We start from the raw sequence: 288,358 nt of genomic DNA, 5'->3' as shown, positions 1-288,358 counted from the left end.
TGCGGATATGGAGGGGCGTGTGGTCAGCACACCGCTCTCCCGGCCGTATGTCAGTTTACGAGACCGAAACTACAGTTTAAGGTGAGCCTTAAGAAACGGTGTGCAACTGCTCCTAATCCACTGACGAATTTCATTATTAGGACCAGTTTGACCTGTCATCTTCCTGTGCAAGCGTTTCCGTCTCTGAATAACTGAACCTGCCTATTGTAGCAAAGAATTGGTCCCTCTCTAAAATAATTACCTCTGCCCCTCTCCAAACACCCCCCCCCCACACACACACACCCACACCCACCCACCCACCCACACACACACACACACACACACACACACACACACACACACACACACACACACACACACACACACACACACACAGTTCCTAACACTGATGTCTGTAAGCGTCACATCAACCTGATCCCTTTTTCTAGTCACACTGTGCCGTAAATTTCTTTCCTCCTCGGTTTTGATCATTACCTCATTAATCTTCCGATCTACCCATTTAGCCCTCAGTATTCCTCCGTAACAGCGCATTTCCAAAGCTTGTGTTCTTCTCTCATGTGAAGTGATTATTGTTCATTCAATAAAAGGTTGTCGGGTTTCCGGGTGCGTCAGGTGATCACAATTACAAGACGTCTCGGACAAGCACTCTTGGCGATTGTCACGTGGTGTGACTGCCAGTGGCATGCTGGTACGCCCCTAATATACACTAGCTGCCGGCTGTGACGTCACTGGTGCTTGCGACATCGCCATATACGGGCATACGTTGACTCGGCGTGCGATGTGGCCTCTTCAACCACGCGATTGCTGGACCGCAGTGCTGAGCTGCAAGCCATCGTCTTTTTTTTTGCGTTCTTGGTGATTTTTATTTCATTGGGTTCTTTAATTACACAGTACCAGAAGCCATTAGTGCGAGCCAAGACAGAAGTTTCGTCGAATTATATCCGATGGTCGTTTTCTAAAGCATGTTCAGCTAAAGTGGATTTATCGGTGTAGCGTAGCCGATAAAATCTATCATTCTCCTTCCTGCGTTGTTCCACAGTGCGTACTGTTTGCCCGACGTAAAACTGGCCACACTAATATCAAGTAGATCCCACGTGTTCTGAAACTTCCTACGTCTTCAATCGGTCGCCATACATTGACGACTCGTTAGTCATAGGGCTCTACAGACGTGAGAAACTTGAGTTAACAGCAACATCAAGTTTCCCGTGGAGGTAGGAAAAGCAATGCACTGACCTTCCTAGACGCCCTCGCCCGCCGAACAGGAAATGGATCCCTTGGCGACAGCACCTAGAGAAAGCCCACCCGCCCACACGGATCTGTACTTGCACGCCATCGGCCATGATCACCCGGCACAGAAGCGCACTGTGTTACAAAAACGCTGCTGCGTCGTGTACGAATGATATCAGGCGCTGATGACCTGCACCAGCTAGGCAAGTTCATCAGGAGCAACGGCGGTAACGTTCACTAAACAAATATAGTGATTTAAAGCAAGAATGACAGCAAGAGAACTGACGAGGAGCAGGAAAAGAAACTTAGTTTCTTGCCTTTCTGTGGCTCCATGTCGGGTAAGATAGGCCGGCTGATGAAAAGACACAAGATGAGATCGATTTTCAGTTATTCCGACAAATATCTGGCAATGTCTGCAAGACGCAACATGTCTCAGAACACCGATAAGGTACCTTTCAGGCGTGGCCAGTCCTATGCCAGACATACAGTATGCACAGTGGAACATTGCAGGAGGGAGCGTGAGAAGTTTTGTCGCCTGCCTAGCCCTAGAAACCCGCTGGGCGCCGAGCCAAGGTATGCCCATATACGGCGGCTGAATCGTACAAACATAGCGTCGTTTTATAACGGCACAGTCTCCCATATGGAAGACATAGTAATAAGCATCGCTGATGTTGAGAGAGAGAGAGAGAGAGAGAGAGAGAGAGAGAGAGAGAGAGAGAGAGAGAGAGAGATAGTTGTAAACAAATAAGTCTCCAGGTCCTGATGGAATACCAATTCGGTTTTACAAAAATAGTTCTCTACAGCATTGGCCCGTTACTTAGTTTCCATTTATCGCGAATCTTTGGCCCGGCGCAAAGTCACAAATGACTGGCCGCTCGGTCTAAGCATAAGTTAGTTTAAGTTAGATTAAGTAGTGTGCAAGCCTAGGGACCAATGAGCTCAGCAGTTTGATCCCACAGGAACTTACCACAAATTTCCAAATTTGAAATGACTGGAAAATAGTGCTGGTGACTCCTGTATATAAGAAGGTTAGAAGAACGATTCTGCAAAATTACAGACCAATATCTCTACCATCGGTCTCCTGCAGGATCTTCGAACATATTCTCACATCGAATATAATAAATTTGGTTGATAAGCAAAAGCTTCTGTCTGTAAATCAGGATGGCCTTAGAAAGCATCGGTCGTACAAAACTCAGCCTGCCCTCTTCTCACATAGTAACCTGCGAACTATGGATGAAGAGCAACAGGCAGAGTCCATATGTAAGTAGGCTGTTTAGGTTTCTATATTGGTAACGCCACGTAGCGCTCTGTATGAAAATCACTGACTGAGCTGTGTGCAGTCTGTGGATGGTTTGCATTGTTGGAATTTGCTATTGTAGTGTTGGGCAGTTGGAGGTGAGCCGCCAGCAGTGGTGGATGTGGGGAGAGAGATGGCGGAGTTTTGAGAGCGGATGATCTGGACGTGTGTCCATCAGAGACAGTAAATTTGTAAGACTGGATGTCATGAACTGATATATATATATATATATTATGACTTTTGAACACTATTAAGGTAAATACATTGTTTGTTCCCTATGAAAATCTCTCATAGTTCAGTAGTTAGTGCCTTCAGCAGTTAGAATCTTTTATTTAGCTGGCAGTAGTGGCGCTCGCTGTATTGCAGTAGTTCGAGTAACGAAGATTTTTGTGAGGTAAGTGATTCGTGAAAGGTATAGGTTATTGTTAGTCAGGACCATTCTTTTGTAGGGATTATTCAAAGTCATATTGCGTTGCGCTAAAAATATTGTGTCAGTTCAAGCACAGTCATTTGTAATTTTTCTAAGGGGGCGTTTCACATACTCCAACGTTTCCCAAAGGCATTTGACGCGGTACCTCAATGCAGACCGTCGGCGAAGGTACGAGCATGCGGAGTAGGTTTTCAGATATGTGAGTGACTTGCAGACTTCTTAAGTAATAGAACCCATTACGTTTTTCTTGATAGCGAGTGTTCTTCAGAGATACGACTGTCATTAGGACTGTAATAGGACCGCTGTTATTTTGTACATACGTAAATGATCTGGCGGACAGCGTAAGCTGCGGGATAAGCTGATGATGCTGTAGTGTATCGGAAGGTGTCGTTGAGTGAACATAGGAGGATAAATGATAACTTAGAAAAAAAAATTCTAGTTGGTGTTATGACTGGTAGCTAGCTCTACGTGTAGAAAAATGTTTGTTAATGCTCATGGGTAGGAAAAACAACCACATAATGACTGAATACAGGAGTAGTGATGTGCTCCTTCACACATCACGTCGATTAAATATCTATGCGTAATGTTGCAGAGCGATATGAATGAAGCAAGCATTTAAGGACTGTGGTAGGCAAGACGAAACGTCGACCTCGGTTTATTGGGAGAATTTTAGGAAAGAGTGGTTCACCTGTAAAGGAGCCCGTATCCAGGACGTTGGGCGACGTATTCTTGAGTGCTGTTCCAGCTGTTAATTCCAACTAAGTCGCTGGTTTCGCCATCGCTATTCGAGTATTCCATCTGTTTGGCCCAATGAAGGATGGACTCCACGGGAAGCAGGACGTCGATGACGGGGAGGTTACTGGTGCAGCTCTACTTTGCTCCCACGTCGATCAGTGGAGCGATACATAGGGGGCATACGCCACCCACCGCCCCCAGTAAGGTAGCGTAAGGCCGTCATATTCAATAGAGATTACTGAAAAATAGGGTTTTTAAGCCAAAAGAGTGGGGAGTAATATGGTGTAATGGAATCGTTAATAAATCCAACCTGCTTTCAGAAAAAAATGTTGCATTAGTTATTGAACACCGAGCGAGATGGCGCAGTGGTTAGCACATTGGACTCGCATTCGGGAGGACGTCGGTTCAAACCCGCGTCCGGCCACCCTGATTTAAGTTTTCCGTGATTTCCCTAAATCACTTAAGGCAAATGCCGGGAGGGTTCCTTTGAAAGGGCACGACCGATTTCCTTCCCCATCCTTCCCTTGTTCGATGTGACCGCTGATCTCGCTCTTTGGTCCCCTCTCCCAAATCTACCAACCACTTTACTACACGCCACTCGTACTTTTGACAGGGCAATTATGTACTCCTCAGAGCTCTTGTTGCGTTATTTATTTAACCACTCTCGTAATTGCTATTTTCAGTTTTCATACTCACCCGTGATTTGTTGAATTTGCTTGGCTTTCGTATCATTTCATACCTTCCTTCTACATCTACATCAATACTCCGCAAGCCACCTGACGGTGTGTGGCGGAGGGTACCTTCAGTACCTCTATCCGTTCTCCCGTCTATTCCAGTCTCGTATTGTTCATGGAAAGAAGCATTGTCGGTATGCCTCTGTGTGGGCTCTAATCTCTCTGATTTTATCCTCATGGTCTCTTCGTGAGATATATGTAGGAGGGACCAATATACTGCTTGACTCCTCGGTGAGGGTATGTCCTCGAAACTTCAACAAAAGCCCATACCAAGCTACTGAGCGTCTCTCCTGCAGAGTCTTCCACTGGAGTTTATCTATCATCTCCGTAACGCTTTCGCGATTACTAAATGATCCTGTAACGAAGCGCGCTACTCTCCGTTGGATCTTCTCAATCTCTTCTATCAACCCTGTCTGGTACGGATCCCACTCTGCTGAACAGTATTCAAGCAGTGGGCGAACAAGCGTACTGTAAACTACTTCCCTTGTTTTCGGATTGCATTTCCTTAGGATATCTCAGTCTGGCATCTGCTTTACCGACGATTAACTTTTTATATGATAATTTCCATTTTAAATCACTCCTAATGCATACTCCCAGATAATTTGTGGAATTAACTGCTTCCAGTTGCTGACCTGCTATATTGTAGCTAAATGATAAGATATCTTTCTTTCTACGTATTCGCAGCACATTACACTTGTCTACATTGAGATTCAATTGCCATTCCCTGCACCATGCGTCAATTCGCTGCACATCCCCCTACATTTCAGTATAATTTTCCATTGTTACAACCTCTCGATATACCACAGCATCATCCGCAAAAAGCCTCAGTGAACTTCCGATGTCATCCACAAGGTCATTTATGTATATTGTGAATAGCAACGGTCCTACGACACTCCCCTGCGGCACACGTGAAATCACTCTTACTTCGGAAGACTTCTCTCTATTGAGAATGACATGCTGCGTTCTGTTATCTAGGAACTCTTCAATCCAATCACACAATTGGTCTGATAGTCCATATGCTCTTACTTTGTTCATTAAACGACTGTGGGAAACTGTATCGAACGCCTTGCGGAAGTCAAGAAACACGGCATCTACCTGTGAACCCGTGTCTATGGCGCTCTGAGTCTCTTGGACGAATAGAGCGAGCTGGGTTTCACACGACCGTCTTTTTCGAGACCCATGTTGATTCCTACAGATTTTTACTCTCCATAAAAGTCATATACTCGAACATAATACGTGTTTCAAAATTCTACAACTGATCGACGTTAGAGATATAGGTCTATAGTTTTGCACATCTGTTCAACGTCCCTTCTTGAAAACGGGGATGGCCTGTGCCATTTTCCAATTCGAACGCTACGCTCTTCTAGAGACCTACGGTACACCGCTGCAAGAGGGGGAGGGGGGGCGGCAAGTTCCTTCGCGTATTCTGTGTAAAATCGAACTGGTATCCCATCAGGTCCAGCGGCCTTTCCTCTTTTGAGCGATTTTAATTGTTTCTCTATCCCTCTGTCGTCTATTTCGATATCTACCATTTTGTCATCTGTGCGACAATGTAGAGAAGGACATACAGTGCAGTCTTCCTCACATATTTTCTCTCTCTCTCTCTCTCTCTCTCTCTCTCTCTCTCTCTCTCTCTCTCTGCTATTACTGCAGCAACCTCCGCACTTTTCAGCAAATTCTCATTGGCTGCAGCAGTCAGCAGCAGCAGCAGTAGCAGTTAGGGGGCAGCGTTCTTCATCAGGGCAGCAGGGAAGGACTGCGCGGCGTTTGTCTCTGTCGCAGATAACAAGCGGCTCCTTGCCGAGCGATACACACGCCACCGTCGACTCCGGAGACCGCCTCATATTTCTCAGAGATATTCCAGCACGAAACCGTGGCATTTTTTTTTCCGCCTCTGAGCCATCCACGATTTCCTTTTCTGTTTGCCCGGTGATGAATGTGGCTCATTGCACTTTCGTCGCAGCTTCTGTCCTCGCAACGACGAACGCTGCTCCTGGGACTGAACGGCGGCCACTCCTGGGACCCCAGACTCAGCTAACCAACGCTGCGGCCGGTACGTTTTAATGAAAAACGGGGCAATTGCGTGCGACTGCTTCGTGGAAACGGGCTGTGTAGAGCTGTGCAGTCTGACGTCTGAAACCATCTGTCGTACCTGACCAAACTACGATCGTCAATACGACTGTGGCTTCTTTACTTGCTCCCAGAGGACGACGAGTGGAAGCTAGAACATGTAAAATCAATTTCTTTATTCCCCCCATGAACCATGGACCTTGCCGTTGGTGGGGAGGCTTGCGTGCCTCAGCGATACAGATGGCCGTACTGTAGGTGCAACCACAACGGAGGGGCATCTGTTGAGAGGCCAGACAAACATGTGGTTCCTGAAGAGGGGCAGCAGCCTTTTCAGTAGTTGCAGGGGCAACAGTCTGGATGATTGACTGATCTGGCTTTGTAACATTAACCAAAACGGCCTTGCTGTTCTGGTACTGCGAACGGCTGAAAGCAAGGGGAAACTACAGCCGTAATTTTTCCCGAGGACATGCAGCTTTACTGTATGATTAAATGATGATGGCGTCCTCTTGGGTAAAATATTCCGGAGGTAAAATAGTCCCCCATTCGGATCTCCGGGCGGGGACTACTCAAGAGGACGTCGTTATCAGGAGAAAGAAAACTGGCATTCTACGGATCGGAGCGTGGAATGTCAGATCCCTTAATCGGGCAGGTAGGTTAGAAAATTTAAAAAGGGAAATGGATAGGTTAAAGTTAGATATAGTGGGAATTAGTGAAGTTCGGTGGCAGGAGGAACAAGACTTTTGGTCAGGTGATTACAGGGTTATAAATACAAAATCAAATAGGGGTAATGCAGTAGTAGGTTTAATAATGAATAAAAAATAGGAGTGCGGGTTAGCTACTACAAACAGCATAGTGAACGCATTATTGTGGCCAAGATAGACACAAAGCCCATGCCTACTACAGTAGTACAAGTATATATGCCAACTAGCTCTGCAGATGATGAAGAAATTGATGAAATGTATGACGAGATAAAAGAAATTATTCAGGTAGTGAAGGGAGACGAAAATTTAATAGTCATGGGTGACTGGAATTCGTCAGTAGGAAAAGGGAGAGAAGGAAATATAGTAGGTGAATATGGATTGGGGGGAAGAAACGAAAGAGGAAGCCGCCTTGTAGAATTTTGCACAGAGCATAACTTAATCATAGCTAACACTTGGTTCAAGAATCATAAAAGAAGGTTGTATACCTGGAAGAATCCTGGACATACTAAAAGATATCAGATAAATTATATAATGGTAAGACAGAGATTTAGGAACCAGGTTTTAAATTGTAAGACATTTCCAGGGGCAGATGTGGATTCTGACCACAATCTATTGGTTATGAACTGCAGATTGAAGAAACTGCAAAAAGGTGGAAATTTAAGGAGATGGGACCTGGATAAACTGACTAAACCAGAGGTTGTAGAGAGTCTCAGGGAGAGCATAAGGGAACAATTGACAGGAATGGGGGAAAGAAATACAGTAGAAGAAGAATGGGTAGCTCTGAGGGATGAAGTAGTGAAGGCAGCAGAGGATCAAGTAGGTAAAAAGACGAGGGCTAATAGAAATCCTTGGGTAACAGAAGAAATATTGAATTTAATTGATGAAAGGAGAAAATATAAAAATGCAGTAAATGAAGCAGGCAAAAAGGAATACATACGTCTCAAAAATGAGGTCGACATGAAGTGCAAAATGGCTAAGCAGGGATGGCTAGAGGACAAATGTAAGGATGTAGAGGCTTGTATCACTAGGGGTAAGATAGATACTGCCTACAGGAAAATTAAAGAGACCTTTGGAGAGAAGAGAGCCACTTACATGAATATCAAGAGCTCAGATGGCAACCCAGTTCTAAGCAAAGAAGGCAAGGCAGAAAGGTGGAAGGAGTATATAGAGGGTTTATACAAGGACGATGTACTTGAGGACAATATTATGGAAATGGAAGAGGATGTAGAAATGGGAGATAAGATACTGTGTGAAGAGTTTGACAGAGCACTGAAGGAGCTGAGTCGAAACAAGGCCCCGGGAGTAGACAACATTCCATTAGAACTACTGATGGCCTTGGGAGAGCCAGTCCTGACAAAACTCTACCATCTGGTGAGCAAGATGTATGAGACAGGCAAAATACCCACAGACTTCAAGAAGAATATAATAATTCCAATCCCAAAGAAAGCAGGTGTTGACAGATGTGAAAATTACCGAACTATCAGTTTAATAAGTCACAGCTGCATAATACTAACGCGAATTCTTTACAGACGAATGGAAAAACTGGTAGAAGCGGACCTCTGGGAAGATCAGTTTGGATTCCGTAGAAATGTTGGAACACGTGAGGCAATACTGACCCTACGACTTATCTTAGAAGAAAGATTAAGAAAAGGCAAACCTACGTTTCTAGCATTTGTAGACTTAGAGAAAGCTTTTGACAACGTTAACTGGAATACTCTCTTTCAAATTCTGATGATGGCAGGGGTAAAATACAGGGAGCGAAAGGCTATTTACAATTTGTACAGAAACCAAATGGCAGTTATAAGAGTTGAGGGGCATGAAAGGGAAGCAGTGGTTGGGAAGGGAGTGAGACAGGGTTGTAGCCTATCCCCGATGCTATTCAGTCTGTATATTGAGCAAGCAATAAAGGAAACAAAAGAAAAGTTCGGAGTAGGTATTAGAATTCATGGAGAAGAAGTAAAAACTTTGAGGTTCTCCGATGACATTGTAATTCTGTCAGAGACAGCAAAGGACTTGGAAGAGCAGTTGAACGGAATGGACAGTGTCTTGAAAGGAGGATATAAGATGAAAATCAACAAAAGCAAAACGAGGATAATGGAATGTAGTCAAATTAAATCGGGTGATGCTGAGGGTATTAGATTAGGAAATGAGACACTTAAAGTAGTAAATGAGTTTTGCTATTTAGGGAGCAAAATAACTGATGATGGTCGAAGTAGAGAGGATATAAAATGTAGACTGGCAATGACAAGGAAATCGTTTCTGAAGAAGAGAAATTTGTTAACATCGAGTATAGATTTAAGTGTCAGGAAGTCGATACTGAAAGTATTTGTATGGAGTGTAGCCATGTATGGAAGTGAAACATGGACGATAAATAGTTTGGACAAGAAGAGAATAGAAGCTTTCGAAATGTGGTGCTACAGAAGAATGCTGAAGATTAGATGGGTAGATCACGTAACTAATGAGGAGGTATTGAATAGGCTTGGGGAGAAGAGAAGTTTGTGGCACAACTTGACTAGAAGAAGGGATCGGTTGGTAGGACATGTTTTGAGGCATCAAGGGATCACAAATTTAGCATTGGAGGGCAGTGTGGAGGGTAAAAATCGTAGAGGTAGACCAAGAGATGAATGCACTAAGCAGATTCAGAAGGATGTAGGTTGCAGTAGGTACTGGGAGATGAAGAAGCTTGCACAGGATAGGGTAGCATGGAGAGCTGCATCAAACCAGTCTCAGGACTGAAGACCACAACAACAACAACAACAACTTCATCATCACAAACTTGCTATGTCCTGATACTACCTGTTTCGCTCAGCAATGACCATCTTCAGATCTGTTTTGAAAACGTGTCCTAATACAATGGTGCCACAGTGGCATCGCCAAAAGACAAACACAAAATCAGCGAAGCATCTTGTTTATCTTTCGATGATGCCACTGTGACTCTATTATACTGGGTGATCAAAAAGTCAGTATAAATTTGAAAATTTAATAAACCAGGGATAATGTAGATAGAGAGGTAAGAAATGACACACATGCTTGGAATGACATGGGGTTTTATTAGAACCAAAAAAAAAGTATTGCTAGAAGCTTGAAAGATCTCTTGCGCGCGTCGTTTGGTGACGATCGTGTGCTCAGCCGCCAATTTCGTCATGTTTGGCCTCCCAGGTCCCCAGACCTCAGTCCGTGCGATAATTGGCTTTGGGGTTACCTGAAGTCGCAAGTGTATCGTGATCGACCGACATCTCTAGGGATACTGAAAGACAACATCCGACGCCAATGCCTCACCATAACTCTGGACAAGCTTTACAGTGCTGTTCACAACATTATTCCTCGACTACAGCTATTGTTGAGGAATGATGGTGGACATGTTGAGCATTTCCTGTAAAGAACACCATCTTTGCTTTGTCTTACTTTGTTATGCTAATTATTGCTATTCTGATCAGATGAAGCGCCATCTGCTGGACATTTTTTGGACGTTTGTAATTTTTTGCTTCAAATAAAACCCCATGTCATTCCAAGCATGTGTGTCAATTTGTATCTCTCTATCTACATTATTCCGTGATTTATTCAGTTTTCAAATTTATACAGACTTATTGATCGCCTGGTATTAGGACATGTTTTCAAAACAGACCTGAAGATGGTCATTCCGGACCGAAACTGGTAGTCAGAGGACCCAGATAGATTGTGACCATAGACGGAAATAAAGAAATTTATTCTGCACTTTCAGGATCACTGTTCGGTTCGCGACCAGGCCGCAGCTTGTGAAACATATAAAATACCAGCGGAAAGATTCTTCTGCCCGCACCTCGTGGTCGTGCGGTAGCGTTCTCGCTTCCCACGCCCGGGTTCCCGGGTTCGATTCCCGGCGGGGTCAGGGATTTTCTCTGCCTCGTGATGGCTGGGTGTTGTGTGATGTCCTTAGGTTAGTTAGGTTTAAGTAGTTCTAAGTTCTAGGGGACTGATGACCACAGCAGTTGAGTCCCATAGTGCTCAGAGCCATTTTTTTTAAAGATTCTTCTATCGGAGGACAAAACATGCGAATATGTTTCTCTTAGTTAAAAGACACTGACTAAGAAGTGGGGTACCGGCTGCCTCATTCTTCCTTCCTCAGCACCTCTAAAAAGATTTTCCCAAAATTTTGGCACACGAACATATTCACCCTTCCCCCTTTTTTAACGTGCAACTCACCTCAAACTCCCACAAGCTTCCCTCTCTGTAACTTACTCACACCCATTAGTTCATCGCTGTAAGTCGCTCATACCCACCCATTCCAAGTTGCTCCTTTTCACTCACTCACTCACTCACTCATTCATTCATCCCATCTCATTGCCATTATCTGTTTGTGTCTCTCTGTACTTTTTCCTGTGTTACAGCTAGAGTTTCCTTCTTTCTGTACTACTACTACTGCTGCTGCTACTACTTCTACTACTACTACTTCTTCTTCTACTACTACTACTACTACTACTACTAGTGTCCCCTCACTGTCACTGACTCTCTTTCTCTCTCTTACTGTTAACGTCTCATTCCTTCCTTCCTACTGCTCCTGTCTCTTGTCACTGTCAATATCGCTCTTTACTTCTTTCTCACTTTTATATACTCTGTGTCTAAATATCACTGGTTCCCACTCACTTCCCCTCCCTCTTTCCTTTTATTCCTCACCACTCACCCCCACCCACTAGTACTGTCTCCTTAACTCCTTTCCTTGCACTTTTCTGTCACTGTCAACTATGTTGCACTGCCACTGTGCCATTCTGTCGCTCTCTTTCTCTCACACTGCCATTGTCTACTTCGCTCTTTCTATACCACAACCATTGTCTACCATCTCACAGTATTTATCACTTCTGCGTGTCTTTGTCGTGCCTCTCCCTCCCTCCCTCCCCCTCCCTCCCTCCCTCCCTCCCTCCCTCCCCCTCCCTCCCTCCCTCCCTCCCTCCCTCCCCCTCCCTCCCTCCCTCGCTCTCCCTCCCTCCCTCCCTCGCTCTCCCTCCCTCCCTCCCTCCCTCGCTCTCCCTCCCTCCCTCCCTCCCTCGCTCTCCCTCCCTCCCTCCCTCGCTCTCCCTCCCTCCCTCCCTCGCTCTCCCTCCCTCCCTCCCTCGCTCTCCCTCCCTCCCTCCCTCGCTCTCCCTCCCTCCCTCCCTCGCTCTCCCTCCCTCCCTCCCTCGCTCTCCCTCCCTCCCTCCCTCGCTCTCCCTCCCTCCCTCGCTCTCCCTCCCTCCCTCGCTCTCCCTCCCTCCCTCGCTCTCCCTCCCTCGCTCTCCCTCCCTCGCTCTCCCTCCCTCGCTCTCCCTCCCTCTCTCCCCCTCCCTCGCTCTCCCTCTCTCTCTCTCTCTCTCTCTCTCTCTCTCTCTCTCTCTCCCTCTCCCTCTCTCTCTCTATCTCTCTCCCTCCCTCCCTCTCTCCCCCCCCTCTCTCTCTCTCCCCCCCCCTCTCTCTCTCCATAAAAAAGTGCGAATATGTTGACATACCAAAATAATCTTCCGGAAAATTTTTAAAGCTTCTGGGGAAGGCAGAATGAAGCAGCTGGTACCCCACTTTTCGATCAGAGTCTTTCAAAATAAACAGGAACATATTCTCATTTCCAATGCTTCGGTAGGACAATTTTTCCGCTGGCTGCCTTCGTTTCCCTGCTGCAGCTGGACATGTAACTCGTAGGAAAAAAATGCATTGATCAGTAAAACTTAGTTTCCTTGCGTGAAATTTAAATAACGCAAAATTAATTTTTCACCTCAGGCCCGATTTTAGGTGCAAAAACATTGTATTTGTGGTTCAGTACTATAACATGAGGTTTGAGGATAACGGAGACACATAACAGAATATTTGTCCGTGCTACGTCACTTTATAGACTACGTTTTCGCCTCACTTCGCATTTTACGTCCGTATTCTACGTGTACAAGTACGGAAACTTTGAATTTCTGTTTTTCGGGAAAGGGTAATGGCATGAAGATAATTTTCAAGGCTGTTTGAGATCAGGATCTTAGGAATACATCGTACAAATTTCAGCCATTTGCTGTGCATAGGCGTCTCGGAATCTTCGTCTCGATTTTGGTATGCTGCTGATGGCTAAAATGTAATAAGAAAGCCCACCGTAGACCACATCACATACAATGGGCGTGCACTGAACGATAAAGCTGCTACCTCTCGCGTATATGTGCTCCAGTGCTGTGAATGTCGAAAGCGGCTCATATTGGCCAGGCTCGCTGAGCACCTTAAATCCTGTGGCCACCAGCTACCTACACTCGGGAACTTCAAGGTTTTAGACCATACTCCCAAAGGAAAGAGACTAAATAGAGCGAGATTGTTAAAAATGTTCACACACTAAGGTGTGTATGTTACTCAATGACCAGTTATCCGGCAAACATCAGGTTGTCTATGATTGAACGTTTCCCATTTTCGAACAATATATCAGTTTTAGCTTGTTATTACCACGGCCTTGGTCGCTTGTCATGTACATGGGATTGCATTTTATCTTTTTACCTTTGTTACCTTTTATGTATTTGTAGTCTAATCTTAAAGCTGTTGCTCTACGAATTTTACTTCATTATTCTTTTACACTGATTTTGAGGGTAAGGGTTTCCTCTGTCTGTGTACACGGTTTTCGATCTAGCACGTCCTGCACTGTGCATCTTTACAAACGTTACATTATGTTTTTATTTATTTCTCAACTTGTCCAATACCGTTTGAATCTTACGTCGTAACTACACTGTAAAACCGACGGCAGCACCGCATGGCGGCTGTCTTTAGTACTAGACCAGTATTCCACTTGAGCTGTTGCCATTCATACGTACGCACTCTGTGAAATACGGACAGGCCCCTGGGGACAGTCTGGGGTACGGCTGTGTTTACAGCTTGCCTGCGAGGTCGTTTCTTCTGCCATGCCTCTTCCCGCATCCACGAGGTAATACTCATTTTTCGGTTTCTCCTTCGTTCTCTGCTTAAGCCTGATCCTGGTGCTCTTACTAATATTTAATATTTTTTCCGTATAGTTTGCCTTTTAGTACATTTTGTTCGGTATCACACCTTCTTTGATGGAAGCTTTTTCGCAGATAAATTCTCATTTTTTTAACGTGAGTTACGTTTCTCTACATAATTATATTCGACCCGTGTTTGAACATTATTTTGAAATTATTGTAGTCCAGTTCAGTAACATGTCGGATTAACTTTAATGTCGTCCTCCGCTTAATTTTCCAAATAATCTGACGATGACGTATCCGGGCGAAGCGGGTCGGTTTTGAGTTAGTAAAATATTTTGTGCAACCTACGACTGTTTCTTACATAGTAATTATAACTGTCGTGCCTCTCTCTTAAGAATGCCGGCCGGAGTGGCCGAGCGGTTGAGCGGTTCTACGCGCTGCAGTCTGGAACCGCGCGACCGCTACGGTCGCAGGTTCGAATCCTGCCTCGGGCATGGATGTGTGTGATGTCCTTAGGTTGGTTAGGTTTAAGTAGTTCTTAGTTCTAGGGGACTGATGACGTCAGAAGTCCCATAGTGCCCGCAGCCATTTGAATCTCTCAAGAATGGACCTATGTCCGTACTTTGCAGGCGCCGGGTGGCTCTGCGCAAGAGAGTACAGAGCGGCAATCCGTGCGTCGCGGGTCGAGTACCCATGCGGATACTTTTTTAATTTTCAATTTTTGCGTTATTTAAATGCACATAAACTGAAGTAATGAGCAATATACTGCATTTTGTAATAGCATCAAAACGAAATTTCTGAAGAAGCCTGACATGCAGGAGAATAAATGTATTCTGCTGACTGACATATGGGAAGGACAAACACGACGAGATGAAGATGCAGCATGACGCAGAAGGATTTCCATCCTACGGTATCAAAATGGCACTGCCCCCAAGTGGATCCGCTAGTACAACGGTGCGATGTCCATTTTTAACGTCAGGTAAAGAATTTCATTACAAAGCTTCAAAACTGCTCTAATTTTTTAGGGAGAGAGAGAGAGAGAGAGAGAGAGAGAGATCATATCCCGAGAGAACATCAAAATACATCACCAGCTATCGTTACCAATATTTGGCGAAATGATGAGTTACGCGTGGTCTGCTGCCAAACTAGGCGATGCTATGCATGTAAACCAAGTTTGTTTATAGAGTCCTTGCAACTACCATGTAATTGTAAAAATGTGGCGTTTACAAAGTGTTGAAGATGCCGAGAAAATAACAGCTTACCCCGTTTTAACGATGAATGTCACGCTAGCACGTATGAGTAACTTAGTGTAAATTAATAAAAGTATCTAATTTTGCTCACGAAGTTCTCGGTATGCAATAGTATCCCTTCTTTGTAATCAATTTGCAATCTAAAATTTTCCTCTGCCTTTCATGAAAATATTAGCCTTTCATGAAAATATGAGCAAATGCATGTATATGCATGTATATTAAGCATTATTTCGGTTTATTTGCACTGTAACGTAAAAATTAAAAGTGAAAAAAAGTTTCCGCAAGGGGACACGACCAGACGACCCTCAGATTGCAGTTATGTACACTTTTCCGCTGCGCCATCCTTTGCATTCGATCTTCGGTTGCAAAAATGTCTAATTCCTCGGCCGACTCGCGCAAAAATACTGTTGCTAGAGTATTGTATCTCGATCTGTAAAACCAGAGATCCTAAATTATCACATTGTAGTCTGTCTGTCAGTCTGTCTGTCTGTCCTTTCGAGGCTTAAAAAGCCTTTGACTCAGGAATGGGTAGAGGTGTCAACTATAAATTTTTGTCACATGCAAAGCTCTACGATCCCATTTTTAGTGACACACTTTGGTACTCTGTATATCGCTCGTCGAAACCAATAGGACATTTTCATTTGACCTAGAATCGTCAAATTCGGCAAGAGGCAAGGTTTGACAGCAAACGCACACGATAAAATGCGTTTAGTGTTAATTTGTAGTATTATAATAGAAAAAAATCGCTGTTGTCATTTTTTGTCGGACTATCGGTGTGTTCGTCCATCAATGAAAACGCCTTCTTTTCTGGAGTTGGTATATGTATGAAGTTGAATTTATGTCATGTACTAAGGTCTACAGTTCTTTGCTGCTGTACCAAATTAAAGCTTATAGGTCAATGCAGTCAAAAAATCCAGCCATTTTCGCTCACATACTTAATCGAAAATTCACTCATCGATACCTAGAGGATACTTTCAGGTGAGCTATTTTTGAAGAAGCAAGGTACACTAGCAAATGCGAAAAGTGATGATTTGTAATATCACACGAAAACATTATCTTCTTTGTCATTTCTTGTCCGACTGTGTGTGCTGGTCCATCCTTTAACCCATCTTCCTTTCAAGATTGGGTCGAGGTAACAAGCTGAAATTTGTCGCGTTCTAATGTGCACAGTCCTTTGCCGGTGTACAAATTTAAAGTATGTGTCATTGTAATAAGTCATTTATAGCCACTTACGTTGATACTCGACAGCTGAGTCATCGAAACCTGTTGGATACTTTCAGTTGACCGAGGACCGTCAGAGTTTTGGTGCGTTCTTCTCAGGAGTGGGTTGACGTATCAAGCTGAAATTTGACACGTACTAAGGATCCCGGTCCCTTGGTGGTGTACGAAATTTAAGCTTCTGAGTCAATGCAATCTAAAGGTAAGCTCGTTTGTGACAGATATTTTGATACTCGCAAACTCACTCATTAAAAGCTGTAAAACTTAGCAGGAAGCTAATCTTGATATTAAAAATAGAGGATAAAGATCCGAAAATTATTAATTTGTAATTAACTCACAGCATAAAAATATTTATTTTGTCATTTGTCACCCGACTGCAAACTTAAAATTAAATATTCTGGGAAGTCTTGGAATTACCGGAGCCAATATCTTGCCAGTATCAATATCAAACTTCCTGGCAGATTAAAACTGTGTGCTGGACCGAGACTCGAACTCGGGACCTTTGCCTTTCGCGGGCGAAGTGCTCTACCGACTCAGCTACGCAAGCACGACTCACGCCCCGTCCTCACAGCTTTGCTTCTGCCAGTACCTCGTATCTTACCTTGCAAACTTTACAAAAGCTCTCCTGCAAATCTTTCTTTCAGGAGTGCTAGTTCTGCAAGGTTCGCAGGAGAGCTTCTGTAAAGTTTGGAAGGTAAGAGACGAGGTACTGGCAGGAGTAAAGCTGTGAAGACGGGGCGTGAGTCATGCTTGGGTAGCTCAGTTGGTAGAGCACTTGCCCGCGAAACGCAAAGGTACCGAGTTCGACTCTAGATGCAGCACACAGTTTTAATCTGCCAAGAAGCTTCATATCAGCGCACACTCCGCTGCAGAGAGAAAATCTCATTCTAGTATCAATATCGATAGCGTGCAAAAATATCCTAAATAATCGATTCCCGGCACGGATGAACAGTCTGTATAAATAATTTAATTTGCGCGGGGCCTACTAGGAACTGGTCAAATGTAGTTTTAAGCGCTTGCTCACCTGGAGCTTCCTCGTACGCCAATTTCATTTCTGGCCACACCCTCCACATGCCGTAGTTTGGACGAAATCGGTGATGACGCATAGGCGCTGTCCCGTTTTAAAAGCGTTGTTCCGCACATTCTCATTTCTGCTGCTTTAATAACACAATCTCAGTGTTCAGAAGTGTGGGATGAGATATAGTTTCATCAAACATTATTCGGTGTCCAGTTATGAAACTGCGTTCAGCGACGGCTGGTTTTTCAAGTCCCCGGCTTTTCATTTGCCTTTGGGTGACTGTACAGATTGATTCACGGATCCAGTTGCTTTCGCACTCACAAGGAATTTTCTAAATACCAGTGGGCTTGAGACCGATACTATCCTTCGTCTACATTTGTTATTTACAGGATTTTGTGTCTGAATGAAGCAGGCTGTATTCCACGCGAGTGGTTTTCTTCTGAATCCGTGCGTTTGAGAATCTTATTTTCTCCCAGGGACATCAGAATGTATGAGCTTAAAATATACTTTAGCGTCTCGAAACAACGAGACGTTAACGAAATTGGCCCCCAGGTCTATGCATACGATCTATTACCTTTCCCCTAAACAAGTCAGCTTGCTTTTTTCCAAACACACACACACACACACACACACACACACACACACACACACACACACACACACACACTCCACAACCCCTGCACACTGCATGGCGGAGGTACACTCTTCAGCAGTAGCTTCGATTTTCCTTCGTACATGATTCTTGCATTGTGCAAGGAAAAAATTGTTGTTCACACTATCAGAGCAAAAGTACTTGGACACCAATTAGTGGTCATTTTTATGGGGTGTCTTCACCCTTCGTCTTCATGACGGCTTGAACTCTCTTGTTGACACTTCCAGTGAGATGTCTGTGGAGGAACGGCATTCCATTCTTCCTCGAGAGCTGAAACTGGAGAAGGTAGAGTGACGTTGCAAGCTGGTGTCTGTCGACTTTCAGGCTCACCCTACAGCTGTCCCTAATGAGAGATCAGTACTCTAGGCAGGCCAGTGGAATTCAGGAATTTTACTGTCCACATACCATTGCCTCAAATATGCTGCTTTATAACAGAGTGCTTTGTCATTTTGACGCTAACGATCATCGTCTCTGTGAGTCTTTTCTCCCGGCGTATTTGATAATCAAAATATCCACGGGTGTACTGCCGGTCTACAGTGTCCAACGGGCACAATATTTCGGCGATCGTACATGATGATGGCGACATGTATGATCGCCGGAATATTGTGCCCGTTGGACACTGTAGACCGGCAGTACACGCGTGGATATTTTGATTATCATCGTCTCTGTTGCTCTGTTGAAAGCAGTGCACAATGCTGTAAGATGTGTTCATTTCCACCTGCATTTTGCATTTTCTTAATCGCAATAAGGAGACCACATCCTAACCCAGAAAAACATCGCAATACCGTAACACTGCCTCCTCCAATGTTCACTGTTGGCGCTACACGTGATTGGTAAGTATCAGCGTTCGCCAAATCCAAACTGTTCTATCATGTTGCCACAACGCGTAGAACGATTCATCACTCCGAAACACTCGTTTCCAGTAATCCACTGATCAGCGCTGTTGCTCTTTGCACCACTTATGAGGAGCAGTTCGACTACCGTACCCCATTGTTTTCAACTCGCTACTCAGAATTACTGTATTAGCGTGACTGCTGGTGTCATTTCGGAACTGGCGAGGGCTTCTGTGACAGTAGAGAGAGTGGCAATGCAGGCTTCGAGAGGTGCGCTCAACACCATTCCAAAAGCAACATTTTTTATGTATCAGCAGAAAAATGCATACGAAATAAAAATTCAATCAAGATGGGAATCCCCATTTACAATTTTATCATCACAATGAATAATATCAATGTATACAATTATTTAAAGAAATACAATTTAACATCACTTCCATGGTTAGCCAACAACCTTACAATTTTTCTTTAAGAAGGTTCAAAAGTGAGAACATAATTATAAGAAGTAACCTAGAGTCTACACCCCTTTAAAAACATCGGCATTAAAAAATATTCCCATATAGTTCGAATTTCAAGCTTCAATGAGCTTCAGATCGGCCGAACAAGAAGTGTGGTGCAACACTAGTAACAATCAGAGCATGCAGGAAATTACACAATGATCAAAAGAAGCTGAGGAAAAGGTAACTGAAGATAGTTCTTCATAAAACAGTCGGGACCACTTAGTAGGCCACACCAGGTAGAGTCCGGTCAGAATAATGTGGCCGGTAGATGAGCAACAGGCAGAATACGTGCAGGGAGGACAGTGGGTAGTGGTGGGGGCTGTGGGCAGGCGCTGCGGGGGAAATGCTGAGGGGAAGGCCATTCCAAACTGAAGCCTACACTCAAAATTTTTTGTAAGTATGAAGTGGAGCCCATCCGTGCCCACGCCCGCGTGACCTCCGTTCAAAATTATCTACGAATACTATCGCACCTGCTTTGGTTAGTATCCAGAAAGAATTTCAGTGAAAACGCAACAAAAGTAGCACTTTGGTTTCAGTGACTTTTTAACCATTTGTAACTTTCAGAGAAGCATCGCAAATGGCGAATTTCGAGTACAACCTACATTTCTTTTGTTCTTTTGCCAAAAGACAGCGGAGTTTACACAGTCTCACCTCTCTAACATGTTGTGTAGCAGTGGTTTATTAAGTGAGAAACTGAGGAAAAGTTAGGTCAGTAGGTTGTGAAAAAGCACATTCTTGGTACAAAATGAACGTCTGATGTCTTCACTTATGTTCTTCCAAAACGTATAGCATTTCGAATTTCACCAGCTATCGATAGTACTTACAAATTGCAATCTTTCATAGAAAAAGTCAGTAGTTTGTCTCAAAATTTTAAACATGGCTGGAACACCAACTGTTGAAATTCTTCACAGTAAATGATGACAGCCAAAACAGCCGCAGGATAAAGATTTATTTAAATTCTTGACCACGGTTTTGGTATATATAAATATACCTTCATCAGAAGTTAAATACCTAAAATTACATCCTGCAATGGAGATTAATAAAACAATTATGCCAAACGTGTCGTCAGTAGTTAAAACATCATCTCCATTTATACATGATGGACAGAGGGTCGACGCGAACACAGCTTAGCCAGTAGTTTGTGGAATAGCATTGCAAATACTGAAGTTCTACATAGTAACCATATGGTAAAATTATTTTCTCTTTGCATGCAATCATTTGCCAAAATCTCGTTTCGATAACCCCATTCCGGCTTTATCGCTGGCGCCTGCGATCCCAAATGACTGTGCTACATCAGATGAATTTCCTCGAGATTAGCAACAGACAAGAGGCCTCCACCCAAGCCTAATGAAAAATATCTTAGCAAAATTTCATATGTACCAACATATTATGAAATGTGCACCAAAAGCAAAATCATAGCGACCCCTATTTTGATCGCAAACTTTCTCGAATATCGTGTGGTGTCTTAAATGCAAATATCACTATAACTATGATCATTAACGAAGTGATGGGTACGTCGTCATAATGCTGACACATAAAGATATAAGTAACGCAAAAATAACATTCTTTTTCCGAATAGTTTCTGTAAATTCTTTTGAGGAAGATTGCAGGGCGTCCGCTTCGATTATATCGTCGCAGCGCCTCACCGACCGACCGTAAGTGGCTCAACAATCTTGGCATCCCCTTCCAAACAAGCGGTTTGGAGGAAAATTGGTCACTGTGCATAGGCCACCGTGTCCTGTGCAGACACTAAAACGAGTTCTTTTAACGGCATTTAATAATGAATAGCGATGAACTGTAGTAAACACATTCACATTGTCTGATTACACAATGACGTTACCTGTGCAGTTTGGCACGGTCCACGTTCCAGTGATCCGAATACCCCACACACCTTGAACAGAACAGATTGGACCTCAGCTCGGAATTGTGTGCTGGCTGGAAGATCCCTGGCTGAGACTCACTGCTCCCCGGGTTGGCACATGGGGCGAACTGCGACCATCCAGCGAAGATTGTCTCTCATATGTTAGCTAGTTAACCGCTAGACAGGAGTTGAGTCTCCCGCCCAAGCAGTTGCGGCAGAGGTTGCGGCCTTTCAAATAAAAATGTGATGAAATGCTGGGGTGGTGGCCCTCAGCTACCTACCCTCTGACTCGGTGTTGCGATATTAAAAGTTTTGGCTGGTTTCGTTGTCTAGGGGACGGGATACGTAGTTGCCGCATTACTGGCTAAATACTCCTGAGTCTACAGTATACAATATGAATATACAAACGAATCGAATGGTCGAAGTTTCCTATCACTAGGCAATTGCGAATGTAACGCAGAAATTTATAAATGAAAGATTGGAATTAAATAAAATCTGCAGGTACTATCTTAATGACTTTAAATGATGAGTACGGTAGTAGAAGTACCGTACTTTTGAGAATGCCGTACATTTCTGCAAAACACTTACTGGTGGCTCTGCTCAACAATTATGTTGTAATTGGGCATCATAGTACTATTTCGGCATTACGGACAATAGTCAGTGCTAAAGGGTGAAAACTGCGATTGAAGAACCTTTTCTTGTGTTATTTTGTCGGTTTCCAAGGGCTACAAGCACATACAGCCATATATCGGCTGTTTGTTATTTTCATCGTATAATATGAACGAATTTTTAAGTTTTCAATTTTTTACTGTTACCACAATTTTATTCCTCTTTTTGTTATTTCATAGAAAGTCCAGACAAATCTTTAACCTCATAAAGCAAATGAATCATTGTACTTTACTGCTAAATCAGTTCTTAAAACTATTTCCAGACTTGTCTTCCGTGCCATTCTGCGATACATTGGATGCGTGGCAGCGACGCGCACCTTTAAGCCACGACACGCGGCAACAGGGACGTTACTGTCTCAGCAGAGCTGTAGCAGTTCATATTTAATGTGTTGGTTGCTCGTTTCTGTGGACATTGTTATTCAAACAATAGTGATCGCTTCTCCCATTTTCTATAATAATTCAATATTTGAAACCAATGCGAATTTTACGAATAAAAATTAGTCCTTTTGTAAAAAACATTTACTTAAAAACGAAAACTTTTAGCACTGCTGCTCTGGCTAATTCGTATTTCATTTTTTTCCCTCGGTTATTAAAAATGCGGGTTATTCAGAACAAAAATGCCGGTATTGGTTTTAATCAGTCGCTTTTTCCCCATACCTACGTACAAGCTACTGGTTAAAGATTGAGAGACTAGATAAGGTACACACAGTAAATGGTGTACCGATATAGACTACGCGTCACCTTAAAAGTTGGCGTACGGATCCTTGGTAGGATGAATCGTATGTAAGCGATAACGGACGTAGTGTGCGACTACCTCCTCGACATAAGGGAGCGATTGAGAATAAACAGATCGATTCCGGCCGTGGTATGGTAGATTTCTAAACCGGACGCGGGCCTTATGCCACGCACGGGGAAGGTGGGTCTCTCTCTCTCTCTCTCTCTCTCTCTCTCTCTCTCTCTCTCTCTCTCTCTCTCTCTCTCACACACACACACACACACACACACTCTGCACTTTCATTACACAGAAACAGAAATACACGTATGCATAGCAATAAGAGAACAAGAACATTGGGCACAATTAAATGCATTCACAGTTGGTATTTCAAAAACAGCACACGAAGAGAACCTACGGACACGACGTAATACGTGCCTATATGCAACGTAACAACAATGTCGAGAGGGGGACACCAACAACAGCGCCACTGAGGAAGCTGAGGAACATAAATCCATTCCGCCAGTCACAGTCGGTTGTGATTGTAACAAACCTCTTCTCAAGCGTATCGTCTTTCTACATTCCTCTCAGAACGACGAAATTTTATACCTCGGCCTCAAATTAGTTATTTTAAAAAATTATTTATTCTGTGCCAAAAGTTGCAGATAAAAACAAAACAAAGAACTACAAGGGAGATGACAAACGAAAAGTGTAATATGTACGACGTCTTTTATAATATTAGGTAACAGGTCTTCGAATTTGCAATCAATAAATAATTGGACCGTCACAGATTCCTTCAGCTGATTTCATGCGATCTTTACAGCCACGCTACGAAATTCTTCCGGTCTCTGTCCATCAGTAGATGAGGTCACCTGCTGTTGGTTTAGTTGTGGTTCTTCCTACACGTTTAGACTTTACAGTCACATGACCAACAGTCAGCTTGGGCAGAGACATTGAAATCTGCCTGACTGATTTGTTACAAAGCTGACATTCAGTGAGTAGCCCACGTTAAAAGTAACTGAACACTCTAGACGGATGTATTATCTTGTTAGTCCTTCTCTGCTGACAACACAATATACCTCCCTAATTTCTACTGGCGGATCCACTTCTCGTTACATTTGGTGGCCAGTTACCCATTACATAGAAGTACTTCCCATCAGATGGAGTCCATTTGCTGAACTATCACATGTGCATTAGTAGGCGTCCGTTGCTACCAGATGGTGGAAGATAACATCATCGTAATAGCAATGAACAGCTGAGCGACGCCATCCCCGTAACAACGTAACAAGTCAAGACAACATACCCGGAGTTGTGAATAATTTGTACACAATAATACTCGCAAATCCGACTGAAAATACGGTAGAAGACAACTCGGTATCACACGCTGATTGCAGATGATGTAATGTTCGAGCTGACGTGCGGCTAGGGTAGGGTACTGTGGTACAGGAAGACGGCGAAAACTCCGTTACCGCTATAGGAGCGGCGACGTAAAGACTCTAGTCAGGACTGCAGCCAAGTGTTTTTCTGCCATTGCTATGAACAAGAGTTCTGGCCTGAGTAGTTATATGTTCCCGAGTGGATGTTTATTCCACTTTTTTGTCGTTTCGGCGAGTACAGTGTCCTATTTACTCACCTGCTTTTATTAACACCCTGTTTTTCAGTCTCGTCCGGCCGGTGTGGCAGAGCGGTTCTAGGCGCTTCATTCTGGAACCGCGCGACCGTTACGGTCGCAGGTTCGAATCCTCACTCGGGCATGGATGTGTGTGATGTCCTTAGGCTAGTAAGGTTTAAGTGGTTCTAAGTTCTAGGGAATCTAGATATAGTAGGGGTCAGTGAAGTGAAGTGGAAGGAAGACAAGGATTTCTGGTCAGATGAGTATCGGGTAATATCAACAGCAGCAGAAAATGGTATAACAGGTGTAGGATTCGTTATGAATAGGAACGTAGGGCAGAGGGTGTGTTACTGTGAACAGTTCAGTGACCGGGTTGTTCTAATCAGAATCGACAGCAGACCAATACCGACAACTATAGTTCAGGTATACATACCGACGTCGCAAGCTGAAGATGAACAGATAGAGAAAGTGTATGAGGATATTAAAAGGGTAATGCAGTATGTAAAGGGGGACGAAAATCTAATAGTCATGGGCGACTGGAATGCAGTTGTAGGGGAAGGAGTAGAAGAAAAGGTTATGGGAGAATATGGGCTTGGGACTAGGAATGAAAGAGGAGAAAGACTAATTGAGTTCTGTAACAAGTTTCAGCTAGTAATAGCGAATACCCTGTTCAAGAATCACAAGAGGAGGAGGTATACTTGGAAAAGGCCGGGAGATACGGGAAGATTTCAATTAGATTACATCATGGTCAGACAGAGATTCCGAAATCAGATACTGGATTGTAAGGCGAACCCAGGAACAGATATAGACTCAGATCACAATATAGTAGTGATGAAGAGTTCAAGACATTAGTCAGGAAGAATAAATACGCAAAGAAGTGGGATACGGAAGTACTAAGGAATGACGAGATACGTTTGAACTCTAACGCTATAGATACAGCAATAAGGAATGGCGCAGTAGGCAGTACAGTTCAAGAGGAGTGGACATCTCTAAAAAGGGCCATCACAGAAGTTGGGAAGGAAAACATAGGTACAAAGAAGGTAGCTGCGAAGAAACCATGGGTAACAGAAGAAATACTTCAGTTGATTGATGAAAGGAGGAAGTACAAACATGTTCCGGGAAAATCAGGAATACAGAAATACAAGTCGCTGAGGAATGAAATAAATAGGAAGTGCAGGGAAGCTAAGACGAAATGGCTGCAGGAAAAATGTGAAGACATCGAAAAAGATATGATTGTCGGAAGGACAGACTCAGCATACAGGAAAGTCAAAACAACCTTTGGTGACATTAAAAGCAACGGTGGTAACATTAAGAGTGCAACTGGAATTCCACTGTTAAATGCAGAGGAGAGAGCAGATATGTGGAAATAATACATTGAAAGCCTCTATGAGGGTGAAGATTTGTCTGATCTGATAGAAGAAGAAACAGGAGTCGATTTAGAAGAGATAAGGGGTCCAGTATTAGAATCGGAATTTAAAAGAGCTTTGGAGGACTTACGGTCAAATAAGGTAGAAGGGATAGATAACATTCCATCAGAATTTCTGAAATCATTGGGGGAAGTGGCAACAAAATGACTATTCACGTTGGTGTGTAGAATATATGAGTCTGGCGATATATCATCTGACTTTCGGAAAAGCATCATCCACACAATTCCGAAAACGGCAAGAGCTGACAAGTGCGAGAATTATCGCACAATCAGCTTAACAGCTCATGCATCGAAGCTGCTTACAAGAATAATATACAGAAGAATGGAAAAGAAAATTGAGAATGCGCTAGGTGACGATCAGTTTGGCTTTAGGAAAAGTAAACGGACGAGAGAGGCAATTCTGACGTTACGGCTAATAATGGAAGCAAGGCTAAAGAAAAATCAAGACACTTTCATAGGATTTGTCGACCTGGAAAAAGCGTTCGACAATATAAAATGGTGCAAGCTGTTCGAGATTTTGAAAAAAGTAGGGGTAAGCTATAGGGAGAGACGGGTCATATACAATATGTACAACCACCAAAAGGGAATAATAAGAGTGGACGATCAAGAACGAAGTGCTCGTATTAAGAAGGGTGTAAGACAAGGCTGTAGCCTTTCGCCCCTACTCTTCAATCTGTACATCGAGGAAGCAATGATGGAAATAAAAGAAAGGTTCAGGAGTGGAATTAAAATACAAGGTGAAAGGATATCAATGATACGATTCGCTGATGACATTGCTATCCTGAGTGAAAGTGAAGAAGAATTAAATGATCTGCTGAACGGAATGAACAGTCTAATGAGTACACAGTATGGTTTGAGAGCAAATCGGAGAAAGACGAAGGTAATGAGAAGTAGTAGAAGTGAGAACAGCGAGAAACTTAACATCAGGATTGATGGTCACGAAGTCAATGAAGTTAAGGAATTCTGCTACCTAGGCAGTAAAATAACCAATGACGGACGGAGCAAGGAGGACATCAAAAGCAGACTCGCTATGGCAAAAAAGGCATTTCTGGCCAAGAGAAGTCTATTAATATCAAATACCGGCCTTAATTTGAGGAAGAAATTTCTGAGGATGTACGTCTGGAGTACAGCAATGTATGGTAGTGAAACATGGACTGTGGGAAAACCGGAACAGAAGAGAATCGAAGCATTTGAGATGTGGTGCTATAGACGAATGTTGAAAATTAGGTGGACTGATAAGCTAAGGAATGAGGAGGTTATACGCAGAATCGGAGAGGAAAGGAATATGTGGAAAACAGTGGTAAGGAGAAGGGACAGGATGATAGGACAACTGTTAAGACATGAGGGAATGACTTCCATGGACTAGAGGGAGCTGTAGAGGGCAAAAACTGTAGAGGCAGACAGAGATTGGAATACGTCAAGCAAATAATTGAGGACGTAGGTTGCAAGTGCTACTCTGAGATGAAGAGGTTAGCACAGGAAAGGAATTCGTGGCGGGCCGCATCAAACCAGTCAGTAGACTGATGACAAAAAAAAATGAGGTTCTAGGGGACTGACGACCTCAGATGTTAAGTCCCATAGTGCTCAGGGCCATTTGAACCATATTTCAATCTCGCGTGACACGGATGCGTCGATACCCGGTTTCCACATCCTAGAAAGTCATCACTTGATGGTCTACTTAAAGAGAAAGAAAAAGGGGATCTGAAACACACTAAAATTTGAAAAAAAAGCTGACGTAAAATAAGATTAATAAATGAGCGTATTACAACGCCAGTATGTTCGGAAAGTATGCCGTTTAGCTTCATTCCAAGAACTTCCAATTTTTACTACCTTAAGAAAATAGCAGCGTCATTTGTTAAACGAATAAATCCGCTTCCGCAACAAAGCTATTTTCGTAGTTTTCCTGTTCAGTCCAGTTTTCCTGTTCAGTCCAGTTTTCCTGTTCAGTCCAGTTTTCCTGTTCAGTCCAGTTTTCCTGTTCAGTCCAGTTTTCCTGTTCAGTCCAGTTTTCCTGTTCAGTCCAGTTTTCCTGTTCAGTCCAGTTTTCCTGTTCAGTCCAGTTTTTCCCCTTCTTTAACTGTGGTTCCATTTCCTGCCGGCTCATACTTGCCCAACAATAGCTTGATTTAGTAACACTTCATTCATCTCTTCTGGCAATTTCGTGTACACTTCATACTGCAGGTGAGCAATTTTTCACTCCCCGATCACACCTGTGGACCTGTGGGTGGCAATTGTCTTTCTTTCACTCTGAGGAGGTGCAACCTTCGTGTTTGGATTTCTGATATACAGGCTCATTCTTACTAACGTTAAAAAAGCCGAAGTGATGTACATGATACTGAGACAAGTAGTTTAATACAAGACACAAGGGGTCGAAAATGTCGAGAAATACCCCAGAGGTCAGTGATAAATGTCGAACATCTGATTTCACCAGACGACGTATCGCACTGCACTTGAAGTAGTAGGGTTTGTGGACCATACCATATCTACTCTGTTTTCGCAAATGTAAACCGATTCATTGTAGTCTTGTATTACCACTACCACTAGCGCTACCACATCACATCGCGCAGTACAAGAACGAAAACAGAGCGATGTGTCTGTCCCCTACCGGCAACAATAGAATCGGCAAGCCCAACCACTGCACGCGTGGAGAATTATGTCATTTACTTTTGGAATATTTCCCGACATTTGTGGCCCCATGTGTCACATATTAAATTACTTGTCTCAGCGTCACGTTCATCCCATCAGGGGTTTTAAAAGTTAATAAGAATCACCCCCTAAGTGTCAGGGGCATAAGTGCAGATATTGTAATCATTGGTACTTTAATATGTATCCACTTCAGTGTGTTCGATCTTCTTTTCTCTGCGTCTGTCTGTGTAAAGATGTCACATGATTTACTACCTGACGTTTTCTGCACTGTCGTAACTACCCTGTCGGTACAGACTAAGCGTTATGCGTCCACACTTCAGCATCTGACTTCCTGCCCAGGGGAAATATAAGCATTAACGGCTTGCTCTCGCCACACGGACTTCGAGGTACTAACCAACCTAAAAACATACTACTCCTAATATCTGTAATTATTAGTCTGAAAATGAAATAAGTTGTGATCTAATATTGTTCTGTACGGTATCCTCGGTCACCAATAAAAATATTTGCCATTATACACCTAACCACACAGTATGTCTAATCATCTAATTGTGTAAGGCGCGCACGTGTGTGTGTGTGTGTGTGTGTGTGTGTGTGTGTGTGTGTGTGTGTGTGTGTGTGTCTAGTGTTCTTGTGTAATGACTGTGCTAATTTCTCAACGTGGAATATGCCTGTGCAATACTACGAAAGTAATATGGTACAGAGTTTTCTAAAAGCAATATAGTAAATGTAATAGGAAATTTGATGTAGCTCCTGTGACTGATAAACTTTGAACAATCAAGACCAATATAGTGATTGACGTATAGGACGACCATGAGCAGCTACTGTTCCCTAAAAGCGCCTAACAATGTCTTTTCGCAAGCGACATGTTAATTTCTACCTAAGCACGATGATTTCTCGAATGAGAATTTCACTCTGCAGCGGTGTGTGCGCTGATATGAAACTTCCTGGCAGATTAAAACTGTGTGCCGGACCGAGACTCGAACTCGGGACCTTTGCGTTTCGCGGGCAAGTGCTCTACCAACTGAGCTAACCAAGCACGACTCACACCCCGTCCTCACACCCGAGTTCGAGTCTCGGTCCGGCACACAGTTTTAATCTGCCGGGAAGTTTCACGACGATTTCTGTTTCGCAATGGCGCCGATAATGAGTCACTTAGCTGTACATTGACCAGAAATTTGATCACGCTGCTTTTGCAAAGCGTGGTTAAATAAATCCCCAATCGATACAAGACGCTGAGTGTAATGCGTACACAAAGATTTCATAAACAATAACGTGACCGGGAAATGCGTGTAAGAGTGATCGTGCGCAGCACGTTGACAGTTGACAAAAGGAAAATATGAAGACCCAAGAGTAAGTAAATCAAAATTCTGTTTCAGTTTAGTTCTTGTATTTTAACCGAGAAGATATGGAGCGTTTGTATTTGAAAGTATGAATATGTCTGTTAAACACAGCTGTCACGAATAATCACTTACACAGGTGTGCGAAAACATCAGATTGTATTAATAGGTTATACAATTTTGACTAGAAAAAGTACTTGTATTATGCGCATTTAAAAGGGTAAAACGAGCACTACTGATGTCCTGATTACGTCCACGGTGACTGTGAAATAGCTCTCCAACAATGTTCTGTTAATTAAAAATTCAATTCCTAAACTATGTCCCAGGGAAAAAAAAATCTTGCCCAGCCATATCGCTCAAACATTTGCGATCGTAGCAAGTCAAAATACATTGCCGGATATTACCGCATTCAGCATATCCCGAAACGTCATCCTGAGAGTAAATCTCCATACCGACATTGAGAACAGTACAAGCCAGAGCAAAACGCATGCTCGGCCAGAAGCAACCAAGCCAGGAAATTATAATTATATAATAATACATCCAGCTGCTGACAGGCGTTGATATATATCAACGGGGACAGCTGAAAATGTGTGGCCAGACCGAGACTCGAACCCGGGCTCTCCTGCTTACATGGCAGATGCTCTATCCATCTGAACCACGGAGGGCACAGAGGATAGTCCGACTGCAGGGACTACCTCGCGCACGCTTCCCGCGAGACCCACATTCTCACCATATATGTCCACACACTAGATTCGTGGTGTCCCTACCCAACATACTCATTACTCCTGGAAGACATTCTTACCAATTCCCGTAAGAGTTCGGGTAATATGTGTACATTCGCACAGAAGAGGAAGGTCATGGCCGGTATTGCCAGAACTACATACTTATATGGATATGGTGTCTGTTCTTTCGGACATGTCCATATAAGTATAAGCCAGAAAATGGCGTCTTCCACCCGAAACAACGTTAACTCTGGTAGCCCAAAGACGTCTCGTCCATTCACGTTCTCCCCGTGGTAAAACTACAGCCGCATCTCCCAGCACAGAAACTTTGCAAAGGGTAGGCCTGTACCTCACAATTATTTTTATATTGGGAATATTTTGGATCGAATATTTACGATTTACGAGTTATCACCTTTTACAGTTGGTAGCTGATTTTAACCGCCGTTTAAACCAACCAGGGCGGAAATGTTCCCATTGCGAGCGCCTCTCTTGGCCCATTGACCCACTGACGAATTATGGTCGACACACAGTGGACGTCCCGCAACTGAACGCCAGAACCTTACACAACACGTTTCAAATGGCAGCATTCAAACGCTCCGATACCGGATACGCAACGTCACTGTCAAGGATTCTCAGGAAGAAAGTCTTGACATTGGCTTTCTACCTTTGTCCGCCGACGTCCGTGGATGGAAACTATTTCTTTCCGCGCTTACTCATCCTCGAGTAGGGATTTTTTTCCCTTGTGTGGCTCGTTAATAATTATTTTGTTGTTTCTTTTTGCTTACGTGACTCACTGCGAAGATTGCATGACGGGTTGGATTTCTTTCCTCTGAGTCTTGTTCCATAAAAAGCTAGTTATCTGAAAGCGAAAAATCATTTGAGTTGTACAGTACCAGGAAAGAGAAACCCACACTGCCCATAAATAAGAACGTCAATAGACAGAACGTTTTCCATTTAATAATGTTAATCAGTTTGGATTCCGTAGAAATACTGGAACACGTTAGGCAATACTGACCCTACGACTTATCTCAGAAGAAAGATCAAGGAAAGGCAAACCTACTTTTCTAGCATTTGTAGACTTAGAGAAAGCTTTTGACAATGTTGACTCGAATATTCTCTTTCAAATTCTGAAGGTGGCAGGGGTAAAATACAGGGAGCGAAAGGCTATTTACAATTTGCACAGAAAGCAGATGGCATTTGTAAGAGTCGAGGGACACGAAAGCGAAGCAGTGGTTGGGAAGGGACTGAGACAGGGTTGTAGCCTCTCCCCGATGCTATTCAATCTGTATATTGAGCAAGTAGTAAAGGATACAAAAGAAAAGTTCGGAGTAGGTATAAAAATCCATGGAGAAGAAATAAAAACTTTGAGGTTCACCGATGACATTGTAATTCTGTCAGAGGCAGCAAAGGACTTGGAAGAGCAATTGAACGGAATGGACAGTGTTATGAAAGGAGGATATAAGATGAACATCAACAAAAGCAAAACGAGGATAATGGAATGTAGTCGAATTAAGTAGGGTGATGCTGAGGGAATTAGATTAGGAAATGAGACACTTACAGCAGTAAAGGAGTTTTGCTATTTGGGGAGCAAAATAACTGACGATGGTCGAAGTAGAGAGGATATAAAATGTAGACTGTCAATGGCAAGGAAAGCGTTTCTGAAGAAGAGAAATTTGTTAAAATCGAGTATAGATTTGAGTATCAGGAAGTCGTTTCTGAAAGTATTTGTATGGAGTGTAGCCATGTATGGAAGTGAAACATGGACAAGAAGAGAATAGAAGCTTTCGAAATGTGGTGCTACAGAAGAATGCTGAAGATTAGACGGGTAGATCACATAACTAATGAGGAGGTATTGAATAGAATTGGGGAGAAGAGGAGTTTGTGGCACAACGTGATCAGAAGAAGGGATCGGTTGGTAGGACATGTTCTGAGGCATCAAGGGATCACCAATTTAGTACTGGAGGGCAGCGTGGAGGGTAAAAATCGTAGAGGGAGACCAAGAGATGAATACACTAACTACATTCAGAAGGATGTAGTCTGCAGTAGTTACTGAGAGATGAAGAAGATTGCACAGGATAGAGTAGCATGGAGAGCTGCATCAAACCAGTCTCAGGACTGAAGACCACAACAACAACAACAATATTTTTTTAACGGTACGAAAGTCGGCTCGATTGAAGGAGAAAACTACATGTGCTGTGTAGTTCACAGAAACGAAATAACGCATTGTGGATAAAGTATAAATAGGCTTTATATCGCCTTCTAAACATTGCCTCATGTGCAGATTTGCTTGGTTCAACTGTTACTACTAGTTTCTCAGTTGTGATACACTCTAAGACAAGAAACTCGACGGACCACTAATAAATTATACGAATGGGTGAGAAATCGGTAGATGTGACCTAGATGTACTGACAAACAAATGATTACAATTTCAGGAGAAAGAGGTTCAGAAATTGAACAAGTCAAAAACGCGTTGGTCCACCTCTGGCCCTCATGCAAGACGTTATTCCTCTTGTTGATCTCCTGAGGCATATGATGCGAAATTCCGTTCAAATGGCGCGTTAGATCCAGAATCCCGAATTGAGTGGAGGGCTCTGACCATAATGCTCCAAACTTTCTCAATTGGGGAGAGATCCGGCGACCTTGCCGTCGAAGGTAGGGTTTGACAAGCACGAACACAACCAGTAGAAACTCTCGCCGTGTGCGGGCGAGCGTTATCTTGCTGAAACGTAAGTCTAGGATGTCTCACCATGAAAAGCAACAAACGAGACGTAAAATAGCGCTGACGCATCTCTGTGCTGCAAGGGTGCAGTGGATGACAACCAAAGGCGACCTGCTGTGAAATGAAGTGGCACCCCAGACCGTGATTCATGGTTTTCGGGCCGTATAGCAGGCGACAGTCACGCTAGTACCCCACTTCCGCCTGGACGACGTGTTTTCGTTGGTCATCGAGGCTGAATTCGAAGCGGGACTCACCACGAAAAAACAATTCTACTCCAATAAGATTCCAGGCCAGGATGATCTGCGGCACCCTTGCAGCACAGAGGTACAATGACGATATTCTACGCCTCGTTTTGTTTCCATTCATGGCAAGCCAGCGTTGGCTTATATTTCGACCCACAACGGCTAGAGTTTCTACTCCTTGTCTTCGTGCTTGCTAAACCCACTGTGGCCAGCAAGGCCGCCGAACCTGTCCCAAAGTAAGGACGTTAGAAGCATTATGAACAGGGGCCTCCTATCAGCTAGCGATTTTGACTACCTAAGGCACGAAGTGGACAGAATTTGGCACGATATTTCTCAGGAGGGTATTCGACAACTCTGCCAAGTCGAGTATCTCTGCTCTGCTCTGCTCTGCTCGCATAAGGGCCAGAGGTACGCTTTATTGACTTGTTCAGTTTCTGAAGCTCTTTCTCTTGAATAAATCATATGGTCTTTCTGAAATTGTAATCTCTTGTTTGTCTGTATACCATATGTACATCACATAAACCGATTTCCATCTCATTCGGATGACTCCTTCGTGGTGTGTCTTCGTCTTTTTTTTCCGATTGTCACCTGAGCAAAGTGCTCAAGTGTTCACGTTCTTTCTAGCGTCAACGCACCTTCATAATGCAATGCATTCAGGTGCGTGTGATTGTTTACAAAAGTTTAGTTTCCTAGTACTTAACTATTTCGCCTTTTTCATTTATTTTTAAACAGACCATGTGATGAAGAGTTGCTAAGAATTCGACACTGATTATAGTACCATTTCTAGTTTTCCTGTCAGAAAGGTGACAGTTCCTGCCAATTGACAGTATCTCATGTAGTGCAACCGAATGTACATCTGGCGTTCCCCCATGAAGTGAAGTGTGACAGGCGCTCTGTGGCCGTGAGTTTATATAAAAGATTTAGGAGACAATCAGAGCAGCCTTCTTAGATTGTTTGCAGATGGGGCGGTCGTCTTCACGAGACGATAACTGATGTTCAAAGCTGTAATTCAGCCTTTAAAAATGTGTGCGCCTCCACGTTAGTACTAAAGAAAGCCTTTCAGTTTCAGTTACTTGATAAGTAACGCAGATTTAATAGTTGTCGGTTCAACTAAATTGCTGGGGCTTACAATAACGGGCAAATTAAGATGGAACCATGACGTAGAGAATGGTACAGACAAGGCGAACGGGAGACTGCGTTTTGTTGACAGAATACTTGGAAAATGCAACAAATCTGCTGGACCAACTAGTTACACTGCGCTTGTTCGTCCACTTCTACAGTACTGCTAGATGGTATGGGATCCTTACCAGATAGGATTGCCGGAGGTCATCGAAAAGGTTCTAAGTAGGGTAGGTTGTTTTGTATTGTTGCGAAACAGGGGCGAGTGAGTCACGGATAGTTTTAAGCGAGTTGTGGTTGCAATCATTAAAACGAAGGAGTTTTCCGTTGTGGCGAGATCTTTTCACGGTATTTCAATGACCAACATTCTCCTCAGACCGTCAAGATATTTTGTTGGCTCGCGCCTACATAGACAGAAATCAGCATTGTAATAAAATAAGAGAAATTAGAGCTCACGCGGAAAGATTTCAGTGTTCATTTGCTGCGATGTGGAACCGTCGAGTATAGTCTGAATGTTCTGTTGTGAACGCTGTGCCCGGCACTTACGTATCAATTGCCGAGTAATCGTGTAGAAGACAAACTAAACATTCCGGAATTCGAATCAAGAACAGCTGCCAACATGAGTAACGTAGAGATATTTACTTGGAGTAGTGAAGCAACTTACATCATTCAACAAAAACAAGTCCTCCGCTACAGATTGTTTACCAGTTACGTTCCTTTAACAGTATGCTCATACAATACTTCCATAAACAATAATAAACAACCGTTCGCTCGACGAAAGATCCGTACCCGAAGACTGGAAAGTTGCACACCAATATTCAGGAAAGGTAATAAGAGTAATCCACTGAATTACAGGCCCGTCTCATTGACATTGATCTGCAGCAGGATTTTGGAATACATACTCCAAGAAAACGGTCAATTGAGACACAGTCAACACGGATTTAGAAGCACCGTTCTTGTGAAACACAACTAACTCTTTACTCGCACGAAGTGTTGAGTGCTATTCGCAAGGGATTTCTCTTTGATTCCGTCTTTCTAGATTTCCAGAAGCCTTCTGACACTTTACCACACAAACGGTTTGTAGTGAAATTGCACGCTTGTGGAATATCGTCTCAGTTATGTGACTGGACTCGTGATTTCCTGTCAGAGAGGTAACAGTTCGTAGTAACTGACTGAAAGTTCTGGCGTTCCCCAAGGTAGTGTTATAGGCCCTTATCTATATAAACGATTTACGAGACTATCTCAGCGGCATTGTTAGGTTGTTTGCAGATGATGCTGTCGTTTAGCGACTGGTAAAGTTATCAGAAGATCAAAACAAATTGCAAAATGATTTAGAAAAGATATCTGTATGGTGCGAAAATTTGTAATTGGCCCTAAATAACGAAAAGTGCAGGGTCATTCACACGAGTGCTAAAAAGGAATCGGTTGGACTTCGGTTACACGATAAATCAGTCAAATGTAAAGATCGTAAATTCAGCTAAATACCTACGAATTACAATTACGAATGACTTATATTGGAAACATCACATAGAAAATGTTTTGGGGAAGGCTAACCAAAGACTGCAGTTTATTGGCAGAACACTTAGAAAATGTAACAAACAGTCTACTAAAGAGACTGCTTACACTACGCTTGTCCGTCCTCTTTCAGAATACTGCTGCGCGGCGTGGAATCCTTACCAGATAGGATTAACGGAGTACATTGAGAAAGTTCAAAGAAGGGAAGCACGTTTTGTGTTGTCGCGAACTAGGGGAGAGAGTGTGACTAACAGGACTTGGGGTGGACGCCATTATAACGAAGGCGTTTTTCGTTGCCGCGGAATCTTCTCACGAAATTCCAATCACCAACCTTCTCCTCCGAATGCGGAAATATTTTTTTGACGCCGACCTACGTAAGGAGAAACGGTCATCATAATAAAATAAGAGAATTCAGAGCTCGCACGGAAAGATGTGTGCGTGTTAATTTTTTCCGCGCGCTGTTCGAGATTGGAATAATAGAGAATTATTGTGAAGGTGGTTGGATGAACCCTCTGCCATGCACTTAAATGTGATTTGCAGAGTATCGATGTAGATATAGTTGAAAACTGCAGTAAGACAGTTTTGTTTACGAGACGGTCTGCCTTTCGTGCTGGGTTCACGCTGACCCCACTGGAGTGAGTGAAGGTCTGTTCCAGGGCTGGCTGTAGTAGGCTTCTCCAGCGGCACGATCCGACGCTCCTTCCAGCAACCGGCAGTCACGACTTGACACGACTCGCGACGCTCCAAGGGGTCACGGACAGCCAGCGCAGCCTGGAGGCTGGACTTCGATACCCGGCGGCGCGGCAATCTACTGCCCGGCGCGAGGCAGCCCAGTCCAGCTCAGCACAGCAGTTGCCAGACACGGACTCTACAAACACTCTTATTCTAGAAGACGTTTTTGTTTAGTGCAAATCGTACCCTCAGCTCGTGGTCTACTGGTTACAAAGTTCAAGACAAGTAGAGCTGTACCAGACTGAAGTAACTGTTAAAATGCTTGAAACTATACGTTACCTACTAAAAAGACTATAACAACAAGGAGAACTTGGAATCCTGACAACAGGGCATTACATGTTCACGTGAACCGGAAGTTACAACGAAAAAAGCGAATTTTATAAACAAGATTTTTAAATAAAAAGCAGAAGCAACAAGATCCTGTGTATCAGGATGGAAATGAAAAGTGATAAGCGACGTGGGTAAAAAAGAAATGGTCTCTCGCGGGAAAAATGTGCCAACGACATAATTTGTGCGCAATTCTCCACTTCAACCATACTTTTCTTTATCAAGAAGGAGATTATTGCTTTTAAGTCAGATGGAAAATAAGCTTATATAGTTTCTACACCCTCTAAAAAAATACAAGGAAGAAGTTCTATGCTGTACACCGAGGACTGTTTCATTTACCCCTTTTTAGTTGCGCGGGGTAGCCGAGTGGTCTTGGGCGCCCTATCACGGTTCGCGCGGCTCCCCACCCCCCCCCCCCCCTCCCCCGGCGGAGGTTCGAGTCCTCCCTCGGGGATTAAGTAGTGTGTAAGGCCGATGATCTCAGCAGTTTAGTCCCATAAGACCTTACCACAAATTTCTAATTTTATCCCATTTTAAGACATAAAGAAGAGTACCTAATGGTTTACATTCAAATCGTAATTTACACACAGAGAGAGAACTTAATTTGAGCAATGAATAAAGAAACAGCGCCTGGATCACAACTTTTTATTTGCCTGCAACCGGTTTCAACCTACGCTGCAGATCATCTTCAGCTGTAGGTTGAAACAAAACGGCAGTAACAACAATGATTTAACAGAAGTGTGATATTACGGACACTTATCTCATGGGTTGTAAAAAATGGCTCTGAGCACTATGGGACTTAACAGCTGAGGTCATCAGTCCCCTAGAACTTAGAACTACTTAAACCTAACCAACCTAAGGACATCACACACATCCATGCCCGAGGCAGGATTCGAACCTGCGACCGTAGCGTTCACGCGGTTCCAGGCTGAAGCGCCTAGAACCGCACGGCCACACAGGCCAGCCCATGGATAGTAAAAAGAACAACAAAATACTATGAACTCCCATACACCTGGCGCCGCAAACTGCAGTTTGTCAACGTTGTATGAAAGTAACAAAAAAAAGGTCGTGGGGAGAAAAATACTCGAATAGTCGCGTGACATGTGCGAAAGTATAGAGGAGTCATTAAAACAGTGTAAAACTATTTCTCCATATATAATTAAATAAAAATATTAGTAATAAGATTCAGACTTAAGACAAGTTAATGCAGTGCATTTTCAGAATGAATAATGTATTACTCAATGGTAGGTAAAAAAACAACCAATGTAATTGTACTGACGAGACACTGTCCATCGTACATTTTTGTTCTTGTTTACATATCTTAAATTTTTTTTAAAAGCCAGTGAAGAATTACCGAATATACATGATAAATGAAGAAATTGCATTCATTTTAATGAAAAAGAATAGAACTACGCTAAGGACTCCTACTGTAAGCTTAAAAAAAGGAGGGGAGGAAAATGGAGTCCTTTTACGAAGTAAGCATAACTGTTTTAGTGTACTAAGTTTCAGCATGAATGATGCGTTACGCAATGAGGAACAATTGCTACAAACAACCTGACAGCACACGGTGACAAGACCAAGTAAGAAGCAGTCTTTCTTTTTTCTCTTTCGCTTTAAAATGAAGCGGTATTATTTTCCAAATGACAACGCAGTTCCAGGAATTCCTTCACTTTTCCTCTTGGCAGAGGAAATCCACGACGATGGAGGCGAGTCTTGGCGAGCGAAAGGACAGGCTATAAGGGGTGGATGGAGGCCCAGAAAAATGAAAAATGTAGTTAGCGCCACTCTCTAGATCGCGGGGTCCCGGGTTCGATTCCCGATCGGGATGGTAATTCTGTTCGCGACTCGGTATTTATGTTCTCCCAGTGATTTCATCTCATGTTCACCGATTCCCAGGTCACCAGAGTGGAGTGGCGTCAAATACCGCGAGCACCAAAAAGTCACGAAGGGCATATACCTGTGAACAATTGTTTAACTGTTGTGCTGCTGAAATTGAGCAAGTCCGTTGGAATTCACAATGGGCCTGAATGGATGCAGATGATCATACAGGATGCTTACTTTCGTGTCACCTGTCAGAATCGTATTCTAGACGTAACAGGGGTCCGATATCCCGCCAAATGCACACGCCCCACCCCATTACAGAGCCTCCGCCAGCTTGAACAGTCCCCTGCGGACCTGCAGAGTCCATGGATTCATGAGATTGTCTCCATACGCGTACACGTCAATCCGCTCGATACAATTTGAAACTAAACTCGTTCGACCAGGCGACATGTTTCCAGGCATCAACAGTCCAATGTCAGTGCTGACAGGCCCAAGCAAGGCGTAAAGCTTTGTGTCGTGCAGTCATCAAGGGTACACGAGTCGGCCTTCGGCTCCGAAAGCCCATATCGATGATTTTTCGTTGAATGGTTTGCACGCTGACACTTGTTGATGGCCCAATATGGAAATCTGCAGTATTTTGCGCAGGGGCTGCCGTTCTATCACGTTGAACGATTCTCTTCAGTCGTCGTTGGTCCCGTTCTTGCAGGATTTTCTCCGGCCGCAGCGATGTCGGTGATATGATGTGTCACCGGATTCCTGATATTCACGGTTGACTTGTGAAATGATCATACGGGAAAATCCCCGCTTCACCGTTACCTCGGATATGTTGTGTTCCATCAGTCGTGCGCCGACTATACACCACGTTCAAACTCACTTAAATCTTGATAGTCTGCCATTATAACAGCAGTAACCGATCTATGTTGTTGTTGTTGTGGTCTTCAGTCCTGAGACTGGTTTGATGCAGCTCTCCATGCTACTCTATCCTGTGCAAGCTTCTTCATCTCCCAGTACCTACTGCAACCTACATCCTTCTGAATCTGCTTAGTGTATTCATCTCTTGGTCTCCCTCTACGATTTTTACCCTCCACGCTGCCCTCCAATGCTAAATTTGTGATCCCTTGATGCCTCAAAACATGTCCTACCAACCGATCCCTTCTTCTAGTCAAGTTGTGCCACATACTTCTCTTCTCCCCAATCCTATTCAATACCTCCTCATTAGTTACGTGATCTACCCACCTTATCTTCAGCATTCTTCTGTAGCACCACATTTCAAAAGCTTCTATTCTCTTCTTGTCCAAACTGGTTATCGTCCATGTTTCACTTTCATACATGGCTACACTCCATACAAATACTTTCAGAAACGACTTCCTGACACTTAAATCTATACTCGATGTTAACAAATTTCTCTTCTTCAGAAACGATTTCCTTGCCATTGCCAGTCTACATTTTATATCCTCTCTACATCGACCATCATCAGTTATTTTACTCCCTAAATAGCAAAACTCCTTTACTCCTTTAAGTGTCTCATTTTCTAATCTAATTCCCTCAGCATCACCCGAATTAACTCGACTACATTCCATTATCCTCGTTTTGCTTTTGTTGATGTTCATCTTATATCCTCCTTTCAAGACACTGTCCATTCCGTTCAACTGCTCTTCCAAGTCCTTTGCTGTCTCTGACAGAATTACAATGTCATCGGCGAACCTCAAAGTTTTTACTTCCTCTCCATGAATATTAATACCTACTCCGAATTTTTCTTTTGTTTCCTTTACTGCTTGCTCAATATACAGATTGAATAACATCGGGGAGAGGCTACAACCCTGTCTCACTCCTTTCCCAACCACTGCTTCCCTTTCATGCCCCTCGACTCTTATAACTGCCATCTGGTTTCTGTACAAATTGTAAATAGCCTTTCGCTCCATGTATTTTACCCCTGCCACCTTCAGAATTTGAAAGAGAGTATTCCAGTTAACGTTGTCAAACGCTTTCTCTAAGTCTACAAATGCTAGAAACGTAGGTTTGCCTTTTCTTAATCTTTCTTCTAAGATAAGTCGTAAGGTTAGTATTGCCTCACGTGTTCCAACATTTCTACGGAATCCAAACTGATCTTCCCCGAGGTCCGCTTCTACCAGTTTTTCCATTCGTCTGTAAAGAATTCGCGTTAGTATTTTGCAGCTGTGACTTATTAAACTGATAGTTCGGTAATTCTCACATCTGTCAACACCTGCTTTCTTTGGGATTGGAATTATTATATTCTTCTTGAAGTCTGTGGGTATTTCGCCTGTCTCATACATCTTGCTCACCAGATGATATTGTCATGACTGGCTCTCCCAAGGCCATCAGTAGTTCTAATGGAATGTTGTCTACTCCCGGGGCCTTGTTTCGACTCAGGTCTTTCAGTGCTCTGTCAAACTCTTCACGCAGTATCTTATCTCCCATTTCATCTTCATCTACATCCTCTTCCATTTCCATAATATTGTCCTCAAGTACATCGCCCTTGTATAAACCCTCTATATACTCCTTCCACCTTTCTGCCTTCCCTTCTTTGCTTAGAACTGGGTTGCCATCTGAGCTCTTGATATTCATACAAGTGGTTCTCTTCTCTCCAAAGGTCTCTTTAATTTTCCTGTAGGCAGTATCTATCTTACCCCTAGTGAGACAAGCCTCTACATCCTTACATTTGTCCTCTAGCCATCCCTGCTTAGCCATTTTGCACTTTTTTGAGACGTTTGTATTCCCTTTTGCCTGCTTCATTTACTGCATTTTTATATTTTCTCCTTTCATCAATTAAATTCAATATTTCTTCTGTTACCCAAGGATTTCTATTAGCCCTCGTCTTTTTACCTACTTGATCCTCTGCTGCCTTCACTACTTCATCCCTCAGGGCTACCCATTCTTCTTCTACTGTATTTCTTTCCCCTATTCCTGTCAATTGTTCCCTTATGCTCTCCCTGAAACTCTCTACAACTTCTGGTTCTTTCAGTTTATCCAGGTCCCATCGCCTTAAATTCCCACCTTTTTGCAGTTTCTTCAGTTTCAATCTGCAGTTCATAACCAATAGATTGTGGTCAGAATGTCTTACAATTTAAAACCTGGTTCCTAAATCTCTGTCTTACCATTATATAATCTATCTGATACCTATTAGTATCTCCAGGATTCTTCCAGGTATACAACCTTCTCTTATGATTCTTGAACCAAGTGTTAGCTATGATTAAGTTATGCTCTGTGCAAAATTCTACAAGGCGGCTTCCTCTTTCATTTCTTCCCCCCAATCCATATTCACCTACTATATTTCCTTCTCTCCCTTTTCCTACTGACGAATTCCAGTCACCCATGACTATTAAATTTTTGTCTCCCTTCACTACCTGAATAATTTCTTTTATCTCGTCATACATTTCATCAATTTCTTCATCATCTGCAGAGCTAGTTGGCATATAAACTTGTACTACTGTAGTAGGCATGGGCTTTGTGTCTATCTTGGCCACAATAATGCGTTCACTATGCTGTTTGTAGTAGCTAACCCGCACTCCTATTTTTTTATTCATTATTAAACCTACTCCTGCATTACCCCTATTTGATTTTGTATTTATAACCCTGTAATCACCTGACCAAAAGTCTTGTTCCTCCTGCCACCGAACTTCACTAATTCCCACTATATCTAACTTTAACCTATCCATTTCCCTTTTTAAATTTTCTAACCTACCTGCCCGATTAAGGGATCTGACATTCCACGCTCCGATCCGTAGAATGCCAGTTTTCTTTCTCCTGATAACGACGTCCTCTTGAGTAGTCCCCGCCCGGAGATCCGAATGGGGGACTATTTTACCTCCGGAATATTTTACCCAAGAGGACGCCATCATCATTTAATCATACAGTAAAGCTGCATGTCCTCGGGAAAAATTACGGCTGTAGCTTCCCCTTGCTTTCAGCCGTTCGCAGTACCAGCACAGCAAGGCCGTTTTGGTTAATGTTACAAGGCCAGATCAGTCAATCATCCAGACTGTTGCCCCTGCAACTACTGAAAAGGCTGCTGCCCCTCTTCAGGAACCACATGTTTGTCTGGCCTCTCAACAGATACCCCTCCGTTGTGGTTGCACCTACGGTACGGCCATCTGTATCGCTGAAGCACGCAGGCCTCCCCACCAACGGCAAGGTCCATGGTTCATGGGGGAAGTAACCGATCTCGGCGTTGCCGTATTCTGCCTGTTTACGCATCTGTGTATTTGAATACGCATGATTTTATCAGTTTCTTTGGCGCCTTAGTGTACTTGTGCGTGCCTTAAAAGGATGGTTTTGGAAAATTAGTGAGCTCACTTTTTTTACACAAGAAAACACACGTCATCAGGCAATAAGAAAGGAGAACACGTGCGACGAAACAATAATATTTTTTTGTTTGTTAAGAGACCAATTGTTGGAAGTTCCCTGTGACTGTTGGCATTGTCATGAGAGTTACATGTTGCATTGATCATGTGAATGAGTATTTTATGTAAACTATATGGAACGACTCAATTTATACGACATGTCTGCATGATTGGTGTTAACATTAATAAACACGTTTTTTACTAGCTACCAGTTTTTAAGCAGAAATTCCAGAAGTAGTTATATTTAAAATAGATTTAAAGCGTGGTTCACTACATGTCAGACATTTTATACTATTGGGCAAACGATCAAAAATTTTTGTTGCTGCATGCTGAACTCCTTTCTGTGCAACTGACTGCTTTAATAATGGGTAATAAAAGGTCATTTTTCCATCTAGTGTTGTAGGTATCTACATCACTGTTCTTCTTAAACTGTTGTGGTTTATTATTTATTACGAATTTCATTAGCGAATATATGTGTTGTGATGGAGCAATTAAAATGCCTTTCTCCTTGAAGAGATACCTACATGAAGTCCGTGGGTAACCAACACTGTTCGCTTTTGTGCAATCAAGATTTCCTTTCTAAATGATGAGTTACCCCAAAAAACTATTCCATAACACAGTATTGAGTCGAAGTATGCAAAATATGCCAACAGGTTGATTCGTTTCAATATTAGCAATTATACGAAGAGCAAAAGTAGCTTTAGAATGTCGATAATAGATTCTTCCAGTTCAAGTTTTGTGCAGTATGTACACCCAAAATTTCCAGCATTCCACTCTATTTACTGAGACGTGCTCATGTGCTACATCAGTTGTTGGTATGACTATCCGTTGTACAGAAGTAAATAAAGTGCGTTTTTTTCCAAATTTAGGGAGAGTCCATTTTCTGAATACCAATTATAATTCTTTGGCAAACATTATTTAATATCTCTTCTGTTGCTTTCTCTTTAATTGGATTTATTGTAACACTAGTATCGTCTGCATAAACTACCAATACTGCTTTTTGAATGTTAAGTGAGAGGTCATTCATATGGTGTATATAAAGGAGTGGATCGAAAATAGAACCTTGTGGGACTCACTTTGTACTTTCTCCTCAGGCATTAAAATTTTCTACCTTTCCGACATTGTTTGAATTATTCAGCACAACATTTTGCATTCTATTTAAGTACGCTTCATACCAGCTGTGTGTAACGCCATCAGTTCCATAAAACTTGAGTTTTTCTAAGAGAGTGACATGATCTACGCCATCAAACGCAGTTAAGTCACAAGAAATACTGACTGTCGATACTTCATCATTTAAGGCTTGTATTAGTTGAGGACCATGTATAAATAACATTCTTAGTCGAAGAGCCCTTGTGGAGTCCAAACTGTGATATGCTAAGTAAATTGTTTCCATTTACGTGTGAGACTACTATTGGGTACATTACATTTTTGAATATTTTGGAAAAATATGTCAGTACTAAAAGTGATGGAGAATGGTGTGACATCAACGGTTGTTGCGCCTGATTTGTGGGTGAACAGATTCTTGTATACCGTTCAGCATAAACTGTTCTTGGATCTCCTGAAGGAACGGTCTCGACTGGTACAGTGCAGCCAACGATAAGCTATCGTTTTGTTGCATGTGCTTCGAGAATATAAGTTTTGTCGGTTCAGCTTGGGAAACGCTAATTAGTTCTAGAATGAATTTTCACCCTGCAGCGGAGTGTGCGCTGCCTTGAAACTTCCTTGAAGATTAAAAGTTTGGCTAGGACATGTCTCTGCAATATCCATTCTTCCAGGAGTGCTAGTCCCACAAGGTATGGGGGAGAATTTGCGTGAAGTTCGGAAGGAAGGAGCCGAGGTACTGTCCGAAGTAAAGCTGTGAGGACGGGTCATGAATCGTACTTGTATAGCCCAGTCGCTAAGGCTCTTTCCCACGTAAGGCAGAGGTCACGAGTTCGAGCACCGGTCTGGCACAGAGTTTGTCTACCAGGAAGTTTCAAACCCAAACAGTTGATCGCTGTTTAGTTTCCGGGCCGTACGAATATGACCAAGTTTCGTTCCCTGTTCCAATGTTACAAAAGGATTTTGCTTTTCCTCGGTCGTGTATCTGAAGCGCTTGTCTGTACACCACCAGTCTGTTTTTGAGCATCGACCACAACGTGCTGTATTGATCGGGAAACAGAGCTCTTTCACAGCAGAATGATCGAGCAAAATCGAATACACTGCGGTCTGCTGTATGGGTAAGATGGCCTCCATGTTGTAGCATTACACGGGTAATCGTCCGTGTAGCCCTGGAAATCTTTAAGAAACAATATTGTGGAGATGTCCATTACAGTCGGATACACCCAGTGTCACGTGAGAGTACGACAGTCAAAACAGGTAGTAACCCATGACGTCATCTCAAGTCGAGATTTTTTAATTGTGAAATCTTTCCTGAGCGATTGACACAGTATACATGTAAATCATTTCTAAATTTTGTTAGTTATTTATGGAGTAAAGAAATTAAGTACAATATGTTTTAGGATGAATAGGTAATGAGTCTTCATGAGACGGATATAAATGTATTTTGACATGTTGTTGTGGTCTTCAATCCTGAGACTGGTTTGATGCAGCCCTCCATGCTACTCTATCCTGTGCAAGCTTCTTCATCTCCCAGTACTTACTGCAACTTACATCATTCTGAATCTGTTTAGTGTATTCATCTCTTGGTCGCCCTCTACGATTTTTACCCTCCACGCTGCCCTCCAATGCTAAATTTGTGATCCCTTGATGCCTCAGAACATGTCCTACCAACCGGTCCCTTCTTCTTGTCAAGTTGTGCCACAAACTCCTCTTCTCCCCAATCCTATTCAATACCTCCTCATTAGTTATGTGATCTACCCGTCTAATCTGCAGCATTCTTCTGTAGCACCACATTTCGAAAGCTTCTATTCTCTTCTTGTCCAAAATATTTATCGTCCATGTTTCACTTCCATACATGGCTACACTCCATACATAGCAGATCACAATTCTGCGTTATGCGTGATATTTTTTTTCTCTTTGAGAAGGATGATACCTTCCGAGTTGCTCGAGTGCGCGGACAAGTAGTAATCGAGTGCGGGTCCTCTTTAATTTTTATGGATGGACATAGAACTGATAATTCACAACCCGGAGTTGGTTTAGAAAATATTCTTGGGAACCACAGCCAAACTGTGTTACAAACAAATCGCACGCGGACTTTGAAATATCGGCGCGACGTTTCAGATACGCGGTAGGCTATCTTAGTCGCGTGAAGGATTAAGTAACACTGACCGTGATTTATTGACATTAACTTAATAATAATTATCAAAGAATTATCGGAAGGGATAGTAAGTGTTCTTGATGCTTAAAGCAAGTGTGAGTTGATTTACTGTTTGAATACGACAGATATTAATCACGGAATAGTCAGCGAGTTGATACATTGCTTAGCAACCCATAAACAAATTGTGATACAATTACCGGAACGACCATTTCAGTCATTAGTGACCACTATACACACAGCAGAAAACAAACTACTCTCGTTGTGAATGACATTTGGAACAGATGGGTTTTGCTTCAGCTCCGAAGTTGAAACTTTACAGTGTCGTGTTCCTTCAGTTTGGTAGAACGATAGACATTATAGTCTAGACTACTATTTTTTTTCAGCACTTACCATTTTTCTTTTAGAGGAATGTTTCTGCTTCAGTCATCAATCTCCTCAAAACGGAGATAAGGGTGACACACACAGCACTGTGTCATCGTGATCAAGCACACACATGTTCCCCGTTTCTTCCTCCCTTTTTGTGTTCAAAACCCTGAGATATAGCCGTGTTACGACGAAGGAAAAAGGAAGAGGAGAAGAGAGAGAAGAAAAGGAAGAGAGGCCAAAACGGAAGGTCATAATGTCACGGAGAGGCACAAACCAGTATTCTTCAATCGCGTTTCGCACAGCATCCAGAGTTTTCGAAACTATAACCGATTTTACTTGACCACCATGAAATTCTTCACTACATAATTGTGACGAAATACTGAAAAGGAACCGTAAAAACTCGCTCAACAAAGCTAGGTCTTTAAGAAAACCATAGAAAAATAATCCAGCGACAGCCTTCTCTTGAAATTTCTATTTCTTTCGCAATCTTTCGTTTTAAACACTTACTCGGTCAGTTTGAGCCGCCATTGTTTTAACAACGAACGACAGAGCAGGAAACAATGCCACCGTCACATTTGAATAGCGCCATCTAGCGGTCGTTTCTGTAAACATACGTGGCTTGCTTTCTACTGTAGTGGATAATAAACCGCCTGACCGGTTACTGTGGGCTGTTGTATACGGCAAAGTGTGCACTCTGGTTCATTCCACTTCCCTCCAGGCATTCCCATTGTGAGTTCACGAAGCATCTCAGAAACATTTGGAAGTTGATCGAACCTACCGGTAACAAATCTAGCAGCCCGCCTCTGAATTTTTTCGATGTTTTCCTTTAATCCAACCAGATGTGGATCAGAAACACTGCAGAAGTTCTCTATAGTGGTTGTCACTAGCGTCTTGTATGCGGTCTCCCTTACAGATGAAGCACACTTTGTAAAATCTTCCCAATAAGCCGATGTCGACCACTCGCCCTCCCTAATACAATCCTTTAGTGTTCGTTACACTTATATTTTTAATTGACATGACTGTGTCAAGGCACACACTATCAACGGCGTATTCGACCATAACGTAATTTTTTTTCTACTTATCCGCATTAGCTTATGTTTTTCCACATTTAGGGCTAGCTGCCATTCATCGCAGCAGCTAGAAATTCCGTCTAACTCATCTCGTATCGGCCTACAGTGAGTTAACTTCTACACCTTCCCGTACACGACGGCATCATCAGCAAACAACTGCAGATTGCTGCCCACCCTGTACGCCAAGCCTGCCGCTGTGGCCGAGCGGTTCTAGGCGCTACAGTCTGGAACCGCGCGACCGATATGGTCGCAGGTTTGAATTCTGCCTCGGGCATGGATGTGTGCGATGTCCTTAGGTTAGTTAGGTTTAAATAGTTCTAGGGGACTGATGACCCATAGTGCTCAGAACCATTTGAATTTGAACCTTTACGTCACATCAGTTACGTTCATAGAGAACAGCGGTCCTATCACACTTGCGTGGGGGGCAATCTTGGACGATAACCTTGTCTCTGATCAACATTAATCGTCGAGGACAGCATATTGGATTCTATTACATAAGCAATTCTGGAGCTACTCACGTATCTGCGAACCTAATCCCTATGCTCAGACGTTCATTAACTGCCCGCAGTTGGGCAGCCTGTCAAGCGCTTTCCAGAAGTCTAGAAATACCCAATCTGCCTGTTCCTCTTCGTCCATTATTTGCATGATATCTTGTGAGGAAAGAGCAACCAACTTAGCGCCGTGGTGCTAGATTTGTTACCTGTAGGTTCTGTCAGTACGCCATTGTTACGGAGATGGTTCGTGAACTACGACAGGAGTACCTGAAGGCAAAAACGTGATCTTTTCGCGAAACGCTATTGAAGAAGTGTACAGAAAATGCAGTTGCGACAGAACACAAAGCGATTCCGCTACATCGAATGCCCGCTCTTGCGTAAGGACGACGACGACGACGACAACGACGACGACGAAGACGACGACGATGCCAAACTGGGCAGGTTAGTTGGGGCTCACAGTTGGAGTTCGTACTCAGGCATACTACCCAACACCGTTTCGTCGCTCCATCTGTGAGTGGAATTGGAAGAAGTGTGTCCAGCGATGGTGTGTGGCCGAGCGGTTGTAGGCGCTTCAGTCTGGAACCGCGCGACCACTACGGTCGCAGGTTCGAATCCTGCCTCAGGCATGGATGTGTGTGATGTCCTTAGGTTAGTTAGGTTTAAGTAGTTCTGAGTTCTAGGGGACTGATGACCTCAGATGTTAAGACCCATAGTGCTCAGAGCCTAGAGGAAATTTTAGAAAGCAGTTAAGTTTGGAACGAAATCCTTCGTGACGGCTAGATGGCGCTATTCAAATGTGACGGTGGCATTGTTTCCTGCTCTGTCGTTCGTTGTTAAAACAATGGCAACTCAAACTGACCGAGTAGTTTGGAGTAAGTGTTTAAAACGAAAGATTGCGAAAGAAATAGAAATTTCAAGAGAAGGCTGTCGCTGGATTATTTTTCTATGGTTTCCCAGACCCATAGAGCTCGGAGCCATTTGAATCCAGCGATGGTGTAAGGGCAACCACCGCCACGCCCTGCACAACGCCTTGCGTGGTATGGACTAGGGCAAATCGTTCCTGTCCCCCCCCCCCCCCCCACAAAAAAAAATACATTCGTGTTGTTTTTCTCTTTTAGAGCAGACCAAATAAACACCAACTAACTCTGTCACGCTATAAGCTGTATTACTTTCGCCTTTCCTTGTCTATCCTCACCTAGTTAACGGTCAGCTATTCACTGATTCACGAAGACAAAATTTCATGAAACTAGTCTCAACTCTCACCACCAGAACGTCTCGTGTTACCATGAAGCAGACTGTTTTATCAGCTTCATTCGCAGCAATCAGTGTTTGACATTTCTGTTTTACTTTTCCATACGCCTCCTACCGTCGTCCGGCCTCAAACAGTTGCTGCAAAACTCACAGGAATGAACGTCGAGAGAAAAACGCAGGGAGCGTGCGTACAGACGGAACACTGCACAGCGCGGCTAGCAGCGGGGACGAGCCACGTGAGAAGTTTGCGCAACCTGGTGACGTCACGCGGGTCGTGAGGTTAGGAGGCGGGAATCCCCTCACCGCACCGAGTCCGCGGCTGCGGCCGTGTGGCGAAACACCAGCACACACGACACATCGTGACTGAGAAACTGCTCGCCTCGTGTAGTCACGTAGGAGATGAAGAAACTGAACCACACGTACGAGCTGTAGCTGTTATGCAGGGCGTCCCAGGAGCAATGGGCAGTATTCAGAGATATGACAGGGACGGTCATTCGAAGCAAATAAATCTGGAAAACTTGGGTTTTAAAATGCGCACCTTATAAGCTATGAGCACTTGTTCATTGGAAGAGGTGGGTTTAACAGTAGCAAGTATGAACAACTGCTCGCTGCTCTTGCAGTTAAAAGTCCATGTTTACTGGATTTTTGTTCTTGTTTTGGTCATACCCCCCCCTCCCCTATCAAAATATGGAAAGCAAAGAGCTTCCAGTATAAGAGACTCGTTTCACAGTACGGAAGTCTAGCTTAGCGAGCGCTGGTTCGCTCGCGTAGACTGTATGGTCTGCAGAGACTTTTTGTTTTTTTGTTTTTCTTTAATCAAAAAATGGCTGTGAGCACTATGGGACTTAACTTCGAAGGTCATCAGTCCCCTAGAAATTAGAACTACTTAAACCTAACTAATCTAAGGACATCACACACATCCATGCCCGAGGCAGGATTCGAACCGGCGACCGTAGCGGTCACGCGGTTCCAGACTGAAGTGCCTAGAACCTCACGGCCCCACCGGCCAGCTTTCTTTAATCGATTTTTATTTCCACAAATTGCAACATCATCGAAGCTTTTCACCCTAATTAAGGCCATACTTCTTAGCAAAAAGAGATTCTGTTGGATGGAGTCGAAAGTCTTTGTCAGTTCTGCTTTTTGAATTCTTGCCGTGATATTTCCATACAAACTTTCATCCCATAACACATACTTCCATAGAAGTCAAATACCAGTTTTTTATAGATTGAGCTTGAAAAATGGTTTTAATATAACGAAATACTTCCATGAAAATTTTCATCCTCTATTCACCCTCTTAGGGGTTGAATTTCCAAAAAAGACGTAACAAGTATTTTTTAACCGGGAAGGAAAATAAAAATTTCCTTGATTTAGCTTTAAAATTGCTTTTGTAACCCCATTAAGAGGTGGAATTCCCAAAAACACGGAAATACGTATATTTTTTTTGCTTCTAACCGAAATGCTAAATTCGAATTTCATAGAATTACATTTAAAAATTCTTTCGTAATGAAATATTCCCGTAAAATATTTCAACGCCTATTTGCCCCACTTATGGGCTGAATTTCCAAAAACCAACGTTTTTTTTCTCCAACTGAGAAGACAAATATCAGTTTTCATAGATGTAGCGTTAAAAATGTTTTAGTAGTTATTTAATGATCTATTTTCAAGAAAAATTTCACCCTCTATATCACCCCCCCCCAATAGGGATTAAAATTCCAAACGCTGAAACCATGTATTTTTTCTGATCGAAAACGAAAAACCAATTTTCATAGTTGCAGCTTCAAAATACCCTCAATAGCTTTATATTCTCAAAAATCCTTTCACCACCTATTTTACCGCTTCTTTAGGGCCAGAATTTAGAAAAATCCTTGTTTATATACAGAGATACAGTAGTGCTCGTAGTTCTTAAGGTGTGCATTTCGTTTAGAACCCATGCGTACCAGAGATTTTTGCGTCGAATGGAACATCTTGTACAAAACAACAACCACCACCAGCAGCAGCAGCAACAACGGATTAACACATCTCAAGTGTGCCGAAAAGAATGAAAGATCAAGAAAAAAGTGCTCGAATTAAAAAGAAAGGTAGATAGGTATACATACTTTCTCGACTGGAGTTTAGTCTGTAAAGTAAGTAAAGAAGAGTTTCAAGGGTAGGCTTCAAATTAACGGTGGAAGGAGAGCAATGCTAAGGGTCGGTGATGACACTGTTGCCGACAGTGAAGCAGAGGAAGAATTACAGGACCCGTGAAATGGAACGATCTTCTTCCTCCATTTCTCCGATTTACGTTTCAGCTGTGACTTTCGTGTTCTGATTGCTTGCGTTATTGTTACATGCTCTTCATATTTATATCTGTACGTGACAGTTTCTTCATTAGTTAAAATATGTTCAGTTATTTCCTGATACCTGTAGTTGTCTTCACATCAAATAATGTGTAATCGGCCAGCTGCTGCTCTCAGAAATTTCACTTCCGAAAAATTCCGTCTTTCTGATCTGTTGTGTAGTTAGCGTCGAACATTCATACCCGTAAAACGTGTTAGATACCGTCATTACTTCAAATAGTCTAATCATGTATACTTGTACCATTTTGGAAAAAAAGGTTTGATTTTACGACTTAGACACCGAAATTTCTGTAGCTTTCTACTCACATCATCATTTTTATGTCAGAAATAACACTGTAACCGTAAAAGACTTGCTTAACTTACTACATTCCATTCCATACTAACTTATCCACATCTCTTAAGTGCCATCCCTGTAGTTCAGTGAGTGGATGTTTACATCGCACTGACTTGCTAGGTGCAGCCCACATTTTCTCTCTCTCTCTCTCTCTCTCTCTCTCTCTCTCTCTCTCTCTCTCTCTCTCTCTTCAGCTGCCTTCCTGAATGTCACACAAATGCCAAAACCGGAAATAGCTGTAAGGGCTATTCGCCGTTTTAACTCAGTGTTGTCCAAACATATTACCGAAGATTATCAAACATTAAAATATGGTCTCTCTGTAAGCTCTATCCCTCTAAGCTCTTGACAGCAGTCGCACGCAGCAACGTGCAGGAACTTGCAGCTGGCCACAACAAACAGGTGTGCGCGCGCTCCTGGAAGTGAAGAAGTTTCCGGGGCCGGACGGTGCAGTTGCGCGCCGCCGCTGGAAAGTCCCGGCTGCCCTCCAAAGTCCGCGGTTCGCCAGTCGCCGCCCTGGGGGATTCCCCGAGCACCGCTGCCGCTGTCCGCCCGGCAAAGGGCTTCGCAGGGCCGAGACTGCTCGTTTATCACCGCTAGGCCGGGATATATTTCTCCGGGAATAGCTCCCTTCGTGGAACCTACAGCACTGCACCACCTTACAGGAACGTCTTAACTAGGGGTTCAGCTTCCGAGGCCTTTTGCATAAAAACAATATCCGCTCTGTTTTTCCGACACGCCGAAAAGTGGAAACGCAGATGCAATTAGCAAATGGCTCCTTAAGGATAATTACTCTTTTCTCTTTAATTCCTCCCTGGCGGGGCGTACTCAACTTGAGAACGCGCCGGTGGAATTCTTTAAAACGCTACTTCACCCCGCAGTTGTGCTCTCTCATTTACATAACATTCTAGAGGTTACGAAAGGAGAGATTTTGCCCAGCTTCTCGATTCCTTTCCATTAACCCTTTCAAGATCAAATTAATTTATGTGCCCCATATTACTATAGCAATTCTTAGAATGTTTATTGAATGTGTAGTGAGTAAGCTAATGTTCGTATTTTCCCTACTATTTTTACTTGTATCGATACCTTTATAAGCGATGCACAGTGTGTTTGACAATTCATGTTACACTGCTATAGAGGTTGCAGAGGGGAATTGGTAGATCGTGTTTTACAAAGGGAACCCATATCCGGAAATGTCACCCAGCGACGGTACAGAGCGTCAAAGTCACAGACATTGGGGACCATAAATATACGTACATACAGGGTGATCCCATAGTGATGATAGATTCAAGGATGATGGAGGAGGATAAATGCATCAATTTTAGATAGCGTCCGTTCACCGCAAACGAACGAGTCGAAGGTTAAGAGCAAAAAGCGTTCTGATACCTCTGACACTATACAGAATACATGTACCGGTACTGTTATTGCTAAGATTGTAGGGTAGGCAAGTTTCAAAAGTGGCAGTATGGTCGCAAAAGCCCGCTCCAATAGCTGAGTGGTCAGCACGACGGCTCGTCACGCCGAGGGTCCCGGGTTCGATTCCCGGCTGGGTTGGAGATTCTCTCCGCTCAGGGACTGGGTGTTATGTTGTCCTCATCATCATTTCATTATCATCAGTGGAAATCAAATGGAAACCACCACTGGAATCACTTCCCAAGACGCTCATGCGGTGGACCTCTCTTGATGAGGCACCCCCATGACAAGACCTGCCGTAAGGCAGAACACACAGTAAAGTTAATGGTCGAAAAAGAAACGTCCCGTAAATATAGGCTCTAAACTGCATACCTCAGAAACTATGGGCACGTGTTCATCTTTGCTAACGTGAAACACATCTCCTCTATTGAACGTAGCTACTGAGGTGTGCATTTTATAGCTCATGTTTACATTTCTTCTTGTTTTGGTCCTCAGAAAGTTGCCTAACCTACAATCTTAGCAAAAACAGTACCAGTATATGTAACCCACTGCCAGAGGCATCAGAACGGTTTTCCCTTATAAATTTAAACTCGTTCGTTTAGGGTACAGGACCCTTAGTTAAAACTAAAAAGTTTGTAACACCATCACTGAATTACCCTGTTTATACGTACATTTATAGGCGGCAGCAGCTGTAACTTAGACGCTTGTAGCTTCGTTGTATGACGTGTCCGGACCTGGGTTCCTAAGTAAAACTTGATCTACTAAGTAACGCCTACAGCTTCTAGAAATGTGTAACATGAATTGTAAAAGAGCCTGCATGTGTACCACAGGACTCAAGATGGAATATATTATGGGAAACATTTTATGAGGAAAGAAAGTTGCATCAGCCAAAATCAGCAGCATTGTGTCATTGAGATTACTCAAATATCAAGATGTGACGTTCTCAATTAAGGATGAAAACACGTAGCGACATTTAGCAGTGGTCACGTGTGACATCACCACGTTTAAAGCCTTTAGCAGAAACTGAATGCTGCTACCTTCAGGTAAGCATAATTTCCAACACTGAAATGCAAAGGCTTGTGTACTTTATTTACTTTCACTGTGTTATCTAGAACGTCTTTATACTTGAGGGTGACTCTTTGCCCTCACTAGGAATACTGTATGTCCGAAAAAAGTCGGTCAGACTGATGTTCGGTGTCAGTTCGTATACTTCGTAGGCCGTTCTTCAGGTGTCTCGGAATTGTAACTGTGCCGTCACACATATTCCGTCGTTGGTTTTGTTGTTAACAATACTGACCTTTCAGAAGAAAATTCAACACTCGACCGAAAAACGAAATGAACCCGAATAACATTTTCATAAGTACTGTTCAGAAACGAGCGCATTTGTCAACAAGGTTCATTTTCAAGAGTCTTCTAGCAAAATTGACAGTAATTGAATGATAAACAGCAAGTATTGAAATCAGAGTTGAAAGGTCTCCTTATGACATGCTTCTCCACAGGGCTTCCTCGCACTAGCTGAAAACTTTATTCTGTAATGTGTTCTTTATTCGTATACTCACAATTTGTCGTGTTTTTGTTAGTCCTACTTGAAGTCGTTTCTACCTGAAGTGCTTCTCTACCGCTTGTAGCCGAACACCTTCAGGAACTCCACCAACTTGCGATTTTGCTTTTTGCCAGCGTAGCCTACCGTTCCCTTGTTTTTTCCTTTCGCCCAACTGATACATTCTTTACTGGAGAGATGTGTAGAGCGTCACAACGACCGTAGTTGTTACAGCTCTACAGCACAAAACGTTCCTATTGAGACGTCTAGGAGAAAATAAAGACGATGGCTTCCAGATTTTAGTGATTTCAGCCCACCTCCTCGCGAGAAGAAAATACTTTATAGAAAAACATGTGACTAAGAAATAGTAATATTTAGTATCATACACAAACAACTGACTAAAAAGTTATATTCTCTTTGTTATTTTCTTCCTTTTAAGTGACGTTATTTTCCAGGTCACAAATTCTCTATAAGAGTCCAGTTGAAATCCTGTTTTGCGTCCATCACATTCTGTTTCTTGTTTCCTATATATTACAGAATTGCATTGCCAACAATGAGATGCACCCTCTTCCTCTCCTCCCCCCTCTCCCCCCTGCTCCCCCTCTCCTCCCTCTCTACCCCCTCCCCCCTCTCCCCCTACTCTCCTCCCTCTCCACCCCCTCCTCCCCCTCTCCACCCCCTCTCCACCCCCTCCTCCCCCAACCCCTCCTCCCCCTCTCCCCCCTTTCGTCCGACTACATCTCCTCGTCATCTTCAACTCAATCTGGTGTGATGGCGTCTTTCCATCGAAATGGTGGGAGAGCACCATCATTCCAGTGCTCAAACCCGGTAAAAACCCGCCTGATGTGGATAGGCTATCGGCCCATCAGCCTCACCAACTTTCCTTGTAAGCTGCTGGAATGTATGGTGTGTCGGCAGTTGGGTTGGGTCCTGGAGTCACATGGCCTTCTGGCTCCATGTCAGGGTGCAGGGTCGCTCTACCACTGATAATTTGGTGTCCTTCGAGTCTGGCATCCAAACAGCTATTTTCAGACGCCAACATCTGGTTGCCGGCTTTTTTGACTTACCTAAAGCATAGGACACGACCTGGCGACATCATAGCCTTATCACATTGTATGAGTGCGATCTCCAGGGCCCGCTCCCGATTTTTATCCAGAACTTCCTCTGTCGCTCCGTTCTTTCTGTGTCCAAGTAGGTGCCTCCAATAGTCCCCCCCCCCCCCTGGATAAAGGAGAACGGCGTTCCGAAGGGCTCTATATTGTCTCTATTTTGAGTGGCTGTTAACGGTCTAGCAGCAGCTGTAGAGCCGTCCGTCTCACCTTCACCTTCTCTGTGGATGACTTCTTTATTTCGTACTGCTGCTCCAGTACTGGTGTTGCTGAGCGGCGCCTACAGGGAGCCATCCACAAGACGAAGTCATGGTCTCTAGCCCACGGCTTCCTGTTTTCAGCGTTGTTGTGTGTCGTGCATTTCTGTCGGCGTCGCACCGCTCATCCAGGACTAGAACTTTACCTTAATGACGATCCACTCACTGTAGGGGAGACATATCGAATCTTGGGACTGGTTTTCGACGCAAAGTTGACTTGGCTGCCTCGCCTTCGTCAGCTTAAGCGGAAGTGCTGGCAGCACATCAATGCAATCTTCTGCCTGAGCAACACCAACTGGGGTGCAGGTCGCTCTACGCTGCTGCAGCTCTACAGAGCCCTTGTTCAATCCCGCCTTGACTATGGGAGTCTGGTTTACGTCTCGGCGGCGCCCTCAGCGATGCGTTTACTCGACCCTGTGCTCCACTGTGGCGTTCGTCTAGCGACAGGCCAGAGTCCCCCCCATTAAAGATTAGGCGTGTACAACTGCTCGCCAGTTACGTTGCAGACATTCGTAGTTCTCCTGTGCATCCGAATTACCGTCTCCTTTTCCCAACCGTGGGGGTTCCTCTGCCTCATCGGCGGCCCATGACAGGGCTTACGATGGCGGTTCACGTCCAGTCCCTTCTGTCTCAACTGGAGTCCTTCCCGTTACCACTTCTCCTCTAGGTCCATTCATGTACACCTCCATGGTGTACAGCTAGGCCGCAGATTCTTCTGGACCTAAGGACTCTGTTTACCCTGTGGCTCTCTGCTATCACTTCGATTCTCGACGCGTACTAGGGTCATGAAGTGGTTTACGCGGACGGCTCGATAGCTGATGGTCACGTAGGCTTTGCGTATCTTCATGTGGGACATATTGAACAGCGCTCTTTGCCAGACGGCTGCAGTGTTGTCACTGCAGAGCTGGCGGCCATATCTCGTGCTCATCCGCTGATGCGCTGGCGAGTCATTTCTCCTGTGTGCTTACTGCTTGAGTAGGGTACAAGCTATCGACCAGTGCTACCCTCACCATCCTTTGGTAGCGTCCATTCAGGAGTCCATCTCTGCCCTGGAACGGTCCCATCATTGTGTTTGTCTGGACTCCAGGACACATCGGAATCCCAGGCAACGAACTTGCCGATTGGCTGGCCAAACAGGCTACGCGGAAACTGCTTCTGGAGATGGGCATCTCTGAAAGTGACCTGCACTCTGTATTACGCCGCAGGGTTTTCCGGCTTTGGGAGACGGAATGGCATAAAAGTACCCACAACAAACTGCTTGTCATTAAGGAGACTACGAATGCGTGGAAGTCTTCCATGCAGTGCTCTTGCAGGGAATCAGTTGTCCTCTGCCGGCTCTGAATTGGCTAACGCATTGCAAGCTCCTCCGTCACGATGGCCCACCTCAGTGCCGATGTTGCTCATAAATGACGGTCGTCCACCTCTTGCTGGACTGCACGCTTTTAGCCGCTCTGCAGCGGACCTTTAACTTTCCCAGCACCCTACCTTCGTTGTTGGGGACAATGCCTCAACGGCAGCTTTAGTTTTACGCTTTATTCGTGAGGGTGGGTTTTATCATTTGATCTAAGTTTTAGCGCATGTCCTTTGTCCCTGTGTGACCTCCACCCTACTGCTTTTAGGATGGAGGTTTTAATGTGTTGCAGAGTGGCTGGCTTCTCCTTTTTATTCTCATGGTCAGCCAGCCATGGTTATCTGCTCTCTTGTTTTGATCTCTTCTGCATGTTTCTTGCACCGCACTGTGGTTTCCTTGTCCGATTTTTTCCATTTTAGTGTTTGTTGCCCTTGTGTCATTCTTGTGATTTCTCCTTTCTTCGAGCTGTGCTTTGTACGTCTCTATTATTTTACTTCCACCCTTGTGGAATTACTTTAATCGGAACGAGGGATCGGTGACGTAGCAGTTTGATCCCCCCTCTTTTAAACCAACCAACCAGAAATAATGAGCCATGCTGCCTCTATAGCCGTCCAAAATCTCTAATGCCAGAGCAGCAGTATTTTGTGCACAAACTGACCTGTCGATTATGTCCAATAAATGTTCGCTAGGATTCATGTCAGGCGATTTGGTGGCCAGATCATTCGCTCGAGTCGTCCAGAATGTTCGTCAAACCAGTCGCGAGCAGTTGTGGTCCAGTTGGTTGTTTGGTTGGTTTCGGGGAAGAGACCAAACAGCGAGGTCATCGGTCTCATCAGATTAGGGAAGGACGGGGAAGGAAGTCGGCCGTGTCCTTTCAGAGGAACCATCCCGTCATTTCCCTGGAGCGATTTAGGGAAATCACGGAAAACCTAAATCAAGATGGCCGGACGCGGGATTGAACCGTCGTCCTCCCGAATGCGAGTCCAGTGTGCTAACCACTGCGCCACCTCGCTCGGTTGTGGTCCACTGACATGGCGCGTATCATCCATAAAACCTCCATTGTAGTTCGGGAACACGAAGTCCATGAGTGCCTGCAAATCGTGTCAAAGTAGACAAACATAACTATTTCCAGTCAATTATCGGTCCAGTTGGACGAGAGGATCCAGACTATTCGATATAAACACAGCCCACACCATTATAGAAGCAACCACCAGCTTGCGCAGTGCGTTGTTCAGAACCTGGGTCCATGGCTCCATGTGGTCTGCAGCACACTCGCATCCTACCATCGGCTCTCACCAACTGGAACTGGCAGTCATCTGACCAGGCCACGAGTTTCCAGTCGTCTAGGGTCGAACCGATATGGTGACGAGCCCAGGAGAGTCTCTGCAGGCGATGTCGTGCTGTTAGCAGAGGCTTTCGCGTCTCTTGTCTGCTGCCACAGCCCATTAACGCCAAATTTCGCCGGACTGTCGTAACACATACGTTCGTCGTACGTCCCACATTGATTTCTGCGTTTATTTGAGGCAGTGTTTCTTGTCTGTTAGCACTGACAACGCGACGCAAGCGCCGGTGCTCTCGGTCGTTAAGCGAAGGCCATCGTACTCTGAGTTGTTCGCGCCGACACGTAGTGCCTGTAATTTGGTATTCTCGGCAGTCTCTTGACACTATGGATCTCGGAATATCGAATTCGCTAACGAGTTTCGAAATCGAATGTTCCGTGCGTCTAGATCCAACTACCATTCCGCATTCATTCCCGTCGTGCGCCCATAATCACGTCGGATACCTGTTCAAATGGCCTCTTGAGTGCCAATGGCAGCTCCGCCAATGAACTGCCCTTTTATACCTTGGGTACGCGATTCTACCGCCCTTTGTGTATGTTCTTATCGCTATCCCGTGTTTTTTTTTGTCACCTCAGTGTATGTAGCTTGCAGTGCGGACTGCAGACAGCATCTCCATGTGTAGCCGCAGATGGTGGCAGGTGGTTTCTCTCCCGCCGGTGACAGCGGATCACAGAGGTAACTCAAGGTGAACGTATCCAGCTCCAGTACAGGCGCTCGCTACTGCTCTCAGTGCTCGAGCTCTGAGTGCACCACTAAGTGGCGTCCAGCAATACCTCCGTCTTAAGTTTATTCCAGAGCACAGGTACACTTGAAACTGTGTCATCCGGCGGGCCCTTTTTAATGAATCGAACTAAGCAAGGAAACAGCACCCTTTCACGGTCGCTATCACCTTTTATTGACGTCCTAAAGTGATGTCCCTCACAGAAAAAAAAAACGCAGGTCACTTTTGCAACCGAGATATGAGGGAACTGTGCAGATGTGTTATAGGCTGACATTATCTGGTTGGTCTTAACAGTCAGCTACCTCGCAGTTGAGTTATTCTAGCGCTCATGGCGTGCTCCACCATATAGTGATCTTGATGAAAATAAATAGTTATAGACTGAAATAATATACATCAAAATTACATTAACAGAACGTACTACCATACCTAGCCAATAGCAAGAGAGAAAATCTTTATGAGAACTCTATCATTTGATAACTATCAACTTATCTGTCAAGCAATTAGGTGTCTTTGAATTTTGTGTATGTTGTTCTTGTTGTTATTGTGGTCTTCAGCTCGAAGACTGGTTTAATGCAGCTCTCCGTGTTACCCTATTCTGTGCAAGCCTCATCATCTCCAAAACAACTAGTATAACCTACAGGGTGTTTCAAAAATTACCGGTATATTTGAAACGGCAATAAAAACTAAACGAGCAGCGATAGAAATACACCGTTTGTTGCAATATGCTTGGGACAACAGTACATTTTCAGGCAGACAAACTTTAGAAATTACAGTAGTTACAATTTTCAACAACAGATGGCGCTGCGGTCTGGGAAACTCTATAGTACTATATTTTCCACATATCCACCATGCGTAGCAATAATATGGCGTAGTCTCTGAATGAAATTACCCGAAACCTTTGACAACGTGTCTGGCGGAATGGCTCCACATGCAGATGAGATGTACTGCTTCAACTGTTCAATTGTTTCTGGATTCTGGCGGTACACCTGGTCTTTCAAGTGTCCCCACAGAAAGAAGTCACAGGGGTTCATGTCTGGCGAATAGGAAGGCCAATCCACGCCGCCTCCTGTATGTTTCGGATAGCCCAAAGCAATCACACGATCATCGAAATATTCATTCAGGAAATTAAAGACGTCGGCCGTGCGATGTGGCCGGGCACCATCTTGCATAAACCACGAGGTGTTCGCAGTGTCGTCTAAGGCAGTTTGTACCGCCACAAATTCACGAAGAATGTCCAGATAGCGTGATGCAGTAATCGTTTCGGATCTGAAAAATGGGCCAATGATTCCTTTGGAAGAAATGGCGGCCCAGACCAGTACTTTTTGAGGATGCAGGGACGATGGGACTGCAACATGGGGCTTTTCGGTTCCCCATATGCGCCAGTTCTGTTTATTGACGAAGCCGTCCAGGTAAAAATAAGCTTCGTCAGTAAACCAAATGCTGCCCACATGCATATCGCCGTCATCAATCCTGTGCACTATATCGTTAGCGAATGTCTCTCGTGCAGCAATGGTAGCGGCGCTGAGGGGTTGCCGCGTTTGAATTTTGTATGGATAGAGGTGCAAACTCTGGCGCATGAGACGATACGTGGACGTTGGCGTCATTTGGACCGCAGCTGCAACACGGCGAACGGAAACCCAAAGGCCGCTGTTGGATCACCTGCTGCACTAGCTGCGCATTGCCCTCTGTGGTTGCCGTACGCGGTCGCCCTACCTTTCCAGCACGTTCATCCGTCACGTTCCCAGTCCGTTGAAATTTTTCAAACAGATCCTTTATTGTATCGCTTTTCGGTCCTTTGGTTACATTAAACCTCCGTTGAAAACTTCGTCTTGTTGCAACAACACTGTGTTCTAGGCGGTGGAATTCCAACACCAGAAAACTCCTCTGTTCTAAGGAATAAACCATGTTGTCTACAGCACACTTGCACGTTGTGAACAGCACACGCTTACAGCAGAAAGACGACGTACAGAATGGCGCACCCACAGACGGCGTTGTCTGCTATATCTTTCACATCACTTGCAGCGCCATCTGTTGTTGAAAATTGTAACTACTGTAATTTCGAAAGTTTGTCTGCCTGAAAATGTACTGTTGTCCCAAGCATATTGCAACAAACGGTGTATTTCTATCGCTACTCGTTTAGTTTTTATTGCCGTTTCAAATATACCGGTCATTTTTGAAACACCCTGTACATCCATCTAAAGCTGCACTCGTTCCTTGGTCTCAGACTATAATTTTTGCCCTGCACATGCCTTTCCATTACCAAATAGACAATTCCTTCACGCTTCAGGATGTGACCCTTCTTTTAGCCAAGCTGTGCCATAAACTACTTTTTTCCCAATTCGATTCAGTACTGCCTTATTAGTTACTCGATCTACTCATCTAATCATCATCATTATTCTTCTCTAGCACCACAGATAAAGAGCCCCATTCTGTCTGAACTGCTTATCGCCAACATTTCAACCCCGAACATCGCCACACTCCAGACAAATAAATTCTCAAAAGACTTCCTAACACTTCAGTTTATAGTCAATATAAACAAATTACTTTTTTCCAGAAATGCTTTTCTTGCTGTAGCCACTCCACATTTTAGATCCTCCCTACCCCGGCCACCGTCCGTTATTTTGGTGACCAAACAGCAAAACATGAGCTGCTACTTTTAGTGTTTCATTTAATAATCTAATTCCTTCAGCATCGTCTGAATCACTTCGACTGCATCTACACTGATACTCTTCAAGCCACCGCATGGTGCATGGCGGTGGGTACCCTCTACAACTACTAGCCATTTCCTTTCCTGTTCCACTCACAAATAGATCTAAGGAAAGACGACTGGCTGCATGCCTCAGTATGTCTCCTAAGTTTAGTATATTCGAATTCAGAATATGTTCGAGGATTCTGCAGCAAACAATAGTTAGGGATATTGGTGTGTAATTTCGCGGGCCGTTCTTTTACCCTTCTTATATGCTGGAGTCACCTACGCATTTTTCCAGTCGCTTGGGACTTTGTACTGGGCGAGAGATTCGCGATAAATCTTGTCTTCGTATGTACGTATATATACGTTGGCGGCAGTAAAATCGTTCTGCAGTCAGCTTCAAATGCCGGTTCTATAAATTTTCTCAATAGTGATAGTAACATATCTAGCAGCCCGCCTCTGAATTGCTTCGATGTCTTACTTCAATCCGACCTGGTACGGATCCCAAAAACTCGAGCAGTATTCAAGAATAGGTCACACAGACGTCCTATATGCGGCACCTTTTACAGGTGAAGCGCTCTTTCGAAATATTCTCCCAATAAATCGAAGTCGACCATTCGCCTTCGGGAGGACGACGGTTCAATACCGCGTCCGGCCATCCTGATTTAGGTTTTCCGTGATTTCCCTAAATCGCTCCAGGCAAATGCCGGGATGGTTCCTCTGAAAGGGCACGGCCGACTTCCTTCCCCATCCTTAATCCGATGAGACCGATGACCTCGCTGTCTGGTCTCCTTCCGCAAACAACCCCCCTCCCCCCCCCCCATTCACCTTCCCAACCACAGTCCTCACAAATGGTTCACATGGATCTGAGCACTATGGGACTCAACATCTGTGGTCATCAGTCCCCTAGAACTTAGAACTACTTAAACCTAACTAACCTAAGGACATCACACACATCCATGCCCGAGGCAGGATTCGAACCTGCGACCGTAGCAGCCGCGTGGTTTAGGACTGAAGCGCCTAGAACCGCTCGGCCACAGCGGCCGGCACAGTCCTCACATGTTCGTTCCGTTTCATATCGGTTTGCAACGTCACGCCAGATGTTTAGATGACGTGACTTGTCAAGCAGTACATTGCTATTGCTGTAATCGAGCATCAGAAGCCTGTTCTTCCTACCCATCCGCATTAACTTACATTTTTCCACCTGTAGAGCTCGCTGCCGTTCATCGCACCAGCTATAAATCTTGTCTAGGTCGTCTTGTATCTTCCTGCAGTCACTCAACTTCGACACTTTACCGTACACCACGGCATCATCAGCGAACAACCGCAGACTGCTGTCCACCCTGTCCGCCAAATTAGTTATGTATACAGAAAACAACAGCTGTCCTGTCACACTTCCCTGGGACACTCCGGAGAATACCCTTGTCTCTAATGAGCACTCGCCGTCGACGATAACATACTGGGTTCCATTACTTATGAAGTCTTCGAGCTTCTCGCATATCTATGAGCTTATTCCATCTGCTCGTACGCTCATTAACAGCCTACACCGTGTCAAATTCTTTCCGTGAGAGCAGAAATAGGGAGTCTGCCTGTCGCCCTATGTCCATAGTTCCATAAATATCATGTGAGAAAACGACAAGCTGGGTTTCTCACGAGCGATGATTTCTATAAACCATGCTGATTCGTGGACATAAACTTCTCTGTCTCAAGAATGTTTCTTATATTCGAACTGAGAATAGGTTCTTCTGCAGTTAGGGATATTAGCCTGCAATTTTGCCGGTCCGTTCTTTAGCCCTTCTTACACACAGGACTCTCCTGTGCTTTTCTCTGCAGTCGCTTGGGACTTTATGCTGGACGAGAGGTGCAGGCTGGATAAGGGGCAAATGTCGTAGAGTTCTCTTTGTAAAATCGAATTGGGATTTCATCCGGTCCTGGTGATTTATTTGCTTTAAAATCTTCCAGTTGTTTCTCTACGCCAGGGATGCTTATTACTCATACTATGTCGTCCATGGGGGAGTCTGTCCGATTGTCAAATGACGGTATGTTTGCAGCGTGAGCGATTTCTTGAAAATTAAATTTAAAACTTCGCCTTTCGTTTTGATGTCTTCAGCTATGACACCAGAGTGGTCAACAAGGGACTAAATGGAAGCCTTAGACCCGATTAGAGATTTTACATAGGACCAGAATTTTATCGGGTTCTCTGCCACATCTTTCTCTAAGTTGTCGCGGTGGAAGTTGTTGTACGCCTCTTTTCACACACGCACCAACCTCTATTAACCTTCGCTTGCCGTCATTTGTGCGTTCGCTTTTGAACCGAGAGTGCAACAGCCGCTGCTTCATCAGCATCTTCCGAATTGCGTTATTTAGCCATGGTGCGTCTTTTCTATTCTTCATTCACTTACTAGGTACGTAACTCCCCAGACCACGATTTATAATCTGCTTAAACTTTGCCCATAATTCCTTTGCCTCCATCTTACTGGAACTAAGTGATGCCAATTCACTGTCTAAGTGACTTGTTAAGAACTGCTTATCTGCTCTATCTTGTGTGAACTCTCCCCCTAGCTTTCTTGACTGTTTCATTAACTTCCGTAATCGTAGTTGCTATAATGACATGATCGCTGATCCCCGTTTCTATATTGCAGTTGTCAGTAAGGTATTAGCCACAAGATCAAAGACATTTCCATTGCCTGTGGGTTGCCGAGCCAGCTGCTCAACACCGTTTTCAGAAAACCTATTCAAAAGTACGAGGGTCATTCAGTAATTAAATAGACAAATTGGTATGAAGAAAAAGCGTTTATTTTTTACAAAACAATACTTTTTCTACTTTTCAACATAATCCCCGTCAACAGATATGCACTTGTTCCAACGGGCTACAAGCTTTTTTATACCGGCTGCAAAGAACTCTTTGTCTTGATATTTGAACCAATTTCCCACAAACGTTTTCACGGGCTCGTTGTCCTCGAACCTGTTCCCACATAATGCCACCTTCAGTGAACAAAACAAATGGAAAACACCAGGTGCTAAATCAGGATTGTAAGGAGGATGAGGCAGTACTTCGCAGCCCACTTTGTCGATGGTTTCGCGGGTTAGTTGAGCAATAGGAGGACGTGCGTTGTCTTGCTGGAGAATCACACGTCTCCTCTGAGATCCACGAGTCTCTCTCTCGTGGCTAGCTTCACCTTGTTTAAAAGCAAACTCGAGTAGTACTGGCTGTTCATTGTACGCTGCTATTCGAGATAATCACAAAAAACTGGACTCGCATTCGGAAGGATGACGGTTCAATCCCGCGTCCGGCCATCCTGATTTAGGTTTTCCGTGATTTTCCTAAATCGCTCCAGGCAAATGCCGGGATGGTCCCTTTGAAAGGGCACGGCCGACTTCCTTCCGTGTCCTTCCCTAGTCCGATGAGACCCATGACCTCGCTGTCTGGTCTCCTCCCCCAAACAGCCCAACCAGTTCAGCATTCCAAAACACCTCCAACATGATGTTTTCCTGCTGGTGCTTGGGTTTTGAGTTTTTTCTTGACAGGTGAGTTGGTGTGCTTCCGCTCCACGCTTTGTCTTTTTGATTCTGGCTCATAAAAGTGAACGCAAGATTCATCACAAGTTAAAATTTTGTTCAGGAAGTGCTCACCTTCTCTTTCATAACGATGCTTTAGCTCTGTGCGCACTGTCAAATTTTTTTCCTTGCGTAGCCGCTTCAACTTCTTTGGGACCCTTCTTGCACATGTTTTGCGGTACTTCAGCTTACTACAGATACTGTTACGAACTGCACCAGTACTAACTTGAACCTTATCAACTACCAGTTCAACAGTCTCACCGCGGTCGAGACAAATAATGTCACAAATTCGACTTTCAAGTAAGCGAGCTGAAATTGCCATTGGTCGGGCAGAACGGTGTTTGTCAGTCACTGAGTCGCGACCAGTTTTGAACTGCTCTACCCACTTGTAAAAATTTGCGCGATTGATACAACTTTCTCCATAAACTTAAGACATTCTACATTATATATTCACTGGTTTCTCGCTTTCAGAAAGTAAAAAACGAATAACAGAACGCTGTTCAACTGATTTGGACGGTTCAAGCGGACTCGCCACCTTGAGATGTATTTTTGAGGTTATAAACAAAACAATGTTGATACATCAGCTGATACATCAGCTCAGTGATGCCAACTTAAAGCCATGGCAGTACCAAACTTACCCTATTAACAGTTTTTTCCCCAAACCGTCTCTTTAAGTACTGAATGACCCTCATATTTCGCATGACTGCCTGTCAGTACCCCTCAGCAATGCATCCATACACATTCTAGTCTATACTCGGTAGGTTAAAGTAGCCTCCTTCTAGTATGCATTATCTGGATATTTACGCGCTATTGACCGTAGACTTCCTTTGAACGACTCTGAAACTGTCACAGCGGAATCGGGTGGTCGGTAAACACATCCACCAATTACCTTGATTTCACATAGACCTGTTATAAGCGACGAGATAACTCACTATGACAGTCAACTCCGACCTCCATAGAGAGAATATTTTTGTCAATTGCAATGGACATTTCCCCCCCCCCCCCTCCTATGGCCCTATGGCCTCTAATCTATACCTCCCATGACCCGCTAAATAACTCACAGCTGTCCACTTCCGGTTTCAGCCAGCTCTCAGTCAAAAGAACAATTTGAGCCGGAGAACTTTCCTGGAGAGCAGTATATTCAGTATCTTTATTACGAGTACTTCGACAGTTGTGATTGCAATCGTTTAACTTCTGTTGATGTTCATCTTATAATCTCTTTCCAAGAGCCTGTCCATTCCACTCAACTGTGCTTCCACATCCTTTGCTGTCTCTGAAAGGGTTACACTGTGTTCGACGAATCTCATAGCTTTTCTTTCTGTTCTCCCTGAATTTTAACCCCTTCTCCAAATTTCTCATTGGTTTCTTTCACTGCTTGCTCAATTCACAGACTGTATAAGTCAAGGACAGGCTACAACTCGGTCTCCCTTCGCAACCACTACTTCCCTTTCATATTGGTCGACTCTTATTAACTGGTGTCTCGTTGTACAAATTGTAAATAACTTTTCGCTGTTTGTATTTTATTTTTGATATGTCCGCCCCTGGTAGCTGAGTGGTCAGCGCGACGGAATGTCATGCCTAACAGCCCGGGTTCGATTCCCGGCTGGGTTGGAGATTTTTCTCTGCTGAGGGACTGGGTGTTGTGTTGTCCTTATCATCACCATTTGATCCCCATCGACCCGCAAGTCACTGAAGAGGCGTCAACACGAAAGAATTGCACCAGGAGAACGGTGTACCCGACGTGAGGCCCTAGCCACATGTCATTTCCATATTTTGTATATAAAACTGTATTTAATAATTCCTTTTTTGTGTGTGACAGTAAAGACTCAAGTCGTTGAGGCTACCCATGTTCAGTTTACATAGTTTTTATTTTTTGTGGTACTTTATGCCGAGTTGCCGTCTTAGGACCACGCCTAACTTTAACAGAAGTTCGATCTGCCTTTTTCCAAATTCCTGATTTTGTAAAAAGCAGTCTATACGAGGGCCTTTTCTAGACACGACTGGGAGACGGGGCTGTTAAGATTTATCGATACTGTTGTCTTAAAATTTATCATTTGTTAATTAAAACAGTTGGCCGGTTACTAAGTTCACAGTGACCGTTGAACGGTCTTGTGAAAAAGAAAAAGGGTAACTTTGAAGGAGGATCTCGTAGGAAGCATAGGCGCGTGCCAGCATGGCGCTGGGATTTCTGTCGTCCACCCTGTTCACGATGAGCCCACCTTTACTAGGGACTGCACGGTGAACCTCCACCACACCCCATTTGCGGGCTACGGAGAATCCCAGCGGTATGGTGGCAGCGAAACCAGCAGCAGCGGTTCAGCCTCAGTGTGTGGCGGGGGTTGCTGACGACCGCCTCCATGGGCCAGCCATCGTCCCGCAGCGCACCACAGACGAGGCGCGTCTGCACTTGCTGCGGTCGACTCTGTCGCGCTTGCTGGAAATCGAAGCTTCGCTGGTACGAAAGTAGCGTAGCTACTAAAATGATGGTGCTCCAGCTCACTGCCGCCCAGTGTGTGGAACTAAAACACTCGTGCAGACAGAACATTGCCACTTGCGTGGTGTGTTCTCGTTTCGATGTTTTTTCTCAATCTGCCAGTGCGTGGTCCTCCACTGGAATACACCTGCGGCCATACGTTCACGTGATGTTTTTCGCTCCTATGGTCTCACGCACCGTTTCCTGCAATTTGTCCCCAGTTAGCGACAACTGCCTGCGTATTCGTACTAGCCGAAAACTAGCAACTACCAACTCTTTGGATATCCCAACGTGATATGAAACCAATAAAAGAAGTTCGTTCGCTAAACATTTCCCAAAAACAGACCACTCGTTTCCTTTGGCTACACTAGTCATTGCATTTATCGCGAATCTCTTGCCCAGCGCAAGTCCCAAGCGACTGCAGAAAAGCACAGGCGAGTCCTGCGTATAAGGAGGACTAAAGAACGGGCCCGCAGAATTGCAGACTAATATCCCTAACTTCGGTTTGCTACAGAATCCTTGAACATATTCTCAGTTCGAATATAAGAAACTTTCTTGAGACTGAGAAGCTTATGTCCACGAATCAGGATGGTTTCATACAGAATCGCTGGTGAGAAACTCAGCGTGCCCTTTTCTCATATGACATTTATCGAACTATGCATTTAGGGCAACAGGAAGATTCCATATCTGTACACTCCCGTAAAGAATTTGATATGGTGCCCAATTGCAGTCAGTTAACGACGGTACGAGCGTACAGAATAAGTTCACAGATATGTGAGCGGCTGGAAGACTTCTTAAGTAATACAGTCCAGTATGCTGGCGTTGTCCACGACAGCGAGTGCTTATGAGAGACAAGGCTATTGTCAGGAGTGCCCCAGGGAGTGTGATAGGACCGCTGTTGTTACCTACACACACACACAGATGATTTGGCGGACGGCAGTCTGTAGTTGTTTGCTGAAGATGCTGTGGTGTACGGTAGGGTGTTGGGGTTGAGTGACTGTAGGTAAATACAAGACAGCTTAGACAAAATTACTAGATGGTGTGATGAATGGCAACTAGTTCTAAATACGTAAAAATGTAAGTTAATGTGGCTGTGTAGCACAAACAGACTACAGCGTCAGTAGTGTCCTGCTTGACACGGTCAGGTCGTCTAAATATCTGGGCGTAACGTTGCGAAGCGATATCAAGTGGAGCCAGCACATGAGGACTGTGGCAGGGAAGCCGAACGGTGGTCGACTTCGGTTTGTTGGGAGAATTTTAGGAGAGTGCGGTTCACCTGTAAAGGAGACAGCATATAGGACGCTGGTGCGACCTATTCTTGAGTACTGCTCGAGTGTTTGGGACCCGTACCAGGTCGGATTGTAGGAAGACATCGATCAGTTCAGAGGCGGGATGCTAGATTTGTTACCGGTAGGTTCGAACGACACGTAAGTACTACGGAGACTTTTCGCAAACTCAAATGGGAATTCGTGGAGGGAAGGCGACGTTCTTTTGGAGAAATCCCATTGAAAAAATTTATAAAACCGGCATTTATAGCTGACTGCAGATTATACTAACGCCAACATACATTTCGCGTAAGGACCACAAAGTTAAAATATGAAAAATTAGGGCGCGTATGGAGTGCAGTCGTTTTTCCCTCGCTTTGTTTGCGAGTGGAACAGGAAAGGAAATTGCTAGTAGTGGTACAGGGTACCCTCCGCCACGCACCGTACGGTGTCTTGCGGAATGTCTATGTAGACATACCGCTACACTTTCTTCGGAGAATGAAAGAACAGCTAGTTGTGAATTTGTCACAAGTCATCGACGGAATCAGGAAAAATAATCGAAAACATGACAAATACCAGCTGTCTCGTTCCACATGAAACTTTATTATTTGATGGAGAAAAACGTCGAATTAATGGCTCATTGCCAGCATTCGACTCATTTATCCCCTAACGAGGTCTTTTCACTCAGTTACGTCCGACCAAAAATTCCTGAACAGACACTTTTTTCCAGTCAAGAAGCTGTTTATTCATCGCAAGAAAATATGTTTGAGTTACCAACAACTTGGTCGAGAAAATGTTTCCGTAACTACACTTCTGAGCATTAAAATTGCTACACCACGAAGATGACGTGCTACAGACGCGAAATTCAACCGACAAGAAGAAGGTGCTGTGGTATGCAAATGATTAGCTTTTCAGAGAATTCACACAAGGTTGGCGCCGGTGACGACTCCTACAACGTGCTGACACGAGGAAAGTTTCCAATCGATTTCTCATACACCAACAGCAATTGACCGGCGTTGCCTGGTGAAACGTTGTTGTGATGCCTCGTGTAAAGAGGAGAAATGCGTACAACCACGTTTCCGACGTCGGAATGTAGCCTATCGCGATAGCGGTTTATCGTATTGCCACATTGCTGCTCGCGTTGGTCGAGATCCAATGACTGTTAGCAGAATATGGAATCGGTGGGTTCAGGAGGGTAATACGGAACGCCGTGCTGGATCCCAATGGCCTCGTATCACTAGCAGTCGAGATGACAGGCATCTTATCCGCATGGCTGTAACGGATCGTGCAGCCACGTCACGATCCCTGAGTCAACAGATGGGGACGTTTGCAAGACGACAACCACCTGCACGAACAGTTCGACGACGTTTGCAGCAGCATGGGCTATCAGCTCGGAGACCGTGGCTGCGGTTACCCTTGACGCTGCATCACAGACAGGAGCGCCTGTGATGATGTACTCAACGACGAACCTGGGGGCACGAATGGCAAAACGTCATTTTTTCAGATGAATCCAGGTTCTGTTTACAGCATCATGATGGTCGCATCCGTGTTTGGTGACATCGCGATGAACGCACATTGGAAGCTTCTTCAGCACCATACTGGCGTATCACCCGGCGTGATGGTATGGGGTGCCATTGGTTACACGTCTCGGTCACCTCTTGTTCGCATTGACGGCACTATGAACAGTGGACGTTACAATACAGATGTGTTACGACCCGTGACTCTATACTTCATTCGATCCCTGCGAAACCCTACATTTCAGCAGAATAATGCACGAACGCATGTTGCAGGTCCTGTACGGGCCTTTCTGGATACAGAAAATGTTCGACTGCTGCCCTGGTCAGCACATGCTCCAAATCTCTCATCAAATGAAAATGTCTGGTCAATGGTGGCCGAGCAACTGGCTCGTCACAATACGCCAGTCACTACTCTCGATGAACTGTGGTATCGTGTTGAAGCTGCATGGGCAGCTGTAGCTGTACACGCCATCCAAGCTCAGTTTCACTCAATGCCCAGGCGTATCAAGGCCGTTTTTACGGCCAGAGGAGGTTGTTGTGGGTACTGATTTCTCAGGATGTATGCACCCAAATTGAATGAAAATGTAATCACATGTCAGTTCTAGTATAATATGTCCAATAATACCCGTTTATCATCTGCATTTCTTGGTGTAGCAGTTTTGATGACCAGTGGTGTAGTTCGTACGCATGCAAAAGTGCGTAAAATTTTAAAGACGAATATTTTGAAAAACAATAAAACGTTTTGTAACAAGAAGTATAATTTGGCGGACGTGAAACTTGAAGTTTTCGCTTAGCCAGCAGCAGTGGTGACGCTTGAAGACGAGAACCTGCTCGTAACCTTCGAGCAGGAAAAGCCGCGTGTGTGTGTGTGCGCGCGATTGCAGAAACCGCTTCTTGCGTCAGCCGATCAGCTGTTTACCTGTGGCTGGCCCTGCAAACGAAGGCGACGCGAGTGTGTCAGACTGTCCACCACACGGCGTGCGGCGGTTGCTCCTCGGTACGGATTTTCTGCCTGTCAGCTCCGCCACTGTGCGCCACACTTTTTAACTGCCTTGGCGCAGTCACTGAGCTAGCTCGACTGCTGGTAGCACTTTGCAACTCAGATTCCACGCTATTATTTTCGCAATGCTCGCAGGTCTCGGTCCAGTCAGTACATGAGCTCTGCCGGTCTCGGCTTTGCTGTGATTGTTGCTTCGCGGTTTCACTTCACAATGACGTCACCAGCAGTCGACGTGGGCAGCTTTAGAGAAGTTTCAGTGTCGCTGCTGGATCCGCTACTCGGGTGACACCCAATGACTGGTCCGCGTTCAGTTTCGCTGACCTCTGCAGGACGTCCAGTTCTCCTTTATTGTATGATTATATGATAGCGGAACAAACACTGGTAGCAGTTACTTCTGTAAAATATCTGGGAGTATGCGTACGGAAAGATTTGAAGTGGAATGAGCATATAAAATTAATTGTAGGTAAGGCGGGTACCAGGTTGAGATTCATTGGATGAGTCCTTAGAAAATGTAGTCCATCAACAAAGGAGGTGGCTTACAGAACACTCGTTCGACCTATACTCGAGTATTGCTCATTAGTGTGGGATCCGTACCAGGTCGGGTTGACAGAGGAGATAGAGAAGATCCAAAGAAGAGCGGCGCGTTTCGTCACAGGGTTATTTGGTAACCGTGATAGCGTTACGGAGATGTTTAGCAAACTCAAGTGGCAGACTCTGCAAGAGAGGCGCTCTGCATCGCGGTGTAGCTTGCTCGCCAGGTTTCGAGAGGGTGCGTTTCTGGATGAGGTGTCGAATATATTGCTTCCCCCTACTTATACCTCCCGAGATGATCACGAATGTAAAATTAGAGAGATTCGAGCGCGCACGGAGGCTTTCCGGCAGTCGTTCTTCCCGCGAACCATACGAGACTGGAACAGGAAAGCGAGGTAATGACAGTGGCACGGGAAGTGCCCTCCGCCACACACCGTTGGGTGGCTTGCGGGGTATAAATGTAGATGTAGATTCTCTACTGACAGCGTAACACTCCCCACCTCCTCCCATACCGCGGGTCCCCCTCGCGTGATATTTAGTGGTCAATTCCGAATTGCATGGAGGTGTCCGCATACTTCTGATAAGATTTTAAACATCCATAAAAACTGTCTCGATCGCGTCTTCAGATTTTATTCTTTGTTGGCAATAGGTTTCGGGCCTTTTCCTCGGATCATCTTCAGCGTTACGCCGCCATTGTGGCTATTTTAGTGGCAACAGACGGAGCGAGACCCATAGAACGTAATGGAGATTGTTTTTTCTCGATTGTTACCATTTTATACCGATACCTGTGCTCCAGTCAAGAATGCTTTCTAAAATTTTAACTTCTTGTCAGGTAGTGTATTATTCGTCACGTCCGGCCATCCTGATTTAGGTTTTCCGTGAGTTCCCTAAATCATTCCAGGCAAATGCCGGGATGGTTCCTCTGAAAGGGCACGGCCGACTTCCTTCCCCATCCTTCCCTAATCCGATGAGACCGATGACCACGCTGTCTGGTCTCCTTCCCCAAACAACCAACCAACCTATTATTCGTCACGCAATGATTCTGAGTCAGATTTTTCAGGCAAGTCAGTAAATGGGAAGTTGCAGTACACAAAATGCGAAACAAGAGGTCCTGATGTCAGTTGACTCTGTGTGTGTGTGTGTGTGTGTGTGTGTGTGTGTGTGTTTGTGTGTGTGTGTGTGTGGCCGGCCGCCCAGAGTGGCCGAGGGTTCTAGGCGCTACAGTCTGGAATCCCGCGACTGCTACGGTCGCAGTTTCGAATCCTGCCTCGGGCATGGATGTGTGTGATGTCCTTAGGTTAGTTAGGTTTAAGTAGTTCTAAGTTCTATGGGACTGATGACCACAGATGTTAAGTCCCATAGTGCTCAGAGCCATTTGAACCATTTGACTGGTTGACTCGTACTATTATTTCGGGTGGAATCCGTGTTATATGCCTTTTGTCACTTACCTAAAGGAAAAGGGTTATAAAAGCAGTGAATTATTTTCCGCAAATAGTCAGAAGACGTCTCGGATGTAACACTGAAAATTGTTTTCTCACATTTTTCCGGATTTTGCTTCGAAGCTTACAAGATTTTTGCAAGTAAATTCAAAATTTGTCTTAATTTTCTTTGATGACCTTAAAGACGGATATAAAGCTGCGGAAACAATATTACACTGATACTTAACACTGGCATTGTTGTATATGAATGTGTCACAGCATTTATCGACTGCACAAGCGACTGTCTGTTTTCACTTGCACGCAGATCTTGCACGAAACGTAGGTGACTGGCTTTAAGCACAGTGTTTCAGGGGAAAACAAGAAGCTTCATATTCACGTCAGCTACGAATTTCTGTAGGGTGTTATCTATTAATCACATCTCCTCTATACATTTACTTGAGGTACACTTTGTAATTTGCGACTTCCTTTTCCATATACTTTCCTGAATCCGTTTAACCAGGTCGAATAAGCTTGGGAATCAGTAATGTTCATCTCACTTACGATTCTGAGCGCCCAGTCCTAGATCTTCCTCGATAACGGTACACTGACTCACACAAGCAATTACAAATCTTTGAGTTATCATTTCTTCTCTCACTATTGCGAGTTTCATTTTGGCGCTTATTTCGTACTTGGAGTAAATCTTACAATCATTCGTAACGTTCATGTTCAGAGTTTACGTAACGACTTTGCGCAATGCTTCAATTTAAGCGTTTTCTCCCCTCTCCCCCCTTCATTCAACAAAAAAGTTTACAGCCTTTTCTTTGTAACGGAAAGTTATTATTGCACACGTTTTCTTTGCCCTTGGGGTCATTCAGTTTTTATTCTGAACTTTAATTAGCAAAACAGTCATCGTTCGAATTATAATTCACCAGTTGTCAGAGTTACTTTCTCTTAGTTGTGATGTTTCCACAATATCTAACGAAATGTCAGCATCGTTCGAACGAATGTGTAAGAAAGTAACTAATGAATAATGCATACATAGATGCTAGATCTATACAGATATAGATAGAAAATTTAATAGTCATGGGTGACTGGAATTCGATGTTAGGAAAAGGAAGAGAAGGAAATGTAGTAAGTGAATATGGAATGGGGGTAAGCAATGAAAGAGGAAGCCGCCTGATACAATTTTGCACAGAGCATAACTTAATCATAGCTAACACTTGGTTCAAGAATTATAAAAGAGGGTTGTATACATGGAAGAAGCATGGAGATACTGACAGGTTTCAGATAGATTATATAATGGTAAGACAGAGATTTGGGAACCAGGTGTTAAATTTTAAGTCATTTCCAGGGGCAGAGGTGGACTCTGACCACAATCTATTTGTTTTTGTGGTCTTCAGTCCAGAGACTGGTTTGATGCAGCTCTCCATGCTACTCTATGCTGTGCAAGCTTCTTCATCTCCCAATACGTACTGCAGCCTACATCCTTCTGAATCTGTTTAGTGTATTCATCTCTTGGTCTCCCTCTACGATTTTTACCCTCCACGCTGCCCTCCAATACTAAACTGGCGATCCCTTGATGCCTCAGAACATGTCCTACCAACCGATCCCTTCTTCTAGTCAAGTTGTGCCACAAGCTCCCCTTCTCCCCAATCCTATTCAATACCTCCTCATTAGTTATGTGATCTACCCATCTAATCTTCAGCATTCTTCTGTAGCACCACATTTCAAAAGCTTCTATTCTCTTCTTGTCCAAACTATTTATCGTCCATGTTTCACTTCCATATATGGCTACACTCCATACAAATACTTTCAGAAACGACTTCTTGACACTTAAATCTATACTCGATGTTAACAAATTTCTCTTCTTCAGAAACGCTTTCCTTGCCATTGCCAGTCTACATTTTATATCCTCTCTACTTCGACCATCTTCAGTTATTTTGCTCCCCAAATAGCAAAACTCCTTTACTACTTCAAGTGTCTCATTTCCTAATCTAATTCACGCAGCATCGCCCGACTTAATTCGATTACATTCCATTACCCTCATTTTGCTTTTGTTTATGTTCATCTTATATCATCCTTTCTAGACACTGTCCATTCCGTTCAACTGCTCTTCCAAGTCCTTTGCTGTCTCTGACAGAATTACAGTGTCATCGGCGAACCTCAAAGTTTTTATTTCTTCTCCGTGGATTTTAATACCTACTCCGAATTTTTCTTTTGTTTCCTTTACTGCTTGCTCAATATACAGATTGAATAACATCGGGGAGAGGCTACAACCCTGGCTCACTCACTTCCCAACCACTGCTTCCCTTTCATGTCCCTCGACTCTTATAACTGCCATCTGGTTTCTGTACAAATTGTAAATAACCTTTCGCTCCCTGTATTTTATCCCTGCCACCTTCAGAATTTGAAAGAGAGTATTCCAGTCAACATTGTCAAAAGCATTCTCCAAGTCTACAAATGCTAGAAACGTACGTTTGCCTTTTCTTAATCTGGCTTCTAAGGTAAGTCGTAGGGTCAGTATTGCCTCACGTGTTCCCATATTTCTACGGAATCCAAACTGATCTTCGCCGAGGTCGGCTTCTACCAGTTTTTCCATTCGTCTGTAAAGAATTCGCGTTAGTATTTTGCAGCCGTGACATTAAACTGATAGTTCGGTAATTTTCACATCTGTCAACACCTGCTTTCTTTGGGATAGGAATTATTATATTCTTCTTGAAGTCTGAGGGTATTTCGCCTGTCTCATACATTTTTCTTACCAGATGGTAGAGTTTTGTCAGGACTGGCTCTCCCAAGGCTGTCAGAAGTTCTAATGGAACGTTGTCTACTCCCGGGGGCTTGTTTCGACTTACGTCTTTCAGAGCTCTATATAATTCTTCACGCAGTATCATATCTCCCATTTCATCTTCATCTACATCCTCTTCCATTTCCACAAAGTTGTCCTCAAGTACATCGCCCTTGTATAGACCCTCTATATACTCCTTCCACCTTTCTGCTTTCCCCTCTTTGCTTAGAACTGGGTTTACATCTGAGCTCTTGATATTCATACAAGTGGCTCTCTTTTCTCCAAAGGTCTCTTTAATTTTCCTGTAGGCAGTATCTATCTTACCCCTAGTGAGATAAGCCTTTACATCCTTACATTTGTCCTCAAGCCATCCCTGCTTAGCCATTTTGCACTTCCTGTCGATCTCATGTTTGAGACGTTTGTATTCCTTTTTGCCTGCTTCTTTTACTGCTTTTTTATATTTTCTTCTTTCATCAATTAAATTCAGTATTTCTTCTGTCAGCCAAGGATTTCTACTAGCCCTCGTCTGTTTACCTACTTGATCCTCTGCTGCCTTTACTACATCATCCCTCAAAGCTACCCATTCTTCTTCTACTGTATTTCTTTCCCCCATTCTTGTCATTTGTTCCCTTATGCTCTTTCTGAAGCTCTGTTCAACCTCTGGTTTAGTCAGTTTATCCATGTCCCATCTCCTTAAATTCCCACCTTTTTGCAGTTTCTTCAGTTTTAATCTACAATCTATTGGTTATGAACTGTAAAACTGCAAAAAGGTGGCAATTTAAGGAGATGGGACCTGGATAAAGCCGGCCGAAGTGTCCGTGCGGTTAAAGGCGCTGTAGTCTGGAATCGCAAGACCGCTACGGTCGCAGGTTCGAATCCTGCCTCGGGCATGGATGTTTGTGATGTCCTTAGGTTAGTTAGGTTTAACTAGTTGTAAGTTCTAGGGGACTAATGACCTCAGCAGTTGAGTCCCATAGTGCTCAGAGCCATTTGAACCATTTGAACCTGGATAAACTGACTAAACCAGAGGTTGTACAGTGTTTCAGGGAGAGCATTAGGGAACGATTGACAAGAATGAGGGAAAGAAAAGCAGTAGAAGAAAAATGGGTAGCTTTGAGAGATGAAATAGAGAAGGCAGCAGAGGATCAGTAGGTAAAAAGACGAGGGCTAATAGAAATCCTTGGGTAACAGAAGAGATACTGAATTTAATTGATGAAAGGAGAAAAAAAAATTCAATAAATGAAGCAGGTAAAAAGGAATACAAACGTCTCAAAAATGATATCGACAGGAAGTGCAATATGGCTAAGCAGGGTTGGCTAGAGGACAAACGTAAGGATGTAGAGGTGTATATCACTAGGGGTAAGATAGATACAGCCTACAGGAAAATTAAAGAGACCTTTGTAGAAAGGAGAACCACTTGCATGAATATCAAGAGCTTTGATGGAAACCCAGTTCTAAGAAAAGAAGGGAAAGCAGAAAGGTGGAAGGAGTATATAGAGGGTCTATACAAGGGCGATGTACTTCAGGGCAATATTATGGAAATGGAACAGTATGTAGATGAAGATGAAATGGGAGATATGACACTGCGTGAAGAGTTTGACAGAGCACTGAAAGACCTGAGTCGAAACAAGGCCCCGGGAGTAGACATCATTCCATTAGAACTACTGATAACCTTGTGAGAGCCAGCCCTGACAAAACTCTACCATCTGGTGAGAAAGATGTATGAGGCGAAATACCCTCAGACTACAAGAAGAATATAATTCCAATCCCAAAGAAAGCAGGTGTTGACAGATGTGAAAATTACCGAACTATCAATGAACATCTATATCTTTCCGTGCGATTTCTGATTTCCCTTACTTTATCGTGGTGTTTGTTCCTCCCTATGTAGGTCGAGTCAAAAAAATATTTTCGCATTCGGAGGAGAAAGTTGGTGATTGGCATTTCGTGGGAAGATTCCTCCGCAACGAAAAACGCCTTTGTTTTGATGATGTCCAGCCCAAATCCTGTATCATTTCTGTGACACTCTCTCCCCTATTTCGCGATAATACAAAACGTGCTGCCCTTCTTTGAACTTTTTCGATGTACTCCGTCAGTCCTACCTGGTAAGTATCTCATACCGCGCAGCAGTATTCTAAAAGAGGACGGACAAGCGTAGTTTAGGCAGTCTCCTTAGTAGATCTGTTACATTTTCTAACTGTCCTGTCAATAAAACGCAATCTTGGTTAGCCTTCTAGCCTTCCCCTCAACGTTTTCTATGTCTTCCTTCCAATTTTAGTTGTTCGTAATTTTAATTCCTAGGTATTTAATTGAATTTACGGCCTTGAGATTTGACTGATTTATCGTGTAACCGAAATTTGAGTTCCTTTTAGCACTTATGTGGATGACCTCACACTTTTCGTTATTCATGGTCAACTGCCAATCTTCACAACATTTAAATATCTTTTCTAAATCGCTTTGCAGTTTGTTTCGATCTTCTGATGACTTTATTAGTCGATAAATGACAGCGTCATCTGCAGGCAACCGAAGACGGCTGCTCAGATTGTCTCCCAGATCGTTTATATAGATAAGGAACAGCAAAGGGCCTATAACACTACCTTGGGGAACGCCAGAAATCACTTCTGTTTTACTCGATGACTTTCCGTCAGTTACTACGAACTGTGACCTCTCTGACAGGAAATCACAGATCCAGTCACATAACTGAGACGATATTACGTAAGCAGGCAATTTCACTACGAGCCGATTGTGTGGTACAGTGTCAAAAGCCTTCCGGAAATCCAAAAATACGGAATCGCTCTGAAATCCCTTGTCAGTAGCACTGAGCACTTCATGTGAATAAAGAGCCAGTTGTGTTTCACGAGATCGATGTTTTCTAAACCCATGTTGACCGTGAGTCAATAGACCGTTTTCTTCGAGGTAATTCATAACGTTCGAACACAATATATGTTCTAAAATCCTGCTACATATAGGCGTTAACGATATGGGCCTGTAATTTAGTGGATTACTCCTACTACCTTTCTTGAATATTGGTGTGACCTGTACAACTTTTCAGTCTTTAGGTACGGATCTTTCGTCGAGCGAACGGTTGTATATGATTGTGAAGTATGGAGCTAATGCATCAACATACTCCGAAAGGAACTTACTTCCTTTACTTCGTCTTCTTTTGTGAAGACATTTCGGAAGGCTGTGTTTAGTAACTCTGCTTTGGCAGCACTGTCTTCGATAGTATCTCCATTGTTATCGCGCAGAGAAGGCATTGATTGTTTTTTGCCGCTAACATACTTCACATACGACCAGAATTTTTCTGAACACCTCACATACCGATCTGAAGATAAACTACGAGTATCTTTGCAATTGGCCTACAATAAAATGATACGCGAAGTAATTGAATAATGGAAAAAATTATATAGTGAATGTTGCGAGTGTAACAGCCAACTTCCAATGTCGCAGCAGTAGCGCCATCTACAGGTTGCGGCGCTTAAATCCTCACAAAAAGCAAAGTTATTAAAAGCAAAGTTATTCTTTAAAAAGCAAAGTTATTAAAAGCAAAGTTATTCTTTAAAAAGCAAAGTTATTAAAACAAAATAAGAATGTAACCCCTTTCAGCCGCAACGACCGCCTCCAGTCTTGCCCAGAAGCGATCGCACGCACTCGTTAAGAGCGCTGTCCATATCCGCGAATGCTGCTTCGTTATCGGTGCGTAGAGATGCAGTTTCAGGGTGTCTCGACTAACTGGTAACTCTCTCGACTGCGCTCCAAATATAGTAGTCGAGGGCATTCAAATCAGGGCTATAGGGGGCCACAACTCGTGTGACCAGAACACGTCAGCGTTGTCCGGGAGCCAGTTTTCGACTAAATGGCTCGTATGAGGTCCTCCTCTGCCACCCGACGCACTGTTCGCTGCTCCGCGTCCTCCGACATCAGCGCCTGAGCCTTTTAGATGACTGCCGCAGTTCGTTACACGCCTTTCCTCGGATGAGATTTCCTCACCGGGTTAGCAGAGCCTTCCGCAGACTTCTCCGAAGCATTATACTTGGCCACAATATCGTAAACAGTTAATCTCGAATACCCGAAGAATCGGCCAGCGCGAAAACTTTCCATACTCGCGTCTATTCGGTTGTACTCCGTAACATCTCGGCCATGTTGAGGTTCTGACTGTTTACTAGATGCGTATGCCTATCAAGAAAGCCAATCGCGCCGGCCGATGTGGCCGAGCGGTTCTAGGCCCTTCAGTGCGGAACCGCGCTGCTGCTACGGTCGCAGGTTCGAATCTTGCCTCGGGCGTGGATGTGTGCGATGTCTTTAGGTTAGTTTTAAGTCTAGAGGACTGATGACCTCAGATGTTAAGTCCCATAGTGCTCAGAGCCATTTGAATTTGAATGCCAATCGCGACCTCCGACGGAACTACGATATGCCGGGAAATTCAGATTGAAATTTTTCCGGATATAAGGTGGACTGGCTGTAGTGGTCGACTGTAAAATCTTAAACAGTGACAACTGCCGTATCGCCTCTGAAAACATTACAGAATGTAAAAGGGTTCCAGCTGAGGAGAGATGACAGTATCCACCATAGAAACAGAGAACTTAATAACTGGTTCTCACTTCATCAGCCAAGACTTTGCTCTGTTGAGAACTACTGTACATCCAATGCGCCGGGCACAAGATATCGCTACTGGCTAGAGCGCTTATTACGAGCTCTCGTAGCAGAATATGCACCGTGTGGTACACAGTTTCACACACAAGCCGACTTTCGTCTTCTTAGGAGGGCAACAGGTGACAACTGAATACCGGAACTAGAATTAAAGGACGTGCGACTTCCAGACAAATTACTGAAACACTTAAAATGATCTTACCATAGAAAGTTTCACATATTTTTAAGAGTTTCAGAGGAGTACATTTAATTTTAAAATGATTAACAAAGTTAATATTTCTACTGTATTCTCCATAAAGTGTGAGGTACGGCATGAGGAGGAATTGTGTTCACTTAAAACGAGCTGTGACATACATTTATGGGTTTCAAGTACACTCCAAAGCTGTCGTCTTTGTAATTTTCTTAACATTATACCGAACGTTATAACCTATGTTGTGCGCGTGGTTTTCTGTTAACAGATGTCCCGCAATGGTTGATACTGTCTCTGCTAGTTGCAGCTTCTCTCATATTCCGGCATAGTGACTGCCACAGTTCTGCCTGACTGACCAACGTGTGCTTTCCCTCAGTGCTAGCAAGTGAACTTACACACCACTCTGGACAGAGATCTGAGTATCTCTCTAGTACTGAATAACACCCTACCTGTGATACTGTTGTAGGAATATTGTCTGGCTTGCAGTTACATGAGTCGATGAACTCCAGAGGGCGCAGTAACTGAGAAGAAACTGACACACGATCATCCATTTGATTTAATCTGTACAGTGAGCAAACAGTAAAGGAGATCAAGGAGAAATTTCGAAAAGGAATTAAAAGTACGAGAGAAAACGGCTGTAAGGTGAACATCAGCAAATATGAAACGAGGGTAACGTCGTAGAATCTGTCGAAGTTGATACTAAGTGAATTAAATTAGGAAATGAGACACTGACAGTAATAGATTATTATTTCGACAGGGAAGTAGGCACGTACAAACTGCAGACAGACATTGGCAAGGAAGGTTTCTCCCAAAAATAGAAATTTCTTATTAACGAATATAAATTAAGAGACAGAAAAGGATTTTCTGAAAGTTTTTTTCTGGGGTGTAGCCTTGTAGAGACGAGAAGGGATAGGAATGGTTGAGATTAGTTGGGTATATCGAGTGACCAATGAAGAGAGAGCGAATTTTCATGGAGGGAAAATAAATTATGGGACAATTTGACTGAAAGAAGTGACATATCCTGAAACGTCAGTGAATCGTCGGTTTTGTTATGGAGGGAAGAGAGGAGAGGGGAAACTGTACAGCAAGGCTAAGGCAGGTCCAAGCGTAGGTAGGGTGCGGTAGGTTGCAGTTACTAATAACTGAGGGCAAGTCGTTACGTCTCGGGTTTTCCCCAAGGAACGTTGTAGGTCCTCTGCTGTACTTGAACTATTTAACCGATTTAGAAGAGACAATCTAAGCAACCCTCTTGTCTGCAGATAATGCTGTTGTTACAGCATTGTAAATTTATCAGAAGATCGAATCCAACTGTAAAATGATTTAGACTAGATATCTAACAAATTTAATAATTTTAGAGTCAAAGGTGAACCAAAGGCTGTTTTATAGGCAAGACGCTTAGAAGGTACAATAAATCTGTCAAAGAAAGTGTCTACACTGAGATTTTCCTTCGTCTTCGGCAGTATAGCTGTGTGGTTAGGGAGTGACACCATTAGAGAGTGTCACGGATATGATACACGAGTTGAGGTGGCAGTCCCTAAGACAAAGGCGTTTTTCGCTGTGGCGAGAGCCTTTCGCGAAATTTCATTCACCGGCTTTCCCCTCAGAATGCCAAAATATTTTGTTGCCTTCCGCTGACACAGAAAGAAATGACCATCGTTATAAAGTAAGAGAAATCTGAGCTCGCACGGACAGAATTAGATATTCACCTTCCACAAGTGAAATTCGTCACTGGAACAGTAAAACAATAGTTCGAGAACGTTTCTACGAATTCTCTCCCAAACAAGCGCAAATTGCAGTGTAATCACATAGATTTAGATGCAGGTAAACGACGGGAAACGTAAACCAGGATGGGGCACCCGGGATTCGAAACCCGCTCTTAATTGAGGAGAGCCCAGTGACGAACTGTGCCACAAGCAGGGTCGTTTCTACCATTAAGTAAGACTAATTGTTGCAATTAAACAGAAAGAAAACTGGTTAGACTGGTACATCCAGTTCAGTTTTGGTTTAAAATGTCCAGCACAGTCTTCCTATTTCAGTTGTTTTGGGAAATCTCGAAAACGAAGTACAAAAAATAAGGAATTGAGGGCATTTGTTGTTCTCAATAAGTTTTACAGAAACTGAGGACAAAGCATGTAAACTGAGGCCTGCCCCCAGAAAATAAAGACGTAAGGTCACCTTAATATAATAGGAGATTTATATTGTTGTCCGGTTGGCTGCGAAGAAATGCTCTGAAGCAACACAGTACATGTGGGTCAAGTACTCAAGTTGTCAGAGTGGGAAATGCACCGCCTCAAGTACCTGTTGGGCTCCTGTCAGCTGACAGCCGAGCTCTGGCGACACACGGCGTCTTATCGGACTGGCTGAGGGGCCCCTGGCCGTCATAGCCCACGCAGTGGAGCGCTGATAGCGGCTGCGCTGTCGCGCCAGGCACGAGGCGAAGCCGCAGCGCCGCGATAACATTCCGCGACCCACATAAACAACGCCGCACAATAGCACGCCGCAGACAATGGCGGCAGGGTCCAACTGTCGCAATCCAACTTTGTTTCCAATCGACGTACCGCACCAGTACTTCAGCCCATCAGCCGCTGCCCGAAACACTTGTCGTTCAGGTTTCGTGGAACGCAGCCCATGCCGACTGTAGTACGTACTAAGGCGGACCTGGTGACGATGATCTACATCTACAGGCATACTCCGTAAGCAACCTTCTGGTGCATGGCGGAGGGTACCTTGTATCACTAAGTCATTTCCTTTTCTCTTCCACCCTCAAATGTAGCCAGGTGAAAATGACGGTTTATATGCCTCTGTACGAGCCCTATTTTCTCTTACCTTGCCTTGACGGCCCTTATGCGGGATGTGCAGGGTGACAATTATTCAACTATATGAAGAAAAAAAAACGTAAATTACTTGCACACACTTTATTCAAGCGTCAGTACAGATATTCGGATTTAGAGTATGTATGTTCGATATGCCTGCAATCATTGACGATGATATAGCGAAATTCTGCACGACGCGCTGAAGTGTCTGAACCCCCCCCCCCCCCTGCGGGTTGGAATAGGCCCCAGATATTCCTGCTTGTCATAAGAGGCGACTAAAAGGAGTCTCACACATTTCGGACTTTATGTGACGGTCGCCTTGCAGTTCCGCTCATTCTCCATCTCTTAGACGAGGCCACCTTCCTGGGTGCGTTTTCCACCAAGCACTATACAGAGTCGCTTTCTGCGACGACGATTACCATGGACTGCTTAGCACCTCATACCCAGTGGAGGCGACGATGATCTACATATACAGGCATACTCCGTAGGCAACCTTCATCACGGTAGCCAGTCCGTTGTGGTGGAGCCGCCATGTACTCTTTTGGTTGTAGCCCCTTACAACACATGGATCCTTCTGCTGATGCCTGCGCCGTTAACTCCCCACGTATACCATGGAGTCGGTGCCCATCTCGTTGGGGCATCGGGACTTCGGGCAATGGCCATCCTGCCAGGCGGCCGTTGCTGACGCTGGGTGGCGCCCGTGGGGAGGGCCCCTGGACGGAGTGGGTGGCATCAGGTCGGATGACACCTCATGAGGCGTAGTACTTCATCTCTTGCTGGTGGTCCGTCGCCAGCAGTCTCTAAGCTTATGTCGCTGTAGAGCTCGCCGACGCTCCGTAATTGCTTCAGCGACTTCCGGCGACCACCAAGGGACTGCCTTACGCCGGGGACACCCTAAACATCGAGCGATCGTGTTTTCTGCCACAGAAACGGTTGTTGTTGTTGTTGTTACCTGTTCACATCGATGTTACCGTGTGGTGGAGATTCAACTGTGAAAGCAGAGGTGAGAGTTTCCCAGTCCGCCTTGTTTAAAGCCCATCTCGGCAGGCGTCCGTGGTCCTGACGTTGCGGCAGTGACAGGAAGATGGGGAAGTGCTCACTACCACACAAGTCATGTGCTCTCCAGTGGATAGATGTGAGAAGTCCTGGGTTGCAAACTGATAAATCAATGGCCGAGTAACTACCAGGAGCCACAATGAAATGTGTGGTGGCCCCAGTATTTAAGAGGCAGTGTCGAACTGAGAAAGTTTCGAAATCGCTGTCTCGGCCAGTAAGCACAGTACTACCCGACAAGGGCATATAACTCTCTAAGGACTGCCGCGGTGCTGACTGGACTGCAGGTCGCACTTTCGAACTGACGAGTGAGTCCGTCCGCTGGTTTCACGCGATTTCTTTCACAACCTCCCTCTGGAATGCTCGACGGTCGCTGTCTGACAACACTAGTTCTGCCTGGTCCTGGTTTAACTGTGGCTTTTCCTGCGCGTTTTCACTCCTCAGACACGTCACCAACTGTCTATTTGGGCAGCTTTAAAAGGGCTGAAGTACCCACGATCGATTTGTTACTCGTGCCACGCCCAGTGATTACTTCACGTTCGAAGTCGCTGATCTCTCGTGGCTGGTCCATTCTGTTGTTACTGGTTCTCTACTGGCAACACTCCACACCCTGACTCCTTTTATACTCGTGGGTCCGCCTTTCGTGACGTCTAGTGGTCTTTTGACCAGGGAATGTATGATGCCACGTGTTTGTCTGAAGGGGTCTCCTCCACAAACTTATTGGCTACCTCCCTCGTTGAATAATTTGAATCCTGTTTTATCCGACAATCTTAAGATTTTTTTGAAAGGTATATCCGCCATTTGACTATGCAACATGTTTTATTCCACAATCTAAATTTCTGCCTTGGGCAATTATCAAGTGCTAAAAGTATTAAAAATCAGTGACTATAACACACACTGGCTGCAAAGTGATGTTGGTCCGGAAAGAACAACACACAGAAGAGAGACTAGCCATTACCGTTGGTTCAAAATGGTTCAAATGGCTCTGAGGACTATGGGACTTAACATCTGAGGTCATCAGTTCCCTTGAACTTAGAACTACTTAAACCTAACTAACCTAAGGACATCACACACATCCATGCCCGAGGCAGGATTCGAACCTGCGACCGTAGCGGTCGCGCGGTTCCAGACTGAAGCGCCTAGAACCGCTTGGCCACATCGGCCGGCTATTACCGTTGAAAAGTGGCTACACTGAGTCACAGCGCCAGAGATTGCGCTAAAGATTATTATTCCGCCGCCTTCACTGGCGCAATAATAGTTCAGAGGATGTCGAGATCAGTCGTTCTGTTGGGCGAGAGAGCAGAAGATATGAGCGTTGACTGAAATGTTGTACTGTTCGCTTTATGTAATGTATAGATGGAAGAAGATGCAATTGTCAGAATATATTTGAGAAAGGAGATGGGCTTTTGATTTATGGTGCTGGTGTAATGGAATATTTTCGTTAATATATGAGGTAAAAAGGTATTACAGTTTTCTTTAATAACAATCCCTCGGCCCGCAGCTCGTGGTCGTGCGGTAGCGCTCTCGCTTCCCACGCCCGGGTTCCCGGGTTCGATTCCCGGCGGGGTCAGGGATTTTCTCTGCCTCGTGATGGCTGGGTGTTGTGTGATGTCCTTAGGTTAGTTAGGTTTAAGTAGTTCTAAGTTCTAGGGGACTGATGACCATAGATGTTAAGTCCCATAGTGCTCAGAGCCATTTGAACAATCCCTCTTGCTCACAGGTACAGTCAACAAAGCATCTGACTCGTGTTCATTTATTGGACCTGTAACTCTGGTTTAGTGTGTAATTATAGTATTTCTGATTTTTCAATTAGTTCATTGTAAATGGTGTTTAAAATATTTTGTCGTATTGAGAAAGAACCGAGCCAGATGTACGTTGAGTCACACTACCACACACAGAGCAGTTACACTTGTGCTTTGTTGTTCCGTAGCTTTTATAGTTGCAGGGGACTTAATTAATCAATTGTGTTAATGGAAATTCCTTGTCATTCTTTATTTTTATTTTATGCAGTCAGATTGCCTGCTACTAATAGTCAGGGCCAAACGGTTACGAGACAGCTAGTAAAATCATTGCATTTATTCATTAATATTAGTCTTTTCTTTTTAATTAAGCCCCCATGCACCTTACAACAACAACTACTAAAGGAAGTAACTAATTAAACATCATTAAATGCAGGTCTCTGTGGTTCTTGTTCCTTGAACGTATATGAAAATACTGCCACTCATACGTGAGTTTAGAGCCGTCATTTGGTGTTGATTTAACTATTAACCAACATTTTCATGAATCACAAGCCGTATTTAGGCAAGATTCTTCATCGTATGTTTATGTTCAGAGACTGTAGAGAACAATAATTTCGCCAAGACCATGTTGTGACATTTACCGATGTTGCCTAAACTCACGTGTGAACGGCAGTACTTTGATTTTCTTTCAAAGAACAAGCTTAAGAGAGCGGCATTAAATGGTGTCTAATTCGTTAGTTAACTCATTTAGTAGTTGTTGTTGTACGGTAGTAGCTAGTCTCTTCTATGTGTGTCCTCCTTTCCGCACCCAGCATGCATTTTGCAGCCAGTCCTACCGTTCGGTCGACACCCACACACATGTTCGGAAAAGAACCTCAGCACCCATTAGTTGAACAGCGTCAGAGGAGGCAACTGTGGTTCAAGAGAAATTTGCGATACTAGGCGTCTGCTTTGACCACCGACGAATGGTAATGGCTGCTGTGACGTCACTTATTGGTGCGAATTTGTAATTACGTTTCTTTAGAGCAATATTGGATGTCAAACTTGCATTGATTACGAGAGAAATTTTTAGTCTCTGCTATGCGTAAGGAAAAAATGCTGTGTATTCTATTTTCTTTACGAAAATGCTTTTCTTTATTCGTACAGGTAATCGTGGTCCTCACTGCAGCTGTACTGCTTTCTTACGACAGCAGATTCGGTTTGATTCCTATAAATAATAAAAATTCTTTTTCTCATAAGCATTTAGGTTTAACTACTGATACGCACTTACATTTGTTATCGCAGTCTCCACTTGAGCCACATAGTTAAAGTGTATTCTTCGATACTTGGTTAACCTCCTTACGATATTTATTTTTAGTTCTAACTGTGTATAGAGGTCTCCATTACAACTGGAGAGCTGTTTTTTACTATACTTTCGTTATCTTCCTGATAAAAAGTTAACGCTGCTCTTTTCATACTAATTACGAATTATTACTGATAAGTGCATCATTCGGTCCTATGTATCGCAGTATCCACTTGACCTAGATAGGTAAAGTGTATTTTCTGAGAGTAATTACTCCTTATTTACAACAAATACTGTTATTCAGTCAAGATAGCGTACTCAGTAATGAAACAAAGCAGTAGGCTCTGCCAGAAATTTCGACTCTTAGACAACGTGTCTAATAGTGTATTTCAATATGACAGTATGCCATCTTAGGCAATTTATAACACTTAAAACACTTGATAATGGCATTTTGAAGCCGAAATCGTGATTGTGTAAGTGTAAATGTAACACTATAAATAAACAACAGTCTAATGGTGGGACTGACTTTAAACAAAAATATTATGACTTTGGCCCTGCGTTATGAAAAAAATAACAAATACTATCTTTCGTGTTGCATATTACAGCTTTGGAACTTGTTTACTCGGTGGTCCATTCGTTTTCTTTCCAAACAATGTTTTCTTTCCAAACAATTTTTTCTTTCCAAACAATGTTTATACACTATTGTTTGTAACACACCGCCTGACACAAAGTGAAGCCCCAGGAAGGCGAGGAGGAAACAGGTGGAGAGGACGTGTGGTGGTATTTCAGCGATTACAGTATCGAGTCACATTTACAAAGAACTTGGCCGTATGCGCCCAGTTACCAGTTTTATATTGCACCCTCCCTGCCTAGAATACAGGCACTGGTTTGGTTGGGAAGGGAGTCACGACGCCATTGTATCCTCTCCTGGACCAAGCTGCCTCACAGCCGCAGTGGTTGGTCCTTCATATCCTGCACATTGACACCGACAGAGTTAACGTCAAAGTTGGTTCCACATACCGGTTATTGGGGAAAGATCTGGGAATAAATTTCCTTATTTCATGTCTATGATTGCAAATATTGTAGGTCCTCAAACTACAGGTTTCCGTCAGCATTGACCATCTTCAGATTTGTTTTACACTGGAGCGATAGTGGAGTCCCGTATATTACCACATGGTTTTATAAAACTGATCCGAAGGTGGCTATTGCTGACCGAAACCGGTAGTGTAAGGACCTACAGTAGTTGTGTTCATAGACGTGAAATAAAAGAAATTTGTTCTACATTTTCGGATCACCACTCCATTCGCAAACATGTCTCAGCTTGTGAGATCTAGGGATCTCGCTGGCCGAGGGGAATACTTTCACACCGTGCATAGACACACGTGCCGTGTGTCGGCGAGCATTGTCGTGTTGCGCTGCAGGTAACACATGAGGACACCTGTTGTCCGTGACGTCCAGTCTGGCCGTCACAACTCCTTCAACGACTACCAGCCGAGACCGAGGCTCCCCACGACGTAACACCAGGAGTAACATCGCTGTGCCTCTTGAGGTCATTCGGAGCGGCGCAGAACAGAGGTTCATCGCTGTACACAATCCGGTTCCAGTCTTCAGTAGTTGATGATTCCCAGTCTTGGCACCAATCCAGACGCAGCTGTTTCTCTCTGTGGCGTTAAAGGCAGCCAAAGCTCTGGTCGGTAATTCCCTAGTCCGACTGCCAGGTCCCAGCCAATGGTGATGGGTAATAGAGAAGTTGCAGGAAGTTCATTACTTGTTCCCAAATGTCAAGCACAATTGTGAAAGGGTTACGTAGTGCTTGGTTCACACTGCACAGTATGGGGATCTTCACCTGCGGTGGCCAGGCGTGGACAACAAGTATGCTTGCCCTCACATTCACATGTGAGGACCACTGTTACATCAGAACGCCCCAAAAATGAGCACACTCCACTATTCGACCAGCCGGCCAAAAGGACACCCACAGTGATGCCCCTTTCACCCTTCGTCTGGTGCTGATAACGCTGGCTCGCACCATTGCACGGCACCTCCTGTCCTTCAGAGATCAATGAACGTCTGACACAGTCGGCGGCCGTTACGGACGCTGCCAGGCCTGGTAACAATACTAAACACGAACAACGCTAATACTCTCAAGTAGCTGCTCAGCCTGCTCCAACCAGTTACAGAACTGCTGTAATCATTTACATACCCGTCGATGGTGTGCAAGTGTACAAAGTTACGCAGACATTCGACCGTATCTTCTGGCGCTTCACTTAATTTGTGAGACAGTTAAGTTGTAATTCGAATTATTTGTTTTCTATTGTAGTAAATTCTCTTAATAGAATTCGTCTGAGTTGTTTACATTTCAAAATATCGCACAACGATTTATTATACAAGATCTTACAGTGTGTGCAGATCAAGACAGATCGAAAACGGCTGAGTCACTGCTATGCGACCGTTTTTTATTTTTTCCAAACTTTTCCAATAACTGACGCAAAACCCATAAGAAAAAGTCAAATCAAATTGTAATAAATTAATACCCACCAGATAATGTAACGTGAATGAAAAAGTTTTCCCATTCCATCGTGGCAGGCTGATATGGCAACCGGTTTAAAAGTTTTTCAGAACAGGAACACTCTCGGATGCGAAATTATTTAATGTCAATGACCCGTTTCACCCTTTTGAGGCACCAGATCATGTAAAAGTAGCTGGATGCATAATCCATGTGTCATTATCATGAAAATGATGAATGGGTTATATATCCGGTTACCTTGGTGTCAATTTAACGTTATATGTGGTTTCATGACTGTTGGGTCACGTAGCCATCAACTTTTACACGATCTGCAGCGGATTGTGCGCTGATATGAAACTTGCTGGCAGATTAAAACTGTGTGGCGGACCGAGACGCGAACTCGGGACCTTTGCCTGGCTAGTTCTCAAAGATTCGCATAAAAGCTTCTGTGAAGTCTCGAAGGTATGAGACGAGGTACTGGCAGTATTGATGTGAGGACGGATCGTGAGTTGTGCTTGGGTAGCTGAGTCGGTAGAGCACTTGCCCGCAAAAGGCAAAGTTCCCGAGTTCGAGTCTCGGTCCGGCACACAGTTTTAATCTGCTAGGAATGTTCAATGTGAATCATTACCAAATTGCCAGTACTTGACTAGTTAAACTACAATTTTGCATGTTAAACTGTATACATAGCTTAATGGTGATCCACCGTGGAAGCAACTAGGCTGCGCAGAACGAGGGATACACAGTAACGCCATGAACTGCAGGGAACCAGTCCCCCTCACCTGCTCGTAGAATCGCCGCTCGCCCCCATGCGAAGGGAATATCAGGCAGGTATTAATGTCTGATCGTGCTGTGTTTTGAAAGGGGGCCGCCATGACGCCGAAGGTCCAACGTGAAACAATACAGATTATTTCTCTAAGATGTGCTGGGCAACAGTCTGTTTTTCGTGAGCTGTGTGGTCACGAGATGCATGCTCTTAAATGTCAGTGTTCCGGAAGAACTTTCATTGTGGAAGGAAACAGCGGCCATTCAAAATTCGCCGACGAGCGGGAGCTGTTATGATAACATATCAGAAAGCGGAAAGGGAACAGAATGTTCGGGGCTCCTCTGAAGATCGTGGGATGCCGACACTTTGCTCAGGTGCCGCTAAACCAAATACGTAGGTTGGAACTGAAGTGGTGGCAGCACTGCTGTGGAGACACTGTGCATTGGAATCTACTACTGTCGCTGATAGGACACGTTGTTGACGTACCTACCCCACCTCCGAGCAAATGGACTCGCCCGTCCCACGTCACCGGAGTGCCCACAATCGAGGGAAACACAGTCATTTGTGAGCGAGCGGTATAACGTAGCGGTGTCACTATGTTTTCGAAAGTGGAACAACGGAGTTGGATCAAGACTGAATGTGCCAGGGGTCGTACAGCACGACAGTGTCATCGAGGTCTTCTAGAGGCGTGCGGGGAATCGGCATTGCCGCACGTAACAGTGGCACGTTGGGTAAAGGCCTTCAACGAAGGTCGGCAAACTGTGGCAGACATGCATCGGGCAGGTCGTCCTAGCGCCTCTGAAGAAGTGCATGCTGTTTCCGCGTTAGTGGACAGTGATCGACGCCATACTGTTCGTGAGCTCTCCCACGAAACGGGATTAGCGCATATGACTGTGCTTCGCATCCTGAAGGAACACCTGGGCATGCGAAAAATTGCATCGCGATGTGTTCCGCATGAATTGAAGGAAATGCAGAAATGGATGCATTACGACGCTGCTCAGACGCACTTGGAGCGCTATGAGCGAGAAGGAGAGGCTTTGTTACGCCGTATCGTAGCACTGGATGAGACGCGGGCCACCGAACGAGCCAAACCTGAATCGCCAGTCCAACGAATGGCGTCATTATGGGTCGCCGTGAACGTCGAAAGTGCGTCAGATCCCCAGTATGGTGAAAGTTATGGTGATCCTCGTGTACGACTGTGATGGTGTTATCCTAACGCATTACGTCCCTCCACGGCAGACCATCAATGCACAGTATTACTTTTGGTTTTTGGTGCGTCATCTGCGACCAGTTTTGCTAAAGTAGCGGCGACATTTTTTGCGCTACCCACCCATCATTTTGCACGACAATGTGCGGCCGCATACAGCGCAAGCTGTGGCTGCTCTGTTCGGTAGATGGGACTGGGAAGTACTGTACCATCCACCATACACCCCGGACTTACGTATTTGTGACTTTGATTTGATTCCGAAGACGAAGGAACCACTTCGTGGCATTCGCTTCAGAACTGTTCCAGAGGTCCGACAGGCAGCAGACCGCTCAATTCGCACCATCAACAGATCAGGCTCTGCTAACGGTATACTACGCCTTCCAGATCGCTGGCCACAGGTTTTACACAATGCTGGTGACTACTTTGAAGGACAGTAACAGGTGCAAACATGTAACTCTTTTGTATCGCTTGTGAATAAATAGTTGCCAACCGCCGTAGATAGGGAAAAGTAGACGCAGTTACCAGTAGTTCATGTAAATGATTTAGAAATTAGAGTAAGGATTGTGAATGAGCTTACAGAGGTCCTTCAGTATTGGCCAGCGCACGAGAACAGACAGACAGAGAGGGGGAGACACTTTTGGAGCGCCAACAGTGACAAGTTTTGTAACTGGTTAACCACCTCAAATAGGAGTAACGAAGGGGGATAACTTCTTACTGGTCAGCACTCATAAGATTTATTATTCAGCCAATCAAGATTACGTGGCGCCGAAAAATGTAAATCACGGAGATTTCCTTGTCAGAAACACCTCTCTGGTAGGTGACTTCTGGGGAAGACTGCTTTTTACATCAGCGTCTTGATGGGCAGGCTTCTCCACGAGTAGACTTCACTTCTAGACGACTTCTCCAGACTCATTTGGGATGAGCACACCTCCATCTGGCTGAGCAGACTCAGATAGAGTCCAGCTGTTGGTTCAGAGCCAATGGCAGACTTCGGCAGCCACGTCGGCTGCCGCTGACACATTACATGTTCGCGGAGACCAGGCCGCAGCAGCGAAGTCAGCTGTAGGGAAAGACGTATCATTTGTGACAATGCTCAGTAATCTCAGTCTTTGCTCTGAACACTTGTTTGCAGTTGGGTTGGTTGGGTTGTTTTGGGGAAGGAGACCAGATAGCACGGGCATCGGTCTCATCGGATTAGGGAAGGATGGGGAAGGAAGTCGGCCGTGCCCTTTCAGAGGAACCATCCCGGCATTTGCCTGGAGCGATTTAGGGAAATCACGAAAAACCTAAATCAGGATGGCCGGACGCGGGATTGAACCGTCGTCCTCCCGAAAGCGAGTCCAGTGTCTAACCACTGCGCCACCTCGCTCGGTTTGTTTGCAGTCTTAGGTTCAACTGTCGCAGTAGATGCCTACACATATCCTTCTGTAGTATTTTCTATGCATTAACCTTGGCAGCCATGGCACCACTTACACAATGTAAATGTTTTTCCCAGATGTGTCTCCACTTGAATCACTTTCGTGACCCCTTATACAAATTGCCAAGCCATCAGTCCACTCTTGTTAATGGTCGTTCCATTTGTTTCTTGTGAATTTAATCTCGTACATCTGTAATAAACTTGAGTTCATTGACATCTTTGTCTAATTCTGTAATCAGATGAATTCTTTTATGATTACTTTAATGGGTGGTGATTTACTTATGTCCCACGTACAGGGCCACATTAAGGTATTTAATTAAAAATTTCAATTAACAAGTGACATGACAGGGGATAGCTTTACAAAATGTCGACCAAACTCTGTACACAAATCACTTCAATTAGGGCCGGTAGGCAGTTACCACGAGGGCAAGACACCCCAATACCCCATATCTGTGTGTGTGCTACTGGGAAAGTGGCGACATGTAAGCATAAATCCTAACTCGCAAATCAGTTCCAACAGGTAAACACGAATTAAAATGCTTTCAATATTCTGAGATACCTGTTTCAGCAGTCATTCATTTAATAGAGCTTTGAACTGGTGTACAATCGAGAGGTTGTTCTGAAATTGCGACTGATAATAGTAGCAAAATTGAAGAAACACAGGACACTGTCTTAGGATTTGACAGCCTAGAAAAAGTGCACGACAACGTGAAATGATGTAAAATGTTCGAAGTTCTGAGAAAGGGTAGGCTATAAGAAAGATTGGTAATATACAATATGCACAAGAACAAAGAGAGAACAGTAAGACTGGAAGATCAAAAACTAAGTGCTCGGATTAACAAGGGTGTAAGACATGGGAGGTACACGTTCACCCCTACTGTTCAGTCTATACATCGAAAAAGCAATGAAGAAAATAAGAGATGGATTAAAATTCAGGGTGAAAGGATATCAGTGATAAAATTTGCGAATGAAATTGCCATTCTCAGTTAAAGTAAAGAAGAATCACAAGATATGTTCGATGGCATCAACCGTCCAATGAGAACAGGAAATGGGTTCAAAGTAAACCGGAAAAGACAAAAGTCATGCGGTGCAGCATAAACGAGAATAGAGAAGACCTTAACATCGAAATTGGTGATAAAGAAGTTGACGAGTTTGAGGAGTTCTGTTACCTCGGAACCAAAGTAACTCATGATGGACGGAGCAAGGAGAACTTGAAAAACAGAAACCACAGGCAGTTCCGTCTGCCGTTTCATTTCCACTGTCGTTCCAACCTCTACTAGTATGATAATAAAGACACTCCGTCACATTTCATGCAACAGGCGTTAATAATTATTTACAACGCAATCTCCTTTAAATATTCATATATACGATGTACTACCTATCAAATAATACCTAATGCGGTTGTAGATCGCGGCAAGGTATGTGGATGACTGCTTGTAAGGTACGAAATTATAGCCACCTTACATGCTTCAACGCCCATTCGCCGACCTTTGAGATCCAACAATTCCGTAGACACGTAGCAGCAGCAAATTCCATTATCGAACATACGCGAGCTGATGGCGTCGCAGACTTACGATCGTGGACTCTCAGACTTATAACGTCAACGTGGTGTGTCAAACCAGAAATATTTTTTAGCCATAGCTTTTCCGTCTGTCAAAGCAAGCTGCAGGAGGCTCTGCTCGGAAATGCCATGGTGCAAAAGTGTTGGTCGAAGAGCCATTGTATCTGCGGCACCTACAAAAGGGTCGGAAAGTCCACGGAGCCGCACTGAATTGGAGGCAGCAGTGAGGATCAAGCGCACTATTGACGCATAAACCATATTAAAGATGCACGTCTATTCTGTGATAGTAGCTGCTTCGTGATGCTACGTAGGCGAAATGAGTCACAGAACCTTGTGTTATCAGACGCGGACCAACGGAAAGGCTGCTTCTCGTAAGCAGATGGGACACGGCGGGCAGGGGACCTAACGTACCTTCCCCAGTTAATTCTTTAACAATCTTTGTTTTTCTTATTTTTTTTAGTAAGTTCTTGCGCCCCGCTGTCTGCCTGTTCGTACGCGGGTCGTATCGCCGCGAACTGTTACATATTTTATGTGATCCCAGTACTGAGAACGAAAGAGCTATAAGCCTATTGAAAATTCTGTTCTGATATGGAAGAGCAGTTGAACGGAATGGACAGTGTCTTGAAAGGAGGATATAAGATGAACATCAACAAAAGCAAAACGAGGATAATGGAATGTAGTCGAATTAAGTCGGGTGATGCTGAGGGAATTAGATTAGGAAATGAGACACTTAAAGTAGTAAAGGAGTTTTGCTATTTGGGGAGCAAAATAACTGATGATGGTCGAAGTAGAGAGGATATAAAATGTAGACTGGCAATAGCAAGGAAAGCGTTTCTGAAGAAGAAAATTTTGTTAACATCGAGTATAGATTTGAATGTCAGGAAGTCGTTTCTGAAAGTATTTGTATGGAGTGTAGCCATGTATGGAAGTGAAACGTGGACAATAAATAGTTTAGACAAGAAGAGAATAGGAGCTTTCGAAATGTGGTGCTACAGAAGAATGCTGAAGATTAGATGGGTAAATCACATAACTAATGAGGAGGTATTGAATAGAATTGGAGAGAAGAGAAATTTGTGGCACAACTTGACTAGAAGAAGGGATCGGTTGGTAGGACATGTTCTGAGACATCGAGGGATCACCAATTTAGTATTGGAGGGCAGCGCGGAGAGTAAAAATCGTAGAGGGAGACCAAGAGATGAATACACTAAGCATTCAGAAGGATGTAGGCTGCAGTAGTTACTGGGAGATGAAGAAGCTTGCACAGGATAGAGTAGCATGGAGAGCTGGATCAAACCAGTCTCAGGACTGAAGACGACAACAAGAACAACAACAAAAAATAATCTCTATTGCGATGGTTTTTAATTACTTATGGAGCAGTCTAGGCCGAAGTCATTATCTGAGTATAGCCGTACTCAGGAGTGTAACCTCAAGTTATCTCTTACTAAGAATATGTAAATCATCAATTGCAGTCAAAATATTTATTGCTATTAGCAGGGAGTAAGGGTTCGGCCAGTTATTTAGTGTAATGGCGCCATGTTGTTGCACTTCCAAGACACGCTATTAGCGGTGTTAGTTACAGGATGGCCAAAATTAACCTTTCATATTAGAATTTGGTTAAATATTTGACATGGCTGGTTTGTACGTTAGTACTGAAATAACAAATGCAACATTTAATACAGATATTTTAAATTATTCCATCTACAGACCATTTTACATAACGCCCATCGATCAGCTCATAACAATGCCACAGAGACAACCGAAGTGAAAGAAAAAAACTAAGAACACCAAAGCTAATTTTTATTGTCTTTAAATATAGCAGGCATTGCCTATAAAATATTGCTTCCCTTTGCATCTGTAAAACGTCTGTCCATATTGGTGCTGATCTGTTACGCTTTTTCTTGTACGCTCTTGAGGAACGTCCGAGTATATTTTATTTATACAGAATTTTAGTCCATGTTTGTTGTTCATAATTTTACTATAAAAGTGACGCTATATTTTATGCAAATATGTAAACAGCGCGATAAATTCGTGTTTGCAAGTAAATTCAGATCATAGCCTAGCCTGCAAATTGCGCTGACGCATTTGACACGAACGGCACCTGTGCAACATCGTCACTATGTGCCCAGTGTTGGAACCCAGCGTTCTGTGCAGTTGTGAGTGCATCATGTCGCAGCTGGGTGGATTCGAACGGGAGAAAGTCGTTGCTGCTCGAATGGTTGATTGTTTCCCTAACAAAGGTAGCCGAAGTGTTCATTGTTTCAAGGAGCACCGTATCGACGATTTATTCGGCACACAGGGAAAGCAGAGAAACGTCATCGGCTAAGTCACAACGCGGGCGGAAGTGTGTGTTGAGCTAGCGTGAGAGACGGTCATTGAGAGGAATGTGACGAAAAAGGACTAGAGATGCAAAAGTCACTGCAAAACTGAATGTTGCACTCGTGAACGCTGTCACCAGCAGAATACCACCAAGGCAACTCTGGAAGCAGAGCGAGCTGGAATTCAAAAACCAGTCATCAGTAATGCAAAGCCCGTAAGAGGTAAACGTGTTGTCGAAGCCACAAAATATGCATCTTGGCGCAATGGAAGACATTTTTGAGTTTTCTTTCACAGTGTTTGCAACCTCTGGTCGAGTTCACGTCCGACGAACTGCATACAAAGGTTCTAAATTTGTTCATGAGAGTAAAATGTTATCGAAGAAAGGATTCACCACATTGCCAATAAAAAAGTAAACATGCAATTATAAAATAAGAAAGGAAGTATTGGTGCTTTTACTTGATTATTATGGCCTAAGAGATTCTGTAAGAGATTGCATGTTTGATTTCATTCTCTCGGAATAATTAGCCTCTGGCCAAGGAGCTGTCGTAGGAAAGTAGCGAGTATGGTACCGCAAAACTATGTTATTGTTAATCATTAATGCAAAAGATTAGTTTTGTGTGGTAATAGTAATCACAATCGGACTTCCAAATGCTGAAGTGGAAAGACGATAGCAAATTTATGACACGCGATCGTCGCGGCACCGAACTGAAAACTTCCAACTAATTTACAGGCCAAGAATTCTACAAAACCAACATCATTAGCGCGGGAACACAGAGTTTAGTACTATACTGCCAAAATACAGATGGAATAACTCAAATAGCATCATTATTTAACACAGATTTACAACTTATAGGAATGATACATTAAATCACCGATTCTCGAGGAATAAGGAATCAATATCCATTCTATTACTGTAACAAAAGAGGATGGAAAATATCTTTTAGAGTTTAGAGATACAAAGATGAAATTAATTTTCTGAGACGTAACCTCATCTCTGTTATCAAAATATTAAGTTCAGCCATGGTGGCTGCTTGAAATAAAATGTTTTGCCACACATGTCCCTTGAATGGAGGAGACAATGTATACCGTAGTGCATGGATGCGTCATTCAACGTATTCATCCACTTCACTCACGTGTTTGAATGGTGAAGGCACAAGAATACAATTACGTAGCCATTCTAAAGTGAACGAAGAGTATTTCTGATTTTTATTGCAAAGATTATCTCATTATAGAACACTAATTTTTTTCCTCAAAACAGTGCAGCAAATCAACGTTATGAAGTTTTTTTGTCGTGATGTTCATGCTAGTGACTTGAGAATTGCAGATCTGACGAATTTATGGAGTGAAACTATATTAAAGTCTGGAATTAGTTCTAAGCTCAGGAATACATTTAAGTAAATTCCTCTCCCCCCCCCTCTCCCCGCCCCAGTTTGGTTGCTGTCAACAGAAATCTTATAAAAAATTGTCACACGCTTTCAGACTTCAGCACTTAGTTATATTAAATACGTCACAGATCATTGCAAAATAAGGCCACATTCATTTTTTTCGCCCAAACGTTTGCTAAAAGGTCCTGTGACTTTCCTTGTTAATTTAATAGAAATATGTTCTGGAATATTCTATGTTGTGTAAATATAAGAATCTTGAGAGCTTGCACTACCAGCAGTAAGATATTTTGCACTCCCATCTTCAACGTCGTGTTGTAAAGATTCTGCTACTGAATAGAACTAGTGATGCAATAAAGGTGATCTTAGGATTTTACTAAAAATTGAGGAAAATGAAATTATTTTTTACTTATGTGAAAGACTATTGTAGATTTCTTTTGTACTGTTCTAATGAACTTCTGTTAGCTAATGTCCGTACTGTCTGGACATGGAATATTCTTTTTGCCTTATGACACGTTCATGGATACTGAAGCTTTTATTTTCTTTATACCACAGGGAGAATAACACGAGTAATACATTGACAAGGCAGGAAATGCGCGTTTTGCCAGAGATACCGTAGAAATTTTCTCCTAAAATAAACTATCCACGGTGTTCGACCCCAGACGACTGCTGCTAGAGAGCACTGCTGTCGCAAATCACAAAAAGTTTTCTTTTTTTTCCTGCACAGGCAAATCACGTTAGTCAGCACGTCCCATATGATACTGACACTGCCTCTGGTGCGGCTGGTTTCAGCGTCTGTATCCACGTCGGCCCCAGCAGCCTCGCCACGTGTAGGACGCCGTGAAACCATCGCAGCTAGTTTACGCTGGTCCATTCTGAGAATCGTGCGTGCTGCGTACTTCGCGCGCTCCCCTGCCGCTGGAGCGCGCCGTGGTCGCGTGCGCCACGCTGAGGCACACGTACCGTGTGCACAAGCGCGACGGCTTGCGAGCGTTCAGCGGCACGGCGGAGATCGCGTCAGCACGTTGCTCGTTGAATGCCACGGCCCGTATGAGGACGGCTTAAGGAATGGCCACTCTACTTCCGGGCGTTTTCACGTGGAAAGATTGTGACACATCGTGAGGACGGAGTGGAAAATCGCCGCCAGGTTGCACAATGCGTCTGGGAGCGGTTGTTTCGGCAGCGCGTTATCAACACGGCCGCACACTCCTGCTTCCCTGGGCTTAGGGTGGGCGAGCTGTTGCCGCCGCCGCCGCCGCTGCTCCTCTCGCCCTCGGCCGGCCTAAAGTTGGCCGCAAAGGTATCGGCTAAGACGCTGACATTGGCGTCTGGATCTTGAGGTGACGTCACGCTCCACTTGCAGCGGAGGGATGTGCTGGCCCCGCCTCATCAACAGCCGCGTCAGCTTTACTATGAAATGATTCGCGTTAACTCGATGCTGCGATTGTAAAAACACTAGCGAACACGGCAGTTCTTCGCCATTGCTAAATACGTATGGGAATTGCCTGTACCCGTTATGTCCTCCTCCTCCCCCCCCCCCATCGCTGTCAATCTCGTTCTTCCCCTGTGTCCATTTACTCCTCCCCCCCCACCCCCACCCCCGTGTTTATCTACAATTCCTCCCTCTCTGTGACGTAGAACAGTGTTCATTGTAGTTGCAAGCGAAACCTCGATTGGGAACTGAAGTCGACCAAAATGAATGGGTAAATTGGTTCGGATTACTGGTGTACGGAGTGTGTGAGAGAGACTTCTCCAGCTGCTGGACATGGACTGATAGTAACTTCAATGGCAGTATCTCGGAAAGTGTAGTATTACAAACTTTCAGACGATTCATATCCTGTAACGGTATTTTCACTATAACCCAACAAGCTATTAATACAATATATGCTAGACATTGTCAAGCATTAACTCAACTTTCCGGGATTTTTCTTAAAACCGACTGAGACTAAATTGGGTATACAATTTTGCTTGTACTCACATATAACTAGGAAGAATATATACTGAAGAAATTTGTCTAATGGTTTAAATGCCCTGCTATTGTACAATAAATTTGCTACACCAAGAAGAATTGCAGATGATAAACGAGTATACATTGGACAAATATACCGTACTACAACTGACATGTGATTACATTTTCACGCAATTTGGGTGCATAGATCCTGAGAAAACAGTACCCAGGACAACCACCTCTGGCCGTAATAATGGCTTTGATACACCTGGGCATTGAGTCAAACAGAGCTTGGATGGTGTGTACAGGTACAACTGCCCATGCAGCTTCAACACGATACCACAGTTCATCAAGAGTAGTGACTGGCGTATTGTGACGAGCCAGTCGCTCGGCCACCATTGACCAAACCTTTTCAATTGGTGAGAGATCTGGAGAATGTGCTGGCCAAGGCAGCAGTCGAACATTTTCTGAATCCGGAAAGGCCCGTACAGGACCTGCAACATGCGGTCGTGCATTATCCTGCTGAAATGTAGGGTTTCGCAGGGATCGAATGAAGGGTAAAGTCACGGGTCGTAACACATCTGAAATGTAACGTCTACTGTTCAAAGTGCCGTCAATGCGAACAAGAAGTGACCGAGATGTGTAACCAATGGCACCCCATACCATCACGAGAGGTGATACGCCAGTATGGTGATGACGAAAACACGCTTCCAACGTGCGTTCACCGCGATGTCGCCAAACACGGATGCGACCATCATGATGCTGTAAACAGAACCTGAATTCATCCGAAAAAATGACGTTTTGCCATTCGTGCCCCCAGGTTCGTCGTTGAGTACACCATCGCAGGCGCTCCTGTCTGTGATGCAGTGTCAAGGGTAACCGCAGCCACGGCCTCCGAGCTGATAGTTCGTGCTGCTGCAAACGTCGTCGAACTGTTCGTGCAGATGGTTGTTGTCTTGCAAACGTCCCCATCTGTTGACTCAGGGATCTAGACGTGGCTGCACGATCCGTTACAGCCATGCGGATAAGATGCCTGTCATCTCGACTGCTAGTGATATGAGGCCGTTGGGATCCAGCTCGGCGTTCCGTATTACCCTCCTGAACCTACCGATTCCAATGTCGCGATAGGATAAACCACAATCGCGATAGGCTACAATCCGACCTTTACCAAAGTCGGAAACGTGATGGTACGCATTTCTCCTCCTTACTCGAGGTATCACAACAACGTTTTACCAGGCAACGCCCGTCAATTACTGTTTGTGTATGAGAAATCGATTGGAAACTTTCCTCAAGTCAGCACGTTGTAGGCGTCCCCACCGGCGCCAACCTTGTGTGAATGCTCTGAAAAGCTAATCATTTGCATGTCACAGCATCTTCTTCCTGTCGGTTAAATTTCTCGTCTGTATAACGTCATGTTCGTGGTGTAGCAATTTTAATGGCCAGTAGTGTAACTGTGAGAAAGAGAACGAAACGCATATTTTCACAGCACACAAGAGCATTTTCCTCCTCGTCTGTCAGCTACAAAGAAAACAGATTGTTACAAAACTATACTCTGTCTATGTGAATGTTCGTTAGAGTATCTTGCATATATTTAAAGTAAATCAGTCAGAAGTTTTCGAGATTCTTGCTAACAACGTTTCCCCTTTATAAGTATGTAGGAGATACTGGGCTATAGGTCGGTGGGAAACCATTAGTACTACTAGGTACATTATGCGATACACGCTTCATTACACATGCTACAGTTACATGTCCATACAATAGCGTCATCTATAACACACTGCCACTCCACTGTTAGTCAAAGGCCTATTTGACTGCCTCATCAATGAGATTCTGGATGTGGTTGAAGTCGGTATTCCCAACCCCCCCCCCCCTCCCCACCGGAAATATGGAGTTTAAAAATGCTTTAAATGACTCTGAGGTCATCAGTCCCCTAGAACTTTGAACTACTTAAACCTAACTAACCTGGACATCACACACATCCATGCCCGAGGCAGGATTCGAACCTGCGACCGTAGCAGTCGCGCGTTTCCGGACTGAAGTGCCTAGAACCGCTCGGCCACAACGGCCGGCTATGTATGGAGTCCTGTGGTGGACAAACACAGCGAGTGTCGACGTGCGCAGATGTGCATCAAAGGCTGTGTCATTGATGGTGCGAATGCATGATGATGCCAGACTGTTTCACAGTGAAATGCGAGTGTTGCTCGAATGCCATATAGCTGGTATTGAGCCAAGTGTGCAGGAGGGTGGGGAAGGCAACCGTACTGCGATTCTGAGGGCTGGGGCGAGTATCCACGCCGATTTTAGGCACGAGATGGAAATGGTCGTCAGTTACTACATAATAAGATATTGCAGGTCTGTGGCTTTGGCTGATGTCTTTGTATAGTCCTCATTATGGAGGCTGCAAGGTGGCCCAAATGGAGTCATCCAACACCAGGACATATTCACACTGCACCTGATACTTGTGTTGAAAGATCTACAGTGTCGAATGTGCCACTGGCAGTGCGACGACAGTTGTGCAAATATCCTGGCATACCCGACCAACCGGTGACTGTTGGTTGTGCAAATTCTGCTAGCAGTGTCAGAGGTTTGAAAATAGTACTTCTGTCGGTAACACCTGCTGGTCGTCCTTGTACTCAGTACACATCCCAAGTAGAACCCTCAGTAGGGCTTCGGTGCAGGCCTCCTCACGGACATCAAGGCCTGTTTCACGATCCTATGCCCATGAGCCCATTACTTTGTGGGGATAGACAGTGGTGCGCATGTGCGATATTCTACAGAGGCAGCACAGGGCTTTAAAGAGAACAGACTTAAACTGACGGCCCTGATCAGGGGTAATGAGCTCTGGGGTCCCGAATATGTGATACACAAATGGACGAACGCGTGAGTGATAGAATTGGCTGTAATGTCATCTTGACATGCTGTCGAACGCGAAAAGAATTTAGCGATAGCCGCCTGATTCTAGCGGGTGGCCGATAGTACAGAGACGAACATGCTGAAAGCGTGCTTTTGGGACATAGTATCCAAGGTGGCACTGAGCGTGGCGACCAATCTTACTCTGTTGGCAGAGAATGCAAGCCTCCGCCCAGCAATGGCAATGACGCTTTACGATCGGCCTCACGAATCTGTCTGTGAGAAGTGCTATTTTGGCTTTATTTCCAGTGTGACTCACGTTGTGTAGCGGGATGAATATATCATTATGTATCGCTAGAAGCTCTAAAGGACATGATGTGTCTTACAACATGTCACGTAATAATAGTTCAGCAGATGACGGGAGTGGACGATGTTTGATGTGGAGACCAGTAATTGGATTGCTGCGCAGCTCTCGGATAATCGGGTCATTCACCTGTTCCTTCACTATTCGTGTTAAGTGTTGTATGGATTTAGCACTGACATGTGAAACATAATCGGCAGTAATTGTGTCTGTACTGTGTACCTGACGGATGTCTGTGGTGTACTGTGAGATGTGGTCCAAATGCCAGAATCACCGTGGGCTGGAATCTGATCATGGGTTTCTTATGTTATCTGCTGGCGCCTTGTGATCGGTATATACGATAATTGTCGGCCCTCAAAATAGACTGGTAGAAGCTTCCAGTCGAACACAGACCGCTTGGCTTGGGATGGTGAGTTTCTTAGAAAAAAACTGGCAGCCTCTAAGGTTCACCGTCGAGTACTTGTTGCAGAGCTGTCCCTATAGTGGAAATGCTCGCGTCGGACGTGAGAGCCAGTTGGGCATGGATTGGGGTGTACCAAGATAACAGCGTGTGCCAAGCACTGCTTGGCACGATGAAACGCATCCGCCATCTCCGAAGTCCACTGAATTTTCTTCTTGTCCTGTTTGTCGGTGGCTACCAGAGCATTCGCAAGAGGTACCTGTAGCTCAGCTGCACGACGCATGTGGTGACGAAAGAAATATAGAATCCCTAGGAAGAGCCATAGGTCATGCTACGTTTCAGGAAGGGGGAGATTGCTCACTGTCGAGATACACTCCTCAGTTGGCTTGGTGCCAGAAGAGTTGTGCTTGTGTCTTAGGACTATGACCTCCGGTTGACGTAACAGCTATTTGGATTCGTCAGTAACGAAACCACGTTGCAGAGTTTGGTTACAATTAATTCTAGATGGCTCAAATGGACACCATTGTTTTTGGAGAAAATGAGATCATCCATATATGCATAACTGAATGAGAAACACAATCGAAGGCAATTGATCAACCACTGACATGCCTGAGCGACATTAGATTAGATTAGGTTTACTTTCGTTGCAATTGATCCGTAGCGAGGAGGTCCTCCAGGATGTAGAACATGTCAGAAAAACAACAATACATGACAAATATTTACAGCTCAAACAAATAAGCTAATGTACCATTGCACAGGTCCCAAGTGGAATGATCGTCATTTTTTAATGAACACTATATGAAAGAATCAGTTTACAAATACTGATGCACTGAATTTAAAACAAAAAAGTTTATTTATTTGTTTATAAGGTAATAAACATGTAATACAACTACTATAATACTTATTTACAATGAACACATTGCTGCACTGAAATGGTGCAGAAGTTAGATTGTACTATATATATATATATCAGTTGGTTCTACTGAGAAATTCATCAGTGGAGTAGGAGGAGTTGGCCACCAATAAATCCTTTAGACTGCTCTTAAACTGAATTTCATTGGTTGTTAAGCTTTTTATGGCTGCTGGCAAGTTATTGAAAATGTGTGTTCCTGAATAATGCACACCTTTTTCTACAAAACTAAGTGACTTTAAATCCTTGTGAAGATTATTCTTATTTCTAGTATTGATTCCATGAATTGAGCTGTTGGTTTGAAAAAGTGGCATTTTTAATGACAAATTTCATTAAAGAATAAATATATTGGAAAGCAGTAGTTTGTATCCCTAGTTCCCTAAACAGACTTCTGCAGGATGTTCTTGAGTTCACACCACATATAACTCTTACTGCACGTTTTTGTACCCAGAAAAATTTAGCTTGGCTTGATGACTTACCCTGTGGGGATCGAGATGTTACGTACGGTAATATCGAACCCAACATTAAGTATTCACTCGTTTATAGTGAATTAACTGTATTTTGATCACGTCGGTTCAAACACATCCCCTCGAATACAGAGTTCAGAACACCCTTAGATCAACAGTTTTCAAAAAAGTTCGTTCTCAAAGATGATGCGGTCGACTCTTGCAGTCGATAACCGCCACAACCCCACAAAATAATCCCATATGACATTATGGAATGAAAGTAATCATAATATGCCCGCTTTTTCATTTTTATATCCCCTATGTCTGACACAGTTCGCACTGCAAATAAAGATTTGTTACGACACTTCAGCAGTTCTGTGGTGTGCTTATCCCAGTTGAATTTATTATCAAGCTGTAATCCCAAGAATTTAACACTGTCCACTTCTTCTATCTGCTTGTCATCATATGTTAGGCATATACACGTGGGACACCTCTTACTAGTTCTGAACTGCATGCAGTGTGTTTTTTCAAAGTTTAGTGACAAGGAATTGGCTAGGAACCAGTGATTAATGTCCACAAATATTTTATTAGCTGAACTTTCTAAGACAACACTTGATTTGCTATTTATTGCAATGTTTGTATCATCGGCAAACAAAACGAACTTGGCATCTGGTATTGTTACTGATGAAAGGGCATTCATAAACAAAAGAAAAAGTAATGGCCCTAAAATGCAACCTTGTGGGTCCCCAAATGTAATTAGTTCCCAGTTGGATGATGCCTGATAGCTTGATACATGTCTCTTTCCTAAAAACACCCTTTGTTTCCTGCCAGAGATATAAAATTTGAACAATTTTGCAACATCTCCTGTTACACATAATATTCTAATTTACTTAAAAGGATATTGTGATTTACACACTCAAATGCCTTTGACAGATCACAAAATATACCAGTTGCCTACAATTTTTTATCTAATGAATTAAGCACATTTTCACTGTAAGTGTAGATAGCCTTCTCAATATCAGAACCCTTTAGAAATCCAAACTGTGACTTTGACAGTATGTTATTTGAGATAAGATGGTTATAAAGCCGATTGTACATTACTTTTTCTAAAATTTTTATGAATTCTGGCAAAAGTGAAATTGGAAAGAAATTTGATGCTATTTCTTTATCTCCCTTCTTAAACAGTGGCATAACTTCAGCATATTTTAACCATTCAGGAAATATTCCACTGATAAACGACTGGTTACACAGATAGCTTAATATGTTACTTAACTCAGAATCACATTCTTTAATTAGCTTTGTTGGTATTTCATCATACCCACTAGATGTTTTTGATTTTAAAGATTTTATGATGGACAATATTTCTGCTAGGGCAGTGAGGGTCAAATTCATATTATGGAAGTTACTTGAAATGTCTGGTCTGAGGTATTCCATAGCAGCATCTACAGAACCTGACAACCGCATCTTTTCAGTAACAGTTATGAAATGTTTGTTAAAAAGTTCTGCAACCCTATACACATGTCACCAATGTATCATTTACTCTTAATGCTATTTGTCCCTCTTCATGTCTGGTTCTACCAGTCTCCTCCTTCACTATATCCCATATTGTCTTTATTTTGTTATCTGATATGACTATCTTTTCCTTGTAATATATTTGCTTTGTGGCCATATTACAGTCTTTAATATTTTGCAGTATTTCTTGTAATGTGCTATAGCATCAACATCGGAACTGTTTCGGATGGACAGATACAGTTTTCTTTTTGTTTTACAAGCTCTAACCTTGGTAAGTTTTGGGGGAAAACAGTGTTCGAATAAGGTAAGCACTTTATTAGCAAAAGTGTTAGATTTTTCATTCTTGCCAAGAGCACTGTAAACATCAGTCCAGTGAATGTCTCTGAGGAGTGTCCTAAAATAATCAATTTTTGGCTTATTGAGCTCAGATTTAACAGATTTTATATCCTGTTCAGAGTTGACATTTAACAGAAGGAACTGCATGTCATGATCTGAGAGGCCATTGACTATTGGTTTGTAATATAATTTTCGTCATTGGACTTTCCTATAAAGATATTATTAATGGCTGTTTGTGAGTAGTTGGCTACCCTAGTGTGAAACTTTACAGTGGGAATTAAGTCGAATGGTAGTGTTACTAACTCAAATAAGTTCTTATTGGGAGAGTGTTTAAGGAAATCTACATTGAAATCACCAGCAACCACTATTTCTTTGTTTTTGGTTGTTAAATGGGCCAGTACAGCTTCAAGGTGGTTTACGAACAGATTAAAGTTACCTACAGGTGCTCGATATACACTTAATATTATGAAGGATTTTTTGTGAAATTCTACTTCTGTTGCACATGCTTCCATATGCTGTTCTAGGCAAAATTTATGAATGTCTGTGTTCTTAAGTTTATAACAGTTCCTGATGAATGTGGCAACTCTTCCTTGCTCCATTTCTGATCTACAAAAGTGAGATGCTAACCTAAACCTTGTAACACTTAAAAGGTCTATACCAGTGTTTACATGATGTTCAGAGAGGCAGATTATGTCAGCTGGGTTTGAAGACTCTAATTCGTCTATGCAGATAATTAATTCATTAATTTTATTTCTCTGTCCTCGAATATTTTGATGCAATAAAGATAGCTGACATTTCACATTGACTGAGTTAAAATTGGGTAGAGTTAAAATATCTGCTGACTGTCGAAAATTCTTAACCAATGGCTGTTTATGCTGATGTAATAAGCTAGAATTATGTTTTTTGGTTTCTTTCTCAAACTGAAGGTTTGTCTCAGTCCTAACCTCTCTTAAAATGTTGTTTATTTCTGTCCTCACTACCCTAAAAAAAGGGTCTTTTCTGAACCCTATAATCACTGGTATTTTATCACTCATGACAGTGCCTCCCCCCTTTAACTTTCCTGCTGTTTTTCCAGCCAGCTTACCCTTCCCCTCCCTGTTGAGGTGAAGGCCATGCCTACTAGAATCTCACCTATTGAGAGAATCAACAGGAACCACACGAATGTGTACCCTGCACCCGACGTAAGCAGCCGTTCCAACTCCAAATTAACTCTCTTGACAGGAGAGTTCAAATGAGGTCGGTGATGGCGCCCAAGAACAGACACAAACTCAACACTAGTATGCTTCGATGCTGATGCAATCTTTGCCAGGTCACACTCTATATTGTACCCAGGATCTCTCTCAATACTATTAGCTGCCCCACCCACTATAACCACGTTGTCTTCCTTAGTGAAATCTTTGCAAAGTGATCCTAAATCCTCTGTCACCTGCTCCAGACCAGCACTAGGTTTAAAAAAATTGGTGACGTGGTATTCTGATCCTAGTTCATCCTGCAAAAGTTGGCCAACACCTCTTCCATGGGAACTACCTAACAACAACACTTTCTTTCTCTTTACTGATTTCCCTACTTTCTGACTTTTCAATTTGCTGCTGAAAGTTTGTTGTGCCCTGTCTACACCTGCAACTGCTTGAGGCTCACCAGTTTCTAACTGAAGCAACAGGTCAAATCTATTTTCCACATTCACCATAAAGCTGTCAGACAAAGTTCTAGGCCTGTCCCTTCTGTTACCTGTTGACACTTCCCACCTCTCTTTACCCTTCTCCCTCCACAACCTGTCAAGATCTCCCCTGGCCTTGTCTAACTCAGCCTGAAGGGCGGCAATTTTCCCCTCCTGTTCTAGTATCTTCCTATCTCTACTACAAATCTTACAAAACCACTGATGAGTCTCATTTACTTCCCCTATTCCCACGCCACTACAGTCACCCACATGGAAAAAACAATAGCACCCATCACACCAAAGCCCCGACCTAACAATTCTATGGCAAGGAAAGCACTTTTCACTCATGATAAACGTAATAGTTTATTATGAATAAGTTAGTTTAATTACAGATAAACTCGAAAACGTGGTTCCACAAATTTGGCCTATACGCAACTGTGTGTAAACAAAAACAACAGTGCAAAGTTTCTGAAACAACAACTTAAACTTTACGCTACTTTCCGGAAATGCTAGTTGAATAATGAAGAGGTACGCCACAGTTAAATTGCTGGAAAGAGCAAAGAACGACGAAACGAAATTCTATAGATTTGCTGCGGCAAAACGTAAACAGAAAATCCGACTGTACGATCTTTTCGCGTTTTCTGCTATATTACGTAGAGAAAAATTAAACCTTTAATGGTACAGTTAAAAGGCACGCTAATACACCTATTTACGACGTAATCAGTAGTAAACTATATGTTTTATAATCTAAAATTACTTATCTTTACGAGAACACCAAAACTCGCGCCGTCGCCTGGCTGCAGGGCGTCTTAAGACGGTAAGGCATGTAGAGATAATTGAACAGTCCGAACAGCATGGTGTTTTCTGTATGTCATATGGATGCATTGGGATTTGCAAGCATGCTCATTTGCAGTCAATGACATTAACCACTGTCGCACCAGCGAGTGCAGGTGTGAACTCCTGGATATTAGGTACGGGATAACTATTGTATACAATCATAGACTTCAGTAGACGACAATCACTGCAGAGACTGACTGAACCATATTTTTTGGGTACCGTTTCAGTGTGAGACGTCAAAGGGCTGTTAGAAGGATGTAAATATCTGCTTGGAACAGTTTGTTAATAACAGACTTGCAGTTGATAAGTCTTCAGGCCACAAGCGCTGAGGTTAGTGGTGACCTGGTGGACAGTTGGTGGTCATGCTACGATGCATTGTCCCGTCCCAAACAGGTCGAGCACGTGCGTGGGCTCCGTTGGTGGCCGAGTCAGTGGCACAGTTTACAAACACCACAGGTGGGGCTCATTTGACCTTGGGAAGACTGTTGATGCATCGTGGCGAGTTGAGGCTGAAAAGAGGGGAACGGGGCGGAGGTTAGCGCAACACGTGGCGTCCCCTGTCCTTGTTACTCTGCCGCATGTAAGCGTTCTCCGGCCAGTTGTGGTTCTGCAGTTACGTTGTTGTTACAGTACCTGAGGCCCTGCTTCTCACTGTGAATCCGATTGCGACAGTCAATGTAGCACTGATGTGCACTCGGTATATTATGCACTAGTGCGACGCACTGATGAAGTGTGGGACAGATGTGAGAGGTGCAGGCATGGTCGAGGCGATGGCCGGCCGCGGTGGTCTCGCGGTTCTAGGCGCGCAGTCGGGAACCGCGTGACTGCTACGGTCGCAGGTTCGAGTCCTGCCTCGGGCATGGATGTGTGTGATCCTTCGGTTAGATAGGTTTAAGTAGTTCTAAGTTCTAGGGGACTGATGACCTCAGAAGTTAAGTCCCATAGTGCTCAGAGCCATGGTCGAGGCGATGAGGTCCTGAATACTAGCACCGGTGGACTAATGAATGAGAACAGTGTGAACGACGTCTGTTGAGAGCTGGTGAAATTGTAAGAAGTCCATGCCAATGAGTGGCTCAGTGATGTTCATGCTGAAAACGTCCAAGCACACTGCAGAGTCAGTGAAAGGTGTACAGTGCAGTCAGTGGTGCCATGGACCGTGATTTCCGTGTCATTTGCTGAATGGAGGTGTGAAGTCGTCATTGATGCAAATGTCGACGCGCTGATTCGTGGAAGGGAGCTGATGTCCATTCCCACGTCTATCTAGAAGTGTCGATGTATCGAGAGATCCAGCATGAAGAGGTGTCCCCCTGTGGACAACGTCATGGCGACACTTGCTTGTGCAGTGTGTGAAAGTTGTAGGCAACTGTACTCTTACGGGCAGGCCGGTATGCCTAAACTAGACCACTGGCGGCATTTGGGTAATTATGAGATTTGTAACTCTTAGGAGCAGCGCTGCTGAATCAGCTGTGCAGCCAGCAAGTCATCATTTGAGCAGTGGGAGTGGTATCTGGTGCATTGTTGTTATCTGGTGCATTGTTGTTATGCGGTGTAAGCTGGATGGGCGAGGTATGCCAGTTTGCCCACCATCATGGGTTTGTGGCGTCCTCTCCACAGATAGTCATATTGATTTCAGCTGGTTGAGGTGCACCTCCCACACCACTAGAGATGGTAGCCTTGAACTTACTAATCCTGTGGCAGTGGCGGATTAATGAAGACGTTTGATCTCCCAGCACGAGTCAATCTTCCAAAGGAGGTGAGTTGTGGGTGATCCTTGTGAGTTGTAGGTTCGTCAGCAACTTCACTAGGCAAGGGTTCAAAATGTCCTGTCTGACATAAAGATAGGGAGTCATCGGTGGTTGCACGGAGTTGACGTCAAAGTTCCGATGGTGTGTTCTCATGTAGTTGTCACTTGTATCTGACCTCGTGCAGTTGCTGTTCTGAAGAGCGTTAAAGTATCTGTAACAGGGTGGCTTTCGCTGCAACATACTTCTTTTTATGCGGATGGTCAGAACAATTGCCGGCCTGTGTGGCCGAGCGGTTCTAGGCGCTTCAGTCTGGAACCGCGCGACCGCTACGGTCGCAGGTTCGAATCCTGCCATGGGCATGGTTGTGTGTGATGTCCTTAGGTTAGTTCGGTTTAAGTAGTTCTAAGTTCTATGGGACTGGTGACCTCAGAAGTTAAGTCCCATAGTGCTCAGAGCCATTCGAACTTTTTTTTTTCTCAGAGCAATGCCACTAATGAGTTCGGCCCGAGTCGTTGGATCATGGATGGCTGAGTAGACCCACAGACTTGTTCGCATCGTCGAAAATACAGGGTGACATTTACTGATGTGAAATAAAATCATCATAATTTCTGAACGGTTTGCGTTACGACATTCATACTGCACGGTTGGCAGACTGGCGTGATGGGGATTAGTATGCCTATGCATGGTTTGGTTTAGCGACGAAGCCCACTGTCATTTGGATGGGTTCGTCAATAAGCAAAATTGGCGCATTTGGGGGACTGAGAATCAGCATTTCGAGATCGAGAAGTTTCTTCACCTTCAATGGGTGGCTGTGTGGTGTGCAATGCCCAGTCACGGAAGAATCGGTTCGATATTCCTCGACGGCACGGTCACTACCGAACCGAAGACGATATCCAAAGTGACCCTGATTTCCACAAAATGTGGTTCGTCAAAACGGAGCTCGACCCCACACAAGCAGGAGAGTGTTTGATGTCCTGGAGGAGCACTTCGGGGACCGCATTCTGGCTCTGGGGTACCCAGAGGCCACTGGCGTGGGCCTCGATTGGCCGCCATATTCTCCGGATCTAAACACCTGCGACTCGTTTTTCAGGGGTTTTAGACAATATCTACAGCAATAACTCGAAAACCATTGCTGAGCTGAAAACAGCCATTCGGGGGATCATAGACAGCATCGATGTTCCGACACTTCAGCGGGTCACGCAGAACCTCATTATTCGTCTGCGCCACATCATCGCTAATGATGGCACACATACCGAACACGTCGTAACCTAAATCCGAATATCTGTAGTGACGTTTACATGTTGAATAAAGGGTCTGAACGCCGAAGTTTGTAACTAATTTACGTTTTTTTTATATAGTTCAATAATTGTCGCCCTGTACATTCCACGGTCACGAACCATAATGCTGGCTGTGTGGCATCCAATGGCTGTAGTTTTAAACGAGTACCTGTTGTGAAGATAAAGGCGGGGCGAACTGTCACATCGCTTGTCGCATTGTGCAACGTGCCTGTGGATGCGCGTAGCACACAGCTGTTTAAGGCGGAACGATTAGCTGTTTCTCGAATCCAATGCGTGGCGCAGAGGACTCCAACACAGAATCGTACAGGAGACATGCAAAATAATGTGAACAGTGGTATGGTTGTGTTTGCTGGTCAACAATACAGGTAAGAAACATGTCGTCCCGGAATTGTGCGTGTTTAGTACGGACTAAGCATCAGTGCAGGTTGTTCACGGGTAGTGCACACTTCGTATTTGCATTCAGAGGCCGAGGTCGACGTGCAATGGTAAGACCTGACAGGGTTCCAAAGAGGGCAGATTGTGGGGGCCCGATTAGCTGGAGCATCAGTAACCAAGATGGCCAACTTATTGAATGTTTCAAGAGCAACTGTTTCAACAGTCATGACAGCCTACACAAAACATGGAAAGACATCATCGTGTAAACGTAGTAGTGGGCGCAAATCAAAACTAAATGACAGAGAGCGTCTTACGCTAACACGAATTGTGTCAAAACAACACGAAACTAGCCAAAGTCATTGCAGAGATCAATGGCCATCTTCGAGACCCCATATCTATCGACGCTGTCCGCCCTAGAATTCTATCGAGCGAATATTCGTGGACGAAACCATTAGTAACGACAACCAACCAACACAAAGAAGCGTAAAACATGGTGTCAGGAGCATAAATCCCGGGCAGCTGATCAGTGGAAACACGTCACATGATCCGACGAATCATCGTTTTCGTTATTTCCAACCCCGGGCCGGATTTACGTCTGGGGAATGCCAAAAGAGGGGTACAATCCTGATTGCTTGATTCCAACGGTTAAGCATGGTGGTGGAAGTGTGGGCAGGCACGTGGTATTCTGATGGTCCCATCAAAGGCCGTGTTACAGCCAACGATTATGTGGACATTTTAGGTCATCAAGTGTATCCCATGATTCAGATGTTGTTCCTCAACAATGATGGCATATTTCAGGACGATAATGCATCCATTCACACAGCCAGAACAGTACAATCGTGGTATGAGGAGCATGAAAACTAAACTGCAACGTCCTCCCTGGCCAGCACAGTCCCCAGACTTGAACGAACATTGTTGAACCCTTGTGGGCGGTATTGGAGCTCAGACTCCGGGCAGATGTCTGCCTCCCTCGTCACTACAGGAGTTAGAAGAGCATCTGATCGAAGACTGGTATAACATTCCACTTGAGACTATACAATCATTATATGCAGTATTCCAAGAAGAACCGCAGCTGTATTAGGGGCAAATGGGGGTCCAACTACTTATTAATAAACCATTCCCAAGTTAAGTACAGGTGTTCCATTATTTTGCCTATCCCCTGTACACAGTTTGTGGCCGTTGCTGAATCGAGGCAGGGCCGGAAGCGGCATTGTTCACGGATAATGGGTGCGGGGCAGGCGACCATTGTTGAGGCACAGTAAGGCTAGGATTTACCACAGTGAGGTCGAACTGTTGAACGTCGCACTCAAGGTTTAAACACACGATTAGCACACTGCACATTCTGCAGTGCAAACCTTGAGCTGTAGTCCGCAAAAGTCGATGCGGAAGGCGAAATGAAGTGGGACGGCTGTACTGTTGCAGCACGGTAGCCCCGCACGGATTTTCGCGAACGCCGAACGAGTGCGTGTTCCTCGGTAGACGCGAGGGCCACCAATGGAGTATAAGTGTCGGAAGGACACCACCAGTAGTACTCGGCACATTATGTGGCACACACCCGTGCCCAAACACGAGCATCGTCGACCACTCCACTGCTAGGCTGCCATCAGAGTGGCTCCGGCAACGATCGTCAAAGGCCGTCGCCAGAGGGCACACGATAGCATCGGCCGGCTGCTTGGTCACCCTGCGTCCCATCTCACTCGTCAGTTTTTGCCATGGGCAAGGAGTTTAGGTTGGAATAGAATCTAATGTAGTTCAGATTTTAACCTTTTAGTACGGGGCAGATACCACGACGCCTCTGTGTTTGGATACGAGTGCTGCGTAGCGGCTCCTGCTATTAAAGAGATTCCGAATGCATGTGAATGAGGTTTCATGTCTCCTAAAGAACGTGGCGAGCACTGCACACTCTGCCCTCAGCTATTGGAATAACCAGACAAGTTTTACGAATATTTGAGATGACGAGAGAAACGTTCTGTTACATACTCGAGATAATTCGTGGAGACCTTGAAAAGCAAGTTATATTAACACTGTTTCGCTATAGACAAGCGAATCCAAATCGCTGTTACGTCATCCGGTAGCCATGGTCCTAGGACACAAGCTCAATGCTTCTGCCATTAAGCCAACCGAGGAGAGTATCTCAACATCTACATCTGCACGGTTACTCTGCAATTCACACTTAAGTGCATGGCAGAGGGTTCGACGAACCATTTTCATACTACTTCTCTACCATTCCGCTCTCGAATGGCGCGTGGTAAAGAGGAACACCTAAATCTTTCCGTTCGAGCTCTGATTTCTCTTATTTTATTATGATGATCATTTATCCCTACGTAGGTGGGTGTCAACAAAATATTTACGCATTCGCAACAGAAAGTTGGTGACTGAAATTTCGTAAATAGATCTCGCCGCAAAGAAAACCGCCGTTGTTTCAGTGACTGCCATCCCAACTCGCGTATCATATCAGTGACACTCTCACCCTTATTGCACGATAATACGAAAGCTGCCCTTCTTTGCACTTTTTCGATGTCCTCCGTCAATCCTACCTGGTAAGGATCCCTCACCGCTCAGCAATATTCCAGCAGAGGACAGACAAGTGTAATGTAGGCTGTCTCTTTAGTCGGTTTGTCGCATCTTCCAAGTGTTCTGCCAACAAAGCGCAGTCTTTGTTTCGCCTTCCCCACAATATTATCTATGTGGTCTTTCCAATTTAAGTTGCGCGTAATTGTAATTTCTAGGTGTTTAGTCGAATTTACAGCCCTTAGATTTGTGCGATTTATCGTATACCCAAAATTTATCGGATTTCTTTCAGTAACCATGTGGATGACCTCGCACTTTTCTTTGTTTAGCGGCAATTGCCACTTTTCGTACCATACACAAATTCTCTCTAGGTCATTTTGTAATTGGAACTGATTGTCTGATGATTTTACTAGACGGTAAATTACAGCGTCATCTGCAAACAATCTAAGGGGGCTGCTCAAATTATCACCTAGGTCATTTATGTAAATCAGGAACAGCAGAGGGCCTATGACACCACTTTGCGGAACGCCAGATATCATTTCTGTTCTAATCGATGATTTACCGTCCATGACTACGAACTGTGACCTCTCTGAGAGGAAATCACGAATCCAGTCACACAACTGAGACGATAGTCCATATCCACGCAATTTGATTAATAGTCGCTTGTGAGGAACGGTATCAAAAGCCCTCTGGAACTATAGGAATATGGAATCGATCTGAGATCCCTTGTCAACATCACTCATTACTTCATGGGAATAAAGAGCTAGCTGTGTTGCAAAAGAACGATATTTTCTGAATCCGTGTTGGTTATGTATCAATAAGTCATTTTCTTCAAGGTGATTCATAATGTTAGAGTACAGTATATGCTCCAAAATCCTACTGCAAATTGAGGTCAGTGATATGGGTCTATAATTCAATGGGTTACTACTATTTCCTGTCTTGAATATTGGTGTGACTTGTGCTACTTTCCAGTCTTTAGTAACAGGCTTTCCGTCAAGTGAGCGGTTGAATATGATTGCTAAGAAAGCCGCTATTGTGTCTGCGTACTCTGAAAGGAACCTGATTGAACCGGAAGACTTGCCTTTCTTAGGTGATTTGAGTTCTTTCGCAACACCTAAGATATCTACTTCTATGTCACTCATGCTAACAGCTGTTCTGGTTTCGAATTCTGGAATATTTACTTTGTCTTCTTTCGTGAAGGAATTACGGAAAAGTGTATTTAGTAACTCCGCTTTAGTGGCACCATCATCGGTAACATTTCCATCGCTATGGGGCAGTGACTGTATTCACTGTTTTTTGCCACTGGTGTCCTTTACATACGACCAGAATCTCTTTGGGTTTTCTTCCATATTTTGAGACAATGTTTCATTGTGGAAACTACTAAAAGGATCTCGCATTGACGTCCGCACTAAATTTCGAGCTTCCGTGAAACTTAGCCAGTCTTTAGGATTTTGTGTTCTGTGGTGAGCTATGTCCCCCTTTCTGAAACTTACTACGACCTATGGCTCATCCTAGGTGTTCTAGACCTCTATCGTCACCGCCTGCCTCGTGCAGCGGAGGTAGAGAAACCTCTAATGAACGCTATGGCAGGCACCGAAAAACAGGACAGGAAGAAAATTCAGTGGACTTCGGGGATGGGGGGTGCTTTTCGACGTGCCGAGCAATGCTTAGCACGTGCTGTCAACCTTGGCACATCTCACTCCCGACGCCCACTTGACTCTCTCTGCTGACGGGAGCAATTCCACTACTGGGGCAGTTCTGCAACAGCTACCTGACGGCGAACCTCGGCGGCTGCCGGTTTTTCTCCAAGACACTGTCACCTTCCCAAGCCAAGTGGTCTATGTTCGACTGGAAGTTTCTAGCGGTCTGTTCTGCCGTCCGGTACGTCTGTGTAGACATTGGAGGCCGAGAACTTATCGTGTACATAGATCACAAGGCGCTACTAGATGCCATAAGAAACTCATGATCGGATTTAAAGCTGACCAGACGTACGTCAATTAACATTCAATCACTGTCACTCAGCACAAGAGTGAAAGACAAGCTTAAAGTGTGGCGTAAGATACTCTGATAACATAAGGCATTTAAAAAGTGGAAAAACATACCGTACTCCACACTTGCAAGCCACTTCATATAAACAGTCACTACCCTACAGGCATAAAACGCCAGTAAGCACCAACAATAATTTTGGGCTAATTCATCAAGCCAAGCTAAAGTTTTCCGGGCACAAAAACGTGCAGTAAGAGTTATATGTGGTGTGAACTCAAGAACATCCTGCTTCCCAATATATTTATTCCTTAATGAAATTTGTCATTAAAAATATGTCACTTTTTCAAACCATCATCTCAATTCATGGAATCAATACTAGAAATAAGAATAATCTTCACAAGGATTTAAATTCACTTAGTCTTGTACAAAAAGGTGTGCATTATTCAGGAACACACATTTTTCAATAACTTGCCAGCAGCCTTAAAAAGCTTACCAACCAATGTAATTCAGTTTAAGAGAAGTCTAAAGGATTTATTGGTGGTCAGCTCCTTCTACTCCATTGATGAATTTCTCAGTAAAACCAACTGATTTGTATGTGTATATATATGAGTACAATATAACTTCTGCAAAATTTCAGTGCAGTAATGTGTTCATTATAAATAACTATTATAGTAGTTGTATTACGCGTTTATTACCTTATAAATAAATAAAAAACTTTTTTATTTTAAATTCAATGCATTAGTATTTGTAAAATCACACTTTCATATAGTGTTCATTAAAAAATGACAATCATTCCACTTGGGACCTGTGGAATGGTACATTAGCTTATTTGTTTCAGTTGTAAATATTTGTCATGTATTGTCGTTTTTCTGACATATACTACATCCTGGAGGACCACCTCACTACGGATAAATTGGAGTGAAAGTAAATCTAATCTAAAAAAACGGCAACCTACCACAAGAAAAATCCAGTACAGTAACTATACGCATATAAGACACACTACCCTCTTCAATCGAACAAATTATTTTTTGCGGTTATAATCAATGCGTGAATTCCAGAGAAGATTTTGCCCATTCCAAGTTTCGAATAAACCTCTGATTTCAGTCCATAGATTCCGAGCTATGTCCAGATTATTATATTTTCATCCTCAGGATGCCACAAACTCATTCTTTCTTCGATTAAACGTATCAGCTTCTCACGCTCCATATTTCGCGTGCGAGGTCGTCGGTCGATTTGACCGCTGAAAACAAACTGATACGAATTTCACCGACTGCCGTCAGATGTCCGTACGTTCAGGAGATAGGATCGGCTCTATTGTGACCGCGCACGTAGCTGCGTACTGATCCCGTAAGCTCGGCCGTCGGCGGAATCCACCGATGTCGGAGGCACTGCACCCGAAGCCTTAATCTTATGTATGTAAACCACAGCCTTAGAATTTTTCGAGATTTTTGAAACGTCTCGCCTTTAGATGTTAGTACAGCTGACATGCTGTCACAACTACATGTGTTGGGTAAGTACAGTGTCTACGAACTAAAACGTAGCTAAACAGTACACTAAAATGTGTAAACTTACGAAACAGGTTGTAAAGATCAAAACAATCCGATTATTAAATTAAATTTTTTTTGGGAGGCAGCACCGTCTTGCGGAAGAACCAGCAACTTGCTTCCCGCGGCCGGCCGTTTCTGTGGGAGAGAAACGCCCTGTAGCCGGCACACCTTAAGAAGTCAGGGCTGAACCACTAAACGCACGGTTCTGTTCAGATCTGAACTCCGGTATACAATACAGCTCCAAACTTCTGATTACTTTACAAATCATATAAGGTGTTAAATATATGTCGTGAAGCAGATAGACGAGGAAAGCTTTGTCTAAAGTCTGGATTTTGATTTCAGGTTTTTTGGAAGTAGCTAATGTTCTCATTATCAAATATTTTATGAATGCAGTCTGAGTAATAATCGCTCCGTTTTAGACAAAGATGGAATTTACGCATCTTGCTATTTATGATGTCATATCCGCTAAAACATGAGATACTTCAAGTGTTAAATACAAAACAAATCATAGGTGAAACGATATTTTTTTTTGTCATGTTACCATTCAATACATTAAAAAGGCACAAGGATATACCTCTTACGTATCAACAAGGCTTCTTTTGTTGCCGTTGTATGAGTGATTTCATGCATTTCGTTTTGAAACTGAAGAGAGAAAATCCTGTTTTTCAGACTGGAAACGTGTGAAGTACTACATCTGAAAGTAGTGTATTAGTAAAACGTTCTTAAAAATATTGAATACTAACTGTAAAAAGTGATGTAGAATTTTTTTGGTATCATATTGGCATTCACAACATTAGAAACCGAAGATTATGCCAATCTCCTTTTTTAAAAGTCTTTTTTTTTCATTGCTGTAACGCTATGTTTCTGATGCTGTGCATCTTGTTTTGGCACTGAATTATTTCAGGGAAAAAGTGTCCTGAAAAAATGCAAAGACGTTCTAGGAAATGTGTGTATTGTCAAGAGACGTTGTTTTCATTGTTGGCCTGTGTGATATCATTTTGTTTTACCGCTATTGTGAGGCAATATAAGAAAAAATACCCTCTATTTGTTTTTGAAAATGTATGCAGTACAGTATTAGTAAAAATTAGTAAATTATTTTGTAATTTATTGTTTCGTTTCAGTACTAACTGTAAAATATCTTTGATACGATATTTTTCTGTTACAGTGGCATTCAGCACATCTAACTGCATTAGAATTTCCTTTCTTGAAAAGTCTTTACTGTGTCGTAATCCTAAATATATTATATAATGCAGTTGTTTTGAGTGAGTATTTTAAGGGAAAAATGTCCTGGAAATATATGTGACCTGCTTTAGATAATTTTATAAATTCTTTTCTCTTGAAATATCTGATTGTACAAACGAAATGCACGATATTTCAAATCTTCAATTGCAGCAGTGAAGTACATAAACAATATCACAGTTTAAGCAAAAGGAAAAAATGAAACGTCTAATAATAATCGCTGTTAGCATCAGCATAATCGGGCTGTGTTTTGTAGTTTGCTGGCGTGGTCCACGTGGGATCCGAAGCACGGACCCCACGGGGGTTCCCGGCATGCTCCACATGCCAGGGGAGAGGTGGAGGCTAGGGCCAGGGAGTCTGAAAATTCCAGCGCCGGCCGGGGATTGAACCCCGGCCCGGCTGGGGCTATACGCCCCAGCCGAGGCGCTGGAACGTTCCAGACTGTAACCGCTAGACCACCGAGGACCCCGGCCGTGTGTGGCTCCGGCAGTCCGCCACTTCCTGCTGTGTCTACACCGGGCACAGGCCGGCTGCACTAAGGGTTGTTTACCCCCGTGTGTCGGCCGAGTAGTCGTCAGGTCCAACTTGCCTGACTCTAGTTTCGTTTGATCGAATTCGTCATTTGTGTGACATAATGTCAGTAACTGCTTTTTATTACTGATCCTTCTGGGTAGCTTTTACTCAGTTTTCAGTGGCTGCAGACTTGGCTGTCTTGGAAAGTATGTCGATATGATTTTAGGATTCCAAAAAATGTAGGTAATTAGAATTATGGTATGAGATTAGGTTTATTTTCGGCAAACTCGCGTTTGAGATCGTGCTGATCTGAGTCCTTCTGATAAGACTGCTAGCAGATGAGAGAGAGAGAAAACACTGTTTTTTAATTTTTCATTGCCCATTTTTTGTCAATGACAAATAATAATGTCATGGCAGCAGAGATATATTTGCTCAGGTTAACAGAAGAGGTGAAAAATACTGCTTTAAATAGGAAACGTTTCCCCGATGTTCTGCAAAATATTATTTGGTCGTGAACCGGCTTTTGGCTTCTGACAAACAATATATATGTCTACCAGTTCCTGTAGGTTTTCTGTCTTTGCGAGTATCGAAATATGTGACATAAATGGTCATACCTTTTGAGAGCATTGACTTAGAAGCTTACATTTATTACACCAACAAGGGCTACACATCTTAGTATGCGACATAAATTTCAAAGTGAGACGTCCTGAGAAAAAGGTTTGTTAACAGACAGACAACAATGTGATTCCATAAGCATTCCGTTTTCACCGACTGAGGTACGGCAACACTAAAAATAAAGTAACCATGTACATAACTAGTCCACATCATTTGTTTAGCAAATATAATTCCAAGAGTGTATTGTTACGTAAATATTATTTACACTATTTAATTTTAAACGTAACCCTTCGTTGATTTCACGATCGCTTTAATGTATGGATCAATTGTTGTCTGAGACGAGTTCTAAATTGTCGTTCGTCAAGCAGTTCCTATTTCTTTTTTATCTGTTAATGTTCGTTATGGGAAAACTTTGTTCATAGGTTGACCTAAAAAGGCTACCGAATTTTAATGCATTATCAAGCAAAAACTTATTTTATCCAGCCACACAGCTACAAAAATTCAGCTGATTCAGTTCATAACGAAAGAAGTCTACAAAAGATTTACAGTTACGAACAGTTAGGGGCGCCCGGCGTCTGATCAATGACGGACCGCGGCCTGTGCACTCTGCCGTGAATAAACAACAAAATGGATTACGTAACTGTATTTTTTCGAAGTTGTTATTACAACGTTGTCTACACCTAGCATACGAGGGGAAGTACCCATCTGAAAAATGCTTCTATTGGAGGACAAGAAAGACGAATATGTTCCTCTTTGAAAGACGCCGACAGAAAAGTGGGGAACCATCTGCTTCAGTCCTCATGAAAAATTTTGATACGTCAACACATCTGCGCTCTCTTAGCACAGAATACGCTACACACCTTTACCCGGTCCCTCTTTGTAGTGAAGCCTTTGCACTTCCCCAGACATGAAAACTTAAGTTTTTTAACCCATAGGTATAGCGTGACGGGAGAAAATTGACAGACGTCGACCCGCCGGCCAAACCGTCGACTGGCGGACATGCTGCTCCCTCTCTTTCGCTGCCACTGACCGCACCACCTTCCTCCTTCCGTCTTCACTCTCGCTTCCATTGGCTGATTCTACCTTTCTCTCCCTCTGCCACTGTCTCCTACATCTCGTTTTCTTGTGTCTCACTTACAGTGATTTTTCTGTCTCCACTGTCTCTACCATACCTCGGCAGCTCAGAAATTCTGAGGGAAGGTCCAACTTATTTTTTCCCCAGCAGCCACACATTTAAAATTTCCATCCAAAATGCGTCCTCCCCTACACCTGCGTGCTGAAGTCCGTCAGTGTCCGTATCCCCCAGGTGTGTATGCGGTCTCCACAGTCTCCTCTCCACTGGTACTATCTCCAGCCATCTCTCTTTCTCTCTCCCTCCCGCTGCTGCTGTCTTTCACTCACCATCAGTATTCCTCATTCTTTGCCTTCCACTGCCTTTCCTTTCATCCATCCGTCTCCTTTTTCCTTCTCTCCTACTGCCACTTTCTCTACTTTCTACTTTACTGTCTCTCTGGTATATCTTATCAGCACAAGAAAGGTCGAACGTTTTCGTGTGCCAAAATTTTTCGTGAGAAAGCTGGACTGAGACAGCTGGTTTCCCACTTTTCTGTCGGAGTCGCTTAGAGAGGAACGTATTCGCCTGTTCTGTGCTCTGACAAAACCATCTTTTCTGCGTGTTACTTTACTTTCCCTGTCACAACAGGGTGTGCTGCTGATATAAAACGCATTCTGTGCGCCAGTAACGTTTTCACAGTTCATGTATATATTTCGACACACATAAACAACAAATAAGTACGCATAATACAATGTTAACACAAAACAGTCTCCCATCTAACACAAGTATACTTTACGCTGCTTTATATAAAGTGCACATGTTTAGGCTTCACGTACAATATCCCAAAATTGGTGTTCGAGTTGCAAGTAAAAAAAATTTTTTTTTTTTTTTTGTGAGGTGCTTTCTCTGCCAGCGGGCACCATCGAATAATTTCCAGATCAGGACAATCTGTACAGCCATGAGGTGCCCATTGTACAGAGGCAGCAGGTCGTAAAGTTTTATTGCTGAAACAATGACGACCGAAAACAGAGTTTGGTGACCTCAGAACCGTGCATGAGCTCGGCAACCTTTAACCTCGGTAACGGGTAATTATATCGGAAAAAGTTTCCAAGCTCTCAGAGTACATTATCTGAATGACATTTGCCAAAATTTTAAAGGATTTCCCATGAACAGAAATTAAAGAAGTGATCATCCCCACAACTGGTACTTTTTATACCCAAAATAACATGGTTTTTCGGTGTTAGCTCAGCAGACGCCGATGATGAAAGTGTGGTTATACAAGCCGTCTAAGGCCACCCTAGATCACACCTAATGCAAAAGAACGAACCAATTTGCTCAATTTACCTGGGCTGGAGGAACTTCGTGTTGTTTAAATTTGGACCGTTTACTGTAGCTTAGCTACAGTATGCCCGTTCCTTCCGACAGGCATATGGCTATTCGGAGCACTTGACCCCTTTTCTCTGTGATCAAAGGAATCCGAGATATAACAGCTTGAAAAAATCGTATTGTTTTTCTCTGAGCTTTTTGGTTCCATATACCGATCGATAAATAAAGAACTTTTTAGTGCTCGGTAAATTGAAAACACTTCCTCAACAACGATGTGTCTTAAAGTCATTGCACCTTAGTTGTGTTTATCCTAGAAATTCAGTGCATGCTGTAGGACGTATTCTGAACTGCACAAAGGTTCAATATTGTGATAGCTGTCTTACTCGCTGTTATGTTTAAGAATGGATAAATCGCATTAAAAGTAGACGAGGATGTGTTACGTTCGGGTCAGCGATCCACTTGTCAAATTGACTGGAACACTGAGGCAACTGACCGAATGATTCGTGGTGATGGACGTGACGCAATAGACAATACTTTCCATGGGTTAAACAGCTCAGTATGTGCAGTGCCCACGAACCTTTCAAATATCAAAAAGTTTGTGCCCGGGAGGACGTAACCTACGGACATGCACCAACGGGAATGTATGGATCTGCGAAATCTCATATAAGGCGTATCGAAGAGAATGGAGAAGACTTCTGTCAGTCACATAAGAACTGTGGATGAGACGAACCGTGGGCTACTGTTTGCCATCGTCACGTCATTCCTATTTAAAACGTTTCCTTCAAAAAAAAAATAATAATAATAATCTCAGGAAACACTTCCTAACACAATTTGCTAACTTTTTTCCCCTTGTCTGTAACGCTCTTCCTGCTATTGACAGTTTCATAGCTTTTCTACTTCCAATATGGCCTTTTATTTTGCTACTGAAATTCCAAAAGCCGTCTCCTACACTTACTCTGTCATTTTGAACTTTAATTCCCTCAGTAAATTTTGATGTAATTCATCTGCCCTCCGTTACTCTTGTTTCAATCTGCGTTCATCTTATTACCTCTATCCAAGAACTATCGATTCCCTTCACCTAATCTTTCAACTGTGTAGTCATCTCTCAGAGCACAATAACGTCACCTGCAAAAGAAGATTTGAAACTCCCTGGCAGATTAAAACTGTGTGTGTGTGTGTGTGTGTGTGTGTGTGTGTGTGTGTGTGTGTGTGTGTGTGTGTGTGTGTGTGTGTGTGTGTGTTTTGGAGGGGGTAGAGGTTGTGAATCAGACCTGGCACCCCCACCATTCACTGCTAAGTGCTCGGCCGACTGATCTGTCACGTCCTGTCGTCACACGTTTACTTCCCCCAAAACATCTCTGCTACAGGGTGTTTCAAAAATGACTGGTATATTTGAAACGGCAATACAAACTAAACGAGCAGCGATAGAAATACACCGTTTGTTGCAATATGCTTGGGACAACAGTCCATTTTCAGGCAGACAAACTTTCGAAATTACAGTAGTTACAATTGTCAACAACAGATGGCGCTGCGGTCTGGGAAATGCTATAGTACGATATTTTCCACATACCCACCATGCGTAGCAATAATATGGCGTAGTCTCTGAATGAAATTACCCGAAACCTTTGACAACGTGTCTGGCGGAATGGCTTCACATGCAGATGAGATGTACTGCTTCAGCTGTTCAATTGTTTCTGGATTCTGGCGGTACACCTGGTCTTTCAAGTGTCCCCACAGAAAGAAGTCACAGGGGTTCATGTCTGGCGAATAGGAAGGCCAATCCACGCCGCCTCCTGTATGTTTCGGATAGCCCAAAGCAATCACACGATCATCGAAATATTCATTCAGGAAATTAAAGACGTCGGCCGTGCGATGTGGCCGGGCACCATATTGCATAAACCACGAGGTGTTCGCAGTGTCGTCTAAGGCAGTTTGTACCGCCACAAATTCACGAAGAATGTCCAGATAGCGTGATGCAGTAATCGTTTCGGATCTGAAAAATGGGCCAATGATTCCTTTGGAAGAAATGGCGGCCCAGACCAGTACTTTTTGAGGATGCAGGGACGATGGGACTGCAACATGGGGCTTTTCAGTTCCCCATATGCGCCAGTTCTGTTTATTGACGAAGCCGTCCAGGTAAAAATAAGCTTCGTCAGTAAACCAAATGCTGCCCACATGCATATCGCCGTCATCAATCCTGTGCACTATATCGTTAGCGAATGTCTCTCGTGCAGCAATGGTAGCGGCGCTGAGGGGTTGCCGCGTTTGAATTTTGTATGGATAGAGGTGTAAACTCTGGCGCATGAGACGATACGTGGACGTTGGCGTCATTTGGACCGCAGCTGCAACACGGCGAACGGAAACCCGAGGCCGCTGTTGGATCACCTGCTGCACTAGCTGCGCGTTGCCCTCTGTGGTCGCCCTACCTTTCCAGCACGTTCATCCGTCACGTTCCCAGTCCGTTGAAATTTTTCAAACAGATCCTTTATTGTATCGCTTTTCGGTCCTTTGGTTACATTAAACCTCCGTTGAAAACTTCGTCTTGTTGCAACAACACTGTGTTCTAGGCGGTGGAATTCCAACGCCAGAAGAATCCTCTGTTCTAAGGAATAAACCATGTTGTCCACAGCACACTTGCACGTTGTGAACAGCACACGCTTACAGCAGAAAGACGACATACAGAATGGCACACCCACAGACTGCATTGTCTTCTATATCTTTCACATCACTTGCAGCGCCATCTGTTGTTGAAAATTGTAACTACTGTCATTTAGAAAGTTTGTCCGCCTGAAAATGTACTGTTGTCCCAAGCATATTGCAACAAACGGTGTATTTCTATCGCTGCTCGTTTAGTTTTTATTGCCGTTTCAAATATACCGGTCATTTTTGAAACTCCCTGTACACTTAACACAAGCTCTCCCGCATACCTTGCGGAACTGACACCCTTTCAAGGTAGGATACCTCGAAGAAATAGCTTAACCACAGTCTAGAGGAATGTTTCCAGAATGAATATTCGCTCTGCAACAGTGTGTGCACTGTTTTGAAACTCTCTTGCAGATTAAACCTGTGTGCCATACAAGGACTCGAACTTTAGACTTCCACATGCAAATGCTCTACCAGTGCCCCCTCCCCCCCCCCCCCAAAAAAAACGCGCTTTTAATCTGCCTGGAACTTTCAAACCAATTCATGCTCCGCTGCAGAGTGAAAATTCATTTTGGAAACAGTTTGCATTTCTTCTCTCTGATCATAAATTCGTTTCCTAGATCTGCCGTGGATTTCTTATTCTGTGCCTTCTGTACAGAAAATGACTAAAATGGGATGGACCTCAGTCCTGTCACACTAGTTTCTTAACTGTGGCCTTCCTTTTATGTCCAACTGCTCCCTGCCGCCGTTGGATAAGCAGCTGCAGCAGCAAGTCGTATACTCCTAGCTCACTCATTTGTTACATAGTTTAATTCTTAATTTATTTGCGTGTTTTTGGTACTTGCATTGTTTAATACATAAATTTCAGGCGTATTATAGTATTTGAGAGTTGTAGCATCGCGTTTTAGTACCTGAATAGTGTAAAATCGCGTAGTCTCCCTCCGCCGCCGAGCAGTGTGTCAGCAGTGCGCAAGTAGCAGCATTACTGCATTTACAAGGCAATCTTGTATTTTAATAACCTTTCAAATTTTGTGTCGATTTGTTTGCGCTCTCTGTAGATTAGTTCAGACGTTCTTTGCACAACAGTTTTTAGCATGGATAGGGACTGCAACTGCTGTGTTCGGATGCAGGCTGTGTTGGCATCCCTTCGCGCCCAGCTTCAGGCAGTGTTGGCTTCGGTCACACAGCTTGAGGCTGTTGCCAATGGGCATCACTGTGGGGGTCCGGATGGGGGTTTGTCGGGGACTGCCAGCTCGTCCCACGAATCCCCCGATCGGACTACGACTGTGGTTGCCCGGGATACTGCCCGCATTGAGGCTGATCCCTCACCTGTGGTAGAGTTGGGAGATCGTCTCAAGGTGTGGCAGGGGGCGAAAGACATTCCGGAGGGCTGAACGGAAGGCCTCTCCAGTTTGTCTGACGAACCGGTTTCAGGCTCTGTCTCAGGCTGATACGGATCTTCGGCCTGACATGGCTGCTTGTCCTGTTCCAGAGGTTGCCCCTCAGTCTGCAAGATCCGGGCGGTCGCAGAGGGTGGGCTTACTGGTACTTGGGAGCTCCAATGTCAGGCGCGTAATTGGTCCCCTTAGGGATATGGCAGCAAGAGAGGGGAAGAAAACCAATGTGTACTCCGTGTGCATACCGGGGGGAGTCATTCCAGATGTGGAAAGGGTCCTTCCGGATGCCATGAAGGGTACAGGGTGCACCCATCTGCAGGTGGTCGCTTATGTCGGCACAAATGAAGGATCGGAGGAAATCCTCTCTGGCTTCTGGCGGCTATCTGATTTGGTGAAGACTGCCAGTCTCGCTAGCGGGATGAAAGCAGAGCTCACCATCTGCAGCATCGTCGACAGGACTGACTGCGGACCTTTGGTACAGAGCCGAGTGGAGGGTCTGAATCAGAGGCTGAGACGGTTCTGCGACCGTGTGGGCTGCAGATTCCTCGACTTGCGCCATAGGGTGGTGGGGTTTTGGGTTCCGCTGGATAGGTCAGGAGTCCACTACACGCAACAAGCGGCTACACGGGTAGCAGGGGTTGTGTGGCGTGGGCTGGGCGGTTTGTTAGGTTAGATGGCCTCGGGCAAGTGCAGAAAGGGCAACAGCCTCAATGGGTGCGGGGCAAAGTCAGGACATGCGGGGACCAAGCACCAAGCAGCAATCAGTATTGTAATTGTAAACTGTCGAAGCTGCGCTGGTAAAGTACCGGAACTTCAAGCGCTGATAGAAAGCACTGAAGCTGAAATCGTTATAGGTACAGAAAGCTGGCTGAAGCCAGAGATAAATTCTGCCGAAATTTTTACAAAGGTACAGACGGTGTTTAGAAAGGATAGATTGCATGCAACCGGTGGTGGAGTGTTCGTCGCTGTTAGTAGTAGTTTATCCTGTAGTGAAGTAAAAGTGGATAGTTCCTGTGAATTATTATGGGTGGAGGTTACACTCAACAACCGAGCTAGGTTAATAATTGGCTCCTTTTACCGACCTCCCGACTCAGCAGCATTAGTGGCAGAACAACTGAGAGAAAATTTGGAATACATTTCACATAAATTTTCTCTGCATGTTATAGTCTTAGGTGGAGATTTCAATTTACCAGATATAGACTGGGACACTCAGATGTTTAGGACGGGTGGTAGGGACAGAGCATCGAGTGACATTATACTGAGTGCACTATCCGAAAATTACCTCGAGCAATTAAACAGAGAACCGACTCGTGGAGATAACATCTTGGACCTACTGATAACAAACAGACCCGAACTTTTCGACTCTGTAAGTGTAGAACCAGGGAATCAGTGATCATAAGGCCGTTGCAGCATCCCTGAATATGGAAGTTAATAGGAATATAAAAAAAGGGAGGAAGGTTTATCTGTTTAGCAAGAGTAATAGAAGGCAGATTTCAGACTACCTAACAGATCAAAACGAAAATTTCTGTTCCGACACTGACAATGTTCAGTGTTTATGGAAAAAGTTCAAGGCAATCGTAAAATGCGTTTTAGACAGGTACGTGCCGAGTAAAACTGAGGGACGGCAAAAACCCACCGTGGTACAACAACAAAGGAAACTACTGCGAAAGCAAAGAGAGCTTCACTCCAAGTCTAAACGCAGCCAAAACCTCTCAGACAAACAGAAGCTAAACGATGTCAAAGTTAGCGTAAGGAGGGCTATGCGTGAAGCGTTCAGTGAATTCTAAAGTAAAATTCTATGTACCGACTTGACAGAAAATCCTCGGAAGTTCTGGTCTTACGTTAAATCAGTAAGTGGCTCGAAACAGCATATCCAGACACTCCGGGATGATGATGGCATTGAAACAGAGGATGACATTCGTAAAGCTGAAATACTAAACATCTTTTTTGCAAAGCTGTTTCACAGAGGAAGACCGCACTGCAGTTCCTTCTCTAAATCCTCGCACAAACGAAAAAATGGCTGACATCGAAATAAGTGTCCAAGGAATAGAAAAGCAACTGGAATCACTCAACAGAGGAAAGTCCGCTGGACCTGACGGGATACCAATTCGATTCTACACAGAGTACGCGAAAGAACTTGCCCCCCTTCTAACAGCCGTGTACCGCAAGTCTCTAGAGGAACGGAGGGTTCCAAATGATTGGAAAAGAGCACAGGTAGTCCCAGTCTTCAAGAAGGGTCGTCGAGCAGATGCGCAAAACTATAGACCTATATCTCTGACGTCGATCTGTTGTAGAATTTTAGAACATGTTTTCTGCTCGCGTATCATGTCGTTTTTGGAAACCCAGAATCTACTCTGTAGGAATCAACATGGATTCCGGAAACAGCGATCGTGTGAGACCCAACTCGCTTTATTTGTTCATGAGACCCAGAAAATATTAGATACAGGCTCCCAGGTAGATGCTATTTTTCTTGACTTCCGGAACGCGTTCGATACAGTTCCGCACTGTCGCCTGATAAAGTAAGAGCCTACGGAATATCAGACCAGCTGTGTGGCTGGATTGAAGAGTTTTTAGCAAACAGAACACAGCATGTTGTTATCGATGGAGAGACGTCTACAGACGTTAAAGTAACCTCTGGCGTGCTACAGGGGAGTGTTATGGGACCATTGCTTTTCACAATATATATAAATGACCTAGTAGATAGTGTCGGAAGTTCCATGCGGCTTTTCGCGGATGATGCTGTAGTATACAGAGAAGTTGCAGCATTAGAAAATTGTAGCGAAATGCAGGAAGATCTGCAGCGGATAGGCACTTGGTGCAGGGAGTGGCAACTGACCTTTAACATAGACAAATGTAATGTATTGCGAATACATAGAAAGAAGGATCCTTTACTGTATGATTATATGATAGCGGAACAAACACTGGTAGCAGTTACTTCTGTAAAATATCTGGGAGTATGCGTGCGGAACGATTTGAAGTGGAATGATCATATAAAATCAATTGTTGGTAAGGCGGGTGCCAGGTTGTGATTCATTGGGAGAGTCCTTGGAAAATGTAGTCCATCAACAAAGGAGGTGGCTTACAGAACAGTCGTTCGACCTATACTTGAGTATTGCTCATCAGTGTGGGATCCGTACCAGGTCGGGTTGACAGAGGAGATAGAGAAGATCCAAAGAAGAGCGGCGCGTTTCGTCACAGGGTTATTTGGTAACCGTGATAGCGTTACGGAGATGTTTAACAAACTCAAGTGGCAGACTCTGCAAGAGAGGCGCTCTGCATCGTGGTGTAGCTTGCTGTCCAGGTTTCGAGAGGGTGCGTTTCTGGATGAGGTATCGAATATATTGCTTCCCCCTACTTATACCTCCCGAGGAGATCACGAATGTAAAATTAGAGAGATTAGAGCGCGCACGGAGGCCTTCAGACAGTCGTTCTTCCCGCGAACCATACGCGACTGGAACAGGAAAGGTAGGTAATGACAGTGGCACGTAAAGTGCCCTCCGCCACACACCGTTGGGTGGCTTGCGGAGTATAAATGTAGATGTAGATGCCTGGTTTGTGCTAGAGTTCTACATAACCTTTCACGTCCTCTTTGTTACCCCTGTTAACATAACAAAATCAAACAGTAAATTCTGATAAATCTTTTCTACATATAAAAATACTAAAACTTGGCTTTGTCTCTCTTCAACTTGTCTGATAACTCGTACAGTCTGCAAATTGATGTTCCCCCAGGCTCGGTGCTACCGGTTGTTCCACTTTTCTACAGGCAATTTGTGTCAGTGTTTTGCTACAATGACTTATTAATATTAATCTGATGGTTCGGTGATATTCACACCTGTCGACGCTTTTCTTCTTTGGTACTGAGATTATTACGTTTCTCGTTTAGTCTGACGGTTTTGCGGTCACGTCACCTGCCTGGATGTTGAATGAAGCGGCAAACTGTCAGCGGAGTCCTCGCCAGCGGAACTATCGCCCTCTAGCAGAGAACGCCTCTACTACAGATCGCTGACCAGTAGAGACATCTACCAGCGGAGTGGTGAACAGCAAAGTGGCAGCAGAAATTGAGGTACTTTATGCGATTATACTTTATACGATTATTAGAGAACTGAATAATCGTTTCACTGTTTATCAGTTACCCCATTGTTGTGTATTTCGCATGTTACAAAGTAATTCTGTGCTCACAATATTTAACGGAAATTTTATCTCTAGTGACTTTAACACACATGGGGCGTTATATTAAACATTCTTTCCACGTAAATTAATATTATTAAACACAATTTCATGCACGGTGTTAAGCATTTAAAATGGAAGTGTGACACTGTGTTTGATAGTAACTGTTAATTTTTTTTTATTTCGTTCCAAGTATATTGCTCATATTAATGTGCACTGTAGAGTGAAGGTTCTTTTTTTACACTCAGTTATTGTAGACTAGCAAACACCTCGCAGAGGTACTTGAACCGTTTTGCATATTTGGTTAAGGCTGTGACGAACCGTTTTATTAAGCCCAATGTATGTATAGACGTGGTAATGTAATTTGTTTTCGGATCAACGAGAAAAGAGCCAGAGAAATTGTCATAGTAGTTACGATATACTAACAAATTCAACCACTTCCAACGAAATAGTAGCTATATGAAATATATGGTCCATTACTAAAGTCACTTAGAAATTCTAGTATTTTTTTAACTAGTGAGTGATAATCGTAAGACGTTGTTTTTGTAATATTATCACCGAACACACTGAAAAGAACAGGAATAAGCTACTCACTTACCACAGAAATTTGTTTTCATTGTTAGCCTGTGTGATATCATGCATTTCGTTTTGCCACCGATTGTGAGATATTTTAAGGAAAAATTCTCTCTACTCGTTTTTGGAAAATGTATGCAGTGCAGTATTAGTAAAATAGAAGGAAAAAAGTTTTCTAATGTATTGAGTATTAACTGTACGTAATCTCTAATATGGTTTTTTTTGTGACATTGGCATTCAGTACACCAAAGGCCATAAAAATAAGCTATTTTCATTTTTTAAAAAGTTTTTACGTTGTTGTAATCCTAGATATATTATGTCGTGCGACTGATTGTGACAGTGAGTCATTTCAGGGGAAAGGTATCTTGAAATTATACGTTCTTTGTTCTAGGTAGTTTCATAAATTCCTTTTCCTCTAAATATCTCACTGTCGAAACGTAATTTCAGATCTTCAGTTGCAGAAGTAAAGTACATAAACAATACAATATCTTTAAGGAAAAGGAAAAATGTATCGTCGAATAATGATCATTGTTAGCAAGAGCATAATCGGGCTGTGTTTTGTAGTCTGCTGGTGTGGTCCACGTGGGATCCGAAGCACGGACCCCACGGGAGTTCCCGGCATGCTCCACATGCCAGGGGAGAGGTGGAGGCTAGGGCCAGGGAGTCTGAAAATTCCAGCGCCGGCCGGGGATTGAACCCCGGCCCGGCTGGGGCTATACGCCCCAGCCGAGGCGCTGGAACGTTCCAGACTGTAACCACTAGACCACCGAGGACCCCGACCGTGTGTGGCTCCGGCAGTCCGACACTTCCTGCTGTGTCTGTTTACACCGGGCACAGGCCGGGTCTGGCCGGCTGCACTGCGGGCGGACGCCTTGTGTTTACCTCCGTGTGTCGGCCGAGTCGTATGTTCACGACTCACTGGCCTGACTGTAGTTTCCTTTGATCGAATCCGTCATTTGTGTAGCCATGATGTCCCTAGACTCTTTACAGCTTTACAGTTTATGAACCTACTAAAAGCCCGTCTTCACAACAATATAATATATTAAAAACGAACCCCATCTTTTCTTGCTTTTATTTAGTCATCAGTGAGTCGTGAGTCGTGAACATACGACTCGGCCGACACACGGAGGTAAACACAAGGCGTCCGCCCGCAGTGCCCTATAAAGCACATCGATACAAATTTTGGATTTCCAAAAAATTAATAAATGTAGGCAGGCAATTGTGGTATAAACTTACATTTATTTTGAGGAAACTCACGCCAGTATGCGAGCATCTCATGAGTTGCATCTGTGCGTTAAAACTGCTGATAAGCGAATAACGTTATTCGTCGTTCGTCTGCGACAAACAATATCGACTCAGCAGGAGAGATATTTCTTCTCCAGTGACCTTTTAATATATTTACAGAAGACATGAACGAAAGAATACTATATTAAACAGGAAATCTGTTACTGAAGTTCTGAAAAATAGTATTTATTTGTTTATGAACCTGCTTTTGGTTTCTTGGGCCATCGCTAGGTGACAAATAAATATCGAAAACACAGATAAAATGACGTGCGACTTAAACATGTATGTTACTGATACAGAAGATAGATATATGAAGCGTTTCCTTCGTAAAGTTATATTATGTTATGCCGAAATATTTACGTTTAATTACACATCATAAATAAAGTTTTAAGTGAATGTCATTATATTTAATAACAGATGAACTGAATATACATTTGTAATCTAATGCTTGTATAATTGCAGTTTTAATTAATAGTGAGGGAAAAGGACATTCTCAAAGTTTCGGTAATACAGATGTTATATTACATTTTTAAATTCAGTTTCATTTTTCAACTGTTCCAGAATATAACTATGTGCACATAAAACTTCATTTTTAGTGAAATGAAACGATTGTTGCGTAACAAAAAAATATCCTGAACGATGGATTTTGTTGAGGGATGGTGACTTCGAGACTCGGTGATACAGATAACCATCCATACCCTAAGTGCAACCACAGTGGTGGGGTATCTGTTGAGATGCCAGACTAATTAGTGGTTCCTGTAGACGAACGGTAGTTGCAGTCTGGATGATTGAGTCATCTGGCCTTGTAACATCAACCAACATGGCATTACTATGCTAGTATTGAAAACGGCTAAATACAAACGAAACTACAGCCGTTATTTTCACCAAGGACATGTAGCTCTTCTGTATGGTTAAATGATGATGGCACCCTCTTGGGTGAAACATTTCGGAGGTAAAATATTCCCCCATTAGTATCTCCGGGCGGGAACTACTCAGGAGGATGTCCCATCAGTAAAAACAAAATTGGCGTTCTACAGATCGGAGCATGGAATGTGAGATCTCTTAATCGGGCGAATAGGTTAGAAAATTTTAAAAGGGAAATGAGTACGTGGAAATTACTGACGTTCGTTGGCTGGAGGAGCAGGTCTTCTCGTCAGGTGAGTGTATGGTTACAAATACAAAATTAAATAGTGGTAATGCGAGAGTAGATCTGATAATGAGAAAGAAAATAGAAATGCGGATAAGCTACCACAAACAGCTTAAAGACATTTCCAGGGGCAGATGTTGACTCTGCCCATCTTTTACTACTTACGTTATTGTAGATTAAAACTGATGAAACTGCAAAAAACGTAGAATATTATGGAGTTGGGACCTGGATGAGTAACAAGTACCAGAGCTATTTGACAGTTTCTAGCATTACGCAACTATTGACTGAAACAGGGGAAAAGGAATACAATAAAAGACGATAGTGTAGCTTCGAGAGATGAAACAGTGAAGGCAGCAGAGGACGAAATAGGTAAAAATACAAGGCCCATTAGAAATATTGGATAGCAGAGGAGATACTGATTTTAACTGATGAATGGAGAAAAGAAGAGAAAGATGAGAAGTGCAAGGAATTCAGTGATGGTGTTGCAAACTTTCAGGGATGACGGAGAGGAGTAACGATATTAATTTGAGGTGAGGGACTTAACTGGAAACGGCCGAGTTCTGATACATCCGACAGAGGACCTCTTCTACTGCAAACTCCCTGTATCCCATATTTTGGGAGGAGATACGAGGGTCAGTCAAAAAAATAATGCTCCCTCTCTTTTTATTTGATAAGAATGGCAAATGCAACTACATAGGTTGAAAAGCGTAACATCGACTATTAATTTATGACTTTTCAGTATAGTCTCCATCCATTTCCACAGTTCCGATCCGTTTTTAACAAGTGTTCCAGTGTGGTAAAACGCACGATCCTGCATTCAAAGCCATTGTCATATGGAAGTTTTCACGGCCGCCTCATCTTTAGAGCGAATCTCACGATGGACTTCTTTTGGGAGCTGAACCGCCTGAAGTTTGATGGTGGCAGGTCAGGGCTTTATGGGGAACGACGCAAGACTTCCCTATCCAACTTTTACACTATCTTCAGTGGCGTGCCGACTATTGTGCTGTTTTGTATTGACAGACAAAAGAACAACTGCTGACACACTTTTATTGGGAGAACTCGATGAAGACGTGCTTTAAACTGTTTGAGGGTTCTGGCGTATTGGACAGAATTTATTGAGTACCCCTGCTCCAAAAAATCAACCCTAATCGCACCCACTGCTTCCAATAATACTGTAGCCATAAATTTCCCTGGCAATCACAAAGTTTTTAACTTTTTCTTCTTCCGTGAGTTTCTGTGATGCTATTCTATTGACTGCCTCTTTGATTCTGGTTCAAAATAAATAAAGCCATGGCCGGCCGCGGTGGCCGAGCGGTTCTAGGCGCTTCAGTCTGGAACCGCGCTGCTGCTACGGTCGCAGGTTCGAGTCCTGCCTCTGGCATGGATGTGTGTGATGTCCTTAGGTTAGTTAGGTTTAAGTAGTTCTAAATCTAGGGGTCTCATGACCTCAGATGTTAAGTTCCATAGTGCTTAGAGCAGTTTGAACCATTTGACTGGTGACGTCACATATTAAGTCCCATAGTGCTTAGAGCCACTCGAATAAACCCATGTTTCGTCTCCAGTCACGGTTTCCTTCCAGAAACTTCTCTCCTTTCAAAAGGAAGCGCTGCAATGGTTAGGAGGCAACTGTATTTCTTGTTACTTTATTCTGGTCGGTAAACATTCTTGGTGCCCAGGTTGCACAAACCTTGGACTATCCTCTTGTTGAATAATCGTCGTCACACTGCCTTTACTCGGGGAGTTAATGCGACGCCAAATGATCTGCAGTCACCCGGCGGTCACCACGAATGATCCCATCGACTCTCTGAATGTTGTGTGGAGTGGGGATTCATCGGCCTGTCATTTCGCATTTCGTCAACCAACCTTACAGCGACGAACCCATCCTCTATCAGAGCTCCTACCCACTTTTCAAGCACCGCAAACATTTTCTCAGTATATCGCAGAACACTATCTAATATGAACATCGATGTCAATCACTTTGCAAGCGTCTGCAGTACTGGTATCTGATGACGCAGAAAGTTATTACTGCAATGGGTTGGAAGATAAGCTTTGATCAATATCGCCAAAATCAAAATCTTTTCGTAACAAACTTCATTTAAGAAGAAAAAAAATAGGAGGCATTAATTTTTGACTTGACCCTCGTAGTATGGACCGAAACACGGAAAAAATATCCACTTAACATGGGCTCTAAAGTGCATACCTTAAGAGCTACAACTTTTTCATCTTTGCTACTGCGAGAAAAATCTTCTGGGCAAATGCTGATACCTCTTACGATACCCATTGTAGAGCCCACGTTTACTAGCCAATTCTTCCTCATTTTGGTCCATGCTACCACTTCTCAAAATATGGAAACCCAAGAGCCTACAGTAGAAGAGGTGCATTGTCAGACTGTTAACGGACTGTGGTTCCTTACGTCAAAGTTACGCAGTTACCATTCTCCATTATCCCTGAAAGTTGGTAACATCATCACGGAACCACTGTGTACTGAGTTGCTAAACAAGGAAAATGTGCTTGAAGGCAGTGCTGTCGAAAGCGAAGAGGGAGTAGATGAAGATGAGATGGGAGGTATGATACTGTGAGAAGAATTTGACAAGGTATTGGAGTAGACGACATTGTCTCAGAATTATTGAGAGCCTTTGGAGTGCCAGCTAAGACAAAACCATTCAACCAGGTAAGCAAGGTAAATGAGACAGGCGAAATACCCTTCGACTTCAAGAAGAATACAATAATTCCAATTCCAAAAAATGTAGGTGCTGGCAGGAGCCAGATTACCGAACTGCCTCCTGTGGTTGCAAAATACTGACATGAATTGTTTACAGACGAACGGAAAAAAACTAGTTGAAGCCGATCTCGGTAAAGATCAGTTTTCATTTCGGAGAAATGTAGGAAGATGCGGGGCAATATTGACCCTACCATTCCTCCCAGGAGATAGGTTGAAGAAAGGCAAACCAACGTTTACAGCATTTGAAGATTTAGAAAAATCTTTTGAGTCATTAATCTTCTGATTGGCTTGATGCGGCTCGCCACGAATTCCTCTCCTGTGCCAATCATTTCACCTCAGAATAGTACTTGCATCATATATCCTCAATTATTTGCTGGATGTATTGCAATCTCTTTCTTCCTCTACAGTTTTTACCTGTACAGCTCCCTCCACTACCCTGAAAGTTACTGCTTGATGTCTTCACAGATTTACTATCATCATGTCCCTTCTTATTGCCAGTGTTTTCCGTATTCTGCGCAGAATCTTCTCATTTCTTACCTTATCAGTCCACCCAGTTTTCAAAATTATTCCGTAGCAGCACATCTCAGAGGTTTCGATTCTCTTCTGATCCAGTTTTCCCACAGTCCACGTTTCACTACCATACAATGCTGTGCTCCACACGTAAATTCTCAGACATTCCTTCCTCAGATTAAGTCTTCTCGGCCAGAAATGGCCATCTTGTGAGTACTACCCTGCTTCTGATGTCGACCTTTGCTGCCTTCTTAACAGAATTCCGTAACTTCGTCACACTAAATTCTGATATTAAGTTTCTCGCTGTTATCATTTCTGTTACTTCTCATTACTTTCGTCGTCTTTCGATTTACTCTCAATCCACAGTCTGTTCTCATTAGACTGTTCATTCTATTCAACATATTGTTATAGGCACTGAAAGCTGCCTAAAGCCACGGATAAGTTCAGCCGAAACTTTTGCGAAGGACCAAACGGTGTTCAGAGAAGATAGACTAAATACACTTGCCGGTGCCATGTTTATTGCTGTTAGTTGTTTATCTTGTAGCGAAACTGAAGTAGACATACTATGGGTAGAGGTCATTCTTGGCAACCGGAATAAAATAATAGTTGGATGCTTCCCAATTTAGGTGATACAATTACTGAAAGCTTCAAAGAAAACTTGAGTCTAATTTTAAACACATACCCGACTGATACAATTATAGTTGGTGGTGACATCAATTTACTCTTGATATGCTGGCGAAAATACGTGTCTAATTCCGGAGGTACGCATAAAGCATTAGCTGAAATTGTGCTTAACCAATTCTCTCAAAGTACAAGCACAAGAAAATTGGCAGCATCGGTCGTAAGAGGTTTAAAACCATTTATTACAGTAAATCGATTTCAGTCACTCTGTGACCATTTTCAGTGAAAATACTGAAGTCTCGAAGACTCGTGTAATAAAAGCACATATTACTAGTGCTCGAATTTATATGCACTGAAAAGTATGATTGGTTGGTTGGTTTTGGGGAAGGAGACCAGACAGCGAGGTCATCGGTCTCATCGGATTAGGGAAGGAAGTCGGCCGTGCCCTTTGAAAGGAACCATCCCGGCATTTGCCTGGAGCGATTTTAGGGAAATCACGGAAAACCTAAATCGGGATGGCCGGACGCGGGATTGAACCGTCGTCCTCCCGAATGCGAGTCCAGTGTCTAACCACTGCGCGAAAAGTATGAATGTATGCATGCATCTATAAATTAAAAATCTGCTCTAAAAACTTTAAAATATGCATAATAAATAAAATTCATTATTTCAACTTTCTCATCTTTTTTAATCCTCCTAAAGTAATCTGGTTATACAATTATTCTTAAAACATTGATTATCAAAGTTAATATTTATTACTGTCTGTTTGTCTCTTTCTCTTAGTCTATTTTAGCATCAGTTGCTTTTATTGCAATAAACAATTAAATATTTTTCACAGTTTTCTGGAATAGATGATTTCCTTCGGTCACTTAAAATATGAAGAGAAAGATCTCTGTACATCACACGAACTCACAGGACAATACCGAAAAGAGGCTATGTCACTAACAGAATAACCATCAGATGTTTTTCAGGTTCTCCTTGTAACACCTTATTCACATCCAGAAGAAACATTAAAACTGGATTCCTTGCTTCAGTTTTGTCAATTCTGTTGCGAAGGCACTTTCCTATTTCTCCTGGTATGTCTCCGACGATAGCTGTTTCGTAGACCTCAAGGGCAGAAAATAGAGGCATTGCTTTTTCCTCCAAACGTGTGATTGTGGCTGGGAGTTTACTGAAATAGGACCTAACAAACACTAATTTACTCTGGAGACTCTCCTCATTGCAAGCACTAGTTGCAGCTGGGATACTTGCTGCTTCATTTCTGTCCATCGCGTCCAGCATCCTTTTCACTTCTTCTAAATGCTCACTGTAATACAGAGCTGCTTCTATCCATGTTCCCCACCTCGTGATGATCGGCTGTGGGAGTAAACGAATACCTGGCATCATTTCAGTAAATAATTTTGCTCTTGATGGCACCTTCACAAACACTTTTTTCACAGAGGAAATTAAGGCATTTACTTCTGGAAAATACGTTCGAATTTCTTGAGCCAGTCGGTGAAGAGCATGTGCTGAACAAGTTATGTGAACTGCCTTGGGATAAAATACCTGCAAAGCTTTAGCAGCCTTAATCATATATGCTGTTGCACCTGTAATTATCCCAGGAGTTTTTCCTCGTTTTCTTTAGCGGGCCACAAAACGCGCGATGCATCACGAACAACCCTAGCAATAGTAGAATGGTTTGTTTTTTCCAGTACTCTGGAGACAATGAGATGAGGTGTTCCTGGTGCAAATTCCGCCCTTTTCCCGACGACAACGTTGGTAATATATCTCCCACGTAAGTCAGTCGTTTCATCTACAGATAACCAGACGTTTGAATCCCCAATATCATCTCTGATCTCTTTCATTACCTGAAAAAATTATTTTATTGAAAATTTGTAAAGAACAGCCATGGTAATATGGGTCTCACTTTTTTTCGGAGGGGGGGGGGGGAGCGGGAAGGAGCGGTAAGTATAACAAAAAAATATTAAAAATGTTTCTTGATCGTAAACTCGTTGACACTACAGTCCATACGAAATTTTATGTTTCGGTTTTAAATATTTTTGTGTAATAGATTTAAAAGTCTTTAAAAAATTGAAAAGTTTTAATGAAACTTAAAAGGAGGGTGGGGGATATGGCGGTAGCTGACATGCAAACTAATTTCATTAAATGAATGTTTAAACTTACCTCTTCGTAAGGGCAATACCGAAGAACGTAGCAGCTCTATGTTCTTCTGCATTGACGCCAGGTCGAAGTTGTAATATTAGTTTTTTTAGATGAGTCTTCCTGATTTCAAGCAGTATCAGTGCTCTCTTTATGTCGTACTCGTCATGCCCTATAAATATACGAAATGAATCACTCGTTTGTTACCTTTCTGATCTTCGACTTCTGTTACCACTTATCCTTGATGTGGCGTCGAATGTAATTAAGACCAAGGCGGCCCGACCTGCCCCACAAGGTGCCTCCCGGCCAATAACGCCAAACGCTCATTTCCACTTCCATTGTTGAGCATGAGCGAGTTGAGTAGACGGCAGCTGTGTGAACCAGGTGCAGTGTTGCCACATAAACCATGTTCGTGATATATGTCTATTCGGTACTGGTGGTTTCTCTTTGTAGTTACTTGTAAAAAATGACGTCATAGAAGTGACGCTGTGGCAACAGCGCGCGTTTAAAGTTTCAGGAGGAGGGAGAAAGGCTTCTTTTCACAGGCAGCAGATACGAGCACTATAGTCGAGACAGCATAACTTCCCTGACAGCTCTCAGTGCTGTTGCCAGCTTTAAATTGCGGAGCGCTAACGGCTACAGGTGAAAACAGTAGCCGTCTACAGGGCAGTGACAATACTGAGGTGTTGCCATAGAGACGTTCGCAAAATCGCATTACGTTATTGGCTGAGGTAGGCACTAGATGATGGATGGATGGATGGAGAAGGTTTTAAGGGCGCACAACGGCTAGGTCTTCAGTGCCCGCTCAGTAACAGATTGAGATGGTTGTCAAGAAAAGACTCAGAACAAAAAGATAAAACAGAATGTAAGACACAGGAAACTAGCTTGGAAAAATATGTGCCTACCCACACCGAAGCGTGGAACGAAGCATGCCAGCAGTAGTAAAAACATGGACAACCCAGGAAGAAAGTGGTAGAGGGAGCTAAAACAATATAGCAGATGGTAGTGGCTGGCTGACCGCAAGGAAAAAGGGAGGAACCAGTCAATTTGCAATACACTAAAACCTCCAGCCTAAAAGTTTAGACCAGAATCCAGGCACGTCACAAAACTTTAAAACCCTAGACACACACACACACATCTCATCATTAGCTAAAACACAGGGCAGATCCCCATCAACTTGTGCTTGTGCCTTTGCATCACGGTATAAAATGCAGTCTGTTAAAATGTGCTGGATATAGATGTGCACACCACAAGCATCACAAATCGGGAGATCCTCCCGCCGTAAAACTGTGTGTAGGCCCTTGAAGCTGTTGTGCCCAGTTCACTGCAACTGTCAGGGATCAACTATAGGGGTACCTTTCCCAGTAAATCGTTAAACTGTCTTTCTTATTTTTTTCCCTTTTTAGTTTTGCGCCATCGCCGCCTTGACAGTGCAGCCCTAGACTCGGGACAGATGTGTGGGTAAAGATACTACAAGCTGTCAAGAACACCACTGCTGTGGTAGCAAGTGCACAGTGATCAATAAAACCAATGGCACTGCGTACAGGTCTGTAATTTTTAGTGCAATCTCATTGTCATCAAATTTCAGGCATACAAAGAAATTGTTATAGACAGATAAGTGTGCCTACTTTTGTTGTTATAGCGTGTATTACAAAATAAATCATTGAATCAGTCTGTTACACTCTCTCAAGTGGAGAAATGCAGCCAAAATGTTTTGCAAAACTTTGCGCTTTATATTAATTTCTCATTCGTGAAGCCTGTTACTAAACAATGTGCGAGCATAGAACCATGTTTTCAGCCATTTCTATCGTCAAATTATGTGACTTCTCCAAGTACTGACCTCAGGTGTTGGCAACTTCTCCTACAATGAGGAACGACATTGGGAGAATTCAGCCAGTTGACTCCAGCGATCTTCCATAGGTCTGCATCCCGTCGGTTTGGCGTATTTTCCTTGTGGTCTGTCTATGTGCCTTCGTCTCCATTACTGCATTCCTTTGTTCATCAGCTACCATTTCTCCTGACAACATGGCTGTCCCACTGCCATTTTCTAGTGGCTTTTCTCTTTAGGTTGTCCTTGTCATCGTTATCTTGTAAAAGTCACGTTATGTAAAATGTGTGTAGCACAAAAATGACTGATACATTATTTTTTATCACAGTGTCCCTCAAATCTATCTACACACAGGCTTTGTTTAAAATGTGGCGGTTGGGTTAAGCTGATTCTTATTGAAAATATACGCTTGCATAATACACTAAACGATTTATGGCAGTATTTAAAAAAGCCTGCCTTCTGACTGAACCAGCATGTAGGCATGATTACTTGAACCTCTTAACTAACCATCAGGATAATAATATTTTTAAGACATTTCTGTGAAACATTAATTTTTTATCATTTTATTTTGCAGTAATGCCTGACTTTCTAGAAAAAGTGTTAATTGCATTTCACTTGTAGTGTAAATGATGGTTGGTCAGTTGATTCAGAGAGGGGGCCAAACAGGGAGGTCATCAGCCCCATTGGGTTAGGGAAGTATGGGAAGAAAGTTGGCTGTGCCCTTTCAAAGGAACCACTTTGGTGTTTACTTGAAGTAATTTAGGAAAATCATGGAAAACCTAAATCAGGATGGCTGGATGTGGGTTTGAGCTGTAATCTTCCCGAACGTTGAGTCCAGTGTGCTAACCACTGCGCCACCCTGCTTAGTAGAGTAAGTGCACTCAGCTACCAGTTGCTGTAGAAAAAATTATGTATCGGTCTTCAGAGAGTTAATCAGGCAATGGGAAGTTACACTGGCCACATGAAATAAACAAATATTGATGTGTATTTTTGTGGATGCAAAATTTACATTAATTTGGGTGTGTTTCTCAACTTACATCAGATTTTTTTTTTGGCTTGGAAGGCTGCTTGGAATCTTGTAATAATTTAACAGAAATGATACTGCGTAATTATGCAAGATACTTTCTGAAAAAATTCTTTCATTTTCTGAGATTTGAGCTGAAATGTACGTAAAAGTCCATAGAATTGGAGTACTGGGGGATTCATTTTTGTCTTAGGGTCTTGATACAGTTTGCAAATTTTTAAAAACCTATCAACACACACAAATGTTTTAATGCATTTATATCACTGTTTGATCCAAAGAATCATTTCTTTTATTTTTTCTTTTCTTTACCAATTTACTACAGATAAGAGGGTGAAATGATACGACATGGAATGTCTACTGCATCATGAATTAACAATGTTAAGGTGAATAGAATATTCTAACAAAAAACTGAAAAAAAAACATTTTTTCGAAATTGAAGGCAACTTTAGTGAAGAGTCTCTGGCTTTGGAAGATGTGATAATCTCATGAGGATATACAATGCTTGACTCGATTTCTGGCCATAAAAAAGTCTCCTTATGACATCTATACTGTTTTAGATAATTTAGATATGACCCCTCACAACCACTGCTGGTTTCTGACACACATGAGACTTCTGAACAACACAACACAAATTTTCAACTTCTCCATTTATTTAAATCACTGCCCACTTGCAGACAGTATCTGTCATTCCCATAATCTTTTTTGTTACTTGGTCTTTTTCCTACATTGAGGGCCATGTAATCGGCTTCTCGGGTTGTCTCAACTATTTCAGTTTCTTCCTTGTTTTTTTCTAACGCAACCATATTGTATTCCTCGTTGATGTCATGAGAAATTTCCAGACCATCTTCTGTTTCTGGTCCATACTCTCCAACATTCTTGAGACATCTTCCTCACTCAACCTGGAACTTTCCATTTCACCTAGTAATGTTGCCTCCCTCATTTCACTGTTGGCTTTTGAAATTTAAGAATGAAGATAAAATGTTGAAAAAGGAAGGTCACATTATATTGCCGACAAGAAGAGAGAGAGAAAACATTTAATTAAAGATTGAAAAGGAAGTATGAAGTTCTTTTCTCTCTCATTGCATTATACCTTGTTCTTTTTTCTACAAATTAATAGGCACAGCACAGATATCTTGGTTAGAGAGCAGTAAGCTTGGTGATGAAAGACCATGGTTTCGCTAATTCCTAATGCAATGAAAGAGTTTGCATAATCGTAATCATTCCAGTTGGACTTTGTTAAAAAAAAAAAACCAGCTTGCAGGTTCAACTTACAAATAGTGATGTGTGAAAGTGACAGTACACTTATGGCACATGATCATTGTGTCACAAAACTGACCACTTACAACGAATTTAAAAGGTTGAAAGATAGACAAAGATCTTTATCATTAGTGGAGAACATGAGTAAGCACAGTGCTACCAAATAAACACACAAATAAATTACATACAAGTTATTATTTCACAATGTAATTTACAACCTTTTAGTAGCACGGTTCAAGGAGGAAGATGTTGTTGTTGCTGTTGTGGTCTTCAGTCCTGAGAATGGTTTGATGCAGCTCTCCATGCTACTCTATCCTGTGCAAGCTTCTTCATCTCCCAGTACCTACTGCAGCCTACATCCTTCTGAATCTGCTTAGTGTATTCATCTCTTGGTCTCCTTCTACAATTTTTACCCTCCATGCTGCCCTCCAGTACTAAATTGGTGATCCCTTGATGCCTCAGAACATGTCCTACCAACCGGTCCCTTCTTCTAGTTAAGTTGTGCCACAGACTCCTCTTCTCCCCAATTCTATTCAATACCTCCTCATTAATTATGTGATCTACCCATCTAATCTTCAGCATTCTTCTGTAGCATCACATTTCGAAAGCTTCTATTCTCTTCTTGTCTAAACTATTTATCGTTCATGTTTCAATTCCATACATGGCTACACTCCATACAAATACTTTCACAAACGACTTCCTGACACTTAAATCTATACTCGATGTTAACAAATTTCTCTTCTTCAGAAACGCTTTCGTTGCCATTGCCAGTCTACATTTTATATCCTCTCTACTTCGACCATTATCAATTATTTTGCTCCCAAATAGCAAAACTCCTTTACTACTTTAAGTGTCTCATTTCCTAATCTAATTCCCTCAGCATCACCCGACTTAATTCGACTACATTCCATTATCTTCGTTTTTCTTTTGTTGATGTTCATCTTATACCCTCCTTTCAAGACACTATCCATTCCGTTCAACTGCTATTCCAAGTCCTTTGCTGTCTCTGACAGAATTACAACGTCATTGGCGAACCTCAAAGTTTTTATTTCTTCTCCATGGATTTTAATACCTACTCCGAACTTTTCTTTCATTTCCTTTACTGCTTGCTCAATATACAGATTGAATAGCATCGGGGAGAGGCTACAGCCCTTTCTCAGTCATTTCCCAACCACTGCTTCCCTTTCATGTCCCTCGACTCTTATAACTGCCATCTGGTTTCTGTACAAATTGTAAATAGCCTTTCGCTCCCTGTATTTTACCCCTGCCACCTTTAGAATTTGAAAGAGCGTATTCCAGTCAACATTTAGGAAGAAGAAGAAAAAGATCTACTTTCTGTGTTTGTAACAGAACAACATCGAAATTAAAATAGATAATAATTATGGTGTCGGAATAAAGTTTGTATACTTAGATATGGTCTTATCATGGATATAACTGAAATCAAAGATTTCCTTCAGGCTGGTCCTTGGTCTTGGCTTTCCTTTCCTACAGCAGAGCTTCTACACATTCATCTATGTTTTCTTCAGTAACAAAACGATTCGCATTGACTCCTTTGTTGGACGTCAGATTCAGTATTTCTTGAGGAACAATGCCCATTAGTCTGAAACCACTCCTAATGTGGTATAGACACAACTTCACCCATTTCTTCAATGAGTTTTTTTAGCATTGGTGGAAAATGGATTCTGAGAGCCTCAGTTACCTCCTTATCTCCTATTCCAAAGGAATGATCTCCAATTACTTTCCAAATACTCAAAAAAAAGCCACATCTAGAGGCTGGGTGATATGAATTGAGTGTTTGGGAAGCATCATAAGCATGAAATAGTTATCTCCACAAGATTTGAAAACAGCTGCAGAGAAATTACTTGAAACATTGTCACCAATGACGTCTCTTGATCGTGGCTGTTTCTGCAGATATGGCAAAGTTATAATAAAATGTCAGTCTTCAAAATGTTCTGGTCAAACCAGCTGCACTTTGAACATCTGTAACATGTGCCCTTAGGCCTTCCAATGCACTGTGAGTCACACAAATTTTCAGTTTTGTACACAACATAAATTGGCACCAATTTACCATCACCACTGAAAGCAAACATGAAGCGCATTGCTGATTTTCCAAAGTAATTTAATTTTTTGGTGTAGTTTTACCACTTCTACAAATTATCTTTTTGCTTCTCGGTTCATCAGTCAAATTTGTTTCATCGTAGTTTAGAATGCTACAATTCTCTGCACCACTATGACTTTCTTCAAGAGTGTCGAAGTAACCGTTTATTGTTTGTGCACATGCCCTGGCTCTTCTGTTATTTTGGCTCATTCTTAAGCTAAGCTGCTCTTTGTGCCTTGTCAAAAAGGAAATGGCTGAATCCTCATCTGGCTGATTATTTCTGAACTACTTTATGGGCCTCCCTTGCTTGTCCAACGTGCAAATCCATACGTCTTAACAGAAAACATCATTTTTAAAGGAGAAGGTTTTATCTGAAAAAAGTTTAAATAACTTGATGTGTTTGACTTATTAGATAATTTAATTATAATGTGATACACTAGGCCTCGATGGGTTCTGCCTAAACATGGTACACATACTTCTGATACTGGTACCAGTATGGTAATTACCTATGATAACTGCTCAACAGCTTACAATGAAGAAATTTATTTGGATACCTGTGCATAATGTGCTTTACCGCAGCAAATTAATAAAGCCTACCTTTCTAAAAAGCTCTTCCATGGAACTCAGGTATTGTGTGCCCACCATGAGCCTTTTGGTGGATGTTTTTGTATTTCCAAAATATCTTCATCTTGTCTATGTGATACTTTTCTGAAGCAACACAGTTCATTTTCCACTTTTTACTTCATTCATAGCTTTATTTAAGTTATGAGCATTGCACCATTTTAAAGAATATGTCCCAAGAGTGTCTTGTAAAACCTGAGTATCTTGTTCTAGCTGAAAAAAAGTTGAATTCACTCAATTTAGGTTGAGTGATACCGCTTCATCATAAATAGAACCATTTTTTTTTAAATTTTTATAAATTTGGAATAACAACAACAAAGTATTAATCATAGATATATTTCTCACCTTTTACGAGAAATTCAGCTTTATTCAAATGTAGGGTATATCTTTAGTAAGTGAAGTTTCTGGGAATACTGAAGAATGAGATACAACCCATTGGCTTTGAAAAATGATGTCACAACTGACCACAGATTATACATTGCAAAGACACAGATGAATGTTGAGAAGCAAAGAAATGTAGTGCAGGAAAAACAGGTCGTAGACATGTACCACACGTACCCACATTTTGAATGTAATTTTACACATATCGCTCTTTTATTTTTATTTTTTGCAGTTGAAAGCCCCAGTACCCTATTCTTTAGTTGATCTATATAGGTCAACTGAAGGATAGAATACTAGGGCTTGTGAAAGAAAAACAGGCGATATAGGGCTAGCAAAAGAAAAAAAAGCGACATAGAGCTAGGGAAAGAAAAAAAAAGGACATTATAACATTGCTATGGAATACCTCAGCTGACATGTATAGGTTGTATCCTGTTCTTGTAGTGCAGGAAAAACAGGTCGTAGACATGTACCACACGTACCCACATTTTGAATGTAATTTTACACATATCGCTCTTTTATTTTTATTTTTTGCAGTTGAAAGCCCCAGTACCCTATTCTTTAGTTGATCTATATAGGTCAACTGAAGGATAGAATACTAGGGCTTGTGAAAGAAAAACAAAGCGACATAGAGCTAGGGAAAGAAAAAAAAAGGACATTATAACATTGCTATGGAATACCTCAGCTGACATGTATAGGTTGTATCCTGTTCTTCAGTTGAGCCATATAAGTCAACTGAAGTACAAGATACAGATTTGACGCATGTCATGTTTTTCACCTTCATGATTACTAGTAGCAACTGAAGAATAGAATACTAGAAAGAGCGAAGGCCAAAAATTCAACAAACGTTAAATTTGTATCCTGTACTTCCGTTGACCTATATAGGTGAGCTGAAGAACAGGATACAACCTTCGTAGTTCAACAGGGAAGTAAGATGCCAGTGTTATGTATGTAGCTTTTTTGCTTTCGCTATACTAGTAGCCTATTCTTGACTTGGCCTACATAGTACAGGATACGAATCAACTACAGAGGAAACGTCAATTGAAACGACTCACTATCAGACGAAGGTATAATTCAAATTGTGTACACGAAAGGATTTAAAATTACCACCAGCGACAAAAAGCGTACACAATATCTGTCTCTTAATAACATTTATTTATTTATGATTGTGACCTTTGCCACAGAATACAACAATTTATTTTCTATGGCTCGAAAATAAACGATGACGTCATATTTTAGTCATTCATCAAAACCGGCGAGTTGTATCAACACCATCTAGAAGGTGTTGGTTGTATCCTATTCTTCAGCTGACCTGAGTTTCCAGTTCCTTGAAAACAGCATAACATGACCTCTCAAGTAAACAATACCGAATGAGCTGCAAAACTGCCGGGAAGAATCAGCTGACAGTCACACGATTTAAAACTGACCTCAGGGGAACAACATTGTTACCAGCATTTACTTTGTAACGGTGCATCTGATCTCCGTTCACCCCATTGAATCATTTCTACTTGATTTAAAATATCGTTTATTTATGCAATAGCGGTTAAATGCACAGTATGCAAGGTCAAACAAGCCCGACTGCGCAAATGCAGGAAATGTCAATATAAAAAATATTGGAGATCTCTCGAATGCTTAGCACACTCAAATTTGTTAGAGATAATTACATTGAGCATTTATCTTTGTTTGGTGAAGAGGTGATTATATCTTTACATGATGTCAATGATCTTTGCATTACCGCAGTGTGTGGTGTGCGTTTGTTGTCATTGGTTGTTTGCGGTTTGATTGTGGAGGGGGCGTTGTTATGAGTTATCCGTGTGACTTTTCAATAACGTCAGTGCAACGCTTGCCTCAGCGAAACTTCAAGATGTGGAGATTTGTGACTGTCGTGTTCTGTATTCACGTTGCAAGCTGTCTTGTGTTTTATCAACCAGAGCAGATACACCTTTCATATGGAGGTATGTTGTAAATAGTTGTCAGACGCAGAATTACCATTTCGTTTCCAAGCATTTGCTAATTTGTCGCGCAAATGTATAGTTCATTTCACGACCTGAATACTGAAAGTCCAAATTAAATGTGAAACCACTGTGAACTCGTTGAATTTGATGAACGAAGTAATAAAAACTACGTTTGTGTACAACAACACGGAAATGTGTTTGTTGCTAAATTAAGATACTAACTACAGGCAGCAAACAGAGTGAAACTTGTAACACTTTCGACGGAGAGTAGTGATGGGAGATAATATATCATCACAGTGAATTTTAGGATGTTAATTTTTCGTAATTTAACAGTGTTTTCCTGCGTTATGTTATTTCTGATCTTGTGCGCCTAAATAAAATTCCAGGTCAAACATGAAGAACAAAAGAAATTATAATAAAGTTTGTAGGGCTAAATTGAAATTGCGTATCGGGCTACAACAAAACTGAAAGCTTTTTTTTTTTTTTTTTTTTCTTTTCACAAGCGTATTAAAGATGCTCGTCACAATTGCGGTGACTCACTATGATTTATTTTAGTTATTCGTCAAAAAATTTTTCCAGGTTGTGGGGACATAGCCACGAAAGATTTTGCACAAGCTGCACTGTATTGCTTCAAGTGTCTTTATATCTCGAATGTTGTAAATATTTTGCTACTGAATTGAATCAACGATTTAATAAGAATGTGCTTAGGATTTTAGAAAAGAGTGTGAACGGTGGTATGATTTTTAACTTATTTTCAAGACTATTGTAAATTTGTATACCACTGTTTGTTGTGGAGGTTTTACAGTCTGATAGCCTTACTGAGTGGACATGAAGCTTTTCCTTTTGTCTTGTAACATGCTCATGGATACAGTTTTCATTTCTGTATGCATATTCATTCTTATGTACTTATAGATTTATATGTACGTGCATTACAATGGGAGGATTGATGACTTTCGAAAGAGAGGTTTTCAAGAATCAGTTTGTTGAGCACGTTGCATTCCTCTAACAGTTCTTTTCTGGTTTAGGAAAATGAGTGAACTAGGTGGTGTATTACCCCAGAATGTAACTCTGTACAGTAGAATGCTATGGAATTGAGTAGGTAATTTAGACTCTGTTAAAACTTACTTTAATAGAGTGTAATTGTAGACTATAACACATTTTATTTAGTGTTACATTTATTTTGTTTATTTGTATGTGCCATTTGAAGTTATTTTGAAGCCACATGCCTAAAAAATTTGTTTCCAGAGGCGATGAAATTTTGTTAAGAGTTTATTGTCACACCAGTGTTGCATGTGTCACCTTTAAAGAGAAATTTAGGTGTTTCTTTTGTGTTTGTCAGTAGTTCATTCCCATCAAATCATCTATTTAGCTGTGCTGCTGTTTTATTTCCTGTGATAAGGATGTTTGTGCAAAAAAAAAAAAAAAAAAAAATCTGCACTTGAGAAACATATCCTATAATTTTCCTTTAGTTCATTTTTACTTGTATTTTCTGTTTTCTTTTTGTCAGGTAAGATGCAATTCGTTTTCCTGTAGTACATGCTTGTCCAACAGTATGTTGTGGTCCATTGCTTGTAGGGCATTGTGTCTAAAATCATCGATGGCACTAGTTGAAACATCCTGGCAGATAAAAACTGTTTGCCAAAACGAGACTTGAACTCGGGATCTTTGCCTTTCACGAGCAAGTGCTCTACCAGCTGAGCTACCCAAGCACAACTCACGCCCAGTCCCCACAGCTTTACTTAAGCCGTTATCTTTTCTTACAGGAGTGCTAGTTCTGCAAGGTTTGCAGGAGAGCTTCTGTGAAGTTTAGGAGTCGAGATACTGGCTGTGAGTCATGCTTTGGTAGCTCAGTTGGTAGAACACTTGCCTGTGAAAGGCAAAAGTCCCAAGTCAATGTCTTGGCCCAGTACACAGTTTTAATCTGCCAGTAAGTTTCATATCAGCTGCAGAGTGAAAATTTCATTATGGCACTAGTTTTTCCTGAATCCGTGCTGAGCATCAGTGAGAATTTTGTTTTTCTCAAAAAATTTCATTAACCAGTTATACGTCACTTCTTCTGTGATTTTACTTAAGCCTGATAATATGACAGTTGGTCTATATAGTTTTAGTTCGTCTCCTTTCTTATGAATAGGGACCACTTTAGCAATTTTTAAACACAGTAGAAATGTACCTTTCAGAAAAGATCAATTGCTTATATCAGCAAGAGGCAGTGATACAAAACTTGTCAGTTGCTTTGCAGTTGAGTACAGTTTCTCAGTGAAAAATATGGTAACACACTGATCGTTTATCTGACCGGTTTTGCAAATTATATCTTTAATATCATTTTAAAATTTTTGTTTTGCATTTTAGTGGTGATCGTTTTCACCTCATTGACCATAACAGAGGCTATGTGCATTTGACTTACTTTGCACAATCCAAATCCTTCCTGAAGCTCCATAGCCTCATGGACTGAGCCCTTGCAACCAGTTTTCTCAAAAGCTGTTAGGAAATGCTCAGTAATGACATTTGTAAGTGCGTCCAATTTCGTTAATAAAATTAGGCCTACCACAATGTCAATAATTTCCATGCTGGATACATTTTTTTTTTCCCCAACTCCCTTTTGATAACACTCAAAATGGTTTATTGTTTGAGTTGTCTATTTTAGATTTAAAATGTAAGGATTTGGAGCACGTTACAGTTCTTTTTAGGATTTTATGATATATTTATTGCAGTCACATTAGAACTTCTTTGTGATATATCTAACTTTCTTTGTCTTACATGAAATTTTCATCCCTTTCTAATCCACAGTTTCACTTTGAAAATCTGAGGATTAATTTTTACAGTTTTCTTGTGAAATACTGCTTCAAATAGGGACTTGAATTCATCTGTGACTAGCTTAAATTTGATATTAACATTTCTTTCTTTATATATTGGGCTCCAGTCAGTCTATTGCTGCAAAAGCTGAATTTTCTAATGTGTCCATACTGATTGTTCTGAAAGACCTAAAAACTGGTTAAGATGTATTGTTAAAACATAATGTCATATGCAACTGCCCATTGTGGTCATTCAGACCATATGATATTGAAAGCTTCAGTTAATTCAAAACACACACACACACACACACACACACACACACACACACACACACACACACACACACACACAGTAATTGAACCTGGGGCCCCGCAATCTAGAGGCAACGACACTAACGTTGGGACTGTGGGTTACTGTGTCAGTGGAGGTGATAAATATTTCTGTGTGCATCAGAGTTTGAAATTACTACCTCTTTGCCAAGTGTGCCCATGGCCCATGGTAGCCTGTGCTCGTGACTCCAGCTTTTGTATATTCTTTATCTCTTTTAAAGTGTCTTTAAATAGTCTGTAAGTAATCATTGTCCCATAAATTGCATTATGGAAGAATGCCTTCAAGGATGTGCTTCTTGCGTTTAAAATATGCCTCATACATTACCACAGAGAGATAGATATCAGTAATTAATTCTGCACACTGCATGAACAACATTATCATTACACAGGTTAGTGAGTACAAAAATCCGGAGATTTTTGGAGGCACCTACAGGGTGTAAAGCTATATCTTAAGATGGTGATGTTGCCTGCTTTTGATGACTCCTTAGTTTATTGAGTTAAGCTGCAGACCCCAAAAATGATTTCTGCCTACCAACATGGTACGAACATGAACACAACGTAGCAGTTTTGTCTACAAGTCAGCAGAATGAAGGACACTTCTTACAAGTGCCATAAAAACAGTGTCAAACGATTTTTTTGTACAAATTGTTTTATTGTTTCTCAGAATATCTGCTTTTAAAATTTACACACATTTTGGTGCTGTCCAGCCAGTTGTGGAAACAAGTGTTTTAGTCTGAAGTTTGTACCCGAAAAATGTGGTTTTGCACAGATACAGTAACTTCTGCAGGTGATGAAAATCTCAGTCCTGCCAATTGTTGTTTGAGGTAAGGGAACAAAAAGTATTTGTTAGGTGATAAATTGTGAATATGGACAATGAGACATCAACATGTTGGTTTTTTTTTTTTCATCAAATACTCAATTGTTTGACATGCTGTGTTACAATAATGGTCAGTATGTATCCAGCATAACTATGGGAACAAGTGTTTTTCTTGGAAATGTTTCACAAACATATGACATCCATTTATTTCGGATTCTCTCACAACACCCAAACAATTAGTTGCTGCGAGGTTCCTGGCTTGTACCAATATATATGACAAAGTTTTGGCTCTTCTTATGATAATGTAAATGGATTTTACATTCCCTCTGATGAAGATATTGAGCTACTCATTAAACCAGTCAACACAAATAAGTGTTCAAGCTTCGGTTGAATTGTACGGAATCCTCGGGAACAAATCTTTTTCACAGATAAATGTTCAAACAAAACCAAATTTACTGTAGTTTTTGATATACATAATGATGTGTATATTGTCACAGAAGAAGCTGAGTAGCACTGTGGTTTCGTGGTTATGATACTAAAGTCTAAACTGTTGCATGGAGGGTCATGAGTTCAAAACTCACCTGGACTGTACAATTTTAATTTCTATATTGGGTTCGAATACATTCAAGAAGTATCCACAACTATCAAGAATCATTGTACTGGAATGTTCTGTAGTTGTATGTATACTGTATGTGTTCTGGCTGGAGGCGGTTCGCTCTGTGCTCTTGTATGTGCAAGTGCTGAGTAAACCTTTGTTAAGTGAAGTTAGTGTTCGCCATTCATCTAATTACACGTTCTTCTACGTGACATTATTCTGGTGGAAGCACTGTGTATTGGAACTTGTGATAGAGCACGTCATCAATGACACGGTGGCTCCCATCAGGCCACGACAGAGCTGCCATTTACGTGGCAAGAAACCCGAGCTTGAGCCATATTCACAGATTGCAATCTATTGAAGACAGACGAAGAAGAGGACGTTACGTTGACAGCAACTCCTTGCCACCACATGAGACATCCTTCCAGGTTCTCTGTTGACAATGGCCAAGATCCAAACAAGTGGCTGAATGTATATGAGCATACAGCCACATTTAAGAAGTGGGATGACACCGTGTGTTTGGCTAATGTATTTTTCTGCTTGGAGGGCACTGCCAAGCAATGGTATGAGAACAACGAGGAATAGTTCACAAGCTGGGAAGTGTTCCAGGCAGAACTGCACAAGTATCTCGGCGACACACGACGACAGAAGTGCATGGCTGAAGATAAACTAAGGTGCAGGGCACAGCGTCCAGGAGAAACTTCAGCATCCTAAATTCAAGACGTCTTGGAGCTGTGTAAAATAGTGGACCCTAGAATGGAGGAGGAAGACAAGGTTTCACATCTCATGAAAGGTGTTGCTGAGGACAAGTATCAAGCCCTACTCCTGAAGGAGGTTTCGACAGCAGACAACTTCATAAAATGGTGCCAATATATCGAGACAATGCATCAAAAAAGAATTACACGCAAGAAGTTTGAACTGCTTTCAAATGTCGTACGATGTCTGTGATGGAGCAAGCAACTGATTTCACAAGTGTTCTTCGTCAGATAGTGAGAGAGGAGGTTCAAAAGGCACTTGGATTGCACGGAGAGCAAAAAACCGAGACACTTCAAGAGGTCATCGGGAAGGAAGTGGAACAGACATCGATCCCTATCTCTCGTCCTCCATTTCCCTTTAAAATTCTGAAAAAGTCGAGACCCAGCCAGAGTTACTTTCCTATAATGTGGCACGAGGAACCTGTTTGGGCACCAAGGAAAACTGACGTCTGGAGGACCCAGGATAACCAACCAGTACGTTTCCACTGTGGACGACCAGGACGTGGTACGCTATTGTCGATAAAGGCGGCGGATATATGACGACGCCCGCACCAGAAGACAGCAGACTGATCTTAGACGATGCCAATTACGGGACGATGAAGATGAACAAGAAAATGTGGGTGCAGGATGACACAGGTCACTATCGCCGTAAGTTAGCCGCTGGAGAGGACGCTCCCCAACCCGCCAATCGAGGTCTCCATCACCGTTTAGAAGCTCCAGCTGATCCTCTAGCTGCCGCAACCTGGAAAACTAAAGGCTGTGACCATCCTTGGCGGTGAGGCCGCCGAAGAGAAAAATCCTCCACCATCGATCACTACAAAAATGATTGGGAACTACGTCATTAAACCTCGTGGATGGCTGACCAGCCCAAGGTCTTGTGGACTCTGGAGCATCATATTCAGTCATTTCGGAGATGTACCATCACCAGTTGCAGAAAACCATATTCGTCGACGTGTTGAAGGTGGCTAATGGGAAATATGTAAAACCTACAGGAAGATGTACCACTCGTGTGGGTATAATTGGTCATACACAGCCCTTAGAATTCATCATCTTACAAGAGTGTAGTCATGATGTCATTCTCGGATAGGACTTTTTGAAAGCTTCTCAGGCAATTATAGATTGTGGTCGCTCGAAGCTTATGCTAGACGAGATGAGATACTGTGGACAGGAAGATGTGCATCCGAGTGTGTGGAGACTGTGTGTGCTGGATGAAGTGATCATTCCTGCAGTCAGCACTAGAAAGGTAACTGTCACGTGTCATGCCATGCATCAACCCGTGGATCTTGTAGTAGGATGTAAGAGAAGCATACCACTGAAGAATAACTTGGTCATCTTAGCCTCTGTCATCTCATTTAAGAATGGATTCGATGAATTGTGGATAGTTAACTGTCGCCGAGAACCGCAGATCCTTCCGAGACGCATGCACGTAGCAAATGCTGAGCCGTTAATTGAAGAACAGCTGAGCGTCATGGAAACCTCCCGTGCTGAGTCTGTGCTTGAATTTTGGGCTACCACTATGAGACAAGATCTTCCAGCTCGACTATCACCAGATCTCACTAAGGAACAACAGAAGAAGCTACTCGCCATTCTCCAAGAGTTCTCTGAATGCTTCAATCTACAGGTGAAGAGCAAATTAGACAAATTTATGGTGAAGCACCGGATTAGCGCTGGCGACCGTCAACCAATAAGCCAGAGAACGTACCGTGTGTCGGCAACGGAATGCCGGATAATTCGCGACGAGCTAGAGAAAATGATGAAGAATGACATCATTCAGCCTTCGCAGAGCCCATGGTCGTCACCATTGGTCCTCGTCGGGAAGAAGGATGGCAGTTGGTGCTTTTGTGTTAATTACAGGAAGTTTAATGAGATAACTAAACAGGACATTTACCTTCTTCCACGAATTGACGACACACTAGATTGTCTGAAGGGGACTAAGTTTTTCTCAACGATGGACATGTACTCGGGATACTGGCAAATCAAAGTAGATGAGGCTGATCGTGAGAAAATTGCATTCATCACCTGAGGGCCTGTATCAGTTTAAGGTAATGCCATTTGGTTTGTGTAATGCACCAGCAACTTTTGAATGGATGATGGATGATCTTCTTAGGCATCTGAAGTCTTTGTTATTTAGATGACAGTATAGTGTTCTCAGAGACATTTGGTGAACATAATAAGACTGAGGGCCATTCTTGAGTGTCTCCAACAAGGCGGACTGAAACTTAATCCAGGAAAGTTTCTCTTTGGAGCAAATGAAATCAAAATACGTGGACACCTTGTATCAAACGATGGTGTGTGGCCAGACGCAGAAAAGGTGAGATCTATAACAGAATTTTCTATTTCCTAAAAGTATTAGAGATGTGAAAAGCTTCCTCGGATAATGTTCTTATTACCGTCGTTTTATCAAAGATTTTTGTATTAAAGCCAGGCCAGGGTTGTTAAAAGCTGATGCTGAATTTATCTGGGGTGGTGCTCAACAAGATTCTTTCAATGTGCTGTGAAAAGCTCTAACAACTAACTGATCCTGTACTTGGTCTGTATGATGAGAGAGCACCTACAGAACTACACACAGATGCCGGTGGGTATGGGATCGGTGCTGTTCTGGTGCAAATTTTGGATGGAAAGGAGAAGGTTATAGCCTATGCTTCTAGGACACTTACAAAAGCCAAGAGAAACTACCCAACTACAGAAAGAGAATGTCTTGCTGTGATCTGGGCCATGTGCAAATTTCGACAGTATCCATATGGAAGGCCATTCACAGTTGTTACAGACCGTCATTCACTTTGTTGGTTGACAGGTCTTAAGGATCTAACAGGGCGACTCGCCAGGTGGGCACTATGTCTTCAAGAGTATGACATTACCATAGTGCACAAAAGTGGAAGAAAACACCAAGATGCTGACTGTATCTCAGGAAACCCTGTGCAAGACCATCAAGACTTTGATGAAGACAGTGACTGACTCGCTGCACTCCAGGATCTCTCTGCTGAGCAGGAGAAGGACACCAAGATATCACAAATTATGCTTGCCTTAAATCGGTCAGAGGATGTGAAAGGACAATTTAAGGTAGTTAATGGATTACTTTGCAAGAAAAACTTTGAACCGTATGGAAAGAGGTGGCTACCAGTGGTTTCTAAATACATGTGCTTAGATGTTCTACAGAAATTCCATGACACATTGAGGCCAGACATTTAGGATTTATTAAGACATACGATAGAATCGGCAAGAGATTTTTCTGGCCAGGTTTATTTAGGATTGTCCGTCACTATGTGTCGCACTGTTGAGTGCCAGAGGAGAAAGGCAGTTCCTCAGAAACCACCTGGCCGACTCATACCAATTCCACCAGCCGAAACTCCTTTCCAGTGTGTTGGGGTTGACGTCCTCGGACAATTTCCAACATCTGCTAGTGGCAATAGATGGATTATTGTTTGCACTGATTATCTGACACGCTATACCATTACAAAATCTGTGAAAACAGCCGAAGCATCTGAGGTAGCCAAATTCATTGTGGAAGACATTGTATTAAAACATGGTGCCCCAAGGTCATTAATTACGGATCGCGAGAAAGTTTTTCAGTCGAATCTTGTTACAAACATTGGTGCTGCATTACTCATCACATGACGACTGCCTACCATCCGCAAACTAACGGGCTTACTGAACGCCTAATAAGACCTTGGCTGACATGTTATCAATGTTGAGGAGAGCAACTGGGATGAGGTACTACCTTTCATGACGTTTGCCTACGACACCGCCAAACAAGACACCACAGGTTTTATGCCATTTTTCCTGGTACATGGGCGTGAGGCAACTACAACGATGGACACTGTATTTCCGTTACATCCTAATGACGTGGACGGCGACTACATCGGCCAGTTGTTAACCAGAGCTGAGGAAGCTCGGCAGTTAGCTCGACTCCACACGCTTCAGGCTTAAGAAAACAATCGCTGATGGTATGACGTGAGCCACCGCTCTGTTGTCTGTAAGCCTGGCGACCTCATCTGGATCTACTCCTTTTCGAAAGGTTGGTCTCTCTGAGAAGCTCCTCAGGCGCTGCTTTGGACCTTATAAGGTTGCAAGACAGTTATCTGATGTTACTTATGAAGTTGAAGATTCCTATCCCGACACAAAACGACGAAAGATCAGAGATATGGTCCGCGTCCTTCGAATGAAGCCCTATAATGATACTGCAACCCAGGGTAAATTCGATGCTCCAGTGACAGGCAACATTCGGAAAGGTAACAAAGAGCGTATCGGCAAAAGAAGTTCTAAGAAGATCACCGCCAGGGCGAGAATCAGTCGTCAGGAGTCAGAGTATGCAAGACCAATTACTTGTTCCCAGACTAGGAGGACGTAACACCGAGATGCTGTTCTCTTAAGGAGGGAGCAACGTCACAGAAGAAACTGACAAGGGAACTCCCCATCACACCCCACTCAGATTTAGTTGGCACAGTGGATAGGCCTTGAAAAACTGAACACTGATCAATCGAGAAAACAGGAAGAAGTTGTGTGGAACTATGAAAAAAAATAAGCAAAATATACGAACTGAGTAGTCCACGCGAAAGATAGGCAACATCAAGGATAATGTATGCTCAGGAGTGCCGTGGTTAGCGTGAGCAGCTGCGGAACTATAGGTCCTTGGTTCAAGTTTTCCCTCGAGTGAAAAGTTTAATTTTTTATTTTCAGACAATTATTATCTGTCCGTCCGTTCGTCTGATGCGATAACTTTTTTTTAACAACAAAACCTAAATCGGGCAAGGTAGAAGAATCTTTTTACCCATTTGCCAAGTGTACAAGTTAGGTGGGTCGACAACATATTCCTGTTGTGTGACGCACATGCCATCACCAGTGTTGTATAGAATATATCAGACTTATTTTCCTGTGGATAAATAGGTTGACCTATGACCTTGCGATCAAATGTTTTTGGTTCCCATTGGAGAGGCACGTCCTTGCGTCTACTAATCGCAAAACACAGACACTAAACTTATTACAGTGAACAGAGACGTCAGTGAACGAACTGACAGATCATAACTTTGCGAAAATAAAAAAAGGTAAACTTTTCACTCAAGGGAAGACTTGAACCAAGGACCTTCCGTTCCGCAGCTGCTCACGCTAACCACGGGACCACGGCGCTCTTGAGCTCACTTTCTCCTTGATGTTGCCTATCTCACGCATGGACTACTCAGTTTGTATATTTTGCTTATTTTTTTCATAGTTCTACACAACTTCTTCCTGTTTTCTTGATTGATCTGTGTTCAGTTTTTCAAGGCCTATCCACTGTGCCAACTTATAAGTAAGTCCAAGGGGGGGTGCGATGGGGAGGTTCCCTTGTGAGTATCATCATGATTTAGTGATACTAAAGTGAACTGTTGCAAGGAGGGTCATGAGTTCAAAACTCACCTGGACTGTACAATTTTAATTTCTATATTCGGTTCAAATACATTCTAGAAGTATCCACCAATATCAAGAGTCTTGTACTGGAATGTTCTGTAGCTGTATATATACTGCATGTGTTCTGGCCGGAGGCAGTTCGCTTCGCGATCTTGTACGAGCAAGTGCTGAATAAACCTTCGTTAAGTGAAGTTAGTGTTCGTCATTCATCTAATTACACCTTCTTCTATGTGACACTATTATGTTGATGCTGCACACAGCATCCCTGGTTTTTGGAGCAACAACTGATTTTGGTTGACCTTCATGAAACTTATAACTGATGGAGGCAATGTTGCTGATGAGTTAGGCTGTTACAGAAATCAGCTAATGAAATCTCTTATCTGAAAATTCCACATTTTTCACCAAACTGTTTCTTTAACACTCACTATACACAAACTACCAGTCAGTGTCTGATGTGTCATTTTTTTACAACAATAAATGCAAATTTTAAAATAATTATGTCACATGTTAGCAGTGTCATCTAGCGGTTGTTGGTAAAAACAAAGCGACCCTCATGTTGCTAGGCCAACTACAAAGGGATGTTGGGACATTTTGTTAGTACCAATATTACACAGAGGTGACAAGAATCGTGGAGTAGTGATAAGCATGTATACAGATGGTGGTCATATCGCTTACACGAGCTATAAAGGGGCAGTGCATTGGTGGAGCTGTTATTTGTACTCGTGTGGCTTGTGTGAAACAATTTCCAGCACGATTATGGCCACATGACGGTAATTAACAGACTTTGAATGCAGAGTAGTAGTTGGAGCTAGACACGTGGGACACTCCATTTTGGAAATCTTAAGGGAATTCGGTATTCTGGGACCAAAGTGTAAAGAGTGTTCCGAGAATATCAAATTGCAGGTATTACCTCTAATCACGGACAACACAGTGCACAGTGGCCAACTGCCTTCACTTAACAACCGAGAGCTGTGGCGTTTGCAAAGATTTGTCAGTGCTAGCAGATGAGCAACACTGCTTTATCAACTACAGAAATCAATGTGGGATGTATGACAAACATATCAGTTAGGGCAATGCAGCAAAATTTGGTGTTAATTGGGCTGTGGCAGCAGCCTTTGCTAAAGCCTGCCATCTCACACGGAGCGAGGTTCGCCGCAAGTTTGCGAGATGGCATGCATGCATGCCTGCCAGCTTGCAGGGAAAGGAGCCGGCTATCGTCCGTGCCGAAGCTCTCCCACGGTGCAAGATCGGCAGTTAGTTGTGTTGTGATCGGCTGCATGTTGTATCGAATGAAGATGGCTGCTTCAGGTACAGATGTTCAGAGCAAACTGGCGTTTTAGCTGTTTTGTTGCTAAACGATGCAGAAATGCGTGCTAAAGAGATAAGAAGAAAGAGAGAATGGACGAAAAACTGGATGAAGAGGAGAAACGATGGAAAAGGTGTGCTCTCCATGCTTCATATAGAGTTGAGGTTAGTTCGCATAACACCTACTTTTGTTTGAAAAGTATCACCATTTCATTACTGTTTGACTTGATATATATATATAGACACACACACACCAATAATGACTGTTATATACGACTTTATTGTGCAATTTGCTATTGCACTCCTTGCTCGTCGTAGTGGTCGAACGAGACACACGGCACTTGCAACTCTTTCGAGTGCTTCTGCACGCAACTGTTTATTATAATAGTTGCGCTTTTCACGATGTACAGACACTGTTCTTCCCTATAAGTACATATCAATGCTTCAATTGCTTCCTTGGACCACTGCGGTGCCATTACTTAATAATTATAAGAACTTCCTACCGCACCTCACAACAGCAGAAAAGCGACTATCGGCAAAGGCTTCCCGCCCGAGCTTTCCGCGTCTGACGTCACAAATGAAACGTCTCGTGATTGGCCAACGCAGGTAGCACGCAGGGAACCTTCCAAGAAAACCTTACAAGTAAAATCCTGGAAATCTTACAAGGTTCCCAGCAAGGTATCTCTCTAGCAGACGACGACGCCCGCAAGGTAGCCGTCGCGCGAGCCAGCAAGGAAACTTACAGCGAATCTTGCTCCGTGTGAGACGGGCTTTACAGCACAAAATTGCTTGCATGACCTCTCCTAGGCTCATGACCGTATTGGCTGGACCCTAGATGACTGGAAAATAGTATCCTGGTCAGGTGAGTCCCAGTTCAACTTGTCAACAATGCACTATGCTTGTAGTAGCTCATTAGTGGTGTAGGCTGTGTTTGTGTGGAATGGACTGTGTTCTCTGGTCCAACTGAGTTGATCATTGATTGGAAATACACTCCTGGAAATTGAAATAAGAACACCGTGAATTCATTGTCCCAGGAAGGGGAAACTTTATTGACACATTCCTGGGGTCAGATACATCACATGATCACACTGACAGAACCACAGGCACATAGACACAGGCAACAGAGCATGCACAATGTCGGCACTAGTACAGTGTATATCCACCTTTCGCAGCAATGCAGGCTGCTATTCTCCCATGGAGACGATCGTAGAGATGCTGGATGTAGTCCTGTGGAACGGCTTGCCATGCCATTTCCACCTGGCGCCTCAGTTGGACCAGCGTTCGTGCTGGACGTGCAGACCGCGAGAGACGACGCTTCATCCAGTCCCAAACGTGCTCAATGGGGGACAGATCCGGAGATCTTGCTGGCCAGGATAGTTGACTTACACCTTCTAGAGCACGTTGGGTGGCACGGGATACATGCGGACGTGCATTGTCGTGTTGGAACAGCAAGTTCCCTTGCCGGTCTAGGAATGGCAGAACGATGGGTTCGATGACGGTTTGGATGTACCGTGCACTATTCAGTGTCCCCTCGACGATCACCAGTGGTGTACGGCCAGTGTAGGAGATCGCTCCCCACACCATGATGCCGGGTGTTGGCCCTGTGTGCCTCGGTCGTATGCAGTCCTGATTGTGGCGCTCACCTGCACGGCGCCAAACACGCATACGACCATCATTGGCACCGAGGCAGAAGCGACTCTCATCGCTGAAGACGACACGTCTCCATTCGTCCCTCCATTCACGCCTGTCGCGACACCACTGGAGGCGGGCTGCACGATGTTGGGGCGTGAGCGGAAGACGGCCTAACGGTGTGCGGGACCGTAGCCCAGCTTCATGGAGACGGTTGCGAATGGTCCTCGCCGATACCCCAGGAGCAACAGTGTCCCTAATTTGCTGGGAAGTGGCGGTGCGGTCCCCTACGGCACTGCGTAGGATCCTACGGTCTTGGCGTGCATCCGTGCGTCGCTGCGGTCCGGTCCCAGGTCGACGGGCACGTGCACCTTCCGCCGACCACTGGCGACAACATCGATGTACTGTGGAGACCTCACGCCCCACGTGTTGAGCAATTCGGCGGTACGTCCACCCGGCCTCCCGCATGCCCACTATACGCCCTCGCTCAAAGTCCGTCAACTGCACATACGGTTCACGTCCACGCTGTCGCGGCATGCTACCAGTGTTAAAGACTGCGATGGAGCTCCGTATGCCACGGCAAACTGGCTGACACTGACGGCGGCGGTGCACAAATGCTGCGCAGCTAGCGCCATTTGACAGCCAACACCGCGGGTCCTGGTGTGTCCGCTGTGCCGTGCGTGTGATCATTGCTTGTACAGCCCTCTCGCAGTGTCCGGAGCAAGTATGGTGGGTCTGACACACCGGTGTCAATGTGTTCTTTTTTCCATTTCCAGGAGTGTAGTTGTGTTTGGCTACGTGGAGACCATTTTCAATCATTTATGGACTTCATGTTCCTAAACAAAGATGTCATGTTTGGGGCCACAGTTGTTCACTATCGGTTTCAGCTTTTTCCAAAGCTGTTTCACAGAGGAAAACTGCACTGTAGTTCCTTCTCTAGATTGTCGCACAGATGACAAAATGGCAGATATCGAAATAGACGACAGAGGGATAGAGAAACAATTAAAATCGCTCAAAAGAGGAAAGGCCTCTGGACCTGATGGGATACCAGTTCGATTTTACACAGAGTACGTGAAGGAACTTGCCCCCCTTCTTGCAGCTGTGTACTGTAGGTCTCTAGAAGAGCGTAGCGTTCCAAAGGATTGGAAAAGGGCACAGGTCATCCCCGTTTTCGAGAAGGGACGTCGAACAGATGTGCAGAACTATAGACCTACATCTCTAACGTCTATCAGTTGTAGAATTTTGGAACACACATTATGTTCGAGTATGATGACTTTTCTGGAGACTGGAAATTTACTCCGTAGGAATCAGCACGGGTTTCAAACGAGACGATTGTGTGAAACCCAGCTCGCGCTAGACTCAGAGGGCCGTAGACATGGGTTCCCAGGTAGATGCTGTGTTTCTTGACTTCCACAAGGCGTTCGATACAGTTCCCTACAGTAATTTAATGAACAAAGTAAGAGCATATGGACTATCAGACCAATTGTGTGATTGGGTTGAAGAGTTCCTAGATAACAGAATGCAGCATGTCATTCTCAATGGAAAGAAGTCTTCTGAAGTAAGAGTGATTTCTTGTGTGCCGCAGGGGAGTGTCGTAGGACCGTTGCTATTCACAATATACATAAATGACCTTGTGGATGACATCGGAAGTTCACTGAGGCTTTTTGCAGATTATGCTGTGGTATATCGAGAGGTTGTAACAATGGAAAATTGTACTGAAATGCAGGAGGATCTGCAGCAAATTGACCCATGGTGCAGGGAATGGCAATTGAATCTCAATGTAGACAAGTGTAATGTTATGCGAATGCATAGAAAGAAAGATCCCCTATCATGTAGCTACAATATAGCAGGTCAGCAACTGGAAGCAGTTAATTCCATAAATTATCAGGATAAAGAAAACTGGCGTTCTACGGATCGGAGCGTGGAATGTCAGATCCCTTAATCGGGTAGGTAGGTTAGAAAATTTAAAAAGGGAAATGGATGAGTTGAAGTTAGATATAGTGGGAATTAGTGAAGTTCGGTGGCAGGAGGAACAAGACTTTTGGTCAGGTGATTACAGGGTTATAAATACAAAATCAAATAGGGGTAATGCAGGAGCAGGTTTAATAATGAATAAAAAGATAGGAGTGCGGGTAAGCTACTACCAACAGCATAGTGAATGCATTATTGTGGCCCAGACAGACATGAAGCCCATGCCTACTACAGTAGTGCAAGTTTATATGCCAACTGGCTCTGCAGATGATGAAGAAATGGATGAAATGTATGATGAGATAAAAGAAATTATTCAGGTAGTGAAGGGAGAAGAAAATTTAATAGTCATGGGTGACTGGAATTCGAGAGTAGGAAAAGGGAGAGAAGGATACATAGTGGGTGAATATGGATTGGGGGAGAGAAATGAAAGAGGAAGCCGTCTGGTAGAATTTTGCACAGAGCATAACTTAATCATAGCTAACACTTGGTTCAAGAATCATAAAAGGAGGTTGTATACATAGAAGAATCCTGGAGATACTAGAAGGTATCAGCTAGATTATATAATGGTAAGACAGAAATTTAGGAACCAGGTTTTAAATTGTAAGACATTTGCAGGGGCAGATGTGGACTCTGACCACAACCTATTGGTTATGCACTGTAGATTAAAACTGAAGAAACTGCAAAAAAAGTGGGAATATAAGGAGATGGGACCTGGATAAACTGAAAGAACCAGAGGTTGTACAGAGTTTCAGGGAGAGCAAAAGGGAACAATTGACAGGAATGGGTGAAAGAAATACAGTAGAAGAAGAATGGGTAGCTCTGAGGGATGAAGTAGTGAAGGCAGCAGAGGATCAGGTAGGTAAAAAGACGAGGGCTAGTAGAAATTCTTGGGTAACAGAAGAAATATTGAATTTAATTGACGAAAGGAGAAAATATAAAAACGCAGTAAATGAAGCAGGCAAAAGGGAATACAAACGTCTCAAAAATGAGATCGACAGGAAGTGCAAAATGGCTAAGCAGGGATGGCTAGAAGACAAATGTAAGGATGTAGAGGCTTATCTCACTAGGGGTAAGATAGATACTGCCTACAGGAAAATTAGAGAGACCTTTGGAGAAAAGAGAGCCACTTGCATGAATATCAAGAGCTCAGATGGAAACCCAGTTCTTAACAAAGAAGGGAAAGCAGAAAGGTTAAGGAGTATATGGAGGGGCTATACAAGGGTGGTGTACTTGAGGACAATATTATGGAAATGGAAGAGGATGTAGATGAAGATGAAATGGGAGATACAATACTGCATGAAGTGTTTGACAGAGCACTGAAAGACCTGAGTCGAAACAAGGCTCCGGGAGTAGACAACATTCTGTTGGGAGAGCCAGTCCTGACAAAACTTGGTGAGCAAGATGTATGAGACAGGCGAAATACCCACAGACCTCAAGAAGAATATAATAATTCCAATCCCAAAGAAAGCAGGTGTTGACAGATGTGAAAATTACCGAACTATCAGTTTAATAAGTCACAGCTGCAAAATACTATCGCGAATTCTTTACAGACGAATGGAAAAACTGGTAGAAGCCGACCTCGGCGAAGATCAGTTTGGATTCCGTAGAAATGTTGGAACACGTGAGGCAATACTGACCCTACGACTTATCTTAGAAGAAAGATTAAGAAAAGGCAAACCTACGTTTCTAGCGTTTGTAGACTTAGAGAAAGCTTTTGACAACGTTAACTGGAATACTCTCTTTCAAATTCTGAAGGTGGCAGGGGTAAAATACAGGGTGCGAAAGGCTATTTACAATTTGTACAGAAACCAGATGGCAGTTATAAGAGTCGAGGGGCATGAAAGGGAAGCAGTGGTTGGGAAGGGAGTGAGACAGGGTTGTTGCCTCTCCCCGATGTTATTCAATCTGTATATTGAGCAAGCAGTAAAGGAAACAAAAGAAAAATTCGGAGTAGGTATTAAAATTCATGGAGAAGAAGTAAAAACTTTGAGGTTCGCCGATGACATTGTAATTCTGTCAGAGACAGCAAAGGACTTGGAAGAGCAGTTGAACGGAATGGACAGTGTCTTGAAAGGAGGATATAAGATGAACATCAACAAAAGCAAAACGAGGATAATTGAATGTAGTCAAATCAAATCGGGTAATGCTGAGGGGATTAGATTAGGAAATGAGACACTTAAAGTAGTAAAGAAGTTTTGCTATTTGGGGAGCAAAATAACTGATGGTGGTTGAAGTAGACAGGATATAAAATGTAGACTGGCAATGGCAAGGAAAGCATTTCTGAAGAAGAGAAATTTGTTAACATCGAGTATATATTTAAGTGTCAGGAAGTTGTTTCTGAAAGTATTTGTATGGAGTGTAGCCATTTATGGAAGTGAAACATGGACGATAAATAGTTTGGACAAGAAGAGAATAGAAGCTTTTGAAATGTGGTGCTACAGAAGAATGCTGATGATTAGATGGGTAGACCACATAACTAATGAGGTGGTATTGAATAGAATTGGGGAGAAGAGGAGCTTGTGGCACAACTTGACAAGAAGAAGGGACCGGTTGGTGGGACATGTTCTGAGGCATCAAGGGATCACAAATTTAGCATTGGAGGGCAGCGTGGAGGGTAAAAATCGTGGAGGGATACCAAGAGATGAATACACTAAGCAGATTCAGAAGGATGTAGGTTGCAGTAGGTACTGGGAGATGAAGAAGCTTGCACAGGGTAGAGTAGCATGGAGAGCTTCATCAAACCTCAGGACTAAAGACAACATCTGGGAGTACGAATTAGGAGTGATTTAAAATGGAATGATCACATAAAGTCAATCGTCGGTAAAGCAGATGCCAGACTGAGATTCATTGGAAGTATCCTAAGGAAATGCAATCCGAAAACAAAGGAAGTAGGTTACAGTACACTTGTTCGCCCACTGCTTGAATACTGCTCAGCAGTGTGGGATCCATACTGGATAGGGTTGATAGAAGAGATAGAGAAGATCCAATGGAGAGCAGCGCGCTTCATTACAGGATCATTTAGTAATCGCGATAGCGTTACGGAGATGACAGATAAACTCCAGTGGAAGACTCTGCAGGAGAGATGTTCAGTAGCTTGGTACGGGCTTTTGTTGAAGTTTCGAGAACATACCTTCACCGAGGAGTCAAGCTGTATATTGCTCCCTCCTACGAATATCTCGCGAAGAGACCGTGAGGATAAAATCGGAGAGATTAGATCCCACACAGAGGCATACCGACAATCCTTCTTTCCACAAACAATGCGAGACTGGAATAGAAGGGAGTACCGATAGAGGTTCTTAAGGTACCCTCCGCCACACACTGTCAGGTGGCTTGCGGAGTATAGATGTAGATGAAGAACATTCCGGACAGTTTGAGGGAATGATTTGGCAACCCAGATCACCTGACTCGAATCCCATCAGACTTTTACAATGCACAGTCGAGATGTTCCATAAAAACACGGGAGTACTGCCGGATATCAGTAACATCCTGCCTCTGTAGTACTACTACAGTGGCACTCACCTGAAGATGGCCAGAAGACTCTGCGCCGAAATATCGTGGTAGGACGTTACTGATATCCGGCAGTTCTCCCGTGTTTTTATGGAACAATCAGTACGCCGGGAAAGCTTTAAACATCACACAGTCGAGATGTCAGTTTGTGCGCAATATCCCACACCAGCTACACTTTTGCAGTTATATTGATGGCTGTAGAGGTAACATGGTTGAGTATTTCAGCAGAGGAATTCCAATGACTTCTTGTGTCCGTGCCACGTTGAGCTGGTGCACTAAGCTGGGCAAAAGGAGGTCCGGGATGATATTGTGAGGTATCCGGTGGCTTTTATCACCTCAGTGTGCAGATCACAGGAAACCGTGGAGATGGGAACAGAAAAAGAATTGTGCACTGCTCAGTCATCATCAGATGGTGATAATGGTGTGTAATAAAATAATATGGAATTTCTACTGCCAGTTCACAATTACTACAACATTTTGTTTACATGGGTTATTTAAACCAACATCTTTAATGGGAAGGACTGCGGTTTTGAGCTTTTGTCATCCCATATAAATAAGTGACCATAAAAAAGTCTAGTTTGCTGTATTTGTGTAAATAAATTCACCGTGCATGGCCACATCACGCTGGCAACTAAAGACAGTAGCTCTGTAGCTGTCAACAGTGGTCATCACCAGAACCGTGAAAGTCTGGGCAAGCCAGGCTAGAAAAAGAGAAAATTACTCCACTGTCAGTTGTTCTGTGTGCATCTAGTTGTTTATTCATAGTACATGGGAGGAAGACTGCATCACTAAGGAGTGGTGTCATATTATATATTATTATGAGGAATTAGTTCAGTGTACATAAGGAGTTCGCCATTTGATATATTTTTTTGTCTGAATTTGGATATCAGTTCAGTTCTTTTGGGAATTTAACATTTTTCATATATGACAGCAGATGCCATCCATTGAAACATGTTGATGGCATTCATGTCAGGTGATGTGGGTAGCCAAATCATTTGCTCGAATTTCCAGAATGTTCTCGAAACACTGTCATGACGGAGCGCCTTCACAGACGTGGCATGAATAAATGTATACACTGATATGCAGAAGTAGCAGCTGTTTGAGACCTCTGTAAAGTATACCACCAGCGAATTATGACCTGTGCTAACCTTGTCAAATATACAATTATGGTAGTTTCTTCTATGTTACTCTTCATTTGTGAAACTCAACTGCTTTGGAAAGTGCCTTGCCCTCTTAGACTGCTCAGCTGGGGTTTCTATCTACAGCTTCACATTACACGTTTATATAACTTCACTGATGCATATTGGAAATAGACATACAGCTCACTCAAGCTGTGCACCTCGTAACAAGGTGGATTCGTCCACAAACAGGCATTTAGTACTGGTTCGTAGTAATATTCCGCCACCATCTGTGGGAAGATCACAGTCATTTTTGAATGTATGGAAAAGTAATGGGATCCCTCTTGTTCTCTACATAGGTAAATTGTCTGACGGACCGGGTGAACAGCTATCTGCCGCTGTTTAGTAATGACGGTGTAGTGAACGAGAAAATTTTGTTGTTAAATGACTATAGGGGAGGAGACGAGATGACTTAAACAGAATTTTTAGTTGGTGCTCTTAATGCAAAAAAAAAAAAAAAAAAATGTAAGTTAATGTGGATGAGTAGCAAAAAAGTATGTGATGTTTGAATACAGCATTAATACTGTGCTGCTTGATACAGTTATGTCAATTAAATTTCTAGGCATAGTGTTGCGAAGCGATATGAAATGGAACGAGCTCGTAAGGATGGTAATATAGAAGGTGAATATTCCTCTATGGTTTGTTGGAAGAATTTTAAGAAAGTTTAGCTCATCCACAACATTGTGTGACCTACTCTTAAGTTCTGCTCGAGTGTTTGAGATCCCCACTAGGTCATATTAAAATTAGACGTGGAAGCAGTTCGGACTTGTGCTTCTAGATTTATTACTGGTGGTTTTGTTGCTGCTAGATGTATTACTGGTGGTTTTGATGAACATCAGAGTATTATTTAGATGCTTCCAGAATGTAAATAGCAGTCTCTGGAGGGAAACAATGTTCTTTCCATGAAACAATATTGAGACAATTTAGAGAATCATCATTTGTAGTTGATTGCAGAACAATTCTAGTGTTGTCGACGTACATTTTGTGTGAGGACTGCGAAGACAAGTCGAGGGAAATTAGGGCTTGTAAAGAGGAAAATAGACAGACAGTCATTTTTCCCTCGCTCTGTTTGTGAGTAGAGCAGGAAAAGAAATGAGTAGTAGTGGTATGCAGCTCTGCACACTACGGTGGTTGTGGAGTATGTATGTAGGTGCAGATGAAAATGAATGTGTGTACAAGAACAAAAACCAATCCAGAATTACCGATTCAGCCATAATTTTAATCAACATAACCCCAGCGGTTGAAGTCTAGAAAATCATTGTGGCACACAGCAATCAGTCTGCACAACAATCATTTCTACCTGCAAGGTGCCTGGAGCAATTAATGGCAGAAGAAAATTTCCTCGATGCATCACCGACCATTTTAAACTCCCTGGGAGCGACCAGCAGGTTTTCATGTGTCCCGACAATACTCGTGCATGCTGAATTGGATCAGAACTGACCGGGGTGGCTATGAAGCATAAAAATAGTTGTATAGCATTCTCCACCTGTCATGATACCATAAGCAATAAAATACTCATGTGCGTACATCGGGAAAGCTGAAAACCTGCATTTTTCGTCTGGTTTCCGCTGTTTTGTCCGACCTCTGTAAGCAAAGGAATTCATTGGTCCTGAAGAGGCTTCTGCATAATCTTTGATTATCATCTTTACATAATATTCTCTCTGCACTCTTCTCTAGAATAAGTACTTTATGAGCTGCATTACCCCAGAAGAGGGTGTTGCAGGGCAGAATTAAGTGGAGGCATGCAGAGTATGCTAGCAGTCCTGTCTGCAGATCAAGAAAGTGAGATAGGTTTGCTATGTGCAGAGTAGGGAGAAATGAATTTACTTTGCAGATCATTTATGCATTCTTAGAACCATCTCAGTTTTGTACTCCTGGGGTTCTAAAGTTACATGTCTTCTTATCAGCTAGTCATTGTCTGTGTGTGTACCTATAACACAGTTGTCTTCTTTGTATGGTGGACGAAGTTACTGCTTGTATTTTTCTTTACTATTTTTCATAACATCTTGGTCACAGCCAGACGTCACCCATCTGCTGCCCCGTATTTTTACTCTGTGTCCTCTGCCCTCTTTTTAGCAACAGACCCATTTATTAATTTATTCTATGTAAGGATACTATTTTCCTCCAACTACCTGGAAATTACGTTATTTCTTCATGTAATTCGATGTTATTAAATTTTACAGATGTCCCCAACACGATCGTCGTTACTTGGAGCACTTTAAATAACACTGGCAAATCTGTTGTCGAGTATGGCATAGGTGGCCTCATTTTAGAAGCAAAGGGAACATCGAAGATTTTTCAGAGTGCTGGCAGTTTGGAGAGAATACAGTACATCCATAGAGTTGTACTAGCAAATCTCACATGGGACAGTATATACGGTAAGCCAGATTGTTCTCTACCTCTGTACTTACACATTTCGACGCAAATCTCTCGACACTTGATTTTGGGCTCAGAGGTGCCTATATCCCTACAAAATGTCAATCATTCGGTATCAGTTTTGTGAAAACACTGTAAGATGGATGCTGTAAACTTATATCCTACCTTGTTGCAGTGTATCACTGTGGGAACCCAGACTACGGATGGTCGGAACTGTTCAGGTTCCGAGTCTCACCCGACCCAGAAGGTCCGGTGCAGTGGGTGCCTTCCCTCGCAGTGTTTGGTGACATGGGTAACGAGAACGCTGTGTCGCTTCCATTTCTGCAGGAGGAGGTGCAGAGGGGAATGTACGATGCCATCATCCATGTCGGTGACTTTGCGTATGACATGAATACGGTATGTTGTTACAGTTACACATTGTGATACAAAAGCAGTGGAGAATACTGTGCAGTAATCTGGGGAAAATAATTGAAGTTCAGGGATGAAAACTATAAGCTTTATTACTGAAGAAAAAAGTACAACCAGCCATACTTCTGAATTAATGAATGAGTGATTTAATATACCGCACCTATGGCAGTGTGCACATAAAAAGGCAGATGGTGGGTAGATAGACAGCAGCAAGGAGCACTGCCCTGTGTGACATTCCAGCCAGTAGTGCCACGTCTGTACATTGTCCTTACAGATGCACGGAGAACGTTTAGTGTCGATTTTCATTTTAGGTTAGATATTGTAGTGGTTCTTTCCCTGTATTGATTTTTCCTCAGATTGCAGATTCAATGACAATTTTTATAAAAGGCAGCTAACTTGGAAAAAAAGTGATAAGTATGATATTGCAGTGTCTGCATTATTCTGATGATGATGCACTGTGGCGATCACAGCCATTACGAATTACACCAGATGAATTCGCAGTTGCGAATAATGACCACGATCGGCTGTAGAATGGAATGACGACAATGAAAATTTTTGCCGGACCGGAACTCGTACCCGGAATTCCCGCTTATCGCAAGAAGTCACTTTGCCATTTTACTATCCGTGCACGACTCACGGAGAGACCCAAACTTCCAAATGTCATCAACCATGCGTCTGTGTGGTTGCCACAGTACATTGTCATCAGAATAACAGAGACACTGCAATATCATATTTATCTGCCATTACTGGGCACGCGACATTCAAGCACAACGTCTGATCTGTACAGGAATATACATAATGGATGTGTGAGTACAGCTTGTAGACATATGGAAGTTTGGGTCTGGTTGTGAGTCGTGCACGAATAGCCAAATGGTACGGTATCGGTCGCAATAAGTGGGAAACCCGGGTTTGAGTCTGGTCCGGCACAAATTTTCAATGTCGTCATTATTCACAATTGCAATTTATCTGATGTTTACAAAAAGTGATAAAGGTTTTCCATGACTATGCATACGATGTAGTGCAGTTATATTTTGCTAATATACGAGTATATTTTCTTTCATTAATATTACATTTTGCTTAATAGATCTAGCATGTGTACTTTGTTTATCTTCCATCCTTTTATAATTGAAACAAAAATCAGTTAAAATAATTATTTGGCAGGCATAGTAGTGGGCAGTGGACAAGTTGTAGTTCACTGCAGCACTTGCTAGCTCCACAGGGGAAAAAGATTAGTTCCTATGAAAGCAAAATTAAATGTATTAAAATAATTGTCCGTCAAAAAAACTCAATATGTATGAATTTTACAATAACTGGATTACAAAGTGTAGTTCAATTTGACATTACCTGTAATTGCCCCAATGTTGGGAGCACGAAGTTAGTGTCGACAGTTTTGTGACCAATACAGTGTAATGAACGTACTTAGCTGCTATAGTCTTCACGGTGGGTGGAACAACGCAGACATGACAAGTATTACATTAAGAAGCAACAGTAGTTTACCAAGCATTTAAATTTATCCGAGGTGAGTCGAAAACAGAAACAGCAGCCCATTGTGGTGTTCACTCCTTCACTCCAGTGATAGCTTGTCCCCAGGGTAGGCAAGAGCTGGAGGGTAGGCGAAGGAACAGAAACGGAGAGCACACTGGTGCTGCTGCATCTCTTTCTCTGGAGATCGCATCACACACCCGCATTCTAACATGCACACCACTGCAGGTTCAGCCCTAAGCAAACTGTCAGATGATAGTGAGGCTTTCCCACACAATTTTCACACTTTTCCCCAGTAACATAATGTTGTTGTTGTTGTGGTCTTCAGTCCTGAGACTGGTTTGATGCAGCTCTCCATGCTACTCTATCCTGTGCAAGCTTCTTCATCTCCCAGTACCTACTGCAACCTACATCCTTCTGAATCTGCTTAGTGTATTCATCTCTTGGTATCCCTCTACGATTTTTACCCTCCACGCTGCCCTCCAATGCTAAATTTGTGATCCCTTGATGCCTCAAAACATGTCCTACCAACCGATCCCTTCTTCTAGTCAAGTTGTGCCACAAACTTCTCTTCTCCCCAATCCTATTCAATACCTCCTCATTAGTTACGTGATCTACCCACCTTATCTTCAGCATTCTTCTGTAGCGCCACATTTCGAAAGCTTCTATTCTCTTCTTGTCCAAACTGGTTATCGTCCATGTTTCACTTCCATACATGGCTACACTCCATACAAATACTTTCACAAACGACTTCCTGACACTTAAATCTATACTCGATGTTAACAAATTTCTCTTCTTCAGAAACGATTTCCTTGCCATTGCCAGTCTACATTTTATATCCTCCCTACTTCGACCATCATCAGTTATTTTGCTCCCCAAATAGCAAAACTCCTTTACTACTTTAAGTGTCTCATTTCCTAATCTAATTCCCTCAGCATTACCCGATTTGATTTGACTACATTCCATTATCCTCGTTTTGCTTTTGTTGATGTTCATCTTATATCCTCCTTTCAAGACACTGTCCATTCCATTCAACTGCTCTTTCAAGTCCTTTGCTGTCTCTGACAGAATTACAATGTCATCGGCGAACCTCAAAGTTTTTACTACTTCTCCATGAATTTTAATACCTACTCCGAATTTTTCTTTTGTTTCCTTTACTGCTTGCTCAATATACAGATTGAATAACATCGGGGAGAGGCTACAACCCTGTCTCACTCCTTTCCCAACCACTGCTTCCTTTTCATGCCCCTCGACTCTTATAACTGCCATCTGGTTTCTGTACAAATTGTAAATAGCCTTTCGCACCCTGTATTTTACCCCTGCCACCTTCAGAATTTGAAAGAGAGTATTCCAGTTAACGTTGTCAAAAGCTTTCTCTAAGTCTACAAATGCTAGAAACGTAGGTTTGCCTTTTCTTAATCTTTCTTCTAAGATAAGTCGTAGGGTCAGTATTGCCTCACGTGTTCCAACATTTCTACGGAATCCAAACTGATCTCCCCCGAGGTCCGCTTCTACCAGTTTTTCCATTCGTCTGTAAATAATTCGCGTTAGTATTTTGCAGCTGTGACTTATTAAACTGATAGTTCGGTAATTTTCACATCTGTCAACACCTGCTTTCTTTGGGATTGGAATTATTATATTCTTCTTGAGGTCTGTGGGTATTTCGCCTGTCTCATACATCTTGCTCACCAGATGGTAGAGTTTTGTCATGACTGGCTCTCCCAAGGCCACCAGTAGTTCTAATGGAATGTTGTCTACTCCCGGGGCTTTGTTTCGACTCAGGTCCTTCAGTGCTCTGTCAAACTCTTCACGCAGTATCTTATCTCTCATTTCATCTTCATCTACATCCTCTTCCATTTCCATAATATTGTCCTCAAGTACATCGCCCTTGTATAAAACCTCTATATACTCCTTCCACCTTTCTGCCTTCCCTTCTTTGCTTAGAACTGGGTTGCCATCTGAGCTCTTGATATTCATACAAGTGGTTCTCTTCTCTCCAAAGGTCTCTTTAATTTTCCTGTAGGCAGTATCTAACTTACCCCTAGTGAGACAAGCAAGCCTCTACATCCTTACATTTGTCCTCTAGCCATGCCTGCTTAGCCATTTTGCACTTCCTGTCGATCTCATTTTTGAGACGTTTGTATTCCTTTTTGCCTGCTTCATTTACTGCATTTTTATATTTTCTCCTTTCATCAATTAAATTCAATATTTCTTCTGTTACCCAAGGATTTCTACTAGCCCTCGTCTTTTTACTTACTTGATCCTCTGCTGCCTTCACTACTTCATCCCTCAGAGCTACCCATTCTTCTTCTACTGTATTTCTTTCACCCATTCCTGTCAATTGTTCCCTTATGCTCTCCCTGAAACTCTCTACAACCTCTGGTTCTTTCAGTTTATCCAGGTCCCATCTCCTTGAATTCCCACCTTTTTGCAGTTTCTTCAGTTTCAATCTGCAGTTCATAACCAATAGATTGTGGTCAGAATCCACATCTGCCCCTGGAAATGTCTAACAATTTAAAACCTGGTTCCTAAATCTCTGTCTTACCATTATATAATCTATCTGATACCTTTAGGTATCTCCAGGATTCTTCCAGGTATACAACCTTCTGTTATGATTCTTGAACCAAGTGTTAGCTATGATTAAGTTTTGCTCTGTGCGAAATTCTACCAGACGGCTTCCTCTTTCATTTCGTCCCCCCAATCCATTTTCACCTACTATGTTTCCTTCTCTCCCTTTTCCTACTGATGAATTCGTCACCCATGACTATTAAATTTTCGTCTCCCTTCACTACCTGAATAATTTCTTTTATCTCATCATACATTTCTTCATCATCTGCAGAGCTAGTTGGCATATAAACTTGCACTACTGTAGTAGGCATGGGCTTCATGTCTGTCTGGGCCACAATAATGCGTTCACTATGCTGTTTGTAGTAGCTAACCCGCACTCCTATTTGTTTATTCATTATTAAACCTACTCCTCATTACCCCTATTTGATTTTGTATTTGTAACCCTGTAATCACCTGACCAAAAATCTTGTTCCTCCTGCCACCGAACTTCACTAATTCCCACTATATCTAACTTCAACTCATCCATTTCCCTTTTTAAATTTTCTAACCTACCTGCCCGATTAAGGGATCTGACATTCCACGCTCCGATCCGTAGAATGCCAGTTTTCTCTTTCCTGATAACGACGTCTTGTTGAGTAGTCCCCGCCCGGAGATCCGAATGGGGGACTATTTTACCTCCGGAATATTTTACCCAAGAGGACGCCATCATCATTTAATCATACAGTAAAGCTGCATGTCCTCGGGAAAAATTGCGGCTGTAGTTTCCCCTTGCTTTCAGCCGTTCGCAGTACCAGAACAGCAAGGCCGTTTTGGTTAATGTTACAAAGCCAGATCAGTCAATCATCCAGACTGTTGCTCCTGCAACTACTGAAAAGGCTGCTGCCCCTCTTCAGGAACCACACGTTTGTCTGGCCTCTCAACAGATAGCCCTCCGTTGTGGTTGCACCTATGGTACGGCCATCTGTATCGCTGAGGCACGCAAGCCTCCCCACCAACGGCAAGGTCCATGGTTCATGGGGGGAGTAACATAATGCAGCATCCATAATTATAAAGAACTTCACTCTGTTATCAAGGTCTATACATTTTACTAAGTTGAAGAAAAGTTCTATTACATCCATTGCAGCGTAGAGGTGTGCTCAATCCATATGTGAAATGCTGAACGGTGAAATAGCCTAAGGACAAGATGTGGAGATACATGTTTGTCTCTGTTATGTTTATAATGCCATTGGGTAGATAAAAAATTTACACACCAAGCGAAGGAGTACACACATGTAAAGGTATTTAAATTTGCAAGCTTTCAGAGGCAACATCTCCTCCTTCTGGCAGATAGGTTGAAGGGGAAGGAAGAAGTCTGAAGGGAAAGTACTGGTGAGTTTTAGGAAGTGTGGAGCGTTCAAAAAAGTAGCCCAGAACCCTGGGTCATGGGGCACTTACTGGACGGGACGATAAGGAAAGACTGGTTCAGTTGTTTTCCTTCACCCTTCTTCCTTCCCCTTCAATGATTCTGCCACTGGCTCCAAAAGCTTGCAGATTTAAATACCTTTATATGTGTGTTCTCCTGACAACGCTTGGTGTGTATATGTTTTATGTATCAAATTACATTATATATTAAAAAATCTGTTGTGTTTACGTCTGACATCACATCAGCTAAGTGATTTTGCTGGCTGTACCAAAGAACGAGATGGAACAGTGATGCAATATTTCTGTAGTGCTGATAATTCCTCCGGACGTTGTTGTTCCTAGCGTAGGCTGTGTCTAAACCTAACAATTTAATTTTTGAACCTAATGCAATATAATTGTCATCATCGTCTTCAACCTAACACTGGTTTCGTGCAGCTTTCCACTCTAGTGTCATCCTGTGCAGGTACCTCTACATGACTACTGTGACCTACAGCCATTTGGACCTGATCACTGTACATAACCCTTGATCTCCCTCTACAGTTATGACCATCCACACTTACCTTCCAAGCACTCAGTATGTTGGCACTGCCTGAATGAGGTGGCACAGTGCTCAGACACTGAGCATGCAGTCATCAGGGCAGTGGTGGCTTCCACGTATAAGTTTTCTATTACTTCCTCAAAAGGCTTGAGGCAGAGGGTGGGGATCGTTCCTTTCATCTATATCTACATGGTTACTCTGCATTTAACAATCAAGTGTGTGGCAGAGTATTCATTGAACCACCTTCAATTTACTGTATTTCTCTGCTATTCCACTTTTGAATAGCACACAAGAAAAATGAACACTTCAATCGTTCTGTGCCTTCTCTGATTTCTGTTGTTTTAATGTGGTGGTCATTTCTCCGTATGTAGCTGGGCACCAACAGAGCACTTCTACATTCAGAGGAGAAGGTTGATGATTGAAATTTCATGAGAAGATCCTGCTATGCAATGAAAAACACCTTTGTTTTAATGATCGCCACCTCAATTTGAGTTTCATATACGTGGCATTCTCTCTCCTGTTTCACATTGATATCGAATTAGCTGCCCTTCTTTGCTGTCCTCTGTCAGTCCTTTCTGATATAGACTCCGTGCCGCATAGCAGTACTCAGAAGAGGCCAGGCAAGCTTAGTGTAAGCATTCTCTGTAGTAGACCTGTTGCATTTTTAAGTGTTCTGCTAATAAATCACACTCTTTGGTTTGCTTTTCCAATTTAAATTATATGTAATGGTAGCATCCAATTGAATTCACAGCCTTTGGTTTGTGATTTATTGTGTAACCGAAATTTAGTGACTTTATGTCAGTTACTATGAACTGTCACCTTTACAACAGGAAATCATGAATCGAGTCTAGAACTCAGTCGATGCTACATAGGCATGCAATTTGATAAGAAGTCGCTTTGATAGGGTGCAGCTGATTCTTTCCCACCTTTCTCCTTGTACGGAAACCAGATTGCAGTTTTAAGAGTCAAAGGAAATGAAAGGGAAGAGGTAGTGAAACATGGACACAAAGAGTTCAGACATGAAGAGAACAGAAGCTTTTGAAATGTGGTGCGATAGAAGAGTGCTGAAGATTATATGGGCAGATCAAGATTAGATAAGTCATAGAGTTACTAATGAAGGGTTACTGAATTTAATTGGGGAGAAAATAAATTTGTGGTAAAATTTGACTGAAAGAAGGGATTGCTTCATAGGAAATATTTGGTAATAGAAAGAAATGTTGGAGGTAAGAATTGCAGAGAGAGACCGAAGCACGAATGCAATAAGCTTATCAAAACATATGTAGGCTGCAGTAGTCGTGCAGAGATGAAGAGACTCGCACAGGATAGAGTAGTTGTGGAGAACTGCTTCAAACCAATCTTTAGACTGAAGACACAATAGCAACAAACCATTATGTTTGTGTCTGTCTAACTACAAACCACATCTGTCTCATTACGTATCTTAGAATCAAGTTTTTATACATCTCAACATAGCTTTTGTTTCATTTTACTGTTGTTTCCATGTACACATAAAAAGAAATGCTGCACCCTCACGGACGAGGTCATTTTATTTTCAAGTGAGGTGACAGGTAGTCCATCATTGTAGGTATATATGATAACACATCCAGATAAAATGCATCACAAGAAAGGTTGCCCCCCCCCCCCCCTCCCCGGACCTACCCCCTCTCACAGCAATGCAGGCATGTACTCTTGCATGCAAACCATCATAAAATTCCCAAATGGCATCCTTTAATACATTGTCCCAGACATTTTGACCTTGTGTTTCAGTTCGGCAGTGGTTCTTGCAGATCCTGGAGAATGAGTACTTTCCCACTTCAGGATGTCCTGTACATGTTCAAATGGCGAGAGATCTGGTGATCTTGCTGGCCAGGGCAGTTGTTGTACACCACGAAGAGCATGTTGCATTGCAGCAGCCATATGTGGACGTGTATTGTCATGTGCTTTTTTTCAACATCATCTTCATTGTTGAAGAAATGGCAGTAGCATGGGGATAACAGCCTGTGCAGTGCAGCGGGCTCTGGTTACTTTAACCTGCAGAAACATCATGTGTGACAGCGAGTTGTAACTGATGCTCCACCCCTGTGGAGCCTGGAATGGGACTCGTGTGTCATAGGCAAATGCTCTCTGGAATTAGTGCTCTCCAGGTCTTACGGCATACACGTGTGTGTCCGTCGCTCGCATACAGTCAGAACCTGTGCTCATCACTGTAGACGACAGATAGCTATCGACCATTTCCTTACGATAGAGTAGCCGTGCTCGCTGGTGTCTTTGTGTCGGTGGTAGCCTGACGAGATTCGTGCGTGTTTTTAGTCCTAATGAAAGCAGGTGGTAGCCAGTGGTCTTTGAGGACCCAGCAGGTGCTACGTGTGCTCAAATTTCATTCCCAGATGATGTTGCTCGGCCACCACTGACCACACGGTGTGTCTGTGTTGACATGCTCTATGCTACACAGATGTCCAGAACTCAGTCTACGGGTGCAGTAATGTGCCACAGACCACTGTTGTGTGCCCAGTGTTATATCTACAGATTAACACCCATGTACGAACAAACATTTTTATTAGGTGGAGCAAGGCCACCGCTTAATTTTACTAAAAGATAAACTTTCTTCGAAAACAAAAGGCTTCTTCTCCTACCAAAATTTTATAACAAGCCAAAGAATATGCCACCTTATCGAATTGAAATATTAGCAACTGAACTGTATTTACGTTCCTCTGTCGGGTTTTCTCTCGACGCTTTCCAGCAGATGCCGAGGAAGTAGACAGGCCCGGAGTCCGGGGTCGATGGCCGACATAGCGAAGACGTGGCACCCGGACGTTCCAGCTGCGTCAAAGTATCTTCCGGGCGGCAGTCCACGGCGGGTCGAAAGACGCCGGTTTTTCTTTCTTCCGGCTATTTAACACGGCGGCTCCAGTCTTCCTCCACTGATTCCGGAGTGACGATCGGTGGCCGTTGGCGATCCCTGACTGGTGGAGGTGATATCACAGTGTGACCGTCAACGCTGGAAAAAGGCTCGTGTGCGTGTGTGTAGTTCGCGGCTGATCGAATGTTTGGCGGGAACGCCTCTAGCGCCGGCTGGCGGAGCGTGCCGGCACTAAGTTGCGGGCGCCGCTTAACTCTGTCGCAGTAGCCGACCGTTGCATTTGTGTGGCTGTGCACGCCACGGCACCCGACATATGCAGCAATCCGACAGTATGGCCATCCCACTTCCCACAGTTCCGCAGTATGAACCCGTGCAAATGGCTAAACCTGTTTAACAGGAGTGTGCACTTGACTGTGGAGTGTGGCTGTACCCTAGAATGAATGTTGCAAATAGTGTTCATTACTAAACTCAACACATTTACTGCCTGCAGAGTCAAAACACTGGGTACACAGACAGGCCTCCTGATCGCCGACGATGACGACAAATGAATCGCCCCTCATTATGCACGTATCGTACCCTGGTTCAAGTGAACACAGTCCTTGAAGGAGTCACATTTTTTTCCTGCAACGTAGTTCTCACTGCCATTGTGTTTCAATTCATTACACATCTTCCTCCAGAATGTCCTTTATAAGTGCTCCCTTTATATTAGCAGCTTGAATAGTGTGACACGATAATACTTACACAAACTTTAAAATACCTTGTAATTAGGGGGATGTGTGGCTTTTGTTCCGTATTTGAATATGGACTCCAAAATTAATTATTAAAGTTTGAACTGTTTGTGTCTGCCTAACCTCAGTAAATCTTTTCTCAGAGAAAACTCTCTGCCTTGGAAATTTTATGCTTTGCATGTCAAAATATCAGTTTCCTTAAACAGTCACTTCACTCAAAACATATTACACATTAAATTTAAAAGCAAGATAATTAAGAAAAAGACTGTTAAGCTAGATTGTGGTGGTACTAAATTTCAAAGGATTAAAGAAATTTTAGTCCTTTTTGTGCCCAAATGAGAAAATATTTACGTATGGCGATATAGTTTCTTACATCAAGAGCTATGTCAGTCATATTGATGGCACAAGTTTTTCACATTCCACGGCCTTTTTCACTCGAGACAGCAGGTCACCCATTATATCAGGACTGTCATATCAGGTGTTCATGCATGTTTTTAAGTGACATACGAAAAACTTCGTAATGCATTAATTGTTCGTTTGACTTTCAGGAAAATGGGACAGTTGGTGACGAATTTATGAATCAGATACAGCCTGTTGCTGCGTACGTTCCGTACATGACTTGCCCCGGAAACCACGAAGAGGCGAAGTAAGTTGCGAGGAACACATTTGTTTATTCATTTCATTATTTTATTCCTGATGTGGGGTAGGGGGATTTACCTACCAGCTGCATGGTGCAGGAGAGATGAAGACAAATCTAAAAAGCAAAATTGTACATTTTACTTTTAAAATTCTTTGAAATTTATGTAGCTTGAGAAAGAAGACGATAGGAACTAGTAGTAGCACGAGTTGTAGTGTTTAATAATAAAAAAAAAAAAAAAAAAAAAAAAAAAAATGTGAGAAGAGTGACCGTGAAAAAGGGAAAGAATGAAAAGCAAATCAGACTTTGTATTACAGAAAAGCTATCGGACTTCGTTATTCGGAAAAGCTATTGTTGGGGTGGTCCTTGTGGCGTTTTTGAGCAAAAGTTAAACCAATTTTCACTACAAAAGTTATTGAAAAGAAACAGAGAATAACAGAATGTAACTGACAGGGGGAAGTGGCGTAGACGAGAGATCATCCTTTACCAGATTAACTTATCTTCTTTAGGGCGGCGTCCACGTCTTCAAAAATCTCCTTCATTTCAGCGTGAAAAAATCTGCTCCGAAATATTGCAATAGTCCAGGGATCACTAATTTATACCAATTAAAATCATCTTGATACTGTATGCAATTTAATTCACTTTGCTACTTCCATCCACCGAATTTCTTAATAACTTCCACAATGTCTACACATTACAATCAGATCAAGATTAGCCATTAAGTTTTTACGTCAGCATCCGACCACGTCTGCCTTAAGCTACCGCTATCAAGAGACAATTGAAACGGAATAAAAAACAAAAAAGAGTTAACAATTTTAGTATTTTCTCTCTGCCGTCGAGCGCTCATACCGCTGCGACGGGATATTTTTATCTGAGGGAACGAATGTAGCGCGGCGAAATTCAAAGTCCCGCTACATCATGATGAAACACACTGGGATATCTTGTAACAGTTACCTAGACACTAGGAGGAGCAGTTGAGGGGGGAAAAAATTGCACTGAACAAAGTTTAGACTCGGAAGCAGATTATTATCTAGGCTGTTGGGTGTAGAGATATAGACGTTCATTCATTCATTCATTCACACATTCACACATTGTGCTCCATAAATCCCATTATAGCAGGGCAGAGTGCAAAAACCAGCAATGGAGGCAGAAGAGCAATTCTCCTGGTTGTCAGGATGGCATTTGAGTCTGCCACCTGAATGTGGTGGGTTCGACGGGTCAGTGAAGACTGCAGGAGTCCGTTGGAGGACTAAGGTGGCTGTAGCAAGACAGACGTCACTCCTGAAAACTCTTTATTGTTCCAAAGGGCTAGAGCAGCTACAGGTGCGTGCCCTCATCAAGTGGCACAACGTAGCATTGATCCGGAGTGTCTGTGCAGCGTGGTGTGGTCAGGCATCGATCTCTGCCTTGCACGAAGTGACACTGCACTGTGGAGTAGGCGTCAGGGTGGCTGTTGGACGGAACTGGTGCACCAGGTGCCGAGACAGCAGCTCCCGATTGAGGTCTCCGTGGCTCATCCAGTGCTGGCTGCCAAAGTGTGTAGTGCAGCATCGTACATATGGGGCGAGCCGAACTCTAGATCTCGGCAGTCAATCAGTAAAGTGGCTTCCAGTTACAGTTGCCATCTGTAACCTCTGACCAGTGGCTCAGTCAGTGCTCGTAAGTACGACTGGGTCAGCGTTCGGCTTTCTGACGGCAAAGGAATGCACTGCTGATTGGCACAGTGTGGGTTATTTGGAGAGTCTTGAATGTCTTGCTACAATGGTGCATATTCTCCAGGTTAGGTGTGTCATCATCCGAGACCTTCAGGATCATAATTGGAACACCATGTCCTGAATTTCCTCAGTGTCACATTACTTTGGCCATTCCACGACACGACTGTGAAGGGGAGTTTTCTGGGAAGTGAATGAGAACTTAATATATTAACAGGCAAAAGCAGCTAATGCTGACTACATCTGTAAAAGTATACTGATAACAAACTATGACTAGTGCTGATGAACTCACACTGTGAGTTGTAATTTCGTGTGGAGTACTTTGTATAATTTTTGAAAGACATCATCATCTCCGTTGACTGTGTGAGGTTCTTTAAAAAATCCTACATGACTATGAAACCCGATCATGAGAAGTTAATCAGCTACATTGGAAAAACCCATTTTTCTTCCTGATCAACCAATACCTTCATTCAGTCAAGTTGTGCCATAAATTTCTTTTCTCCCCAGTTCAAATAAGTAATCAGTATCCCTTCATTAGTGACCTTGTCTACCCTTGTAGTCGTTCATCATTCTTCTGTGGCCCGACATTTCAAAAACTTGCGTTCTGCTCATCTTCTACATTTCACCTCTTTCAATTTATCCATTTCCTGTCTCGTAATTCCCTACTCGAAGGTAGTTAGTGAAGTGATAAGCAGAGCGAATGAATACCAACTGCCTCTCTGCATTGCCTTTGAAAAGGCACTTGACTCCGTTAGCCATGTAGCTGTCCTCCAAGCTTTGAGTGAGCAAGGAGTGGGAGCGGCATACATTGAAGTGCTCAGGAAAATCTACGAGAATTCTTCAGCTTATGTTAACATCGGCGGATCAACTCGAGAATTCCGCATCGTGAGGGGTGTCGAGCAAGGCGATCCCATCTCCCCAAAACTGTTCTCTTCTGTATTGGAAATGGCTATGTCAGAGCTGAGCTGGGAAGGTAAGGGAATTAGAATTAGTGGAAGAAGGCTTACCAACTTGAGATTTGCTGATGATATTGCCTTACTGGCCAAAGACTTCGCAGAGCTCCAAAACTTAGTTACAGATCTTGCATCGGAATGTCATCTGGTTGGCTTGAACGTGAACCTTTCCACAACAAAAGTAATATCCAACAAATGGGTCCCAGCTGGAGATGTGAAAGTCAAGGACAGTCTACTAGAAGAGGTCAGTGAATACGTCTACCTTGGCCAGATTATAAATATGAAGGGAGACATAAGGTCAGAAATCTATCGACGCATCAAGCTCGGCTGGCAAGCATTCAAAAGTACTCAGATCAAGAATGCCAGTAAATTTGAAGAAAGCAGTATTTGATGAATGCATTCTTCCTGTGATGATGTACGGCTGCGAGACACGGACACTGAACTCATTCACAAAAGGGAAACTTAGGACAGCACAGAGAGCCGTGGAGAGATCAATGCTGGGCTATACGAGAAAGGACAGGAAAAGGGCAGATGACATCCGGTCTGTGACGAAGGTTATTGACATCTTAGAGAGAGGAGGTTCCTCGAAATGGCAGTGGGCTGGCCACGTCGCAAGAAGAAAAGACGACAGGTGGACGAAGCTAGTACTGAGTGGAGCCCGAGATAGCACCGGAGGCCTAGAGGAAGACCACCAGACAGGTGGGACAGAGACGTCGAGGAGATCGCTGGTAACACCTGGCAGAGAACTTCCCAAGACCGTCCCACTTGGAGAAGACTTCTGAAAGCCTACCTGAATCCATGATTCGAAGGGGCCACATCATCTAATGATTGAATTGGCTGATGATGAATTCCCTTCTGTACTGCAATTTCTTAATTTTTAATCTACAGTTCTTTTCTAGTAAATTATGGACAGAATCTACATCTGCTCTGCAAAATGCCTAAATTTTCACCTCCCTTAACTACCTTATCCTTGTTGTTCATAGTATCTTACCCGTGTTCCTATTTTCTTATCCATTGTTAGACCTATTCTTCTATTAAACCTATTTGATTTTGCCTCGATAACCCTGTTGTCACCTGACCACAAGAACTCTTACTCCTGCCACCGTACTTCGGTGCATCGAACCTTTCACTATCCGTTCCCCTTTTTAAATTGTCTAACCTATCTAATTGATCGAGGGACATAACATTTCACACTTCACTGATCCAAGTTTTGTTCCAGGTTATTCCCTCGCTCACCATATTTGCGTACCACAGCATTGGGAAATACGTACTGTTATTCTTAATGGATGCGTAGGGACCAAACTGATAGTATGGAGACAGTTTCCTACTGTCTGGGTTGACACACCCGTCCTCGTTGTGTCCGAGAAGGCAGCTTGCAGTTCTTCACAATATCACTATTTGTAGGTAGTGCCCATCAGTTGGTGTGAGGCGCGTCTTCAGTGTTTTGTGTCTCGCAGAAGACTTAACGTTTAAATTGTGTCGCCCTTGTGTACGGCAGTTCTATTAATGAACTTCCTGTACTGGAAGCTCTGCTTGGTGTAAAGTGACAGTGCATATGTGTGTGTGGGTGAGAGGTCAGAGCTTGAATTGACCCTTCAAGAAATGTTGACAGAGTTCAAAGAAGTTCGTGTGGTACCTCGGCATTGTGCGAGCCACTTTGGCGACTCGTGTGTTCTTAAAACCGATAACACCCGGTTTTTTCACAGCTCTCTGTTTTCTCTGTATGTTCGTACATCCGAGTACTAACTGAGTCCATCCGACATTGTTTAACTTCAGTGTTTGGGCAGAAACTCATGTTACTGATATGGTGAGATTGTTGGCTGTTGACAAACTGAAGAATGTACACGTGTCTGGTTCACAGTTGCAGACATTTTGCCCCCCACTGATATACACTAGAATGGTCTCAACATTCATAAGCTGTTTATCAGATAGGATCAGTAACATTATAAGTTGTTGACTGGTGATTCTAATGTGTATAGGAAAAGATTTCTGTTTCACAACCATAATTAAACACAGAATTTCTATCTGGAGTAATGAATGGCACTGTTTAATAATGAGAACCTTGGCTGTAGTACAGTTATAAAGTAGCAGCAGCCAGTCACAAGTACAGTTTAAAAAAGTTTGACTCAAACTATTACCAGTTTCAGATTTATTACAAATCCATTTTGGGATAGCCCTTACAGATTTCCTTATGTCTTGCTGGGGTCCTTTTTTGTATGTGTTACTGGTTTTGTACACTAAGATCAACAAAAAGTTTTTTGATCATAATACAATGAACTTATGAGAGATTTTTTGTTTGATCTACATGGAAACATTTGTGAAATGATTTCAAAATTAATAAAACATGAAATGTAATGAACACATACGTGGTGGGTATTTCAGCACAACAAATTCATCCTTTATATCTGTTATGCATTTTAAAGTAAACACATTTTTGCAGATGCGCTCTGTGGGTGTTATTTAATTCCCAGGAAACTGCTGTAACAGCTAATCATTTACAAAACGTGGCCCAGCTTCACATGAGTAACAAAAACAATAGTTCCAAAGTTGTTAGAGTAGTAAGAATGTTGGGTTACAAATGTGCATGGTCACTGTAAAATATGCCTCTGTTAGAACAGTGAAATTAAAAGAGTCAAAAAGAGATGCAAAATTATGTACAGTAAATTATAATATGGCATTCAATAGAATTTCACAAATATTGTATATAAACAATGAAAGGTTTATAGGTGTGAGCTGTGTAATCAGTTCGAGTGTTTGTTAAATTTAATCAGATCTAATGTTCGTTACATTGTGCACAGATAAGACATTTGTTCATTTAATATGGGCATTAGATGATGAACACTGTGTAAACTAAAGAGCACAATAGAACATGTTATGTTTTCTGCTTCTTTTTTGCTACATTGATGAAACTGGGTATGAATATTGAATCTAAAGTTCCATTCTGTAAGACAAACAGTATTATGACATTTTTTACATTGATTGGGCAATTATAATTTAAGATATGATGTTAGTACATTGAAGAGAATCAATGTTGAACTTGGGCATTACAAGACCGACGACGTGTACAGGAGAAAAGCACAGTAAGATATGTTTTCTTGTTGTAGTGATAAAACGAAATTCGAACACCCAATATAAAGTTCCATTCTACATTAAACATAGTGATCTGATATATTTTACTGATTGGGCAGTTATAAAGGAAGAAATAAGCTGTACCAGACTATGAATACCATGTAAATGTGATTTTTTTTTTTACAGTGAAGATATAGGTAGTTTATATTGGCAAAATATTTTTTCTTTTGAAATGAAACACCATTGACGGTGCACTACGGCTATATTGCACTGTGGCAGTATTATGCTGGTTTAAAAGGTAAAAAGACCTCTCGGAAGTTATTTAGGCAGGTAGCTGACTGTTTGCTCACTCAGTATTAGATCAGAGAAGGTATTCTTACATCTTGAAAAGTCTTTGTGCCACCCATATCTGTAAGCAGTTTTGTATATATTTCCAAACATCAGAACGTCTGCCGTTCCAGATAATTCTGGCATTCGTAACCGTTCATCCAATATGGCCTGCCTGCAAACTGCAGGTTGTTTCCTATCAATTTTTGACTGTATGATTATTTTCTGCAAGTCGGATGGCAAAGGCTGGTTTGCTTAAGTTATTAAATCAAACGGCACCAAGGTGTTCCTTAAACATTGTTTCAAAAGTTGTACCTTTTTAATTAATGTAGAGTTTGGGACGGTTATTACTGTTCAGTTTATAAATTCCTGTGTTAATTCCTCTGTTTTCTTTTCTTTTGAAAGGGGGGGGGGGGGTTGTGGGAGTGCTTGCACTAATTTTTGTCGAGGTTTATTTTTGGTGGGAAAGCTGATTTTGACATTCTTCTTTTCAAAAAAGAGCAAATAACAAGATAAATTACAATACAAATTATTGTATTAGAACACTAAAGTATTTATTTCTAAATAAAACTGCCTACACAGAAAAATTACTCCCCTCAAGAAATACGCAGTCGTTGTGGACCCCTATATACAAAAGACTATCGATTTCGCTAGTTGGCTGTTCTCTGTGGTTTATCATAATTATTGTGATCTCTCACTGTGACATTGTACGTGTCAGATGTGTTACAAATCTAATATACATTCACAGAGAAAAAATACCGGAGATCTCGGGATAAATGGTCACAAGATTTTTGTGCCTGAATACGTCATTCCTTTCTGTGCAATACTAAGACTGAGTGATGGATAATGTGAGTCATTTCTCTTTCTAGTATTATACTTAGGAATTTTACTGTTGTTAAGCTGATATTGATTGTTGACAATAAACTTCACAATGGAGTAAATATGATAAGACTGTTAGCTGTATGCCTAACTGTTTCACGAGCTGTCTACAAGAGATTGTGATGTGTTCGCAACACATTATCCTTATTACATGATTCTGTGCAATGAAAATTTTCTTCCTTAGTTAAGAGTTTACTCAGGATAAGAAACAGTTATACATTAGTGAATGAAAACAGGAAAAGTGAGTCAACTTTCCGACATTTTTATCTACAAAGGCTGCTATAACCTATAATGCAAAAGTTGCTTAGTGTAGACTGTTAAGAAATGTTCTTTACATTGAATCAGTCGGAAAAATACACTTATCAACACGTTGAAGGTTGTTGGCAGCTTACAGGAATCACAGTGTGGGTGGCAGACATTTGTATGTTGGTGGCAGAACGTGCAAGGCCATTCTTATACAGCTGCAAGGCCATAGTGGAATGCTGAAGGTGATGACATGGCAGAGAAATTTTATATTTCACTGTTGCTGTTGCGAGACTGATCGAATCCTGCAACGAATGGACTGAAAACTGCTTTCTGAACAGTAAACTGTTGATGCTCTGGCTGATTGATGTCCAAGCTTTGCCATGACAGCAGCATGAACAGTGCTTTGTCCATTTAAGGGATATTCAAAGTTGTGTGCTAGGTGGGTACTGAAAATGCTTACCAATCTGTACAAAGAGCCAAACATTCAAGCAGACAAGTGTTTTTGGGCCACTCTCAACAAGATGGAGCTAATTTCTTTTCTCGCATTGTTACGGGTGTGTAGCTGCGGATATTCTCCACCAGCGCAGAGTCAAAGCAACAGTCATTGCAGTTGCACCAATCGACTTCACCAAATCCTTAAGTTGGCAAATGATGGCTACTGTTTTCTGCGATGAAAGTGGTATTATTATGGTTACGTTCAGGAAACGTGGATCAACCATTACAGCTGAAGTATACTGCAAAATGCTGACTGAGATTCACCATTCAGGATAGTCCTCATCCAGCACAACAAAACGTGTCAAAGCACCGTTGCCAGCACTAGGAGTTAGGGTTGGCATTTACCATTTGGAAGTTTTTGACCACACACCCTACAGGCCCAACCTAACAACCAGCGACTGCTATCTCTTTCTGCTTCTGAAGCAGTGGCACTATGGGCAATAGTTTTAAGGCAATGGTCGACCCAAAAGGCTGCCATTGTCTACTGGTTAACTTGTTAGACTGAGAACTTCTAATGCAGAGTGATTGAACAAGGTAGTGCAACATTACAAAAAGTATTAAGTTTATGGGAAACGAAAAAGTCAATAAAAGCTTTTATGAACACATGCCTTTCTTACGTTTTGAATGCATCTCATAAATGATATCCAATGCTTTATAAAATAGTGTGTTCTTGTATGATATGCCCATTTGAAATAATTTGCATTTCCCTCCAGCAGGTGAAGTTAGACTGTCAGATATCATCTATTTCTACAAGTAAAACATTGCTATTCACTCCATGGCCATATGCAGACTGGCAGCCATTGACTGCAGTCCTTAATGTTGCAGCAACTTCAGTGAATACCGTGCACGCTTCTCAATGCCGGGAGACACGGAGGGACTTTTCTACAGTTTCAACATGGGGCCTGTCCACTTTGTCTCCATATCGACAGAAGTTTACTATTTCCTGGAGTATGGCTTGAAAGTTCTGGCAAATCAGTTTGAATGGCTGCTGAATGATTTGAAGGTAAGATTTTTAAAGTTTTACATGTGACATTGTAATTTTGTCAGAGGCAGTAAAGTACTTGGGAAAGCAACTGGACACTGTGTGCAATGTCTTCAGAAGAGATTATAAGATTAACATCAACAGAAATAGAGTGAGGGTTCTGGAGTGATGTCTCATTAAGTCAGGAGACGGTGAGGGAATTAATTAGAAAATGAAGTACTAAATGTAGCAGACAAGCTTTGTATTTTGGGGAGATACCAGGAAAACTTTTCCTAGTATAAATTAATTTGTTAACATATATTATAAATTTAAGTGTTCTGAAGTCCTCCTAAAGGTTCTTGTCTAGTGTGTAGACTTGTATGAAAGTTAAACATTGACAGTAAGCAATACAGGTAAAAAGACAGTGGCAGCTTTTGAACTGTGGTAGTACAGAAGAATGCTTTACATCAGATGCGTACAGGAGGGATTGACAGACAGACAGTCTAGCAGTTTTCGGAAAACTGTCTTGGGCAGTTAATTTGCAGCCCAGACACATTGGAAACATTTTAGATCTTGTAGCTACAAACGGGCTTCACATGATCTACGGTCTCAGTATAGAGCCAGGAGTTAGTGACACGATCATAGCTATAATGGTTGCTGACGTTAACATCAGTGAAGGAGGCTAGAAGAGTGTTTTTGCTAGAAAGAGCAAATGAGCAGTTGTTAGCATCGTGCTTAGACATTGAACTGAAATCGTTCAATTCTGGTTTGATGGACATAGAGAAATTTTGAGCAAAGTTTAAATGAATGGTAAATTGTGATGCAGAGAAGCATATGGATTAAGGAAGGAAAAGACCCACTGTTGTTTAACACTGAGATTCAGAAAATGCCGAGGAAGCAAAGACTGTTGCACTCTTGGTTCAAAAGAGGATGCACAAATGATGACAGACAAAGGTTAGTAGAGATTCTTGTGTCTGTAAAAAGATCTATACATGAAGCATAGAACTACTACCACTGTCATACCTTAGCAAAATATGTGGCCGAGAACCCGAGAATATTCTGGTTCCGTATAAAATCGCTAAAGTGGTCTAAGTCTTCTATCCAGTCACTCGACCAGTCTGATGTGGCAGTAAAAGATAGCAAAAGGAAAGCCGAAGTTTTAAATTTCGCTCTTAAGAAATGGTTCATGTTGGAGAATCGTATAAACAGACTCCTGTATGGACCACATAGTAATAGGCATCCCTGGCATAAACAAACAACTGAGAGAGTTGAAAACATATAAGCCACCATGTCCAGATGGAATCCTAATTCAGTTTTACAAAGAGTACTCTAGGGCATTGGATCCTTACGTAGCTTGCATTCGTCATGAATCTGTCGCCCAGTGCAAAGTTCCTAGTGATTGGAAAAAAGTGCAGGTGGACTCCTACATACAAGAAAGGTGAAAGAATGTAACCACAAATTTATAGATCAATATCTTTAACATCGGTTTGCTGCAGAGTTCTGGAACATATTCTCAGAATGAATATAATAAATTCCCTTCTATCCAAACATCAGCACAGTTTTCCAGTGTCATTTGTGTGGAACTCGGCTTTCCCTTGCATGACGTCCTTTAAATCTTGGACAAAGGACAAAAGGCACATTCCATATGTCTAGATTTCCAGAAAGTGTGCCCCATTGCAAAGTATCAGTGAAGGTATGAACATATGGAATAGGTTCCCAGATATGAGAATGGCTTGAAGACTTCTTGAATAATAGAACCCAGTGTTGTCCTTGATGGTGAGTGTTCATCAGAGGCAAGGATATCGTGACAAGTGCTTCAAGGAAGTGTGATAGGACCACTATTATGTATATAGAAAGTAAGTGATCTGGCGAACAGGGTCGGCAGCGATCTGCTGCTATTTGTCGACGATACTGTGGTGTATGGGAAGGTGACAATGCTTAGTGACTATAGGGTGATATAGGCTGACTTAAACAAAATTTCTAGTTGGTGTGGTGAATGGTAGCTTGTTTTAAATGTAGAAAAATGTTAGTTAATGCAGATGAGTAGGAAAAACAAATCCATAACTTTTGAATACAGCATTACTCATAGTAGTGTTTTACTTGTCACAGTCATATCATTTAAATATCTGGGCGTGACATTCCAAAGCGGTATGAAATGGAACACGCATGTAAGGACTGTAGTAGGATAGACCAATCATTGACTTTTGTTTATTGAGAGAATTGTAGAAAAGTGTGGTTCATCTTAAAGTAGACTCAGCTATTCTCGAGTATAGCTCAAGTGTTAGGGATCCTCACCAGGTCGAATTAAAGAAGCCACCATAGAAATTCAGAAGTGGGCTGCTAGATTTGTTAATGATAGGGTTGATCAACAAGTCAGTGTTACGGAGATGCTTTGGCAACTCACATGGGAATCAATGGAGGAATAAAACATTCTTTTTACGGAACACAGATAAAATTTGGGGAACCACCATCTGAGGTGAACTGCAGAACAGTTCTAGTGGTGGCAACATACGTTTTGTGTAAGGGACACTGAAACCAGAAAGTAGGGTTTGTATGGAGACATACAGACAGTTGTTTTTCCCTCTCTCTATTTGCGAGTGGAACAGGGAAGCAAATGACTAGTAGTGGTACAGTACCCTCCTCCACGAAATGTGCAGTTCCGTGTGGAGTTTACATGATGATCATCAATAAAACTGACAAGCTGCAGGGACAGATTCCTGACCTGAAATGGAGGAAAAAAGGTCCTATGAACATGTATCCGAAAACAGGTGTGCCTATAACAACAAAAAATCGTTCAGGAACAAAGTACAGAGCTGCAGTAAATCCACATCACAACAGATGTTCAGAGTGGCCTCCATGTAGCAGTTTTCGTGCAGGAATACAAATAATTGAGTTTCAGCTCGCACGATGTTGGTGGCCCACTTGCCTGGAGCTTGTACTAGGGTTCGTCTCAATATTCTGTAGAACCCAGTTCTCCAAATTTGATGTGTGCACTGTCTGCTGTGTCAGTGCACGTTTGTCTGTCTGAAAGGACCCATGATGACACAAACAACCCAAAAAGAGTTGAAGTGTTATGTAATGTGGTTGATGTTGGTGAGGGTACTTGTTTTGGTTTGGCTGTGCTGCCTCTCGACCGTTTCCTTGTGCTCAGTCATCCACAAACACCATCTCCGTGTGTTCCTGACAGAATACAAATGATTCTGCAGCTTACAGTATGCTGCATCAATCACAAAGGCTGCAACACAAGGCACATTGTCAGAGGACTGTCATTCGTCAGCGCCATGTACTGTGGCAACGAGGAACTTTGACAGATGTTCTTAGGACCTTTTTTCCTCCAGTTCAGGTCAAGCCCATCCCTGCAGTTTGTCGGTTTTATCAATGTTCACTCAGTATATGTTGATGTAGGTGTGGACTTCAAGTACCTAATGAGATGGTACTGAAGTGAAATGAGGCAGTAAAAGAAAATAACGCAACTTGACTGTTGCCTAAAGAAGGCATTGGTTGGTTGGACATTTTCTAAGGCTGAAAGGGAACCACCAGTCTGGGGATGGGTGAAGATGTGTGGGATGAAAATTGTAGGAGATAAAGGCGTGACTACGGTAAATTGGTACAGATTGCTGTAGCAGAAATTAAGCAGCTTGCACAGTATAGTCTCTCTCTCTCTCTCTCTCTCTCTCTCTCTCTCTCTCTCTCTCTAGCTCTGTGTGTGTGTGTGTGTGTGTGTGTGTGTGTGTGTGTGTGTGTGTGTGTGTGAATGATGTGTGGGGTAGGTACTTGGTGTATCAGAATAACATTCTTTCTGCCTTTTCAATTTGTGGATGGTATGTAGGAAGAGAAACGGAGAATTGGTATATATGTACATGTATTTGTGTGTTGATACCAAATGTGGACATTATTTGAGGTGCTAATTGTAGGATTTAATATATTGCTTGATTGACATGGTTACATGAGTAGTTCTAAGTGAAGCAACAACACCTTACCTGTAAGGGATATACATATTTTTTCACATGTCGTAGATTTAAATGTATGCAGCAATTAAAGTGCTCTTGCGAAACACTCCTAGAGTGCTTTACTGTATTGAGTCTTAAATGTTAAATTACTAGGAATTAATTAAAAGTCAACAGACTAATTCCTGTTGCCATTGGAGGCCTTGTCGTACATGCAAGTATTCCTATTGGGCAACAATTATACAAGGGAAAATCCAGGATGGAATGTAACAGTATATGAGTGTGGTTTCAGTTGTCTGAGACTGCAGTTGTGTGTGTGTGAGTGGGGAGGAGGGGGGGGCCACATGTGCATGTCTGTCTGTTGTTGACGAAGGCCTTAACAGCCGAAAGCTATAATTGTGAGAATCTTTTCGGTGTGCCTATCTGTGACTCAGTGTCTCCGCTATATAGTGAGTAGCAACTTTCTTCCCAAAATATTCCCATCAGGCAGTAATCTTTCTGTTTAGTTTTGTTGAATTGAATTTTCTCATTTTGAGAAATGACAAGAAGCAACCTGAAGTTTTTCTTTATTTTCAACAACTGTTTTCAACAGACTTTGCTGTCATCTTCCAATCTTGAACATTTTTGTTACAAGGCTAGTACAACCTATTCTTGAATATTGGTGAAATGTGTGGAACCAATACCAAAGAGGACTAACGGAGGACACAGAGCATACACAAAGAGGGGTGTGACGAAGCAAGCTGGGATAATTTTACTTCACCTCTTGTTTTGCCATCTGTTCCTTAAATTCGATTTGTTACTTCTAACTATTTACCATTAGCATACGCAAGTATAATCTGCATTTTCATATAAGAGAAAGGTTGGCCCTCAGTTTTAAATTCTTTAACAGCAGATCTAATTTTGTGCTTAGTTTTATGTATGTAATTGATTTTCTAATTTCTTTTGACTATTCCTGGTTGGTACCATTTGTTATAGGGTTAAATCAGTAATTGCTTCATAACTTAAATTCTGTTGTTGACTTAAAAACAAATATAAATTCTGTAATGATTGTAAACATTTGGAAGACGAAATGCTAGTAATCTTAAAGTATATATTTGACTCTATTCAAAAACATCGTAGAGAACCCAGCCCTTAAATACCTGCAAAGTAATTAACGGTTTTGTCAAAAGTATTGTTTGTATAACGATAGCTGTGAATTTCGTCATTTAAACAAATAATTCGGCCTAAATCTGGTAGTAGAAGAAACTGTTAAATGGAATGAATTTTTTGATGTATTAGTTAATTTAATGAGTTAAGTTTCAATTGTAATTTCTGTAAATTTAACTTCGAACAATGTGTAGATTCGGCACCTATTGTTGTTAGAATATATAAGGGCTTGGTTTTTGGTCACGAGACAATCAGTCCACGGCTGAGTTTCAGACGAAGAACCTGTGTTGGTTAGAACGACAACAGTGCATCAACTTAACAGTGAAATAAGTGTTACACCAACTGGCCATTAAAGCAATGACAGTGACTGGTCTATTTATTTGAAAGACTGTGAACTGTATGTTTAGGCTTTTACTGGTTGTAGATGTTCAACAGTAAACTATTGTAGCAGTATGTGGAGGTTTGCCTGAAACCTATTAATGAGGCTTATTGAAGGTTAATCAATAGTGCATGGGCCATATAACTGTGTAATATTGGGCAGTTGTGAACAGTGAAAGTAAAAGTGAGTTGCAACTGTGCATCTGTTGGCTGCATTATTTACAGTTGTCAGTGTCCAAATTACAAACCCCATTTTTCAACCACTGTAGCAATTCAGTACATTGACACTGAGGGCAGCAAACAAAGAAACAAAGTAGGTGAACCGCTACAAGGGTCAGCACCAATGGTCACATGTTTGTTTGACTTATGGGAGAGCATCACAGAAATGTCAGTAAACCCAAGTTGCTAGACACTATCAGTTAAACCCTATTCATGACATTTTAAGAACCAGTGGTGAGTGTAGAAGTGAGAGATGTCACCAGCCCTGTACATACCATTTCCACTGACACTACAGAGGCAAAATTTGACTAATTAAAGCACGCACAAGGGCAATACTGCATCCACACGATGTCCTCGATTTATGGCTTTCAGAATATTGTGAGTAAAATGTGAGTTGGGTTTCGTATGACAGATGTTTTTGTCATTCTGTTTGAGATACCTTGTCACACTTGATGGCAAAGTACATTCCAGGATTTCTAAAACAGATTGGTGGCAATGGTACTGAACAGTAGTTTTGCGGATCACTTCTGCTACCACTCTTGTAGACAGATGTGACCTGTGCTCTCTCCCAATCACTTGACACAGTTTTTAGTGCAAAGCATGTTTTGTATTTAAAATTGGAGCTTACTCAGTTGAAAAAAAATTCTGTACAGAATATGACAGAGATTCCATCAGAACGTGCAGCCTTGTTTAATTTTAGCAATTTCAGCTGCTTACGGACACCACTAACACTAACATCTATACAGCTTTAATACTGTTTGTCTTTATGACAGCTAATTGTAGCCTGGTAGATTTGAAGAAAAGCTATTGCTTTTTCAGTTACACTGAATAACTGCAAGAAGGGAATTACATAACTTATAACTTAAGACTGGACAAAATATAGGACCAGCTGACATGACAAGCAAACGGTAGCAAAAATGTAGACTGAAAAGCTCACACCTGTAGTAGCACCCATTCATCTGTGGCTAAATAATAATACTCTTTCTCTGTTAATTCATTTGTGTCCCTTTTGTCTTGTGTGTTCACTGTATACTTCATTTTTAGGGTTCTGTACCTCAGTCGGTAAAAACAGGACCCTTGTAGGATCATTTTATTGTTATGTCCCTGTTTTCTCAGGAATGCTAAGAGGCATCGAGTTGAAATTTCCGAAATCTACAGTCCCTTGGCAGTGTAAAACATTTAAGCTTATAAGTCTATGCAGTCAACAGGTACGTCCATTGATGTCACATATTTTGATACTCTCAGACTCGCACATCAAAACCTGTAGATGAACTGTCTATATACTTACGTTAGTACGGGTTCCTCGTAGTGTGAGTCCTACTTGCACTTGTGCGGTGTTTTTCCTAATAGTGTGTATTTTTACTATTTTTATTTTACTTAATTTTATCATTGTTGACTGAGTTACGGCTTTGGTTCTAGGAAGCTAATCGTCCAGAGAATCGTGCTGTGCGCCCGTGGATAGTTGTCTACGGCCACCGTCCCATGTACTGCTCCAACAACAACACTGATGACTGCACGTTTTATGGAACATTAACACGCATTGGTCTTCCCGTAGTCAAATGGTCAGTTTTCTTCCTTCAGCTGGCAGCCTTGGCATTTCTATTATTTTGCATTAAATCTTTTTTGTCTCGGATAACTTTAATCTTGCTTCAGATACGAGTAATCTCTTTCTACTTAGGTGAATAGTGACCAGCTCTCTCATATGAAGACAAGCATATTTTTGCAACTTCATTGATCATTAAGATCTAGGCATCGACTCATTTTTTCTTTATTTCTTACTTTCTTTTTTTAAATTTTATTGAAGTATTCTTTGCATGAGAATAGTGAATCTCTGAGAGATAAGATTCTGTGTCATATTTTTGTAGAACAGAAAATTAAATTGAATATGACAACCTCTGTGCCATGTAAATGCTAGGGATTTTGTGATGAAGAGTCTTGATTGAGTGTTAGATTCTACAAAGGTCTAAATATCTATTACACTAAAAAGAATGTTATACCACTGAAACTCATTCAGCCTGATTTATAGTCTGATGAAGCATCACTCGTGTCAGCTACACAGACTTGCATCGAGAGTGTTGTTAACATATTGCTTACCTTTGCAGTCCAAATTTGTATAGAGGTTGGCCTCAACAACTCAAAAATTGTGACATTTAACGAAATTTTCATATTATTTCTCGTGGGTTTGTAAGAGAGATACAGTATTGAACTTGTCTCGTACAGATCGCATATTATAGTGGGAAAAAAGATAATTTTTTATAATAAGTGAAGTTACAGAAATGCATTCGTCATTGTTTTATGAGCCAATGTCTATTGTTTGTTTACATGAAAAGAGGTTACAAATACCTTTTGTGAGTCTGAAGTAATTTGAGATGAGACTGCTAGACACCTAATCCTTTGTGTATATTAAAGAAACCCAACGCCAAGTTGTGCAACTCCAGTTTTTCCAGTAAATGGAAAATCCTTACATATACTCATGTACCTCTATAGACAGGTGATACTGTATGGAAAATGTTCTTTTGTATTTACCTGTGCAGTGAACTAAAATTAAGTAACTGGATCAAAATGTGAATAGTAAAGAACTGTTTAACAATTAACGGTACTGTCAGCCCTCACATCTCCCATTCGAGGAAAGCTTGTGGAAGTGAGCCGAGCCAGTAGATATTGAAAGAATCCATATAGTTTGGTTACATAGCCAGTGATACCCAAAATTGTCTATGGAAAACTGATAAGGTTGCAATGAAAATCAAATATTTAGAATGAGGAAAAGGTAAAATGGAATAGCAGAAGTGCCGACTCGTGTTATTTGGTCAGTTTTTACATTCATGCCTTCTTTTTAAACTTATTGATTTATTATTATTACTTTTTTAGTTATGTCATCTGACTGAGTTGATGTCTCCGAGTAGCACTTGCACACTACGCCCTCAGTTACTTGTTGGATACATTCCAATGTTAGTCTTTTCTTACAGTTCTTACCTTCTACAGTTCCCCGTAGTACCACGGAAATGATTCCCTGATGTCTTAAAACTTGTCGTGTCATTCTGTCCCCCCTCCTTGTCAGTGTTTCCCATGTACTTCTGTCTGCACCAGTACTGCAGAAACCCCTTCCCCCTCCTCCGCCATCAGCCCACCTACTTTTCAGGATGCTTCTGTAGCACCACATGTCAAACGCTTCAGTTCTTATCTCCCCCCAAAGTCCATGATTCACTTCTGTACAACACTGTCCTCCATACTAGTAGACTTAAGGGAATGCTCTCTTTGCCTATGCTAGTCTGCTTTTTATGTCCTCCTCGCTTCATCTGTCATAAATTATTTTGCTTCATAGCAACAATTCTTTCAGTTTTTTCTGCTTCATGGTCTCTAATTTTGATGTAAATTTCATCACTAATCTCATTTCTGCTACTCCTCAACACTTTTGTCTTTCTTCGGTTCATTCAAATTCCATATTCTGTGCTCTGTGACCTGTTCATTTTGTACAGTATGTCCGTTCTTGCTCCCACTGAGGATAGAAATGTCATCAGTTATATCCTTTCATCCTGAATGTTAATAACATGCCTAAACCTATCTTTCATTTCTGTCACTGCTGCTTCAATGTACAGATTGATCAATAGGTGAGAAAGGCTGCATCCTTGTCTTCGATCCTTTTTAATCCAAGCACTTCTATCTTTTTCTCTGTTGTGACTCGCCGATCTTTCAAAGTTACGCGCGTCCTCTACATTTGGCACTGTCTGCCAGCCATGCAGCAGCAGCAGCGCCACCTGAGCGGCCAGCCAGCTAGCCAGCGGCCGCTAGACTTGGACTCAGTTATGATTTGACTGTTAAAGTGTACACACGTGTTGCTCTGTTTACTTGATCTGTGACTTTCATGTGTTGCGTCTTCCTTGAAATATTTGTTCAACATGAAGTTATAACGATTGGTGACGAGGTAGTGATTTTTCTTTTCCATCGTTGACCCACATGTTTCCATGGCTACTTTAGAGCAACTATTCCAAGGTCTCATAGAACAGCAAATGCTTCTCACAAATGCGATTCGTGGTTTCATCGCAGCATCAAATTCGGGGCGTCTCTCGTCGTCGTCTCTCCCTCATTACGACGAGACGGCCGAAGACTGGTCTGATTACGAAAAACGTCTTCGACAGCACTTCTTGGCATTTCATGTCGCGGACAAACAAACATGTAACTCTCTGTTCCTTTCATGGATTTCACCTCAAATGTATCGGTTGTTGTCGCAATTGGCTCCTTTGAAAGATCCTGTGTCTTTGTCCTTTGCTGAAATGTGCTCACTTCTGCCTGTCTATTTTCAAAAGCAAACACATGTGGTAGCCTCTCGTGTTGTCTTTTATCGTTGTCAAAAACAACCAAATCAATCCTATCGTGCTTGGGCTGCAGAACTTCATGGCCTCAGTAGAAAGTGTCAATTTGTTACTGAAGTTCACAAAGAATCCTACGCCGATTCCATGGTACGGGATGCTATTATCCGATCGGCACCTGACAAAGAAGTTAGGCAACGTGCCCTTCAGTTGGCAAATCCGACTCTAGATGAAGTTCTATCCATCGCTCAGTCTTTTGAAATTTCTCGCTCCACTGGACCGCAAATAGAGGCATGGGGCGACGTCGGGGAAATACAACCTCTGTGCGATGTTGACGAAGCGTGTGGCATTTTCCTGCCGGCCGACTTGGCCGCAGTACGCTCCCACGCGCAGCCTCGGCCTAGCCGTAAACAAACCTCTCAGAAACTACAGCAAAACCCACGGCAACGTCCTTCACGCCCGCGGTGTTTTACGAAACATTCGCGAGAAGATTGTCCACAACGTTGGGCCGTGTGTCACAAATGCAAAAAAAAAAAAATAAATAAATAAATAAATAAATAAATGAGTCATGTGTCATCCGCTTGCAAATCCAACCACATACATGATGTTCATGCACATGACGCTGATTCTGCCTCTGTGTTGTCTGTCAGTTGCACTTCTTCCCTTTCAGGGAAGTTATTCCTCACTGTCCAAATACTTGGTCGACATGGTCGCATGCAGGTGGATACTGGTTCTGCTGCCGCTATCATCAATTCTCAGACTTATCTTTAGTTGGGTTCTCCCATCCTGTCACCTGTCACCTGTCACTAGGCAATTACGGACTTACAATAAACAGAAGATTTCTCTCTGGGACAATTTGATGCTGAGGTATCTTACAAATCTGTCGTTCGCACTGTTCCAATATTTGTGGTCGACCATAGTAACGCAGAGAATCTTTTTGGTTTCGATGCCTTTCGCATTTTTGGGTTCTCCATAGATGACTCTGTCAGTATCATCTCTGATGCTATTCCTTATGCTCAATTGGATGCCTTGTCGACGACATTTTCGTCCCTTTTTTCTCCTGGGTTAGGATGTGCAAACGACTTTGAAGCTCATATCACGTTCAACCCACTGCTCGGCCTAAGTTTTTTCGGGCTCGGCCCATTCCTGTGCCCTTCGTGATCAGGTCAAACGGGAGCTGGATCATCTCACTGCTTAAGGGGTCTTGCTTCCTGTCACTTCCAGTGAGTGGGCCTCTCCTGTCGTTGTCGTTGCTAAGCCAAATGGTGATATTTGTCTCTGTGGCGATTTCAAAGCCACTGTAAATGCTCAGTGCCTTATCGACACTTACCCTATGCCTCGACCTGAAGAATTGTTCACTAAACTTGCTGGAGGCCAGTATTTTTCTAAACTTTACCTGTCAGAAGCTTGTAATCAACTTCCTCTCGACGCTGCTTCCCAGCAGTTTCTGGTCCTTAACACGCCTTTCGGCCTCTATCAATACCAACTATTGCCATTCAGGGTTGCCAGCGCCCCTGCTCTCTTTCAGTGATTCTTGGAACAATTATTGCTCACTGTCCCTGGGTGTATCAATTACACGAACGACATTGTTGTCACTGGCTCCACCACTGAAGAACATCTTCAAAATCTCTGCACACTTTTTCATGTCTTACAGAGTGCCGGTCTTAAGTGTAATCTTCAGAAATAAAATTTTTCAGGCATCTATCACGTACTTGAGGTTTCAACGCTCTTGGGATGGTATTCATCTGCCTCAGCACACTGTCGCTGCAATCGATGCCCTTCCTCACTCTGCATCTGTTTAGGAACTGCAGGCCTTCTTGGGGAAAATAGCATACTATCACAAGTTTCTACCGTCTGCTGCTTCGGTGGCTCAGCCGTTGCATCGCCTGTTGCATAAAAACGTGCCTTTCCACTGGTCTGCATCATGTGATGCGGCTTTCCAGAAATTGAAGACTATGCTGAAACAGGCTCCGTGCCTGGCTACTTATCGACCTGGCCAACATCTTGTTCTTGCCACGGACGCCTCTCAATACGGGGTCGGTGCAGTCCTTGCGCACTGTTTTTCTGATGGTTCTGAACAACCCATTGCTTATGCCTCCAAAACGCTCACGGATGCCCAACGAAAGTATTCTCAAATTGAAAAAGAAGCTTTGGCCATTATTTATGCTCTTCATAAGTTTGGTGTTTTTCTCTATGGATCCAAATTTCATCTTGTTATGGATCACAAACCACTTGTTTCCTTGTGTCATCCATCAACGTCACTTCCCGACAAGGCTGCACACCTCCTCCAGTGTTGGGCTCTTTACTTGTCTCGTTTCAATTATGAGATTCATTTCCGACCATTGGCTCAACATGCTAATACTGATGCACTGTCTCGCCTTCCCATTGGTCGTGATCTGGCATTCGATAGGGACGAACTTTCGTGTTTCCACCTGGATGTTGCCGAGCAGCGGGTTGTGGACGGGTTCCCCATCACCGGGGACCGCCTGGCAGCTGCTGCGGGTTCTGACCCTACCCTCTCCCGGGTTTTACGCTGTATTCAGAAGGGTTGGCCAGATCGTCGCTCTGCTAAGACTTCTGACCCGTTGTGGAACTACTATGCTTTGCGTTGCCACCTCATGGCTAGGGATGGTGTCCTCCTCCTTTGCACAAAAAATGCTTTGCCGCGTGTTGTGGTACGTGCATCTTTGCGTGCTTCGGTCTTGCGCCTCCTTCACCAAGGGCTCTGGGGTGTCTGTCGCACAAAATCTCTGGTGCGCTGTCATGTGTACTGGCCCGGCATCAACTCTGAAATTGCAGACACGGTTGCTGCCTGCGGCCCTAGGGCGTCACAGGCCGCCGCCCGGAAGTCATCTTTGTCCCCGTGGCCTTCGCTTGAGAAGCTCTGGGAGTGTATTCATTCTGACTTCGCGGGACCATTTTTAGATACTTATTGGCTTCTCGTTATTGACACCTGCTTTAACTTTCCTTTCATTATCCGTTGCACGTCGCCTACCACCGCGGCAACCACCAATGCTCTAGCTCGCATTTTCTCTTTGGAAGGCCTTCCCTCTACTCTTGTTACTGATAATGGTCCGCAATTTGCTTCTTCCGATTTTGTGGATTTTTGTGCCTGTCACGGCATCGTACATGTCACGGCCCCTCCGTTCCATCCACAGTCAAACAGCAAGGGTGAATTACTGGTCCGCACATTTAAGGCTCAGATGAGGAAACTCCTGACTTCTTCTGCTGCTGATGATGCGCTTCTCCAATTTCTGGCTTCTTACGTTTCGCCCCCATGGGCGGCCACATCCCGGCTGAGCTCTTACATGGCCGACAGCCCCGAATGCTACGTCATCTTCTGCGGCCTTCCATCTCACGGCTGCGGGTGCCTTTGCTTGGCCGGTTCACCGCCGACACCCTTGTATGGGTACGGGGATATGGCAGGCGGCCAAAATGGAGTCCTGGCCGCATCTTACGGCACCGTGGCCGATGCCTGTATGAAATCCAGACGGACACGGGTGTTGCAGTGCGGCATCCGGACCAGCTTCGGCCTCGTGTGCCGGCAACGCCTGTTCCGGATGCCGCTACACCACCTTCGGCTCTACCTGACACTCGGGATACTGGAATCTCTCATTACCCACAATGCAGTCCTCTCACCATCATATCAGTGCCAGCACAAGAACTGACACCACCAGGAGACGTGCCCATGCAGGAACCACATGACCATTACCTGTCAGAGCAACTCTACTCGCCTCCTCCTCCTACGGACGTGGACACATCGCCCATGTCTCCTGTTATAACAACCAGACTTGCCGCAACAGTCAGATTGGTGCACGGGCCCCCAGCAGATTCGACCCCCAAGTCTCCTGTCATCTCGACCCGTTATTATCGGGGACACTTCCGTCCGTACGGGAAGCCTCCTCCTCGAGACTTTAAGACCAGTCAAACAACACCTATGGACTTTAGCAATCTACAGGCCACCTGTGCAAAAACTTCAAAGGGGGGAAAAGTAATGTGACCCGCCGATCTTTCAAAGTGCCACCGCGCAGTTACGCGCGTCCTCTACATGCGGCGCTGTCTGTCTGTCTGTCTGCCGGCCATGCAGCAGCAGCGCCACCTAAGCGGCCAGCCAGCCAGCGACTGCTAGACTCGGACTCAGTTATGATTTGACTGTTAAAGTGTACACACGTCTTGCTCTGTTTACTTGATCTGTGACTTTCATGTATTGCGTCTTCCTTGAAATATATTTGTTCAACTTGAAGTTATAACAGTCTCCCAATCTTATTGTTCCCTCGCAGTTCCTACACATTTTGCTTATTACCCGTCTTTCTTATTTTCTTCAGAATTTACATCATCCTGCACCATGTTACATTGTCAAACACTTTCTCTATGTCGATAAATCCTATGAAGGTGTCTTGATTTTTCTTCCATTATCAAGCGCAACATCAGAACTGTCTCTCTGGTGCCTTTATCGTGTCTAAAGTCAAACTGATTATCAATTAACAGATCATCAGTTTTCTCTTCCACTCTTCTGTGTATTGTTCATGTTTGCAACTTTGATGCATAAGCTAATTGTACAATAATTTTCACAGTTACCGGTCCTTACTATCTTCTGGATTGTGTAGCTGATATTTTTCCACCAGTCCCACATGTTCCACACGTCAATTTGCATAATTTTCTGAAGGAATGTTACCTATGCCTTCTATTGTATTTCATCATTAGGTCGTCTATAACTCTGTTACATTCTGACTGTAATACTGGATCACCTACATCATCCATACTGAATCTCAATTCTTCTTCTATCACATCATCACACATTTCTTCCCCCTTTCCACATACCTGCCCTATCATCTGTATTTAACAATGGAATTCTCCTTGCATTATTAATTTCACTCCTTTGCTTTTAGTTCTGCTGAATATTTTTTGACTTTTCTGTATGCTGAATCTGTCCTTACTACAACCTTTCTTCTCTCCGCATTTTTCTCACAACCATGTTGCCCCGGCTTCCCTGCACTTCGTATACATTTCATTCCTCAGTGACTTGAATTTCTGTATTCCTGTCAGTTCCTGAGTATTTTCATACTTCGTTATTTTGCCAATCAGTTGAAGTACTTATCCTGTTATCTGGGATTTCCTCACTGTTGTCTTCCTTGCATGTGTATTTGTCTGTGAATGCACTTTTTCGAGGTGTCCATTTCTCTTCAACTGAATTGCCTGCTGTGGTGTTCATTAACACACTACACACACTCCACACACTCTTAGAGAACCTTAAACGTACATAACCATTCCTCAGTACTTCGGTATCCCACTTCTTTCCACACTGATTACTTTGAACTTCAGTCTGCTCTTCATTGTTACTAACTTGCAATAAGGGTCTATATCTGCTCCTGCATATGCCTTACAGTCAAACATCTGATTTTATAATATCTGTTGGGCCGCCTCCTCTTTTAACAATGTATTCTGTATTATTTGCTGAAACTTACTGCAGAGCTGTATTAGTCCTTGTCCTCTGACATTGCCACTACTGATCCCAAATTCTCCCATAACCCTGTCTTCTATTGTCACCTACTACCGCATTCCAGTCACCCATGATTGTTAGGTTTTCATCTCCATTTATGTGCTGAATTTCACATTCAGTATTATGGAAAGAATAGTTGCTACTCATCATGTAGTGGAGATTCTCATTCACAGATAGGCGCAACAAAAAGATTGTCAGAAAGTGAGCTTTTGTCCAACAAGGCCTTTGGCAAATATAGACAACATATACATACACATTCATGCAAACGCAACTCAGTAGCCAGTGTGTGTGTGTGTGTGTGTGTGTGTGTGTGTGTGTGTGTGTGTGTGTGTGTGTGTGTGTGTGTGTGTGTGTGTCTATATATATCTCTGATGTAGGCCCTGTTGATAGAAATCTCAGGTTCTGACAATCTTTTTCTTGTGCCTACCTGCGACTCAGAGAGGTGGTGAGTAGCAAGTATACTTTTCTTAATATTATTATAATCCTTTCTGGATTTTCCATTGTTTGACATTCAGTATCCTCATATACTTTCTCCATCTCTTCATCTTCTGCTTGTGATGTTGGTATGTTTACTTGAACTACTGTTGGTGCTGATTTGCTGTCAGTTCTGATGAAAAAATATAACCTGTGGTGTAGGGGTAGCATCTTTGATTAGCAATCAAAACGTCATCGGTCCCGGGTTTGAATCCCCCACTGCGGTGTAAGAAGTCACCCACATTCTGCCAACAGCCTTGTCAAGAGGGCAGAGAAGGGGACAGAGGCTCAGGGCACTATCTGGTCCCAGGAGTGGAAAACTGCCCCTAAAGGCGGAAGAATCAGCAGTGATCAGTAGCATAAGGATGCAGAAGGGAATGGGAACCACTGCATTAAAGACATGTAACGTGTTTCCACAGGACATGTGGCCTGTGATTGAAAAAGTGTCATGATGATCTCTATTGTCAAAAGGTTCTGGAGTAGCCCCCTTCAGATCTCCATGAGGGGACTGCCAAGGAGGAGGTGACCATGGGTAAAAGACTGCATAATTAACAAAAGGATAACGTTCTAAAATTCTGGGCGTGGAATGTCAGAAGCTTGAACATGGTAGGAAAACTAGAAAATCTAAAGGGGGGAAATGCAAAGGCTCATTGTAGATATAGTAGGGGTCAATGAAGTGAACTGAAAATAAGACAAGGATTTCAGGTGAGATGAGTATAGGGTAATATCAACAGCAGCAGAAAATGGTATAACCAGAGGAGGATTCGTTATGAACAGGAAGATAGGGCAGACTGTGTGTTACTGTGAATGATTCAGTTATAGAGTTGTTCTTATCAGAATCGACAGCAAACCAACACCAACAATGATAATTTAGATATACATGCCAATGTCGCAAGCTGAAGGTGAAGATATACAGAAAGGGTAACACAGTATGTAAAGGGAGACGAAAATCTAATAGTCATGGGAGAGTGTATTACAATTGTAGGGGAAGGAGTAAAAGAAAAGTTTATAGAAGAATGTGGGCTTGGGTCAAGGAATGAGAAAGGAGAAATACTAATTGACTTCTGTACTAAATTTCAACTAGTAATAGCAAATACTCTGTTCAAGAATTACAAGAGGAGGAGATGGTATACTTGGAAAAGGCTGGATGATACTGGAAGCTTTCAGTTATATTAAATCATAGTCAGACAGAGTCCGAAATCAGATAGTGGATTGTAAGGACGTATCCAGGAGCAAATATAGACTCGGATCACTCTATAGTAGTGATGAAGAGTAGGCTGAAGTTCAAGACATTAGTTGGGAAGAATCTATATGCAAAGAAGTGGGATATGGGAGTACTAAGGAATGATGAGATACACTATGTGGTCAAAAGTATCCAGACACAGCAAAAAACATACATATTTCATATTAGGTGCATTGTGCTGCCACCTACTGCTGGGTACTCAATATCAGTGACGTCAATAGTCATTAGTAGTGTTTGGATTGATATGCACGTAAAACCCACGAAATATGCACCAAACCTCCTCAAAATATGCTCTTACTGCCAGTATATGCCTTTAAATATGTGGCTAACATTCTTTAATCATTCATTTCTCTTAGATAAATTCTTTAAAATATGCATCTTACTTGGGAAAATTAATGAATAACCATCAAATAATTTCAATAATGCCTATAATTCAATGAATAAAATGAAGTATAACATAGGTACTTATAGTATAAGTTAGGTAAATTCTAAAAATTAGAGTTTGTTTGAACTACCAACATTTTTTTCCATATTCTCTACAAGAAATTTTTTCCTGTGGTCAGATAATAACATTTTCAATCCTGGAAATGATCGTTCAACATCACATGACACTACAGGTAAAAATTTAAGAGTAGAGACATCAGACGACGTGACATCATCTAGATTCTTGGAGCATTTCTCTCCTTCCAGTAACTGAGCAATCTTCCGAATCGTAGGCCAACCAGGATATCTGTGAAGAACTGCATCCAATTTTCTTCTAAGTTTCTGACCGATCGGACATGGCCAACTCTTGCTCTGTGTCCTAAGTCCTTTGACGAGGAGCCACTGCCTTCGTAACTTCCATGTTACAAGTCTCAAGTTCCTCAGTTAGGTCTGGAAGGCCACCCAAGTGCGCTCGGGTGAAAGGTAGGCTGTGTAACATGCTGGAATTCTTCAGGGCATCCTTGGCTTTTGGTATAGTTAAATTTTCGCTGTCTTCAAAGCCCTTTAGGACCTGGAACAAGAAAGTAGTAATCTAGTGAATGTGGGTTTCAAGCTGAAAACTGCTGTACAGAGAAATAAGCTTAATATTGGAATTCTATGTTGTGTTCGTTTTCTTTGCTTATCCAATGTATCCAGTACTACGTACGCATCCATACCTCTTCAACTTTTCTGTGGTTGTCTGCATAATAGTTTGCAGCTGAAATCCACGTTCCCCACCTCATCAAGACTGGTTCAGGTGGCAGAGGACAGTCTGGATGACCAGTCTTGAAAGTTCTCACTCGACTTGGTGCTTTGATGAAAACCTTCTTTGCCAAAGATATAAGGCTGTTGGCCTCTGGCGGTGTGGCTCTGACCTATTCAACGACTCGATGGATGCCATGAGCCAGACATGTTAGATGAATAACTTTAGGGTAAAACATCCAGAGACACTCTGTGGCCTTCTGCATACATGCAGCACTATTCGTCACAGTGGCCAAAACCTTGTTCTACCCATGTTTCTGTTCTTCACTTCTCCATAGCACGCCTGAAAGAAAATAAAAGGATTCGACATTTTTTTTTTTTTTTTTTTATTGGCTCAGGACATGATGTGGTAAACTAATTATTGGCTCGGGATATGATTTGAAAAACTGCACTATTATATTATCTATAATTTATTTTAAACTATCCAATGTTGGCGAAACTTAGGCAATGCTTCCTGCACCGTGCATGTGTCATTCGTTCCACTTCTTTGCACAGTACGAGGTGTCCTCGTGCAGCCTCGTCAGCAGAGAGTTTTCCAACTATGATGTGCGCCATATAATGACTGCAAGAATCAGTGGTTTCGTCAACAGATAGCCAGACTGGAGAATCGCCAATGTCTTTCCTAATATTCTCCAATGCCTGTAATAGAGAAACTAAGTTTAAAAAATACACATAAACATGTGGATACTAGTAGGAGACATACACACAAAAACAATTTTATAAAAATAAATATTCAAACATAATTTAAATTTACTTTTCAAGTTTTTGAAAAAACAACTATTATTTTGGCCCATGTATATTCCAAATTATATCCATTGACTTTCACATACCTACGTTCATAAAAATTACCGAAAAACCTTACCTTTTCATACAATGGGTCCATATAGTTCTTTCTGAGCGTTGACTCAAGAGCAATATCTTTTCCTGTGTATTTTTTCGAGAAGGTCCTTAATCCTTCATTCTCCAGCTTATTCAAGGGGATGTTTGCTTTTATTAAAGCCTTGCAAAGATCTTCATCGAACTCATTTTTGTTATTCGTTTGCTTTGAAAATGAGGAGATGAATGGTTGCTGTGAAGTTTTTAACTGTCTCTTGGTTAAATTATTCTGGTGCTAAGATGTCTTTTTATGCTCATCCAGTTGAAATTTTTTCTCACCTCTGATCCACAGCATTTGAGAAGTGAATAAATATCAATAAGTATGTACAAAAATGTAAGAGAACAGTGTGTACCAGCGAGATGGTCACTCAGAAAAGTGAATTAAGACTACAGATAAGTTTCTAAAAATTGATACTTCGATCCCCTCACAACAGTTAACATTTCTTTTTTTAATTTGCAAGAATGCCGAAGGTGATTCCTGAAGGTTTTTTTTGTTCCTTCCCATTCGTACGCAGAAAACATGCATGCAAATTTACAGATGAACTTAATAATTGTTTTAATTTCTTGGAAAAATTATCGAAAAAGGAAAAAAAAAGAATTAAACCTACCTCTTTTTCATATAGTTGGCAGAATATTATTTTTACGTCCGTTGTGAAAGCACAATCGCTCCCGATCCATTTCCGTAAATTATTGGTTTTTGGTCTGGGAATATTTGTAATGTAAAGGAAATTGCAAAGAGTTGATGTGAACAGCACAGAAACACTTATAAGAATGATTCATATTGCAAAATGCCAACAATAACTAGTAGGGCACTGTTAGCGCACTGCAGAGATCAGGTGAGCGACCTGAACACGCATAAACTGCGGGCAACAAATACTGAAGCACATTTCTACTCCAGTAATCCATCTTTCAACAATGAACCATCACAAGTCTTTAGCATCCTTATCAGAGAGACTACCTAAGTGGAAAAACAAGAGTATTTCCCTCCATAAGCTACCCATGTATACCTGAAAGGCTTTTATTCTGATGGCTCATCCAGTATTATCTCATTTTGGAAATTTATTGGCCTAATATTGTGGGAGGTTCTTGGGTTGCCAGGGAACAAAATGAACATTAATATGACCTCTAAACGTAAAAAATGTGCATCTTTATGGCCATTTCCTCTAAATATGACAATAATATGCTCAAACGTCAAAAATATGCAAATATATGCATTTTAAATTTGAATTTAAAGTAGCCTAGTACCTCCAAGATATCATAATTCGTAAAGATACAACACCAGGTACTGTAAAAAAATTACATGCAAAGTGTGCAAAATCTGAACTCCAGTCATTAGACATCGTGAGAGAGCAGAAGGGGGTGCTCCGCGAAACTTACAGACTTAGAATGTGGTCAGGTGATTGGGTGTCGCTTGTGTCATATGTCTGTACACGAGATTTCCACACTCCAAATCATCCCCAGGTCCACTGTTTCTGGCGTGATAGTGAAGTGGAAATGTAGAGCACAAAAGGATACAGGCCGATCTCGTCTGTTGACTGACAGACACTGCCGACAGTTGAAGAGGTCGTTATGTGTAATAGGCAGACATCTATCCAGCGCATCACAGGAATTCCAAACTGCATTAGGATCCACTGCAAGTGCTATGACAGTTAGGCGGGAGGTGAGAAAACTTGGATTTCATGGTCGAGCAGCTGTTCATAAACCACACATCACGCCGGTAAATGCCAAACGACGCATTGCTTGGTGTAAGGAGCGTAAACATTGGACGATTGAACAATGGAAACGTTGTGTGGAGCGACGAATCACGGTACACAATGTGGCGATCCGATGGCAGGGTGTGGGTATGACGAATGCCTGGTGAACGTCATCTGCCAGCGTGTTTAGTGCCAACAGTAAAATTCAGAGGCATTGTTGTTATGGTGTGCTCGTGTTTTTCATGGAGGGGGCTTGCACCCCTTGTTGTTTTGGATGGCACTATCACAGCACGGCCCTACATTGATGTTGTAAGCTCCTTCTTGCTTCCCACTGTTGAAGAGCAATTCGTGGATGGCGATTGCAGCTTTCAACACGATCGAGCACCTGTTCCTAACACACGGCCTGTGGCGGAGTGGTTACGCGACAATAACATCCTGTAATGGCCTGGTCTGCACAGAGTCGTGACCTGAATCCTACAGAACATCTTTGGGATGTTTTGAAATGCTGCCTTCGTGCGACGCCTCACCTCTCCTCAGGGCAGCACTCCATGAAGAATGGGCTGCCATTCCGCAAGAAACCTTTCAGCACCTGACTGAACATATACCTGCGAGAGTGGAAGCTTTCATCAAGTCTAAGGGTGGGTCAACACCATATTGAATTCCAGCATTACCAATGTAGGGCACCACGAACTTGTAAGTCATTTTCAGACAGGTGTCCGGATACTTTAGATCACATAGTGTACGCTTGAAGTTCTCTAAGACTATAGATACAGAAGTAAGGAAAGCTCAGTTGACGAGGAATAGATACCTCTAAAAAGGGCCATCACAGAAGTTGGAAAGAAAAATGTAAGTACAAAGAAGGTAACTGCGAAGAAACCGTGGGTGACAGAAAAAATACTGCAGTTGATCGATGAAAAGAGGAAGTACAAAAATGTTCCAGGAAACTCAGGAATACAGAAATACAAGTCACAGGAATGAAATAAATAGGAAATGCAATCGAAATGGCTCCATGAAAAATGTGAAGAAATCCAAAAAGATATAATTGTTGGAATTAAAGACTCAGCATACAGGACAGTCAAAATAACCTTTGGTGACATTGATAGCAAGGGTGGTTATATTCCAAGTGCAATGGGAATTCCACTCTTAAATGTAAAGGAGAGAGAGTGGAAAAAAATACTTGAAAGCCTCTGTTAGGGGGAAGATTTGTCTAATGTGATAGAAGAAGAAACAGGAGTTGATTCAAAAAAGATATGGAATCTAGTATTAGAATCAGAACTTAAGAGGTATGGAGGACTTAAGATCAAATAAGGCAGAAGGGGTAGATAACATTCCATCAGAATTTCTAAAATCATTGGTGGAAGTGGCAAAAAAAATGACTGTTCATGTTGGTGTGTTGAATGTATGGGTTCAGTGACATGCTGTTGGACTTTTGGAAAAATATCATGCACACAGCACCGAAGACTGTAAGAGCTGACAAGGTCAAGAATTATCGCACAGTCAGCTTAACAGCTCATGCGTCCAAGTTGCTGACAAGAATAATGTACAGAAGAATGGAAAAGAAAATTGAGGATGTGCTAGATGACAATCAGTTTGGCTTTAGAAAAGGTAAAGGCATGAGAGAGGCAATTCTGACATTGTGGTTGATAATGGAAGCAAGACTACAGAAAAATCAAGACATGTTCATAGCATTTGTCGACCTGGAAAAAGGATTCGATAATGTAAAATGGTGGAAGATGTTCGAAATTCTGAGAAAAATAGGGGTAAGCTGTATGGAGAGATTGGTAATATATACTTTGTAAAGAGCCAAGAGGGAATAATAGAGCGGATGACCAAGAACAAAGTGCTTGGATTAAAAAGGGTGTAAGACACGGATGTTATCTTTCACCCCTACTGTTCAATCTGTACATTGAAGAAGCAGTGATGGAAATTAAAGAAAGGCTTGGGAGTGGAATTAAAATTCAAGGTGAAAGGATATCAATGATACGATTCGCTGATTACATTACTATCCTGAGTTAAACTGAAGAAGACGTAAATGATCTGCTGAATGGAATGAACAATCTAATGAGTACAGAATATGGATTGAGAGTAAATCGTAGAAAGAAGAAAGTAATGAGAAGTAACAGAAATGAGAACAGCGAAAAACTCAACATTAGGATTGATGGTCATGAAGTTAAGGAATTCTGCTACCTAGACAGTAAAATAACCAATGATGGACGGAGTAAGGACATTAAAAGCAGACTAGCAATGGCAAAAAGGGCATTCCTGGCCAAGAGAAATCTATGAGTATCAAACATAGGCCATAATTTGAGGAAGAAATTTCTGAGAATGTACATCTGGATTACAGCTGTGTATGGTAGTGAAACATGGACTGTGGGAAAACCAGAAAAGAAGAGACATAAGGGAATGACTTCCACGGTACTAGAGGGAGCTGTAGAGGGCAAAAACTGTAGAGCAAGACAGGGACTGAAATACATCTGGCAAATAATTGAGGACATAGGTTGCAAGTGCTACTCTGAGGTGAAGAGGTTAGCACAGGAGAGGAATTCGTGACAGACCTCATCAAAACAGTCAGAAGACTGATGACCCAAAAAATAACAAATAATAAACCCCACGGAGGCCCGGGAAAGGAATAGGCCTCCGGTATGTTCTTCCAGTCGTAAAAGGCAATGAAAAGAACAAACCTCTAATAGGGCTAACCCCCCTTTTAGTGTGATTAGTTGGTTCAGGACAGAACTAAAGAAGCCTTGGACAAGCGCCGTCATGGTCGGGGACGACGTTTGAACCCTATGCCCGCCCACAATGGTAACGACACTGCTAGCCAACTGGAAAATGATTTAAATCCAAATAGAGGTGTTTTGCAGGATATGCTTCCTGCAACGACCCTAGAAGGAAAACAAAGACAGAGGATGAGATGGTCAGATGAAGTTAATCAACACCTCATGTTCTGTTATTACCAAGCAACAAACCTAGGAACCAACACAACTGGACACAGATCACAAGTATACACAACATTTATCATCAGATACCCAGAATTAAAATTTTTAACAAAACAACGACTAGCTGATCAGATTCGTGTAATAATAAAAAATAACAGGATACCCCAGTCAGAATTAGAAAACATCAAACAACAAGTATAACAAATACTGGAACAAAATAATGTGCAATCAGAAGAAGAAGAAAATACAGTAATGGACTCAAACATCCCAGAGCAAACAAACAAAGAACAACACGCATCAATTAAACAATCAGAGGAAAACGAAATCTTAAGACAGCCACCAGAACAAGCACAAATAGAACTCGAAGTAACATACATGTTAGATATAGAAGAAAAATTTCAGCTGACATATATAGAATACAAAGACACTAATACAGACATTAGACCATTCTTGCATAGACCGCCAAATAACCCACAAGTCGAAACAACAATAAAAACTATCAACACAATCATACACAACAAAATAAATGAAAACACAACTATGGAAGAGTTACAACTACTGGTTTATATAGGAGCACTCACTACCCTAAATATACACACTAGGCAGAGATCAGAACCAACCAACACATAGAAGAAACCCACAAAACCAGCATGGCAACACAGGCTACAGATAAGAATAGAAAAACTGAGAAAAGACATCAGACAGCTAACACAATTTATAGGAAATGAAATGTCAGGGGGGGGGGGGGGGGGGAACGAAAAAGGTTAGGTAAAATCTCACAACAAGAAGCTATAGAGCAATTAGATGAAAAGAAGCATTGGCCAAAAGACTTAGAAGATACAAAAAAAGTGAAAATAGAAGGAAACAAAACCAAACATTCAACACAAACCAAAAGAAATTTTACCAGGCAATAGATAACACACACATTAAAATAGACAATCCACCAAACATAAGACATGGAACACTTCTGGAGCAACATATGGTCAAACATGGTGCAACATAACAGGCATGCACGGTGGATACAAGCAGAAACGGATACATAAACGATGATACCACAAATGCCTGAAGTGATAATTTTGCAACATGAAGTCACCCGAGTAATTAATTCTACGCACAATTGGAAAGCCCCTGGAAATGACAAAATAGCAAATTTCTGGATAAAGAAGTTCACCTCAACACATTCACATCTAACTAAATTATTTAACAGTTACTTTGCAGACCCATACACATTCCCTGATACACTTACACATGGAATAACTTATCTGAAACCTAAAGATCAAGCAGACACAGCAAACCCAGCTAAATATCGCCCCATAACATGCCTACCAACAATATACAAAATATTAACTTCAGTCATTACACAGAAATTAATGACACATACAACACAGAACAAAATTATAAATGAAGAACAAAAAGTCTGTTGCAAAGGAGCACGAGGATGTAAAGAGCAACTGATAATAGATGCAGAGGTGATACATCAAGCTAAAACTAAACAAAGGTCACTACACTATGCATACATTGATTACCAAAAAGCTTTTGATAGTGTACCCCACTCATGGTTACTACAAATATTGGAAGTATACAAAGTAGATCCTAAATTGATACAGTTCCTAAACATAGTAATGAAAAATTGGAAAACCACGCTTAATATCCAAACAAATGCAAATAATATCACATCACAGCCAATACAGATTAAGCGTGGAATATACCAAGGAGACTCATTAAGTCCTTTCTCGTTCTGCCTTGCTCTGAACCCACTATCCAACATCCTAAATAATACAAATTATGGATACAATATTACTGGAACATACCCACACAAAATCACACATTTGCTATACATGCATGATCTAAAACTACTGGCAGCAACAAATCAACAACTCAACCAATTACTAAAGATAACAGAAGTATTCAGCAATGCTATAAATATGGCTTTTGGAACAGACAAATGTAAGAAAAATAGCATAGTCAAGGGAAAACACACTAAACAGGAAGATTACATATTGGATAACCACAGCGACTGCATAGAAGCGATGGAAAAAACAGATGCCTATAAATATCAAGGATACAGACAAAAAATAGGAATAGATAATACAAATATTAAACAAGAACTAAAAGAAAAATATAGACAAAGACTAACAAAAATACTGAAAACAGAATTGACAGCAAGAAACAAGACAAAAGCTATAAATACTTAAGCTATACAAATACTGACATACTCATTTGGAGTAGTGAAATGGAGTAACACAGACCTAGAAGCACTCAATACACTTACACGATCACAATGCCACAAATATAGAATACATCACATACATTCAGCAACAGAAAGATTCACATTAAGCAGAAAGGAAGGAGGAAGGGGATTTATCGACATAAAAAACCTACATTATGGACAGGTAGACAATTTAAGAAAATTCTTTCTAGAACGAGCAGAAACTAGCAAAATACACAAAGCAATCACTCATATAAATACATCAGCTACACCACTGCAATTTCATAACCACTTCTACACCCCTCTAGATCACATAACATCAACAGATACGAAGAAAGTAAATTGGAAAAATAAAACACTACATGGCAAGCACCCGTATCATTTAACACAGCCACACATCGATCAAGACACATGGCTAAGAAAAGGCAATATATACAGTGAGACGGAAGGATTCATGATTGCAATACAGGATCAAACAGTAAACACCAGATATTACAGCAAGCATATTATTAAAGATCCCAATACCACAACAGATAAATGCAGACTTTGCAAACAACAAATAGAAACGGTAGATCACATCACAAGTGGATGTACAATACTAGCAAATACAGAATACACCAGAAGACATGACAATGTAGCAAAAGTAATACATCAACAGCTTGCCTTACAACATAAACTTATAAAACAACACGTTCCCACGTACAAGTATGCACCACAAAATGTACTGGAGAATGATGAATACAAATTATACTGGAACAGAACCATTATAACAGGTAAAACAACACCACATAACAAACCTGACATCATACTCACCAATAAAAAGAAGAAATTAACACAACTAATCGAAATATCCATACCCAATACAACAAATATACAAAAGAAAACCGGAGAAAAAATTGAAAAATACATCCAACTGGCTGAGGAAGTCAAGGATATGTGGCATCAGGATAAAGTTGACATTATACTAATTATACTATCAACTACAGGAGTCATACCACACAATATCCACCAGTACATCAATGCAAGACAGCTACATCCAAACTTATATATACAACTACAGAAATCCGTAATTATTGATACATGTTCAATTACCCGAAAGTTCCTAAATGCAATATAACATATACCGTACAGTTAAAAGGAAGTCACGCTTGATCAAGGTCTGCGTCACTTTCCATTTTTGACCAGACATAACATCTGAGAAAAGAAAGTAAGAAAGAATAATAATAATAATATAATCAAACAATGGAAAACTCTGGATGGAACATAAGAATTTGTGACAAGGAAAGCTGCTACTCACCATGTAGCGGAGATGCTCAGTTGCAGATAGGCACGACAGACAGACACATACACAAACGCAACTGAGGCCACGCAGAGTGGTATGTTAATAATATAATAATTTTTTAAAAATCAAAAAAGTTTCATCCTCTTTGCGCTTTGTGCACCACTGCCCTCATCATCTGCAAAATGAGAATACATATGGGTACGTTATAGCTAAATAAGATTATAGATGACTAATTTTAGTTTATATCAGATGAATACCAGGTTAATAATTATTTACTGTCCTTGTTTCAGTCTTGTGTTCCTCCTCTACTTCCAACACAGCTGCTTTCAAGTCTAGCGAATCATGGTGGCTGACATTCGTGCAAGCTGTATCATATTTGGTACTTTTTGAGAAGTGGAGGCCTGTTTTTCAGCAGCTACAAGAGTAGCACAGAACTCAGTTTTGCATCTGCATGCAATGGGTCAGGATAATATTGGCTGCTGGTGGCAGAAACATAACAGTTGGAACCAGACGGTCCTTGGAACTCATCCAGCCTGATTCGTTGAGATTTTTATTTTTGCCAAGGCACTATTTTATCTGGCGACCCTCAGTTGTTGGCGCAGAAATGATGTTGGCAGTCATTCTGAATGCTGTTTTGTTGTAGCTTCTGTATTGAAGGTGGTTCAGAGACTTAGACCACCACACAACTCGATGAGGAATCATCCACTATAGTCTCCTTGTACTTGTTCCCATTTCGGGTTTTTCTTCAGGGTAGTGATGCATTTCACTTCACCCTGAAGGTAAAGAGCAGAATTAGTGACACAGCCACTGACTAGATGCAAAAAGGGGGGGGGGGGGATATTCTCTCAAGCAAGTTGACCAATTCCCTGAAAGTAAAACTGCTGTGGCATTTTCCGCCTCCCTGGTTTCATCAATAATGTATTACTTTGCTGATTGAGGCCTGTTACAATGATGAAGAGGTGCACGTCTTCCCCAACAACTATGATGGTTTACTGTGTGGAATCCAAAGATAGTGCTTTGTTGATAATCAAGGTATCAGGATCTTCCATTGCTTGCTTGGAAGCTATGCCTGCTTTGGCCAATTTGTTCATCAACATTGATATAAAATGGTCCTTGTTCTTGAAATTAGAGAGGAATATCTTGTGAGTGGCCATTGTTTCATAGAAGATTATTTGTACACAGATGTGTTGTGGGACCTTTCCACTGAAGTTGTTGAAAATATGCTGCACAGCACCATCAGCTTCAGTGGCATATTACCATGCAGGCCCTTCATGCCTTGGATGTGGTACTGGACATGTGCTGCAACCAAGTCAGGAACTGATTCAGTCCAATGTATTACTGGTCAGCCTACTTCACTGTTGTCTCACTCAGTAAGGTTTAGAACAGTCTCTCACAGCCCCAGCATATGCACACAGTTCATTAGTTTCTGTCGATTGGTTGGAAGCTTGTTTTGTTGGAGCAGAAATTGTGTCATAATAGCCCCCCCCCCCCTCTCTCTCTCTCTCTCTCTCTCTCTCTCTCTCTCTCTTTCACACACACACACACACACACACACACACACACACCAGTTGGTTTTTAAATAAAAATCTCATCATGCAGATTGAGTTTCTTTTTGGCTACAACCAGCCGCAACCCTCTTGGCTTCTGCTGCAGTTAGTATTTCACTAGTGTACTTTTTTCAACTCGGTTCATGAACCTTAACCGCAGTTTCTCGCTTCAGAAGGGCAGCTATCCCATCCTTGCTTCAAGAACATTATTCAAGGTCAATTCAAGCCGGAGTGAAGAAACTTTTCTTCAGTCATCCAGTACACTACACGTATCATATATACATACCATCACATAAAACACACTTGTGTGACTTGAACACATAAAAAAGACATGGAAGCCCCACAATCAGGCTTTCCAGACCATGCAATAGCTGACCACCTGCTGTGTCATGTTGTCATTCACCATCAGAACCAGTACGGGGGGGCTCAGGGCAGCACACAACATTCCTGGCCGTCTTCAGTGTTCTGACCTCGCAGCCACTACCTCCCGGTCAAGTAGCTCCTCAGTTGGAATCACAAGGCTTTGTGCACCTCAGTTCAGTCCTCCCACAAGGTAAAATTCTGTGGCAGTACTGGGAGGCAAACCCAGCTCGGGGTCTGTCACGTTGACCACTTGGCTATAATGGCGGACATATGAACTCATTATGTATAACTGTTTTGTACATTAAAGCTGAATTTACCAACTGCATATACATTCTAAGTGACCATCTGAGGGTAAACTCATGAAAAACTACCAGTGCAGTAGACTGACACGAAGGAACAGCCTCCCCCTCCCCCCCTCCCCAGTCAGGAGAGGGAGGTCAGTGCCGTCTCTCAAACCTCTTCCCCCTCCACTGCAGCAAGTATCAACTACCAACTAATCCAATAGCATTGTGACACAAGTGGAGAATGGAATACTGTGATGGATGTGCAACTAAGTACGTCAGGGGCACAGGAATAGGTACTGAGCTGACCCGTCTCCTCAGCTTTGAACTCAGGCTAGCTTCCAACATATGCTACATACCGTATGATTGGCCTGATGAAAGAAGCACTACGTCATATTTTGTATGAAATTTTATCCTCTTTATTTTCGTAACTAGTCAACTTTGCTGAACATTATGTTGTTTCCAAATAATAAGTGAAAAAGCCCAAAAGAATCCTGTTTTTTGTGACAACAAAAACAATCAGTTTTTGACAAAATAATTTAATTGGATGGATAAAAAATCTACTCACCAAGCGTTGGCAGAACACGTACAAAAAATAGGCTTGTAATTAGGCAAGCTTTCGGAGCCAGTGGCTCCTTCTTCAGGTAGATGGGTTGAAGGGGTAGGAAGAGGGGTGAAGGAAAAGGACTGGAGAGGTCTAGGAAAAGGGGTAGATTTCACCCAGAATCGCGGGTCAGGGGAGACTTACCGCACGGGATGAGAAAGATGGTCTTTCCTTCTCATCCCGTGCGGTAAGTCTCCACTGACCTGCGGTCCTGGGTGACTTTCCTGAAATCTACCCCTTTTCCTGGACCTCTCCAGTCCTTTTTCTTCACCCCCTCTTTCTTCCCCTTCAACCTTTCTGCCCGAAGAAGGAGCCACTGGCACCGAAAGCTTGCATAATTACAACCCTCTTTTATGTGTGTGTTCTGCCACTTAGCGAGTAGATTTTTTATCTATCCAATTTTTTTGACACATTTGTCTGTCGAAATTTTGGTGGGACATATAGAAAACTTGTCAAAACATTTTTTCAAAATTTTCCACCGGTTGGTGTTTCAGAGCATTATTCGACCGTACATAACGAACTGTACTCCAGTTATACAATTCCATTATACCGTTACGGATTTGCTGTAGACATTGGCCTTTATACATGTGGCCAGAAATCCTTATCTTTTTCCATTTCACTTCATTTATCCACACTAGGTACACATTGAGACTCTGCATTTCCCTTTACAGATGTTCTAATTTTTGTAGTATGTGCAGATTTTATGTTTTACTTATATTCTGCCAGGACATTCTATTGCCATAAAAAGGCAAACTAAGTATTTGGCAAGTATGACATGTGAACAATGTAGGATGCAAAACTTATAGTTGAAAAAACTGTTCCTAGCTCTCAGAACCATTAGTTCCTCCCTCAGGGAAGAAAAAGGGATAGGGAGTGCCCATCATACCTTGGGTTGAGGGAGACCCACTAGTTCTGAGGAAGAGGGGAGGTAGGGACAGTTTTTTAATGTGTCTGTTGGCAGTAATTGCAGTTGCCCAGCAGTGCTGTCTTCTTGAAATTTTCAGGATTTCTCAAGTGAAATCTCCTTTTGATGAAAAACTCAAGGAGACAAAAATTAGAAAGCACTATGTGATGTTTACCTTCTTTATTTCTTCATTAATAGTCCTCTGTGTTGACGTACTGCATTGTTATACTGGCTGAGAAAATGGGGTGTGGAAGTTCAACACTTACTACTGTAAATGATGTAGCTGACAGTTGCAAAGTTGCGTTTCACAGTTCTTTCACTGTTCACAACCCCCAATATTACACAGTTATATGACCAGTTCACTATTGGTTAACTTTTGATAAGCCTTATTAATACGCTACAGGCAAACATCGACATACTGCTATGATAGTTTGCTGTTGAACATGTATGAGCAGTAGAAACCTAATCCCACAGTTCAGTTTTTACAGAATACACTGTCATTGTTTTAACACAGCCCATTGGTATTAAACTAATTCCACTGTATTATTGTTACTCTAACTGATACAGATTTCACGTCTGAAAATTGGCCATTATATATCCTGGCAATAATAGGCACTGAAACTGTATGTTGTTTGATGTGTAAGTTACAGAAATTACAATTATAACATAACTCCTTCAATTAACTGAATATAGAAAAATTCCTTCTTTTTAACAGTTTCTTCTACTACAAGGGTAAAGCCAAATTATTTGTTTAAATAATGGCGCTGCTAATATGTTTTCGAATAGAGCCAAATAAATACTTTAAGAATCCCAGCAGTTGTTCTTCCAAATGTTTATAATTATTACAGAATTTATATTTGTTTATAAGTCAACAATGAATCTAAGTCACAAAACAATTACTGATTTCACCGTACAACAAAAGATATTAACTAGGAATAGCCAAAATAAATTAGGAAATTGATGACATACAGAAAACCAAGAACAAAATCAGATCTGGTGTTATATACCTTAATACTGAGGACCAACCTTTCTCTTTTATGAAAAAGCAGGTTATACTTAAGCATGTTAATGGTAATTAGGGAAAAATGAAAATAAAATGAATTTAAGGAGGCAGATGGAAAGACAAGAAAGGAAGTAAAAAGATCCCAGCTTGCTTCATCAAAACTAGTCCACAGTAGAGTTAAACATGGGAATCAATCAAGGTACTGTGTGTTGATTTTCTTTGAATGTAATTCTGAATTGAGAAGTTGGTTTCTCATTATGATAAATGCCGAAATATTGGTGGAAATTATGTTGAAAAGTAGATTAACGTGTAGACTGTAATATAATAATATTTTTTTAAATATACTTGTGTTTGTGAAGTATGAAAATTATACTCATGAAGAAAGAAGCCACAAATTGTTTCTTATGATGGATCTTGTTGGTCTATGTAAATGACATCTGAATATGGCTTCAAGGTTGAGACTGTACGATAATGTGGGATAAAGGGATGGTACATAGTGACAAAAAGGAAACCCTTTCCTGATTTTCTGAAGCAGCTGTTTATTTAATCACGAATCAGTTTTCAGCTCTTTAGGACACCAAGTGAAATCTTATTGCAGCATCCACTGAAATAATGTGCCAGATGTTAGTGAAAAAACTATTTACACAGGAAATTAATAAATTTTCTGCTCAAACATTTGTAAATCAGATTTATTTATTGTTTAAGAACAGATTTTAGAGGCACTTTGATGGCTTAGCTGTGGTTTTCCATTAGTTATGTGCTATCTGAAATTTTTGAACAAATTTACTTACAGAAATAAATTAAATAGAGGGTCAGGTACATGGATTATGTGCTGTATTTATAGACTGGTATCACAAGACAAATACATTTTTAAATATAATAAGATTTAGGTTGCGGTGTAATTGAGAGGCTCTCTTATAAATCTCTTGGAACTTGATGTAAACATTAGTACAAAGAAACATTTCTTCATCATTTCCACACAAAAAACTATCATCTGCTTACAATACAATCACTGCAAACTCCCAGCATCCACAAATTTACATAAATGCAGTTTACCATTGTGTAGTACTTTAGTTTTATCAGAAACTGCCTTTCAAACTTGGTTACAGACAAACTTGTTAATTTCAGTAATGGCTGTAGCTGTGACTTGAGTGATAAAATTAAAAATGTTATCCCCTAAGACATTAATGAGTGAAAATGTGCAAAATATGTTAACTTACTGACTTCTGAAGTAGTACATAACTGAAACAGCTGTGTTTTTCTGAGTTTGAAGCTAGCCCATTTTTGCAAAACCAGTCTGTAAGTTGCACGAAGACATCATTTGATACTTCTTTGCACTGCTCCATAACAGTGCATGTATCGTCAGCAAACAGGATTATTTCTACCATATTAACTGATGTACATTGTATTGACAGCAGTACAAGGCAGTGGTTAACCGATTCCTCCACCGTGTGTTCATGGTGTCCATAAGGAGTGTGGTGCCAATTACATCACAACCGTACAAGACTCTCAGCAAGACTTACAAGACTCAATGATGTGAGTAGCCGAATGGATGGCAATCAAGTGATACTAACCGGTCTTGAATGCCTTTACGCATCTGCTAACATTAAGTAGCAGACAACACTGTGTTCAGTGCAACCGTATCTATGAAAGCAGAAACAAAATGTAAAATAATCAACAACTGAAATGTTGTGCATGATTGGATTTGAAATCGTTGTATTTACTGACAAGCTAAATGGATTAAACACAGTTTTTCCTGATAGCTGGAATGTGGAGCAGCAGAAATGGGGCCAATCAGTGTATTTAGATCTCTATTGATTCTTGCCAGCCGGCCGAAGTGGCTGTGCGGTTCTAGGCGCTGCAGTTTGGAACCGCGAGACCACTACGGTCGCAGGTTCGAATCCTGCCTCGGGCATGGATGTGTGTGATGTCCTTAGGTTAGTTAGGTTTAAGTAGTTCTAAGTTCTAGGGGACTGATGACCTCAGAAGTTGAGTCCCATAGTGCGCAGAGCCATTTGATTCTTGCCAAGTGTTTACTTAGAGAGGGCAGTTTGTTCTTCCACTTCAGCACATTCTGACACCAAAGGAATTGCTTAGAGAGAGTGAATACAATAAACTGTTAATAATGACTATTTCATCCATAAGAGACGGCATTGTGAGGGCTGTAACTGTGTACAAATAAAACTGTTTCTGTGTCAGTCTCTCATTTATTTTGCTAGTGTGCATTTCAGTGGTTGACACCACCATTGTCAGGTGGAGAATCGTGTATTTACATGGCTGGTGTTGGTGAAGAGTACAGATGTCTTTCCATTGTTATAGACAGAGGGCAGTGTAGGCTATTTTGCATTTTTTTTGCTAATGATGAAAAGCAGAGATGCAAAAAAACCTTCACTGGTATTCGTCTGTGACTGAGAAAGATACCTGTACTAATCACCAACACCAGCTATGTAAATAAACAATTCTCCACCTGAAGATGGTGGTGTGAAACAGTTAGTGGCAAAATAAACAAGTGACTGGCACAGAAACTGTTTTGTTGACAAACTGTTAATACATAGTGTAGTGTACTGCAGTACTGAAGACTGGTGAATCAAAAATATAAATAATTTTCTTCAACAAGCTCTAATGAAGAAAAGCTCTTGTTGCAAGATACCTTCATGTACTAAATCTCCATAAATATTTCTCTAACTAGACACAAGTGTGTAGAAAGTGGCGTAGGTTGCGTGCAGTATGTCTGGTCATTTCTGCCTGCTCAAGACCGCAAAATTCGAGTTCAACCTTACCTAGGTTAGCATTGTGCCTCAGCACTTAGAACTCCCCTCCTAGCTATTCTGTGGCACTGTACTCTTTCTGATACATTATCTTGTAGCTGCAAACAATGTAACTATGTGGCTACAATTGGACGTGTGGGTGGCTAGGTTACTTCAAATAATACTCTAGTATGCTATTGCAGTGCATTTATTGATTAATACTGTATAATAATTCAGAATCACTCAGTTTGGTACAGTTAACTTAAAAAAATGCGGAAAATACGGGAGCGTATTTGAAACTGAGACCGATCTAGAAGGCATCCTAATACTGACTGGAGTTTCTGAATAAAATTGGTCTTCTTTAGGCAGTTAAAATATTATTTATTGCAATTTCGACGCGAGGTCATTGTTGAGCATTGTGCAGTGTAGTACTCCACTCAATAACGTACAGCTGTAAAGTGTTAGAAGATAGTTCCCAGCAGTGTAAATTTATCAGCTGTCCCATACACCATGTGGACACGTGTTAGAAAGCTAGTGAAATAATAATAGCAGATACAATAAACATTTAAGTTAAAATCTCGTGTAACAGGTGTGGTTGATGATTATCTGCTACACAAGATTTTGACTTAAGTGTTTATCAGGCATGCTGTTATTTCACCAGCCTTCTAGTATGTGCTCACTTGGTGTATGGAATAGCAGATAAATTTACACTGCCAAATGCTTTCAAACTGCTGGTAACTAGCTTCCAGCATGCCACAGCTTTATGTTGCTGAGTGGATAATTACATTTCAATATGCTTGACAACGAATGTCAAAACTGCAATCGTAATAAATAATGAAACTTCCTGCCAGATTAAAACTGTATGGCAGACCAAACTCAAACTCGGGACATTTGCCTTTTGGGAATAGTTGCTGTATCGACTGAGCTACCGAGTGTGACTCGCAACACAACCTCACAGCTTTACTTCTGCTGATATGACTTCTCAGTCCAGCACACAGTTTTAATCTGCCAGGGAGTTTCGTATCAGTGCACTCTCTACTGCAGGGTGAAAATTTCATTCTGTTAATAAATAATATTTTAACACCCTACAGCAGAATGACTTCAATCAGCACCTTACGGCACTCCTAGTCTTGCTGCCCGACTTCCAGTCTTACTCGTCACTGTAGCAACCTGTACCACTGCTTAAGAAAGCAGGTTATTTGTTGAAACTGCAGCAGCACAGTACAAAGTTAAAAATATCAAATAAATGGAGTCTGTATTAACAGGAACCTCACGAGGTGGGAGAAAGATTGAATATGATTAACCTCTCCACCTGGACTATTCTCAGTTTTCATTACGATCAGGCATACTCTACACTTTGTTCGTGTGAAGAGTTGAGAGAGAACAAATGTGTGCTTGGGTGCAAAGACATCCTACGAACTCCCGTGCAACATAAGTCACACTGTTCAGAAGAAAACCATAAACGAAGGCTCAATAGCCACTGCTTCGCAAATTCTGTGGGATTATGTACATTCGAGGACTGCAAAGTTTGTGTCTATTAATGGAAAGTAAAACTGTTTGTTGTAGAGTTGCATGACAGGTAATAACATATCGTAATCAATGTTCTGTTGTTACAAATGGAGGTAACTGTTTACTTTGAAAAACACATATGTTTTCATGTAAAAATTAACTATAGAAGGAAAGTTCTGGTAGAATGTAAATACTGTATGAGTAAAGGATACAACTCACCAAAAAGCAGAAGTGCTGAGTCATTGACAGGTGTGCACAAAAGAAAGGAGACTTGATAGCTTTTGAGCAAATCCTTTCTGGAGCCAGAGAACAAATACACACCGAAAACACATTCACGCATGCAAATACACATGCCTCACATAGTGCTGGGTGGATGTTTAGTACCAGGATTGCAAATCAGCAGTGGAATAGTTTGGATTGGGGACTGCGTGAAGTTGGGTGGATAGATGGGGAGAGGAGTAAGAAGAGGAGTTTGGAGTGCTTATCTAGAGGCTGGGGGGGAGGGGGGGGGGAGAGCTGGTTTGCCAGCTATGAATGCAGAAAGCAGGGATGGAGGCATCCGGAATGGCTATACGGTGCACAGGTGTCGGAGCTGGTGGCAAGCAGTGCACGGTGAAGTGGTGTGGGGGACGTGAACTCTGAGGGAATGATAGGACGGAGGAAGAGGAAACTGTTTGGAGGAGGGCACAGGAGACTGTTGACTGTTGTTTACTGGAGGGTTAGGAGAATGAAGGATGTGTAGTGAAGATTATTCCCATATACATAATTCAGAAAAAATAGTGCTTATGAGTGGGAGGAGGGGGATTGAGATGGCTCGGGTGAAGCAAATATTGAAGTTGAGGATGTTATTCTAGGCTACATGTTGTGCAACCAGGTGGTAAGCTTCGTTGTGGCCCACAGTTTGGTGGGCCCATTCATTGTGGTGGACAGCTGGTCAGTTGTCGTACTGACATAAAAACCTGTGCAGCTGAGCTGATGTATGACATGGCTGCTTTTACAGGTGACCCAGCATCTGATGTTGTAGGATAAGCCTGTTGCGAGACTGGTGTAGGATGTGCTGTACGGATGGCTCGGAGAGCTAGTAAAGTTATTGAGTTTCATTATGTGCCTACTGATAACACATCTACATTACTCCTAAATTATTTACATTCTACCAGGAATTTTGGTTACCATGTTTATGACACTGATGTGTTCCAACTTTCGGGTACTCCAATGAGAGACTGTGAAAGGACTGTGCTTACGTCTTGTACCTTAAGCTGTTGCTTGTTATTATTATTATTATTATCATTATTTCTTTTTTAAGGTTTGGTCTAGAGGAAGTTTTCTGCCAATACGGTGTGGACCTGCTGATTTGGGCTCACGAGCATTCATATGAGCGTCTGTGGCCCATCTACAACTACGTGGTACGCAATGGCAGCTACGAAGCTCCTTACAGGAACCCGCGCGCTCCTGTCCACGTAACAACTGGATCGGCAGTAAGTGGATTATCTTGTTTGACAATCTGCAGCGCTATTTCTGCTTTCCTTACAGAGAATTAATGTTACAGTGTGAAAGTACAGAAAACTTTTGGTGAGTACTCACCGATGTACGTAGTAGTGTGACTTCAGTGCATAGCCTTACCTTCAGACAACAATTACCTGGTAAATATCAGTGTTACATCAGAGACTGTTTCCTTAATTCATATTATTCAGACAGTAATTTATGTTTTGCAGATTGCTGTGGTGAAGTTAGTGTCGCTGTGAGTGGTTTTTATTTTAGAGAAGAGTTTGGTTCTCAGGTTATGTAGTACTGTGTGCTCAAAAGAAATTTTGACCTTGCTAATAAACTTTTTATCTGTACTAATTGTAAGTTTCCTGATTATAGAAATATGTTTGGTATTATCTAATGTGTGGTAATTATGAAGCAATTTTAATTTAAAAATTTCACTGTTTACTTAAAATACAAGGGAAAGTGTCTTAATTATATTATGATCTTAAATAATATTACCTTAGCATAAACTGTGAGTTAAGCCGATGTAAATAATTTTTGAAGTTCAGAATGAATTTTCACTCGCAGTTTAAAACTGCGTGGCAGACAGGGACTCTAAAACCCAGAACCTTTGTCTTTTGCAGGAAAATGCTCTGTTGAGTGACCTGTTATGACTGACCCTCTGTTCTCATCTCTGAATTTACTTGAAGAGTTCCCTCGAGTTTATGGCTGTCAGGCGCGTGGCAGGGATTTTGTGCATCAGTTATCCCGGTGGCAGTTATTTAAACGGTGTGGCTAGACCGACCTACAAGCTGCTTCCTCTATGTATATGGAACTGTAATTAATGATTGTTTTGCAGCAGTAAGTCTCAAAATTAAACACTGTTTATTCTTTCAGCTTTTTCCATTTTGTAGACCCTCATCAGATTCTCTCGGTGAAACTGCTCTCGGCTCACTTAAGCACAGGTGTTGCCTTCTCTCAACTATCATGGGGCACAATAATTCAGTTATATAGTTACTTTTCAGATATTCAACATTTGTACACGGTTATATAAGAAATTTATTCGCTATATTCTAACATTCTCGTCACATTTCCCAGTCTTCAAAAGGTTCCCAAAGTTGAACTGTTCTACATGATTTTACATCACAAATTAATGTTTTTGAGTAGTCAAAAATGAACACGATTGATGTTTCTCATTTTCACTATCAGACTCGGTATACTTCAAAATTAAACTTGTGTTCACATCTCTAGGCCGCACCCTAACCGACAATCTCGGCCTGTCGCCACCAGCCGACTCGCTTTCATGACTCAAAAGCTTGCGCAGTCCCCAGGGATTCGCCTACCATTGTCGCATTCCTGTAGTTTCCAGACCTCCTAGGTCTGCAGCAGCCAGTAATGAGCTGCTGATACTGATATTTTAATAAGAGTATCAATAATCGTACGTGTAACTGTCTGGGCAAGAATCGTGACCCCGCCCTCTCAGATTTACTTCCACCAGTTCCTCTTCTCCTACCTTCGAAACATACAGACATTATCCTGCTGGACTAGCACTCTTGAAACAAAGGAGAGCAGTTTATAAAGCGATGGAAAGTTAACAGCAGAAGTGAAGATGTGAGGGTGGGTCGTGAGCCGTGCTCGGATAGTTTGGTCAGTAGAACATCTGCTCAAAAAGGCAAAGGTACCAGGTTCGAGGCCCTATCTGGCATAAAGTTTTAGTCCAGCAGGAAGTTTCAGCTTTCCTGGTCACCGAACAGTCTCAAGTATTAGAGTGTTTGTAAAGATGGTCAGTTTTAAATTCAAAAAGTATTCATTGCCATTAAAAAAACTTAATTTAATTCATTATCTGGCAGTTATTCTAGTGCAAATTTTTCATATTTACTTGCTCATTTATTGGTCTGAGAACTGACTTTGTTACTGCTTGGTGTGCGCTCTTCCAGCATTCAATTTTTGAAGTATTGAAATAAGTACACTCCAACTCAGACCACACACTGATGAGCCAAGACAATGTGGTCATCTGCTAAATATGCATTGGGCCAACTTCGGAATGCAATACAGCAGTGATTGTGCATCGTGTGGATTCGACAAAGGAAAGTTCTCAACATGATGGCAAGAAGGACACTGTATGCTTTCATAGTGGAAAGTTGTGGGCCTGATAGTGAAAATGACAACTTACGTTTTCAAAGAAGTTTATGTTGAAAAATAAAGCTCTTCTGATATCAATCCATTTCATCCAGTGGTGTCCTAATGCCATTATCCCCTCTCTGTAGTGTTCTGGAACTGCTGCAAAGTACACATCTATAGCTGCAGTGTTCAGCGAAAACTTCTAACCAACGAGGAATTGCTTTAGTTTTGAGGACTACACATCCCAAAACACTGACACCATAATCTTGGTTGGCTTTGGCACCATCCTTGCCTTATTTGGAGCTGATGAACTGTCTTCTATCAACTGCATAGACTGCTGTTTGAATTTGGATGTGTAGTGGTGGATTCACGTTTCATCCAGTGTCACATAATAACACAAAAAATCACTTCTGTTTTTCTTAAACAGTACCAAACACATCTTGGAAAGTGTCGTGTGAACACGTTTGTGATCTGCAGTTAGCACACACGGCACCCCTCTTGCACAAAGCTTTCTCATGTTCAATTCTTGGTACAATATGTGAGTGACATGTTCCTCTGGTATTCTATAACATTAGCAGTTTCACATACCTTTATATGCCGATCTTCCAAAATCATATAATTTACTTTGTCGATTATTTCTGGTGTGCTTTAACTGCCTGGATGTCCTTCATGTGGATCATCTTGGACACTTTCACAGCCACATTTAAAGAGAGCCGGCCACCCATTTCTTCACGATGGAAATTGAGGATGAAGAGCTGCCAAATACATTCAGAAGCTGCAAATAGATTTTGGTCAGTGCTTAACATTCTTTTACAAAGAATTTATGCACTGCACAGTAATCAAATAAATTTCATTTTATTTTATTTTTGTTTTACACCACCACATACACCACAACTGCTCCAAATGACAGCCTGAAGTCAACTGTTGTCTAGAATGACATGCAATGTTACGTGGCGTCTACTATCACGTATACTAATGTAAGGGGGGAAAATCGTGCAAGTAATGGCGTGATCTCCGGTTGAGGCTGAGAACTTTGCGCACAGCCCTCGTACAGTACGTGGTACCAGATGTCTATGCACAATTACCATAAATTACAAGCTGCTGGTTTGTGGGCGTGAAACTGGCACTCGATATCAGCGCAGGTGTGTTCCATTGCTTTCAGATCAGTTGGGGGTGGTAGCAAAGGCATCAGTGTGAGTTTACTGCTGTGCTACTGAAACCCGTGAAGTGAGATTCCCAGCTTGTAACATGAACAGTTATCCTGTCTGATGCTGCCAATACTGTCAGGGAAGACATAATGCATAAAAGGAAGCAGGTGGTCCCCACAACGTCTGTGTAATCCACGGCTGCCACAGCATCTTCTGTTACTGCCACAGCTCCCATGAAAGGCCAGGTAAATATCCCCCACAGGATAATACTACCCCCATCAGCCTACACCCATGGCGTGGTGCATGTTTTGAGTAGCTGTCCAAGTGGATGGCAGCATACCACGACACAACAGTTGGCCTGATGCAATTAGAAGCATTATTCACCTGATCAGATGACACATTTCCATTGATACAGGTTCTCGTCTTGATGATACTGTGCCCACTGGAGTTGCCCAAGAGTAGTTTGAAAAGTTCTCAGAATGGAATAGAAAGAAACGAGTAACATCGGTGAACCTTTTTTATTTTTCAGTGTAGTCTTGCTGTACACTAATGCCCTTTCTCCAGCAATGTTCCACTGCCTTGAACCCATCTCGAAAATTAGATTCCGCCAGGTGTGCAGAATACCCATCAACTTCGGCTGCCAGGTCTTCATTTAAACAGAATATCAATCCACTGAGGAAAAGTCTCAGCTTTGGGAAGAGATAGAAGTCTGATGCAGCCAAATAAGATGAATAAGGCAGGTGTGGCCACAATTCTCATCTTAGTTTAGGTATTTTTTGCCATGGCAATGACACTTGTGTAAAGGCAGGGCTTATCTTGATGAAAGATGACTTTCTTCCTGGCCAAACCTGGCCTTTTTTGTGCATGTTTTGCAGTAGGTTATTGGGAATCTATAAGCAGAACCGCTTTCGCATCCATGAAAATTAATGGCACAATCTTTCTAGGCAACCGTATTGCCTCGGTTTTCCTCGGTGATCGTGATTCAACAAGTTTGCACTGGTTTGACTGTTGTTTTGTCTCAAGAATATAGTGTGGATCCAGATTTTATCTGTGGTCGCAGATCGATGCACACAATCTTGTTGCTTGCTCCCTGCTCATTGTCGGGACATTTCCATTCTGGTACCATTTCTCATCTTGTGTAACAGTTGCAGCACCCATCCGACAGATAATTTTCTCATATTGAGCTCCACTGTTAAAACGTAATATGCCTGTTCAAATGACATCACTTCAACTTCAACATTGTCTCACACTTTCAGTCGGCGATTCTATGTGATCATTGTATGCACTTCTGCAATAATTTCTGGTAAAATGGCACATCTTTCCCATGCCACTGTGCAGATCGTCATCTGAGCTGCCCCCACCAAATTTAAACTCATTTCTCCTCTTGGCAACAGTTGAATCCCCCAGTATGTTCTGAAAATTGGGGTGAATTTCCATCAGTTTCAACCCTTTCTCTACAGAGTACTTAATTAGTGCTTGAATCTCAATTTTTTCCATCTTCACAAATCACCACACTGGAACAACAGAGTGATGTCTGCACTACAGAGGGTCCGCAGCTCGTGGTCTCGCGGTAGCGTTCTCGCTTCCCGAGCACGGGGTCCCGGGTTCGATTCCCGGCGGGGTCAGGGATTTTCTCTGCCTCGTGATGACTGGGTGTTGTGTGATGTCCTTAGGTTAGTTAGGTTTAAGTAGTTCTAAGTTCTAGGGGACTGATGACCATAGCTGTTAAGTCCCATAGTGCTCAGAGCCATTTTTTTCTGCACTACAGATCTCAATGCTTGTAAACAATAACCTGTCATTACATCGGAATCTTGTTGCAGTCATTTGGTGGTGATTCTGCGAACTTCACACACTACCCTTGTAATTGACAACATCATTGGGCCAGGACGGGCTCAGAGAAGGATCGTCTGCTGTGGAGTCCCACGCTCAAAAGTGTGTGCTCTGGAATAGTAGTACTTGAATCAGCATTGAACTCTATTGTCAGATCTGCCAAGGTATTGCCAGCTATCCTTGTTTACCAACTGGTCAAGTGCCCCATATCCACATTCTGTGACAATGCACGGACATCCAACACGTGGTTTCACTGTCTTTCAACGACCTCCTAGAGATGGTCGCACATGACAGCAGCACGGAAACAGCTGACCGTTTTTGACATTTCTGAGATGCTCATTCTCGGGCACCAGACCGTAACAGTCGTCCCTTTTTTGTCTCTCACTACAGTGGATTTGCATGTATTGTCTCCTCACTCACCTTTGCTCTGTGTATATATTTCCGTTACCGTGCCACGGTGCCCGTAATGCCACCAAAAAACATTCAGTCTCACAGTTGGCAGTGTTCAAAATGTTTTGGCTGATCAGTGTACAGGGCGTCCACGATTTAAGTTCCAGATTCAAATCGATGTAGATGAGAACCACTGCTCAGAGTGAAGTCAGATTTGAACAGCATATTATTAACACAGGGGAACGAAAAAAAGGGTAACAAAAACCTTACAAATAGGCGATACTGTAAGCATATTAACATAGATGGGGTCGGCTACAAATGGAAGATGAACCTGATGGCAGTGGTTTGAGTTGTATGTTACACCATCCGTACTGTTCAGTGTGCACGGGTGGACAAGTTTGACAGTCTACATTTGTGGTATTGTTAGTTAGGTAAGCCCATCCACCATGGCACGGCCATACTACATCGAATAAGAAAAATCTATTTTTAACTGTCCTGCAGCCAAAAACTACATACGAAGCAAAATGAGATCGGTTTCTTTTTGTCATGGGACTGGCACGATACATGTTCAGTGTGCTGTCCACTGTTTCCCGTCACAGGTTGAAATCGAGACACAGTATGTTCCACAACAGGCTGGAGTGTCGTGGGGATCACATCGGAATGCACTGCACATTGTGCAATTTCAGTTTAGCTACATTCATTGGAGACCTGAACACAATATATTTCAGATAACCCCACAGCCAAAAGTCACACAGATTAAGATCTGGATGGCCAGGCTGTAGGAAAATGATAGCTGATAATTGTGGCATTTTTGTAATACCTCTGTAAAAGCCACTACACTGGCTGTGAAACTTGTGGAGGAGCATCATCTTGTCTAAAAATGATCCTATCCACACTATTGAAGGTTTGGAATGACATAGGTGCCAAAAGACTCTCATGTTGCTTACAAGTGACAGGACCCACACGATTATTCTCCGCAAAAAAATACAGCTCCACAATAAACAGTGCTGTCAACGCACACTACACTGTCACCTTTGCAGAATGAAGTGGTACCAGTTGATAGGCATGCAGATTTTATGTAGCCCATACTCTAAAATTCTGCATATTGACATATCCTTGGAGATGTACATGGGCTTCATCTGTCCAGAAATGTGCCATGGCCATTCATTGTCCACTTTCATATGAGCAAGAAATTCCAGACTGAACGTTTGTCTTGTTGGCAGGTCAGCAGGAAGCAACTCCTGACTGCGAATGATTTTGTACAGATAGCAATGCAGGATGTTTCGCAGGATTTTAAGTGCACTTCTCGCAGGCATGTCCATTGTTCAGGCAATTGCCCTTGCACTGCACATTCGCACATCACTGCTCGACCCCGCCAGTAATGCTTTTACCACACCTTCGACAGATGTCGGGTCGAAAGCTTTCCTCCCTCTACCAAATGGCACTTTAAAAGAACAAGTCTTTTCAAATTTGGTGATCATTTTCTCCAGACTCTTAGCAGACATTGGACCAATGCCTGTTTTCATATCATTGAGTGTCTAGAACTTCTGCAGGCTACTGGTGCACAGTCACAGTTCTTTTCAAAGAGCTTTACCAGCAATGCATGCAGTCCTTCATAGAGACAATCGTGTTGGGCATCTGGGACACAAACTGAGAACAGCCGTGTGCTGCGTATCTGTTGGGGTGTGTGTGTGTGTGTGTGTGTGTGTGTGTGTGTGTGTGTGTGTGTGTGTGTGTGTGTGTGTTCTGATGCTTGCAGCCCCATCAATTGGTCAAGGTTTTGTTAAGTGTTCTTTTCTTTTATTCTATGATGTTTCCCCCCTGTGACAATAATAACCTCTTCAAATTAGGCATCATTCTGAACAGTGGTTCTCCTTCTAAAGCGTTTTGAAACTGCAACTTTAATTATTGACACCGTGTACATAGAACTGCGAAACAAAGTGGAGAGAGGATGTACTTGTACAGAATTTTTGTTGGCAGCAGGTAATGCTTTGTACCTAGTTGGCAGAACGTGTTGCGAACTACGAGTAGCACTTGCCTCTCAGTGAAAGGTAATTTGGGAAGCATCTGAAAACGTTTGTGATAGCTTCGGCGACAATTCTTTCGCTCAGCTGGTGATTCATAGTTTCTTTCTGGCCATTGGTTATCATGTATTCACTGGATGTAACCATACGAAGTTAATATTTTATTAGCTGTAGCATCAAGAATAGTATTTTCTTCTCCTGTTATTGTTATGTTCAGTTCGAAAACTGGTTTGATATAGCTCTTCGTGCTACTCTATCCTGTACCAGCCTCTTCATCATTGAATACCTAGTGCGACATTCATCGTTCTGAATCTGCTTACTATATTCATCTCTTGGTCTCCACCTACAATTCTTAACCCCGAGGCATCCCTCCAATACTAAATTGTGATCTCTGGATGTCTCAGAATGTGTCCTATCAATTAATCTTTTCTTCTAGTCAGATTGTGAAACAAATTTATTTTATCCCCAATTCTGTTCAGTACCTTCTCATTAGTTACATGGTCTACCCATCTAATCTTAAGCATTCTTCTACAGTGAATTTAATTCCCTCAGCATCACTTGATTTAATTCGATTGCTTTCCATTATCCTTGTTTTGCTTTTGTTCAAGTTCATCTTATGTGCTCTTTTCAAGACACTATCCACTCCATTCTACTGCCTTTCCAATTCTTTTGCTGTATGTGACAGAATCACAGTGTCATCGGCAAATCCCAAAGTTTTTATTTATACCTCCCATTTTTCTTTTGTTTACTGATTCAGGGTGTATGTGACCCGGGAGATCCGGGAATTTTTTCGTCCAGGAGGAAGCTGGAAAAAACCCAGGAATTTTTCATTGTTTTCGTTACCAGCCAAATTTTTGTGATTTTGACTGTTAAGAACCAATATTCTAACGAAGGATATTACTGTATCCCACTTCTGCAGAATAATACTGCAGCAACAAAACATGAACGAGAGGAGAAAAAACGAAAATAAAACTTAAGTCGCAAAGGAAATGTGCCATATACAACAACAAAACCCAATTCTCATACAAGCGTCTTCGAACCAAAGTGCGTCAAAGGCTTTAGGAAGAATATGCAGTGCTTCCTAACAACAAATTGCCTCCGATGAGTGGGTCGTGACAGCTGTTTACATTAGATTCATTTGAGCAGTTTCAGGCGGCCTCTTGTGCATGCACAGTTGAGTCGCGTTTGAGTATTACCTTCTCCTGCTTCTGGCTGCAGATGTATGGCTGGGCGCCACTATCTAAATTGCTCCGCTTCGGAAATATCGTAGATACGGTGCTGATGCACAAAGCAGTCTGAGTTGTAGTGTGGAGGTGGGTAGTCTCCATGTGACCTGTGTTTACGTTTAGTGATTTTGCTAAACTTTATGACGTAAGCCCACACATTACCGGGCACCCAGAATCAGTTAATTACACATTTTTGAACACAATTAATACATAAGCTTTTAACATGGCTGGCTATCCACATCCAGTCCACGTACTCTCAACAGCAGTTCAACGTCTAATAAACAGTCACTATTTCGAGTCTCTCCATTTGTTGTTTAACAATACAATGATACATTACTCTTTGCAGCTGGCCACGGAGCTTCCGGGCCGTATTTGCTTATTCTTGGCAGGTCGCGCTGAACACTTGCCAGCGCCGACAAATTATCTCCCTTCCAGTTTCGCCTGCACAAACAATAAATGGTTGCAATATCCCATGCTCATCCTTATGCCCTGCTTTAAAATAACGCGTGTTCAAAACGGCTCCAACACAAGTGTCTCCAGACTTTTGTAAAATTCTGGGGGCACTACAAAATGCTATAAACATAGGTTTTCCTTTCCTTACTCTATCCTTTAAGGTAAGTCAGAGAGTCAGTATTGCCTCGTGTGTACGAACATTTATCTAGAATTTAAACTGATCTTCCCGAAAGTCAGCTTCTATCTGTTTTTTCATTCTTCTATAAGGAATTTGTGTTAGTATTTTGCCACCATGACTTATTAAACTGATAGTATGGCAATATTCATGCCTGTCAGCACTTGCTTTCTTTGGAATTGCAATTGTTACATTCTTCTTGAAGTCTGAGGGTATTTTTTCTGTCTCATACATCTGGTCCACCAGATGGAAGAGTTTTGCCATGGTTGGCTCTGCCAAGGTTGTCAGTAGTTCTTACAGCATGACATATACTCCTGAAGCCTTCTTTCAGTTTTGTTTTTCTTTCCTTTTTTTTCAAATTGTTGTTGGAGTATGATATCTCCCATCTCATCTTCATCCATGTTCTCTTTCCTTTCTATAATATTGCTGTTCTATAGATCCAGTACATAGTCTTCGCACCTTCAGGCTTTCCCTTCTTTGCTTAGTACTGGTTTTCCATCTGAGCTATTAATATTCATACATCAGCTTCTCTTTTCTCCAAAGGCCTCTTTAATTATGCTGTAGGCACTGTCTGTCTTTCCTCTAGTGAAATATGCTTCTAAATCCTTACATTTGTCCTCTTAACAACCATAGCTGCATGGCCATTGTGCACTTCCTGTCAGTTACATTGTATAAACATTTGTATTTCCTTTCACCTGCTTCATTTGCTGCTTTTATATATTTTCTGCTTTCATCTGTTAAATTCAATATCTTGTGTGTCATCAAAGGATTTCTATTAGGCCTTGCCTTTTTACCTCTTTTATCCTCTGTTGCTTTCATTATTTCATGTCTCAAAGCTACCAATTCATCTTCTACTGTATTTCTTTCCCCTGTTGTAATCAATCGTTGCCTAATGCTCCCTCTGAAGCTCCCGACAACCTCTGGTTCTTTCAACCTATCCAGGTGCCATCTCCTTATATTCCTACCTTTTTGTAATTTCTTTAGTTTTAATCTACAATTGATAACCAATAAAACAGAGTCTACATTTGCACCTGGAAGTGTCTTACAATTTAAAATCTGGATCTGAAATCTCTGTCTTACCATTATTTAATCATTCTGAACCATTCCAATGTCTCCTGATCTCTTCCACGTATACAACGTCCTTTCGTGATTCTTAAACCAAGTGTTAGCTATGATTAAATTATGCTCTGTACAAAATTGTACCTGATGGCTTCCTCTTTCGTTCCTTTCCCTCGTCCCATATTCACCTACAGTTTTTCCTTCTCTTTTTGTGCCCGTTTCAGGACTGTTGTTTGCTGCGAACTTTTTTCCAATACCTTGAACCGTTCAAAAAATGGAAAGTGTGTTACATCTTCCGTGACTCCCTATGTATACACAGCTGATCGCAGTCTGTGTAAAGTAAAGACATGGTTTGAAAGCAGCTGAGTATAGTAGGAAGGCATATAGAGGCGCTCTCTTCTCTCTCTCTCTCTCTCTCTCTCTCTCTCTCTCTCTCTCTCTCTCTCTCTCTCTCTCTCTCTCTCTCTCTCGTTTTCACATGTGTAAAGTAATCTACAAGAAATTTCCATGATTATTAGTTTCAGTTGGTTGCTGTATAACACACCCCCTGGAGGCTCTCCTTGATGACAGGGTTTGCAGGACACAGTGTGAGGGTGAGTGAGACTGTCACGTATGTTCAGCGGACTCAGCCGTTGGGAGGGGCAGACCGTTTCAAAATTCCGAGAGCCCACATTTCAGTAGAAGTTGAGAAATATGTTACTTTTGCAGACTAAGAGTGCATTGTTTAATGCCCATGTTGAAAATAATAGATAAATTTGTTTGTGTACAAAAGGGTACCGAGAACTTCTCTTTCTGCACTCCATCTGCAAGTAGAACAGGAGGAAACGGAGGTGGGAAAGTGATTCTGGCACACTGTGTACCCTCTGCCACACACTGCACAAACATAGATGTGAATTGGTCATCCAGTGTGTCATTTGCAAATAAAAACACAAACCTGTTTTCAAAAAAAATTTACAGACATGTGAGAAAGTATGTTGCTACAAGATGCCCGTTTGATGACGGTCTGTCGGTCTGCAGGGCTGTGAGGAGCTGCACGACAACTTCACAGAGGAGGCACCATCCTGGTCGGCCTTCCGCTCTAAGGACTACGGCTACATGCGGGTGAAGATTTTCAATGCCAGCCACCTCTATATGGAACAAATATCAATAGACCTGGTGGGTATAAGGTTACTTTGCTCATATTTCTAGACAAGCTGAGAAGTTGTGACTGTTGTGTTCCATTACTTTACATGTCTTCATTTTAGTGTGCATTGTGTGTTCTCGTGACAAAAGATTTTAACTAGTTAATAATTTCCATTATCTTTAATCTTCCTTCACTGTTTTGTCTCTCCCCTTTGTCCGTAAGTTATTAAGAGATAATGCTTAAGCTCAAAATTATAGAATTTGTCAGTAATGTTCAGTTTCAGTTCACTTTTCAGAGCATTGAATATGTATCTAATTGTTTGCAAATGCTTAAGAGTCAAAGTAATGTTGTTTCATCAAGACAATTGTAGCAGGGACTACTGACAAGAATATAAAGGCTTCTCTTCATTAACCCCAAGCAAGTCATAGCAGTGGGGGCCAAAGAGGTTCCTGTGGTACGTTGTTATAGTATCTTTTCTGCCATTCTGCATTTGTGGCAACTTTTGTTGAGGCATCTCTAATAACCATCTTAAGGAAAATTCAAGATAGACTATAGCGGGGTGTATTATCAGGATGTATACACCTCGGGAAATCTGGGAAAAACCCGGGAATTTTTTCATCCAGGAAAAACTCTGGAATTTTTCATTGTTTTAGTTTTCACTCAAATTGTTCTAGTTCATACTGGTAAGAACTAGTACTCTAACAAAGAATATTACTGCATCCCGCTACTGCAGAATAAAACGTGTAAGAGAGAGAGAGAGAGAGAGAGAGAGAGAGAGAGAGAGAGAGAGAACTTCAGTTGCAAAGGAAATGTGCCATTTATAACAACAGAACACCGCATGCACCCAAGCATCTGCCAACAGCAAAATGTGTCAAAGGCCTTAGGATGAAGACTATGCAATACATCCTAACAACAAACTGCTCTTGATGAGCGTGACGTCACAAGTGCTTACATTAGGTTCGTTTGAGCAGTTGCCAGCAGGCTGATGCGCATGCACAGTTGAGTCGTGTGTGAGCAGTACCTCCTACTGCCTCTGGCTACTTGATGCCAGCTGCTAACCAGAAAAAATTTTTTGGTGCGCCCAAGCTGCCAGAGTCATGCACGCGCAGAGCAGTCCGAGATGTAGTGGAGAGGGGGTAGTATCCACATGACCCGTGTTTACATTTAGTGATTGTGCTGTTTCCTCTTCGTGTACAGCTCCCACATCAAATGAAAACGAAACAGATTTCTGTGGCCGGGAGATATCAGGTGAACTAAAATACATTCACATAATTGTGGAAGGCTAAAATATATTATTAGTTTGTTTTCTGATTTTATTTTACTTCCACATTTTTGGCAGTGAAGCATTAATCGCTTCACATAACAGTGAAGTTTGCTAAAGAAATTTGGCTTTTATTAATCTTTTCTGATGAGGCAGTCAATTTATGTGAAACAAAGTGTTTTGTTCCACAGTATTGGCTAGTTCAAACCCTTCACTGAATTTCAAGAGCACGTTTTCATCTTCTGGCACACATGGCATTAAGCCATAGCAAAGAACCAAACAGGAGATAGTGCAGTGCTGGTACTCCAAGAAAATTTACATCCTGAAAACCACACTGAAAAGCTTAGTATCAGTTTGGGGCCTACTTCATTGTGAATCTGGACATACAAATTGTGCGTTTTAATACAGCTTACAAAATTACAATGCTCTTGCAGTATCCTCTCATGTCCTGTTTCTTTTATGACGTCAAATCTCTTAATGCTTTATACATATGGGCTTCCTACGTCATTGTAGTTGTGCACGCACAGTAACACTGGTTTTATGGTACTCTCTGGCAACTGCTGAACCGACCCTATTTCTAAAAGGACTCAGAGGAAAGTATTGCGAATGGCGGTTTGAAAAGCATTACTTTCAAAGTAAATTTCCTTTTACACAAGATGAATTGCACTACTTGTGAGAATGTGCGATGAATTTCTTAAATCGCAAAGCATTTGACTCTTGTTCATAACTCAACACCTTGAGGACCAGCCACTTAGAAGAATTAGGAGACCAGACATTTATGCCATCATTTTAAATTTTAATGGCACATTTGTGTGATGCATCTTAAAGCGTAATGCACACAAAGAGAGACCAGTGTTATATGTGGAAGTTTAGCCTCTCTTGTAGTTTATCTTCGAGACCAGTATTATGTGAAATCTTTGCCTTAGTGTTGGGAAGTTCTACGCTGGTGTATAAAACATTAATCATTCAAAGGTTTGATAAGTTTTACCATTCCAAGAGAAAATATACTGTCACTTAACACGGAAAAAGTGTATTTTCACTCGGCAAAGAAGTGTTTTTTAAACAGGAAATCTGGGAATTTATCTTTTTTTTTTTTTTTTTTTTTTTTTTTGTCTCCATGTACACCCGTATATGTTCACTATAAGAAAATGTTTACAAATTATTTCAAATCTTTTTTGTCTGTTGTTTCAAAGTCTTTACATTACAATAATGTAGGAACAGATGTTCTAAGTTTTATTAAAAAAAAAAGTGTTGGATATGAAATGGTGTATTTTCCCAGTTTTGGCCACATTAATTCTAGCTATGGCAAGTAATTTCCTCATTTTTGGCCACTGTATATTATTATAAAACTGGGGCTTTAAATTCCGGAATCAATCTGCTAGAAAGTAATTTTTTCTTTTTACAAGCAGATAAAAAATGTGCATAAAGTAGGTACAAGTTACAGAAATTTAGTGGGACAGAAAATCATTAATAAGAAGTATTGTAATGATTGGCTCAGAAAAATGTATGATTTATTCCACTTTAGGAACCAGAAAAAAAGAGGTTTCATCAATATTAAAACTGTTACTATCAATTGACATATCCTTATCATTCAGTGTTACAAATACTTCCTGGAACCAATTTCTTATTTTTCTTCCCTGTAAATAGAATTGGACCCCACATTCAACATCTTTTTGTGACAAAATTTTGTGTCAAGGGACAGATGTGCCATCACTTTTTTTCCAGGTTCGTAATGTGCAATTCAGCCTTAGAACTTCACAGACACGCATTTCAATAAGTTTTTCTGTAGATGCACGTAGATTTTCCTTAGTAACTAGAAACCCCATGTTGGAGCAGTCCAGAACCAAGTCCATCAACATCGTCCCCTCCTGACCTCCCCTTAAGAGAGAATGTGGGTGACAAGCCCTGTAGATTTTAGTGGAGATAGGCCATAAATTTGAATTCTTAATGTTGTTGGAATAATGTCAAACTTGCTTGCATTAACAGCCTTCATTCCCTCAACAATAGCCCCCGGTGCATTTTTAACTTTGCTAGGAGAATACTGAAGTATCTTAGTCTTAGTGTGATGTGACTCAAAACTCTTGAGTTAAAAAATGTTATATTTTCGTAATTTGTATTTCATATTTTACTTTATTATAAGGATAGGTAATTAATATGAAATGTTCAAGCAAGACTGTTAGTAATATAAAAATTACCAGAAATATTTTAAATAAGCCTACTTAAATAAAATAAGCATAGCTAGAATCCAGACCAAATCTGTATTATAGATGTTTCTAAAAGTGAACAAAGCAGGACACTTACGAGGGGCGGTCAAAAAGTTTCTAACCTAAGAAATAAAAGAATGATAGAAATTTTGTAATACCAATTTATTTTTCAGTATTATACCCATGTACACTAATACACTTGCGGGCACACTCAGATAACTTGTGCAAACCATTCAAATAGAAGGTCTTCAATTTCGAGGTCAACAAAGCATTGTCACTGCATATCACTGTCAAATTGTCATCCTTAGAGGTATTTTTTTAGGTTTGGGACAAGAAAAAAGTCTGATGGAGCCAAATCTGGAGAATATGGCGGATGATGTAACAATTCTAACCTGCAGTCTCCAGCGTGGTGAGGACTTTGTGCACCAGTGCGTTGCCATGATGCAAAAGAGCTCCACGCACCAATTTTCCATGCCTTTTTTTCTTTATTTCTTCTCTCAAACTGCACAGAAGAGTGCAATAGTATGGTGCATTGATAGTTACACCCTTTTGCAAGTAATTTGAAATTTTTTTGGGGTAGGGGGTGAAGGACGTTTCCATTGTCGTGACTGATGTTTTGTCTCAGGATCGAAGTGGTGAACCCACGTTACGCCCATTGTCACATACTTTGCAAAAAGGCCGACTTCATCTGCTTCAGATTGGCAGACGATTTCTTCACAACACTGCACACACACTTGTATCTGATCTGCATTCAAGTCTTTTGGGACCCACCAAGATGAAACTTTTCGCATTCCCACAATATCCACAACAATGTCATGAGCACACCCCTGGGAGATTCTAGACGTGGTTTCAGTGTGCTGCAATATTGTTCAATGATCCTGCAAAATCGTACCATGAATTGCAGTCACTATTTCATCAGTGGCAATGGTGACAGGTCTTCCGCTTCTTGGCGCATCTTCCACCCACATTATTCCACGTTTGAAGTCAGACACCCAGCAGATCACTGTCCTTAAGTGTACTCTTCGTGTCCTCCACAATTTCCTTGGGCATCATTGTCTTCAAATGAAGATATTCAATCACAGCACGGTTTTTGTTTCTTTCGGTATTCGCCATTTTGCTTACACTATGGTATACTACACATCCTAGTGACAAAACTAACGAAACTGGAGCTGTGAAACTTGACTTGCATTCCTGCGAAGGGTCACCATAAAAGTAGATTGTGTTGTTTGTGTGAGACATTACGGTAGCTGTCTGGGGCTAGAAACTTTTCAACCAGCTCTCGGCCACAAGGATGGCCGTAGCAGGGAATCGGATACGGATCTGTTAATGGCCGTAGAAGTTAATGGTATGTATTTTTGGTTATATGATATTTAACTTCTAAGAAATGAAACTATAATATTTATCCTTACCTCTTAATAGATTGTTTCTTCTGATGTTTTATTTAAAAGTGTAGAATATGAGAAACTGATTATGCATTTGCTTAAAGAAAAACTCTGTGACACTCAATTTCTTCATCACAGACCTTTTCACAAAATTATGACTCCAAACAAGAACAGAGAGAAATGCTCCTATAATTAATTGAGTAGTATATGAAAAGGATAGTTTATACCATGTAGAAAAGATGCTGAGTCACAGAAAAGCCCAACCAAAAGACGGTCGAAACGTTGGCTGAAAGCTGACGAGCCTTTTGTCAAAAGTAGAAAACATACATACACACACTCACGCAAATGCAACTAGCACACACATGACCGTAGTCCCTGGCAGTTAGAGCAAGACTGTGAGCAGCAGGGCATTAAGGGAGAGGCAATCAGGTGGGGGGAAGGAGGAGGCTGGGGCGGGGAGAGGGAGGGATAGCACAGTAGATGTCGGGGACGGTAAAGTGCTGCTCGGAGCATGCTGGGACGAGATGGAGAGTGGGGCAGCTAGGTACAGTCGAGGGGTTAGGTGGAGGGTGGAGGAGAGGGGGAGCAGAAAAGGAGAGGAGTGGAGGGTTAGCGGAAAAGGAGAGAAGTAAAAAGACTTGTTGTTTGGTGGTATGAGGGCTGTGTGGTACTGAAATGGGAACAGGAAAGTGGCTGAATGGGTAAGAACAATGACTAATGAAGGTTGAGGCCAGGAGGGTTACAGGAATGTAGGATATATCACAGGGAGAGTTCCCACCTGCGCAATTCAGAAGAGCTGGTGTTGGTGGGAAGGATCCAGAGGGTACAGACTGTGAGGCAGTCACTGAAGTGAAGGACGTCATGTTGGGCGGCGTGCTCAGCAGTAAGGTGGTCCAGTTGTTTCTGGGCCACTGTTTGCTGATGGCCTTTCATCTGAACAGACAGCCTGTTGGTTGTCATGCCCACCTAGAATGCAGCACAGTGGTTGCAGCTTAGCTGGTAGATCACATGACTGGTTTCACAGGCAGCCCCGCCTGTGATGGGATAGGTGATGTTTGTGACTGGACTGGAGTAGGTGGTGGTGGGAGGTTGTGTGAGACAGGTCTTGCATCTAGGTCTATTACAGGGATATGAGCCATGAGGCAAGGTGCTGGAAGCAGGCATTGTGTAGGGATGGATGAGGATATTTTGTAGGTTCGGTGGGCTATGGAATACCACTGTGGGAAAAGTGGGAAGGATAGTGGGTAGGACATTCCCCACTTCATGGCACAATGAGAGATAGTCAGAACCCTGGCTGAGAATGTAATTCAATTTCTCCGGTCCTGGGTGATACTAACAAGGGAACCTCCCCATCGCACCCCCCCCCCCCCCCCCCTCAGATTTAGTTATAAGTTGGCACAGTGGATAGGCCATGAAAAACTGAACACAGATCAATTGAGAAAAAGTTGTGTGGAACTATGAAAAAAAAAGCAAAATATACAAACTGAGTAGTCCATGCGCAAGATAGGCAACATCAAGGATAGTGTGAGCTCAGGAGCGCCATGGTCCCGTCGTTAGCGTGAGCAGCTGCGGAACGAGAGGTCCTTGGTTCAAGTCTTCCCTCGAGTGAAAAGTTTAATTTTTTATTTTCAGACAATTATTATCTGTCTGTCCGTCCTTCCGATGTGAGGCAACTGCGCCGTAGTTTGGGGACACTACACCTAAACAAACATCGAAACACATGACGTCAGTTGACTACAGCACACAGAAGAGAGAGTATTCCTGCTAACGAGGCTCCCTGGCTGGCAGTTAACTGTTCGCTTCTTTGGACTAGAGTGCATTAAATACGTGAGATGTATTCTGTGGGCAATATGAATCCAGCAAATATAGCTTGCAACTTCAATAACAAGGTCAATGAATATTTTCCGAACTGTAAGGAATCGGAAAGTTCTTTAAGGGATCGAATGATTGTCGAACATTTGTATGATTATCTCCTACATTTGTTGATAAACAGTACATGTGGTGATGACGATACCTTGCTGATTGCCGTGGGTCTGTATGTACCAGATCATGAGATTGTTGACGATCCGTACAAAGAACACGAAGAGGAAATACTGTGACTTCAGTCTGATGGTATTTCTTTCGGTTACATGAAGGAAATACTCCAATACAGGTTACTGTCCAAACCAATTAAAAGATGCATATATAGATTATGGAGTGAAGTAACAAATAAATTTAAGAAATTTAAAGGGATGGAGGAAACAAAGCACAATTAAATATTGCAAAGAAGTCGCGGAACAAGGTGGAACCCGAAGACAGAAGTTCAGTGAACTAGAAAACCATGTGTACCGACAATTTATTAAAGCCAGAAATGAATTGAGTGCAGTGCATGATACAGATCTACAGATTTGGGGATTGCATTACGCTAAACAAATCAGCCTGGACTTAAAGGCTTCATCTCATTGGCTTGTCATGTTCAAAAGAAAATACAAAATTTCGAGCAGGAAGATTATGAAATATGTAAGCAAGAACTACGCTAATAAACTGGAAGAACTTCTAGAGTGTTCCAAGACGTTTGTTACAGAAACTAACGTCAGATTCCAACAGTATGAAGATGCATATACAGGGCTATTACAAATGATTAAAGCGATTTCATAAATTCACTGTAGCTCCATTCATTGACATATGGTCACGACACACTACAGATACGTAGAAAAACTCATAAAGTTTTGTTCGGCTGAAGCCGCACTTCAGGTTTCTGCTGCCAGAGCGGTCGAGAGCGCAGTGAGACAAAATGGCGACAGGAGACGAGAAAGCGTATGTTGTGCTTGAAATGCACTCACATCAGTCAGTAATAACAGTGCAACGACACTTCAGGACGAAGTTCAACAAAGATCCACCAACTGCTAACTCCATTCGGCGATGGGATGCGCAGTTTAAAGCTTCTGGATGCCTCTGTAAGGGGAAATCAACGGGTCGGCCTGCAGTGAGCGAAGAAACGGTTGAACGCGTGCGGGCAACTTTCACGCGTAGCCCGCGGAAGTCGACGAATAAAGCAAGCAGGGAGCTAAACGTACCACAGCCGACGGTTTGGAAAATCTTACGGAAAAGGCTAAAGCAGAAGCCTTACCATTTCGAACTCATTGATGGGGACATGCTGCGCCGAGTGTGAGAGGAACTTGATTATCGGCTTGATGTCTGCCGAATCTCTAAAGGGGCACATATCGAACATTTGTGAATGCCTAAAAAAACTTTTTGAGTTTTTGTATGTGTGTGCAAAGCATTGTGAAAATATCTCAAATAATAAAGTTATTGTAGAGCTGTGAAATCGCTTCAATCATTTGTAATAACCCTGTATTATCAACACAGATCAGTTCGGTTTTAACTATCAGATGTGTTTTCCTGTGGAGGAATCGGTTGACCTATGACCTTGCGATCAAATGTTTTCAGTTCCCATTGGAGAGGCACGTCCTTTCGTCTACTAATCGTACGGTTTTGCGGTGCAGTCGCAAAACACAGACACTAAACTTATTACAGTGAACAGCGACGTCAATGAACGAATGGACAGATCATAACTTTGCGAAAATAAAGAACGTTAACTTTTCACTCTAGGGAAGAATTGAACCAAGGACCTCTCGTTCTGCAGCTGCTCACGCTAACCACGGGACCACGGCGTTCCTGAGCTCACACTATCCTTGATGTTGCCTATCTTGCGCATGGACTACTCAGTACCGGGCGTGAGTCGTGCTTCGGTAGCTCAGTTGGTAGAGCACTTGCCCGCGAAAGGCAAAGGTCCCGAGTTCGAGTCTCGGTCGGGCACACAGTTTTAATCTGCCAGGAAGTTTCATATCAGCGCACACTCCGCTGTAGAGTGAAATCTCATTCTGGAAACATTCCCCAGGCTGTGGCTAAGCCATGTCTCCGCTATATCCTTTCTTTCAGGAGTGCTAGTTCTGCAAGGTTCACAGGAGAGCTTCTGTAAAGTTTGGAAGGTAGGAGACGAGATACTGGCAGAAGTAAAGCTGTGAGTACCAGGCGTGAGTCGTGCTTCGGTAGCTCAGATGGTAGAGCACTTGCCCGCGAAAGGCAAAGGTCCCGAGTTCGAGTCTCGGTCGGGCACACAGTTTTAATCTGCCAGGAAGTTTCATATCAGCGCACACTCCGCTGCAGAGTGAAAATCTCATTCTGGAAACATTCCCCAGGCTGTGGCTAAGCCATGTCTCCGCTATATCCTTTCTTTCAGGAGTGCTAGTTCTGCAAGGTTCGCAGGAGAGCTTCTGTAAAGTTTGGAAGGTAGGAGACGAGATACTGGCAGAAGTAAAGCTGTGAGTACCGGGCGTGAGTCGTGCTTCGGTAGCTCAGTTGGTAGAGCACTTGCCCGCGAAAGGCAAAGGTCCCGAGTTCGAGTCTCGGTCGGGCACACAGTTTTAATCTGCCAGTAAGTTTCATACTCAGTTTGTATATTTTGCTTATTTTTTTCATAGTTCCACACAACTTCTTCCCGTTTTCTCAATTGATCGGTGTTCAGTTTTTCAAGGCCACTGTGCCAACTTATAACGAAATCTGAGGGGGGGGGGGGGGGGTGCGATGGGGAGGTTCCTTGTAAGTCACGAGGGAAATGCTCCTCTGTGGCCACACAATGGGACTTTGGAAGGTGGTGCATGTCTGGAAAATAAGGCATGGGAGATCTGTTTTTGTATAAGGTTGGAAGGGTAATTATGATTTGCAAAGACCTCAGTGAGACTGTTGGTATATTTCAAGAGGGACTGCTCATCAAACAGATGTGACGGCCACGGGTGGCTAGGCTGTATCGAAGGGACTTCTTGGTATGGAATGGGTGGCATTTGTCGAAGTGGAGGTATTGCTGCTGGTGGTTGGTAGGTAGGTAGGTAGGTAGGTAGGTTGGTTTGATATGGACAGAGGTACCGATATAGCCATCTTTGAGGTGGAGGTCGACATCAAAGAAGGTGACTTGATGGGTTGAGTAGGTTCAGGTGAAGCGAATGTGGAGAAGGTGTTTAGATTCTGGAGGAATGTGGATAGGGTGTCCTCACCCCCGTCCAGATCATGATGGTGTCATCAATAAATCTGAACCGGGTGAGGGGTTTGGTATTCTGGGTGTTTACGAAGGATTCCTCTAGATAGCACATGAATAGGTTGGTGTTGGACAGCGCCATGTGGGTACCCATAGCCATACCCTGGGTTTGTTTGTAGGTAATACCTTCAAAGGAGAAGTAATTGTGGGTGAGGATATAATTGGTCATGGGGGTTAGGAATCAGACGGTTAGTTTAGAATCCATTGGGCGTTGGGAAAGGTAGTGTTCAATAGCGGTAAGGCCATGGGCGTGTTAGGGATGATGATGATTGGTTTGTGGGGCACTCAACTGCACAGTCATCAGCACCCGTACAAAGTCCCAATTCTTTACAAAGTCCAATTTTTACTCAGTCCAATCTTGTCATTGTCACAAATGATGATGACGGCAACAACAGAAACGTCCAGTCCCCGGGAAGAGAAAATCCCCAACCTGGCTGGGAATCGAACCTGGGACCCCGTGATCCAGAGGCAGCAACACTAGCCACTAGACTACAAGCTGCGGACGGCATTAGGGACGTTAGGGTAAAGGAAGGAGGCATCGATAGTGACAAGCGAGGCACTCTGTGGTAAAGGGACAGGAACTGTGGAGAGTCAGTGGCAGAACTGGTTGGTGCCTTTTATGTAGGAGGGCAGGCTGCGTGTAACGGGCTGAAGGTGTTGGTCTATGAGAGCAGAGATTCTCTCAGTGGGGTACAGTAACCAGTTGCAACGGGGCATCCTGGTTGGTTGGTTGGGGGTGTTGGACTTCAACACGCCTCCTGAAGTTAGGAGTGCGGGGAATGGAAGGGGTGAGGAGAGAGGTGGACTCCTGGGAGAGATTCTGGGATGGGTCTAAGGATTTGAGGAGAGACTGGAGATCCTGATGGATTTCTGGAATGGAGTCACTGTGGCAGGGTTTGTATTTGGATGTATCTGACAACTGGCAGACTCCTTCCGCCATTTTAATCCTTGCGGTTCAAAACAACAGTGGTGGAACCTTTTTCAGCGGGTATGGTTATAAGGTCAGGACCAGTTTTTAGGGGGTGGATTGCAGATCTTTCTGCAGATGTAAGGTTAGTTTGCATGTTGAAGGATTTTTGGAGTGATGGTGAGTGAGGTTCGAGGTTAAGAAATTCTGGAAAGTTAACAGAGGGTGATTTGGTGACAGTGGAGGTGGAACACGGTTGGATGGAGTGAACTGAGTCAGGCAGGGTTCAACATTGGTCTTCAGTTGAGTCTGATTGGTAGTGCTGGTGGGGAAAAAAAAGTGTTTCCACTGCAGTGTCTGGGAGAAGGTCTAACAACTGCTTGATTGAATTTTGGTGCGGGGCAAAAGGTGAGGCTTTTGGAAAGGACTGATACTTCTGCAGGGCTAAGGCTTTTGGAGGAAAGGTTCATAACTGTTTTGGGTCTGTCTGAGTTCTGGATTCTGTGTGGTGGTGGGAGGGAATTTTGAAGGGTGGTATAAATGTAGTAGGTCCGAGAGACAGGGTTTGTCAGGGACACGGGGGAGGTTTGGTGGTTGTTGTAGAGGTGGCATACAGTGGTAGTCCAAGGCAGGAGTAGGAAGTGAGCAGGTTGGAGAATTTTTTAAGGTGGTGTTGTCTTGTTGCTGTAGTGCAACTCTTTCAATGTGTGTTATAGGATACAGGAATTTAGGACTGCATAGCAAGAGAATTTTACAGATGGAGAGAATGTATAGTAAGGAGATTTGGGCCTGATTAATTTGATTTTGCACAACTATACCAACCTATTAATGGGCTATCTAGAGGAAGTCTTCCTAAACACCCAGAATCCCAAACCGCTCACTTGGTTCAGCTTTATTGGTAACATCTTTGCAATCTGGATCAAGGGTGAGGATACCCTAAGCACATTCCTCCAGAAAATCAAGACCTTCTTTAGTTGCTTCACCTGCTCCTACTTAACCCATCAAGCCACCTAAAAGTTGGCTATAACAGCACCTCTGTCCAATCAAACCTACCAACCACCAGCAATACCTCAACTTTCACAGCTGCCACTTGTTCCATACCAAGAAGTCCTTTACATACAGCCTAGCCACCTGTGGTCCCACCTGTAGTGACGAGTGGTCCCTCTCAAAGTATACAGAGGGTCTCACTGAGACCCTTACAGATCTTAATTGCCCTCCCACCCTTGTATAAAAGCAGTCCTCCTGTGCCTTATTTTTCCAGTAACTCACCACCTACCAAAGCCCCCCCGTCTGGCCACAGAGGAGCATTCCTCTCATGACTCATCACCCAGAATGGGAGCAATGGAATTACATTCTCTGCCAGGGTTTTGACTACCTCTCGTCATGCTGTGAAGTGAAAAATGTCCTGCCCACTATCCTTCTCACTCCTCCCACATCGGTGTTCCACTGCCCACCGAACCTTCACAGTATCCTCGTCCATCCCTACACAACCCCTGCTCCCAGCCCCTTGCGTCGTGGCTCATATCCGTGTAATAGAACTAGATGCAAGATGTGTGCCATACATCCTCCTACCACCACCTATTCGAATCCTGTCACAAACTTCACCTACCCCTTCAAAGGCAGGGCTACCTGTGAAACCAATCATGTGATCTAGAAGCTGAACTGCAGCTACTGTGCTGCATTCTACACGGGCATGAGAACCAACAAGTTCTTCATCCGCATGAATCGCCACTAACAAACTGTGGCCAAGCAACTACTGGACCACCTTACTACTGAGCACGCCGCCCAACATGACGTCCTTCACTTCAGTGACTGCCTCACAGCCTGTGCCATTTGGATCCTTCCCACCAACACCAGCTCTTCTGAATTGTGCAGGTGGAAACCCTCCCTGAAACGTATCCTATGTTCCCATAACCCTCCTGGCCTGAACTTTTGTTAGTCAGTGTCCTTACCCATCCAGCCCCTTCCCTCTTTCCATTCCAGCATTACACAGCCCTCATTCCACCAACGCTACCAGTCGTTTTACTTCTCTCCTCTTCTGCTACCCCCCCCCCCCCCTCTCCGCCCCCTGTCCCCAGCCCTCCATTTAACCTCCCAACTCCATCTAGCTGCCCTCGTCTCCACCTTGTCCCTGCACACTCCCAACAGCACCCTCCACAACCCCTACCCTGCTATCCTTCTCCCTCCATGCCCCAGCGTCCTCCATACCCACACGTGGTTGCCTCTCCCATAATGCCCTGCTGGTCGCAGTCTGGTTCTAGCTGCCAGGGTATGTGGTCATTTGTGTGTGTGTCTTGTCTGCTTTTGACAAAGGCCTTGTTGGCCGAAAGCTAACTTTCGAACAGTTTTGGTGTGCCTTCCTGTGACTCAGCATCTCCACTGTATGGTGATTAGCAGCTATCCTTTTTATATATTGTTACATTCCATCCTGGATTTTCCACTATTTGTTTGAGTAGTATATTTCGTGTTGTTTATAATAAGCTATTTTAAGACTTTCTGGTATTGAAAACAATCTTAAAAATTCATTAATTACATCAAAGTGGGCATAAATGTGGTAGTGGCCAAAACTGGAGAATTGACCCTACCAAAGTCTTTGTCAGAAATGTTTCTTTATATGGTTTGTATTTCTTACTGATTGCTGATTTGTTAAAGTTTGCCTGTAATCAGCTTTTTCTTCTGTCGCAAACACCGTCCAATATCTCGGGTGTTGACATGCGATAAGGAAAATCCTGAAATCCTTTGAGAGACCTCACTGTGACACTCTGAATTAAGCTGATGTGACACAAACAAGTCTTCCTTCCACTCCTCCCACCTGTCACTGAATGAAAATACTGAGCAGCTTATCTGTGTATAAATTTTGCAATATTGCTGCTGTGTGATTTGACAGAGGGAGGACCCAAGAACTTCATGTGTATTGCCTTACGAAGCATTGAAGGTGGAAATTTCTAGAATATGAGAGTATTTCTGCACACATGAATGAAGTAGAGAGGTACTTCTAACCACAAAGTCCCCATGGCAAGATTTCACCATGAGATTAATCATCTACTAATTCCAGTTAGGTGTGGGATTCACCTATACACTGCAAATTTGACACAGGACTTGTGCAATGTTTGTATGGCATATCAATTTGTGATACTTGTAATTCAAATTATTTTCCCAGAGTTGTATAAGATGGATTTTATGAGCTCATTTCTTAGATGTATTGGGTGAGTTTCCCTTCCTGGCACTCTGTTAAGTGGTTAGCACACTGGACTCGCATTCGGGAGGACGACGGTTCAATCCCGTCTCCGGCCATCCTGATTTAGGTTTTCCGTGATTTCCCTAAATCGTTTCAGGCAAATGCCGGGATGGTTCCTTCGAAAGGGCACGGCCGATTTCCTTCCCTAACCCGAGCTTGCGCTCCGTCTCTAATGACCTCGTTGTCGCCGGGACGTTGAACACTAACCACCACCACCACTCTGTTAATGATGTGATTTTGTGTAACATTAAGAGTGACCACATTGTTGTCTGCTGCTTCCTGTCCTAGTCTGGGTCTAGGTTGTATACTTAAAATTGGATGTTCTACCAAGGAAGTTAATGAAAATTAAGAGATGCATAATTTGTTTTGCTTTACTCTGCCAGAACTTCATTAGCAACTCTAAACCCTTCAAACAGAGGGTTAACAAGCTATTATCTGAAAACTATCATTGTAAAATACTGTAAGGTGTGAACTAAGACTCTAGTTTGAATCAAACAATGGAAAATCCTGGATGGAATGTAACAGTATTATGAGAAGGAAAGTCGCTACTCACCATATAGCGGAGATGCTGAGTCACAGATAGGCACAACAAAAAGACTCTCATCACAATCAAAGCTTTTGGCCATTGGCCTTCGCCAACAAAAAAAAAAAAAAACAGCGAATACTGTGAGAAGTTTCCAGACAAGACAAGGCATACAGCACATACTGTTGAGATATACGCTGTTGTGCAGATACTTGAGTTGCAGTATAGATACAAAGTTAAAAGGGCTAAGAAATTAAATTAAATCCTGTCACAGCCTAACAAGCCACGAGTCCTTCATACAGAAATACTCAGAAAATATCTGAACAGCCTTCGTTACTTTGTCGTTGAAGTTCAGGTTCACTGTGTGTATCAGTCTGGATTGGGACTCCCAACTTTTAGGTGGTGTCCTTTTTCTCCTGGGGCATCTACTTTGGGATTTAGTTGAGTCTATCAATAGATCAGGTTTCACTAGGCATGCCTCCACCTCAGTAGGTACGGGGAAAGGGAGTCCGGCAAAGCTTACAGGTGACGAGGTAGTGGGACCACTCGTGGAAAAATTCCTGCAGTATTTGGTGTTAGAGCTGCATCAGCTTCAGAGGGTGTCAGGTATCCAAGTAGTGAAGGAATTAACATATTTCCTAAAAATATAAGAGGTATTAGAGATAAGTTAGTGAACTGCTTATAGGTGTTGACCCTGACATTAGTGATATATCACTACACCACTTAAATAATTTGACAATTGAGAGGCTTCCTTTACCAGGATACAGATTAGCTGGCTGGTTTTCGAGGAGTTACTTGCAGAGCGGGGGAGTGGCAATGTACATAAAAATGTTCTGCAGGGGCAGTTGAATTTAATGAAACTTCTAACTTGTAATTGTTGTTGTTTATAGGTCCCCTAACTCTGCTGAAGCTGGAGAAGGTTGTAAGTTCACTTGTAGGAGGTACTAACTTCAGTATTAATTTTGTATATGATTGTGCAAGAAAAAGGATGTTGGTAGATCTCCTAAACTCATATGATCTGATGCAGATCATGTTTTTCCCAATTAGGGTGCAGGGGAACAGTAGCACAACTACCGACAATATTTTTATTCTTTCTTCGTTACTAGATGGGCATTCTGTTAATGAAAGGGTGAATTGTCTTTCAGACCGTGATGCACAAATTTTGACACTAAAAGGCTTTTGTACTCAAACAAATGTCACATGTAATTACAAGCTATGTAGGAAAACTAATCCAATGGCAATAGAGTGTTTTTAAACCTCATTAAGGAACAAGAGCAGCAGGACATTTATAGTGCTCTTTGAGAGTCGCTTTCCGCTAAAACATTCTAAATGTGTTACTAGCTCGAGAGGCAGCCTGAGTGGCTGACTAGTGGGATAAGGATATCGTGTAGAACAAAGAAGGAGTAATAACAAAGTTGAGAAGTAGTCACAATCGAGCTACGGTAGCCCATTACAGACAGTACTGTAAGGTGGTTATAAAGCTTATTAGGAAGCCAAAGAGTATGTGGTATGCAAATGCAATAGCTAATTCACAGTATAAAATTAAAACCGTGTGGTCACTTGTGAAGGAAGTGTCTGGTCAGCAGCACAAGGTCAATGATATAAAGTCAGTCCATAGTTTAAACATTCTTGTTACTGATAAGTCAGATATGTGTCCAGTATTTAACAGTCATTTTCTGAGCATTGCTGGTGAATTAAATGAAAACTTAATTTCTACAGAGAATCATATAACTATCTTGGAAAATGCCTGTTTGAGATGTCTGAAATACTCCTCACTGACAAGGTCGAGACTGAGTCAGTAATTAAATCACTGAAGACTAATGACTCTCGTGGACGTGATGGAGTGCCTAGCAGAATATTAAAGTACTGTGATGCACGTGTTAGCCCTGTACCTAGAAATATTTGTAATTCCTCCTTTAAGAATGGTCAGTTTCCTGAACGATTAAAGTACTCAGTAGTAAAGCCGCTTTATAAAAATGGAGAAAGTGATAATGTATACAAATTTCTATGCCATCATTGTTTGCTAAAGTTATTGAAAAGGCTTTGTATGTAAGGATAATTTAGCATTTTATATCACATAATTTTCTATCAGGTGTACAGTTTGGCTTTCAAAGTGATTTAACGACCGAAAATACTATTGTAGTAACACTGTTCACGTTTACGTCGCACTTCACTTAGCGTAGACCGGGACAGTGTCCTAGGCGTGCCCGATGTTGACTGACTGGGCACGGCCCGTGCTGCTGGAGTCGTTGTTGTTGTTCTTGTTGTTACGCCGGCAGAGGTCGCGTCCGAATTCTCGCGTGCCCTCTCTTGGACGGGACTCTACTTGCGGCAACTACCGCCCGTGACGCGCCGTGCCAATGTGCGCCTCCCGCGATCTTTCTGGTGGCTACTACACTCCTCCTCCTTCGGGGGGTGAAGCCACTGTGATCCACTGCGTCGGAAGGTGGAGCGTCGGGCAGGAGCGATGACCTCCACATCCATTGGATGGCCGGAGTCGGGGCGATCTGCCAACCCTCGAGCCGGAACCTTCGAATACGGCTGGCAGTGACCCACACGAAGAGCCCCCGTCGTCCCACAACCGGAGCTCGGGACAGAACAGGTGACAAGCTGTCGAACTCCGGATCCCGTTCCACCTCGGGACGGGCAAGACCCAGTGGCGGAGACGAAGGGGAAGGGAGAACCACAGGTGAACTAGCCCCCTGAGAAACCGAGCCTGCTAGGGGGGCCGGCTCTCGCTGGGGCATCTCGAATGATGGCGATGCTGATGCTGGTGCTGGAGCTACTGGAGGCTGCCAAGGCTGAGAACCATCGCAGTGCGGCAGAGTCACAGCGGGGAGAGGAGGTAACGTCCCCTGTGAAACCAATACAGGTGCCGGCAATGGGGAAGCCGGTGTCCGAGAGGTCGGAGGGTGGGTGCCCGAACGTGGACGTAGCTGATTTTGGTGACGACGTACCACCCGATCCCCCGCCTGCGAGGTATAGAGCCGGCGGCCATTTCGGCGCAGGACCACCGCCGGTATCCAACGTGGATTGCGACCGAACCCACGGGGCCAGACCGACATACCCAGTGGAAAGCCAGGTACTCCGTTTTGTGAAGACTGGCGAGGACCAGGCCGGAGGAGGTGCAGCAGAGTCCTAGGTTGACGCCCATGGAGGAGCTCTGCGGGGCTGCGGTCGCCCATTGGTGTGGTCCGGTATGCCGTCAATAAAAACGTCAAGGCTTCCTCTGCAGGAAATTCGTGCACATACTTCTTCATCTGCGTCTTAAATGTGCGCACCATGCGCTCGGCTTCCCCATTTGATTGTGGATGGAAGGGGGGAGAGCAAACGTGCCGAATACCGAAGCGCCTACAAAAATCCTGGAAGGTCTGCGAAATAAACTGCGGTCCATTGTCTGAGACAAGGGTGATTGGCAGACCTTCCACAGAAAAGATTTTTGCTAGTGCCTGGATTGCAACTTCTGAAGTGGTTGAGGAGCAGCGAACCACATATGGGAATCGGGAATAAGCATCAATGACAATGAGCCAAAAGCCATTGAGAAACGGGCCCGCAAAATCGATGTGAACACGTTCCCATGCTTGGGTTGCCGGCGGCCACGAAGAGAACGCTGCCCTGGGAGATGCTTGTTGGCTCGCACACTGGGAACAGGCGGCCACCAAGTGCTCAATTTCTCTGTCAATACCGGGCCAGTACACATGTCTGCGAGCCAAGGTTTTAGTACGGTAAACACCCCAGTGCCCCGCATGTAATAACGTGAGGACCTCCCTTCGCAAACCTGCAGGAACAACCACGCGAGGAGCTGTATCATCGGTAGCCAGAAGGAGAACTCCTTCCAAGACCGAGAGGCGGTCTCGTAGAAGAAAATAATTACGAAGAGGGTCCGAGGCCCGGCCCGGAGGGCGGGAGGACCACCCCTGCTGAATGAGGCGAACTACTTGCCGGAGAACCGGGTCAGCCGCCGTTTCCCTGGCGACTCGAGAACTAGTGATCGGAAATCCATCAACTGCTTGGCGGAATGCCACATCCAAATGAAAACACATAATCTCCTCTCGATCGAACGTAGGATCCGGGCCCACCGGAAGACGGGAAAGAGCGTCGGCGTTGGCATGCTGTCCTGTAGGGCAAAAATGAATGTCATAATGGTACTTAGAGAGGAACAAGGCCCAGCGCTGTAGTCTGTGGGCCGCCCTATCCGGAATCTGAGAGGCGGGGCCAAATAACGATATTAACGGCTTATGGTCAGTGATTAACTGAAACTTCGTGCCGTACAAGAAAGGGTGAAACTTGGTAACAGTGTAGACAATGGTCAAAGCCTCTTTTTCCACCTGGGAGTAATGGGCCTGCGCGGGACTAAGCGTTTTAGACGCAAACGCCAGTGGTTGCTCGGAACCGTCTGCATTGCGATGGGCCAGGACCGCCCCCACCCCATACTGCGAAGCATCTGTAGCCAGGACCAACGGCTTACGGGGATCAAAAGTAGCCAAACAAGGGGCTGAAGTGAGGAGGCCCTTCAACAAGGTGAACGCTCGCTCACATGCAGGCGACCAATCAAAAGGAACACCCTTGTGCAGAAGGCAGTACAGGGGGTGGGCTATAGTGGAAGCCCTGGGAATGAACCGGTGGTAATAGGCTATCTTGCCTAAAAAAGCTTGTAACTCTTTCAGCGAAGTGGGCCGAGGAAGGTTGACGATACCTTGGACCAAACTTCCTAGTGGCTGGATGCCATGCCGAGATATGGTGTAGCCCACATACTCAATGGACGGTTGGAAGAAGGTTGACTTATGCAGGTTGCAACGCAAGCCCACAGACCTGAATTTGAGAAAGAGGGTGTGAAGGTTGTGCAAGTGTTCCTTCGTGCTGCGGCCTGTGACAATTATGTCATCCAGGTAATTAATACAATGAGGGATTGTCGACGTGACATGCTCAAGATAACGCTGGAATATCACTGGGGCACTGGATATTCCAAAAGCCAACCACTGGTATTGGTAGAGGCCAAACGGGGTGTTGACGACCGCCAGCCGTTTGGAGTCCTCATCAAGTGGTATCTGATGATAAGCCTCCGACAGATCGATTTTCGAAAAATATTGGCCACCCGCCACCTCGGAGAACAATTCATCAGCACGAGGCAAAGGATAGGTGTCCACCACCAATTGGGAATTAATGGTGGCCTTGAAATCGCCACAAAGACGTAAGTTTCCCGAGGGCTTCTTGACAATAACGAGGGGCGAAGCCCACTCACTGGAAGAAACGGGAAGAACGACCCCTAGGGCTGACAGCCGGTCTAGCTCTTCCTTTACCGGAGGGCGGAGAGCCAAGGGGATCTGTCTCGCGCGTAGAAAACGCGGGCGAGCTGACGCCATCAACGTTAAGTGAGCTTCAAAATCGGAAACACGCCCCAGGCCCTCCTCAAAAATATCTGGAAAGTCTGAGATCAAAGATTCCAATGAGTGATAGGGAATGTCTTCGGAGACCAACTGTATGGTGTCAGCGATAGAAAAACCGAAAGCTTGAAAGGCATCCAGGCCAAAAAGGTTAGCGGAGCTCGCATCACTGACAACAATAAAAGTAATAGGCCGAGTGACTGATTTGTAAATCACGTCGGTAGTGAATTGACCCAGTAGGGGAATGAACTGTTTACCATAACCGCGTAGACGCCGGTAAACTGGCACCAACGGGGGCGATCCAAGGTCGGAATAAGTTTGTGCATTCAACAACGAAACTGCCGCGCCCGTATCTACTTGCAGTTGTAACCGGCGCGACCGAACCGACACCTCGATAAAGAGTTTGTGGGCCGATGCGTCGGGAGCCTGGCCCGATGAAACTTCCTGAATGTCAACGTCCATGTCCTCTGTACTTGCTTCCTTCGATGCTTTTGAGGCTGAGCGGCAAACTTTAGCAATGTGACCGTTTTTATTACATTTGCGACAAACGGCCCAACGCTGGGGGCACTCTGACCGATCGTGATGTATATAGCACGACGCACAGGACGGCAACAGGGGCCGGCGGCCGGAATTCGGTTTACGCGCCGTGCAGGAGCGGCCGTAACGGCCGGATTGTACCGCTCGCACGTCGTCCACCCCGGACACAGTGGACGCGGCCGCGCCACCCTGAACCTCCGCGACGTCGCACCACGCTTCCAGCTGTTGACATGCCGCGTGAGAGACTTCATACGATTGAGCAATGGACAGAACTTCCTCGAGGGAAGGGTCTTCTAACTGCAGGGCCCGTTGCCGGACCTCACTATCAGGGGCCGAACGAACAATGACGTCGCGTACCATAACGTGGGTATACGACTCTCGCGACTGCTCCGTGACAAAATGACAATTGCGACTAAGACCATGCAGGGTAGCGGCCCACGCCCGGTAAGACTGATGGGGCTGTTTCTCGCATTGATAGAACTCGACCCTAGCCGCCACAACATGCGTGCGGCGGCGATAATATGAAGACAGCAACGAACACAATGCGTCAAAAGACAAGGACGAGGGTTCCTGCAACGGCGCTAGCTGCCTCAAAACTTGATACAGCGAGGGAGATATCCAAGACAAGAAGAGAGCACGACATACCTCCGCATCGGCAACATGAAACGCCTGGAAATGCTGCCGAAGGCGATGTTCATATGCGTCCCAATCCTCCGCCGTCTCGTCATACGGGGGGAAGGGAGGAGGGAACTGCGCCGGAGCAGACGGCGTGGAGAGCAACGCCGGAAGCACTTGTTTCATGGTGGCCATGAGTTCCGTCTGCTGCGCAACCAAAACTCGCACCAAATCCTCCATGCCGTGGAGAAACTGCGAAACCGGAACAACGACGCAACACGTGAAAGAACGACCCTACTCGTCGCCAATTGTGTAGTAACACTGTTCACGTTTACGTCGCACTTCACTTAGCGTAGACCGGGACTGTGTCCTAGGCATGCCCGATGTTGACTGACTGGGCACGGCCCGTGCTGCTGGAGTTGTTGTTGTTGTTATTGTTGTTACGCCGGCAGAGGTCGCGTCCGAATTCTCGCGTGCCCTCTGGTGGACGGGACTCTACTTGCGGCAACTACCGCCCGTGACACGCCGTGCCAATGTGCGCCTCCCGCGATCTTTCTGGTGGCTACTACAACTATATTCTCTTTTCTCTTGAGGTACTGGATGGATTAAACAAAAAGTTTCAAACACTAGGCATATTTTTTGATTTAAATAAGGCCTTTGATTCTTTTGATCACAAAATATTGTTCCAGAAGTTGGGCCATTACGGAATACAGGGAGTAGCTCACAATTGGTTTACCTCTTACTTCAGCAAGACAGCAAAAAGTCTGTTGAGAATGGGTGTGATGTGGGGTACAGTCAATTGGGGGTTCCCCCGGGGTATCAATGTTGGGGCCACTCCTGTTCGTTATTTATATAAATGATATGCCATCTAGTATTACGGGTAACTCTAAAATATTTCTGTTTGCTGATAACACTAGCGTGGTAGTAAAGGGTGTCATGTGCAACATTGGCTGTGTTACAAATAGTGCAGTTCATGACATAAGCTCATGGCTTGTAGAAAATAAACTAACGCTAAATCACAGTAAATTTCAGACACTGTAAAAACTAACACACAATTCAACAAAAACCAACGTTTTAATTTCAAAAAATGGGCATATGATTAGTGGAACAGACAGTTCAAACTAGTAGTTGTTCAGACAGATAGTAACTGTCATGGGAAGCCCACATTCAGGATATAGTTCAGAAACTTAATGCTACCACTTTTACTATTTGAATGGTATCTGAAGTAAGTGATAGTTCAACACGAAAATTGGTCTACTTTACTTATTTTCATTTGCTTACGTCGTATGGTATTATATTTTGGGGTGACTCTTCCCATTCTAAAAGGATATTTTTGTGTCAGAAACGGGCGGTTCGGGCAATAAGTGGTGTAAGGTCATGAACCTCTTGTTGACCCCTGTTCACTAGTCTGTGTATTTTGACATAGGCCTCTTAATATATATTTTTTCTTTGCTGTTGTTTCTTGTTAACAATATCAGCTTATTCCCAAGAGTAAGCAGCATTCACTGAGTTAATACTCGGCAAAAATCAAACGTGCATTTGGATCGGACTTCTTTAATTCTTGTGCAGAAAGGTCTGCAGTATACTGCTGCATCCATTTTCAATAAGCTACCACAAGAATCTTTGATGGAAACCCAGTTCTAAGCAAAGAAGGGAAAGCAGAAAGGTGGAAGGAGTATATAGAGGGACTATACTAGGGCGATGTACTTGACGACAATATTATGGAAATGGAAGAGGATGTAGATGAAGATGAAATGGGAGGTAAGATACTACGTGAAGAGTTTGACAGAGCACTGAAAGACCTGAGTCGAAACAAGGCCCCCGGAGTAGACAACATTCCATTGGAACTACTGACAGCCTCGGGAGAGCCAGTCATGACAAAACTCTACCATCTGGTGAGCAAGATGTATGAGACAAGTGAAATACCCTCAGACTTCAAGAAGAATATTATAATTCCAATACCTAAGAAAGCAGGCATTGACAGATGTGAAAATTACCGAATTATCAGTTTAATAAGTCACGGCTGCAAAATACTAACGCGAATTCTTTACAGACGAATGGAGAAACTGGTAGAAGCGGACCTCGGGGAAGATCAGTTTGGATTCCGTACAAATGTTGGAACACGTGAGGCAATATTGACCCTACAACTTATCTTAGAAGAAAGATTAAGGAAAGGCAAACCTACGTTTCTAGCATTTGTAGACTTAGAGAAAGCTTTTGACAATGCTGATTGGGATACTCTCTTTCAAATTCTGAAGGTGGCAGGGGTAAAATACAGGGAGCGAAAGGCTATTTACAATTTGTACAGAAAGCAGATGGCAGTTATAAAAGTCGGGGGGTATGAAAGGGAAGCAGTGGTTAGGAAGGGAGTGAGACAGGGTTGTAGCCTATCCTCGTTGTTATTCAATCTGTATATTGAGCAAGCAATAAAGGAAACAAAAGAAAAGTTCGGAGTAGGAATTAAAATCCATGGAGAAGAAATAAAAACTTTGAGGTTCGCCGATGACATTATAATTCTGTCAGAGACAGCAAAGGACTTGGAAGAGCAGTTGAACAGAATGGACAGTGTCTTGAAAGGAGGATATAGGATGAACAACAACAAAAGCAAAATGAGGATAATGGAATGTAATCCAATTAAGTCGGGCGATGCTGGGGGAATTAGATTAGGAAATGAGACACTTGAAGTAGTAAAGGAGTTTTGCTATTTGGGGAGCAAAATAACTGATGATGGTCGAAGTAGAGAGCATATAAAATGTAGACTGGTAATGGCAAGGAAATCGTTTCTGAAGAAGAGAAATTTGTTAACATCGAGTATAGATTTAAGTGTCAGGAAGTCGTCTACACTCCATACAAATACTTTCAGAAACCTGTATGGAAGTGAAACGTGGACGATAAATAGTTTAGACAAGAAGAGAATAGAAGCTTTTGAAATGTGGTGCTACAGAAGAATGCTGAAGATTAGATGGGTAGACCACATAACTAATGAGGAGGTACTGAATAGAATTGGGGAGACGAGGAGCTAGTGGCACAACTTGACTAGAAGAAGGGATCGGTTGGATGGACGTGTTCTGAGGCACCAAGGGATCACCAATTTGGTACTGGAGGGCAGCGTGGAGGGTAAAAATCGTAGAGGGAGACCAAGAGATGAATACAATAAGCAGATTCAGAAGGATGTAGGCTGCAGTAGGTACTGGGAGATGAAGAAGCTTGCACAGGATAGAGTAGCATGGAGAGCTGCATCAAACCAGTCTCAAGACTGAAAACCACAACAACAACAACAACCACAAGAATTCAAAAATCATAGCAGTAATCCATGCACTTTGAAATCTAAACTGAAGAGTTTCCTAATGGGTCACTCCTTCTATTCTGTTGAGGAGTTCCTTGAAAAATTAAGTTGATTCTTATGTTATATTGTTGATTGCGTTTACTTAAACTTGTGGCTTGACTTTTTTGGGTTCATAAACATTTTATTTTATGTGTTATTACTTTTACGTTTTAATTTCATGCACTGACACATTCCATATACCTTGGAGAGTTGCTTCTCAATTTGATCCTATGGAACTAGACGTGTAAGTAAAATAAAATTATTGTGTTTAATCAGTCAAATTTAGCAAATGTTGGGCTAAATCTTTCATGGCTAATATAGCATTCCGCTCGCAGAGTGGCTTTTGAAACATGTTTACTCCCATCCTTTTTCTCTTTCATGTAATGCTGTTTCCTATTGTGTAGCCCTAGTTTTATTCTAGCATTCTAAAATGAGATGCATTCTCGTTTCCACCAAATTGGCACCCTCATGCCACATACTGCCTTTATATGATCATTTCTGGACAATTCCTTTCAGTTTACCCGCATCCCTACCCTGTCATCTAATATAACTCCTTTGGCAGAGTCTGTAAAACCTGCTTGTATGCTGCACCTGTCGCATCACATTCCTTGCTCTTCCTTCTGTTGTTCTCTTGCAGTTCTTGTGCACATTATATATAACCCACCTTTCACTGTAGTGTATACCTAATTTTGAAAATTTCCAACATTTGCAACTACTGTACCTCCCCCCCCCCCCCCCCCCCCTCACCCATAAAAAGATTAAAAAAGTTCTATGGTTTTTCTTAACTTTTGCCTCCATGGTAAATTCACATCAGTATAGCTTTTCTGTTCCCTTTACCTTTCTTAAAAGCCAAACTGCTCATCAACTTTCATTCCCATTCGTCTGTACACTATTCTTGTGACCACCTCAAGTGCGTGAGCTGATTTTGCAATAGTTCCCACACCTACCTGCCCTTGCTGTCTTTGGGATACTTGTACAAATGAGTGTGTGCGTGTTTCCTTTTGTGATGAAGGCCGTGGCCAAAAGTTAATGAGTAGGGCCTAAGTGTTTTTAGTTGTACCTGGTTGCAAATTAACATGTCATCTTGATGGTAAGTAGCAATCTTAGCTTTGTCTTATACTGTTGATACTCCAGCCTGGAGTTTCCATTGTTTGTTTTTATTAGTAGAATTCCTATTATCGTAAACACCTCAATGTGACGTTTGATGGTAATGTAAAAGTGCTGTTTATGTTTAAATATTTCATACTGCTTTGTGGATTGTAACACATCAACAAGGAGTCGTACATAACACTTTTGAAACTTTTTTGCTGTTGCTTGATAATACTGAAGGGGGCACAAGTAGCTAATTGCCAGTGAAGTAAAGCTTTCATTTCAAATTAAAACGACCTAGTGCAAGGAAAATGAGTTTGCAAATTAAATCTAATCTATAATTGTGGGCTCAAGCTTATAAGAGACTTCAAATGTTTGCTTTGGTAAAGATACTTTTGTGTTTCTGCTAATGTGTGAATCACATGATGTAAGAATTCTCTTTGGTTTTTCCTCCTTATAATTAAGGTAGACAAAGACAAACAATAAAATTACTCATTAATTCAGTATGAGTGTTTGATTTATGATCTCTATCACACAATAAACTTAAACTTTTTATCTTTACAGGAAGGAGCAGTTGTTGACCACTTGTGGTTGGTCAGAGATGAGCATGGTCCATTTGAATGCTCAGGATAAAATTCCTGGCTGTGAATAATACATTCCACCCATTGAAATTTGTGCATATCAATTCCAGTAATATCTTGATTGTTCACAGTGACAATATTTATCAACATTTTTGTTGCCGTAACATCTCAATAGTTTTATAGGGTATTTTGAAACTTGTTGCATTGTCTTGGTGGCTATTAAAGGTGAAAGCAATACCTGGTATATTTTTCTAGTATTTTTATCATGGTTGAACACTTTTAGCTTACATTTGAAAATTCTCTGAAAATTAGTCTGACATTTATGGCACTACTGTCATTCACATCGATGGTAGATGGTATATATTATTTTACACGGGTGTCTGTAATATACAAGTAACCTAGTAAAATTGTACTGCTGGAAGTGTGAAATTTCTAATATGTGTTCTCTGTATGTAATATGGATTCATGTTTTCTCTATTGAGTGTATTGTATACATTCCAGTTCTTAAGGCTTTTTTGTGATGGTACTTAAACTATGTACGATGATTGCAAATTTAAGGACTGTGGTGTAGGCAGTATATATGGAGGGCAGGTACTGTAGAATCCCCCAGAAAATGCTTTAAGGACTGTAGTGTTTTCCCATAACTCCTGCCAGAAAATAGAAACTGAAAGTTCATTGTTATCTGTGAACCAATAAGAACTGTGATCATTTTGTTGTGTTCTGTTCTGTTATTAAACAGGCATGTTCTCAGTATTGTTGTATCTGTAGCCTTGTTAATAGTGATCCACTATTGTTGTTACTTTTTGTGGTCAGAGTATATTTTGTGTATATGTTGTCCAGTAAAGTGTATTATTAAATAACACATGTATTTAATTTGTATGTTGTTTACAAAACTTGTGCTACCCTATCAAACATTTTATTTATTAAATGTTGTAATATCAGGTTATTCCGTTTTACAAAAAGGGTTATTTTTCTATCAGATCTTGAAAGAAAGTCAAGATTCACTTTAATTAATTATGAAGATCAATGAGGATATGAGGGACTACAACTTACAATAGCAGATTAAAGATACACTGTTGCTCCATAATGTCTCTATAATTCTTGTGGTCATTTTGTTTTGTGTTGTCCTAATTAGCTGTCTAAAGAATGAAATGAATTGCTTTCTCCTCATGTGCGTTACTGGTTCCATTTGATTCATTGGAAGCTAGTCTACAAGGTCAGTTTTCTGATGCACTTTTTTATTATACTTCTTTCTGTCTCCAGTTTTCTGTCAGTTGTTTTGAAAGTGATTTCATTCCGACATATTACTTCTCGTTCTGTAAATGTTTAAATTTTGTAGCTATTAGAGACCTTTCCTGTTGTATATGTTCTCAATGACAGATTGTGCTTTAGTCAATTTGTTTATTTTCTATAACATCACTTGTACAAAAGTTAAAAATATTATGGAATAGGAAATTGATGAAGAAACTGTTGAAATAATAGGGAAAGGAAATAGCTATCCAGTATTACCTCCAGGAGATAAAATTCCTAATACAGCCTATATAAAACAGTTAAAGTAGAAAATACTAAACCTCTCTCTTTGGGCTGTAATGTGTTCTTTCCCTCGGAAAGTAGTCCCTCACAATATGGGATCCTGAGTGAGCCACCACTTCTTTCAAACCTCATTCCTGAAAGCTGGGTGTAGTTTTTTCTACACCTTGTAAATGGATCTGTCAGCAGTACTTGGAATTTTGCCTCTTGAAGGTAAGTATTGTCCAGCCATTCTGGCTGATTGTAATTTTTAATAGTTTTCCCAACTGAATTTTCCCTTTGATACAAATAAACATGAAGGTCCAGAAATCAAGGACCAGTCATTTCCACTTTAAGTGTTTTTGCCAGAAGTACCATGAATTTTCTCTCTCTGTGTCAATTCCTGCCTAGCTGTTGTCTCTCTGCAGTTAAAAAGTATTACTGTGTTAATAATTTAAGCACATATATGGAATTCCAGTTACAAGAACAGTTCAAATGAATGTTTTTAAAATGGTACATGTGGACCTTACTGATTATTTTGGATTTAGTTGTGTCTGTGAACAAAGAAAGATTTCAGGTTAGAAGTTTAATTTGGTTATTTTCTAATGAGAGTGGAGTTCCTCAGGTGTACAGTGAAGCTACCGTACTGTTTCCTCCATTGTGTCCTCAGGCAAAACAGACTTCATATTAGCACTTTCTCTCTGTTACCTGGTTGAAAAAACAATTAGCACACTCCCAGTAAAAGGAAATGTACCTAGTTTTTTTAAAGTGTCTCCCAAGTGAATTGGTCATTCTTGTCATTCCAGTTAATAATGTCCCTCCTCCGACGGAGTATGTAATTATTGAAACACTTGCCCAATTTCACTGTTTGTTGACCTCTGTTTAAATGACAGCAAATAAATTCAAACTATCATCGCTGACTGTAAAGATAAAATCATGAAAAGGATAGATTATAGCAATGAAACCAATTTTTGACAGTTTAATGTAATTGGATAGATAAAAAATATGCTCATCAAGTGGTGGCAGAACACACACGTAAGAGAAGGTGGTCATAGGCAAGCTTTTAGAGCCAGTGGCTCTTTCTTCAGGCAGAAGGGTTGAAGTGGAACAAAGAGGGGTGAAGGAGAAGGACTGTAGAGGTCTAGGAAAAGTGGTAGGTTTTGGAAAAGTCACTCAGAACCGTATGTCACGGGAGACTTACTGGATGGGATGAGGAGGAAAGACTGACTGTTGGGGACTGCAACGCACGAGATATGTAAGCCTGAGAGCTTGGAGGTGAAAGAAAGGGTGATATGAAAGACAGAGATTACTGCTAAAACATTGCGTGTGAGTTAATAAGAGTGAAAACCTAATTGTGTTGTATGTAACAGAGGTGGGAGGGAATGGCGAAAAATAGACAGGTAAGAAAAAAAGATGCTGAAAACTAAAACGAAGTGAGTAAAGGAGTAGTTACTGTGAAGAAATGCTGAGACGGAAGAAATCAATGTAAATTAGGCCTGGTGGGTGGTAAGAACCAAGGACACGTTGTAATGCTAGTTCCCACCCGCAGTTCTGAGAAACTGGTACCTGGAGGAAGAATCCAAATGGTAAACATTGGCTCTAAAGACCTTAAGAACTGTGAGCACGTGTACTGAAAATGAGATGTGTTATACAGTGCTTGTAGCTCTTAAGGTATGCATTTTAGAGCCCATAATTTACTAGACCTTTTTGCTTTGAATGATCTGGAAACTACGTAGAACAGATACCTAGGAACCCACTCACAATGAAAATATATTGAATCTAATGGCATCAGACAGACCTGGCCGCTTTGAGGACATCCGCATTGAAATTACTATCAGTGATCACGGTGCAATTGCAGCAACAATGATTGCCGCAGTACAAAGGACAATTAAAACAAGCAGAAAGATATATACGTTCTGTAAAGTAGATAAAAAATTGACAGTGTCATATCTCAGTGAGTAACTTGAAACTTTCAGCAAAAGGCAGGAGCGTGTAAAGGAATTATGGCTCAAGTTTAAAAGAAAAGTTGACCATGCACTGGATGGATACGTACCCAGTAGAAAAGTCCATAGTGGGAGGGAACCTCCGTAGTATACAGTCACTGTGAAGAAACGGAGATAACTGCATAACAGATGTAAAACAAAGTATAGGACTATAGTTACAGAGATGCTGAATTAAACACATTTGGCTGTCGAGAGGGCAATGTGTGATGCCTTCAATGACTACTGTAGCCGAATGTTGTCAAATGATATTTCACAAAACCCTAAAAAATCCTGCCTGCATATAAAGGCTGTTAGTGGCACCAAAGTTAGTGTCCAGCCCCTAGTGAATGAGACACGAAATGAAACTGAGGGTAACAGAGTAAAAGCTGAAATGCTTAACTCAGTTTTCAAATATTCCTTTACAAAGCAAAACACAGTAGAATTGAGAATTGCCCCAATTTAACCCTCGAACCACTGAAAAGATGACTGAAATAAGGATTAGTGCCAGTGGTGTTGAGAAACAGCCGAAATTGTTAAAACTGAACAAAGCCCCAGGGCCTGATGGAATCCTTGTCAGATTCTGTACTGAATTTGCACCTTAGCCCCACTTTGAACCATAATTTATCATAGATCCCTCACTTTTTGGAAAAAAGCACAAGTAACACCCATCTACAAGAAGGGTAGTAGAAGTGATCCATAAAACTACTGTTCAATATCCCTGACATCAATTTGCTGTAGAACCTTAGGACGTATTCTGAGCTCAAATGTAATGAGGTATCTTGAACAGAATAACCTCCTCCTCAATACCAACCAGTACGGATTTCGAAAACATCGATCGTATGAAACTCAACTCGCACTTTTCTCGTATGACATACTGAAAGTTTTGGATCAAGTCAGTCTGATAGATACAGTGTTTCTTGATTTCCAAAAAGCATTTGACTCAGTATCACACCTATGCTTACTGCCAAAAGTATGATCATATGGGTTGTCAAGTGAAATTGGTGACTGGATTGAGGACTTTTTGTTAGGGAGGGCACAGCATGTCATCTTGGATGGAGGGTCATCATCAGATGTAGAAGTAACTACAGGCATGCCCCAGGGAAGTGTGATGGGACTCTTTCTGTTCATGTTGTGTATAATGACCTTGCAGACAATATTAAAGGTAAAGTCAGATTTTTTGCGGATGATGCAGTAATCTTTGATGGAGCACTGTCTGAAAGGAGCTGCATAAATATTAAGTCAGATTGTGATAATATTTGAAAGTTGTGCAAAGACTGACAACTTGCTTTAAATGTTCAGAAATATAAAATTGCGCACTTCACAGAACTAAAAAAAATGTAGAATCCTGTGACTGTAATATCAGTGTGTCACTGGGCAGCTTATACAAATACCTGGATGTAACACTTTGCAGGTATGTGAAATGGAATGATCACATAGGTTCAGTCGTGAGTAAAGCAGGTGTTAGACTTCAGTTTGTTGATAGAATACTGGGGAAGTGCAATCGGTCTACAGAGGAGATTGCTTACAAATCACTCATGTGACCTGTTCTAGAGTGTGCTCAGGTGTGTGGGACGCGTACCAAATAGGACTAACAGGGGACATTGAAAGTACACAGAGAAGAGCAGCACAAATGGTCACAAGTTTGTTTAATCTGTGGGAGAGTGTCACAGAGATACTGAACTGGAAGACTCTTGAAGGTAGACTTAATCAATATTGAGTAAGTCTATCAACAATGTTTCAAAAACCGGCTTTAAATGATTACTGTAGGAATACACTATGACACTTTACGTATCACTCAAATAGGGATTTTGAGGATAACATTAGAATAATTATTGCATTCAAATGGTCATTCTTCCCCTGCCCCATACGTGAATGGAACGGGGAAAAACTCTTAATAAATGGTACAATGGTATGTAGCCTGTACCGTGCCTTTCGTGGTGGTTTGCAGACTGTAAATGTAGAGCCTTCTAGTCATGTGTCTGAAACACTGACCATATCTCCTGGGACTCCCTTTGTACCCTGTCTAATCAAAAGTATCCAAACTCCACTATGTAATGTGAGATTGAGCCGACCAGTAGGGAGGCTTGGAGGCGGTCAGGTGGAGGTGGAACCGCAACCAGCTGCTGGGAGCAGAGACGTGTTCGCTCTCTTCTGCTGGCAGCTTCTAAACTAATCAGACACCCTCCTCCCTTTCGTGGTAGCCCACTCAATCTCGGTGGCTTCTGTAAGCCTGCCTTTCCCTTTTATGGTATTCAAACATCATACAAAACCGTGTTTGATTTTTCATCTCAACGGGTGCCTACTGCTTTCCCCTCCTGGCTTTAACAGCTTACTTGCTGTCTGTATAGGTTCCAGGACCATACGTCTCTCGCATCCCGTTATTCTCACGCTCCGAGACCATCTGTCGTGTGAAATTACATGTATACTTCTTGCTACTGCACAGCGACTTCTACTGAATGTTAAAATATAGCAATAAAATTGTAATGAAATGTCGACAGAATTACGGCACGAACACCACATATCCCCTCAGCAAAAGTGTTTACAGTTTTTGAACTTTGTTAAAATGACACAAGCACAAAACTTACTAAGGCCTTAACTGCACTGTTACAAGATATTTTTCCCACTATTCTGCTTTCTGCATCTCAAAATTACCTTAAATCTTAACGTGCCTACCCCTACTGTCAAAATACACTAATGTATGCACATAATTAATTATGTGAAAAATCTGGCTCCAATAAAATATTGTTACAATTGATTAAGAATTCTCCTTGTTCTTTCATTGCTTTTAAATGCATCTAAATAACAAATTTCATAGTCAACACTAATGACACCTCCACAACATCTGCATTTGCTTATTTTGTGTAGCTACTTGCCGAGTCATTTGTTGATTCGCACATTGCTCGTGTTGTCGGCATCCGTTCTCCACTCCTCTCGATCCTATTGGTACGTGCAACATACGTTCAATAATACAAACGTTAGAAACATACAATCTCACCATCCTCCTGAAAGAAAGACAAAAGTACAATAATATTAATTACATAAATGATTAATAATTTCAACATAATCCATTCTACAGGCCCGCTAGATGCCTGGTTTGTTTGTAAACATTAAATGACCTCTTACAACTTGTCACATGCCACATAATGGTGTGTCACCTGCATTCTGCTCTGTCGAGTGCCCTTGCAGCAGCCTTGTTGCGTCAGCTTGTGGCTGGTAGTTTGTTACCCCATACATCGTTGGCCACGTCTCCAGAACTGCTACTGTCTGTTCAACTGAATTTAGCAGTCCACGTGGTGTGCAGTCATTGTATGAAACCTCTGTCTTACTTTAAACATATCGTACACACACAGTTTGCGGTCAATGCCACACCGTATTAGTAATATATTATAATGAACTTAACGTAACATCACACTAATATTTACACCAGATTTTTCTTTTTAGTTCTGTCTTGAATCATAAAGTAATTAATCTCTCAGTGTGATAATAACAATTGATGATTTATTTACAAAAGTGTTTCATATCTACCACACTGTAAACAATTTTTGACACATTTGCTACAGGTGTTGCTAGTTCCATTGCATTGGCATGAGCTGCACAAATAATCATGTGTGGACCCTCATATCTCTTGTAGAACTTCATTATTTCATTGTCTACCTTTGAATATTTTGCCCTTGCCCCAACAACACAATATTTCCCACCATAAATATTCTGGCCATTTTTCCTAGGTTACGTCTTTCCTGTCTCCGCTGCTTTCTCTTGTGATCCATCCAGCGTTAGTTTCCTGATCTTATCCAATGACATCCTCATCGTAGGTGGAAATATGTGTGATGGTTTGTTGTCAAATGTTACTTCATCAGGTGACAGTTCAGTGGTTGAATGTGGCAGTTCATTCATTATCTGCTGGCAATTTTTTACATACTTCCCCCAGGTCGAATGTCTCTTAAGCCCTAAATAACTTGGCTATCTACCTCTCCGACATATTTGATGGTGGGTGGTATTTTTAAAAATATATAGACTGAGGCCCATTACTGTAAAAGACGTTTTGTGGCTTCCCAACATTTTTAAAGTAATTCTTTCTCTTGACACTTGCTATGTCCTTTACCATACTTTTCCGTAAGGAGAAGAATTTTTTTTCATCGGTAGCACATCCAAAGCTACCAACACATAAGTATATATTATGTAAATTGAAGGTGGAGGTGGGAGGAAGGGAAGGGAAGGCATTATTGTCATCAGCTGCATCAGGACTTTCTGCGGCGTCAGTGGCAGCATGTGAAAATGTTTGCTGGACCAGGATTTGAACCTGGGATCTCCTGCTTACCAGTCAGTTGCATTAACCACTGCACCTCCTGGACACAGTTGTTTATTGAAACTGTGCAGACTGTGTTGCAACACCTCTCGGCCGACCCACATTCTCACCTAGCACCACCTGTTCGCAGTCTTATGTCCGTGTCCTTCGTGCTTGCTACTTAGAGATTTCAGCAGGAGGCTGGACATCATTGTGCATCCGCACTGATGTGGTGGATCTATTAGCCATAGAGGTGAATCAGTTATATGAAATTGTGGTGTTTGTTCTTTCGGACATCACAGATTCACGTAAACATATCCTCTCACAGTTGATAGAAGACACTATATTGTGTTAGGTAATAATATAATGGTGTGACTGAGATCAGAAAATTAGACATATGTTAAAAAAATCATTACCGTTAATCCCTAAGTCAATTTTGGAATCTACATTTTTCATTAAAGGTCTTTTGAAGTTTCTTGTATTTTTTTTTACCAAGCTCTTGTGCCATGATATTACTCTCTTGCACGAGGAAAATTCTTCTGAAGTCTTTTTATAGCCACAATGGTGTACCCCTTCTTTATTGACAATGTCACTTAGATTTTAAAATAATGAACTTTCCTTCGTAGCATTGCTTAGCGAGAAGGACCAAACTTAATTTTCCTTCATTTGCAACTGTATTCTTGCTATAAGTACAGCTGTGTTACATTACAGTTGACATGTTTATCACCTCCATGATGTAATAACTTTTGTTTATTATTCAGAAATGACTTTTGGTGTAGTAACATCCTATTGTTCTGGGAAAAAGCTGAAGCAATGCAATGTAGAGTTCGTAAGACTTAATGTAATAAGATGTCTTTAATGTACAACTGTCTACAGTGTATGTGATGTGTGTTCTATCACAATAATTATTCCTTGACATGGAATGTTTATGCTCAAGGCACTTACAGCATACTTTATAAAATATTCTTATTTGGTTTTCTTTCTCATTTGACAGCACTTTTAGCACTTACTAGGATGAATTCCATGATTTTAAACATCAGCCTACAGCAAGATTTGAACACTTAAGCAATACATTATATTTTCCCCCTGTCTGCTGTAAGAAATATTAGTGTTCTTATTAATAATGGCATACAGCAGGTATGTCTGGTACATATGTATATTTCACAAAGATTTTAAACAATTGCATTTTTGGCTTTATTGTACATAATTTACTTATATCTAAAATTTTCTTTTATCGTTTGGTCCAGGGATAGGGACCATTTCTTTGAAGGTTCGCGTCTGTTCAAAAAAAATTATAATTAACTGACATACTAGAAACAAAGTAAAAGAAAAATGTAGGAAAATGCAGGTATAAAGAATGGTAAATTCAGACATATGATACTGTTCACTGAAATTTTTGGGCATTTCAAAGTTTAAATATCCATGTCATACAGTTTACAGTGTTTCTAATACAATGTTTGTTTCTTGCAAGTCTCTGTATTTTCATTCTCAAAAGCACTTTTTGGATTATTGTTGTTTGCACTGCTTTTGCAGCTCTCATTGTCGAGTGCAGTCACTCCGCTCTCAGTGTCAGTTGCCTCAGCAATGCAAATGGTCACTAACAGTGAACAGTTTATACAGATAGGTGCCTTGTCAGCATCGGGTGGAAATATTCCATCCTAAGACATACGGTGACTTGCGTGGAGTTATATCGTCGGAGAGTACCCATCCCACAACGAACCAGCCGCGAGATTCTATGTCATAAGTATCCATATCATCCTCTTCTTTTTTAATCATTGTCTTCTGTGTTCAGGAAACTCCATAGAATGTGTGTTCATTTGCTGTTGATACACTGAACAGTACTGTGACAGAACCACAGGAACTTGTTTTGTATTACATTTTAATCAACTCCAAGAAATGTAAAGCAATTGAGGAAATCGTTCACAATGTGTATACAAGCTGTATTGCCTTGTGCCACTGTGATTTTAGGGAATATTCAGCTTCCCACATCAACTGGCACAACAGCAGTTTACAATTTAAAATGTGATGTGGTGTGATGTGATGCCATTCCAGTTCTCACACATGGCAACACTCAACAGTGCTGCCCCAGGAAGTACGGGACCTTATCTCAATGAGAAACTGTCTCAGCAGAAATGGCAGTGCACAAGGAACCCATTGTATAAACTGCACTTTAAGAGGCCCCAGGGTATATGGCCAAAAATACGAACTTTGAAAAATACTCAATGGGGCCAAAAACTTGCTGAGCTGGACACCACACGGCCAGGAGTGTGGAATCTAGCTCAACATTTAACCAGTGTGTGGCACTAGACATCCCCTCTACATCTTTGACACTGTCTGGTTTCCACAGACCCATTATTAACACTACAAACGTTCCACAAGGTTATGTGACTTATAGCCTAGTCCACGTGCAATGAAACTGAACGTGCTAGCTCTGTAAAGTACTCCTGAGCTAGGAAAGCTCCTGGTACCAATGGCTTTCAAAACCGTTTCCTCAAGGAGTTTACAGATAAAGCCATATAATGCTTAACACAAATGATTAACGGCAACCTACAACACCAACACTTCCCCACCTTTTGGAAGGCAGTCAAGGTGCTGATGTTCAGGAAGCCAGGAAGAGACCACTCCTTCACATCAGCTTGTTGAGCTCACTCACCAAGTGTTGAAAAGATGATTCTAAAATGACTTCATATGCACTGATGCTGGATATTTTTCCGTGGTTAAGTATTTCTTGTCTCTTTTCCACTTTCTTTTTTGATCTGTCTAGTGCTACCTTCCTGATCACATCCCGTGACACCTGTGTCTTGGGTGGAAATGTGATATATTTGAAGAAATTATTTGACAGTTTCTCGCCAGATGTTACCTCGTGAGGTAATGGTTGAATGTGGCAGTTCATTCATTATGTGCTTGAAATATTTTATATACTTGGCCCAGCCAGAGTGTTTCTTAGCACAATAAGCCCTATATGACCCGGCCATCACCCTCTCAGTCATATTTGATGGTGGGTGGTTGTTGTTGTGGTCTTCAGTCCAGAGACTGGTTTGATGCAGCCCTCCATGCTACTCTATCCTGCAGTAGCTTATCTTTGACTAAGTACTGCAACCTACAACCTCTACGATTTTTATCCTCCACGCTTTTCTGCAATACTAAATTGGTGATCCCTTGATACCTCAGAACACGGCCTACCAACTGATCCCTTCTTCTAGTCAAGTTGTGGCACAAATTGCTCGTCTCCCCAATTCTATTCAGTACCACCTCATTAGTTATATGATCTACCCATCTAATCTTCAGCATTCTCCTGTAGCACCATATCTTGAAAGCTTCTGTTCTCGTCTCGTCTAAACTGTTTATCGTCCATGTTTCACTTCCATATGTGGCTAACTCCGTACAAATACTTTCAGAAAAGAATTCCAGACACTTAAATCTATACTCGAAGTTAACAAATTTCTCTTCTTCAGAAACACTAGGAAAGTGTTGCCATAGCCAGTGTACATTTTATATCCTCTCTAATTCAACCATCATCAGTTATTTTGCTTCCCAAATAGCAAAACTCATCTACTGCTTTAAGTGTCTCGTTTCCTAATCTAATTCTCTCAGGATCACGTGATTTAATTTCACTACATTCCATTATCCTCATGGTGGTATTATGAAATATATACAGTTGTTTTCTATTCTTCCCTAAACATATCCTGCCAAACTGAGGCCCATTCTCACTAAGGATGTTTTATGGCTTTCCAACATTTTTAAAGTAATGCTTTCTAATGACAGTTGCTGTGGTCTTTCCTATACTTTCTCTTAAAGGAGGGGTTTTTATGTACTTTAATACCACATCCAAAGCCACTGACCCGTAAGTATGCTCTCCCTTAGTTGATGGGAGGGACATATCCAAGTCAGCAGCAACTATTTCTAGTAAAGAGGTCATAATAATAATATACATAAGCCCTTTTATCTGTTGATTAAGTGCTTTGGTTTTCTGGCACAATTCACACTTTGCTGACACTTCCCATGGCCTCTCTTCTACATAGTTAAAGGTGCATGTTTTTTTAAATTTGTTTGTGCACTTTTTGTCACTATAGTGACCGTGTGCAAAGTGTACGTACTTGTATGAAATTCTGCTTTACCTGTTCTGGTAGACAAATCTTCCAGACTGGCCTTACAGAACAAAACTCCATCTCTAACTACATCACATTTGTGTAGCTTAACTTTGTTTTTATTGCCCCATTTTTCTTTAAATCATTTTTAAAATATCGTCATTCTGTTCTCTTCTCGTATCTTTTAATACTCATTCCACGTAACTTTCAGATGGGACATTTTTCATTAGCAGTATTTTGACATCTTTACCATTGTTATCTTTGAAGTCGACACTATTCACACCAATTGGTAACTGAGATAGAGCATCTGCCAAAATGTTTTTCTTTTCTTGTTGATACCTTATTTCAAAATTATAAAGAGTGGCACAGTTAAAACTAGCCCACCTCCCCCTTCAATGCGAATGCAAGTTTTTGACATCCAAAATAAACAGATACAACAGTGGACAGTTTTATGCAATAATTGATTGTTAGCATTCTTCTGTCAGCATTTCAGTTTATTTTATCAGTGAAGTTAGATGTTTCTCTCTCTGGTATGCAAAAAACATTCTAAATGGAAGAAATAATTGGAACTATGGAAGCATTCGATTGAGGAAACTTGCTAAATTTTTGGGGTCAAGTATCCAGATAGAGGACTACCAGTAAAGAGAGCAGTACAGAGTCTGAATAAAAATTGGCACACCTATGGATCTGTGTAGAAGGTAAAATGACAAGGAATCCCTTCAATTCGCACACCGTAAACTATTGCAGACATTCGCTGAAGAATTATTCAAAACGCGAAAAAGTGTACATGTAAATTGGCCCAATAGGTGCCATATCGTGTGACAGTTGTGAAGTGATTATGGGAGGATGACAGTCAAAAATCTGAAGATTACTGCACGTGGCTATGTGGCTTTTGAATAACATCCATGATTAGTGAAGTATTGTTTCATCCTTCTTGTATGAATTTACAGAACACAAGGTACTGGGCAGTGGAGAACCCTAACATTGTGTGTCAACAACCATTCTGTGATGAAAAAGTTGGTGTTTGGCACAGTATAATGGAAACGTGTGTCATTGGACCGATATTTTTTGACACTAGCCTCAACTCAGTTGTGTATATGGAAATTTTTGATAAATTTTGTGCTCAACTCACTTAATATGAGAGACAATACAGCTTCTTCCAGCAAGTTGGGTCATCATGCCACACATGTAAGGTATCCGTGGAACGAGTCCATGATTTCTTCACTGAGGAATGAACTGTCAGCAGACAGTAATGGCCACCATGTTTGCCAGAGCTAACATCATGTGATTTTTTTTCCTGTGGGGACCCTTGAAGAAACAAATCCACACACAATACAGGACATTAAAGACATCAGCCATGAAGCTGCCCCGATGGATATCCAAACTGTACACCGGGTGTATCGGAATATGCTTAGACATGTGCAGCTGTTTATCAATGTTGCAGGGTGTCAGTTTCAGCATCTTCTATAAATGTGTTTTTCACCTTTTTTTCTTTGAAAATAAGTGGCAAGTCCATTTCAGCTCTTCATTTCTGTAATTTCACTGCATTTCCTTTATACTTGCATGGGCTACTTTTATCTGTGCCACCCGTTCTCCTGTACTGATAAAGCCCATCTGGTGAGCCTACCATGAGTCAATCTACAGCCCTGTAACAATGATAAAGCTTTATGGTCCATGAAAACTATAACCTTTCTATCAAGCAAATAATTTTTAAACTTTCCAAAACCCCACACAGTGGCTAGAGCCTCTTTTTGTATCATGGGGTACTCCATTCCCATTTGTTCAACATTCAACTTGAAAAACTAGTTGTCTTTCATTCACTTCCTTCTGGGGTTCTCGTTATTTGGAATATTTTTGCTTTGAACTGTCCTTGGCAACAGGAATCTGGGTGATGTAGGTTTAGTGTTTCACAAAAGTCTCCTTTATTTTCTGAAATTCTTGTATACATTCTGGTAAACCTTCCGGGATGTAAGGTCATGGTCCATGAAACTCTTCGGCTCCTAACGTTTCGTCCAGAGCTGCGCTGGACATCTTCAGAGGGGTGTTTCTCCTCCTCCCCAATTCTGATACAGTTTATCGCTGTTCTTGTTTTAGCTATTGCTCATTGCTTTCACCTTTCTTCGGTTTACTCTGAATCTTCGTCATTAATGGCACAAATGCCACTTCTTGAATCTAGAACAGCTAATACTTGTGTACCACATAATCACCTTCAATGTGGACTGATTGCTTTTATTAATTTCCTTTTCCTTCTCAGATACGAAGTATTCCTTAATAGCATCCCTCTCACCATATCCTAAATAATTAACACTGACTGGTCCTTGTTAAGATTCACTTCTCAACTGGACCTCATCAGAGTTCCTAATTATGAGGGACATTCAAAAGAAAAGGTACAAAAAACATTGTTGATATAATTGAAGTGTTTACTTTTGTATAATCACCAAAGGCCTGGAGCACAACTATCCCACTGTTTCATGAGCCAAAGGATTCACTATTCCCAGAATTCCTGTGGCTGTGACAAGAGCCAGTCCTCCACTGTGTCCTTCAATCCACTGTCCAAGTTGAGGCACTTCCCTTAGAGATATTTCTTTAGCAGAAAAAACACGTGGTGGTGGCAGGGTAACATGTCCAAGCTGTAGGGCGTATGCTTAAGCTTCTCCCACCTGAACTTGGCCATTACACTTTTTGTGGTCTTGGAGACTTTGGATGTGTTATTGTGGAGCAGAATCAATCACTCTGTGTGCAGCAAAAGCTGTTTGCTCTTGATGGACTTGGGTAGGCTGTAGAGAGTCTGTGATTAACATGTTTGCCTGGCCTGGTCTCAGGTCATCACTCAAACACTCCTGGCCTTCATGGAAATGGGCACCCCAGTTGGTCCCTGACTTGTTGGACACACAGGCAGTCTCCCCCAACATAAGGCCAGCAATCAGTGATGAATACCAGCCGGTTTAACCTCTTCCACAGTCAGAAATCTGATGTCATCTCGCTTGCTCCTTAGTTGTCCAATTTTGCAATGTGAACATCATGATGTCTTCACATGCACTGCCACATCAAACTGACAGAACATACAACTGCCTGCTTCTCTCTTTAATCGTGTGCCCTTGCCTCTGCATACTACGTGACTCTCTCTTTTTTCATCTTGTAGTAGTTCTTGCAACCTGTGTCCTCAGTTATTTGCTTGATGTATTCCAATCTCTGTCCTGTCTACAGTTCTTACCCTCTACAGCTCCATCTAGTGCCATCGAAGTTATTCCCTGATATAGATGTCCTATCATCCAGTACCTTCTTTTTGTCAGTGTTTTCCATCTATTCCTTTCCTTGTCAATTCTGCAGAGAATCCCTTCATTTCTTACCTTATCAGTCCACCTTATTTTCAATGTTCTTTTGTAGCACCACATCTCAAACTCCTCAATTCTCTTCTGTTCTGGTTTTCCCCCATCCATGTCTCACTACCATACAATGCTGTGCTCCAGCCATACATTGTCAAAAATTTCATCTTCAAGTTAAGACCTATGTTTGATACTAGCCCTCTTCTCTTGGCCAGTAATGCCATTTTTGTCAGTGCCAGTCTGCTTTATATGTCCTCCTTCCTCCATCCATCATCAGTTACTTTGCTGCCTAGGTAGCAGATTTTCATAACGTTGTGTACTTTGTCATCCCCAATTGTGATATAGTTTATCGCTGTTCTTGTTTTAGCTATTGCTCATTGCTTTCACCTTTCTTCGGTTTACTCTGAATCTGTATTCAGTAATCATTGGATTGTTCATTCTATTCAACAGGTTCTGTAATCCTTCATCATTTTCAGTGAGGGTAGCAACCTCATTTGTCATTGATATCCTTTCATCTTGAATTTTAATAATCCCACTATTGAACCTCAATAAGTTATCCCAAAGTGGCATTTGCAAATCTCAACCAGGATGGTTGTTACAATGTTTTGTACTTTTTATAATTTTCTGCTGCAGTCAGTCCATTTCCCTCATCTTATTTATTTCATCTGGTCTCATTCTTTCCTCCTCATCTTTCACCTCTCTTTGCTTATGTCCATAGTTACTATGAAAACCTCCACAATTTTACTATGAAAACCTCCACAATTCACTCCACTTCTACCTTCCACTTCCCCCAAAATATCCTTACAATTATCTCTTTATCTCTCCCTCATCCCTGTTACCTTGTCTCCATCCTTCTCTATGTTGATGTATGCCAGGCAATGAATCCAGCTGTGCAGGAATGTGCAAAATGCTGTCAACACTGTGTTCAAAATTCCCAGTAATTTTATTTTTTCTTGCACACTTAAAGGTAATTTTAATACTACAATTGAAATTTGATGCCTTCCTTTTAAAGGACTGTTTAAGTAAAAATTTCATTCCCAGTAATTTTGAAAGAATCCTTTGTAACAGAGACACCCACCGTCAACAAAATTTCCCTCCATGAAAATGTCACTACGCACACTGTTTTATCCAGTGTTTGACCAATTCCGACTGACAAAAACATTAACAAATTTGTCATTTTTTAAAAGAAGAACCCATTCTCAAACCCCATGACAGTGTTTCACCTTCCAATCTACTTATGGCAAACCCAATTTTCTTTCTATCATACCACGATTTAGGTAATGCATTCTCAAATTGTTTCACAAATGCGACAGGGTGGACTGAACTTACTGTAAAAAATTAATGGAACTTCAGCACATACAAAAAGCTGTGATCAATTGTGTCACAATTACCTGCAAGATTCAATTTCTTTCCTGTAAATACGAACCTTCTAGCCTTTCCTTAATGCTATTTCAAACTTAAGCATTATAGTCAATCAATTTCTGCTTACTAACGTCAATATTTTAAGCTGTAGATTTTTCAGTTTATTTTATTTTTACAAATATTTTACTTGTCTTATTATGAGACTGACTTTTGGCATTACCTACTTTTTGGATTGCTTAAGTAATTTTGGAATAAAATTTTGTGATTATAGCATAACCCAGAAGTTTTATCCGATTTAGTTACTACTTTCTCAACATTAGATTTTAGTTCAGTAATTTGGTCATCGTTTTCCTGGATTTTATTTTCATTAGTGCTAATTCCCCTTCCATTTTCTCCAGCAATTTATTCAGCTGATCAGTCTCTCTCTATTTTCTTTTTCAAACATGTTCTTTACACCTGTCATTTCAGACTGTTACAACCTGGAGTTTCCAATGTTTGATTTAAAACTTACATTTAGACAAATTGAGTATAAATTCATCATAATATTTGATCAGCTTGCTCATTAGCTTTATCAATCTTATTGTTAGTTTGATTTAATCCTTTATTAATTTGTCTTAACTCATTACTGCAGTATCATGTCAGGAAGTAGCTAACATCATAAATCCCTAAAAAATCTTAAACCTGTGGGCTGGGATGAAATTCCAACAAATATCATAAATGTAGGAAGTGACAGCATTGCACCTCAACTCTTAAAATAATAAACCAATCATTTGATGAGGACTGCTTTCCAGACAGACTGAAGTCTGTCCAATCTACAAAAAGGGAAAAAAAGATGATTTAGTAAATTTCCACCCAGTGTCTATACTCCCAGTTTTCTCTAAAATAGTTGAACGAATAGAATAGAATTAGAAAAATACAATAAAGAAGGTAATATTATTCTCAATAACCAGTATGGGTTTAGGAAGGGACGAAAAACTTTACAAGCTGTAAATGAACTAATCTCCTAAAGTAAATAAATGCCTTGACAACAAACAAAGTGTATCTGGTGTTTTTTGTGACCTCTCAAAGGCGTTTGGCACAGTAAACCATAAGCTACTGTACCAAAAATTGGGTACCTGTGGCTTCCATGGAAAATCTATAACAACTTATGTTAAAGACTGACGAGTCACCAGTGTTCTCAATCGAATGATTGTTATGTGACAATAAAGTATTGTATCTTATCTTTATTAAGCTGTTCACTGGTTGCTTTCAGTTCCTTATGAAATTCTTTTGACAACTCATTTTTATTTAGATTGGTCATTCTACGGAAATTCTTCTTTGGAGTTCCAACAGTAAGCTCACCATCGCTTCTCGATAATTCTGTTGATTCAGCATGACTTATAGTATCATTAAGATCTTTTTCCCCCATCTACATTAACATTTTCCACATTATTATCCCGCTTGACTGGTGATGTAATCACCATTAATATAACTCATCTTGCCTTACTTGTTATGGCAGTAATTCACAGAACACAAAATTTTAAGTCCTAAAATGGCAAGATTAGTTTTCTAAAAATATGAAAAACATTATTTTCTGTATTCAGAATGTAAGCACAACTTACATAATCACTGCAAAGTCAGGCACTGCCTCTACACTGTCACAAAATGGCTCTGAGCACTATGGGACTTAACATCTATGGTCATCAGTCCCCTAGAACTTAGAACTACTTAAACCTAACTAACCTAAGGACAGCACACAACACCCAGCCATCACGAGGCAGAGAAAATCCCTGACCCCGCCGGGAATGGAACCCGGGAACACACTGTCACAAAGTTGGAGCCATATGCATTGAGCTGCTGACTCAGCCAGACCCCCGTCGACTGTTGGTAGTGTACCCGTACTGACTTCTGCACTTAAAGCCTCGCTCGCACCCCCACCACACACTGGTGATTTTGCCAAGTCAAAGCTGTTTCTGTCTGCCTGCCTCCACCTGCTGGTACCGCATCTCCACTGTTGCAACACTCTAAATTGCTCATGTCATCAGCTGACTGCATAACCTTCTCTCATCCAACTCCACTTGCAGTTTACATCCATCATCAGATTAATCTTGTGGCAATAAACATCCATGCACAGTATCTTACAACTGCAATATTCCACAACAAATGTCATAATATGTTCTTTTGTGAAATCACAGCTCAAAAATAATGTTATCTGCTAATGTTCAATGTGTATAAC

General features: G+C 42.4%; 1 protein-coding gene across 1 annotated transcript; it reads left to right on the top strand.

The window, feature by feature from the left end:
* Positions 1 to 151,953: 151,953 nt before the first annotated feature.
* On the top strand, positions 151,954 to 270,451 carry LOC126210461 (acid phosphatase type 7). Its single transcript, XM_049939694.1, has 9 exons — positions 151,954 to 152,164; positions 174,609 to 174,803; positions 174,977 to 175,197; positions 185,332 to 185,429; positions 193,927 to 194,104; positions 201,172 to 201,314; positions 231,759 to 231,930; positions 243,366 to 243,503; positions 269,575 to 270,451. The coding sequence occupies exons 1-9, from the start codon at positions 152,011 to 152,013 to the stop codon at positions 269,641 to 269,643; spliced, it is 1,368 nt and encodes a 455-aa protein (XP_049795651.1). The 5' UTR covers positions 151,954 to 152,010; the 3' UTR covers positions 269,644 to 270,451.
* Positions 270,452 to 288,358: the final 17,907 nt, after the last annotated feature.

Source organism: Schistocerca nitens, chromosome 10, assembly GCF_023898315.1.
Source record: "Schistocerca nitens isolate TAMUIC-IGC-003100 chromosome 10, iqSchNite1.1, whole genome shotgun sequence".
NCBI lineage: Eukaryota > Metazoa > Arthropoda > Insecta > Orthoptera > Acrididae > Schistocerca > Schistocerca nitens.
Note: the sequence above shows the minus strand (reverse complement) of the source record. Positions and strands in the feature narration are given on the sequence as shown.

Coding starts and splice junctions, on each gene's coding strand:
- LOC126210461 (XM_049939694.1), top strand. CDS start 152,011: ATGAGTTATCCGTGTGACTTTTCAATAACGTCAGTGCAACGCTTGCCT. Junction 152,165..174,608: donor GATACACCTTTCATATGGAG/GTATGTTGTAAA, acceptor TAAATTTTACAG/ATGTCCCCAACACGATCGTC. Junction 243,504..269,574: donor AACAAATATCAATAGACCTG/GTGGGTATAAGG, acceptor TTATCTTTACAG/GAAGGAGCAGTTGTTGACCA.